The sequence below is a fragment of the Diplotaxodon limnothrissa genome, linkage group LG9, assembly GCF_057381915.1.
Source record: "Diplotaxodon limnothrissa isolate DT_005_m linkage group LG9, D_limnothrissa_male_GT1.1, whole genome shotgun sequence".
NCBI lineage: Eukaryota > Metazoa > Chordata > Actinopteri > Cichliformes > Cichlidae > Diplotaxodon > Diplotaxodon limnothrissa.
This window is the reverse complement of record NC_140604.1, coordinates 10,325,136-10,568,928: the sequence shown is the minus strand read 5'-3', so window position 1 is coordinate 10,568,928 and position 243,793 is coordinate 10,325,136. Positions and strand designations below refer to the sequence as shown.

The 243,793-nt window shown below is 40.9% G+C and overlaps 18 protein-coding genes and 2 non-coding genes across 26 annotated transcripts in view; 9 read left to right on the top strand and 11 right to left on the bottom strand.

The window, feature by feature from the left end:
- The first annotated feature begins 2,004 nt into the window (after positions 1-2,004).
- LOC146625106 (uncharacterized) lies at positions 2,005-128,692 on the top strand. The gene is made up of 6 exons (XM_085362124.1): positions 2,005-2,053; positions 2,161-2,273; positions 4,060-4,259; positions 12,013-12,169; positions 128,313-128,420; positions 128,558-128,692. Exons 1-6 carry the CDS (start codon positions 2,005-2,007, stop codon positions 128,690-128,692), a joined length of 762 nt encoding a protein of 253 aa, XP_085218250.1.
- On the bottom strand, positions 7,380-10,735 carry LOC146625118 (serine/threonine-protein kinase pim-1-like). Its single transcript, XM_085362674.1, has 9 exons — positions 10,675-10,735; positions 10,024-10,266; positions 9,737-9,889; positions 9,521-9,615; positions 9,336-9,383; positions 9,014-9,232; positions 7,818-7,998; positions 7,561-7,731; positions 7,380-7,471 (listed from the first exon to the last, which is right to left on the bottom strand). The coding sequence occupies exons 1-9, from the start codon at positions 10,733-10,735 to the stop codon at positions 7,380-7,382; spliced, it is 1,263 nt and encodes a 420-aa protein (XP_085218800.1).
- On the bottom strand, positions 14,140-17,495 carry LOC146625117 (serine/threonine-protein kinase pim-1-like). Its single transcript, XM_085362673.1, has 9 exons — positions 17,435-17,495; positions 16,784-17,026; positions 16,497-16,649; positions 16,281-16,375; positions 16,096-16,143; positions 15,774-15,992; positions 14,578-14,758; positions 14,321-14,491; positions 14,140-14,231 (listed from the first exon to the last, which is right to left on the bottom strand). Exons 1-9 carry the CDS (start codon positions 17,493-17,495, stop codon positions 14,140-14,142), a joined length of 1,263 nt encoding a protein of 420 aa, XP_085218799.1.
- On the bottom strand, positions 20,898-22,810 carry LOC146625116 (serine/threonine-protein kinase pim-3-like). The gene is made up of 4 exons (XM_085362694.1): positions 22,532-22,810; positions 21,336-21,516; positions 21,079-21,249; positions 20,898-20,989 (listed from the first exon to the last, which is right to left on the bottom strand). The coding sequence occupies exons 1-4, from the start codon at positions 22,808-22,810 to the stop codon at positions 20,898-20,900; spliced, it is 723 nt and encodes a 240-aa protein (XP_085218820.1).
- Positions 22,606-50,397, top strand: LOC146625115 (DIS3-like exonuclease 1). The gene is made up of 17 exons (XM_085362708.1): positions 22,606-22,797; positions 24,568-24,696; positions 26,203-26,324; positions 27,757-27,924; positions 29,603-29,681; positions 29,792-29,965; positions 32,731-32,900; positions 33,434-33,595; positions 39,607-39,854; positions 41,874-41,966; positions 42,049-42,337; positions 44,770-45,005; positions 46,191-46,345; positions 46,521-46,699; positions 46,790-46,935; positions 47,599-47,770; positions 49,345-50,397. Exons 1-17 carry the CDS (start codon positions 22,773-22,775, stop codon positions 49,660-49,662), a joined length of 2,865 nt encoding a protein of 954 aa, XP_085218834.1. The 5' UTR covers positions 22,606-22,772; the 3' UTR covers positions 49,663-50,397.
- LOC146625114 (TIMELESS-interacting protein-like) lies at positions 51,065-58,771 on the bottom strand. Its single transcript, XM_085362713.1, has 7 exons — positions 58,630-58,771; positions 58,081-58,171; positions 56,806-56,881; positions 56,375-56,497; positions 56,225-56,288; positions 55,230-55,442; positions 51,065-51,409 (listed from the first exon to the last, which is right to left on the bottom strand). Exons 1-7 carry the CDS (start codon positions 58,763-58,765, stop codon positions 51,165-51,167), a joined length of 948 nt encoding a protein of 315 aa, XP_085218839.1. The 5' UTR covers positions 58,766-58,771; the 3' UTR covers positions 51,065-51,164.
- On the top strand, positions 70,930-78,635 carry LOC146625113 (TIMELESS-interacting protein-like). Its single transcript, XM_085362712.1, has 7 exons — positions 70,930-71,071; positions 71,530-71,620; positions 72,820-72,895; positions 73,204-73,326; positions 73,413-73,476; positions 74,259-74,471; positions 78,291-78,635. The coding sequence occupies exons 1-7, from the start codon at positions 70,936-70,938 to the stop codon at positions 78,533-78,535; spliced, it is 948 nt and encodes a 315-aa protein (XP_085218838.1). The 5' UTR covers positions 70,930-70,935; the 3' UTR covers positions 78,536-78,635.
- On the bottom strand, positions 79,303-90,078 carry LOC146625112 (DIS3-like exonuclease 1). The gene is made up of 9 exons (XM_085362668.1): positions 89,837-90,078; positions 87,728-87,820; positions 87,357-87,645; positions 84,689-84,924; positions 83,350-83,504; positions 82,996-83,174; positions 82,760-82,905; positions 81,925-82,096; positions 79,303-80,355 (listed from the first exon to the last, which is right to left on the bottom strand). Exons 1-9 carry the CDS (start codon positions 90,073-90,075, stop codon positions 80,038-80,040), a joined length of 1,827 nt encoding a protein of 608 aa, XP_085218794.1. The 5' UTR covers positions 90,076-90,078; the 3' UTR covers positions 79,303-80,037.
- LOC146625111 (uncharacterized) lies at positions 95,354-99,703 on the bottom strand. Its single transcript, XM_085362662.1, has 11 exons — positions 99,629-99,703; positions 99,123-99,420; positions 98,749-98,901; positions 97,684-97,760; positions 97,145-97,475; positions 96,682-96,921; positions 96,401-96,524; positions 96,179-96,284; positions 95,841-96,079; positions 95,590-95,745; positions 95,354-95,492 (listed from the first exon to the last, which is right to left on the bottom strand). Exons 1-11 carry the CDS (start codon positions 99,701-99,703, stop codon positions 95,354-95,356), a joined length of 1,938 nt encoding a protein of 645 aa, XP_085218788.1.
- On the top strand, positions 100,563-102,124 carry LOC146625110 (leucine-rich repeat-containing protein 31-like). Its single transcript, XM_085362690.1, has 4 exons — positions 100,563-100,617; positions 100,943-101,107; positions 101,238-101,393; positions 101,667-102,124. Exons 1-4 carry the CDS (start codon positions 100,563-100,565, stop codon positions 102,122-102,124), a joined length of 834 nt encoding a protein of 277 aa, XP_085218816.1.
- LOC146625109 (uncharacterized) lies at positions 114,974-119,140 on the bottom strand. Its single transcript, XM_085362663.1, has 4 exons — positions 119,092-119,140; positions 117,579-117,682; positions 116,006-116,602; positions 114,974-115,654 (listed from the first exon to the last, which is right to left on the bottom strand). Exons 1-4 carry the CDS (start codon positions 119,138-119,140, stop codon positions 114,974-114,976), a joined length of 1,431 nt encoding a protein of 476 aa, XP_085218789.1.
- Positions 126,329-126,410, bottom strand: trnas-cga (transfer RNA serine (anticodon CGA)). Its single transcript has one exon. It is a non-coding gene; the product is annotated as a tRNA-Ser (tRNA).
- On the bottom strand, positions 126,986-127,057 carry trnag-ucc (transfer RNA glycine (anticodon UCC)). The gene has a single exon. It is a non-coding gene; the product is annotated as a tRNA-Gly (tRNA).
- Positions 128,693-129,814: 1,122 nt separating the features above from the next.
- Positions 129,815-148,109, bottom strand: LOC146625105 (leukocyte elastase inhibitor-like). The gene is made up of 10 exons (XM_085362666.1): positions 148,088-148,109; positions 147,200-147,381; positions 134,714-134,899; positions 134,080-134,220; positions 133,148-133,265; positions 131,114-131,256; positions 130,656-130,733; positions 130,421-130,510; positions 130,169-130,349; positions 129,815-130,041 (listed from the first exon to the last, which is right to left on the bottom strand). Exons 2-10 carry the CDS (start codon positions 147,374-147,376, stop codon positions 129,815-129,817), a joined length of 1,341 nt encoding a protein of 446 aa, XP_085218792.1. The 5' UTR covers positions 147,377-147,381; positions 148,088-148,109.
- A 1,851-nt stretch (positions 148,110-149,960) lies between these two features.
- snx16 (sorting nexin 16) lies at positions 149,961-161,517 on the top strand. Of its 2 annotated transcripts, XM_085362683.1 has the most exons (9): positions 149,961-150,092; positions 151,384-151,940; positions 152,069-152,155; positions 154,728-154,876; positions 155,098-155,167; positions 158,034-158,170; positions 158,276-158,392; positions 159,779-159,823; positions 160,928-160,967. In XM_085362683.1, the coding sequence occupies exons 2-8, from the start codon at positions 151,524-151,526 to the stop codon at positions 159,795-159,797; spliced, it is 996 nt and encodes a 331-aa protein (XP_085218809.1). In that variant the 5' UTR covers positions 149,961-150,092; positions 151,384-151,523; the 3' UTR covers positions 159,798-159,823; positions 160,928-160,967. The 2 variants fall into 2 exon arrangements, with proteins under 2 accessions (XP_085218809.1, XP_085218808.1); XM_085362682.1 differs by lacking the exon at positions 159,779-159,823 and having other exon boundaries at positions 160,928-161,517.
- Positions 161,518-176,546: 15,029 nt separating this feature from the next.
- wwp1 (WW domain containing E3 ubiquitin protein ligase 1) lies at positions 176,547-203,323 on the top strand. 3 transcript variants are annotated; one of them, XM_085362641.1, is made up of 26 exons: positions 176,547-176,715; positions 180,291-180,402; positions 181,600-181,656; positions 182,318-182,409; positions 182,631-182,772; positions 184,130-184,254; positions 184,594-184,770; positions 184,943-185,015; positions 189,918-190,099; positions 190,933-191,344; positions 191,530-191,625; positions 192,114-192,288; positions 194,269-194,323; positions 195,012-195,096; positions 197,024-197,152; positions 197,559-197,631; positions 197,739-197,810; positions 198,308-198,396; positions 198,512-198,671; positions 198,990-199,123; positions 200,536-200,676; positions 200,768-200,888; positions 201,099-201,203; positions 201,457-201,553; positions 201,650-201,722; positions 202,495-203,323. In XM_085362641.1, the coding sequence occupies exons 4-26, from the start codon at positions 182,340-182,342 to the stop codon at positions 202,592-202,594; spliced, it is 2,886 nt and encodes a 961-aa protein (XP_085218767.1). In that variant the 5' UTR covers positions 176,547-176,715; positions 180,291-180,402; positions 181,600-181,656; positions 182,318-182,339; the 3' UTR covers positions 202,595-203,323. The 3 variants fall into 3 exon arrangements, with proteins under 3 accessions (XP_085218767.1, XP_085218768.1, XP_085218766.1); XM_085362642.1 differs by lacking the exon at positions 180,291-180,402 and having other exon boundaries at positions 184,594-184,746; XM_085362640.1 differs by lacking the exon at positions 180,291-180,402.
- Positions 203,324-207,438: 4,115 nt separating this feature from the next.
- Positions 207,439-211,329, bottom strand: rmdn1 (regulator of microtubule dynamics 1). Its single transcript, XM_085361942.1, has 10 exons — positions 211,149-211,329; positions 210,563-210,668; positions 210,374-210,458; positions 210,018-210,177; positions 209,830-209,919; positions 209,685-209,740; positions 208,764-208,851; positions 208,651-208,681; positions 208,416-208,549; positions 207,439-208,298 (listed from the first exon to the last, which is right to left on the bottom strand). The coding sequence occupies exons 1-10, from the start codon at positions 211,281-211,283 to the stop codon at positions 208,257-208,259; spliced, it is 927 nt and encodes a 308-aa protein (XP_085218068.1). The 5' UTR covers positions 211,284-211,329; the 3' UTR covers positions 207,439-208,256.
- A 3,452-nt stretch (positions 211,330-214,781) lies between these two features.
- Positions 214,782-222,725, top strand: LOC146625101 (copine-3-like). Of its 2 annotated transcripts, none has more exons than XM_085361940.1 (16): positions 214,782-214,853; positions 216,233-216,402; positions 216,538-216,717; positions 216,809-216,883; positions 217,542-217,613; positions 217,697-217,774; positions 217,858-217,947; positions 218,551-218,649; positions 218,734-218,817; positions 218,938-218,997; positions 219,182-219,315; positions 219,632-219,686; positions 221,216-221,267; positions 221,367-221,500; positions 222,219-222,452; positions 222,569-222,725. In XM_085361940.1, exons 2-16 carry the CDS (start codon positions 216,244-216,246, stop codon positions 222,686-222,688), a joined length of 1,626 nt encoding a protein of 541 aa, XP_085218066.1. In that variant the 5' UTR covers positions 214,782-214,853; positions 216,233-216,243; the 3' UTR covers positions 222,689-222,725. The 2 variants fall into 2 exon arrangements, with proteins under 2 accessions (XP_085218066.1, XP_085218067.1); XM_085361941.1 differs by having other exon boundaries at positions 214,782-214,866.
- Positions 222,726-227,219: 4,494 nt separating this feature from the next.
- Positions 227,220-240,022, top strand: LOC146625100 (copine-3-like). Of its 2 annotated transcripts, none has more exons than XM_085362628.1 (16): positions 227,220-227,297; positions 230,851-231,039; positions 231,181-231,360; positions 231,482-231,556; positions 231,650-231,721; positions 233,105-233,185; positions 233,301-233,390; positions 235,388-235,486; positions 235,614-235,700; positions 235,864-235,923; positions 236,077-236,210; positions 237,123-237,177; positions 237,302-237,353; positions 238,303-238,436; positions 238,538-238,774; positions 239,402-240,022. In XM_085362628.1, the coding sequence occupies exons 2-16, from the start codon at positions 230,881-230,883 to the stop codon at positions 239,543-239,545; spliced, it is 1,659 nt and encodes a 552-aa protein (XP_085218754.1). In that variant the 5' UTR covers positions 227,220-227,297; positions 230,851-230,880; the 3' UTR covers positions 239,546-240,022. The 2 variants fall into 2 exon arrangements, with proteins under 2 accessions (XP_085218754.1, XP_085218753.1); XM_085362627.1 differs by having other exon boundaries at positions 238,861-239,407.
- A 3,263-nt stretch (positions 240,023-243,285) lies between these two features.
- LOC146625099 (copine-3-like) overlaps positions 243,286-243,793 on the top strand; it is a 10,142-nt gene continuing 9,634 nt past the window's right edge. For both annotated transcript variants that reach the window (XM_085362629.1, XM_085362630.1), the window contains exon 1: positions 243,286-243,387. The gene's annotated coding sequence lies outside the window, so the exon portion shown is untranslated. The remainder of the gene's footprint in view (positions 243,388-243,793) is intronic.

The following is a 243,793-nucleotide window of genomic DNA, read 5'->3' as shown; positions in this document are numbered from 1 at the left end:
GCTGTTCCGTAAGCATCATCGTCATCATCATTTATATAGCACTTTAAAAACACACCTGGCAGACCGAAGTGCTGCACAATACAAATGTAGTAATAAAATAGCAAAAAACAAACATAGCAATAAAGTAAACTCTTGAGCCAAAATGATGTGACACAACTAGGGCTGCCACAAACGATTATTTTGATAGTCGACTAGTCACCGATTATTTATGCGATTAGTCGACTAATCAGATCATCATCCACTGGACGTAAAACTACAGCTTATTGCACCATGCAGCATATGCTCTTATATAACTATCATTAGCTTATAGCTTTAAGCTTTTAAGGTGCTAACTAAAAATAAAGACAAGATGATAGTTTATTCAATTTTAATGAAATTTGCAGATTGTTTCGGTGAAGTTTAATAAACTCCTTGCTATCTAAAATATAACAGGACAACGGAGTATATTCTCCAGCATCTCACACTTCTGATAATCAGCTGTCTGCTTGACGTTTATTCAGCTGTGTAAAAACTATAACTTTAATCTCAGACAAACCGATTTACTCAGGAACAAATAAAATACTAAAAAAAAAAAAAGCCAAACAACAACATTTTTAATTTATCTAAGTGACTCATATATATTTAACCTGAGTAGCGAAAGACGGCGGTGGGTTTGAAAACAATTTGCCTGGAGTCCGGTGTTCTCACCGTGCTAGTGACCTAGCCCCCGGCTAGCTATCGAGCTAGTGGGTAACAGACGACTCTGAAAACGTCGGAGCGCTTTTGAAAATATGTGGTGTCCTGATAAACTGAGCCGATATTTGAGGTTTACACAGCTACATTCTCGGCTGAAAATATGTTAAACGTTTATTTTGTGACCCAGAAAGAATAATAAGAGTAATATTAAAACTAACTAGCTGCCGCCATTGTTGGAAACTGAGCTGGGCCGCGCTATGAATTCTGGGACACAGCTGCTTCTTCTTCTTCTTCTTCTTCGGGGTTTAACGGCAGCTGGCATCCTTGTACATGCAGTGCTGCCATCTTCTGTTTCAGTCCGTTATTACACTCTTAAATCCTGCTACTTATTCCTGCGTCTTTTGGGATCTTACAAAGCTTCAAACGACGCGTCGACTATTAAATCAGTCGTCGACGATTTTGATAGTCGACGTAATCGTGACTAGTCGACAAATCGTGGCAGCCCTAGACACAACACAGACACAAAAGGAAATCTTCTACATTGTTTTGCTGTTCACACAAGTTCTAATGCTACCCTTTGTTTCTGGAAGGAGACGATTTTCTGTCCAGTATTAAAGTTCAAAGAACAGGGTATCCGTCTCCAGTGGGCTGCTAAACAAGTTTACCAGAAAAATCAGACCCACGGTCATGTTGTGTCACTTTGAGTGATTAGTCAGCAGCAATAACAGGGAATGACAAACTGACAGACTTTGGATATAAAACAAACAATTTAAACATTTAGAAGTTAAACATCTTCTCGGATTCCTTTTGCTGCACATGTCTATGTATGTATTTGCTGTACAGTGTCATTTGTTTGGAACATTAATCTTGATGTATACATAAACATTTGATTTAAAAAACGTGTTTAAAAATGAACACTGACACAATTAAACACAACACTGGTGCACGGTGACTGCAAACAGAAGCAGCTGCTTGTATCCTCCTGTGGATACAAACCAGCAAGAACTCATCAGATCTCTGTCACTTACCATTAATGAAGTTTGGCTTTTATTAATAAACAGAGAGCACGGATATCTATGGAAGAAATATAGTATCATCAGAATTCAAGTATTTTTAGACATTGAATTTATGACACTGAATTTTTATCCTCCAAATTTCCCTGCAAAAATATTCACCTGCAAAAATTCACCTGCAAAAATTCACCTGAAAAAAATTCACCTGCAAAAATTCAACTGCAAAAGTGATGAACTTTAATGACCCAAGCCAGAGCAATCAGCACCAGATCGAGTCGAGTGGCTCTCAGCCAATTAAATTACGCTGTTTGATCACATGACACCGTTAGCCAGCAGTGTGTCTCCTAAAAGAGAGCTGTTTAAAGGTGAGTGATTAAGTTTTTCTCCTAAATAGAGATCATTACAGAACGCCTAGTCCTACTTAAAATCCCATTTATTATTATTATTTTTTTTATCATCTACTCGAACTAAGGAAAACGTTTGACTAACTCAAAGACAATTTCCACGCCTCCCCTGCCTGACTGCAGAGGCAGTTTTGAATTTAGGAGCGCCAAGATGGCAGCGGCAAACCCTGGCGGCTCTCCGGTGAGTGTATATATATATATATATATTTTTTTTATCTTCAAGTTTGTCTTTTGAAACCTTAATTTTATTTAAATCCGTTGCTCACGTATAAAGTACACAGACGGGGTCTTTGCTCAACTCGTCTGAGGCGTGTCTCACTAAGCGCTACATGCTAGCATCCTGCTAACCGAGCTACCCTTTACATGCTGTGCTTTAGAAAATAGGATACTCGTTAAAAAAAAATACTCCGCAGATATCCGGTTGTTCAGTCTGACGTCACTAGCCGTGTCTGGGTCTAAACTCCGCTGCAGGTCCATATATCAAACGATCACTGTGGCATTACTGAGAGTTGAAAAACTGTCTAAAGTCTTTCATCTTTAATAAAATGATCAGCGTTCTTCTCTACCAGGTGTAACAATTGAGTTTAACATCCAGGCATCCATGAAAACGGAATTTATGACATTTAATGGAGTTAGAAGTTAGCAGGGAGTTAGCTCGCTAGCTTCTATCTAAATACAATATAGCATGTCCTGACTGCGGGGTTTTGGAAACAAATTAAAACATACAGCTCTGTTATCACTTCCAGCATAAATGAAGACAGAAAACTAAACAGCAGTGACGTTTGTAGGGTTACTGAAGTTGGGCTAGCTGGTATATAATGATGTGCTACGTGACCGCTAGCGACATAGCTATGTTAGCATAATATAAACAAGCTAACTTTTTTTTCCACTCGATAAAAGTTAACGTGAGTGTTCTCGGTGGTCAGAAACAAATGTAATCGCATGGCAGGATGCTGTAAAAGGACCAAACTTCAGCCAGGAGAACAACTGAGATAATCCATCCACAATACGAGGTTAGTCATTCATATACTGCTGCATGGGCTGGGCTGTAGTTACATCGTAAGGTTTTAAAAACTGAGCTTAAATAAATGATTAGCGGTAATAAAAGCCGAGGGAGGTCAACAGGGATCACTGACTGTTTTAGGAGCTTTTTGAGATCAAATAGAAGAAAATACATAACATTAAACATGTTAACAACACAAAAGCCATATTAAACGCAGACTACTTTAGACCCGGAAGTAGGATTCGTCGCGTCATCACTGAACAACCGGATAGATAGATAGACGAACACTGCAAATATAATGTTGGAAACGAGAACGGCCTTTAGTGAAGGGGTAAAATACACCATGAATAAAGCCATAGAGTGAATGGCTGCCATGGTTGCAGAACAGCCTGATTTAATGACAAGAATGGGGAAGAGTGAGGTGAAGTGAACCACAGCCACAAAACACGGTCAGACAAGGCGGCAAAAGGGCAGTGATCTGTCCGTCAGTATGAAGTTGGTGTGTGCTTTGGTGAACAAAAACTCCAGACTGGTAGCAGGAAGATGGGAGACTCGTGTTTCACTGGAATAGTGGTGAATTAAAACATCCTTTGTTGGGGACATTTCGGTGTAAATGCATCCATACAGGCAAGACAGAGGCAGACCAGACAGTGAAGAAAACAAGGCAAACATTAGAAATATAAAAACGGAAATATAGGATGAGTCGGGGATGAGTTCCTGCCCCAAGTGGAGGAGTTCAAGTATCTCGGGGTCTTGTTCGCGAGTGATGGGAGAAGGGAGCCGGAGATCGACAGACGGATTGGGGCTGCAGCTGCAGTAATGCGGACGCTGCACCGGTCCGTCGTGGTGAAGAGGGAGCTGAGTGTAAAAGCGAAGCTCTCAATTTACCGGTCGATCTACGTCCCTACCCTCACCTATGGCCTTTACATGACTAACGTCCCCTCTTCTCCCTACCTCACATTAGCCCCCATCTTTCTTCCAGGTGGAAAAGACCCGTCACCTTCTGGGAGTGGCGGCTCCCGTGGGAACAGCTCCCACCACCAAGTCCCTGAGTGAGTCTCTGTCCCCCAGCGTGAGCTCCAGCACTCTGTCCACGTCCACCTCCGCCTCCTCGCAGATCTCCAGCACCACCTTTGAAAGCGTGAGAAGGAGCTGGCCACCAAGGTGAGAAAAACGTGGGCTTAGTGGGCGTTCTTGTTGCTGCCTTCTTCCTTCTCTGCTCGGTCTTGTTCCTGTTGTGTTGTAGTGCCTGCGCCTTCTGACACACACCTTCAATACTGAATACAACCAGCTGGTGAACAGCATCAGTGACTGCAAGGTGAGAAATAATACAAAGAAATAAAAAAATAGCCTTTCTGTGTCACATCAGGGAGTTCCTATATTGACGTCTACCTCATCCTGCTGTTGTTTCACTTCAGCTTTCTCTCATCTCACCGATCGGACGTGATCCATCCGTGACGAGCTTCAGCAGTGCCACCCTCACCCCTTCCTCTACCTGCCCCTCTCTCTCGGACTCGCGCTGTGGCTCCATGGGCCAGAAGTAAACATATTTTTAGGAACATTGACCTCGATCTGCAAACGGTTATTGACAGGTTATCCATTTGATTCTAACTTGGTGTGATTTGTGTTAAAGGACCCCTGAGAACAGCTCACGTGCCTCCAGTCCCTCCTGCTCAGACTGTGAAAACTTCCCGATGGTTCCCACTCTGGAGACCTCCTACCTTGCGCGGGCTGCAAAGAACGAGTTCCTGAACTTGGTGCCTGATATTGAAGAAATGCGACCAGGGTGAGTAATGCCATATTAACCCAAATACTGTCACTATGACATGTGTCTCACAGACCAAATGTAAGTCGACACTCATGTTCTCTAGTTCAAGCGGAAATGATGTGGATCGATTCAAATTCCTGAGCCTGGATGATTTCAGCTGGAAACAAACCAACTCTGCTTCTTCCTCAGATAATTCAATTCAATTTTATTTATATAGCGCCAAATCACAACAAAAGTCGCCTCAAGGCGCTTCATAGATACAGAGAAAAACCCAACAATCATATGACCCCCTATGAGCAAGCACTTTGGCGACAGTGGGAAGGAAAAACTCCCTTTTAACAGGAAGAAACCTCCAGCAGAACCAGGCTCAGGGAGGGGCGGGACCATCTTCTGCGACCGGTTGGGGTGAGAGAAGGAAGATGGGATAAAGACATGCTGTGGAAGAGAGACAGAGGTTAATAACAGATATGATTCAATGCAGAGACGTCTATTAACTCATACTGAGTGAGAAAGGTGACTGGAAAGGAAAAACTCAATGCATCATGGGAATCCCCGGCAGCCTACGTCTATTGCAGCATAACTAAGGGAGGATTCAGGGTCACCTGGTCCAGCCCTAACTATATGCTTTAGCAAAAAGGAAAGTTTTAAGCCTAATCTTAAAAGTAGAGATAGTGTCTGTCTCCTGAATCCAAACTGGAAGCTGGTTCCACAGAAGAGGGGCCTGAAAACTGAAGGCTCTCCCTCCCATTCTACTTTTAAATACTCTAGGAACAACAAGTAGGCCTGCAGAGCGAGAGCGAAGTGCTCTAATAGGGTGATATGGTACTACAAGGTCATTAAGATAAGATGGGGCCTGATTATTTAAGACCTTGTATGTGAGGAGCAGGATTTTGAATTCAATTCTGGATTTAACAGGAGAAATCTGCTCTCTCTTTCTAGTCCCTGTCAGGACTCTTGCTGCAGCATTTTGGATTAGCTGAAGGCTTTTCAGTGAGTTTTTTGGACATCCTGATAATAATGAATTACAGTCGTCCAGCCTGGAAGTAATAAATGGTAAATGCCCTGTATTTATATAGCGCTTTACTAGTCCCTAAGGACCCCAAAGCGCTTTACATATCCAGTCATCCACCCATTCACACACACATTCACACAATAAATGCATGAACTAGTTTTTCAGCGTCACTCTGAGACAGGATATTTCTAATTTTAGAGATGTTGCGCAAATGGAAGAACGCAGTCTTACATATTTGTTTAATATGTGCGTTGAAGGACATGTCCTGGTCAAAAATGACTCCAAGGTTCCTCACAGCGTTACTGGAAGCCAAGGTAATGCCATCCAGAGTAAGAATCTGGTTAGATACCATATTTCTAAACTTTTCAGGGACGAGTACAATAACCTCAGTTTGATCTGAATTAAGAAGCAGAAAGTTAGCGGCCATCCAGGTCTTTAAGTCTTTAAGACATTCCTGCAGTGTAACTCATTGGTGTGTGTTATCTGGCTTCATGGACAGATAGAGCTGGGTGTCATCTGCATAGCAGTGAAAATTTATGCTATGTCTTCTAATGATGCTGCCTAGGGGAAACATGTATAATGTAAACAGAATTGGTCCTAGCACTGAACCCTGTGGAACTCCATAATTAACCTCAGTGTGTGAAGAGGACTCTCCATTTACATGCACAAATTGGAGTCTATTAGATAGATATGTCACAAACCAAACTGTACACTGGTAAACTGTTACAATAAAAAAGACCGTAATTTTCTTTACTCTTCTTTATTTATGTAACTTTTGTTTTCACTGGCAATTTAGTATTAGGTTAGGACAAAAAACAAATTAGGAAGGTTAAAGACAGAACATTACTAGATTGTGGTTTTAATTAAAATGTAGCCTTTGACAATGCTGAACACATGAGAAGCTACTTTAAGGCATATCACCCAATTTGTAATATTGCTAAACATTTCTTAAGGCAGACGAGTCATGCTGGCTGGGTCAGTGTCATTTTTGTTGTAATTGATGTCTGGTTTGTTCTGTTCCCTAGTGATGGGTAGGGATGGGTACCAGTATCCGGTGTTCTGACATAATCCTTGAAATAGTAATAACACAGTATCCTCAGCAAAGATGAATTAAACAAGTTTTATTTTAATGGAAGTTTACTTCAAGTCTTCAGATTTTTACTGTCTTTTATTTGATTACTTTAAAGTATATGATTACATTAGAGTAATTAAATAAAGACAGTTTTGATGGAGCTCCTGAGCCAGCCCAAGCTCTCTATGAAGACGAGGAAAAACTCCCCTGGGGGGGCCAGACTGACGGGAAGAAACCTCGGGAAAGCCCATTCAAAGAGAGATCCCCTTTCCTGGGATGGCTGGGGGGGGTTACAGGAATTCCAAAACACTGAAATTTAAAGTGGGCCAATTAAAAAAAATTATTTCCTGAAAAAAAGAAAGGTAATTCATACATCACACATAAATGATAACGTCTGAATTGTGTGTGTTTGTGTGTGTGTGTGTGATAGGCTTATCTCAGCCAAGTGTGATGCTGTAGCTCCTCCAGCGTCGGCCGCGTCTCCGGGACTTTGGTTAAACACGCGTCCAAGAAATCCCGGCAGTCTGGAAAGAAAGGAAAGAGAAAAAACATGAAGATGATAGTTCCAGTGGTCCAAGCCATCAGTCAGTCTTGAAGTGTGACGTTTTCTTACTTTTGGACAGATGTCTTTTGAATTTCAGGCGCTTTTTGAGGAAGCTCGTGGTGTTAAAGTCCCCGGCATGAAGCGCTTCGTACAGAACCACTCCCATTTGCCATACCGTGGTGGGTCCACACCTGTAGCAACTGCGCCCGTACCACTCGGGAGGGGAGTAAATTTCTGTACCTAATAAACAGACACAATTGCAATTTCTTCTAAAACAAAAGGCGAAAATTGTGACATCTGTGAAGAGCAAGAGCAGAATATGTTACCATAGAAGACGCGGTACTGCGACTGCTCCTTAACAAAGCAGCTCAGTCCAAAGTCGATGATACGAACACGCGGTACATCTGAGCCGGTCTCAATTAGAATGTTCTCACTCTTGATGTCCCGGTGAAAGATGTGTTTATCCTCCAGGTGCTTCGCAGCATCAACCAGCTGCTTCAGAATGACCTGGAAATAGAGCAGGGCGATATGACCAAAAATATTTATCACGATATACATTTGAAAAGTTGTGATAACGATATAACTGACGATATAACTGACACTAGACAAAATACTTTACAACGCCACAACTTTATTAGTGCAAAAAACCCCATAAATGTATTTTCACTTAAACAAGCAGCTGTTTTTTTATGTGCATTAAAGTTATATAAAAATGTAACAGTGCAAATGCAAATTCCTCGCTGACAGTTTAACCAAAAGGCATTTCCAGTGGAAATTGGCCGACATATCCTCAGCATAACCATGTAAAATATCCACAAAGCTTAAAAAGAGGTTATACACACACAATACGGTAATATCACGTTGAGGTGCAGTACGTATCACTCCGCGAGGCGCCTGCCTACGATAGCCGTAATGCTCCGACAATCCATCGAGCGGTGCGGCTTTGTAGCTTAGCAAAGTCGCCGTGTACATAAAATCGTTTTGAGGTCAGTAAACACAACCAGAATTCATACATAAGGCACACGGGATTATAAGGGGCACTGTCGAGTTTCAGAAAAATCAAAGGATTGATTTTAAGTGTGCCGTATTTTCCAAACAACACGGTAATAACGGCGGCCCGCTAGCATGCGCTACCAAAAATCGTGCTTTGTTGTGTATCTGACGGACGAAAGCTAAACCAGTTCCACACCACTAAAGTTGCAGCATTTTTACAAACCAGTTCTGGTTCATCCGTTTCATTCAACGATCCACTTTTGCTCTTCTCTTTCTGCGTCACCGCCATCTGCGTATGTAAACATAGGCACTGCGCATGCGCGTTTTACCTATTCTAGCGCGATATTTCATTTTCCTATCGTTGCCCAAAATTACACCGGTATTACCGTGAATGGTATGATATAGCCCAGCCCTACCTGGAAACGATGAAAAAGACAATAATCAATCAATGGGTTAATGTTTCTCTAATACTCTGTGCTTTGATTGAATGATGTACAGTCTAAGACTCTTCTAAGGCAAGTCAACTTGCCTTGGCCTTGTCCTCTGGCAAAAATCCTCCATTTTCTTCTATGTATTTATCCAGGTCCACAGCGGGGACAGGTCTCTCCATCACCAGGATCAGCTCTCTGCCAAAGTCAAACCACTCCAACAGAGACACTGGGGCTGATGTTTCCACTGATCCATCTGCTTCAGCTGCAAGCTTCAGCATGATGGCAACTTCCACTGACACATTCTTCCCGTTATCATCCTGAAATATTTCAACAAAGTGGATGATGAGGCACAGACGTTCCACAGGTGAACGCTGCATGCAATCCACTAATGTAAAAACAATTCAAGTCTTGCACATTTACCTTCACTTTGCAGTACACTTTCCCCTTTGGGATGTGTTTGATGGCCACCTAAAAGACACAGGGCATTGATGAGCATTTCCTCAGTATGACATCATTAAAGGTGTAAAACAGCATACATCTCAGCTTACGATATTATCCCTTATCTGCATTACTGCCTGTCTTACTACCACCATCTGAACACTTACTGGTAAATGATCCTTTATGCGGTAGCCAGCAAACACTGCTCCACAGCCTCCTTCTCCAAGCCGGTGCTCCTCCACGTATCTTGCTTGGAAGTCACCTAAACAGACAAACACAAATTGGGTTTTACTACAGCTGTCACACAAATTACTCTCTGCTGTACCCTAAATGTTCATTTTGCTCTTCACCTGAATATAAAAGCTAAGCTGCTTGCTACTTACGTTTCTGTTCAGCCACTGACTTTTTGGCAACGGTTTTGGTTTTGTCCTGGTCCACGTTCTTTTTCTTAGGTGGGTCCCTGGTGTCTCCCGCAGCTTTCCTTTTGCCAGCCTTTTTGTTTTTACTGCAGCTCTCTGAAATCTCTATGCTGCAGTCTGCAGATGTGGAAAACACCAAAAGCACATCAGCTTATTAGATAATAGACACAAATATCTCCCAAACACTAATATCTTCAAACTAGCAACCAGATGTACACTTAATCTACCCCTCACTCAACTAATTAGCCTACCTTTACCAGTGTCCAACCAGGAAGATGCCTGCCCCTTGTCACCGCTCACATGCTCAAGAAGTTTACGCTTTTTTGCTGTATTGGTTGTCCCCGCTTCATCTTGTTGGACCTTTCGCTTGACTCCCCCGACCACATGAGCATCTGAGCTGGTGGAAGGACCAGCCTGCTCAGTGACCCTCCTTCTTTTTATGGGGGTCGTTTTTTCAGGACTGGCCTTTCTTTTAGCCATCCTGCTCTTACAATCTATAAACAACAACAACACATTAGTGAAAAAGAGCGCTCGACATCAGGACTAGAAGGATTTTGATGTCATTGAATTTTAAATTAGTATTGCTTACAATATAATAACAAGTTTATCCTTTTGATAAAAAACACACCAAAACGAGTCCATACCAGGTCTACTAAGTCTAGATACTGATGACACTTGTTGCTCTGTTTTCACTGCTCAGTCCAAGAATAAACTTGTCACATTATTTTACCAAAAGACAAAGTGCCCCAGTAACCTTTCTTTGATTAGACATGTTGCACTCAGGTTAGTTTCAATCAAAACCAGGATTTAAATCCTCTAAAAATGAATCATTTTATACACAGAGCCTCAACATTGTTAGAAATGTACATTCTGTTATTTAGGGGATTTTATTTTTTACTTACTTTGATCTCCTGGATCTTTCTTATCTGCCTCAGTCGTAACTTTTCTTGTTTCCTTTTTCATCTTAATTTTTAAAATAGAAAATGTCACCTTAATGAGTGAATAGTCCTTCAAATGTCTGGATGCTTGACTTTTCTAACTAAGCTGTATAAGTCAGTTCTGTAAGTGAGCTTTAAAAGTAAACTCCGGAGTCTATGGCAACACAACATTAGAACCTTGCCTTTTAGTGACATCACTAAAAGGCAAGTAGTTTAAAGAAAAACACTCTGGCATTTCATATAATTCAGTAATTTCACATTAAACTTTCTTTCATTATCCTTTCATTATTTGTTTAAAGACTTGATGTGTGGATGCTACTATGAAGACTTCTAGTTGAGCAAACACTAATAAACACTGACTAGTTTATCTGAGATAAAATATAACACTTTTTTATTAAGTCAGTGTTAACTCTGTTTTTTTCTGTTAGGATCATTCAATAGTATCAGAAGAGAAAAGAAAAGTATGTTTTGTTTTGTTTTTTTTCTTCAAGATCTGTTCACATGTACTTAGCAAGAGTGAGTACACAGCGTTAAAAAATGGTACTTAGTGTAGTGAGGAAGGCGAAAAGCAAAGCGAGCATATGAAGGTAATATTGAAGAAGGCGCAGTTTTGAAGTGGTGAAAGGCAAAGGCATGAGTGCAAGCGTAATAAAAGGTAATAGGAGAGATGTCGAGCAGGCGGAGGACTTGGCTGGAGCAGGAAAAGGCAAAAGGGGAAACGCGAGTGCACGTCTGAAACTTCTTCACTGTCAGTGAATCCTAATTCTTAAGACTAACTAAGAAGAATAAATCTATGTATGAATGTCGTTTTGAGCACATCTCCTCTTTCTACTGATCAATTCTTCCACCTAGTGGATAGATGATAGTATTGCAGCTTGTCTCGTCACCTGTTGTGTGTTTTGTGTGCTCCAGAACCTGCGTCCTGTTGGAGTACTGTACGTAAAACACACAAACACTGGAGTGAACACAGCTGCTGAACATCTCTATATTCATAACTTCTTCCTGTTATCTCATATGTCTCCCTTCATCTGTGTAGGAACGGTGTACAGATGTATGAGTATGTCACTCCTGCTCCTCCACCTAACACCTCCACTCCAAACTAAGTTTGCTCGGCTGCTTTGGTTCACTGATCTGCAAGTATCTGTCATTTGTTTGCAGATGTCTGCAGGAATTATTGTAATGATCCATTAATGGTGCCTGATTTCATTCAGTTTTACAGCTTGTCTCGTGTTTTTGAACTGCTTCCCTCACAGTTGTACACAGTGCTAACATGTGCTCTTACTCTGTGTTTTATTCCTGAAGAAAAAGAAAGTGCCCAGCCCAGCAGGATGAAGATGGGCCATACGTCAAGAAGCCGCCAAATGCCTTCATGCTCTATCTCAAAGAGCAGAGGCCAAAGGTCATTGCTGAACTCAACATCCCTGGAAATGCAGCCGTAAATGCAGTGGTGGGACAGAGAGTAAGTGTGTAACTCTACGTCTATTGCAGCATAACTAAGGGAGGATTCAGGGTCACCTGGTCCAGCCCTAACTATATGCTTTAGCAAAAAGGAAAGTTTTAAGCCTAATCTTAAAAGTAGAGATAGTGTCTGTCTCCTGAATCCAAACTGGAAGCTGGTTCCACAGAAGAGGGGCCTGAAAACTGAAGGCTCTCCCTCCCATTCTACTTTTAAATACTCTAGGAACAACAAGTAGGCCTGCAGAGCGAGAGCGAAGTGCTCTAATAGGGTGATATGGTACTACAAGGTCATTAAGATAAGATGGGGCCTGATTATTTAAGACCTTGTATGTGAGGAGCAGGATTTTGAATTCAATTCTGGATTTAACAGGAGAAATCTGCTCTCTCTTTCTAGTCCCTGTCAGGACTCTTGCTGCAGCATTTTGGATTAGCTGAAGGCTTTTCAGTGAGTTTTTTGGACATCCTGATAATAATGAATTACAGTCGTCCAGCCTGGAAGTAATAAATGGTAAATGCCCTGTATTTATATAGCGCTTTACTAGTCCCTAAGGACCCCAAAGCGCTTTACATATCCAGTCATCCACCCATTCACACACACATTCACACAATAAATGCATGAACTAGTTTTTCAGCGTCACTCTGAGACAGGATATTTCTAATTTTAGAGATGTTGCGCAAATGGAAGAACGCAGTCTTACATATTTGTTTAATATGTGCGTTGAAGGACATGTCCTGGTCAAAAATGACTCCAAGGTTCCTCACAGCGTTACTGGAAGCCAAGGTAATGCCATCCAGAGTAAGAATCTGGTTAGATACCATATTTCTAAACTTTTCAGGGACGAGTACAATAACCTCAGTTTGATCTGAATTAAGAAGCAGAAAGTTAGCGGCCATCCAGGTCTTTAAGTCTTTAAGACATTCCTGCAGTGTAACTCATTGGTGTGTGTTATCTGGCTTCATGGACAGATAGAGCTGGGTGTCATCTGCATAGCAGTGAAAATTTATGCTATGTCTTCTAATGATGCTGCCTAGGGGAAACATGTATAATGTAAACAGAATTGGTCCTAGCACTGAACCCTGTGGAACTCCATAATTAACCTCAGTGTGTGAAGAGGACTCTCCATTTACATGCACAAATTGGAGTCTATTAGATAGATATGTCACAAACCAAACTGTACACTGGTAAACTGTTACAATAAAAAAGACCGTAATTTTCTTTACTCTTCTTTATTTATGTAACTTTTGTTTTCACTGGCAATTTAGTATTAGGTTAGGACAAAAAACAAATTAGGAAGGTTAAAGACAGAACATTACTAGATTGTGGTTTTAATTAAAATGTAGCCTTTGACAATGCTGAACACATGAGAAGCTACTTTAAGGCATATCACCCAATTTGTAATATTGCTAAACATTTCTTAAGGCAGACGAGTCATGCTGGCTGGGTCAGTGTCATTTTTGTTGTAATTGATGTCTGGTTTGTTCTGTTCCCTAGTGATGGGTAGGGATGGGTACCAGTATCCGGTGTTCTGACATAATCCTTGAAATAGTAATAACACAGTATCCTCAGCAAAGATGAATTAAACAAGTTTTATTTTAATGGAAGTTTACTTCAAGTCTTCAGATTTTTACTGTCTTTTATTTGATTACTTTAAAGTATATGATTACATTAGAGTAATTAAATAAAGACAGTTTTGATGGAGCTCCTGAGCCAGCCCAAGCTCTCTATGAAGACGAGGAAAAACTCCCCTGGGGGGGCCAGACTGACGGGAAGAAACCTCGGGAAAGCCCATTCAAAGAGAGATCCCCTTTCCTGGGATGGCTGGGGGGGGTTACAGGAATTCCAAAACACTGAAATTTAAAGTGGGCCAATTAAAAAAAATTATTTCCTGAAAAAAAGAAAGGTAATTCATACATCACACATAAATGATAACGTCTGAATTGTGTGTGTTTGTGTGTGTGTGTGTGATAGGCTTATCTCAGCCAAGTGTGATGCTGTAGCTCCTCCAGCGTCGGCCGCGTCTCCGGGACTTTGGTTAAACACGCGTCCAAGAAATCCCGGCAGTCTGGAAAGAAAGGAAAGAGAAAAAACATGAAGATGATAGTTCCAGTGGTCCAAGCCATCAGTCAGTCTTGAAGTGTGACGTTTTCTTACTTTTGGACAGATGTCTTTTGAATTTCAGGCGCTTTTTGAGGAAGCTCGTGGTGTTAAAGTCCCCGGCATGAAGCGCTTCGTACAGAACCACTCCCATTTGCCATACCGTGGTGGGTCCACACCTGTAGCAACTGCGCCCGTACCACTCGGGAGGGGAGTAAATTTCTGTACCTAATAAACAGACACAATTGCAATTTCTTCTAAAACAAAAGGCGAAAATTGTGACATCTGTGAAGAGCAAGAGCAGAATATGTTACCATAGAAGACGCGGTACTGCGACTGCTCCTTAACAAAGCAGCTCAGTCCAAAGTCGATGATACGAACACGCGGTACATCTGAGCCGGTCTCAATTAGAATGTTCTCACTCTTGATGTCCCGGTGAAAGATGTGTTTATCCTCCAGGTGCTTCGCAGCATCAACCAGCTGCTTCAGAATGACCTGGAAATAGAGCAGGGCGATATGACCAAAAATATTTATCACGATATACATTTGAAAAGTTGTGATAACGATATAACTGACGATATAACTGACACTAGACAAAATACTTTACAACGCCACAACTTTATTAGTGCAAAAAACCCCATAAATGTATTTTCACTTAAACAAGCAGCTGTTTTTTTATGTGCATTAAAGTTATATAAAAATGTAACAGTGCAAATGCAAATTCCTCGCTGACAGTTTAACCAAAAGGCATTTCCAGTGGAAATTGGCCGACATATCCTCAGCATAACCATGTAAAATATCCACAAAGCTTAAAAAGAGGTTATACACACACAATACGGTAATATCACGTTGAGGTGCAGTACGTATCACTCCGCGAGGCGCCTGCCTACGATAGCCGTAATGCTCCGACAATCCATCGAGCGGTGCGGCTTTGTAGCTTAGCAAAGTCGCCGTGTACATAAAATCGTTTTGAGGTCAGTAAACACAACCAGAATTCATACATAAGGCACACGGGATTATAAGGGGCACTGTCGAGTTTCAGAAAAATCAAAGGATTGATTTTAAGTGTGCCGTATTTTCCAAACAACACGGTAATAACGGCGGCCCGCTAGCATGCGCTACCAAAAATCGTGCTTTGTTGTGTATCTGACGGACGAAAGCTAAACCAGTTCCACACCACTAAAGTTGCAGCATTTTTACAAACCAGTTCTGGTTCATCCGTTTCATTCAACGATCCACTTTTGCTCTTCTCTTTCTGCGTCACCGCCATCTGCGTATGTAAACATAGGCACTGCGCATGCGCGTTTTACCTATTCTAGCGCGATATTTCATTTTCCTATCGTTGCCCAAAATTACACCGGTATTACCGTGAATGGTATGATATAGCCCAGCCCTACCTGGAAACGATGAAAAAGACAATAATCAATCAATGGGTTAATGTTTCTCTAATACTCTGTGCTTTGATTGAATGATGTACAGTCTAAGACTCTTCTAAGGCAAGTCAACTTGCCTTGGCCTTGTCCTCTGGCAAAAATCCTCCATTTTCTTCTATGTATTTATCCAGGTCCACAGCGGGGACAGGTCTCTCCATCACCAGGATCAGCTCTCTGCCAAAGTCAAACCACTCCAACAGAGACACTGGGGCTGATGTTTCCACTGATCCATCTGCTTCAGCTGCAAGCTTCAGCATGATGGCAACTTCCACTGACACATTCTTCCCGTTATCATCCTGAAATATTTCAACAAAGTGGATGATGAGGCACAGACGTTCCACAGGTGAACGCTGCATGCAATCCACTAATGTAAAAACAATTCAAGTCTTGCACATTTACCTTCACTTTGCAGTACACTTTCCCCTTTGGGATGTGTTTGATGGCCACCTAAAAGACACAGGGCATTGATGAGCATTTCCTCAGTATGACATCATTAAAGGTGTAAAACAGCATACATCTCAGCTTACGATATTATCCCTTATCTGCATTACTGCCTGTCTTACTACCACCATCTGAACACTTACTGGTAAATGATCCTTTATGCGGTAGCCAGCAAACACTGCTCCACAGCCTCCTTCTCCAAGCCGGTGCTCCTCCACGTATCTTGCTTGGAAGTCACCTAAACAGACAAACACAAATTGGGTTTTACTACAGCTGTCACACAAATTACTCTCTGCTGTACCCTAAATGTTCATTTTGCTCTTCACCTGAATATAAAAGCTAAGCTGCTTGCTACTTACGTTTCTGTTCAGCCACTGACTTTTTGGCAACGGTTTTGGTTTTGTCCTGGTCCACGTTCTTTTTCTTAGGTGGGTCCCTGGTGTCTCCCGCAGCTTTCCTTTTGCCAGCCTTTTTGTTTTTACTGCAGCTCTCTGAAATCTCTATGCTGCAGTCTGCAGATGTGGAAAACACCAAAAGCACATCAGCTTATTAGATAATAGACACAAATATCTCCCAAACACTAATATCTTCAAACTAGCAACCAGATGTACACTTAATCTACCCCTCACTCAACTAATTAGCCTACCTTTACCAGTGTCCAACCAGGAAGATGCCTGCCCCTTGTCACCGCTCACATGCTCAAGAAGTTTACGCTTTTTTGCTGTATTGGTTGTCCCCGCTTCATCTTGTTGGACCTTTCGCTTGACTCCCCCGACCACATGAGCATCTGAGCTGGTGGAAGGACCAGCCTGCTCAGTGACCCTCCTTCTTTTTATGGGGGTCGTTTTTTCAGGACTGGCCTTTCTTTTAGCCATCCTGCTCTTACAATCTATAAACAACAACAACACATTAGTGAAAAAGAGCGCTCGACATCAGGACTAGAAGGATTTTGATGTCATTGAATTTTAAATTAGTATTGCTTACAATATAATAACAAGTTTATCCTTTTGATAAAAAACACACCAAAACGAGTCCATACCAGGTCTACTAAGTCTAGATACTGATGACACTTGTTGCTCTGTTTTCACTGCTCAGTCCAAGAATAAACTTGTCACATTATTTTACCAAAAGACAAAGTGCCCCAGTAACCTTTCTTTGATTAGACATGTTGCACTCAGGTTAGTTTCAATCAAAACCAGGATTTAAATCCTCTAAAAATGAATCATTTTATACACAGAGCCTCAACATTGTTAGAAATGTACATTCTGTTATTTAGGGGATTTTATTTTTTACTTACTTTGATCTCCTGGATCTTTCTTATCTGCCTCAGTCGTAACTTTTCTTGTTTCCTTTTTCATCTTAATTTTTAAAATAGAAAATGTCACCTTAATGAGTGAATAGTCCTTCAAATGTCTGGATGCTTGACTTTTCTAACTAAGCTGTATAAGTCAGTTCTGTAAGTGAGCTTTAAAAGTAAACTCCGGAGTCTATGGCAACACAACATTAGAACCTTGCCTTTTAGTGACATCACTAAAAGGCAAGTAGTTTAAAGAAAAACACTCTGGCATTTCATATAATTCAGTAATTTCACATTAAACTTTCTTTCATTATCCTTTCATTATTTGTTTAAAGACTTGATGTGTGGATGCTACTATGAAGACTTCTAGTTGAGCAAACACTAATAAACACTGACTAGTTTATCTGAGATAAAATATAACACTTTTTTATTAAGTCAGTGTTAACTCTGTTTTTTTCTGTTAGGATCATTCAATAGTATCAGAAGAGAAAAGAAAAGTATGTTTTGTTTTGTTTTTTTTCTTCAAGATCTGTTCACATGTACTTAGCAAGAGTGAGTACACAGCGTTAAAAAATGGTACTTAGTGTAGTGAGGAAGGCGAAAAGCAAAGCGAGCATATGAAGGTAATATTGAAGAAGGCGCAGTTTTGAAGTGGTGAAAGGCAAAGGCATGAGTGCAAGCGTAATAAAAGGTAATAGGAGAGATGTCGAGCAGGCGGAGGACTTGGCTGGAGCAGGAAAAGGCAAAAGGGGAAACGCGAGTGCACGTCTGAAACTTCTTCACTGTCAGTGAATCCTAATTCTTAAGACTAACTAAGAAGAATAAATCTATGTATGAATGTCGTTTTGAGCACATCTCCTCTTTCTACTGATCAATTCTTCCACCTAGTGGATAGATGATAGTATTGCAGCTTGTCTCGTCACCTGTTGTGTGTTTTGTGTGCTCCAGAACCTGCGTCCTGTTGGAGTACTGTACGTAAAACACACAAACACTGGAGTGAACACAGCTGCTGAACATCTCTATATTCATAACTTCTTCCTGTTATCTCATATGTCTCCCTTCATCTGTGTAGGAACGGTGTACAGATGTATGAGTATGTCACTCCTGCTCCTCCACCTAACACCTCCACTCCAAACTAAGTTTGCTCGGCTGCTTTGGTTCACTGATCTGCAAGTATCTGTCATTTGTTTGCAGATGTCTGCAGGAATTATTGTAATGATCCATTAATGGTGCCTGATTTCATTCAGTTTTACAGCTTGTCTCGTGTTTTTGAACTGCTTCCCTCACAGTTGTACACAGTGCTAACATGTGCTCTTACTCTGTGTTTTATTCCTGAAGAAAAAGAAAGTGCCCAGCCCAGCAGGATGAAGATGGGCCATACGTCAAGAAGCCGCCAAATGCCTTCATGCTCTATCTCAAAGAGCAGAGGCCAAAGGTCATTGCTGAACTCAACATCCCTGGAAATGCAGCCGTAAATGCAGTGGTGGGACAGAGAGTAAGTGTGTAACTCTACGTCTATTGCAGCATAACTAAGGGAGGATTCAGGGTCACCTGGTCCAGCCCTAACTATATGCTTTAGCAAAAAGGAAAGTTTTAAGCCTAATCTTAAAAGTAGAGATAGTGTCTGTCTCCTGAATCCAAACTGGAAGCTGGTTCCACAGAAGAGGGGCCTGAAAACTGAAGGCTCTCCCTCCCATTCTACTTTTAAATACTCTAGGAACAACAAGTAGGCCTGCAGAGCGAGAGCGAAGTGCTCTAATAGGGTGATATGGTACTACAAGGTCATTAAGATAAGATGGGGCCTGATTATTTAAGACCTTGTATGTGAGGAGCAGGATTTTGAATTCAATTCTGGATTTAACAGGAGAAATCTGCTCTCTCTTTCTAGTCCCTGTCAGGACTCTTGCTGCAGCATTTTGGATTAGCTGAAGGCTTTTCAGTGAGTTTTTTGGACATCCTGATAATAATGAATTACAGTCGTCCAGCCTGGAAGTAATAAATGGTAAATGCCCTGTATTTATATAGCGCTTTACTAGTCCCTAAGGACCCCAAAGCGCTTTACATATCCAGTCATCCACCCATTCACACACACATTCACACAATAAATGCATGAACTAGTTTTTCAGCGTCACTCTGAGACAGGATATTTCTAATTTTAGAGATGTTGCGCAAATGGAAGAACGCAGTCTTACATATTTGTTTAATATGTGCGTTGAAGGACATGTCCTGGTCAAAAATGACTCCAAGGTTCCTCACAGCGTTACTGGAGGCCAAGGTAATGCCATCCAGAGTAAGAATCTGGTTAGATACCATATTTCTAAACTTTTCAGGGACGAGTACAATAACCTCAGTTTGATCTGAATTAAGAAGCAGAAAGTTAGCGGCCATCCAGGTCTTTAAGTCTTTAAGACATTCCTGCAGTGTAACTCATTGGTGTGTGTTATCTGGCTTCATGGACAGATAGAGCTGGGTGTCATCTGCATAGCAGTGAAAATTTATGCTATGTCTTCTAATGATGCTGCCTAGGGGAAACATGTATAATGTAAACAGAATTGGTCCTAGCACTGAACCCTGTGGAACTCCATAATTAACCTCAGTGTGTGAAGAGGACTCTCCATTTACATGCACAAATTGGAGTCTATTAGATAGATATGTCACAAACCAAACTGTACACTGGTAAACTGTTACAATAAAAAAAGACCGTAATTTTCTTTACTCTTTATTTATGTAACTTTTGTTTTCACTGGCAATTTAGTATTAGGTTAGGACAAAAAACAAATTAGGAAGGTTAAAGACAGAACATTACTAGATTGTGGTTTTAATTAAAATGTAGCCTTTGACAATGCTGAACACATGAGAAGCTACTTTAAGGCATATCACCCAATTTGTAATATTGCTAAACATTTCTTAAGGCAGACGAGTCATGCTGGCTGGGTCAGTGTCATTTTTGTTGTAATTGATGTCTGGTTTGTTCTGTTCCCTAGTGATGGGTAGGGATGGGTACCAGTATCCGGTGTTCTGACATAATCCTTGAAATAGTAATAACACAGTATCCTCAGCAAAGATGAATTAAACAAGTTTTATTTTAATGGAAGTTTACTTCAAGTCTTCAGATTTTTACTGTCTTTTATTTGATTACTTTAAAGTATATGATTACATTAGAGTAATTAAATAAAGACAGTTTTGATGGAGCTCCTGAGCCAGCCCAAGCTCTCTATGAAGACGAGGAAAAACTCCCCTGGGGGGGCCAGACTGACGGGAAGAAACCTCGGGAAAGCCCATTCAAAGAGAGATCCCCTTTCCTGGGATGGCTGGGGGGGGTTACAGGAATTCCAAAACACTGAAATTTAAAGTGGGCCAATTAAAAAAAATTATTTCCTGAAAAAAAGAAAGGTAATTCATACATCACACATAAATGATAACGTCTGAATTGTGTGTGTTTGTGTGTGTGTGTGTGATAGGCTTATCTCAGCCAAGTGTGATGCTGTAGCTCCTCCAGCGTCGGCCGCGTCTCCGGGACTTTGGTTAAACACGCGTCCAAGAAATCCCGGCAGTCTGGAAAGAAAGGAAAGAGAAAAAACATGAAGATGATAGTTCCAGTGGTCCAAGCCATCAGTCAGTCTTGAAGTGTGACGTTTTCTTACTTTTGGACAGATGTCTTTTGAATTTCAGGCGCTTTTTGAGGAAGCTCGTGGTGTTAAAGTCCCCGGCATGAAGCGCTTCGTACAGAACCACTCCCATTTGCCATACCGTGGTGGGTCCACACCTGTAGCAACTGCGCCCGTACCACTCGGGAGGGGAGTAAATTTCTGTACCTAATAAACAGACACAATTGCAATTTCTTCTAAAACAAAAGGCGAAAATTGTGACATCTGTGAAGAGCAAGAGCAGAATATGTTACCATAGAAGACGCGGTACTGCGACTGCTCCTTAACAAAGCAGCTCAGTCCAAAGTCGATGATACGAACACGCGGTACATCTGAGCCGGTCTCAATTAGAATGTTCTCACTCTTGATGTCCCGGTGAAAGATGTGTTTATCCTCCAGGTGCTTCGCAGCATCAACCAGCTGCTTCAGAATGACCTGGAAATAGAGCAGGGCGATATGACCAAAAATATTTATCACGATATACATTTGAAAAGTTGTGATAACGATATAACTGACGATATAACTGACACTAGACAAAATACTTTACAACGCCACAACTTTATTAGTGCAAAAAACCCCATAAATGTATTTTCACTTAAACAAGCAGCTGTTTTTTTATGTGCATTAAAGTTATATAAAAATGTAACAGTGCAAATGCAAATTCCTCGCTGACAGTTTAACCAAAAGGCATTTCCAGTGGAAATTGGCCGACATATCCTCAGCATAACCATGTAAAATATCCACAAAGCTTAAAAAGAGGTTATACACACACAATACGGTAATATCACGTTGAGGTGCAGTACGTATCACTCCGCGAGGCGCCTGCCTACGATAGCCGTAATGCTCCGACAATCCATCGAGCGGTGCGGCTTTGTAGCTTAGCAAAGTCGCCGTGTACATAAAATCGTTTTGAGGTCAGTAAACACAACCAGAATTCATACATAAGGCACACGGGATTATAAGGGGCACTGTCGAGTTTCAGAAAAATCAAAGGATTGATTTTAAGTGTGCCGTATTTTCCAAACAACACAGTAATAACGGCGGCCCGCTAGCATGCGCTACCAAAAATCGTGCTTTGTTGTGTATCTGACGGACGAAAGCTAAACCAGTTCCACACCACTAAAGTTGCAGCATTTTTACAAACCAGTTCTGGTTCATCCGTTTCATTCAACGATCCACTTTTGCTCTTCTCTTTCTGCGTCACCGCCATCTGCGTATGTAAACATAGGCACTGCGCATGCGCGTTTTACCTATTCTAGCGCGATATTTCATTTTCCTATCGTTGCCCAAAATTACACCGGTATTACCGTGAATGGTATGATATAGCCCAGCCCTACCTGGAAACGATGAAAAAGACAATAATCAATCAATGGGTTAATGTTTCTCTAATACTCTGTGCTTTGATTGAATGATGTACAGTCTAAGACTCTTCTAAGGCAAGTCAACTTGCCTTGGCCTTGTCCTCTGGCAAAAATCCTCCATTTTCTTCTATGTATTTATCCAGGTCCACAGCGGGGACAGGTCTCTCCATCACCAGGATCAGCTCTCTGCCAAAGTCAAACCACTCCAACAGAGACACTGGGGCTGATGTTTCCACTGATCCATCTGCTTCAGCTGCAAGCTTCAGCATGATGGCAACTTCCACTGACACATTCTTCCCGTTATCATCCTGAAATATTTCAACAAAGTGGATGATGAGGCACAGACGTTCCACAGGTGAACGCTGCATGCAATCCACTAATGTAAAAACAATTCAAGTCTTGCACATTTACCTTCACTTTGCAGTACACTTTCCCCTTTGGGATGTGTTTGATGGCCACCTAAAAGACACAGGGCATTGATGAGCATTTCCTCAGTATGACATCATTAAAGGTGTAAAACAGCATACATCTCAGCTTACGATATTATCCCTTATCTGCATTACTGCCTGTCTTACTACCACCATCTGAACACTTACTGGTAAATGATCCTTTATGCGGTAGCCAGCAAACACTGCTCCACAGCCTCCTTCTCCAAGCCGGTGCTCCTCCACGTATCTTGCTTGGAAGTCACCTAAACAGACAAACACAAATTGGGTTTTACTACAGCTGTCACACAAATTACTCTCTGCTGTACCCTAAATGTTCATTTTGCTCTTCACCTGAATATAAGTACCTGGGTATGTGTCAGCCAGTCTTACAGGACTAACACAACCATTCACACTCGCATTTCTGCATTCACACCTATGGGCAATTTAGTGTTTCCAATTAACCTGTCACCACTAACTGCATGTCTTAAAATGCAGTTAGTGGTGATGTCATTAAAATGAATGCAACTTGTCTGCGTTGTTAACTATCCCCAAACACGGCACCTGCTTCCTGAAATGCTCAGAGTAGCTCATCTGCAACCAGTAACCAGCCGTGCTCAAAGTCTTTTAAACGACTTTCCTCCCCATTCTGATGCTCTGTTTGAAATGTTGAGTTGCATTCATAATCAAGCTGTTAGCTGTGTGCCCAGCTTAACCTAGCTACACATGTCTGTAGACATTGACCAGGGGTCAGCCTCATTATATCAGAGCTCTGCTGACAAAGCTGAAAGAGACGCAGCCTGTGACTTGAAATATGTGTCCAGCATAAACATGCAGGAGCGCTTTGGACAAACTTGATGAGCACTGTAAATAAGAAGTCCCACGTGAACTCGGGTTTCAGTCCAGTTTATTCCTGATTTGTGCTCACACAGCCATTTTAGAGTGTTGCATCATTAATGTGATGAGGCTTCACTTTGATAGCGTTAGGTGGACATCTGGTGAAACATACAGAGTTGTCATACTGAATCACTACTTACTGTTTTCCATTGAATTTAACGTACACAGCAAAGAGAAAAAAGCTTCATCGTGGACTCTCTTTGCAGTTTCACTTTGCAGAATCGCTGAATTTTCTATACATCATCTATATTAACTCAACTAGTGATCGGGGCATTTGTAGGCCTTTATTTCTTATTTCATCTGTTTGATCAGTACAAGTGTTCATTTTTAGTGTGAAACAGCTACTACATGTACTCTGAAATGTGCCACGTTAAAGTTAGTGCAGTATAGTGTTCACACATAGTCAACATGTTTCAGAAAAAAGCAATCTGCTGCTTTAGTTCACCAACTGGGCTTTTATTGTGAAACTCAAAGGATAACAAAGCCAGGTGTCATCCTCTTTCAATAATTTCAGATCAGGATCTTATGTTTAGGTCTAATGCATATTATCTGACAGACAAGTCTTTGTTTTATTTTGATTTTTACAAACAAGAGTGAATTTAAAAAATGAGCCAAAATGAACAAAGGAACATAAATTATGTTAGGAAAAGTCAACATACGTTGGTCTATTTTTTCTCCCTCGTGCTTCAGGGTTAACGTTCTCCTAACATCCCCACCATTCTCCCAAACTAATGAGAGGCTTTCTTGAGTGTAATTTATGATTTTATTGAATGTACTTGTTTTTGTAATGTGCGTTTGTGCAGATATTACAAGCGGCTGCAAACCCTTGTCAAAGACCCTCGACACGACTGCGTGCTGTTTGCCAATGAATTTCAGAAGTACTCTTACTGTCCACGAGAGAAGGGCGAGAGCCAGGAAAAATGGCAGACCAGGTCAGTGCTCATTATTTACCACACTCACTGAAGTGTACAGTCAAGTTGCTGCAGCACATGTAGCATAGAAATAGAGTCTATAGAGTCTTTTCCTTTCTCATTTTTTCCTCTTTGTCATGTTTTTTCTTCTACTTATACTTCTTTGACTTCATTTTGTTTTTCTGGGTCAAAGTGTGACGTTACATGTTTCACTAGGTGAAATTTGTAAATCTCATTAATTATAATGGAGATTATGCTAATAAAACATATTCAGTTCTTCAGTAAAGATGAAATACTTGCACCATGGGAAGTCCCCAATCTTGCCTATTGCAGCGTAACTAAGGGAGGATTCAGGGTCACTCAATCCAGCCCTAACTATAAATCAAAAAGGAAAGTTTTAATCCTAATCTTAATAGTGAGAGGGCGTCAGTCTCCCGTGTGCAAATAGGAAGCTGGTTCTACAAAAAAGGGCATGAAGGCTGATGCTCTGCCTCCCATTCTACTTTTGTAAACCCCACAAATAAGCCCGCAGCCTGAGAGTAAAGTGGGTGTGTAAAAGGGGTTTGATTATTCAAGACTTTTCTGTGTAAGAAGATTTTAAATTAAATTCTGGATTTAACAGGGAAGCCAGTATGGGAGAAATATGTTCTTTTGTTCTTGGACTGGATTAACTGAAGGTTTTTCAAATGATGCTTTTAGGACATCCTGATAATCATCCAATCACACAAAATGTCTTTGACTGCACCTGCTGACTACTTCTGCTCAGCAACTCTTGAAAGGAAATTGTGTTTCTAAAAATGTTAAGTCTCTGGGTTTAAAAAATATTTTGTGAAAGTGACATAAATGTATAGTTCACACGTGTGCAAAATTCATCTGGGAGATTTAAAAATGTAAACATTACATTTGAACTTTCTTTCAAATTGTGCAACAGGCCAGCGGTGCAGATGCATATGGCACTTAGAGCACACGTACTGGCTAAGATGTCAATCGAGCATTCATAGTGTTTTGTCCCAATAGGGGTTCAATGGGTAAAGGGGTCATTTTAACATTTTCAAAAATGTTTTTCCTCCACTTCAGGTAGAAAACAAGTGCAGGAACAAAGAAGTCAGGAGGACTTGTGAATGGCAGCTTAAAAGTGATTAATATTTATACCAGTTTAATAGAGAAAAGCACCAAAAGGATTTAATGAGTGTTTTTAATAATAGAGACTTGGTTGTAATGTTAATCACGATCTGACAAACTTTTATGTTGTGCCAACAAATGAAGCTAGAAGTGCAGTGTGTTCTCATGAAATGTGTTTATTATATAGATAAGGCACTCAATTATTTATTTTTTATATTCTTTCTGTGGAAGCACCATTTGAATTACAAGTAGTGTGAAATCATAACTTCCACCTACAAAACAGCAAAAACTTAGTGGGATATGTTAAAGATTATTGCTTTAGCGGGCAATTTGCTTTCATGCATCTTATGCTAAACTTGTGAGTTCATTTAGTGTGTGTGTGTGTGTGTGTGTGTGTGTACTCAGCTGCAGTGTGGTACTACAACCACCTGGCAGGAATGATGAATATAGTGATGATCACTGAGGATCCTGAGGCCGTAGCTCAGTTCAGCAGCCTGACGTCTGGAGTGTACGTCATCTCCGTCCAGGTATATGAAATACCTTTATAATACCATCTACTCTATATCGGCTTCTTATATGTAGCCACCTTACAGGGATTTATCATCATGCATTTAGAGAAACACGTGGTTTGAACACCTAAAACTGAAAGTCAGCTCTTTGTGTTAAAGTCGTTGTGTTGGAGCCTATATGATGGAACAGTTGGTTGGTCTGTATTATTTCACTAATCTTCAGTGGGACTATTGTAGCATGTAGCAGGCATGGGTTTTTGAAACACTTACATTTTTGGCAGCAGTATTAGAACAGTCTCACTTAGAAGTGAAATTGGTGGTTGTTGTCAAACTTTCGGTCATTACACATGATTTCTTGGTTAAGTGACAAAATGTAAATATATGTGGCATTTAGTCTGTTTACATACGGAGAGCTGCACTTTGTTTTTCAATTCATGTCAGCCTAGCAAGCATGCTGTGGTTGTATAAAACACAGTGACAATGAGTCAGAAAACTATTAAACTAGTATGTAAATGAGAATTTCGCTAAAGGTGAAGGTCACAGCCTTGTTTGTAATTGCACTGATTGATCCGAGCTCTGTCAGAAAAAAACAGTTACACTTTTTACCTATTTGTCGATACACTGGTATCGCCATTTAAAATGGTCAATAAATGACAGTTAAAGTAAAGAAGAGAGGTTAGAAACAGCCTTTAGCCATGTTATGGGTATTGATATTATATGTTTGGCTTCACAGGTACTCTGCATCTTCCCTCTTGGCAACGTGTTTGGAACGCCGCAAACACGAGTCGGTCAGAGAGTAAACTCATTGCTCAATAAGGACTGATATCAAGTCTGATGTTTATTTAAAGGAAAAAGAGCAGTACATGCTAGTAGCCGTGAAATTAATATTACATCGCTTTCTATTGTGATACATTTTTGATACATTGCTGCCAGATTTGTATATTTTTATCCAAACATACGTACCCGGGTATTTTTGAAAACGCAGATTTTTCTATGTGTTTGCGCCTTTCGTCCACACGTAAACGGCGTTTTCGGTCACTGAAAACAGAGATTTTCAACCAGAATTGGTAGAATTCATTTAAATTGGTTGGTTTCCTAAAACGGTCGTGGCGTTTAAGCACGGTCCAACAATTAACAACAGGGTTGAGGTTGTTGCTTTGGGAAGCCCATTCCAAAAACTCGCTTTATTTATTCTGAAACCAGTTCTTATATCTATTTAACTATTATTGTAATACTAATACTGAGGACGTCTAACTGTATCAAAAGGTTTAAGCATCTGGCTGTTGATTTGAGGTGAATTTGAAAGATTTTACTCTATTTCTCTTTCTCGAACCTGATAAGGTTAAGTGGAAGAGGATCCAAAACTTAGGCCCTTGAAGGGATGTTACTGGAGCTAAGAAGGCCAACTGAAGTAATTTATTTCTTGACCTGTGTGTTTTTCCTTTGCCAGGATTATTTGCAAAGCTTCTGGTCAGATCTGCAGGCAGCCCATGAACTGTTTAGCTCCATTTCTCAGGCACAACAAGAGACAGAGGGCGACGATGGGGAGAAAGAGTTTCCCGAACATCTTCCCGCTGAAGTCCTGGAGGCTGGTATAAAGTCTGAACGTTACATTCAGGTAAAAATGTACCAACCTGTTGTTGGGTCTAACGCTCAAACCCCGCTGACTCAGCGCTTTCTTTTACTTGCTGCAAGGGGAGAAGGTCTTCATCTGATCTTAGCCCAACTCCAGCCTTCCCTCAAAGCCCTTTTATTAACTTCAGTGGTCACACAAACATCAACATTAATGATGCGACAGATAAGACACGCACATGTGAACGTGTGTCTCTGCAAGAGTGAACATGTGATGTGTGTGTATGTGAATGTGTCTCTGTGAGCATGTGATGTGATCAGTGATGTGTGTGTGTAGAAAACAGAGGTGAGCATTCATGCTAAAGATCTGATCATCTTGTGCAATGACAAACATATTGATCCACAATTCTCTAACTCCTGTTTTAAGTATACCGGATCTCTCTTTAAAACACGAGTTTAAAACAACTGCAGGAACAACGTTTAAATATTTTAGTAGCTTTAAGCCTGTTCATTTTTCAGAGAAACTGCAGGTACCTTTAATACATATACTAATCTATACTAACGAAATACACTGATGAGTGTAGGGAGTGTGCTGAGGAGGTAGGAGTATTTGAGGGGCTGACGAATAAAGAAAATGAGATGAAGAGCAGGACTGTTATTGAATGAAGAAGATATGAACTGTCTCTAAGTTTTCTTGCAGTTTAATTTTAAAGGAGAGAGACAGAAAAAACACATCATTATTATTATTATTATTATTATTTTAAAAAGTCATAAAGGGATTGGCAAGTTACTTTCAGTGAGTCCCCAAGCAAAACATGGCTTAGTATTTGGGGTAGAGACCTTTGTTGCCAGTGGTAAGACTTTTCTTGGTATCAAGTGGAGTAGTCAGAGGGTGACGATGGGGAGAAAGAGTTTCCTGAGGCAGATGGACATCTGCGTCTAAAGGTCAAAGGTCACTCTTTCGAGGATGCCAATGTTCACATTTTGGACAGAGAGGACAGATGGTTTGAAAGAGGAGTGAAAGAAGCCATCTATGTCCACTGTGAGCGACCATCTTTGAACAGAGGCGGGGCTTACGACACCAACTCTCTGCCATCTATAATCCAGTTTTGAGATCCTTCCCAGACGCCTTAACGCCCACTCACATCCTGGGCCATCTGACCTCAGGAATTCGCATGATAAGGTGGGGCCAGGTTTCACAATGAACACACCCGAAACTCTGGCTGATTGGGACCCACACCCAGTTTCACACCTTGGCTCAGGCGATTAGAGGATCATCAGGGGGTCCTTTTGTCCCTCTGTGGGGGGATACTCCCTCTAGGTTTATATCTGGGACTCTCCACCATTTGACCTTAGAACTGAAGAAGCTTCTCGGATGAGAGGTGAAACGTCTTCAAGCAACTTAAAGAAGTCCAGACGCTTTTCTTTGCAAGCTCCTTTGACTACGATGACCTGGATGACTGAGAACCTTCACAGACAGTTTTTGGTTGATATTCTATCGCTCTCCATTAAATGAAACTAACATTAAAGAAATAACATGAATAATTGTTCTTTCTTTGTAACTGAGGAAACCTACAAATTCAGCAGTGATAATTATTTCCCCAACTGTACCTGAGCAGGTATGGAGATGTCACAAAGAGAAGGCAGTGGAGTTTTTCACCAGATTGTTTAACACAACCTCAGTGGCAGAAGAGTAAATGTCTTGTTTCATTCCTTTTTACTAGAGTACACTGAATGTTAACAAGCATCGGGCACAGAACGAGGCTTTCGTCAGGCCGAAGAACTTCTCAACCAAGAGCACAGGTGAAAACGCCTTACATTTTCAAAACAGGTGGAACAGACACATTAAACTTATATTTGCTAGACGTTTCTGATCTCTTCTCCCGACTTTGACCCCCCCCTATCCATCTTAGATCTGACTTGGGATGTGCTTGTGTATGGTCGAAAAAATCGAAACAGAGCGGTGCATGGGGACGAAGTTGTGGTGGAGTTGTTGCCCAAGAACGAGTGGAGAGGGAGGGACACAGCCCTGACTGATGGGGATGAAAAAACTGGAGAGGACAATGAGAGTACACCTCTGCCAACAGGTGGGAATGTTTGTACTCCATTCATTCACATTTGATTTATTTTTGTATTTAATGATATTTTGTGTATTATATTTTCTGTCTGATTTGCCTAAAATATGTTCAGGATATCTCACAAATAAGTAATGAAAACAATGAAGCATCTTGATCGAACCACATGAATGGTTCGATCCGTGGCTCCCCGAGTCTGCAAGCCGAGTATCTTTGGGAAAGATACTAACCCCAAGTTGCTCTCCGATGCATCCATTGGAGTATAGTGAGTGTGAATGTTGCTTAGTAAGCACTTAAACGCATAGAAGGAAGTGCTTGTGTGAATGGGGTGATTGGGTGAGAGTAGAAAAGAGCTGTATAAGAATTAGTCCATTCACCATTCTTGTTTATATCACCTGCATGAAGCAACATTATAAGAACATATTTGGGTGAAATAACATTTGGAAGCTATTTTCTGGACAGGCATTCACAATTAAACTTTTTTTAAAGTTGCTACTGATTTTTATTACAGTTCTGGTGTAATTTGGCACAACTGAACCTCTTCTCCATGGTTCCATTCGTCAGGGAATAGCTTCTTGACAGCCACATTTCCAGAGATTCAAATAACGATGAAGTTTCGTCGAACAACTCAAGGGCCAAATGCATCTCTCAGGTTCTGTGTCACGTCTTTGCTGGTTTTTCCTGCTTTTTAATGACATGGCAGATATTGTTCATCTTCTGTAGAATTTTTTTTACGTCTGACACCTTTTCTTTCGTCCAATACAAAAGAAAGTTTTAAGTCTAGGAGACACAAATGGCAGGGAACGCATCCTGAGCTTCCACTAACATACAGTTCCCTTTACCAAACACAACAGAACAGAGACAGACGGGGCCCCGTAAGTTTGCCAGTGTAACCTCGCAAATGACAAAAGAGAGAAAGAAAGAAAAACACTAATTAATTAAGCACACAACTCAGGGCCCAGTATTCAAAAGGCGAGGAACACTCCTGCAACTATACACGTGGACTCGCACAAATAATCAATAATCTTTTCAGCTGTGGCAGACCTAGAACAGGGAGGGATAGTTCAGGTGCAAAAATACTGTTTTAGCTTGTCACACTTTTAATTTGGCTAATGGGAACACCCTGTGTTTTTACATAAAAAATATGCAACACATAAAATACATTTTAATCTAACTGGAGGCAATTGACCATTGTTAACCCTTCTTATTGTTATTATTTTTACACACGAGGTCCTAAGGACAAAAAACTTCCCCCCCCTGCGGGCGGTCAATCCTTCAAGCTCAGGTCCTCTACCAGAGGCCTGGGAGCTTGAGGGTCCTGCGCAGCATCTCTGCTGTTCCCAGGACTGCGCTCTTCTGGACAGAGATCTCAGATGTTGTTCCCGGGATCTGCTGGAACCACTCGCCTAGCTTGGGAGTCACCGCACCGAGTGCTCAGGTTACCACGGGGACCACTGTTACCGTCACCTCCACATCTTCTCAAGCTCTTCTCTGAGCCCTTGGTACTCTAGCTTCTCATGTTCCTTCGTCCTGATGTTCCTGATGATTGCTAAATCTGTCACTACAGCCGTCTTCCTCTGCTTGTTCACCACCACTATGTCCGATTAGCCATCACCATTTTGTCCGTCTGTATCTGGAAGCCCCGAAGCATCTTAGCTCGGTCATTCTCCATCACACTAAGGGGCGTCTCCCGTTTTGACCTCGGGACTTCCAGGCCATACTCGGCACAGATATTCCCTTTATACTATGCCGGCCACTTGGTTATGGCGTTCCATGTATGTCTGCTAGCATCTTGCACCCTGTTGTTATGTGCTGGATTGTCTCAGGGGCATCTTTACGCTTGTATCTGGGGTCTTGACTGACTGGTCTGGTAGACCCCAGCCTCTATGGATCTTGTACTTATGGCTTCATGTGCTGCCATTATTAGTGCCTCTGTGCTCTATTTCAGTCCAGTCCAGCCACTGGTAGGATTTCTGGATGTGAGCTAGTTCTTTTATCTGTTGGTGGTACTGTGCAGGATCCTGTCCTTCCATGATGGTTCCTCTTCTTGCTCCTCTTTCTTGGGTTTCTGGTGCCTGAGGTATTCACTAAGCACACCTGAAGCCCCTACCAGTCAAAAGTGTGGACACGCCTTTTTTTTAGTGGTTTTTCTGTCATGGCCTGGTACTTCTACATAGTAGATTCTCACTGAAGGCATCAAAACTATGAATGAACACATATGTAATTATGTAGTACATATGTATATACCGGCTCCCCCCCAGTGCTGCGTTCTTTCTCCTCTGCTCTTCTCCCTGTACACCAACTGCTGCACCTCCACCCACCAGTCTGTCAAGCTAATCAAGTTTGCAGATGACACCACCGCTATTGGACTCATCTCGGACGGGGACGAGTCTGCCTACAGGAGGGAGGTTGAACGTCTGGTGTCCTGGTGCAGCCACAACAACCTGGTGCTGAATGCCCAGAAGACAGTGGAGATTATTGTGGGCTTCAGGAAGCACACAGCCCCACTCCCCCCCATCATCCTGACTGACACCCCCATCACCTCTGTGGACTCATTCCGCTTCCTGGGTACCACCATCACCCAGGACCTGAAGTGGGAGCCTCCGTCACCTCCGTCATAAAGAAGGCTCAGCAGAGGATGTGCTTCCTGAGGCAGCTGAAGAAATTCAACCTGCCAACACGGACGATGATGCAATTCTACACCGCAATCATCGAGTCCATCCTCACTTACTCCATAAATGTCTCTCTGTACTGATGTCTGACATTTAACCCCACAGGTCGTATTGTAGGGATCCTGCAGAGGAACTGGAGAGACTACGTGGTAACTTTCCCCACTAGGGATGGGATTCAGTCCCAGAGCAGGAATTCCCAGCGGATACTGACCATACCTTGGGACCAGCGTATTCCTAAAATCCGCATCAGTACTCAACAGGCTGAAGCTCTGCAGGTCTGACTTGACTTACATCTATAGGTTGATTTTATTTTCATGATGTACATTATGGCTTAGTCACATGAGTAAAAATAGGACGGCACCTGCCTTGTAACAAAGAAAAAACGCTGCTTTTCCAGTGATTGCAGTGAATATTTTGCATTCAGCGTTCAATTACAAGTAGTTACGGCAACCAACTGGTCGATCAAAGGTTGAGAATACAACACTGTCAACCTCTGGATGAACGCTTTCAAGGTGATTGCCTTGAAAAGCAGGACTCTATCTCCAGACCATCTTATCACCATTTGATTGGTGTTTTGCACCCTTTAAATAAAAGTAACTGACTGAGAGTAGTTGCAGAATTAGTCCCCGTCTTCCAAAGAAGCATTTCAAAGCCAACAATATTGCAAATTCATTGCACATAGCAACACCGATCTTGTTTGCGCTCCAGTCTCTAGTGTTACTATAGCATTATGCTTTTGTCTCATAGTGTGACCAGTGTTTACTAAGTGCTGTCTCATTTCTATCCCTGTCTTCTCATCCTCACCTAGGACCACAGAGTTGTGGTGCGCATTGATTCATGGGAAAGCACGTCATTCTATCCCAACGGCCATAGTGTACGGGTTTTGGGTCGAGCTGGAGAGCTTGAGACTGAGGTCCAGACCATCCTCCTAGAGAACTGCATCCATATTCTTCCTTTCTCAGACGCACAGGTGAGAGCACCTACGTTAGAGATAAATTCAAGTTTTTACATCTCTAAAAGGCAAATTCCACAAGCCTATATAGTATGTTTCACCTTTCGTATTTAGCTGTTGTGAACCCATCAGCAATTATTGTGAATATAAATATTATGATAAAATGTGATTTTTTTTGATGTCTATAAATTGCAATTAAACAGTTAAATTCAACCATAATTGACGCAAATGGTGGCAAATACCCATCTACACAGTTTGGAAATACTTTGGTGAGTAATTTGCTTCATCCTGTGTGATAAAACTTGCAGGATTCTAGTAAGTTAAGTAATTTCAGAAAATATGTTTTTGTTACTAATTCCCAGCTCTGGTTGTACTTTGGATGTAGGTTTTTGATTGTTAAGGATTAATAAGCTTCAGAATTGTCCAAAAACAGCTGGACATTATTAAAACATTATTACCAAATCACCAAGCAGTGAAAGAACCCTAGCAGCTCCATATACCAAAAGCTTGGGGAAAAAAAGAGTCTGGACTTTTTCTTGAAGATGTTTCACCTCTCATCTGAGAGGTTTCTTCAGTTCTAGGAGAAACTGGTGCAGAGTCCCAGATTTTAAGCCCTATGGGAGTGTCCCCCAGGAGAGATGGACCCCCTAATGATCCTCTACCTAATCACACGAGCCAAGGTGTGAAAATGGGTGTGGGTCACAATCAGCCAAGTATTCGGGTGAACCCACTGTGAATCCTAGCCCCAGCCTATCATGTGATTTCCTGAGGTCAGATGGCCCAGGATGTGAGTGGAAGCGTCTGGGAAGGGATCTCAAAACTGGATTATAGATGGCAGACAGTTGGTGTCGTAAGCCGCTGCCTCTGTTCAAAGATGGTCGCTCACAGTGGACATAGATGCCTCTTTTACTTCTCTTTCAAACTATGTCTTCTGACAGCTGAGTCTTGTCTCATTTTAAGAGCTTCCTTTACATGTGTGTGTTCCCTCTTTTTTCCTTCAGGCTTAGAGGGAACATGTTCTGCCCGGTGGTGTAGGGTCCTGATTACTCAAAGTTTGTGTTCCAGAGGGTGATGGGAGTCAAACAGGAGGTACTGGTCCATGTGTGTGGGCTTCCAGTAAACTTCATGTTGAGGTTTCCGTTCTCTTTAATGCGCACGGCAAAGTCCAGGAATGGCATACTGTTATCCTTTGTGTCTTCCCTGGTGAACTTTGTTTTTATCCACAGCGTTGATGTAAACAGTGAAGGATTCTACTTCCTGGGTTTTGATTTTGACCCATGTGTCATCAACATATCTGTACCAGTGGTTAGGTACTGTCCCTTTAAAAGAGCCAACAGCCTTTCTTTCCACCAGTTACTCCTAGACCTGAAGAAGCTTCTGACAGGTGAAACGTCTTCAAGGAACTTATAGAAGTTTGGACGCTTTTCTTTCCAAGCTCCTTAGACTACGATGACCTGGATGACTGAGAACCTTCACAGACTTATATGACCAAAAGGTTTGCAAGTTGACAGCTCGGTCCATAATAACCCTTAATGTGGTCACCCTACTGTCAGCTTACTTGGCTAAGCTCTTTCAGGACATTGGCCACCTGCTTGATAAGGGCACCTGTATGCATTTTCCCCTTCTCAACCTCATACCAGTGATACTGAGTGGGGTGAGGGAGGAGTAGCTGTCTCTCATTTTTATAGATCCCATACTGGCCCATCAGGCCATTGATGGCAGAACTAGCTTTTCTGTTCCACTACTGGCCATGACCATTGCCTTTGAACATTGACTTGGCGTGATTTTTTTCTTCCACATCCCAAATGGTCAGCACTCTGGGCGTGGCACACGAGTGGCTGATTTAAAATGAAGCAGGTCTCTCTCTGAGAGTCATTGTGAACATTCAGAATGCTAGATCACTTTCTAGATGCTCATTTTATGAAGTATTTGAGAGATTCCTTATCTATACTCTGTTTAGGGATGGGTATCGTTTAGGTTTTATCCGATACCGGTACTTTTGAAACTGTGCGGGTGCTTAAATGGTGCTCTAACCGTTGCTTCCTTCTCTCACCCCAACCGGTCGCAGCAGATGGCCCCGCCCCTCCCTGAGCCTGGTTCTGCTGGAGGTTTCTTCCTGTTAAACAGGAGTTTTTCCTTCCCACTGTTGCCAAAGTGCTGCTCATAGGGGGTCATATGATTGTTGGGTTTTTCTCTGTATCTATGAAGCGCCTTGAGGCGACTTTTGTTGTGATTTGGTGCTATATAAATAAAATTGAATTGAATTGAATTGCTTAAAGAATGGAGAACACAAACTTTGTCCAAAAACCTCTTATGTTTTTATTTTTAGCAGTCTCTTTTTTCTGCAAAATGATAACCAAGTTAGCCTTTTCTTTTGATACAACATACCTACTTTGTTTGGAACCGGTGAATAATGGAAAACATGTTTAGCTGTTTGTTTTTTTTGTAAAAAGATAACGGTGTTAGCTTTTTCTGCAGCTACAGGGCATGTATGGTATCACTCTATCAAACAAGAAGACAGTCGCATGTAACTACGACGGTGTTTGCTAGTTCACCTTACATGCATTAATGTAATAACGTGGTTAGCCTACTCAACGTAAATTACACACGAACAACATTAAGCTCCTCACGCAGAGAAGAACGGTTGCTGCTGCATCATCATCCGTCTGCTACACTGGCAGGGCTAGGGGCCAGGACTCTCCTCTTCGGGTTTTTGGGGGATGTTGCTAACTCCAGGTCCAATAACAGGCAACCCACCCGCAGCAGATGTGCTCGGTGTGAAGTCTCGCAGCAAGCTATCAAATACGGCGCATTTCTCTGCTTTTAAAAAAACGCTATAGCGTTGCCAGGTGTTTCATTGGATTCGAGGTGTTACTTCCTTTGCACAGTATCACAGTATCACCTTAAAGCACTTGTTGCTGCTGAGTTTGCATATTTTGCTGTGAAGTACAGCCAGACTTTTGACCGCTTTGCCTTGGACATTTAATCTGTAGCTCTGCTCTCAAAGAACATACGTACCTGGACCCGCCTACTATCCTCGGAAACGTAAAATGATTGGCTAGAATCCAAAGTGTATGACATCTCAAGAAAAAAAAAAGCCACCCGTATCCGGTATACCCGCACCCAATGTTCCCTCTAATTTTTCATGTGTCTGAGCGAACACAGAAACTCCCTGAGCGATCCCTTGGACCACTGTGAGCAACAGCAGACGTGTGCACTGTGGTGACGCCAGCATTGAATCCATGCAAGTTACATGGTTTATTAAAATAATAAAATTACAGCATTTACATTTATGTTAGACTACTTTTAATTAACTATTTTAGCCCACTTACAATGAAAATTTAAAAAAACAAAACAAAAAAATCTTGTTCATGACCTGTGTAGCATGTTAACACTATTGGAAGTAAAAATAACTTGAACTCCAATTTTGAAAACACAAGTTTCTTTTGTTTTTTTTTCATAAAGCTCTGACTTGTATTATGAGTCTGTGGTCTGGGAGAGAGTCTGTAACTCTGTCTGCAAAATACAGTAAATAATGACCAATGTTGGGTAATTAATTATATAGTTACTTCTTCAAAAAAGTAACTGAGTTATGCAAACAACAAAGTTTTTTGCAGCTGTTTACCTAAAAATGCAGCCAAGGCGTTTTTTTAAATAAACATTTTAAATTATTTAGAGAACAATCATCAAATTGCATCAAATCTGATGCCACACAAATTATTTGTGCCACTCCAAAAATAATTTCTGTCAACTATGAGATGAAGGAGAACAACAGCCTGATACCTGCAGGCCTGACAGCAGCAGATGTGTCACTGCTGTAACACCTGTAACACTCAGCAGTCGCCTCATTGTTCTGACACACACTAAACGTCGCCACGCCGCTTTGCTCGCTAAAACACCGGTGTCGGCACATAAGGACGCTGTCAGAGCCTGTCAACGACATTGATTAGCTGCGTATATACGAATGTGAATCGCATTACTGGCTGGATCCCATACGGGAGCAGCCAGTCACTGACTAACACTGCAAAACAGACTTGTTAAAGTATTGATTTTAATTTCAATTCAGGTTAGATTTTTTTTTTTTTGTGCGCAACGCAGATTTTCTGTGCGCAGAGACCGTGCCAGCAGTGCGCAATTGTGCACACACACAGCTTCGAGGGAACATTGCCGGTACCCATTCCTAACTCTGTTCCACATGTGTTATGTTTCCTTCAGGATTAGCTAAATAAGAGAGGATTATTTTCCATTTATTAAACTGCATTTAGCTACTCTTTCGTATCACATTTACTTTGGGAATGCACCAATTGGTCCACATCCTGTTTATGCAGGGCCCACTTTTAAACGGTAAATTGCTGAAAATGTAGCCATATATAGCGCTTTTCTGTGTCTTGCACTCCTTTGCATAGATTGAAGCATCTGTGTGTTCCTGTTTTGTTGAGTGTATCTGTCTGTGTGGCTGTTGAAGGCTACTGAGAGTGTGACCTTCACAGTTCACCAGAGGACCATCTATTACATTTGTTAGGTTATGCGTTTTTGATATTATTGCATCCTCACTGGCACACTCAGTCCTTAGTGTGGGCTTACCCTGCTCCATACCTTGTTAAGGATAAAGAACTTACAACCTGGAAGTAGATTATATCTCCCATAGTGAGATACAGAGAATGGTTGCTTACCAGGGTAACTCTGGTTTTCTGAAACCCAGGTGATGTTTGGTTTTCACCTCCAAACAATCGCAGTCAGAGATCAGGTGAAAGAGGAAAGAGCAGAGAGCGTCAAAATAAAAGGGAAATTATGGGAGCAAACACCAGAGTTTAACAATTGTTCATCACTAAATACAGTACAGATATTTTAATAAGGAGAGGTTATTTGAAAGAATGAAATTGATTTACTGATGAACAGAATTTAAACAGGTGATTTGCCGTTAGACTCAGATGGCCTATCTCAGCGGAACAGAACCCCGTCTGTGAAAAGGATTAGAGCAGGAGCCCCGAGAGCCTGGAAGCTGGTGGTGGAATGGTTGAATGGAGCATGAGTGATGAGATGAGGCGTGTACAAGGAAGAATAACCGAGGACACAGCATGAATGCTGATTGGCCTGGAGAAGGTGATTGGACTAGACCACTTCAGGAACGCCTTTAGCCACACCTCACCAGGTGTAGACAATCGGCAGTTAAACCTAGGCAACACCTGAAGACAACTGCATTTCCACTGTAAGGAGTGTAAGGGTTGCAATGGGCTGTAACAAAGGACAAGCACAGATGAGTCCACTATCATAGACTGGAACATCATTCATAACTTTTTATGTTATAAAGGGGGTGGCAGTAGAGCTTCTGTGATTGGTCACATCAGAGAGTGCTTGGTTATCAGAGAGTTACCATAGTAACCAAAGGTTTTAAAGATTGCAATATAGCTATTGTTGTCCAGAGGGGCCGATGGTGCGATATGGCAGCCTCGCTTCTGTCAGTCTGCCCCAGGGCAGCTGTGGCTACAACTGTAGCTGCCTCCACCAGTGTGTGAATGTGAGAGTGAATGAATAGTGGCATTGTAAAGCGCTTTGGGTGCCTTGGAAAGCGCTATATAAATCCAATCCATTATTATTATTATTATTATTATTATTATCAAATCAACAAAATATTAAAGAATCATTAAATATGTGGAATAGTTCATTCTTTCCTTTTTTCATCAGTGGTTTACACACTGGCTTGCAGGCAAAATGTCACTGGTTCGATTGCAACCGGAGATACAAATCAGGGTTGTGCCTGGAAGGGCATCTGGTATAAAACTCTGCCGTATCAAAAGATGCTGAGCTATCAGGTGTGGTGACCCCTTGTGACAAGGGAGCAACTGAAAGTGAAACACTGTTTTGCTTTGTCTTTGTGTAAAGTGTCCTTGAGTGTTTTGAAAGGCGCTTAATAAAATGTATTATTATTATTATTATTATTATTAATGTTTTGTATAGAATCATAACAAAATGTGAAAAGTTCAAAAGACTATGCGGCTGTTTAGCTGTGCCTGTCCGTCTGCCATCAGCTGAGAGAGATGCCGGTCAACTCTCTGGAGAAGCCGTGGACGGTAGACCCCTCTGAGGTGGCAGAGCGGCGGGATCTTAGGGACAGTCGCCTGGTGTTCAGCATCGATCCACGCGGCTGTGAAGATGTAGACGACACGCTGTCTGTACACAAGCTCCCCAACAGAAGGCTGGAGCTGGGAGTTCACATTGCTGATGTCACTCACTTTGTCAAAGAGGGTTCGCTCACAGACTTGGAGGCACGTTCAAGGTGAGGAACTGGTTGGAGTGGTTGGGTAGAGTAGGTGGGATATAAAAGGATAAAAGAAAATTACAGCATCTTGCATAAGTGTTCAGAGGAACTTTCAGAAGTACAAAGAGGCAAGAAAGTTGTTGCCTGAATTAATGTTGCATCAGCAGCATGCCTTGTAGCGCAATTATAAATAACACAGAGGGCCACCTTAAATAAGGCTCGTGTCTGATGTGAAGCATTAAGCCTTAAATGTCTATCATTTAATCACATGTAGAAGGACTTCACAGGGTCCATGATGGCTTTGAAAGTATCACTGGCACCAGGAATTGAACCAATGGTCAGCACATTGTTGGTTCAATCCCTGATGCCTTCGGGCTTCATGTTAAAGTCACCTTGCACAAAATACTTAACCCCCAAATTTCCCTGGATGCATCCGTTAGTGTGAGTGTGCATGTGAGAGAAAATGCTTAAAGGTATAGACTAACGCGCTGTATGAATATGTGTGCGAATGGACGAATGCTGGTCGTGCTAAAAGGTGGTTGGGGTTCTCACAGTAGAGAACTGCTACACACAGAACACAGTGGTCCATGTTGTTACGAAGAACTTGTGCTCATTTTGAGTACGATGCCATTAACAGGACAGGGGAATGTTTCCGCTGTGGGAAAGCCTGAGTGATTTTCACTGTGGCCTTCATAAACATATATTACTACGGGACATGGCAGCCATACTTGTACACAACATTCAACCAGAAGGTCATGCAGCAAAAAAAGGAAAAATGAGTCCGCTTCCAACTAAATTAGTTTTATTCTACTGAGTGGTAGAAGTAAAGAACAGTGTGTCACACATCATTTGTTTTCAGATCCCCTTTGTACAGTTACGGGTGTCAGGAAAACACCGGAGGTCACATGATGGCATGTGACCTTGAGTACCTGATGTTAATGGTTTGTCTATAATTGGCTTTCAGTGCATCTTATTAATAAAGAGGATGATGATACAAGACAGTTGAACCACAGTAATAGAACAAGAAGATATTCATCTGTGTTTATGTCCAGATATATGCACATGTTCTGATTTATTTATTTATTTTGTGCTGTATTGTACAAATGAATAAAACTGAGTTTAAAATATCTGCAGTAAATGAAGTGAAGGTCGGGGCTGCAAAAGTAATGCTTGCACTTGATCTCCACAAATTTTCCTTCCTGGGAACATGCAGCGATGACACCATGTGACAGGGAAGCAGCCCAAAAAAATTTGTGTCACAGCTGAACGGCCGACAAATCTGCAGCAAATGCATTCTGCTGTCATCTCGGTGTAATCTCGCTATAATCCAAAATCTCTACGGAATTCTTTCAGCACCTTGTTGAGTCTTGGAAGTGAAGAAAGGAGTGTTCAGAAGGCAGAAGTGTCTAACCCAGTGCTAATAAAATGTATCTGATAAAGTGTAGTCTGCAGATAAATTAGTAAGAAGGTCCATGAAGTGCATGTCGTTTTTTAAAGGCAGCAGCAGCAGCAGCAGCAGCATGTACAGAAGATGATTGAGAGCCGAGTGAGGAGAGAAACTCCGTGTAGACTGTTAACAACGTGCACTTATAAAATAATACTGAAATCTTACTATATATTTTTTATGTTGTGATTTTTAATGTAGTTTTGGTCCTCTGCTTTCTCTCTGACTTACTCTAAAATTCCATTTTACATTTCATAGCTGTCCACAAAGCAGCGTGCAGATCACCCACCTGTCCAGCTCGCCTCCACACTTTAAAGAAGTAAATTAAAATCTCATGATTGTGGTTTGAAGCCTTAAATTCTATTTCAGAAAATGGGGAATATTTATTAAATCATAAGAAAAACATTTTGCTTATTTATTTCATCCTTCCTGACTTATTAATAAACAGAAGGATGAAAATGACAAAGGTGGAACAAACTCTGAATATTTAGTACTTATTTTCAAATTATGTCTCACTTTTGATTAGAAAGAAGATGATAAAGCTGCTGCTTTGATCTCATTGCCTTTTTATATTTATTATGTCACTTCTTAAGGGCTACAACCTACTACCTGGCAGACCGCAGGTACGACATGCTGCCTGCTATTCTCAGCGCAGACCTTTGCTCACTGCTGGGAGGTGCTGACAGGTTAGTAGACTTCCCATCACACGTTTCATTTTCATATGCTTAAAATGCATGCTAGTTGTGTAACTGACACTTTCAAATTCAGGTATGCAATGAGCGTGCTTTGGGAGCTTGACGCAGAATCCCTTGAAGTCCAAGAGGTCTGGTATGGTCGTACACTCATCCGCTCCTCCTATCAGCTCCACTACGAGCTGGCTCAGGCGCTCCTCAACGGAGAACAGGTTGAGGTAGCGGAACTGGCCAACCTGGGTCCTCAGGAAAAGGGTTCTAAGCTAGCTCAACTCACTGAGGCACTTGAGATGCTCACACATGTAGCCAGACATCTTCGGGCAAAGAGGGACAGAGGAGGAGCGCTGGAGCTGGAAGGAGTGGAGGTATGATTGGTTTCTTGTATCTTCATAGAGTATTTTGTGTGTTTTGGTAATGTGTGTACTTAACAGTAAGACTATATAAATAAAGACTGCAAACATTTAAGGTTCATGTTCTTAATTGAAAGCGTAAGCATGTTATAGCTGAGTGTCTAACCCTAACACATCGTCACTACTGACGTCTAACATACGACACAAAATGATTCAATGAATCTGAAGTGAATCAAACAAAGTAAACCGTGCACATAGCTTCAGTGGAGAGAAATCCATTCTGCACATTAAAAACTGGAACCACTATCTTTCTCGCACATTTCAGCTGCAGAAGATTCTCCCTTCTAAGCTTCTGTCTAAGTGAAAGTTTGACTTAACCTCTGTGTTTGGTCATTTTGTCAGATGACATCATGGTTAGAAAATTCAGTATCAGTCACCCCGAAACACTTCATACAGCCGAGGGGAGGAAATCAGGTCAAAAGACACCTGTGGAAAAGGGCCAGGGATTAATGATAACTAATGATTAAATGGAGATTGGTCTATAAACATGTAGTCAGTGATAATGATGACAAAGAGGTGATGATGATGTTCGGCGTCATCATGAGAATCCCCCAGCTGCCACGGTCTATTGCAGCATAACTAAGGGAGGATTCAGGGTCACCTGGTCCAGCCCTAACTATATGCTTTAGCAAAAAGGAAAGTTTGAAGCCTAATCTTAAAAGTAGAGATAGTGTCTGTCTCCTGAATCCAAACTGGAAGCTGGTTCCACAGAAGAGGGGCCTGAAAACTGAAGGCTCTGCCTCCCATTCTACTTTTAAATACTCTAGGAACAACAAGTAGGCCTGCAGAGCGAGAGCGAAGTGCTCTAATAGGGTGATATGGTACTACAAGGTCATTAAGATAAGATGGGGCCTGATTATTTAAGACCTTGTATGTGAGGAGCAGGATTTTGAATTCTGGATTTAACAGGAAGCCAATGAAGGGAATCTGCTCTCTCTTTCTAGTCCCTGTCAGGACTCTTGCTGCAGCATTTTGGATCAGCTGAAGGCTTTTCAGCGAGTTTTTTGGACATCCTGATAATAATGAATTACAGTCGTCCAGCCTGGAAGTAATAAATGCATGAACTAGTTTTTCAGCGTCACTCTGAGACAGGATATTTCTAACTTTAGAGATGTTGCACAAATGGAAGAACGCAGTCTTACATATTTGTTTAATATGTGCATTGAAGGACATGTCCTGGTCAAACATGACTCCAAGGTTCCTCACAGCGTTACTGGAGGCCAAGGTAATGCCATCCAGAGTAAGAATCTGCTTAGATACCATATTTCTAACATGTTCAGGACTCAGTACAATAACTGAATGAATTTAGACGCAGGAGTCTTCCAGGTCTTTATGTTTAGTTTGGTTTTTTGCTGTGTTATTTACAGAATTACAGATGGATACCATATATTTCTTTTCATCGATAATAAATTATAGTACGGTCTAATAGAGACGTTATTTTTAAAATCAGGCGTCTAAGCAGAACACGTTCCTCAGCAGAAAACATTTTATCAGAAAGTCATTTCAGTGAGAATATTGGAATAAAGAAACCAAGCACTCCACTGTGAAACCACTGACAGTTTTCACATTAGATCACAGCCATTTATCTACAGCGGCTGGTCGGCCATCTGTTAAAACCTCATATGGACAATTCCTGTTGTTCTATAAGATGCTCTCTAATAGGATGTCTTGGATTTATTTATTATTCAGTTATTGCATTCCTGTTATGGCTGTACGCACACAGAATATTGATATGAAGTAAAAATGATTCTCTCGGGTTGCTTCTGGGATAGTGGAAAAACCAATATATTTCTAAAAGTGTGTTTAATGATTGAGCTGCCACCCAAAAATCAAGTTCTTATCTTGACAAAGCTGGATTATTGACCGCTGGTGAAACATCTGTTGTCCTGAAGGATAAGGACAACAGATGTTTCATCTTGATCTATTATATAAAACGGCCAAAACTGTGTTCAAATCCAAACTTTCTGGCTTCTTTTGGTTCCTGCTGAAGTACTTTGGGTCCCCTCAGTTCATCCTTAGTCTGAGAAAAGTTTTGTTCTCTCTTTAAGGCACATTTCCTTTGAGCTAACTTAAACTCTGATTGGCTGTCCACTATAAACAAAAAGCATGAACAGCAGATCGGTGGAGTTTCTGTGCCCATGAGCAGAGCTGTGTGCCTGTTAGGGATATGTGTTCTTACTGGTATGATAGAGAGCTGAACGTAGGAAAGACAGTAGACTGTTTTCAGGTTGAGATTCATTCACATTTGGTTCTCCGTGCAGCATTTGTTCCGGTGGAATGGTGCATGTTCAACTGAGTTAAAGTAAACTGTAGTAAAATGTGGCCCACTGATGCATTTTCATATTCTTTTTCATTGAAGTCACGTTAGAAGCATTTTCCCTTTTCAGGTGGGTGCCCAGCTGGATGAGGAGAGGAACATTACGGCCCTGGTCCCTCGTCAGCCCCTGGAGGTCCATGAGACCGTGGCAGAGTGCATGATTTACGCCAACCACTGGGTGGCCCGCAAGATCCAGGAAGCTTTCCCCAACCAGGCCCTTCTAAGGTGTCACCCACCACCACAACAGGAGCTATTCAACCAGCTGGTGGACACTGCAAAGGCCAAAGGTTTCACCATTGACACCAGGTAATGTTTTTGACTGTTCAGTATAGAAACTGAGGAAATGCATATTGTAGTCCAACGCACATCATGTTCAGACACACAAGTGTGTGAACCTGAAATGTTTGATAACACGGGGACACACTCAGGTGTCACATGAGCAGTCAGACAAGAAGAAGACATGTTCCTTCAGCTCAGGTTGAGGTTGAAGCCAAATATGCTTCCAAACCAAAGACTAGAACATATGATGAAGCATATCTTGCCTTTGGCTTCAGCTTCACAACAGCTGTCGTGGCAAGGTCGGTCTCCCCGACAGAATTAGTTTCCCCTGCGTCGGGAGCACACGCTGGGCTGTCCAAATCACGGACAAACAGGATCCCACATTCTTGATTTTCAGTTCACAAACACTTCTTATAACGACTAACTACTCCTGAAACTTTGGAGGTTTTAGCTCTTTACACAGTAAAGTTACAGGATAAATATAATTATCAGGCAAAATGTCCTTCGTTTGTTAAAATAATCCCGTCTGATACCACGAGAGGACAATAAATATTTCATTTTCTGTTGTAACCCTTAAACTGAATGGTAATGTAACGACACTCAGGTTTCACTTTTTTACAAAACTAAAACATCACTACTTCCACGTCTGACTGTTTGTAATGGAGGCGGCGTAACCTGGATCCACACTCCGTGCCCAGCGAACGCTCGCCACGCAGGGGGAACACATGCTGTCGGCGATGCCGACCTCGGCACAACGCTGATCCTGCCGCAGTTTGTTCCCCGGTTCAAATCCCGGACAAACAGGATCCCACAGCTGTTTATGCTTTTAAACCCGTTTTGCACAGAGAGCAGTGTTGAATATTCTCACACGGGAACAAAACAAACAACTCAAATAATTAAAGATGGTTTGTTTTTCTGTTTTTTAAAAGAGGCAGTGATTTATTTAATTACAACCTGTAATCTATTACAGTTAACTTTTATTTGTTTAACTGTTTACAAAAGGTCTGAGGATCTGAGGCGTGGAATGAACTGCAATGGAGTTTGAAAACAAAATATGAATGTGCGGTTGGAGGATTGTGGGGGGGGGGGGGGTTAAACCAACAGCAGAACCGGTCCCAGGACAAGAGACATGGTGATGCAAGTAGCTTTGTGTCACTGACTGCTGAGATGAGAGGCCTCACTCATCCCTGGTTTCTGGCTCTGTTCCTTCAGGTCCAACAAGGCTTTAGCTGCCTCACTGGACCGAGCTGTGGACCCACAGGACCCCTTGGTGAACAGGTTGTTCAGAATGATGGCCACCACTGCTATGTCACAGGCTCTGTACTTCTCCACTGGTGCTCATCCTCAAGACCAATACTACCATTATGGTACGATACCGCTGCACAGCTTTTATTGGCTGCACTAGAGTTTCAGTGTGACTGTGGGTCAGTCCATCCATCACACGTCTGCACACACTTGTCCAACGTCTGTTGTTTGTGAAGAATTATTCGACTGAGAACTAGAAAGAAGGCTAACGTGCTGATATTTGCTTCGTTGTCGTAGGTCTGGCTCTGGATCGCTACACACACTTTACCTCACCCATCCGTCGGTACGCAGACATTGTCGTGCACCGCCTTCTTACCGCAGCCCTGCACATGCAGAGGGGCGTTGTATCTGGTAAAGCACCAGCCAGTAACAAAGAAGTGGAGGAAATGGCTCACCATGTCAACAGCAAGAACAGGGTCAGGGGTGTTTTATTGTTTGTGTTTTTCAATGATTCACCTCTTACTCTATTAACAGAAGCTGTGCTGACGTCTGTGTTTCATTTGCAGGCAGCACAGGCAGCCCAAATGCGATCCACAGCACTGTTTCAGTGTCTGTTTTTCAGAGAACGAGACCCTCAGACAGACCCGTGCTGTGTGGCTGACGCTGTTGTCTACTCCATTCGAGACAACGGTGTCTTGGTGTTTATCCCAGAGTAAGAACCTTCAGTCCTGTGTTTTGTTCTGCAGTCTTCTTCTTTTCCTTTGTTTAATGGAGCTGTACAGCAGCTCACAGACGGCCAACCACTCGTGTATTTTTAATAGACGAATTCAAAGTTTATGACAATGAATGAATTTGTTGGAAGATGTAATTGCACGCTAATCAATGTATATTTAACAGTATACACGCTAGTTTTATTTTCTCTTAAAAAACCTCAAAATGAGTTTTAAATTGTATAAATTTACTAAACTAATTCCTTAAACATTTATTGTGAGCAGGGAAAATCGGCTAAAACCCCGAATCTTTTCTCTACCAGGCTTTAAATAAGTTAATTGCATTGCTGAAGTTGAGTCTGTGGGGAGGGACGGTGCTTTGGAGCCAGCCTTGTGTTTGTGGCACTTCTACGTTAGCTTAGCTAACCTCTGGAGGTTGCTGCTTGTTTATTGCAAGGAAAGTGTAATTTAATAACATCAGTGTTCTCCATGCTTGTGGTGTTACAGGGATATGCAATATTAACAGTTTATTAAAATGTAACCTGTGGTCATTTTGAGAAGGCTGTAGAATCCATGTAATGATTAAAATCACAGGGCGCAAAGCAGGTTGAGTAATATCACTGAGTAAGTAAGGCTGCCTCTGACCACAGCCATGTTGTTCACAGGTATGGTGTGAGGGGGCCTGTGTATCTGAAGAACAAAGAGGGCCTGGTGGTGGTAGCGGGACAGGACGGCAGCTGTGATTGGCAGGGTGGCACTGTGCGAAAATACCCGGACCGCATTACCACCACCTCCAGCTGTGGCACCTCCACCTTCAAACTGTTTGACCACATCACCGTAAGTCACAGAAAACGCTAATCAATCATTTTAGAAGGTTTCCAGCAATGCAGCGCCTAAAGGCGACGATTCCAAATATATATGCATGAGTGTATATGAATCACAGGTTCATACGACTACTGGATCTTTTGTGGTCCAACATTAAGAGACGTTTTATGATCTTGTTGTGATAAAGTGTTGTGTGGTTGCTGCTTTGTTAGCTAATCTCAAGGTAACAAAACGTCAGTAAGATGAATGAGACGAAAATGATTCCTGAAAATAAATCATTTAAAGTTATTCAGTTTATTGTTTTTAAATATTATATGAAAACAAAAACATAAGTGTGGGGGGGGGGGGGGAGGCTCTCCTCCAAGACAAGAAATGTAATGCTTCCAGTTTGTGGCGTTTCTACACAAACCTTTTTGTAAAGGGAGATAAAAAATGACAGTGGGCGGTAATTGTTTTCACATAAACGCCTTTAAACGCTGCACGGTCGCACTCTCTCTCTCGCACTCGATAAATGATCCATTGTTGCTCTGCACACGTTTGTTACCACAAACGTCGCATGCACTTATGTCATTGTCATAAGAGACACTCTTGCAAACAAACTCACGGTTTAGTAACACAGTAGAGCAGCGTGTTTACGGGACAGTAAAAGTAATCTAATTACCTTTTTTGCAACAGTAATCCCTTACTTTACTCGTTACTTGAAAAAAGTAATCTAATTATGCATTGCTGCCCATCACTGGCGTCAAGTTATATTAAGTTCAGGCATGTTACACACGATGATTGTGAGGAATAAGTGCATGTGATTTAAGCAAAAAGAGCAGGAAACATTACCCTAAGGTTAGCTAACAAAAAGAAACTGAAGTAACGGTGTGTTATTCTCACATCTTTGGCTTTAAGACATGAAAAAGTGACAGAGTACTGCTGCTTCCACTGTTATCAACATCTTTTCTTTCTTTCATGGACTTATCCTGGGGTCATAAATGTCAAAGGGCAAAGGCAATGCTAACAACATAGCTTACTGATGGATGATGATGGATGACACATGTGGCCAAAACAAGATAGAAAGAAACATTAGCCCAAACACAAGTTGTCCACCACAGCATTGACTGCTGTCAAGCTATGATCATATCAAACAAAGAGATGATGATGATATTCAACAAACAAATCAACAAAACAACAACCTCACTGTGACACTTGACCGAGGTCACAGTGTTAATGAATGTTTTTCTCCCCCTCTGCTCCAGTCTCCACGTCGTGTGAATGTTAGAAAGCACAGTAAAGAAAGTTCGTGTACGGATGGATGAACGTTTGTTACATTGGATACGTGTGTGTAACATACGTATCCAATTTATCCTATTTATGAACAAAATTGTGGCACAGTCGGAAACTTCTCCACTCTACACCACTGTCTACTTAGCTGTGACGCTGCGCACAGTGCTGAGAGGACTGCTGTTATATATTACGTCACAAACCTTAAGTGGGCCTGTCTTTGCATAGCATTCCATTAGACTATTTTCAGTAGGTGCCATTACTGTGTAGTGATCGAACTGAGGAATACTGTGACTTACGTTCTCTGCTCTCTTCAGGTTCGTATTTCTGTCCACTCTTCAACTTGCCACGCTGACCGTCTAAACCTCGAGGTCATCAGCAACAAGCCTCACCACAGTGCCAAGTCCCAGCAGCCCAGCCCTCAGGGCCGCAGTCAGCTGGTCAAAGAGGTGGTGCGTCAGAATGAAGAGGCGCTGGCTCAGGAGAAGACAGCCCGGCGCCCCAAACTCTCCAAAGAGGAAAGAGAGTTTCGTCAGAGCAAAACTCCCAGTCTGTACTCTATTCTGGAAGAAATCAGAGAGTTGGCTCTGATGGATCTGGAAAGGGCTTCACGCCTCCCGGCAACAACAGCATAGAAACGCTGTAGCCCAGCTTTACCTCCAAGCAGACACTTGTGAGAACTGCACGCTGTGCGCTAACAGAACGGTGATCATTGAAGATCACTCGTGCTGAGTCATCCAGGTCATTCTTGTAGCTCCAGATTGTGTGTGGACAAACCACACGAGTGTGTGAAGTCACAGGAAAGCAAACACAATATTAAGTAAAAACATGTCCCGCCATCTTTTTAGAAACCAGAGTCAAACCGAATCAGTGGATACGTTTTGTAAAAGTTAGTTTTTAAAATCACATCAAGTTAAACTTAGTTGTAAGGAGGATAGGGAACGTGTTAATGCCAGTGAAGTGTCAGCAGTTACTTTGACAAGACCTAGTACTCACTGCAAATGTGGTTCAATCCTGCAGGAAACTAGTCAACTGCAGCAGGTTAAAGAAGTCTGGTAACAAAAGGCTTTTCTCTCAGCACCAGTGATCTCAATATCTCACTGGTGGGATCAATGTCTTGTGTAAATTAAATGTCTTGTGTTATAGAACCATTTTTGGTGAGTTCACACATATTGTACTACCTGTGACCACTTCATACAAAACCCAGCACGAGTATTGTTCTGGAGATGATAAAACGTCCACTCGTCCATTTTCTTCTGCACGTCCTGGAATCTGTCCCAGCTGTCATAGGGTGAGAGGCAGGATACGCCCTGGACAGGTCACCGGACTGATAAAACTTCATGTCACTCATTAGCAGACTTTAAAATAAACCCGTAGAGTAATGAACACACCTGAGGTTGGTTGTGTTGGAAGTGATGTATAAAACTAGGATGTATTTATCTTATAGTTTGTATATCAAGAGCCTGTATAGAAGACACCAACACCAAGGACATTTTTATTGTTTGAACTGGTAAATAATCAGAAGCGTTTTTTGGTTTGTGGATTTTAAGATTGTTTTCTAGAACTACCAACAGAAATATGAACTGTACATAACTATTTCAATATGTGTGCAGTGGCCTGTAATTAAAAATGGTGTTTTCATTAGCGCAGATGGAGCCACTTCATCGTGTTGCGTTTCATGTCCCTGCAGTAGCTTAAGAAAGAACTGTTCATAATTGAACGAGCACTTAATGCTTGGAAGAGGGTGATGGTCAGTTGACAGCTCACATACTACACACACACAGAGGCCTTTTATAGAAACATGTTTGCAACCAAAATTCTGCCAATAGTGAAACTGGAGAAAGAAGATGCATCAGAGCAGGAACTGTGGATCAGTTCAAATATTTTTCTGTAACAGATACCAACACATGGTAAATACGTTTAGGATTTGGACTTTTAAAAATAAGAAAAACATTTATTTCCATTGATTATAAATGTCTTTGCTAACCCAAAGCTGACGTCACAGTAGGAACATGTGCTCAAGATATAAACCACCAGAAATGCACAACATTACTCGAATGAGCAGGCACGAACATTGGGAAACCTTTAAATCTGCTCACTGCCAAAGCTTTTCAGCAGAAACTGCTGCACGTGAACTTTAATCCCCCTCTACACAGTCGTTGCTGAGCTGTTGCTCAGGGCTGAGGCCGGTCTCAGCCTCAGCGGGCTCAGAGTCTTTGGGGGGAAGCGGGCTGGTTTGTTGCGTGGAGGTGTTGTTGGAAGGCTCGAGGTCAGGATCTTCTACAGTTTCATCTCCATCAGTAGAACCTTTGATGACATTTGGTGAGGATGCAGCTGGAGGTTTGTCTCCTAACATGTCAGCAGTCTGAGAGGCTGAAGGGCCTGAAAGGGTTGAGAATTAGAAACAGTGATGGTTTCAGTCAACACAGACACACTCAGTCTACTACGATTTATAAAAGACAGGCAAAGCTGAGATAATGAAAAATGAAACTGTAAACTGCAGGGTTCAAACTCATTGTTCAGGGTCAAATTTAAGCACTTTAAGCACTTTCAAGGTCCATTATCAAGCTTTTCCAGCACATTACCAAAAAAACAGTTTGCATGTTCCACTTTGCATCACCTCAGTAAGACCATGTAAAAATTAAAACAAATCGTCTTAGGTTGACTTAAATGTTCTTTGTTCCTCTTTTGTTAAAACAGAGAAAAATGCACCACACAAAAATACTGAAAAAGGAAATGGTTGTCTTATATGCATATAGTGCACAAACTCAAAAAACTCATTTCTCTCAAAAATGCAGATGTGCAAATGTGAACAAATCAACTTGTTAGAGATGCTCATCTCCACTTGGAAAAAACAACCACACAAAAGAAGAAATCTGCACAAATGAACAAGTCTGCTCATCAGATATTGATGCTTCTTTCCTACGTGACACAACAACAGGAGACAGATGTTTGGTACTTTAACTAGTTAAGCACCCACACCACCAAAAATGGGGGAAAAGAGAGGAGATCACATTTAATCGGTTATAACACGAGGTCAGAAATATAAGTGCAGACATGAGTGTCCACAGAAGCCTCTGAATCTCAGCTGTAAACCATTTCTACAAACACCAAACAGTTAAAAGAGCAGTTACATCACCATGAATCTGTGGACAGGTAACATCCATATTTTGATTTATGATTTTCTGGAGTTAAATGTGACCCAAAGTATATTTTATAGCATATAAGCTATAAAATACTTTTAAAAATTAGGTGAGGGAAATAATCATTTTTTTCTATGTTTGAGTCCCAGTAACTTTGACATAGTAACATCTGCAGTAATATTTACCCCTCTGATGACAGCTCACAAGCGTTAGCTTTATTTTGATACCAAGACTGTTTACACAGAGTTTGTAATTGCAGAGAAATACTCCATTTATTTTGGCCTCTTCATTTTCGAGCAGGAAGCTCAGAAAAGCCCTGGGGGCCTAACAGGTCAAAGTTCATTCCCAATAAAACTAACTGTGAGATGTTTGACTACATTGCTCTCTGGATTATTGTTACAGTCCTAAATGATCAGCTTTAAAGTGTTTGTGCTAATAACACCATGTACAGTAAGACAGGCATGGAGAACAGCACTGACGGGAGGCTTTGAACAGATGACACACTCAGTTCAATTCAACATATAAGACTTTAAAAACGCACAAACATCGACCTAAAATCTATTTATTCAGTCCATCACCTGTCATAGAATTATGTCAAATAATAATGTATTGTTCATCTCCCTTAAATAAACAGGCAGCCTTAAAGTATGAAACATTCATTCATTAAAACACTAAAATGTGTCTGTCGTCTCCGTGGCTGATAGAGCCCCACAGGCATCAATGTGAGCTTAAAGCCATTTATAATTTTTAAATGGTTTAATGTGTCGGTGCTCACGATAAACACATTTTGAATGAAAGCCAGGGAACTTCAGCAGCACAAGAAATGGCTTCTTTGTGCCCACATGCATCAGTCCCTCTTTTTACCAGTTTTTCTTTAAGGCTTAAGTTGGCTAGTTAAGTGTCGGACTAACGATTAAAGCTTTCACTTGAGTGAAGTCACTAATATTACTGCTACTGCTAAGTAATGTTAGCCAAGTTTAAAGCACACTGCATAAATCACCATGCCATAACTAACTGCTGTGCTAGCACTGCCGTACTCTATCACACTCAGTGCATTTCAATCATTTCTCCAGCAAGTTTGATAGCTAGCAAAATAATAATCATAGTTTTAAACATTAGCCTGTGTTATGTACACATACTCGAAATTATTTACTGTCATGTGACTCAAGAGTACAAATTCCTTCAGTGTCGTTTTCCATCGAACACTCATTAAAACAGCACGAACCCTGAAACTGCTTATTAAAATAATATGTATGTAAATAATAGTATGTTGCATTATAAAAAATTAAGCTTTTGACTGCCCTCCAGAGTTCACGTTAACTTCAGATCTCTGGAAGCTACACTACCCGAACGATGTCAGCTGTTTAGTTTCTATACTGGACAGAAAAAAAAAAGGGGGGGGGGGGGGGTGGATTGGCTCCTCTTAAGGAGGACTAATGACTAAAATGTGAAAGTTTAAAGTCGATGAGTAAATCATGCTCGGGTAATACAATGGAAACGGTCTCATATCACCATCTAGTGTTATAAACTGTAAACACATTTTTATGGGTGAAGGCTCATAATAGAGACCGATCAACAGGTCATTTTCTTTTCTATGGGTCTCATTTAAATCACATTACATCATTTCTGCGGTAAATGAGGACCCTGAAGAACGATTTAATGTCACTGTTAAAGATTTGTAGACAATAGATCGCAGACAGCTGGCTCCGCTTTAACTAAAGAGGAAGTAAAAACAGTTTGGATCACAAGTGTAAGGCAAAAACAAAAATACTACGCCTAATTGAAGCTGACATCAGACAGGCAGTAAAGAAATCAATGTTTTCTACATGCTTTGCCTCTTATTACCAAACTCCACACTAATGTGAGGAATCTCTGGTGGTTTGGACGAACTGTACAATACGGGAACTCGTCACTCGACCTTCAGGGTTTCTGGTGGATATATACACTAGATCCACTTCACTATATTGTAAGGAGTATTCACTCACCACCCATCATCCAAATCATTGAATTCAGGTGATCCAGTAACTTCCACAGCTGTATAGAATCAAGCACCTAGGCATGCAGACTGCTGCTACTAAGTGGAAGTGTTTGGGAACGACAGCAACTCAGCCATCAAGTGGTGGATCACGTAAAATCCCAGAGTGGGGGTCAGTGGATACTGAGGCGCACAGAGGTTGCTAATTTTCTGTGGAGTCCATCGCTCCAAACTTCACGTGGTCTCCAGATTAGCTAAAGAACAGTGCACAGAGAGCTTCGTGGAATCCATTTCCATGGCCGAGCAGCTGTAGTCCAAGCCTTACATCACAGAGTGCAACGCAAAGCAATGGGACACAGCGGTGTAAAGCACGCCGCCACTGGACTCTAGAACAGGAGAGATGCAGTCTATGGAGCGACGGATCACAGTTCTCAATCTGGAAAGCCGATAGACAAGTCAACTTAGCAGTTGCCAGGACAACAGAGCTCCAGGTTTGGTGGCAGGGGGATTTCGGTGCGGGGTTGTTTTTCAGAAGTTGGGCTCAGTCTCTTCGTTCCAGTGAAAGGAACTCTTAATGCTTCAGCATGCAAAGACATTTTGGCTCCCGACTTTAAGGGAACAGTTTGGGGATGGCTTCTTCCTGTTCCAGCATGACTGGGCACCAGTGCACAAAGCAAGGTCCACAAAGACATGAACTCTGGCATGGGAGTCCTGACCAGAACACCACTGGGATGAATGAGAGCAGAGACTTGGAGCCAGGCCTTCAACATCAGTGTCTGACCTTACAAATGGTCATAAACTCCCATAAACACTCCCAGAAGAGTTGAAGCTGATATAGCTGCACAGGCGGACGTCGTGAATGGGATGTCACTCGAGTTCATATGAGTGTGGGGGCAGATGAGCAAACACTTTTGGCAATATACTGTACATTCAATGTTTTGCTTTTTGTATTTTCATATAAAGTTAATACACCAATGAAGCTAGATGATCCTTATGAACCTTCGCTGGATGTTTTGTAGCAGAATCATTAATTATTTCTGTTATATTGTGTCCCAGCTGTATGATACATTTTTGCCATTCTTACCAATTTGCTGCTGGCGTGCGCGCCTCTTTTCCAGGGCCCGCTGTCTGTTCAGCTCAATACGTTTCTGCTGCTCTTCGGTCAGAGAGGGAGTAGGTGGGGGAGCGAGGGCTTCGGCAATCTGCCCTTGGGGAGCATTAATAAAACTCTCTCTGCTGAACAGATCAGGATCCCCAAATGTTTCCAGTTCACGTTGTACCTCTTCGTCACCAGCACCTGAACACAATTTCAAGCAGTGCTGATAATTAAGTCCTGTGGAATATGGCAAGTATTTCCTATGTGCACCTGCAGGTGTGAATCCACCGTAGGGCTGTTCGATACAACGATATATACAAAAACGTCTATTTCATTTTACGCTATCGTTTGTTTCGTGGTGTCGCAAAATAAACTGTTTACGGCAATATTTCTTCATGGTTCTGATGTCACTGTAGTAAAGTTCTCTCTTTCTCTTATATATAACCACACTACGGACGGACAAGCGCCTGTTTTTATGCGTTGTCGTTAGCAACAACGACGGTAAAACCATCGCGTGTCCGCTTGTTTATGTTCCACATAAACCTTTCAGAATAAAGCTCAAGATCCTGTTGAGGCTTTTCAAAATAAACGGAATCACGTGAAAGAGCAGAGTGTTTACGGATGAGAAGTAAAACAGAGCCGCCAGGTGCTAAAAAATAAACCTTAGACTCAAACGTTAGAACAGGCTTTCCCCCGCAGCACGCCGTGTAATAAATACTCACAAAGAAAACGGCGCCGTTACAACTTCTGTCTAAAAATGTGTCGTTTCATGCATCGGTTAAAACACTCGACTCCAGCTACATGACGCGCAGCTGGAAACACTTCACGCAAGTCGAGATTCACAGAATTGACAGAAAATGTTACATTTCTGTGATTTATATCGTTATCGGACGATAGAATTCTTATATCGGGAGATGAGACTTTGGTCATATCTCACAGCCCTAGTCCACCGTATCCCCATCAGTAATGATTTTTCTTCTTACCATCTGTACTTGTAAAATCTTCATGTGTCAGGGGCATGTCCAGTCGTATTCGTTTAAGACATGTCTATAGAAGAATGAGTAAAAAATTACAAATTCTGAACATTAGGAATCCCACACGCTTGCAGGAAATATTCTACTGCTTCCTCTCACCTGCACTTCCTTTTTGCTGCCGAGCCTTTCCACTTTGTCAATAAAATCTTCAAATTGCAATTTGGGGTACAACCTGTGGGCCCAGTTCTCCATCTTCTGCATCAGCAGCTGCAGGTCTGCAGCCTAATGGGGCAAACATCAAAAACAGCGAGTAGTGATATGAAAGAGGGCTGTGTGTGATAGGACGCTTCTTCTTCCCACTAAAAAATGACTTCCAGTCATTGGAACAAAAGACATCTTAATTTGGTAAACCAACCTCTGGTTCCCCTCACTCATTTTTGACCACGACAGAAAGGGCAACTTTTGACCTTTTAGTCTCAAACCAAATTTAGGACATCTAATTAAAAGCTGACAGGCCAAACAGATTTAGCTCAAAAACCAATGTTCATTCACATCTGGTAATTGGTGGGACAGATGTTATCATATCCTACCTCGTGTCCTTTGCCTTTGAACTGGATATTGTCAAAGAGAGTGCCCAGAGCTGGAAGCCCTCGATCTGATATCAGCCTGGGAAAAAATATTAAGACTAAGTTAAACCATTAATGGATTACAAGCAGGGTTAGCAGCACATCCAGGCGTATTTGGCTTATCCAATTCAGGATCGTGGATGGCTGAAGCCCATCCCAGCAGCCAGGTCGCCAGCCTGTCACAGGGCCAACACAGACAGACCCTCTGAATGGAAATGTCAGTGCCTTCAGATGTACCATGTTCAGAAGGCAGTAGCTTGTTGGGGGGGGGGGGGGGGGGGGGGGGGGTAGGGTGTTTGGTTTTCAGGGTGCCCACAACCTTTCTTTTCCTACCTGTTTGTACATAAGGCAGTATAATGAGAAATAGTCAAATTTCTCCATCTAAAAATAAAAAATTGCTATATATATATATATATTTATAGCAAAGTTGCAATTCATTTGAATATTTTATCAAATGAAAATCTATGTTTTTCTTTAATACAGCTTGCAAGTTTTATCCTAAGTATAATCGACGTTCTTACTTAAAAGCTTATTTAACATCCTTTGATTTAGTATAACTTAGTTCTGTCCAGGAACATTGTGAACAGAACAGTAACAGAGGAGTGCCACTGGGACACCCACTGGGAGACTACTGGCAACGAGCCTGACTTATGGTTGGCAATACTAACCAGGTTCACACTATAGGTGTACAGAGACTGGAAACATCTTTCTCACACACATCCAGGGATGTCTCCAACGCTCTGACAATTTTCAGTCTGGGAATTTTGCCCATCCAAATGATGAAAACAACAATGGTATTAGAGTCTTTCTTCTTTAAATGACTGGCAGAGTGAAGCTGCACCATCATCACACAGATGCAGTCATTTGTACCCGCCGCTAAAGCGTAAGAAGACGCTGCAGTACTCTGCGAAACGACAGGTGTCGCCACTCAGATAATATCACATCACTTTTTTTGTGCAAAGTTCTTTCCACAAACTTACGTTTTCAAACATTTGCAACAACTCTGTGTGTCAGTGTGTCTCTGAGCCTCTGTGCACGATTATTAGTGAAACGGTGATAAAAACCAGTGCAGTCACAGACTCGTGTTCAACCTGGCTGCAACACTGACAGTCTGCACACGTCAATCAATGATTTTGGCCTCCTTGTGTCCCAGCTCACACAAGATGACATCAAATTCCTATTTAAATGCGCATTTTAATGCATTTCAACCCTCTGTCGTGATATAAATGTCTTTGCTACCTGTGGGAGTCCAGCTTGGGTTGGGGTCTCTTCACGCCTCTCCTTTTAGCAGTAGGGACATCAGCCAGCTGTGATACCTCACCTTCATCTCCTGCATTGAAAACACATGACAACAGGATGTGTTTCTAACTCATTCTGTTGGCAGCGTGGCAAACTTCAAGCTTATCTTTAAATCCAGACAAATTATAGACTGGAGGTTACAGAAGAAATGTGCTGGTTTGAACAGTATCTGATAGGTTTCATTTGCTCACGCAAACAAAAACATGTGTGTTGTTATTGTTAGAAACATCCAGTCTCAGAGAGATGCTGAAAAACCAGTTCATGCATTTGTTAATTCTAGGCTGAACTAACAAATTCATTATTATCAAGCTGTTCCAAAAAGCTTTGTGGAAGGACTATGAGAGGTTGTATTTCTCCCACATTAGCCTTTTTTCCTGAATCTTATTTTTCTATGATTCTTCATTAAACCATGAATTTAAAATACAAAGTTCTGAATCATCACATCTTAAAGACCTCATAGTAATCCTGTAAGAGCACAGCAGCATCTACCATCTGCAAAAGGGTCTCCTTCCTCCTGGCCTCCCCGGCCTGGGGAGTGTGGTGGTGGGAGTGGGGGGAAAGCTTCATCCTCTATGCCGTCATAGTCAGGAATGTCCTGCGGGCTATTTTCCTGTGGGTCAACCATGGTGAGTCGGTCCTGGAGACAAAGTAAAAGACGTGTGAGCCCCAGTCGTCAACAGCATCAGCATTAAGTTACATGAATTTAACTGCAAGTTGAAAAAATGACATTTATTTCTGTAAGAGTAATTCTTTACTGTGTTACAACATCAACATGAAAACCTAAAAAAAACTGGCATTTACTTTTTTCTTTTTTTACATCAACAGGAGGAGCTGTACAGACACTCATCCCACCTGGAATTATACCCCAAATTCAGAAATGTACTATTATGATACATTAATGGTCCATTATGTTTGTTTCACAGTTATATACATAATACAATTTATAGATTTGTATATATTTACATTCTATCAGGGATGAACTGGTTGTGAACCTTTGGGCTGATAATGACATTTAAAAGTTACAATTTGGATGAATTATTACTGCGATACTTCTTTTGGACTCTGTAGTACCACAGAAATATCATTAAAGTAACAGGTTTGTTTTAAAGTCTTTCAGCTGTTCCGTAAGCATCATCGTCATCATCATTTATATAGCACTTTAAAAACACACCTGGCAGACCGAAGTGCTGCACAATACAAATGTAGTAATAAAATAGCAAAAAACAAACATAGCAATAAAGTAAACTCTTGAGCCAAAATGATGTGACACAACTAGGGCTGCCACAAACGATTATTTTGATAGTCGACTAGTCACCGATTATTTATGCGATTAGTCGACTAATCAGATCATCATCCACTGGACGTAAAACTACAGCTTATTGCACCATGCAGCATATGCTCTTATATAACTATCATTAGCTTACAGCTTTAAGCTTTTAAGGTGCTAACTAAAAATAAAGACAAGATGATAGTTTATTCAATTTTAATGAAATTTGCAGATTGTTTCGGTGAAGTTTAATAAACTCCTTGCTATCTAAAATATAACAGGACACCATCTCACACTTCTGATAATCAGCTGTCTGCTTGACGTTTATTCAGCTGTGTAAAAACTATAACTTTAATCTCAGACAAACCGATTTACTCAGGAACAAATAAAATACTAAAAAAAAAAAAGCCAAACAACAACATTTTTAATTTATCTAAGTGACTCATATATATTTAACCTGAGTAGCGAAAGACGGCGGTGGGTTTGAAAACAATTTGCCTGGAGTCCGGTGTTCTCACCGTGCTAGTGACCTAGCCCCCGGCTAGCTATCGAGCTAGTGGGTAACAGACGTCTCTGAAAACGTCGGAGCGCTTTTGAAAATATGTGGTGTCCTGATAAACTGAGCCGATATTTGAGGTTTACACAGCTACATTCTCGGCTGAAAATATGTTAAACGTTTATTTTGTGACCCAGAAAGAATAATAAGAGTAATATTAAAACTAACTAGCTGCCGCCATTGTTGGAAACTGAGCTGGGCCGCGCTATGAATTCTGGGACACAGCTGCTTCTTCTTCTTCTTCTTCTTCTTCTTCGGGGTTTAACGGCAGCTGGCATCCTTGTACATGCAGTGCTGCCATCTTCTGTTTCAGTCCGTTATTACACTCTTAAATCCTGCTACTTCTTCCTGCGTCTTTTGGGATCTTACAAAGCTTCAAACGACGCGTCGACTATTAAATCAGTCGTCGACGATTTTGTGAACACTGTCTCCAGGTGGAAAACAGAATGAGCGATACACCTGCTGTCAGGCCTGCAGGGTTTCTCCCTGTGATGTTCTTCTCTGTCTTGTGGTTGACAATTTTTTTTTTTACTGGCACAAATAATTTGTGGGGCGTCTTATTGTGACACCTGATTGTTGTAGTATTTTTAAAATGGCTGTGCAAAAAAATAAAAAATAAGAACCCCAGATGCATTGCCTGCATTTTTAGATGAATAGTTGTATATAACTTTATTATTTACAAAATTTTTGTTTAATTTTAATTTAAAAAAATTACCACTTATATTTGCATTTCAAGTTATGAAAATAATTTACTAAACATGTCTGTGGTTTTTATAGTAAAGAGAAAACATAACTACTACTAGGGTTTTATGTGTTTGTGTGATTTCAGACCAGTTGTTTTAATAACTGTAAATTTGGACGTGTGAGGTTGTGCTGAAAAGAATGATACCAAGAAAGACAAGGTAAAAAAAACAACAACAATCAAAAGCAGCCAAAAATGGCCAATTATATTTTGGACCTCAGAATATTGACCCAACAAATCATGAAAAATGAGGTTTCAATAATTGTTTGTGACAGTGCAGCTTTCTGGCAGTAGTAGTAGTCAGTACAATTTGATTTTTTTCTAACAAAAACAGTATGAAACTTAAGTTAGACTTGTGTTTGGAAATGAGCCCCCGCCCAGTGTTGTGTAGCTTTCTGGATTTTATACTTATTGGTTACATATTTATTTATTATACAGGCTATACAGTACACACATTTTATGTAACTGAAATGTTTAATTATGTGGGCTATAGAAAATAATTAAGTTATAGACCATATTTATATGAAACATATGCTTAATGTATATTAATCATATGTAACACCTGCATATGTCTTTAAAACAAGGCTTTGATTTTGCCACCCCATTTGATTTCCATGCCAGCCTGGAAAAATTTCTCTAGATCCGCCCCTGGACCTGTCCTGGACCAGCAACACCAAATCAGTGACTAAAAGAGCTCAGCAGCGACTGCATTTTAAGAGACGACTGAAGAAGGTGCACATCCCCAAACCCATCTTTAATACTTTCTACAGAGGTACCATGCAGAGCATCCTAACCCGCTGCATCACAGTCTGGTATGAAAACTGTCATGCGTCCAATCGCAGAGCCCTCCAGAGGATTGTGTGGACCGCACAGCGTGTTATTGGCAGCTCTCTACCCAGTCTACAGGATATTTACACCTCACTGGGAAAGCCACTAGCATCATGGCTGACCCGCATCACCCTTCCCATCAACTGTTTACCACACTTCCCTCCAGAAGACGACTGCGTCATCAGGAGCAGGTCGGCAAGATTGTGCAATAGCATTTTCCCCCAAAGCAGTTTGGCTCCTGAACACCATGGTTCCCTCCTCTGCACTGAAAACTTCTCCACACACTTCTTGGACTACATAATACTCTCCTCTAATTATTATTACTATTATGATGTGAACATTTTGTGCACTTAAATCTTACTGTGCTAATGACCCCTGCATCAGCACCTTGTTTGGAATAGCAGTGGAGAAGACATAGATTCAATGCTGCAGACGTCTGAGCAAAGAAAGCTTCTAGAAGAGTAAAGACTAGCTAGAAGAATGAAGATTCACAGAGTAAATGTGAAAATTCATCACAGGGCTCTATGCACTTGATTAACTGACCATGAGCAAGTTTGCTAGTCTGGAGCATTCAGATCCACCACAAAGACTGTTCAGTGCTCACAGAAACTGCACAATACCCAAGAGCTGCATCTGAGCCTCTACAGGCCTTAAACAGCATGTTAATGTTCAAGACAGTTTAATTAGAAAAAGACAAAACAAGTATGGTTGGTCTGGAAGGGCCGCCAGGAGAAAGCTTCTTGTCTCTAAAGAGAACACAACAACTCAGTTGAGGTTTGCAAATTTGCCCTTGAAAGCTTCTGGAGCAACATATTTTTAAAAGATGAGACTAAAGTGGAGGTTTGGTCATAATGCACAGCAGTAACTTCAGCAAAAATCAAACACAGCACAAACACCTCAAATCCACTGTCAAGTACGCTGGTTCAATTGTGGTGATTTGAGCTTGTTCTGCAGACACAAGCAATAAGCACCTTGCAGTCCACGAACTCCTCTGTATGCCAAAGTTTTCTAGAGTCAAATGTGAGGCCGTCTGTCCAACAGCTAAAGCTTCTCCTAAATTAGGCCATGCAACAGGATAATGAGCCCAAGCACAGCAGCAAATCTACTGCATGGAAGTCCAGACCTCAACCTGACAGAAATGCTGTGTATAAAGAAATGCTTGCAAATGTTGATGAATTGAAGTTATTGCTGCTAACTGCTGCTTCTGTAACCGACTCAATCATAGAATGATTATGATATTGAAAAAGACAAATGCCTGAATCCTAAATTGTGGATATCCTTTTGTTGTGATCTAAAATGTAACACTAAATGTGATTAAAACACTAAAAATCTGGACTCTTGGGCTCAACAACTGCAAGGATCACCAGCCCGAGGAAAACACAAAATACACATGACCCCGTGACAAAGACAATTCATTCTTGAATGAAGACATTGATCTGACTTTTTAAAATTTTGCCAATTGTGTTTATTATTAAATTATTGAGGAAATAGAAAGGGGGGGAGGGGTTGTAAAGAAGAAGGTAAAGGAAAGGGATAGAAAGGAGGAAAGAGATAGAGGAGAGAAAACCCCAACAATCCCCTCTGAGCAAGCACTAGGTGCGACAGTGGATAGGAAAAACTCCCTTTAAAGGAAGAAACCTATGACAGAACCAGGCTCTAGAGGGGGCAGTCAACTGTCGGGACTGGTTGGGGGGTGAGGGTGAAAAGAGAGAGGGGGGGGGGGGGGGGGGGAGGAGATGGGACAGGTGATAGGAGTTAAAGGGAGACAGGGGAGGGAGAGGTGTCAGGAGAGAAAGGGAGAGAAAGAGAGAGGAGAGGTGAAAATTAAGATGGAACAGACGAGGTGACATTAGCAGTAGAAAAAGTAGAAAAAGTAGAAAAAGCAGGAGTGTCCCTCCTCCAGAAGAAGCAGAAGCGTTTTTTCTTCTTTTCCATGAGCTTTTCCACGAGCACTTTTTTCTCTAGGATGAGGGTTCTCAACTGATCGATTGTTTCTGCATTCTCCTGCTCAAGTCTCTTGCATGTTTTCTCCACTTCTTCTAATTTGGCTTGTTTGTCTTCGAGCCTTTCTTTCATTTCTTTAGATGTTGCCTCCTGCATTAGCTTTGCCTCGTGCAGCTCTGTATAACTCTGTTGTAATTTGTTGTGCGTGTCTTCCAACTGCTGACTTCTGCTCTCGATTTCTTGAAGTGAACACTGCAGGTCTTCGTTTGTTTTCTCTAGTTGTTGCTTTAGCACCTGCATCTCAGTGTTTTTGCACTTCACGTTGTCTGAAAGTTCCTCGACTTCTGTGTTTTTTCTCAGCATGTCATTGAGCTTACTCTGCATCTCTGAGCAGGTTTTGCAGTTTTTCCTTTTCCTCTTCCAGTTCAGTTGTTTTGTAGTTCAGTTTGTTATAAAGTTCTTGCAGGTTTTGGTTTTTCCTCTCAAAGTCCTGGAGAATTTCTTTGTCTTCTTTCTGCTTTATTTCCTGTTGTTCTTGGTCTTGAAGCAGCTCTTGATATTTGTGCAGTGTTTCATCAAGCTTTACCTGCAGCGCTCCGTATTGTTCCTGCACACCTTGGAGTTGGCACTGCGTGTCTCTCTGGTCCAGTTTTTCTTTCTCTTCAAGGATTTCTTTATTCTTTTGCAGAGCTTCATCAAGCATTACTTGCGAGCCTTCGTTGTGTTTCTCGATGTTCTGAAGTTTGCAATCCAGATGTTTCTGTTTCATGTCTTGCTGTTCTTTCTCTTGAAGGAAATCTTTATTTCTTTGCAGTGCTTTATCAAGTTTCATTTTCAGCGCTGTGTATTTTTCCTGCACGTCTTCAAGCTTGCAGTCCGTTTGTTTCTGTTTAATTTCTTGTTGCTTTTGTTCTTGAAGCAACTCTTTATTTTTGTTCAGTGTTTTATCAAGCTTTACCTGAAGCGCTTTGTATTTTTCCTCCATGCCTTGGAGTTTGCACTGCTTCATGTCCTGTTGTTATTTTTCTTGGAGGAGTTCTTTCATTTTTTTGCAGAGCTTCATTAAGCTTGATTTGCAAGCCTTTGTTGTGTTTCTCCATGTCCTGGAGCTTGAAATCCATTTCCTTCTGTTTTATCTCCTGTAGCCTTTTTTCTTGAAGAAACTCTTCATTTGTGTGCGGTCTTTCATCAAGCTTTACTTGCAGCTCCTGATTCTTTTTGTCCTTCAGCACTAGTTTTTCTAGTGCTTTATCAAGCTTTGCTTGGAGCTCAAAGTTTCTTCCCTGCATTTCTAGGAGTTCCATTTCTTTCAACTTTTGAATATCTTCCTTTTCTAGAAGCTGGTTGAATGATTTGTCTACTTGATCAGGAAGTTGAATTTTGTCTTCCTGATCACAAAGAGGAGAGTTGGGCTTTACTGTTTTTTTCTGTTTTCTCTGAGACATGTTTGAATCTGTAAACTGTCACTCTGTTTATATCTGAATTAACTAATTTCAAGAAACTGTTGAAATTACCTGGACTGCCTCAGCCCAGGTGATGTAACATTAGCAGACAGAGGGTTTGATGTTGCAGAATCTTTGGAGCTGTACCATGCTGAACTGAAGAGCCCAGCTTTCACCAAAAGGAAGAACTAACTGGGCCCTAGATTGCCCAATCAAATCTCTTAATGCCACCTGCCCTCTCCTACATTAACTGTGGGCTCACCTTGTAGAACAGAGTTGAGTGTGGAAGAAATGGCAAAAATATGGAGCTGAAAAGCTGAGAGAGAAAAAGAAATGATAAATAAATCAATGTGTCAAATTAACTGACATGTTAGCTGGTAGAGTGCCCACTGCATTATATATATATCATCTCTTTTTTATAATAAATAATCAAAAACTTTATTTAAACTAAGATTTTAAAAAATATGTGCAGTGATTGATGTGCTCTCAGACATGTGCTTCAATCCACACACAAATACAAAACAATCTGACCACACGTACAACTGTTTCACAAACTCTATAAAGCATTCACACTCCAATGGATGCATCAGAAAGCAGCTTGGGATTACAATCTTGTCCAAGGATATTTCGCCTGCAGACTGGAGCAGCCAGGGATCAAACCAGAAAACTTTCTGATCAAAAGCTGACTTGTGCTAAATGCTGAACGGCAGCCAACCCATTTTAGCCATTTAATGAATGTGCCATTTAATCTTGGCTGCAGCCAAGATTAAATGGCACATTCATTAATTACAGAGTTACGGATTGTTACATGGAACTCAAAAGAAATAATGAACCCATCTCGTGTCCTGTGTCTTCTATAGCTGTCTGTACTTTTACTTCCAAAGTTGATCAGCAAACAGTTTGCAGGCCTCTAATTATCAGGCTGTACTCAAGCGCTTGAATTCAACCTAAAAGCTGTGCTGTCATACAGAACCAAGTACCCTCCGCGGAAACTATAGCTAATGTCACAACTGGATCTGATGAGACAGCTATGATTTCTGGACTCGAAGTAAATAATCCTGAATCAATTTATACAACATCAGTTTGTTTGTTTTGCTTTCATAACAAATAGTTTGAGCCATATACAAATACAGAAGTGACAAAAGGAAACATATTTACAATCCAAAGTCAGACTAACTATTTTCAGTAGCACAGTCTTTTATTTACAGTCTGCTTCTCCTGGTGGTAAACCTCTATCACATGTTTGGATTAAAAATTAGGCCTATATAGCTGCTGGTTCCAGCTTAAGCAATATGTTAAAAATACTAAATTCTTCATTGATTTGAGCTGTGGGGTTTGCTATACACTGGCAGAAAATTGTAGAGTAAATGGTGAAAACGAACAAACCAAATAACAAGATCCTTGAATTCCATCTTTTTTATTAACAGAAACTCCAACAAATTTGTGCCCAATTGATGATGTTTGGGACATGAAAAGTCCAGTCCAGCAGGTGGCGGTAATGCGCCTTAAAGCTTTAACCGCCAAAAAATACAAGAGCAGAAGAAGAAGAAGCCGAGTTCCCGCTTTATGGCGTTTTTCTCTCCGATTATAGTCAAGACTGATTTAAAGGTAAGCACCGAGCTAATATTAATCCGAGTCTAGTTAATCTTGAGTTTAGCTCCTGAATGAGTCTTTCTGTTGCTCTCCTCGGTGTCTCTTCTCAAGTTTTTGTGAACAAGTTGGAAAAAAAAATCTGACTAAATTGACTCAAGCTGCTTTAAACTAATTCACAGAAAGATATCACCAAAAGGTTGTGAAACACAGAGAAGAAAATAATTTTATTAGAAGAAAGCTTTTAAATGAGCTCATTGTAATCAGAGTTTGTGTTGTTTTATTAGTCTGTTATTAAGGCTACTTAGCATCTCTGTGGCACCTGCACAGCTTATGAATGCAGCTTGCTAGCTAAGCTAGCTAGCGCCACCCTTCTTCCATATAAGGTCACTTCCGGCTCCAAAAGACCCAACATGTTGGCGGTAAAAGTGCTATAATGAAATACATTTATGAGAAATGTAAAAATAAATGTGTTCCAGGCTAAAACACAGCTGCCTTTATCAGCGCAAAGTTGTGATGAGGCTTACTCAGATGATGGCTCAGATTTCTACACCCACTCGGATATACAGATGAAATCAAGACAAGTACATCAATACAAAAATTCACAGGATTGTTCAAAAAATAATAAATTGCATGAATATAGGAAATCTTCCTCTCAGTGACTGAGTTGTCTCATTGTGTCCTCATTTTTTATAAATCAAGGCCTGAGTAACCCAACCTTAAGTGTTCATTAAGGTTTTTGTCACATAGATAGAAAATAAACTCAGAGATTAAGCGGCTGTTATAAACAGAGTGATTAGTTTATGTAAAAAATGTAGTTTGTTGTTGTTCTGGTTTATGTGCTGAAAATGGTTTTATTTGTGTATGTTCAATGTGTTAGACTTGTACATAGTTAAATATATGATCAAATAATGTTGAATCCTGGATATGGATTTGTAAGCAATGAAATTTGAAATAAGGGGGTAGGAACAAGAAAACTTCATCCTACTCCTTTTCGAGCACACACATTCTGTAGACATAGATATTTACATGAAAACTTGATGATTTTTAAGTTTTGTTATTTTTATTTTTTTCTGTTGTTATTTCAATTATATTTGCATGTTTGAAATAAATTTTATCTATCTATCTATCTATCTATCTATCTATCTATCTATCTATCTATCTATCATTTCTCACGGCACACGTATATTGTCGGGTTTTTTCTTGGCCAGGGCATATTTTAAAGAGGAATTGCTCTCCTGGTACTGGTGTGCCATACTGCTGAATTTGGTATCGGTGCTCAAACCTTTTGTGTTTGTTTCAAACAAGTTGTCCACCCAAGGAAGCTAAAATGTGTTCTGTGTGTTCTCAGATGAACATATGAGACACTTTGACTCTTCAGTGCAGTGTGGAGCTTAACAAAGTTCTGTTTTGTGTCCCAGCTGATCAGGAGGAGGAGAAGAGTCTGACGGAGCAGCAGAGGAAATTTCAGCTACTTGGACTCAGCTCAGCCACTGCAGAGAAAACAATGAGCTCAACACAGAAGGTGACAGATACTAGTGTTAAGAAATACTCCATTAAAAGCTGAAGTACTGATATGTATATTTTATGCTAAACTAAATGAACCTTGTGCAATATTAATGTAATGTAGAAATAATGTATACAATGTATACAATGCCTACATCTTAGACGGTGACGTTGCCTCTAAACATCAAAATGAGCAGGAAGATGTTAAAGTGGGATTCAGCAGGATTCAACCCTAACATCAGCTGTAGTGGCTCAGTGTGGGGAAAAGGGTCACAGCTCACAATCATTTCTATTGAGAGCTCCAGTAGATTTTTTTAATGTACAGGCTGTGATCAGCTGACCTGCTGCTCTCTGTGAATTCATCCAGATGTCTGCAGATGTTTCATGAGTTGTCCTGGCTGATTTCCTTTCTCTACACTGACAGTACACTGTCTTTATATTATACACTAAACTGTTGGTATGTGGGTGGAGCTCAGTGAATGAATGTCAGCATCATGAGCTTAAGTTTAAGTTAATCTCTGCTACACTTGATGTAATCTAACTCTGACATGAGCACCACAGTCACTGTGCACCAGTCACACACTGTTCTTTACTTAAATCCATCACATTACAGTAAACTTGCCTGCTTATCCTGCACTAACCTGCAGAGGATTTTACTTGTATCCTCCTGTGGATACAAACCAGCAAGAACTCATCAGATCTCTGTCACTTACCATTAATGAAGTTTGGCTTTTATTAATAAACAGAGAGCACGGATCCGTGCACAGGAGGATACAAGCAGCTGCTTCTGTTTGCAGTCACCGTGCACCAGTGTTGTGTTTAATTGTGTCAGTGTTCATTTTTAAACACGTTTTTTAAATCAAATGTTTATGTATACATCAAGATTAATGTTCCAAACAAATGACACTGTACAGCAAATACATACATAGACATGTGCAGCAAAAGGAATCCGAGAAGATGTTTAACTTCTAAATGTTTAAATTGTTTGTTTTATATCCAAAGTCTGTCAGTTTGTCATTCCCTGTTATTGCTGCTGACTAATCACTCAAAGTGACACAACATGACCGTGGGTCTGATTTTTCTGGTAAACTTGTTTAGCAGCCCACTGGAGACGGATACCCTGTTCTTTGAACTTTAATACTGGACAGAAAATCGTCTCCTTCCAGAAACAAAGGGTAGCATTAGAACTTGTGTGAACAGCAAAACAATGTAGAAGATTTCCTTTTGTGTCTGTGTTGTGTCTAGGGCTGCCACGATTTGTCGACTAGTCACGATTACGTCGACTATCAAAATCGTCGACGACTGATTTAATAGTCGACGCGTCGTTTGAAGCTTTGTAAGATCCCAAAAGACGCAGGAATAAGTAGCAGGATTTAAGAGTGTAATAACGGACTGAAACAGAAGATGGCAGCACTGCATGTACAAGGATGCCAGCTGCCGTTAAACCCCGAAGAAGAAGAAGAAGAAGAAGAAGAAGCAGCTGTGTCCCAGAATTCATAGCGCGGCCCAGCTCAGTTTCCAACAATGGCGGCAGCTAGTTAGTTTTAATATTACTCTTATTATTCTTTCTGGGTCACAAAATAAACGTTTAACATATTTTCAGCCGAGAATGTAGCTGTGTAAACCTCAAATATCGGCTCAGTTTATCAGGACACCACATATTTTCAAAAGCGCTCCGACGTTTTCAGAGACGTCTGTTACCCACTAGCTCGATAGCTAGCCGGGGGCTAGGTCACTAGCACGGTGAGAACACCGGACTCCAGGCAAATTGTTTTCAAACCCACCGCCGTCTTTCGCTACTCAGGTTAAATATATATGAGTCACTTAGATAAATTAAAAATGTTGTTGTTTGGCTTTTTTTTTTTTAGTATTTTATTTGTTCCTGAGTAAATCGGTTTGTCTGAGATTAAAGTTATAGTTTTTACACAGCTGAATAAACGTCAAGCAGACAGCTGATTATCAGAAGTGTGAGATGCTGGAGAATATACTCCGTTGTCCTGTTATATTTTAGATAGCAAGGAGTTTATTAAACTTCACCGAAACAATCTGCAAATTTCATTAAAATTGAATAAACTATCATCTTGTCTTTATTTTTAGTTAGCACCTTAAAAGCTTAAAGCTGTAAGCTAATGATAGTTATATAAGAGCATATGCTGCATGGTGCAATAAGCTGTAGTTTTACGTCCAGTGGATGATGATCTGATTAGTCGACTAATCGCATAAATAATCGGTGACTAGTCGACTATCAAAATAATCGTTTGTGGCAGCCCTAGTTGTGTCACATCATTTTGGCTCAAGAGTTTACTTTATTGCTATGTTTGTTTTTTGCTATTTTATTACTACATTTGTATTGTGCAGCACTTCGGTCTGCCAGGTGTGTTTTTAAAGTGCTATATAAATGATGATGACGATGATGCTTACGGAACAGCTGAAAGACTTTAAAACAAACCTGTTACTTTAATGATATTTCTGTGGTACTACAGAGTCCAAAAGAAGTATCGCAGTAATAATTCATCCAAATTGTAACTTTTAAATGTCATTATCAGCCCAAAGGTTCACAACCAGTTCATCCCTGATAGAATGTAAATATATACAAATCTATAAATTGTATTATGTATATAACTGTGAAACAAACATAATGGACCATTAATGTATCATAATAGTACATTTCTGAATTTGGGGTATAATTCCAGGTGGGATGAGTGTCTGTACAGCTCCTCCTGTTGATGTAAAAAAAGAAAAAAGTAAATGCCAGTTTTTTTTAGGTTTTCATGTTGATGTTGTAACACAGTAAAGAATTACTCTTACAGAAATAAATGTCATTTTTTCAACTTGCAGTTAAATTCATGTAACTTAATGCTGATGCTGTTGACGACTGGGGCTCACACGTCTTTTACTTTGTCTCCAGGACCGACTCACCATGGTTGACCCACAGGAAAATAGCCCGCAGGACATTCCTGACTATGACGGCATAGAGGATGAAGCTTTCCCCCCACTCCCACCACCACACTCCCCAGGCCGGGGAGGCCAGGAGGAAGGAGACCCTTTTGCAGATGGTAGATGCTGCTGTGCTCTTACAGGATTACTATGAGGTCTTTAAGATGTGATGATTCAGAACTTTGTATTTTAAATTCATGGTTTAATGAAGAATCATAGAAAAATAAGATTCAGGAAAAAAGGCTAATGTGGGAGAAATACAACCTCTCATAGTCCTTCCACAAAGCTTTTTGGAACAGCTTGATAATAATGAATTTGTTAGTTCAGCCTAGAATTAACAAATGCATGAACTGGTTTTTCAGCATCTCTCTGAGACTGGATGTTTCTAACAATAACAACACACATGTTTTTGTTTGCGTGAGCAAATGAAACCTATCAGATACTGTTCAAACCAGCACATTTCTTCTGTAACCTCCAGTCTATAATTTGTCTGGATTTAAAGATAAGCTTGAAGTTTGCCACGCTGCCAACAGAATGAGTTAGAAACACATCCTGTTGTCATGTGTTTTCAATGCAGGAGATGAAGGTGAGGTATCACAGCTGGCTGATGTCCCTACTGCTAAAAGGAGAGGCGTGAAGAGACCCCAACCCAAGCTGGACTCCCACAGGTAGCAAAGACATTTATATCACGACAGAGGGTTGAAATGCATTAAAATGCGCATTTAAATAGGAATTTGATGTCATCTTGTGTGAGCTGGGACACAAGGAGGCCAAAATCATTGATTGACGTGTGCAGACTGTCAGTGTTGCAGCCAGGTTGAACACGAGTCTGTGACTGCACTGGTTTTTATCACCGTTTCACTAATAATCGTGCACAGAGGCTCAGAGACACACTGACACACAGAGTTGTTGCAAATGTTTGAAAACGTAAGTTTGTGGAAAGAACTTTGCACAAAAAAAGTGATGTGATATTATCTGAGTGGCGACACCTGTCGTTTCGCAGAGTACTGCAGCGTCTTCTTACGCTTTAGCGGCGGGTACAAATGACTGCATCTGTGTGATGATGGTGCAGCTTCACTCTGCCAGTCATTTAAAGAAGAAAGACTCTAATACCATTGTTGTTTTCATCATTTGGATGGGCAAAATTCCCAGACTGAAAATTGTCAGAGCGTTGGAGACATCCCTGGATGTGTGTGAGAAAGATGTTTCCAGTCTCTGTACACCTATAGTGTGAACCTGGTTAGTATTGCCAACCATAAGTCAGGCTCGTTGCCAGTAGTCTCCCAGTGGGTGTCCCAGTGGCACTCCTCTGTTACTGTTCTGTTCACAATGTTCCTGGACAGAACTAAGTTATACTAAATCAAAGGATGTTAAATAAGCTTTTAAGTAAGAACGTCGATTATACTTAGGATAAAACTTGCAAGCTGTATTAAAGAAAAACATAGATTTTCATTTGATAAAATATTCAAATTAATTGCAACTTTGCTATAAATATATATATATATATAGCAATTTTTTATTTTTAGATGGAGAAATTTGACTATTTCTCATTATACTGCCTTATGTACAAACAGGTAGGAAAAGAAAGGTTGTGGGCACCCTGAAAACCAAACACCCTACCCCCCCCCCCCCCCCCCCCCCCCCCAACAAGCTACTGCCTTCTGAACATGGTACATCTGAAGGCACTGACATTTCCATTCAGAGGGTCTGTCTGTGTTGGCCCTGTGACAGGCTGGCGACCTGGCTGCTGGGATGGGCTTCAGCCATCCACGATCCTGAATTGGATAAGCCAAATACGCCTGGATGTGCTGCTAACCCTGCTTGTAATCCATTAATGGTTTAACTTAGTCTTAATATTTTTTCCCAGGCTGATATCAGATCGAGGGCTTCCAGCTCTGGGCACTCTCTTTGACAATATCCAGTTCAAAGGCAAAGGACACGAGGTAGGATATGATAACATCTGTCCCACCAATTACCAGATGTGAATGAACATTGGTTTTTGAGCTAAATCTGTTTGGCCTGTCAGCTTTTAATTAGATGTCCTAAATTTGGTTTGAGACTAAAAGGTCAAAAGTTGCCCTTTCTGTCGTGGTCAAAAATGAGTGAGGGGAACCAGAGGTTGGTTTACCAAATTAAGATGTCTTTTGTTCCAATGACTGGAAGTCATTTTTTAGTGGGAAGAAGAAGCGTCCTATCACACACAGCCCTCTTTCATATCACTACTCGCTGTTTTTGATGTTTGCCCCATTAGGCTGCAGACCTGCAGCTGCTGATGCAGAAGATGGAGAACTGGGCCCACAGGTTGTACCCCAAATTGCAATTTGAAGATTTTATTGACAAAGTGGAAAGGCTCGGCAGCAAAAAGGAAGTGCAGGTGAGAGGAAGCAGTAGAATATTTCCTGCAAGCGTGTGGGATTCCTAATGTTCAGAATTTGTAATTTTTTACTCATTCTTCTATAGACATGTCTTAAACGAATACGACTGGACATGCCCCTGACACATGAAGATTTTACAAGTACAGATGGTAAGAAGAAAAATCATTACTGATGGGGATACGGTGGACTAGGGCTGTGAGATATGACCAAAGTCTCATCTCCCGATATAAGAATTCTATCGTCCGATAACGATATAAATCACAGAAATGTAACATTTTCTGTCAATTCTGTGAATCTCGACTTGCGTGAAGTGTTTCCAGCTGCGCGTCATGTAGCTGGAGTCGAGTGTTTTAACCGATGCATGAAACGACACATTTTTAGACAGAAGTTGTAACGGCGCCGTTTTCTTTGTGAGTATTTATTACACGGCGTGCTGCGGGGGAAAGCCTGTTCTAACGTTTGAGTCTAAGGTTTATTTTTTAGCACCTGGCGGCTCTGTTTTACTTCTCATCCGTAAACACTCTGCTCTTTCACGTGATTCCGTTTATTTTGAAAAGCCTCAACAGGATCTTGAGCTTTATTCTGAAAGGTTTATGTGGAACATAAACAAGCGGACACGCGATGGTTTTACCGTCGTTGTTGCTAACGACAACGCATAAAAACAGGCGCTTGTCCGTCCGTAGTGTGGTTATATATAAGAGAAAGAGAGAACTTTACTACAGTGACATCAGAACCATGAAGAAATATTGCCGTAAACAGTTTATTTTGCGACACCACGAAACAAACGATAGCGTAAAATGAAATAGACGTTTTTGTATATATCGTTGTATCGAACAGCCCTACGGTGGATTCACACCTGCAGGTGCACATAGGAAATACTTGCCATATTCCACAGGACTTAATTATCAGCACTGCTTGAAATTGTGTTCAGGTGCTGGTGACGAAGAGGTACAACGTGAACTGGAAACATTTGGGGATCCTGATCTGTTCAGCAGAGAGAGTTTTATTAATGCTCCCCAAGGGCAGATTGCCGAAGCCCTCGCTCCCCCACCTACTCCCTCTCTGACCGAAGAGCAGCAGAAACGTATTGAGCTGAACAGACAGCGGGCCCTGGAAAAGAGGCGCGCACGCCAGCAGCAAATTGGTAAGAATGGCAAAAATGTATCATACAGCTGGGACACAATATAACAGAAATAATTAATGATTCTGCTACAAAACATCCAGCGAAGGTTCATAAGGATCATCTAGCTTCATTGGTGTATTAACTTTATATGAAAATACAAAAAGCAAAACATTGAATGTACAGTATATTGCCAAAAGTGTTTGCTCATCTGCCCCCACACTCATATGAACTCGAGTGACATCCCATTCACGACGTCCGCCTGTGCAGCTATATCAGCTTCAACTCTTCTGGGAGTGTTTATGGGAGTTTATGACCATTTGTAAGGTCAGACACTGATGTTGAAGGCCTGGCTCCAAGTCTCTGCTCTCATTCATCCCAGTGGTGTTCTGGTCAGGACTCCCATGCCAGAGTTCATGTCTTTGTGGACCTTGCTTTGTGCACTGGTGCCCAGTCATGCTGGAACAGGAAGAAGCCATCCCCAAACTGTTCCCTTAAAGTCGGGAGCCAAAATGTCTTTGCATGCTGAAGCATTAAGAGTTCCTTTCACTGGAACGAAGAGACTGAGCCCAACTTCTGAAAAACAACCCCGCACCGAAATCCCCCTGCCACCAAACCTGGAGCTCTGTTGTCCTGGCAACTGCTAAGTTGACTTGTCTATCGGCTTTCCAGATTGAGAACTGTGATCCGTCGCTCCATAGACTGCATCTCTCCTGTTCTAGAGTCCAGTGGCGGCGTGCTTTACACCGCTGTGTCCCATTGCTTTGCGTTGCACTCTGTGATGTAAGGCTTGGACTACAGCTGCTCGGCCATGGAAATGGATTCCACGAAGCTCTCTGTGCACTGTTCTTTAGCTAATCTGGAGACCACGTGAAGTTTGGAGCGATGGACTCCACAGAAAATTAGCAACCTCTGTGCGCCTCAGTATCCACTGACCCCCACTCTGGGATTTTACGTGATCCACCACTTGATGGCTGAGTTGCTGTCGTTCCCAAACACTTCCACTTAGTAGCAGCAGTCTGCATGCCTAGGTGCTTGATTCTATACAGCTGTGGAAGTTACTGGATCACCTGAATTCAATGATTTGGATGATGGGTGGTGAGTGAATACTCCTTACAATATAGTGAAGTGGATCTAGTGTATATATCCACCAGAAACCCTGAAGGTCGAGTGACGAGTTCCCGTATTGCACAGTTCGTCCAAACCACCAGAGATTCCTCACATTAGTGTGGAGTTTGGTAATAAGAGGCAAAGCATGTAGAAAACATTGATTTCTTTACTGCCTGTCTGATGTCAGCTTCAATTAGGCGTAGTATTTTTGTTTTTGCCTTACACTTGTGATCCAAACTGTTTTTACTTCCTCTTTAGTTAAAGCGGAGCCAGCTGTCTGCGATCTATTGTCTACAAATCTTTAACAGTGACATTAAATCGTTCTTCAGGGTCCTCATTTACCGCAGAAATGATGTAATGTGATTTAAATGAGACCCATAGAAAAGAAAATGACCTGTTGATCGGTCTCTATTATGAGCCTTCACCCATAAAAATGTGTTTACAGTTTATAACACTAGATGGTGATATGAGACCGTTTCCATTGTATTACCCGAGCATGATTTACTCATCGACTTTAAACTTTCACATTTTAGTCATTAGTCCTCCTTAAGAGGAGCCAATCCACCCCCCCCCCCCCTTTTTTTTTTTCTGTCCAGTATAGAAACTAAACAGCTGACATCATTCGGGTAGTGTAGCTTCCAGAGATCTGAAGTTAACGTGAACTCTGGAGGGCAGTCAAAAGCTTAATTTTTTATAATGCAACATACTATTATTTACATACATATTATTTTAATAAGCAGTTTCAGGGTTCGTGCTGTTTTAATGAGTGTTCGATGGAAAACGTCACTGAAGGAATTTGTACTCTTGAGTCACATGACAGTAAATAATTTCGAGTATGTGTACATAACACAGGCTAATGTTTAAAACTATGATTATTATTTTGCTAGCTATCAAACTTGCTGGAGAAATGATTGAAATGCACTGAGTGTGATAGAGTACGGCAGTGCTAGCACAGCAGTTAGTTATGGCATGGTGATTTATGCAGTGTGCTTTAAACTTGGCTAACATTACTTAGCAGTAGCAGTAATATTAGTGACTTCACTCAAGTGAAAGCTTTAATCGTTAGTCCGACACTTAACTAGCCAACTTAAGCCTTAAAGAAAAACTGGTAAAAAGAGGGACTGATGCATGTGGGCACAAAGAAGCCATTTCTTGTGCTGCTGAAGTTCCCTGGCTTTCATTCAAAATGTGTTTATCGTGAGCACCGACACATTAAACCATTTAAAAATTATAAATGGCTTTAAGCTCACATTGATGCCTGTGGGGCTCTATCAGCCACGGAGACGACAGACACATTTTAGTGTTTTAATGAATGAATGTTTCATACTTTAAGGCTGCCTGTTTATTTAAGGGAGATGAACAATACATTATTATTTGACATAATTCTATGACAGGTGATGGACTGAATAAATAGATTTTAGGTCGATGTTTGTGCGTTTTTAAAGTCTTATATGTTGAATTGAACTGAGTGTGTCATCTGTTCAAAGCCTCCCGTCAGTGCTGTTCTCCATGCCTGTCTTACTGTACATGGTGTTATTAGCACAAACACTTTAAAGCTGATCATTTAGGACTGTAACAATAATCCAGAGAGCAATGTAGTCAAACATCTCACAGTTAGTTTTATTGGGAATGAACTTTGACCTGTTAGGCCCCCAGGGCTTTTCTGAGCTTCCTGCTCGAAAATGAAGAGGCCAAAATAAATGGAGTATTTCTCTGCAATTACAAACTCTGTGTAAACAGTCTTGGTATCAAAATAAAGCTAACGCTTGTGAGCTGTCATCAGAGGGGTAAATATTACTGCAGATGTTACTATGTCAAAGTTACTGGGACTCAAACATAGAAAAAAAAGATTATTTCCCTCACCTAATTTTTAAAAGTATTTTATAGCTTATATGCTATAAAATATACTTTGGGTCACATTTAACTCCAGAAAATCATAAATCAAAATATGGATGTTACCTGTCCACAGATTCATGGTGATGTAACTGCTCTTTTAACTGTTTGGTGTTTGTAGAAATGGTTTACAGCTGAGATTCAGAGGCTTCTGTGGACACTCATGTCTGCACTTATATTTCTGACCTCGTGTTATAACCGATTAAATGTGATCTCCTCTCTTTTCCCCCATTTTTGGTGGTGTGGGTGCTTAACTAGTTAAAGTACCAAACATCTGTCTCCTGTTGTTGTGTCACGTAGGAAAGAAGCATCAATATCTGATGAGCAGACTTGTTCATTTGTGCAGATTTCTTCTTTTGTGTGGTTGTTTTTTCCAAGTGGAGATGAGCATCTCTAACAAGTTGATTTGTTCACATTTGCACATCTGCATTTTTGAGAGAAATGAGTTTTTTGAGTTTGTGCACTATATGCATATAAGACAACCATTTCCTTTTTCAGTATTTTTGTGTGGTGCATTTTTCTCTGTTTTAACAAAAGAGGAACAAAGAACATTTAAGTCAACCTAAGATGATTTGTTTTAATTTTTACATGGTCTTACTGAGGTGATGCAAAGTGGAACATGCAAACTGTTTTTTTGGTAATGTGCTGGAAAAGCTTGATAATGGACCTTGAAAGTGCTTAAAGTGCTTAAATTTGACCCTGAACAATGAGTTTGAACCCTGCAGTTTACAGTTTCATTTTTCATTATCTCAGCTTTGCCTGTCTTTTATAAATCGTAGTAGACTGAGTGTGTCTGTGTTGACTGAAACCATCACTGTTTCTAATTCTCAACCCTTTCAGGCCCTTCAGCCTCTCAGACTGCTGACATGTTAGGAGACAAACCTCCAGCTGCATCCTCACCAAATGTCATCAAAGGTTCTACTGATGGAGATGAAACTGTAGAAGATCCTGACCTCGAGCCTTCCAACAACACCTCCACGCAACAAACCAGCCCGCTTCCCCCCAAAGACTCTGAGCCCGCTGAGGCTGAGACCGGCCTCAGCCCTGAGCAACAGCTCAGCAACGACTGTGTAGAGGGGGATTAAAGTTCACGTGCAGCAGTTTCTGCTGAAAAGCTTTGGCAGTGAGCAGATTTAAAGGTTTCCCAATGTTCGTGCCTGCTCATTCGAGTAATGTTGTGCATTTCTGGTGGTTTATATCTTGAGCACATGTTCCTACTGTGACGTCAGCTTTGGGTTAGCAAAGACATTTATAATCAATGGAAATAAATGTTTTTCTTATTTTTAAAAGTCCAAATCCTAAACGTATTTACCATGTGTTGGTATCTGTTACAGAAAAATATTTGAACTGATCCACAGTTCCTGCTCTGATGCATCTTCTTTCTCCAGTTTCACTATTGGCAGAATTTTGGTTGCAAACATGTTTCTATAAAAGGCCTCTGTGTGTGTGTAGTATGTGAGCTGTCAACTGACCATCACCCTCTTCCAAGCATTAAGTGCTCGTTCAATTATGAACAGTTCTTTCTTAAGCTACTGCAGGGACATGAAACGCAACACGATGAAGTGGCTCCATCTGCGCTAATGAAAACACCATTTTTAATTACAGGCCACTGCACACATATTGAAATAGTTATGTACAGTTCATATTTCTGTTGGTAGTTCTAGAAAACAATCTTAAAATCCACAAACCAAAAAACGCTTCTGATTATTTACCAGTTCAAACAATAAAAATGTCCTTGGTGTTGGTGTCTTCTATACAGGCTCTTGATATACAAACTATAAGATAAATACATCCTAGTTTTATACATCACTTCCAACACAACCAACCTCAGGTGTGTTCATTACTCTACGGGTTTATTTTAAAGTCTGCTAATGAGTGACATGAAGTTTTATCAGTCCGGTGACCTGTCCAGGGCGTATCCTGCCTCTCACCCTATGACAGCTGGGACAGATTCCAGGACGTGCAGAAGAAAATGGACGAGTGGACGTTTTATCATCTCCAGAACAATACTCGTGCTGGGTTTTGTATGAAGTGGTCACAGGTAGTACAATATGTGTGAACTCACCAAAAATGGTTCTATAACACAAGACATTTAATTTACACAAGACATTGATCCCACCAGTGAGATATTGAGATCACTGGTGCTGAGAGAAAAGCCTTTTGTTACCAGACTTCTTTAACCTGCTGCAGTTGACTAGTTTCCTGCAGGATTGAACCACATTTGCAGTGAGTACTAGGTCTTGTCAAAGTAACTGCTGACACTTCACTGGCATTAACACGTTCCCTATCCTCCTTACAACTAAGTTTAACTTGATGTGATTTTAAAAACTAACTTTTACAAAACGTATCCACTGATTCGGTTTGACTCTGGTTTCTAAAAAGATGGCGGGACATGTTTTTACTTAATATTGTGTTTGCTTTCCTGTGACTTCACACACTCGTGTGGTTTGTCCACACACAATCTGGAGCTACAAGAATGACCTGGATGACTCAGCACGAGTGATCTTCAATGATCACCGTTCTGTTAGCGCACAGCGTGCAGTTCTCACAAGTGTCTGCTTGGAGGTAAAGCTGGGCTACAGCGTTTCTATGCTGTTGTTGCCGGGAGGCGTGAAGCCCTTTCCAGATCCATCAGAGCCAACTCTCTGATTTCTTCCAGAATAGAGTACAGACTGGGAGTTTTGCTCTGACGAAACTCTCTTTCCTCTTTGGAGAGTTTGGGGCGCCGGGCTGTCTTCTCCTGAGCCAGCGCCTCTTCATTCTGACGCACCACCTCTTTGACCAGCTGACTGCGGCCCTGAGGGCTGGGCTGCTGGGACTTGGCACTGTGGTGAGGCTTGTTGCTGATGACCTCGAGGTTTAGACGGTCAGCGTGGCAAGTTGAAGAGTGGACAGAAATACGAACCTGAAGAGAGCAGAGAACGTAAGTCACAGTATTCCTCAGTTCGATCACTACACAGTAATGGCACCTACTGAAAATAGTCTAATGGAATGCTATGCAAAGACAGGCCCACTTAAGGTTTGTGACGTAATATATAACAGCAGTCCTCTCAGCACTGTGCGCAGCGTCACAGCTAAGTAGACAGTGGTGTAGAGTGGAGAAGTTTCCGACTGTGCCACAATTTTGTTCATAAATAGGATAAATTGGATACGTATGTTACACACACGTATCCAATGTAACAAACGTTCATCCATCCGTACACGAACTTTCTTTACTGTGCTTTCTAACATTCACACGACATGGAGACTGGAGCAGAGGGGGAGAAAAACATTCATTAACACTGTGACCTCGGTCAAGTGTCACAGTGAGGTTGTTGTTTTGTTGATTTGTTTGTTGAATATCATCATCATCTCTTTGTTTGATATGATCATAGCTTGACAGCAGTCAATGCTGTGGTGGACAACTTGTGTTTGGGCTAATGTTTCTTTCTATCTTGTTTTGGCCACATGTGTCATCCATCATCATCCATCAGTAAGCTATGTTGTTAGCATTGCCTTTGCCCTTTGACATTTATGACCCCAGGATAAGTCCATGAAAGAAAGAAAAGATGTTGATAACAGTGGAAGCAGCAGTACTCTGTCACTTTTTCATGTCTTAAAGCCAAAGATGTGAGAATAACACACCGTTACTTCAGTTTCTTTTTGTTAGCTAACCTTAGGGTAATGTTTCCTGCTCTTTTTGCTTAAATCACATGCACTTATTCCTCACAATCATCGTGTGTAACATGCCTGAACTTAATATAACTTGACGCCAGTGATGGGCAGCAACGCATAATTAGATTACTTTTTTCAAGTAACGAGTAAAGTAAGGGATTACTGTTGCAAAAAAGGTAATTAGATTACTGTTACTGTCCCGTAAACACGCTGCTCTACTGTGTTACTAAACCGTGAGTTTGTTTGCAAGAGTGTCTCATGACAATGACATAAGTGCATGCGACGTTTGTGGTAACAAACGTGTGCAGAGCAACAATGGATCATTTATCGAGTGCGAGAGAGAGAGTGCGACCGTGCAGCGTTTAAAGGCGTTTATGTGAAAACAATTACCGCCCACTGTCATTTTTTATCTCCCTTTACAAAAAGGTTTGTGTAGAAACGCCACAAACTGGAAGCATTACATTTCTTGTCTTGGAGGAGAGCCTCCCCCCCCCCCACACTTATGTTTTTGTTTTCATATAATATTTAAAAACAATAAACTGAATAACTTTAAATGATTTATTTTCAGGAATCATTTTCGTCTCATTCATCTTACTGACGTTTTGTTACCTTGAGATTAGCTAACAAAGCAGCAACCACACAACACTTTATCACAACAAGATCATAAAACGTCTCTTAATGTTGGACCACAAAAGATCCAGTAGTCGTATGAACCTGTGATTCATATACACTCATGCATATATATTTGGAATCGTCGCCTTTAGGCGCTGCATTGCTGGAAACCTTCTAAAATGATTGATTAGCGTTTTCTGTGACTTACGGTGATGTGGTCAAACAGTTTGAAGGTGGAGGTGCCACAGCTGGAGGTGGTGGTAATGCGGTCCGGGTATTTTCGCACAGTGCCACCCTGCCAATCACAGCTGCCGTCCTGTCCCGCTACCACCACCAGGCCCTCTTTGTTCTTCAGATACACAGGCCCCCTCACACCATACCTGTGAACAACATGGCTGTGGTCAGAGGCAGCCTTACTTACTCAGTGATATTACTCAACCTGCTTTGCGCCCTGTGATTTTAATCATTACATGGATTCTACAGCCTTCTCAAAATGACCACAGGTTACATTTTAATAAACTGTTAATATTGCATATCCCTGTAACACCACAAGCATGGAGAACACTGATGTTATTAAATTACACTTTCCTTGCAATAAACAAGCAGCAACCTCCAGAGGTTAGCTAAGCTAACGTAGAAGTGCCACAAACACAAGGCTGGCTCCAAAGCACCGTCCCTCCCCACAGACTCAACTTCAGCAATGCAATTAACTTATTTAAAGCCTGGTAGAGAAAAGATTCGGGGTTTTAGCCGATTTTCCCTGCTCACAATAAATGTTTAAGGAATTAGTTTAGTAAATTTATACAATTTAAAACTCATTTTGAGGTTTTTTAAGAGAAAATAAAACTAGCGTGTATACTGTTAAATATACATTGATTAGCGTGCAATTACATCTTCCAACAAATTCATTCATTGTCATAAACTTTGAATTCGTCTATTAAAAATACACGAGTGGTTGGCCGTCTGTGAGCTGCTGTACAGCTCCATTAAACAAAGGAAAAGAAGAAAACTGCAGAACAAAACACAGGACTGAAGGTTCTTACTCTGGGATAAACACCAAGACACCGTTGTCTCGAATGGAGTAGACAACAGCGTCAGCCACACAGCACGGGTCTGTCTGAGGGTCTCGTTCTCTGAAAAACAGACACTGAAACAGTGCTGTGGATCGCATTTGGGCTGCCTGTGCTGCCTGCAAATGAAACACAGACGTCAGCACAGCTTCTGTTAATAGAGTAAGAGGTGAATCATTGAAAAACACAAACAATAAAACACCCCTGACCCTGTTCTTGCTGTTGACATGGTGAGCCATTTCCTCCACTTCTTTGTTACTGGCTGGTGCTTTACCAGATACAACGCCCCTCTGCATGTGCAGGGCTGCGGTAAGAAGGCGGTGCACGACAATGTCTGCGTACCGACGGATGGGTGAGGTAAAGTGTGTGTAGCGATCCAGAGCCAGACCTACGACAACGAAGCAAATATCAGCACGTTAGCCTTCTTTCTAGTTCTCAGTCGAATAATTCTTCACAAACAACAGACGTTGGACAAGTGTGTGCAGACGTGTGATGGATGGACTGACCCACAGTCACACTGAAACTCTAGTGCAGCCAATAAAAGCTGTGCAGCGGTATCGTACCATAATGGTAGTATTGGTCTTGAGGATGAGCACCAGTGGAGAAGTACAGAGCCTGTGACATAGCAGTGGTGGCCATCATTCTGAACAACCTGTTCACCAAGGGGTCCTGTGGGTCCACAGCTCGGTCCAGTGAGGCAGCTAAAGCCTTGTTGGACCTGAAGGAACAGAGCCAGAAACCAGGGATGAGTGAGGCCTCTCATCTCAGCAGTCAGTGACACAAAGCTACTTGCATCACCATGTCTCTTGTCCTGGGACCGGTTCTGCTGTTGGTTTAACCCCCCCCCCCCCACAATCCTCCAACCGCACATTCATATTTTGTTTTCAAACTCCATTGCAGTTCATTCCACGCCTCAGATCCTCAGACCTTTTGTAAACAGTTAAACAAATAAAAGTTAACTGTAATAGATTACAGGTTGTAATTAAATAAATCACTGCCTCTTTTAAAAAACAGAAAAACAAACCATCTTTAATTATTTGAGTTGTTTGTTTTGTTCCCGTGTGAGAATATTCAACACTGCTCTCTGTGCAAAACGGGTTTAAAAGCATAAACAGCTGTGGGATCCTGTTTGTCCGGGATTTGAACCGGGGAACAAACTGCGGCAGGATCAGCGTTGTGCCGAGGTCGGCATCGCCGACAGCATGTGTTCCCCCTGCGTGGCGAGCGTTCGCTGGGCACGGAGTGTGGATCCAGGTTACGCCGCCTCCATTACAAACAGTCAGACGTGGAAGTAGTGATGTTTTAGTTTTGTAAAAAAGTGAAACCTGAGTGTCGTTACATTACCATTCAGTTTAAGGGTTACAACAGAAAATGAAATATTTATTGTCCTCTCGTGGTATCAGACGGGATTATTTTAACAAACGAAGGACATTTTGCCTGATAATTATATTTATCCTGTAACTTTACTGTGTAAAGAGCTAAAACCTCCAAAGTTTCAGGAGTAGTTAGTCGTTATAAGAAGTGTTTGTGAACTGAAAATCAAGAATGTGGGATCCTGTTTGTCCGTGATTTGGACAGCCCAGCGTGTGCTCCCGACGCAGGGGAAACTAATTCTGTCGGGGAGACCGACCTTGCCACGACAGCTGTTGTGAAGCTGAAGCCAAAGGCAAGATATGCTTCATCATATGTTCTAGTCTTTGGTTTGGAAGCATATTTGGCTTCAACCTCAACCTGAGCTGAAGGAACATGTCTTCTTCTTGTCTGACTGCTCATGTGACACCTGAGTGTGTCCCCGTGTTATCAAACATTTCAGGTTCACACACTTGTGTGTCTGAACATGATGTGCGTTGGACTACAATATGCATTTCCTCAGTTTCTATACTGAACAGTCAAAAACATTACCTGGTGTCAATGGTGAAACCTTTGGCCTTTGCAGTGTCCACCAGCTGGTTGAATAGCTCCTGTTGTGGTGGTGGGTGACACCTTAGAAGGGCCTGGTTGGGGAAAGCTTCCTGGATCTTGCGGGCCACCCAGTGGTTGGCGTAAATCATGCACTCTGCCACGGTCTCATGGACCTCCAGGGGCTGACGAGGGACCAGGGCCGTAATGTTCCTCTCCTCATCCAGCTGGGCACCCACCTGAAAAGGGAAAATGCTTCTAACGTGACTTCAATGAAAAAGAATATGAAAATGCATCAGTGGGCCACATTTTACTACAGTTTACTTTAACTCAGTTGAACATGCACCATTCCACCGGAACAAATGCTGCACGGAGAACCAAATGTGAATGAATCTCAACCTGAAAACAGTCTACTGTCTTTCCTACGTTCAGCTCTCTATCATACCAGTAAGAACACATATCCCTAACAGGCACACAGCTCTGCTCATGGGCACAGAAACTCCACCGATCTGCTGTTCATGCTTTTTGTTTATAGTGGACAGCCAATCAGAGTTTAAGTTAGCTCAAAGGAAATGTGCCTTAAAGAGAGAACAAAACTTTTCTCAGACTAAGGATGAACTGAGGGGACCCAAAGCACTTCAGCAGGAACCAAAAGAAGCCAGAAAGTTTGGATTTGAACACAGTTTTGGCCGTTTTATATAATAGATCAAGATGAAACATCTGTTGTCCTTATCCTTCAGGACAACAGATGTTTCACCAGCGGTCAATAATCCAGCTTTGTCAAGATAAGAACTTGATTTTTGGGTGGCAGCTCAATCATTAAACACACTTTTAGAAATATATTGGTTTTTCCACTATCCCAGAAGCAACCCGAGAGAATCATTTTTACTTCATATCAATATTCTGTGTGCGTACAGCCATAACAGGAATGCAATAACTGAATAATAAATAAATCCAAGACATCCTATTAGAGAGCATCTTATAGAACAACAGGAATTGTCCATATGAGGTTTTAACAGATGGCCGACCAGCCGCTGTAGATAAATGGCTGTGATCTAATGTGAAAACTGTCAGTGGTTTCACAGTGGAGTGCTTGGTTTCTTTATTCCAATATTCTCACTGAAATGACTTTCTGATAAAATGTTTTCTGCTGAGGAACGTGTTCTGCTTAGACGCCTGATTTTAAAAATAACGTCTTTATTAGACCGTACTATAATTTATTATCGATGAAAAGAAATATATGGTATCCATCTGTAATTCTGTAAATAACACAGCAAAAAACCAAACTAAACATAAAGACCTGGAAGACTCCTGCGTCTAAATTCATTCAGTTATTGTACTGAGTCCTGAACATGTTAGAAATATGGTATCTAAGCAGATTCTTACTCTGGATGGCATTACCTTGGCCTCCAGTAACGCTGTGAGGAACCTTGGAGTCATGTTTGACCAGGACATGTCCTTCAATGCACATATTAAACAAATATGTAAGACTGCGTTCTTCCATTTGTGCAACATCTCTAAAGTTAGAAATATCCTGTCTCAGAGTGACGCTGAAAAACTAGTTCATGCATTTATTACTTCCAGGCTGGACGACTGTAATTCATTATTATCAGGATGTCCAAAAAACTCGCTGAAAAGCCTTCAGCTGATCCAAAATGCTGCAGCAAGAGTCCTGACAGGGACTAGAAAGAGAGAGCAGATTCCCTTCATTGGCTTCCTGTTAAATCCAGAATTCAAAATCCTGCTCCTCACATACAAGGTCTTAAATAATCAGGCCCCATCTTATCTTAATGACCTTGTAGTACCATATCACCCTATTAGAGCACTTCGCTCTCGCTCTGCAGGCCTACTTGTTGTTCCTAGAGTATTTAAAAGTAGAATGGGAGGCAGAGCCTTCAGTTTTCAGGCCCCTCTTCTGTGGAACCAGCTTCCAGTTTGGATTCAGGAGACAGACACTATCTCTACTTTTAAGATTAGGCTTCAAACTTTCCTTTTTGCTAAAGCATATAGTTAGGGCTGGACCAGGTGACCCTGAATCCTCCCTTAGTTATGCTGCAATAGACCGTGGCAGCTGGGGGATTCTCATGATGACGCCGAACATCATCATCACCTCTTTGTCATCATTATCACTGACTACATGTTTATAGACCAATCTCCATTTAATCATTAGTTATCATTAATCCCTGGCCCTTTTCCACAGGTGTCTTTTGACCTGATTTCCTCCCCTCGGCTGTATGAAGTGTTTCGGGGTGACTGATACTGAATTTTCTAACCATGATGTCATCTGACAAAATGACCAAACACAGAGGTTAAGTCAAACTTTCACTTAGACAGAAGCTTAGAAGGGAGAATCTTCTGCAGCTGAAATGTGCGAGAAAGATAGTGGTTCCAGTTTTTAATGTGCAGAATGGATTTCTCTCCACTGAAGCTATGTGCACGGTTTACTTTGTTTGATTCACTTCAGATTCATTGAATCATTTTGTGTCGTATGTTAGACGTCAGTAATGACGATGTGTTAGGGTTAGACACTCAGCTATAACATGCTTACGCTTTCAATTAAGAACATGAACCTTAAATGTTTGCAGTCTTTATTTATATAGTCTTACTGTTAAGTACACACATTACCAAAACACACAAAATACTCTATGAAGATACAAGAAACCAATCATACCTCCACTCCTTCCAGCTCCAGCGCTCCTCCTCTGTCCCTCTTTGCCCGAAGATGTCTGGCTACATGTGTGAGCATCTCAAGTGCCTCAGTGAGTTGAGCTAGCTTAGAACCCTTTTCCTGAGGACCCAGGTTGGCCAGTTCCGCTACCTCAACCTGTTCTCCGTTGAGGAGCGCCTGAGCCAGCTCGTAGTGGAGCTGATAGGAGGAGCGGATGAGTGTACGACCATACCAGACCTCTTGGACTTCAAGGGATTCTGCGTCAAGCTCCCAAAGCACGCTCATTGCATACCTGAATTTGAAAGTGTCAGTTACACAACTAGCATGCATTTTAAGCATATGAAAATGAAACGTGTGATGGGAAGTCTACTAACCTGTCAGCACCTCCCAGCAGTGAGCAAAGGTCTGCGCTGAGAATAGCAGGCAGCATGTCGTACCTGCGGTCTGCCAGGTAGTAGGTTGTAGCCCTTAAGAAGTGACATAATAAATATAAAAAGGCAATGAGATCAAAGCAGCAGCTTTATCATCTTCTTTCTAATCAAAAGTGAGACATAATTTGAAAATAAGTACTAAATATTCAGAGTTTGTTCCACCTTTGTCATTTTCATCCTTCTGTTTATTAATAAGTCAGGAAGGATGAAATAAATAAGCAAAATGTTTTTCTTATGATTTAATAAATATTCCCCATTTTCTGAAATAGAATTTAAGGCTTCAAACCACAATCATGAGATTTTAATTTACTTCTTTAAAGTGTGGAGGCGAGCTGGACAGGTGGGTGATCTGCACGCTGCTTTGTGGACAGCTATGAAATGTAAAATGGAATTTTAGAGTAAGTCAGAGAGAAAGCAGAGGACCAAAACTACATTAAAAATCACAACATAAAAAATATATAGTAAAATTTCAGTATTATTTTATAAGTGCACGTTGTTAACAGTCTACACGGAGTTTCTCTCCTCACTCGGCTCTCAATCATCTTCTGTACATGCTGCTGCTGCTGCTGCTGCCTTTAAAAAACGACATGCACTTCATGGACCTTCTTACTAATTTATCTGCAGACTACACTTTATCAGATACATTTTATTAGCACTGGGTTAGACACTTCTGCCTTCTGAACACTCCTTTCTTCACTTCCAAGACTCAACAAGGTGCTGAAAGAATTCCGTAGAGATTTTGGATTATAGCGAGATTACACCGAGATGACAGCAGAATGCATTTGCTGCAGATTTGTCGGCCGTTCAGCTGTGACACAAATTTTTTTGGGCTGCTTCCCTGTCACATGGTGTCATCGCTGCATGTTCCCAGGAAGGAAAATTTGTGGAGATCAAGTGCAAGCATTACTTTTGCAGCCCCGACCTTCACTTCATTTACTGCAGATATTTTAAACTCAGTTTTATTCATTTGTACAATACAGCACAAAATAAATAAATAAATCAGAACATGTGCATATATCTGGACATAAACACAGATGAATATCTTCTTGTTCTATTACTGTGGTTCAACTGTCTTGTATCATCATCCTCTTTATTAATAAGATGCACTGAAAGCCAATTATAGACAAACCATTAACATCAGGTACTCAAGGTCACATGCCATCATGTGACCTCCGGTGTTTTCCTGACACCCGTAACTGTACAAAGGGGATCTGAAAACAAATGATGTGTGACACACTGTTCTTTACTTCTACCACTCAGTAGAATAAAACTAATTTAGTTGGAAGCGGACTCATTTTTCCTTTTTTTGCTGCATGACCTTCTGGTTGAATGTTGTGTACAAGTATGGCTGCCATGTCCCGTAGTAATATATGTTTATGAAGGCCACAGTGAAAATCACTCAGGCTTTCCCACAGCGGAAACATTCCCCTGTCCTGTTAATGGCATCGTACTCAAAATGAGCACAAGTTCTTCGTAACAACATGGACCACTGTGTTCTGTGTGTAGCAGTTCTCTACTGTGAGAACCCCAACCACCTTTTAGCACGACCAGCATTCGTCCATTCGCACACATATTCATACAGCGCGTTAGTCTATACCTTTAAGCATTTTCTCTCACATGCACACTCACACTAACGGATGCATCCAGGGAAATTTGGGGGTTAAGTATTTTGTGCAAGGTGACTTTAACATGAAGCCCGAAGGCACCAGGGATTGAACCAACAACGTGCTGACCATTGGTTCAATTCCTGGTGCCAGTGATACTTTCAAAGCCATCATGGACCCTGTGAAGTCCTTCTACATGTGATTAAATGATAGACATTTAAGGCTTAATGCTTCACATCAGACACGAGCCTTATTTAAGGTGGCCCTCTGTGTTATTTATAATTGCGCTACAAGGCATGCTGCTGATGCAACATTAATTCAGGCAACAACTTTCTTGCCTCTTTGTACTTCTGAAAGTTCCTCTGAACACTTATGCAAGATGCTGTAATTTTCTTTTATCCTTTTATATCCCACCTACTCTACCCAACCACTCCAACCAGTTCCTCACCTTGAACGTGCCTCCAAGTCTGTGAGCGAACCCTCTTTGACAAAGTGAGTGACATCAGCAATGTGAACTCCCAGCTCCAGCCTTCTGTTGGGGAGCTTGTGTACAGACAGCGTGTCGTCTACATCTTCACAGCCGCGTGGATCGATGCTGAACACCAGGCGACTGTCCCTAAGATCCCGCCGCTCTGCCACCTCAGAGGGGTCTACCGTCCACGGCTTCTCCAGAGAGTTGACCGGCATCTCTCTCAGCTGATGGCAGATGGACAGGCACAGCTAAACAGCCGCATAGTCTTTTGAACTTTTCACATTTTGTTATGATTCTATACAAAACATTAATAATAATAATAATAATAATACATTTTATTAAGCGCCTTTCAAAACACTCAAGGACACTTTACACAAAGACAAAGCAAAACAGTGTTTCACTTTCAGTTGCTCCCTTGTCACAAGGGGTCACCACACCTGATAGCTCAGCATCTTTTGATACGGCAGAGTTTTATACCAGATGCCCTTCCAGGCACAACCCTGATTTGTATCTCCGGTTGCAATCGAACCAGTGACATTTTGCCTGCAAGCCAGTGTGTAAACCACTGATGAAAAAAGGAAAGAATGAACTATTCCACATATTTAATGATTCTTTAATATTTTGTTGATTTGATAATAATAATAATAATAATAATAATAATAATAATAATAATAATAATAATGGATTGGATTTATATAGCGCTTTCCAAGGCACCCAAAGCGCTTTACAATGCCACTATTCATTCACTCTCACATTCACACACTGGTGGAGGCAGCTACAGTTGTAGCCACAGCTGCCCTGGGGCAGACTGACAGAAGCGAGGCTGCCATATCGCACCATCGGCCCCTCTGGACAACAATAGCTATATTGCAATCTTTAAAACCTTTGGTTACTATGGTAACTCTCTGATAACCAAGCACTCTCTGATGTGACCAATCACAGAAGCTCTACTGCCACCCCCTTTATAACATAAAAAGTTATGAATGATGTTCCAGTCTATGATAGTGGACTCATCTGTGCTTGTCCTTTGTTACAGCCCATTGCAACCCTTACACTCCTTACAGTGGAAATGCAGTTGTCTTCAGGTGTTGCCTAGGTTTAACTGCCGATTGTCTACACCTGGTGAGGTGTGGCTAAAGGCGTTCCTGAAGTGGTCTAGTCCAATCACCTTCTCCAGGCCAATCAGCATTCATGCTGTGTCCTCGGTTATTCTTCCTTGTACACGCCTCATCTCATCACTCATGCTCCATTCAACCATTCCACCACCAGCTTCCAGGCTCTCGGGGCTCCTGCTCTAATCCTTTTCACAGACGGGGTTCTGTTCCGCTGAGATAGGCCATCTGAGTCTAACGGCAAATCACCTGTTTAAATTCTGTTCATCAGTAAATCAATTTCATTCTTTCAAATAACCTCTCCTTATTAAAATATCTGTACTGTATTTAGTGATGAACAATTGTTAAACTCTGGTGTTTGCTCCCATAATTTCCCTTTTATTTTGACGCTCTCTGCTCTTTCCTCTTTCACCTGATCTCTGACTGCGATTGTTTGGAGGTGAAAACCAAACATCACCTGGGTTTCAGAAAACCAGAGTTACCCTGGTAAGCAACCATTCTCTGTATCTCACTATGGGAGATATAATCTACTTCCAGGTTGTAAGTTCTTTATCCTTAACAAGGTATGGAGCAGGGTAAGCCCACACTAAGGACTGAGTGTGCCAGTGAGGATGCAATAATATCAAAAACGCATAACCTAACAAATGTAATAGATGGTCCTCTGGTGAACTGTGAAGGTCACACTCTCAGTAGCCTTCAACAGCCACACAGACAGATACACTCAACAAAACAGGAACACACAGATGCTTCAATCTATGCAAAGGAGTGCAAGACACAGAAAAGCGCTATATATGGCTACATTTTCAGCAATTTACCGTTTAAAAGTGGGCCCTGCATAAACAGGATGTGGACCAATTGGTGCATTCCCAAAGTAAATGTGATACGAAAGAGTAGCTAAATGCAGTTTAATAAATGGAAAATAATCCTCTCTTATTTAGCTAATCCTGAAGGAAACATAACACATGTGGAACAGAGTTAGGAATGGGTACCGGCAATGTTCCCTCGAAGCTGTGTGTGTGCACAATTGCGCACTGCTGGCACGGTCTCTGCGCACAGAAAATCTGCGTTGCGCACAAAAAAAAAAATCTAACCTGAATTGAAATTAAAATCAATACTTTAACAAGTCTGTTTTGCAGTGTTAGTCAGTGACTGGCTGCTCCCGTATGGGATCCAGCCAGTAATGCGATTCACATTCGTATATACGCAGCTAATCAATGTCGTTGACAGGCTCTGACAGCGTCCTTATGTGCCGACACCGGTGTTTTAGCGAGCAAAGCGGCGTGGCGACGTTTAGTGTGTGTCAGAACAATGAGGCGACTGCTGAGTGTTACAGGTGTTACAGCAGTGACACATCTGCTGCTGTCAGGCCTGCAGGTATCAGGCTGTTGTTCTCCTTCATCTCATAGTTGACAGAAATTATTTTTGGAGTGGCACAAATAATTTGTGTGGCATCAGATTTGATGCAATTTGATGATTGTTCTCTAAATAATTTAAAATGTTTATTTAAAAAAACGCCTTGGCTGCATTTTTAGGTAAACAGCTGCAAAAAACTTTGTTGTTTGCATAACTCAGTTACTTTTTTGAAGAAGTAACTATATAATTAATTACCCAACATTGGTCATTATTTACTGTATTTTGCAGACAGAGTTACAGACTCTCTCCCAGACCACAGACTCATAATACAAGTCAGAGCTTTATGAAAAAAAAACAAAAGAAACTTGTGTTTTCAAAATTGGAGTTCAAGTTATTTTTACTTCCAATAGTGTTAACATGCTACACAGGTCATGAACAAGATTTTTTTGTTTTGTTTTTTTAAATTTTCATTGTAAGTGGGCTAAAATAGTTAATTAAAAGTAGTCTAACATAAATGTAAATGCTGTAATTTTATTATTTTAATAAACCATGTAACTTGCATGGATTCAATGCTGGCGTCACCACAGTGCACACGTCTGCTGTTGCTCACAGTGGTCCAAGGGATCGCTCAGGGAGTTTCTGTGTTCGCTCAGACACATGAAAAATTAGAGGGAACATTGGGTGCGGGTATACCGGATACGGGTGGCTTTTTTTTTTCTTGAGATGTCATACACTTTGGATTCTAGCCAATCATTTTACGTTTCCGAGGATAGTAGGCGGGTCCAGGTACGTATGTTCTTTGAGAGCAGAGCTACAGATTAAATGTCCAAGGCAAAGCGGTCAAAAGTCTGGCTGTACTTCACAGCAAAATATGCAAACTCAGCAGCAACAAGTGCTTTAAGGTGATACTGTGATACTGTGCAAAGGAAGTAACACCTCGAATCCAATGAAAGACCTGGCAACGCAATAGCGTTTTTTTAAAAGCAGAGAAATGCATCGTATTTGATAGCTTGCTGCGAGACTTCACACCGAGCACATCTGCTGCGGGTGGGTTGCCTGTTATTGGACCTGGAGTTAGCAACATCCCCCAAAAACCCGAAGAGGAGAGTCCTGGCCCCTAGCCCTGCCAGTGTAGCAGACGGATGATGATGCAGCAGCAACCGTTCTTCTCTGCGTGAGGAGCTTAATGTTGTTCATGTGTAATTTACGTTGAGTAGGCTAACCACGTTATTACATTAATGCATGTAAGGTGAACTAGCAAACACCGTCGTAGTTACATGCGACTGTCTTCTTGTTTGATAGAGTGATACCATACATGCCCTGTAGCTGCAGAAAAAGCTAACACCGTTATCTTTTTACAAAAAAAAACAAACAGCTAAACATGTTTTCCATTATTCACCGGTTCCAAACAAAGTAGGTATGTTGTATCAAAAGAAAAGGCTAACTTGGTTATCATTTTGCAGAAAAAAGAGACTGCTAAAAATAAAAACATAAGAGGTTTTTGGACAAAGTTTGTGTTCTCCATTCTTTAAGCAATTCAATTCAATTCAATTTTATTTATATAGCACCAAATCACAACAAAAGTCGCCTCAAGGCGCTTCATAGATACAGAGAAAAACCCAACAATCATATGACCCCCTATGAGCAGCACTTTGGCAACAGTGGGAAGGAAAAACTCCTGTTTAACAGGAAGAAACCTCCAGCAGAACCAGGCTCAGGGAGGGGCGGGGCCATCTGCTGCGACCGGTTGGGGTGAGAGAAGGAAGCAACGGTTAGAGCACCATTTAAGCACCCGCACAGTTTCAAAAGTACCGGTATCGGATAAAACCTAAACGATACCCATCCCTAAACAGAGTATAGATAAGGAATCTCTCAAATACTTCATAAAATGAGCATGTAGAAAGTGATCTAGCATTCTGAATGTTCACAATGACTCTCAGAGAGAGACCTGCTTCATTTTAAATCAGCCACTCGTGTGCCACGCCCAGAGTGCTGACCATTTGGGATGTGGAAGAAAAAAATCACGCCAAGTCAATGTTCAAAGGCAATGGTCATGGCCAGTAGTGGAACAGAAAAGCTAGTTCTGCCATCAATGGCCTGATGGGCCAGTATGGGATCTATAAAAATGAGAGACAGCTACTCCTCCCTCACCCCACTCAGTATCACTGGTATGAGGTTGAGAAGGGGAAAATGCATACAGGTCAATGCTGAACACATGAGAAGCTACTTTAAGGCATATCACCCAATTTGTAATATTGCTAAACATTTCTTAAGGCAGACGAGTCATGCTGGCTGGGTCAGTGTCATTTTTGTTGTAATTGATGTCTGGTTTGTTCTGTTCCCTAGTGATGGGTAGGGATGGGTACCAGTATCCGGTGTTCTGACATAATCCTTGAAATAGTAATAACACAGTATCCTCAGCAAAGATGAATTAAACAAGTTTTATTTTAATGGAAGTTTACTTCAAGTCTTCAGATTTTTACTGTCTTTTATTTGATTACTTTAAAGTATATGATTACATTAGAGTAATTAAATAAAGACAGTTTTGATGGAGCTCCTGAGCCAGCCCAAGCTCTCTATGAAGACGAGGAAAAACTCCCCTGGGGGGGCCAGACTGACGGGAAGAAACCTCGGGAAAGCCCATTCAAAGAGAGATCCCCTTTCCTGGGATGGCTGGGGGGGGTTACAGGAATTCCAAAACACTGAAATTTAAAGTGGGCCAATTAAAAAAAATTATTTCCTGAAAAAAAGAAAGGTAATTCATACATCACACATAAATGATAACGTCTGAATTGTGTGTGTTTGTGTGTGTGTGTGATAGGCTTATCTCAGCCAAGTGTGATGCTGTAGCTCCTCCAGCGTCGGCCGCGTCTCCGGGACTTTGGTTAAACACGCGTCCAAGAAATCCCGGCAGTCTGGAAAGAAAGGAAAGAGAAAAAACATGAAGATGATAGTTCCAGTGGTCCAAGCCATCAGTCAGTCTTGAAGTGTGACGTTTTCTTACTTTTGGACAGATGTCTTTTGAATTTCAGGCGCTCCACAGGACGCCTGTCTTTTTCAGGCTCTTCTCCACAGGACGCCTGTCTTTTTCAGGGACAATCTTCACCCACAAATTCATAAAGTCCTTGTGAAGGGTCAGTTTCTCAATGATTGTTCGCCCATGGTACCTGTGGAAGATTACAGTTGTCATTAATTTTCATTAATTGTGTAAACTCACAGAAAATAAAACATTGATGCACTTCAAACCCATTTAAAAGTACCCACCTGGCTTCAGGTGCAGCATCCCCTGCCATTCTAGAGGCAGCAATTAGAAATCTTTCAGTGAAGGTTCCTGTTTTCAGGGTGACGGCTGCTCCAAGTTTGTCAGCCAGCTGGTGCAGGTGTTGAGCCGTGCTATTCCTCACTGCAACACAGCGATGGCTGAGCAAGGACAATATTAGACACACAACTCAGTGAACATGATCTCTCTTTCATGTCTTCTAATAAAATCACTACAGCTTCTTCTCTCCTCTTACGTCAGTCCTGTGTTAAACAGAGCGCTCAGAATCCGTCCATGGCTGCAATTTTCCACCATGGCATCAAGCGCCAGATTGACCTCCTGATGTAGAAAGTTGTTGTTGGTCATTGCAAGCTTCAGCAATAGAGCTCGGCCTGTTGTTTCAACTTCTGGGTCCATTGTTCTCTGGAGCTGAATGTAGAGCTCATTGATGGCATGTATGGCCTCAAAGGCTATTGCTGAGCGTTGGTTTTTCACCTAAAATGTGAGTGAAAATCATCAGTTGAGGCTGTAGTATGCACTTGAAGGGAAACTAGCTGCATGAAACGCATATAAGAAACATAAAGTGTGCAATACCTCCTCAATGAGGACCAGACACACTTCATGTAGTTTAGTCTTCAGGATGTCCGAGTGGTGCTTTGCCAGAGACTGAATAGTTTGCAAGCCGTGTCTTTTCTTAATCCTGTATTTACACAACACAACATTGAACACGACTTCAGGAACACCACAAATAACACAGCCACATTATGCAGCACTGTTTCTGTGCAGTATTTAATGTCTCCTTACTACGTTTCTTACCAGTCGTCTGAAGACAGCAGACTAAAGCTGTGGGACAGGCTCTCTACAGGTGTAGCTACAGGCGGGAGTTTGACCCTGCTCTCTCTTGGATTATTCTGACTGCACTGACTGTCTGCTTTCTTGTCTGATAATCAACGAGGTTAGTAAAAAGAAACTTTCATTTCTTCTAATTCGAAGCATGATGCAGTGATTAATTGTTCATTAAAATCTTTTTAAAAAATCTCTTAATTTAAAGTTTGATTATTCAGCATCTTCTACAGTTACTGAGGAAAACCACTTACCGTCTATAGGGACGACTTTTGCACGGCGCAGCAGCGTCCCAGGCCGAGGTCCTCGTTTTTGCGGTATGGGAACTGTTGGAGGTTTTGGAGTCAAAGGCTTTACTGCAGTAAATGTTTTGGTTGGTACTGTGTGTCCAGGTGAGGTTACAATCCCATCCTGGAAATGCTGCAGTTTTTCCAAAATAGGCCCAAATTTGTCTTTTGCTGTCAAGACTCTTATTCCACGAATGACCTTCGTGTCTGTTTAGACAAAAAAATAACTAAATAACTACAAATTGACATCTTACAAAAACAACAATAAACATTTTTCTTCCTGATTTTTTTTTTCTTCAAAAAAGCATATAAAATGAATGGACAGCAAGAATGTGTAATTTAGCATTAAAATAGATAATCTACAGTGTCAAATTTTAAAATCTAAACTAACTGATTAACAGCAGGTGTAACCACTAAAGAAAAGCATCACCTTTGAACCGACCTGCTCCTGAATGTTTAGCAGAGAAAACAGGCAATTGCGATGGACAAGCTGCTCGAGGAGGTGGAGGAACTGGAGTGAGCGGTGTCATCTCAACAGGACTAACAATGAAAGGAATGGCCCTCAGATCACTTGGTGTGTGTGTGTCTGCAGAGCTGAGGCTACTCAGACTTCTTTCAGGGTCCTCCTGATTCCAAAAGGGGTCATCCAAACAGTTCCAGCTTCCCTGGACTATCTCTGGAGAGCCTGCGCATTGCTCAGGTAAAGGTGGGAGTTGCACAGCATAATCTCTGGGTCTCTGTGCGATATGCAATGTGTCTGCCTGTTGAAAGAACACATTTGTCTTACTGCTCTGAGCTTTGTGAAAGTCCAGGATCCTGGACTCTGTGGTGAAGCGCTGACAGTTGCTCTGTCTACAGTGACTTACACAAAAATTACACTGTGCAAAGCAGCAAAATATAACACATCTCTCAGAAACATTTACATTTGATCAGCAGAGAAGTCAAGAATGAGTATGTTTAGTTACTTACATCTCCACCTGTGCGCTTTCTCTGAATCACATCTTCAAAGCGATGGAAAAAGTTATCTGATGTCTTTTCAGACATGCCTGAGATAAAAAGTGAACAAATTGTTTAGAAATAGAAAGTTAGTGAGTGCTGCTCAGTGTGTGAGTGGCAAGTTCTAACTGAGCTGCTCAGTAAATAACTGTTATGATGTGGAACTCACAGAGCATTTTTTGAAAATATTCATATATATACACTATTTTGTGTTTACAAAAATATCAGACATGTCTAAATCAAAGGCAGGTTATGATCTCTAATTATGATCTTTAATCAACAAATTTAAATAGACGTCCTAATCACAGCTTCTAAAACTAGACAACACTATACTGATAAATTCATATAAAACAGCAAAAAGGAGATAAAAGCACTGTCATAAATAGAGAAATAAGTACAGTAAATAAATAAATACAGTTTTTAAAAAATATAGAAAAAAAACATGTGTCATTTGTTACAACGACAACAAAATAGCAGCTTGGACAAAGCTGTTTCTTCAAGCTTCGCCTGCATTTAGGGTCTGCAAACCTCTGTCCCACAGGAAGAAGCTGAAATCCTCCAATAAGGGGTGGGAGTCATTTAAAGTAGAGTAACTCATCCTCTACAACTGCCTAGTATTCAAGGACTCTATGTTAAGATGCTCTAACATGGTACAGTACCTTCAGAAACGCCTCAAATTTCTTAGATACTGAAAATTAAATCTCTTCTCAGGAACCTTTTCTCCATTCAGTAGAAGTAGATCTAGTATTCATTTTAAAGTTCTAATGAAGACAGCAGACTAAAGCTGTGGGACAGGCTCTCTACAGGTGTAGCTACAGGCGGGAGTTTGACCCTGCTCTCTCTTGGATTATTCTGACTGCACTGACTGTCTGCTTTCTTGTCTGATAATCAACGAGGTTAGTAAAAAGAAACTGTCATTTCTTCTAATTCGAAGCATGATGCAGTGATTAATTGTTCATTAAAATCTTTTTAAAAAATCTCTTAATTTAAAGTTTGATTATTCAGCATCTTCTACAGTTACTGAGGAAAACCACTTACTGTCTATAGGGACGACTTTTGCACGGGGCAGCAGCGTCCCAGGCCGAGGTCCTCGTTTTTGCGGTATGGGAACTGTTGGAGGTTTTGGAGTCAAAATAGGCCCAAATTTGTCTTTTGCTGTCAAGACTCTTATTCCACGAATGAACTTCGTGTCTGTTTAGACAAAAAATAACTAAATAACTACAAATTGACATCTTACAAAAACAACAATAAACATTTTTCTTCCTGATTTTTTTTTCTTCAAAAAAGCATATAAAATGAATGGACAGCAAGAATGTGTAATTTAGCATTAAAATAGATAATCTACAGTGTCAAATTTTAAAATCTAAACTAACTGATTAACAGCAGGTGTAACCACTAAAGAAAAGCATCACCTTTGAACCGCAATTGCGATGGACAAGCTGCTCGAGGAGGTGGAGGAACTGGAGTGAGCGGTGTCATCTCAACAGGACTAACAATGAAAGGAATGGCCCTCAGATCACTTGGTGTGTGTGTGTCTGCAGAGCTGAGGCTACTCAGACTTCTTTCAGGGTCCTCCTGATTCCAAAAGGGGTCATCCAAACAGTTCCAGCTTCTCTGGACTCTCTGTGGAGAGCCTGCGCATTGCTCAGGTAAAGGTGGGAGTTGCACAGCATAATCTCTGGGTCTCTGTGCGATATGCAATGTGTCTGCCTGTTGAAAGAACACATTTGTCTTACTGCTCTGAGCTTTGTGAAAGTCCAGGATCCTGGACTCTGTGGTGAAGCGCTGACAGTTGCTCTGTCTACAGTGACTTACACAAAAATTACACTGTGCAAAGCAGCAAAATATAACACATCTCTCAGAAACATTTACATTTGATCAGCAGAGAAGTCAAGAATGAGTATGTTTAGTTACTTACATCTCCACCTGTGCGCTTTCTCTGAATCAAATCTTCAAAGCGATGGAAAAAGTTATCTGATGTCTTTTCAGACATGCCTGAGATAAAAAGTGAACAAATTGTTTAGAAATAGAAAGTTAGTGAGTGCTGCTCAGTGTGTGAGTGGCAAGTTCTAACTGAGCTGCTCAGTAAATAACTGTTATGATGTGGAACTCACAGAGCATTTTTTGAAAATATTCATATATATACACTATTTTGTGTTTACATGGCAACGGGAGGAAACAACCCGGCAAAATAACACATGACAGCGAGATAAATTTATTGGATTGCCAGTCAGAGAAGTGTGATTCGTCACTCCAGTAAACACATCTCCACTGCTTTAGAGTCCAGTGTTGAGATGCTTAAATCACTCCATCTGACGCTTTGCATTGTGTTTGTCAGTGTAAGGCTGGGATGCAGCTGCTCAGCCATGGAAACCAATGAAGTTTGGACATCTGTAACAACAGCAGACTGCAGATATTGGTGACTTAAGTGCACTATGAGCCTTAGCATCAGCTGACTCGCTGTCATTTCCAATTACTTCCACTTTGTTATAATATCACTAACAGCTGACTATGGAATATTTAATAGCGAGGAAATTTCATGACTGGACTTGTTGCACTGGTGCATCCTATCACATTACCATGCTGGAATTCATTCAGTTCCTGAGAGCGACTCGTCCTTTCACACATGTTTGTAGAAGTAGTCTGCATGCCTAGGTGCTTGATTTAATACACCTGTGTCCATGGAAGTGATTGGAACACATTAATTGAATGATTTGGATGGGTTAGGGAATACTTTTGGCAACATAGTGTATGCCTGACCTTACAAACTCTATGATTATAACAGTCATTTTCACTGTTTTCAGAACACAAGTTATGGTTGGAGATATCATGACCGCCACCCCACCATACAGATGTTTTGGGAGGTATTTGATGAACTAACTGAAGAGCAGAGGAAAGATTTCCTTCGTAAGTACTTGCTGAAGCCTCCATTATGATATGTTACTGAAATCACACTGTATCATATAAAACATTAGATTTTTCTGCGCTTTACCAAGATACATTAGAGAGCAGCATTGTTCTGATTAATATACTGTAAAGCTGCTTCTAGCTGGTGGACTGAGCCGCCTCACCTTTCACCTGGCTCACGTCACACACCTGGAGAGACTCGACCTCCACCTGTGTTGCCTCACGCGAGATGATCTAGAGGCTCTGAGTCAGTTGCTACCAATCTCACACGCCGGACACTAATCGCATGCTCGCTGCAGCAGTCATGTGACTCGTTGTTTTTCAGTCCAGGTGCTGCCCTCTCTCACTGCACTGACCGAGCTTGATGTGTCATCCAATAAGGAAGTGGGAGGTGTGGTCCACCTGCTGGTCTCCGCCCTCCCTGCGACACAAATGAGGAGGCTGCCATTCAACAGCTGCTACATGAGCAACGAGTCCTTCACTGCTCTGGGTAACACACACACACACACACACACACACACACTTGTTTATTTATAGAAGTTTTCCTTCAAGTCATTCTCCCTGAATACCTCTTCCACCCTCTAGCCTGAAATGGTGAAAACTTTGTGTTTATGCATCAGCCCTGGCGGTGTCCTATCTGCGCACGGTGGATATTTCCTGGTGTAAAGTGGTTGGCGGTCACTTGGCGCTCCTGCTGGATGCTCTGCAGCCATCAGTCGTCAGCGAGCTCTGTCTTTGCAGCTGCGAGCTCACCACTGATGACATGCAACATCTGGGTAACTAACACACAATGACATTATACTTTTTCTTTTTTGGTCTGTAGTGGATCATTAGGCTGCATAAATGTATATTAAGACAAGTAAAGCCTGAAGGAAATTGATATTTCTTTCATTTATTTCATGCTGCCAGCATCTGTAGCTGTCGTATAAAACAAAACAATGAAACTATTCGGTGTTATTTTTGTCTCCATCAGAAACATTGTGAACAAAACAGTAAAGTGAACAGGCATAAAGTGATCAGTTATCAATGGGTCCTCTTCCTCTGTGCAGCTGCCGTGTGCAGACGGGGCTGTCTCTCCTCACTCCGTGCACTGGATCTGTCCTACAACAGCTTGGTGGGAGACAACGGTTGGTGCAGTCTGTTTGCAGCAGGAGGTCTGGGCTCTCTGGAAGACGTGGATGTCAGTTTGCGACCTTCAACCTCTGCTCCGTGCTCAGCCTGGCTGCCCGCTCTGCTCCGAGCTCTGCCTCAAATTTCGGCGCTGGCTCGACTGGCCATGCAGAGGTGGACAGCTGACTGTCAGGAGAGAGAGCAGCTCAGGTACTGTCTGAAAAAGAGGAGCGTCCTGCTGGAAAGGGATCCAGATTTACAAGACACATCATCAGCATGTAAAGGGAACAGTCAGGAGAGCCTAGAAGAGAGTCAGCCTGAGGAGATTGGAGCGGACCGCACTGGAATTTACTGTCAAAGAGCGACCCACTTTGTTGCTTTATTATTATTTTTTTAAGTCTCTGTTACCACAAGAAGGTCAGTGTTGAGGTCAGCTGCATCACGTCTGATGTAAACTGTGTCACACGTGATGGTTTCAGGGAATACTGGGAACTTACAGAGTTAAGCACAGCTGGTGTGGGTTATCATATTTGTCGTCTCTCACCTTGGCTGCAGGGTCTGGGTCTTTCCAATGCAGCAGTCCTAACACTTGAGACACACATGCCGAGAAGTGGGGATACCTGGAAATGGACAAAGGCTTTCAGCAGAGTTTTAAAGCAGCTATTCAGGAAAAGAGCTGTGAATTATCTGCATACCTTGTTAGGTAATCAGCTATTTTGGGGTTCTTTAACAAATCAACCAAAAGGTCGACTGAGTATTTTCTCGTCAGAGTACCTTCACCGTTCACGATGATGTTGAGCACAAGCTGGAGCGTTTGATGGATGTTCTTTGCATCAAAGAGCTACGAGGAAATCCCAGAGATTAGAGACAGGATATTATGTGAATCAGCATGAATGTTGTTTGTTGTTCAACAGATAAAAACAAGAAGAGAAAATAGAAACAAAGTAAAAAAGGAACAATTGTTTCTGCCGTTAAGAAAAAAAAATTGAGTCATGGCAGAGACCTGCAGAAGTCTTGAGTCTCATTTGATGACATTTTGTCAGATTGCCTTGTAATTTAAAAAAAACAAAACTGTTTTTTGAGCAAAAGTTCTCCAGGTTTTTTTGGAGTTCTTTCAAAGTTTTCTTATTTTTGGACGTTAGCTGCTTTTTCACTCTTTTTCAGTCCAGTCTGTGCATCTGAACATTTACAGAAAGATTTCTTTGTTTCGTCTTTAGACACTTTGTTAAACGCAGATCCCAGCAGAGTTCGCCTACCTTCTCTCCAACCTTCTCAGGTTTTGTGGATATTATACATGGTTATGCTGAGGATATGTTGGCTACTTTCCACTGGAAATGCCTTTTGGTTAAACTGTCAGCGAGGAATTTGCACTGTTACATTTTTATATAACTTTAATGCAAAAAAAACAGCTGCTTGTTTAAGTGAAAATACACTGATGGGGTTTTTTTCTATTCATGAACAGGAGTGTGATCAGTTTAATAAAAGAAAAAATAACCATAACCAAGATATGAGGGGAAATCTTGGACAAATACAAGCAGACTGGAGCAGCCAGCGTTCAAAACACCGACGTTCAAGGTAACAGAAGGTTCCCGAGCCACATCCACCCAGCTGGTTTCTGTGTTTCTTGTGTATTTGTGTACACTGTGACTTCATGGCTGTCTTGGGCTCCAGCTCTTGTTTTGGTGTCTCATTAATTTGATTTAATGTCCTGCTTAGTGATAACATCACTCTTGGCCTCCCTGCACTGGCTTCCAATTGAATTTAGGATTCATTTTCAAGTTCTTTTATTGGTTTTTAAATCTTTAAATGGTCTGGCACCTGCTGAAGCCCTATGTCCCCACTCGTTCGCTCCGGTCAGCTGAGCAGCTGTTGCTCTCAGTCCCCAAATCACGGCTGAAACTGAGAGGAGACCGAGCGTTCTCTATCGTGGCTCCTAAGCTTTGGAATAATCTTCCTCTTCACATTAGGCAATCGACATCAGTGCTGGTTTTTAAATCCAGATTGAAAAAGCATTTTTATTCACTGGCTTTTGACTCAGTGGTTGACTGACTTGTATTTTATTGTTTTTCGCTATGTTTATTATTGTATCGTATTTATTATTCTTATGGTATCTATTATGTTTCTATTGTTCAGCAGTTTGGTCAGCCTTGTGTGTTTTTAAAGTGCTATATAAATAAACAATGATGATGATGATGAACATAGTAACGTGTGTTGGGTTGCTCTGTCTTCAGACTCACTGTCAGACTGATTAGACAGTGAGTCTGAAGGTGAGAGTCCTCACTGCCCACGCCTGTCTTTGGGTCTGACCAACACCGTTTCCTGTGTGTCATTCCCCCCTCGCCTTCCCCCCATCCGTCCTGTCTGCACTGACCTCTCCAATAAAGACAAAAGGCCTCATTTTCTGAAACTCTTCCTATCCCATCACCTTGCGAAGAATCACTTCACCATGTTGATTAATAAGGACGGTGGGAATGGTTTGAAGTCTCGTCACAGAAAATGTGCCAAAGGCAAAGAATCTGAGCTTGAAATAAAATGAAATGAAAGATCAGCCCCACACAGGGGTTAAATTCAGATGGAAACTCTTATCACACAAAGAGAACAAGCGAATAAATATATCTGAGTGTGGCCCCTCGACTGTCACAGTGTAGCTGACATTTGATCTTATCATGTGTTAAAGCTATTTTAATTACTGAAGAGAACCAGTGTCAAACTCAGCCCAAGTATGGTTGTACGTTAATCCTTAAAGCAACAACGTTTTTAAAGTTGCAGCGTCATTTTTACACCACACCTAAAATCCCACTAATCGTCCGGGCTCTTCACCCTATGACCACACGCTGGGGTATCTAACACCACATGACCCAAATGGAAACTATGTCAGCTGAAAGAAACCCATCGAAATGTGCAACACTTAAAACTTTGCCTGATTGGAGCATGGCTTCAAATACAGCCCTGAAAACAGACAGGCGGTCGTTGGCATTTCGCCCTCGTTCCTGAGAGACTACATCGATGTATCAGTCAACAAATGAACTACTGTGGCGTCACAGCTGGGGCCTTCTCTGTGTCGTTTATAACACAGAGAAGGACCCAGCTGTGACGCTGAAGTGGTATCTTTAAATTAGCTGTAGGTGTGAATGCTTGTCTGTCTCTCTGTTAGCTTTGCAACAGACTGGTGATATTCAGAGTGCACCATATGTCTGGTATTATTTCCCTTCCAAATTAGTGCTTCCTCTTAGTTGCTGGTCTAAATTTGTTTCCTTTCATGTTCAGGCCGTGTTAGTGTTGTCTCTGTGTGTAGCAGGTTTTGTCTCCATGTTTGTTTCACTGTCTGCCTGTCTGTCTCTGTATTCTGTACTTCTGATAGACGTCTAATTTTGCCAGTCCCTCTTTTTGTGCGCCTTGTACCTTGTCACTCTCTGTGACCGCGTCTCACTTTGCCAGTTCCCATGTATTTAATCAGTTAATGGTGGTCTGAGTAACCCTCACCACTTTGTTCTCCAGTGTCTTTGTTCCTGTTCATCCTACATATTTTCCCCCATTTGTTATTTATTTCTGCTGTTTGCTATTTATATTTTATTCCTGCACAGTTTGCTTGAAGCACTCATATTTTGTCTATTCTATTCATGTGGATCTTATCTTTCTATTTCCTTGCTTCCTTTTCTGTTTACTTTGCTTCTTGCCCGTGTTTCGTCCTTTTGCGGTGTCTGTGTTTTTTTAATCCTATGGTCTCTTTTAAGTTTGTTTGTCTCTTTACTTCTTCAAACTGAATTCAAAGTGGAGCAAATGCTATATAACATTCTCATAGTCTCATTCACACTAACGTTGGTTCTGTATCTTGTAACCAAAGGAAGCTTCAGCATGCAGACTGGAGCCAGCGATCAAAACACGTGCTTCCTATTTTATTTTGTTGGTTATGTTGAGTTTTGCTGTAACTGTCTCGTTACTCCTGATTTGTCCCTGCCGTCTCCTCTTCCCTAATGACCGTCCTGTGTGTTTATTGTTTAATCTTCTCCTTTCGTCACCCAGCTTCACTGGTCATGTTTCCTAGTGTTATCCCCCAGTATAGGTTTCTGAGTTTCTCAGTTCCCTGTCAGATATTTCATATCATTCTCTCCGTCCAAAATAAACAGGCTGCCTTTAGTTTATCCTTGCCAGCCTGTGAGTCTGCATTTGGGTCTTCTTTTTTCATAACAAATGATCATACTCCCCGCAGATTGTGATAGTGACACCTCCAGGCCATGCTGCAACTCTCTGGAGCTTTCCGCTCTTCAGGAACTCTCTCTGCAGGAGGGGGAGATACAGGAGAGGTGGAGGAAGATCTCAGCCTGGGCGTCTATTGTCTTATGTAGTCTGGAAGATGAGTGGATGGTGGGGTGGGTGCAGTTTTCTCTGTGGTGGGGTTGGGTGGACTGTCCCGGGCTCTGTGGGGCCGGGAGGCGCTGCTGCACTGGGCCCCCTTTCCCTGGCGGGGCGCGGAGTATGGGGGTGTCAACCAAGAAGGTTCAGCAAGTGCTCCCCAGACCTGGAGTCCTGGACAGATTCTTCCCAGACCAGCCTCAAGCTGTGCAGCAGATCCGAGCGACATTGGCTGACCTCTACACTCTAGACATGGTGAGACAAAGGGCACGGTTTGTTCATTGTTTGGAAAATTTGGCATTAGATAATCCTCACCTGGGTGTTGCTGTTCAGTGTAAGCAATATCATTTGCATTTTATTCCTCTGATTTATTTCTCTGTGGCGTTTATGAACTCGTATTTCTTAGGCTGGCTTTTAAGGAAGGAGAAAAGGTATGTATCAGTTGGCTGGGAAGAAAGATGGAGGTGGAAAGGATGTGCGAGCTATGGGACAAAGTTGCTGAGACTAGGTTAAAAAGAGGTGAGGATCAGTGAGCAGGAGTGTGGCTTTGTGCTGAAAAGAGCACAACAGATTGTCTGGAGAGAAGGTGAAGGAAAATCAGCTGAAGCAAGACAGTTTGTGGAGTTTGTGTTGGACTGTATGTTATGCTGGGAGCCTGGGGATTAGTGCACTTTGATTCCAAGTTAATACTAACTAGTGTTTCTCACTGGTTTTTGGGTGGTGGAGTAAAAGGGATTGGTTGGTGGCTGTTTCTAATGTTAGCCTTTTCTTTGCTTTCTTACAGGCGGGGTAAAGACATGGTGATGAATGAGTGTGTGGGCCGTCTGCTGAGGACCAAGAGCTCAGGACAGTCAGACGGGGGCGTCGCAGCAGGAGTCACCGTGCTCGACAACCCTCTGCTGTCCTGAGATGTCACACTCCTGCCTGCACATACAAACCACACTGAAGTCAGAGTTCCCTCCCATCCGATCAGCATGGTCCCCTCCGCACTAACTGGCTACCCTCTAGCTTTCATTAGCAACATGAATTATGGATCTGCTCTTGCATCTAAATGCTAAGCATTATGCCATTTGTGATGCATTTTTCCACATTCTTCCTTCTCTTTCTTTACCGACTCCCCTGTCTCCCTCCACCTTATCCTCCTGGTCTTTTCCAGAGTTGCCACAGACTACAATTACTGCAGAACCATTAGGTCCATGTTGACAAAATTTCCATACCATCATATACCCCTTGAGATGCCGATCGTGAGAAGTTTTCAGATACTGCAAGCATGTGCACGCGCGCGCACACACACACACACACACACACACACACACACACACACACACACACACACACACACACACACACACACACACACACACACACACACAAGTGCATCATACAAAACAAAGATTTTCTTCTGCAAGATGTGGCAGCACCAAAACTGTCAAGGTGAAGATGGAAAACGGGGATAAATGGACAAAATAAGTAAATTCTATAAACAGAAACAATGAAAAAACTGTGAGAAAATGCGTGGAGACCAGTAAAGAAATATGAGTTTAAAAAAAGAAGTACGGGATAAGAAGAGGATGAAAGAGTTTCTTCTGTTTCATGCTGCTACAGTGTGAGTGAAACCGCATCAGTACGCCTATTGCAGTGCAGGTTTTTAGACGATGCATCAGTAGAGCGTCTGAAACTGGACACTGTGTAATAACAGCTCACTAAAAACATTACAGCTACTCATAAAGAGCCCAAACTCACTTTAATAGCTGTTGAGATGTTTCCTTTGGTCTGACTCCGGGGAAAAGGAAAACATCAGAACAGGCAGGCGGAGAGATGGGGTTTTGTGTGGACTAATACAGGTCAGTGGATCTGTCTGCAGCTAGATGATCCGTATGACTTTTCTGCAAAGCCACAAACCAAGTTCATTTGTGTGTCCAGCCGTTCTTTCATTAACAGAGTCACAAATAGCCCCGCTGCGGTTAGATGAATGACATCAACCTCTCATTGACTGCTTTACGAGCTCTTCTGACCAGCGTGAGAAACCATGGGATTGAAACCTCACGAAGGTACGGCCCAACAACCCAGCTGAAAGTACACGTGCAGAAACACACGCACGCTTTGCAGAAAAGACGATACACACACACACACACACACACGTACATACACACAAGCAAAATCTACAGAACAGCGCTAGCTTAGACCGCACATACTTTCCCATGCTGATGGAGGAGTTACTAAGTTTTACAAGTTGAGTTTCTCCTCCTAGCCACATTTTTGGGTAAAACGCAAGATCTTTTTTGGAAACACACACCAAAGCAGACTTTTAACTCATGATTCAGACTGTTATAGTTGGAATGTGAACAGAGAGCACATACACATCACAGAGAACATTAGTTCTTGCCACTGTATGCCCTCCCCCTCACAAACTCGTAAAGCATCATCAGATTACAACAGGAGGAGAAGGTCAATCAAAAGGCAAAAATATAGACACTGGAGAGAAGGACTGGAGGACAGTTGGGCAAAAGGTGTGTTCATATTGATGGGAGCACTTCACTGTGCATCCATATGAGCTGAATGTGTTTGCGTTTTGGCAGAGTGTGAGGCAAATAGCACGACAGAGAAACGAGAAGATTCAAACAGTACAACATGGAAGAAAAACATTTTGTAGCACACCCATACACAGAGACAAAAACAAGCAAGGATCTCTCTAACCTTCCCTGTTACCGTTGGCTCTTTGCAATCAATACACTAATATTGGAAAAACTGTCCCACAATGAACTTTTAGTTTTGTCTAAATGCACAGAAAGAGATTATAAAGAAACACGAGAAGAAAGTCATGGACGGTTATTTGTGTGAACTAGAGTTTAATGTATAATCATGTACAGATGTTTTAACTAAAATCTATGAAAGAGGTCTATAAATGTAACTATTTATAGACAGAGAGTGAAACAGAGAACGGCAGAGAGAAGAAACGTGTTTCCATATACTGGGAAAATAATGCTTCTTGGGGACATAAGCTGAAAACTTCAGACTGCACTCTGCCATCTCACGTTTTCAGTGCAGTGTGTGAGGTATTAGTCCTTTAACAAAAAAGAAGGAAGAGAAAAAAAAAAAATGAAGTCAGAGTTCCACCTGCACCTCCACCTGTTCTTGCAACAGCATGAAAACTGACAGAGGTGAGACAGCAGAAAAGTTCTTCTCTATTTTTTTTTTTTTTTTACTAAGTTAAGGAATTAAGTTAAGAAGAGTGATTAAATAAATAGTTTCTTGCATTTTTGATTTAATGATTGTGTTTAGGATTATTTCAGAAACATGTTTAGAGGATCTTTGTAAGCCTGTATTTACTTTAAAAGAAGGGAAGCACTTCTTCATCCTACAGAAAAGGTGACACATTACAGATGAGTTCATAAAAAGTGTCTCTGTCACTCTTTCAAGGCTCTGTCACTTTTTCTTTTGTACTGGAACAGCATGTTAAAGTAGGCCTAGGCTGCCATCTTGTGGCAGTGTGTTGTTACTACAACATATGAAATTGTGTTTCTATTGGAAATATAATTCAGCACCACTGAGCCGCTCTCTCAGTTACAAACTGAACCTGTTTTGTAGACGTATAAATCACTAAGTACAGTGAAGCTTTTGGTTTTGTAAAAGTGTTTCTTATTCTAAATGCATGTTGATTTTTATCAGGGTGAAGAGCAGTTAGCAGTGCATTCATGGACATCTTTAAACTATTAATTGAAGAATCTTTGGTCATGATGGCATGAACTAGAAACGTGAGCTCCAGGTGAGACTGCACAGAAGAACAAGTGTCCTTAAACTGCATCAACTGATGACGTCTTACAATTTTATTCCACTGTGTGTTTTTATCATTGAACGTTTCAGTCTTTGTGTACATGTAACGCAGACACTAAAGCTGAGCCAGAACTTCATGCTGAAGAGAAGGATTCTTTTAAAATGCATGGGGGAGCAAGCGAGTCAGATACCAATGGCACGAAGATGAAGCAGGTCTGATCGGAAACCGTTTATTTCCAGGCCAGGGAGCACAAATAAAAACACCCTTAAAAGGTTCCCTCCTGCTCAACCGCGTCACTCCCTACGGAGAGAAGATCTACATGACCTTATCTGCGTATCTGGAGGTCAGCCGCTGCTCCGCCGTGTTGTACCTGTTTGTACGTGTTTTTAAGTCTCTTGATGTCATCGTGTCTAACACACACCCTTTATCTCCTCTCTGCAGCTGGACCATTGCATCCAGCCTGCCATTATCACCAAAGACATCTGCACGGTCTTTTACTCCCGAGACGCCAGGATTTCCCCACCCCGTTCTCTCAAGAACCTCTTTGGGACTGGATACTCCAAAACTCCTGACTGGTAAATCTGGGCTGCTGCACTGTGGCCATCTCTGTTTCACAATCAAAGATATCTGCCCTGTTACAAAGTTTCCTTGTTCAAAACTTCTGCTTCATTATAGCAACCGAGTGACTGGGATCTACGAGCTGAGCTTGTGTAAGATGTCTGACACTGGAAGCCCAGGTGAGCGGCCATGAAACATGTTTAAAGAACGGCAGCTGTTTTATCATAATTCTGTGGAGAGCTTCATCCTAATGAGGGCTCATGTCCTGAGCAGGGATGCAGAGGAGGAGGAGGAAGGTCCTGGACACATCAGTGGCTTATGTGCGTGGAGAGGAGAACCTGGCCGGCTGGAGGCCCAGAGGAGATAGCCTCATCCTAGAGCACCAGTGGAAGCTGGAGAAGATGGAGCAGCTGCAGGAGGTGGGGCCTTAAAAGATTCATAAAGAAATAAATCTGTTTAATATCGTAGAGGGAAAAATGACTTTTCAACTCAAAGACCAAAGTGCTATTCTAAAAAGTTTTTTCTTAGAGTACAGACTTTACATGACTAACCTCCCCTCTTCTCCCCACCTCACATTCGCCCCCATCTTTCGTCCAGGTGGAAAAGACCCGTCACCTTCTGGGAGAGGCGGCTCCCGTGGGAACAGCTCCCACCACCAAGTCCCTGAGTGAGTCTCTGTCCCCCAGCGTGAGCTCCGGCACTCTGTCCACGTCCACCTCCGCCTCCTCGCAGATCTCCAGCACCACCTTTGAAAGCGTGAGAAGGAGCTGGCCACCAAGGTGAGAAAAACGTGGGCTTAGTGGGCGTTCTTGTTGCTGCCTTCTTCCTTCTCTGCTCGGAGCTGATCGGTCTTGTTCCTGTTGTGTTGTAGTGCCTGCGCCTTCTGACACACACCTTCAATACTGAATACAAGCAGCTGGTGAACAGCATCAGTGACTGCAAGGTGAGAAATAATACAAAGAAATAAAAAAATAGCCTTTCTGTGTCACATCAGGGAGTTCCTATATTGACGTCTACCTCATCCTGCTGTTGTTTCACTTCAGCTTTCTCTCATCTCACCGATCGGACGTGATCCATCCGTGACGAGCTTCAGCAGTGCCACCCTCACCCCTTCCTCTACCTGCCCCTCTCTCTCGGACTCGCGCTGTGGCTCCATGGGCCAGAAGTAAACATATTTTTAGGAACATTGACCTCGATCTGCAAACGGTTATTGACAGGTTATCTATTTGATTCTAACTTGGTGTGATTTGTGTTAAAGGACCCCTGAGAACAGCTCACGTGCCTCCAGTCCCTCCTGCTCAGACTGTGAAAACTTCCCGATGGTTCCCACTCTGGAGACCTCCTACCTTGCGCGGGCTGCAAAAGAACGAGTTCCTGAACTTGGTGCCTGATATTGAAGAAATGCGACCAGGGTGAGTAATGCCATATTAACCCAAATACTGTCACTATGACATGTGTCTCACAGACCAAATGTAAGTCGACACTCATGTTCTCTAGTTCAAGCAGAAATGATGTGGATCGATTCAAATTCCTGAGCCTGGATGATTTCAGCTGGAAACAAACCAACTCTGCTTCTTCCTCAGATAATTCAATTCAATTCAATTTTATTTATATAGCGCCAAATCACAACAAAAGTTGCCTCAAGGCGCTTCATAGATACAGAGAAAAACCCAACAATCATATGACCCCCTATGAGCAAACACTTTGGCGACAGTGGGAAGGAAAAACTCCCTTTTAACAGGAAGAAACCTCCAGCAGAACCAGGCTCAGGGAGGGGCGGGGCCATCTTCTGCGACCGGTTGGGGTGAGAGAAGGAAGACAGGATAAAAGACCTGCTGTGGAAGAGAGACAGAGGTTAATAACAGATATGATTCAATGCAGAGACGTCTATTAACTCATACTGAGTGAGAAAGGAGACTGGAAAGGAAAAACTCAATGCATCATGGGAATCCCCGGCAGGCTACATCTATTGCAGCATAACTAAAGGAGGATTCAAGGTCACCTGGTCCAGCCCTAAATATATACTTTACCAAAGAGGAAAGTTTTAAGCCTAATCTTGAAATCTTGTCTCCTGAATCCAAACTGGAAGCTGGTTCCACAGAAGAGGGGCCTGAAAACTGAATGTGTTCACTGACCGGTGTTGCCAGCTTTGGTGGCTCGTCTCCCGCTCGAAGAGGACCAAAAAGAGAACAATACAGTGTTCAGCTGCCTGGCTGTGCTCTACACACACAGCCCTGCTCTGGTACAGTAAAAACCACATTTACATTTGTTTACATTTCCAATGTAGAGGATGAGTTTAGATCACTGTGGTCCAAGCTTGTCGTCAGTTATAGAAACTGGATGTGTTTCCTTACATTTATTTTGTGTTGACAGAAGTCTTTGATTCATATTGATTATTAAAGCGGGCTTTAACCTGTGGAGAAACGCGTGTGTTCTTGCTCCTTCAAACGGTTTTCTTCAGAGATTTCTCACTGTTTGTACACATGCTGAGTGGCTAGTTTTGAAAACACTTACTTTACCTTTACTACTCTGCTCAGAAATGCAACCTGTGACCTTACACAGCCCAAAAACTTATCCTAAAACATAAATTAACAAGGACAGAAGCTTTTTACAAATGCTTCAACAGTGTAATTCTAACAAGGTATGCAATACATCTAATGTCAGTTCAGAGGTATGAAGTGATGACACTTTGACATCACTGAATAAAAGCAGTCTTGTCATAATAAGCTTTGCTGTGGACAGTTGGCGCATTAAACTTTTTCTTACAAATAAAAAAGGTAATCAGATGTTAAGTTTGTTCAGTTTTAGTTGTTCTCATTGTGTTGCTCCTCAGATCTCCCGTTGTCCCTGAGCCTGACTAAAGCCCGGCAGCTTGTTTTCAGGGCATGGCAATGCAGATATGAGCTAAATGTGACACAGCAAAGAAAAATCAGAATCAAGAAACCCTGAGCTGACTTTCATGGCTGCAGACGTGACATTAAGAGCCTCACAGATCAAAAAAGTATGGGATTTAAACTGCTTCTAGACCTGCACACGTCTGTTTCCAGGGCAGGATATCCATTCCAGTGCAGCAGAAGGAGCGGTCAGTGTGGACCTCGGTGCTGTACAGGACCTCCTGGAGCTGCTTGTCTCCTGGCATCTGGGCTTTCACTCGTATCTGAAGGACAAAATAGGAAAATCAAGTTGCTCTCACTGTCACCTGATTTCCACAGACTGCCATCTGACCACATCCCTGCAGTTGGATCCCACCGCCGTACCTCTAGGATGGGTCTTCTTGGTGTCAACCCAAACCACCCTCTCCTTCAGCTCTGAGCTGAATATATACACATGATTGCTTCTTAAAAAACAAACAAAAACAAAAAAACGTCCCCACACGGAGTGAGACTCAGTCTTGGATGCCCAGATCAGCCAGTGTGCTGTCCAAGAAAGGGAAGGGTTGGTTTGCCAAGTTGGGCTGTACCTCGATGGGCAGTGTCACCAACATGGGGATATCCTGCTCCAGTCTGACGCGCAACATCTTGTTGTGGGACCCCGGGAGCTTCCTGTCTGCCGATCCGCCTCTCCGTCGGCCTGCTCCACAGTCGCCGCCTCCTCCAGAGAGCGTTTTGTGTCGTCTGCTGCCAGCTTGACTTGCTGATCTTTATCTCAGGAGGCAGTGGGTTTTTACCCTCTCCCCCTTTGATCCTGTGCGTTATCGTTTAAAACTCGCTATCTGCATCTTTTGGCTCCAGCACGTCTTTATTGTTAGAGTTGTTGCTTGCTGTGTTCTTCTGCGGGGTGCTGATGATTCATTGTTCTGCTTCTTCTGATGGTAAACGCCTCTGGAAAGCCTGAATATGTGAGCGCGTCTGATTCATACACAGTTCTGCTCTGCCCCCCCGGACTGATATATGCAGCCAGTGTGAATGTGTGTTATGTATCACTCACATGTTAGGTTCATTAGACTGACACAAGGGTGATGCACGGATGTTGGTGTTTTTAGGGCCAAGTGTGAAAGTGGAAGAAAGACAAATTCTTTTGAAATGTTAAAAGAATGTTGGAAATTTGATCAGAATACAGTAAAAATGAAAGAAACAGATATTTTTCTCAGATCATTGTGTTAAATTGTCATAATCGCCGTGTTCTCTTTAAGACTATCAGCTCTACTCTAAACAACCCTGAAAGCCTCTGCTGACACATGTCATCAGTTCCTTTCTTTCTTTGTAAACAAGGTCGAGTCTGTCAGGTCAGCAATAGTGCTTCCTACAGATGACCCATCAGTGTTTATTCCATGACTGTAAACATGTTTCCATTTGTCACTTCAGTCTTTACTCTGAAATACAGGAAATGACATCATGGCTCAAAATCTTTGTCGTTCAAACAATTCTTTATTTAACAATATTTTAACTTTATTTAACAAAATACATTCAATAAAAACTTAAACAACAGAAAACTGATTTTTAATCCAACCACTGAAAAAAAAAGGTAACGACTGAACACAAACAGAAGAACAATTTATAAAGATTAAAATGGAACTACAGGAAGTTTGATTCACAGCCTCATTTGAACTTAAACTTAAACTTAAGGAGAGCCGACCTGAACTCTGTGGAGCCTGATCTCCAGGGTTTTAAGTTGGACTCTGAAACCAGAAGAGGATGTTTCTCTCTCTTCAGATTCACTCTGATCCTGTGATGGGAACGATTTCAGCCCTGCGTGATCGCGCTGATGTTTGCACAGAGCAGATGATGAAGTGAATGTTTTGGCACAGTGGTAACAGTGAAACAGTTTATTAGTAACGTGGGATCGTTTGTGTGCAGAGTATGAACTGAGATTACTGAAGCTCTTGTCACACTGCTCACAGCTGTAGTTTCCTTCCATGTGTGTACGTTCATGCTCGTTACGATGACCTGACTGTGAGAAGCTTTTGTCACAGTGTCTGCACTTGTATGGTTTCGCTCCTGTGTGGACTCGTTTGTGTGTTTTAAGGTGACTTGCAGTGGTGAAGGATGACCCACACTGATCACAGAGGTGCTTTTTGACCCCACTGTGAAAGAGTTCATGATGTTTTAACTCAGCTGATGTGGGGAAGCTTCTCCCACATTCTTTGCAGTATTTCAGTTTGTCTCCAGTGTGTTTACGTTGATGTATTTTTAGGCCGGCTTGCTGACTGAAAGTTTTTCCACAGATGTCACAACGAAAGTCTTTCCCACCACCACAGCGATGACAGGGTTGAGAAGTGGATCCATCTGTGTCGCTCTGCTTCTAAACAAAGACACAAAGACAGTGTAAGTCAGTCCTTCAACACTTTTATCCTGAAAGTCGCCTGAAATAAAGAGCATCTCTGCAGACGTCCAATTACATTTTACTGTTTCAATTAACACACTCAGTTTACTGGGCTACAATAACTACAATACTACCACCATAATACTACAGCAATACTTATTTAATATTACAGTAACATCTGACTTACACTTAAATGAAATGAAAACCTGAATAATGGCTCAGAGCTACTCTTCGGTGCAGTAGAAGTGCTAACATGCTAACACAATTTAATGAGCAGACTTGTTCCAAACAGTCAGACTGAACTTACAAGAATAAAATAAAAATACAAACCTCACAGTAACTGCACTTGTAGAGTCTCTTTCTGGTGTGGATCTGTTGGTGTTCTCTCAGGTACTGTGGAGTTTTAAAAGTCTTCTCACACAGGTCACATTGATAAGGTCTCTCCTCAGTGTGGGTAAACATGTGGCGTTGTAACTGTGCGTCTGTTGTAAAGTATTTACCACACTGATCACACCAGTACACATCTTCTCCGGAGTGAATGCGTACGTGTATATTTCGGTACCCTAGCCGGCTGAAGGTTTTTCCACAGATGTCACAGCTGTATGCCTTAACTCCAGAGTGGGTAACTAGATGTCTCTGTAAGTTGCTACTGTGAGTAAAAGCTCTGCCACACTGATCACAGCTGTAAGCTTTAACTCCACTGTGGACGACTTGGTGTGTTTTTAGGGAATTCTTCCAGGAAAACGACTTTCCACACAAGTCACAGCTGAACGGTCTCTCTCCAGTGTGGATGAGCTGATGTTGTTTTAGTTTAGACTTCAAAGTAAAATCCTTCCCACACTCGTCACAGGTGTTTTTTTTCTCTCTCTTGCTTCTGTGAGGTTTGTCGGCCTCCTGAGAGCGCTGACTTCTCGGTCCATGTTGGTCCTGCAGTGACAGAGATACAAACAGAGGCAGTGAGTGAAATGCAGTCATTAAACAAACTGAAGCTTCAAACTCCCTCCATTAACACTAGTTTTAAACCTGAAGGTGGAGTGTGGCACCAAACACCACCAGAACCTGAACGACTGCAGGTGCTGATAAGTTGCGGTCGCGGTATTTCAACATCTAGTTAGCAATACAGAAGACGAGCGAGAATAAATGGAGTAATATTTTTTATGTGGCAGGTAATTTCAAATGCAGTGATTCTATCAGCCCAACAAACATCAGTAAACACACAAACTGTTTGTGTGCAGTTTGTCTCACAATGTGATGTAAAGACTGCAGCAAAATCCTCTGCAGGTTAGTGCAGGATAAGCAGGCAAGTTTACTGTAATGTGATGGATTTAAGTAAAGAACAGTGTGTGACTGGTGCACAGTGACTGTGGTGCTCATGTCAGAGTTAGATTACATCAAGTGTAGCAGAGATTAACTTAAACTTAAGCTCATGATGCTGACATTCATTCACTGAGCTCCACCCACATACCAACAGGTTAGTGTCTAATATAAAGACAGTGTACTGTCAGTGTAGAGAAAGGAAATCAGCCAGGACAACTCATGAAACATCTGCTGACATCTGGATGAATTCACAGAGAGCAGCAGGTCAGCTGATCACAGCCTGTACATTAAAAAAATCTACTGGAGCTCTCAATAGAAATGATTGTGAGCTGTGACCCTTTTCCCCACACTGAGCCACTACAGCTGATGTTAGGGTTGAATCCTGCTGAATCCCACTTTAACATCTTCCTGCTCATTTTGATGTTTAGAGGCAACGTCACCGTCTAAGATGTAGGCATTGTATACATTGTATACATTATTTCTACATTACATTAATATTGCACAAGGTTCACTTAGTTTAGCATAAAATATACATATCAGTACTTCAGCTTTTAATGGAGTATTTCTTAACACTAGTATCTGTCACCTTCTGTGTTGAGCTCATTGTTTTCTCTGCAGTGGCTGAGCTGAGTCCAAGTAGCTGAAATTTCCTCTGCTGCTCCGTCAGACTCTTCTCCTCCTCCTGATCAGCTGGGACACAAAACAGAACTTTGTTAAGCTCCACACTGCACTGAAGAGTCAAAGTGTCTCATATGTTCATCTGAGAACACACAGAACACATTTTAGCTTCCTTGGGTGGACAACTTGTTTGAAACAAACACAAAAGGTTTGAGCACCGATACCAAATTCAGCAGTATGACACACCAGTACCAGGAGAGCAATTCCTCTTTAAAATATGCCCTGGCCAAGAAAAAACCCGACAATATACGTGTGCCGTGAGAAATGATAGATAGATAGATAGATAGATAGATAGATAGATAGATAGATAGATAGATAGATAGATAAAATTTATTTCAAACATGCAAATATAATTGAAATAACAACAGAAAAAAATAAAAATAACAAAACTTAAAAATCATCAAGTTTTCATGCAAATATCTATGTCTACAGAATGTGTGTGCTCGAAAAGGAGTAGGATGAAGTTTTCTTGTTCCTACCCCCTTATTTCAAATTTCATTGCTTACAAATCCATATCCAGGATTCAACATTATTTGATCATATATTTAACTATGTACAAGTCTAACACATTGAACATACACAAATAAAACCATTTTCAGCACATAAACCAGAACAACAACAAACTACATTTTTTACATAAACTAATCACTCTGTTTATAACAGCCGCTTAATCTCTGAGTTTATTTTCTATCTATGTGACAAAAACCTTAATGAACACTTAAGGTTGGGTTACTCAGGCCTTGATTTATAAAAAATGAGGACACAATGAGACAACTCAGTCACTGAGAGGAAGATTTCCTATATTCATGCAATTTATTATTTTTTGAACAATCCTGTGAATTTTTGTATTGATGTACTTGTCTTGATTTCATCTGTATATCCGAGTGGGTGTAGAAATCTGAGCCATCATCTGAGTAAGCCTCATCACAACTTTGCGCTGATAAAGGCAGCTGTGTTTTAGCCTGGAACACATTTATTTTTACATTTCTCATAAATGTATTTCATTATAGCACTTTTACCGCCAACATGTTGGGTCTTTTGGAGCCGGAAGTGACCTTATATGGAAGAAGGGTGGCGCTAGCTAGCTTAGCTAGCAAGCTGCATTCATAAGCTGTGCAGGTGCCACAGAGATGCTAAGTAGCCTTAATAACAGGCTAATAAAACAACAGAAACTCTGATTACAATGAGCTCATTTAAAAGCTTTCTTCTAATAAATTCTTTTCTTCTCTGTGTTTCACAACCTTTTGCTGATATCTTTCTGTAAATTAGTTTAAAGCAGCTTGAGTCAATTTAGTCAGATTTTTTTTTCAACTTGTTCACAAAAACTTGAGAAGAGACACCGAGGAGAGCAACAGAAAGCCTCATTCAGGAGCTAAACTCAAGATTAACTAGACTCGGATTAATATTAGCTCGGTGCTTACCTTTAAGTGTTAAATCAGTCTTGACAATAATCGGAGAGAAAAACGCCATAAAGCGGGAACTCGGCTTCTTCTTCTTCTGCTCTTGTATTTTTTGGCGGTTAAAGCTTTAAGGCGCATTACCGCCACCTGCTGGACTGGACTTTTCATGTCCCAAACATCATCAATTGGCCACAAATTTGTTGGAGTTTCTGTTAATAAAAAAGATGGAATTCAAGGATCTTGTTATTTGGTTTGTTTGTTTTCACCATTTACTCTACAATTTTCTGCCAGTGTATAGCAAACCCCACAGCTCAAATCAATGAAGAATTTAGTATTTTTAACATATTGCTTAAACTGGAACCAGCAGCTATATAGGCCTAATTTTTAATCCAAACATGTGATAGAGGTTTACCACCAGGAGAAGCAGACTGTAAATAAAAGACTGTGCTACTGAAAACTGTTAGTCTGACTTTGGATTGTAAATATGTTTCCATTTGTCACTTCTGTATTTGTATATGGCTCAAACTATTTGTTATGAAAGCAAAACAAACAAACTGATGTTGTATAAATTGATTCAGGATTATTTACTTCGAGTCCAGAAATCATAGCTGTCTCATCAGATCCAGTTGTGACATTAGCTATAGTTTCCGCGGAGGGTACTTGGTTCTGTATGACAGCACAGCTTTTAGGTTGAATTCAAGCGCTTGAGTACAGCCTGATAATTAGAGGCCTGCAAACTGTTTGCTGATGAACTTTGGAAGTAAAAGTACAGACAGCTATAGAAGACACAGGACACGAGATGGGTTCATTATTTCTTTTGAGTTCCATGTAACAATCCGTAACTCTGTAATTAATGAATGTGCCATTTAATCTTGGCTGCAGCCAAGATTAAATGGCACATTCATTAAATGGCTAAAATGGGTTGGCTGCCGTTCAGCATTTAGCACAAGTCAGCTTTTGATCAGAAAGTTTTCTGGTTTGATCCCTGGCTGCTCCAGTCTGCAGGCGAAATATCCTTGGACAAGATTGTAATCCCAAGCTGCTTTCTGATGCATCCATTGGAGTGTGAATGCTTTATAGAGTTTGTGAAACAGTTGTACGTGTGGTCAGATTGTTTTGTATTTGTGTGTGGATTGAAGCACATGTCTGAGAGCACATCAATCACTGCACATATTTTTTAAAATCTTAGTTTAAATAAAGTTTTTGATTATTTATTATAAAAAAGAGATGATATATATATAATGCAGTGGGCACTCCACCAGCTAACATGTCAGTTAATTTGACACATTGATTTATTTATCATTTCTTTTTCTCTCTCAGCTTTTCAGCTCCATATTTTTGCCATTTCTTCCACACTCAACTCTGTTCTACAAGGTGAGCCCACAGTTAATGTAGGAGAGGGCAGGTGGCATTAAGAGATTTGATTGGGCAATCTAGGGCCCAGTTAGTTCTTCCTTTTGGTGAAAGCTGGGCTCTTCAGTTCAGCATGGCACAGCTCCAAAGATTCTGCAACATCAAACCCTCTGTCTGCTAATGTTACATCACCTGGGCTGAGGCAGTCCAGGTAATTGCAACAGTTTCTTGAAATTAGTTAATTCAGATATAAACAGAGTGACAGTTTACAGATTCAAACATGTCTCAGAGAAAACAGAAAAAAACAGTAAAGCCCAACTCTCCTCTTTGTGATCAGGAAGACAAAATTCAACTTCCTGATCAAGTAGACAAATCATTCAACCAGCTTCTAGAAAAGGAAGATATTCAAAAGTTGAAAGAAATGGAACTCCTAGAAATGCAGGGAAGAAACTTTGAGCTCCAAGCAAAGCTTGATAAAGCACTAGAAAAACTAGTGCTGAAGGACAAAAAGAATCAGGAGCTGCAAGTAAAGCTTGATGAAAGACCGCACACAAATGAAGAGTTTCTTCAAGAAAAAAGGCTACAGGAGATAAAACAGAAGGAAATGGATTTCAAGCTCCAGGACATGGAGAAACACAACAAAGGCTTGCAAATCAAGCTTAATGAAGCTCTGCAAAAAAAATTAAGAACTCCTCCAAGAAAAACAACAACAGGACATGAAGCAGTGCAAACTCCAAGGCATGGAGGAAAAATACAAAGCGCTTCAGGTAAAGCTTGATAAAACACTGAACAAAAATAAAGAGTTGCTTCAAGAACAAAAGCAACAAGAAATTAAACAGAAACAAACGGACTGCAAGCTTGAAGACGTGCAGGAAAAATACACAGCGCTGAAAATGAAACTTGATAAAGCCAGAGGTGGGACCAAGTCATTGTTTTGCAAGTCTCAAGTAAGTCTCAAGTCTTTATCCTCAAGTCTCAAGTAGAGTCTCAAGTAATGTCAGGCAAGTCAGAGTCGAGTCTCAAGTCACTGGTGTAAAAGTCCGAGTAAAGTCACAAGTCTGAAATTTTGAATTTCAAGTCCTTTCGAGTCTTTAAAAAGAAAAAAACGAAAAAATAATGTTGCAGTTATGCTAAATGTAAATATTAGACCATGTAATTTTTAAATCTGTGTTTTTCTCAACACATGACAAAATAGTGAACTTAGAAAATATACACAAATTGTGAAATTGCACCTCTTTAAAATGCAGCTCAATTAAACCTAGCTCCAAGGATAATTTTCACCGACAGTTCTGAGATAAGCTGCATGTTATTCTTGGATGCGGTTGTAGGACCGGTGTCGTGCCAAAGTAGGTATCCCCGACAGAATTTGTTTCCCCTGTGCTGGGAGCATGCAGGAAGTACTGATGTTTTCATTTTGTGAAAAATTAGTATCGTTACATTACCATTCAGTTTGAGGGTTACAACAGAAAATTATATATTTATTGCTCACGGGGTATCAGATGGGATTATTTTAATAAACCATAAACATTTTGGCTAATAACTATTTTTATTCTCCTGTAACTTTATTATATAAAGAGCTAAATCCTCCAAAGTTTCAGGAGAAATGCGTCATAATAAGAAGTGTTTGTGAACGAAAAATCAGCAATGTGGGATACTGTTTGTCCGTGATTTACACAGGGGGAACAAATTGTGGCAGGACCAGCCTGATATTATTTGTATCCCACTATAACTTCGTTGTATAAAGAGCTAAGATCTCAAAAATGTCAGGAGTAGTCAGTCATTATAAGAAGTGTTTGTAAACTAAAAATCAACAATGTGGGATACTGTTTGTCCGTGATTTGGACAGTCCAGCGTGTGCTCCCGACGCAGGGGAAACAAATTCTGTCGGGGATACCTAGTTTGGCACGATAGTAACTTCAGGTCACTGCAACAAGCCCAGGTACAGTTTACCGACGGATGGGTGCAGGACCTTGAAATGCACCGTGTAGAACGAAAGACCATCGTACATATCATAAGTTTACCAGTCTCACAAATTGTCGTCATAAATACACAATCGTTAACCGTTTATTAATAGGACCTTTGAGCTCAACGGTAATTAATTAGCAGTGGAAATAATTTCTGGTACGCGTTACAGAAATGTAGCAGTGACAACAATACTGTATGCTGTAATCGTACTGGACAATTAGTGATACAAAAAACCTGTTTTATCCTGTCAATAAAAGTATATGTTTTTGTCAATGTACCAAAATAACAGAAGCGAAACGCAATATTGTGTCAGGACAATTCACTATTTATGCACAACAAACAAAGGAGCGACAATTTCTGTTCAGCGCCAGACTTGCTTGTAACCTATATCACCAATTATGTTATGAAAATGACGCATTAACTACAACAGCAGACTGACCTTTGTGGGAATGCTTGGAGCAGACTAACCTGTGAGCTGGAGTGTTCTGGGACGTTATATTTGGTCTTTGAATGGCTGCAATCCAGGCCACCCGTCGCCTCTTTGTTACTTCGGAAACATGGCTCGAACAATTTCTCTTCAACAACGTAATCCGATAACAACCGATCTCTTTACCCGTCGGCTTCCCGTGGCTGTCATGCGACCGGCTATTGCAGTTAATAATACAACAGCTTCTTGCCATTTTTGTGTTTCTTTTTTATCGCTGTGATTTCAATTGAAAGCCTGCGTGCGCTAGTACCTCTTGCCACGAGTTCCCAGAATCCTTTGCGGTTTTATCCCTGAATGACGTCACATTTTCAATCTCTATATAATATGCATGTTAAATTTTATATTTGGGGTGAAATATCAAGTCTTTTCAAGTAAACCGGTTCAAGTCCAATTCAAGTCCCAAGTCATTGGTGTAAAAGTCCAAGTCAAGTCACAAGTCTTAGAACATTTTTTCAAGTCAAGTCTAAAGTCATAAAATTAATGACTCGAGTCTGACTCGAGTCCAAGTCATGTGACTCGAGTCCACACCTCTGGTTGTTTATGATCAGTAAAAAATAAAACAAACAGTGGGACACAGAGTTTTCTTAAAAATAAACACATGAAAAAAGTCTTTGGTATATTATCTTAATTGCCTCTAGATGCTCCCAGGGCTAGGACTCAGCTGTCTCCAGCATGGACTGCAGGATGGAAGCAACAACAATAAAGAGGATGATAGAGAGGAGGAAGGCTCTGTGGATGACCTGCAGCTCAATGAGGCCAGTTTGGACAGCAAGGATTAGCAAGGTGATCCCTTCAGTCATCCCCCTGCACAGAGAGGAAGCAACCTATTATGCTACAATATAGTCTTTGTGCCAGCGAGGCTTGTACTTGACGCGTGGCAGTCTTCTGGCAGTAGGTGAGCCAGTCTGAGTGTGGTGCAGCCTAGCAGTGTCAGCGTTCTTTTCAGTCACTGGGCGACAGCGTGCTAGATGAGTGGCATTCCAACTCTTTCCATCACTCAGCAAGAAGGCATTCAAGCCTTTGGCTTTTGTTACTGTTACAGGAGGGGTAAATCTGGGATGTCCTTTGGGAACATGGTGGGGTTTCCTTATCCTCACACTCTCTCCTGGTAGAAAAGAAGGTTTCCGTGCGTGACGCCTACCATCAGTGTAACGTTGCATTTTCAACTGATATTTCCGAACTGAGTGACGTGCAACGTATCCAGTGGAGACACAGCAGGAGGCAAAGGGAGTACATCCAGTATAGTACGCATCTTCCTGCCACACAGGAGTTCTTAGGGAGAGGGAAGTAGAGGGAAGTAGTTGCATGCGGTGTTGCACAGTAAACTTGAAGCCAATCCAGCACAGTCGCCTTCCATGGTTTCGACTGCTGGATTGATGTCTGGATACAGGTGCGGAGGGCACGATGAAACCGTTCGATTGCTCCGTTTGCAGCTGGGTAGTAGACAGATGTTCTGCTGTGGGAGATGCCTCTATTCTGGAGGAATGAGGTGAACATTACAGAGGTGAACTGTGCACCATTGTCAGTTATGATGTTCTCTGGGTTGCCATGACGACTAAAGACAGATGAGAGGAACTGAATGACATCATCAGTAGTAGCATAAGGTGAAAAGGCAAGCTCAGGCCATTTGGAGTAGTAGTCAGTCAATGTTATGACGTATCTACAAGCAGGTATTGCAGTATCAAAAGGCCCAACAATGTCAAGACCAAGTTTTTTCCACGGTCCATCAGGCAGTGGGACGGGTTGGAGAGGAGCAGGATTAGTATGTGCAGTTTTGTCATTGGACTGGCAAAGGAGGCATGAGGTTATGGCAGACTGAACTTGTGAGTCCATTTTTGGCCACCAGTAGAGATCTCTTAATCTTTGTTTTGTGCGCACAATGGTGACTTTCATGTGCCAGTGCAATCAGTTTAGGTCTCACTGAAAGTGGTGCAATGAGCCTTGAGCCTCTGAGAACATAATCACTTAGGGTTGAGAGTTCATTACGGATTTTGTAGTAAGGTGCAAGCGTGACATCAAGTGCTTTGATTGAGGCAGGCCAGCCACTTTGTATTTGTGAACGCAAAGCAACCAGTTCAGGGCAAGTTGAACAGGCAGAGTCAAAGTCCGCAACTGGAAGTGAGGACATGGCAGCAGAAACTTGGGCTACCATTTCATGATCTGAATCTGATGTGGAATGGGAAGAAACGGGCAGGGGCAGGCGAGAGAGACAGTCAGCTGTATAGTTCTGAGAACCTGGGCGGTAAATAACATCATAGTCAAAACACAGGAGGCGGGCAGACCAGCGGGCGATGCGCATGCCAACCCTATTAAACCCTTTGGTGCTCAGCAGCGTTGTCAGAGCTTGGTGGTCTGTCCGCAGAGTGAAACGTCGGCCCCACAAATACGTTCTCCATTTCTCTGCAGCCCACACACAAGCATAAGCTTCTTTTTCAACAGTTGAGTACTTTTGATCTGTTGCAGGCAGTGTGCAGGTAGCAAACGCCACAGGTTTTTCTGTGCCATCAGGTTGCACTTGAGCAAATACAGCACCAAGCCCATAGTCACTTGCATCAGTAGAGATCACAACACGCAAGGCAGGGTCAAACAGTGCCAGTGCAGGACTATTCACCAGGAGTTTTTTTACTTCTTCAAAGCTCGCTTGTGCACCTGAAGTCCATGTGAAAGTGTTCTTGTCGTTAGCACAGCCACACATAGGGGCTGCAACAGTTGCAAAGTTTGGCAAAACTTGGAGTACCATGACACCAAGTCCAAGAAGGATCTCAAACTGAGGGAACTGGGGAGGATTAAAGGGGCAGCACAGCAGCGTTTTGGAAAACAGTGTAAAGGCTTTTCAGGAAGCTTTTAGGACGCTGTGAAAATACTGAATTTGAATAGTGGAGGCTAGAAGTAGTGAATGTATCCTTCCTCTCTATCATTAGATGGAGAGAGTGTACAAAGGCCGGCATAGTGGGTCTGTGGCCACTCTTGCTTGCACTTTTGCGTGTCCGTCAGCCAGCTGTGGAGAAGAGCAAAGTTTTTACATGCAAAGAGCTGTAGTGAAAAGCAGTGCTCCAAACAATGAAATGTGTCCACTCTTTGTGCTTTTCATGCAGTAATGTTTGATGTTTGAAGCTATTTCTGCTGTTGTCCCATTCCCGGTGAAATCCGCTGTCCCTCCAATCCCGATCCTCTTGCAAAGCAATCAGCATTTGTCAGACGCATCAGTCATTGGCGGTACTCAGACAGGATCCTGGATGACTACACGTCTGGGGTGCCTAAGAGAGCAATTGAAGGATGCCATGTTTACTGAATATGTGCCTAATTTTGTCAGGACATAGCTGGGTCCATTGCTTCTGCGTGCTCTATTTTCACAAGCAAAGGCCTGGCTCTTTCTCCTGGCACCTTCTCAGGTGATCTCCATGCCGTGGCTTCTTCTCAAATCAACGTCTGGACTGCCGCAAAACAGCTGACCGTTGTCGACAGGATTCGAACCTGTGCGGGGAGACCCCAATGGATTTCGAGTCCATCGCCTTGACCGCTCGGCCACAACAACCACATTTGGTTTTGGAGCTACATACTTGAAAGACATACGTCTTCCAAGTCCTACGCCACACGTCTTTCAAGTAGGATGTGCACAACAACGGCCACGCTGGATTGTAAATGCGGTAGCTGCATGACTTTGGTGAGAAAGCTTGTGGTTTTGCAGTTCCGTGAGATCGGTGCAGCACAGCTGCGGTTGAAGCTAGCTGGCTGACATTAGCTTGCTTGTTTGCATGAACAGTAACACACACAGCTGATGATTTTGCCACCGCAAAGAGCTGATCAGTACATGGTTAGTAAAATGTTATCTTCATTCCAAACATTCAGCACAATATTTAAAGTGGGACTGGGTGTCTTTATGAAGAAGTAGCGTGTCCAATCACAGTGTCATGTAAGAAGGTATATGTATGAAGTGATGAGAACTCAAAGCCTGTGTGAACAGTGTCTTTCCACAGCAAACGGTAGCAGCGAGGCCGATGAAGAATGCACCTGGCCTGACATTGTAAGCCTTTGCAGAAAGAGCGGAGAACGTTTTTACTGTAAAACAGTACGCAGCCCACATGCTTGAACAGCACTGCGAGAAGCAACTGCGATGGCCGGGAATCGAACCCGGGTCAACTGCTTGGAAGGTAGCTATGCTCGCCACTATACCACCATCGCTGTGAAAAAATGCAACATCACTGATTCATTGTCCGGCTTATGAAGCTTTCAGGACAATTAACAAGGTGGGCATTGTGATTACTCGCTTGTCAGGTTCTAAACTGGTCAAAAGGTAGATCACTAAAAAGACTAGTGCTCTCATGCAACTGCACATTTAATCTCATCAGCTAAGCTTCTTTGCTACTCAAGTGTGGCCTCTCACGCATTTAAACTCTTGTGTGATTTTTAGCACCTTGAGAGTCGCAATGGTCACGCGAGTTCTTCAGGTCACAGCAGACAAGGTGCGAATAGGTGTGAATCTGTCTTGGGACGAATCTGGGACGAGGACGTCTTTGGCTCCTCTCTCAAGTTATTGGACTTTGGCAAAAAGGTTTCACGCTTAATTAAAAAATGAGAGCAAGTGTCTGTGTCCCGAATACAAAGTGGGAGCTGGTTCCACAGAGAGGGGCCTGAAAAGTGATGGCTCTGCCTTCCATTGTACTTTTAAATCCCCTCGGAAGCCAGCAGTCTGAGAGCAAAGCACTCTGTTGGGATGATATGGCACTGTGAGATCTTGTAGACAAAATTGGGGGTGATTATTCAAGACCTTGTGTGTGTGAGGGCAAGTATTTGGATTTTTATTTGGGATTTAATTGGGAGCCAATGAAGAGAGAAGTCCATATGGGGGAAATATACTCTCTCCTTCCAGTCCCTGACTGTGCTCTGGATGCAGCGTTTTGGAAAATAGTGTAAAGGCTTTTCAGGAAGCTTTTAGGACACTGTGAAAATACTCAATTTGAATAGTGGAGGCTAGAAGTAGTGAATGTATCCTTCCTCTCTATCATTAGATGGAGAGAGTGTACAAAGGCCGGCATAGTGGGTGTACCAGAGCAGGGCTGTGTGTAAAGCACAGCCAGGCAGCTGAACACTGTATTGTTCTCTATTTTGTCCTCTTTGAGCGCGAGACAAGCCACCACAGCTGGCAACACCTGTCAGTGAACACATTCAGGATGAAGATGGGCCATACGTCACGAAGCTGCCAAATGCCTTCATGCTCTATCTCAAAGAGCAGAGGCCAAAGGTCATTGCTGAACTCAACATCCCTGGAAGTGCAGCCGTAAATGCAGTGGTGGGACAGAGAGTAAGTGTGTAACTCTGCATACATTTATGCATCTGTTAATGTTGTCTGCTCATGTTTTTGCATGTGTCCCAGCTGTCCTGTAGTTATGTGTAGTAGCAGTGCTCACAGTGTGTTCTTATGATCTTCTGTCCACAGTGGAAGTCGCTTTCAAACGACCAGAAAGCCAGATATTTCAAGCAGGCTGAAACAGAAAGACAGAATCATGCCAAAGAGCATCCAGCCTGGTCGACCAAAGAAAACTATGTATGTCCAAAGTGCCAACATGCAGTTCCTACATGTGTGCATCACTGCACTGAATGATGAAACAGTCACTGCACAGAGTTTGTATCAGCTAATGAAAACTCTGTGTTTGTTTTCCTCATTGGACTCCCCTGTTGCAGCCCTTCAGTTCCAGACAGAGGAAGCCTTTGTCGCAGACAGTGAGGAAGAACTGCTGTCAGTGCTGGAAGAGCTCGACCCCCTCCCCATCACTGCGCAGTCTCAGCAGCCCTCACCCACCCCTGCCTCTCCTGTAGATGCCTCTCAAACTGCATCAGTTCAACCCCGAGTTGAATTATTTCAAGACCGAGATGAGCCCATCTGTTTTGCTGAAATCCAAGAAGACATGTGGTCAGTGCTTGACTACCTCCCCGTCTCTCAGCAGTCTAATGTGCTCTCCTCTCCTCATTCACACAACTACTCGACTCCTAAACAAAATCTCATCTGTCCTGCTGATTCCCCTCCATCCAAACTGGCGTCCTCCCCTGTTGCATTCACTGAATTGCCGTCAACAACCCCCATCTTTTGCCAACTAATGAAAAACAATAATTTCACTATAGACGATTGGACCGATTTCAATTGAATTAAACTGTTACTCCTGTTATTTCAACATCTGTCTTTGTGTAAATAAATGAAAAAACAAACAAAAGATGCTTCTGTCATAAGTTACAGCAGGATGAAACAACCTTCATGTAGTTCTTGTTTTTAACACTGCAAACCTTCTTTAGTTCTTTTGTTTCCTTTCATATTCAGCACACATCTGTCAGTGTCCACTAACTGTCAGGGAAAAGCCAGATAAAAACACTGTGGGGTCTTTTGGGACACGTGCTCGTTGGGTTTACTCATAGATATCAGAAATGATCTGTTCTGTATTCAAAGGATACACGAAGGACGTTTGTATTAAATGCAATATAGCGACTGATCATATGCTGCTTTCTTTGGGGGCTTTTCACCACCATGTTACACAAATCCAGTTTCTAACTGAAAAGAAAATCCTTCACCATTTTCTAATCAAATTCCCTGGTTTCCCATGTCAGAGATGTCATGGCTGAAAGGATCATCGCATATTGAGCTCAAAGCTAAACTCTTGTGTAGGGCCTCTTTCCATGTTGCACCATTCATTTTAAAAAGTCCTGGTAACAAGAGACAGAGGTGACTTGATGTATTACAGTTACTTCCCAATTTACAGAAATGATGTGACTTCTGACATTTTCCTAGCAGGAAATGTGCTACTGTGGGACACTGAAAGAATAAACAGCAAGGCACGTTTTGTTTTAATAACTTTTCTTTACTTCATTTGTATGAACTAGGTTTACCTTACAAAATCTTATACTGTATATAATGTTTTATGTTTAATTCATGTCAATGTCAGCTCGTGTTTACTCGGGTGAGCAGTACCGGCCCACAAAGAGAATGCTCTTGGTGGGTTTATGTCGGATGAAGAAGATGAAGGGATGGTCGGCAACAAACTCAGCGGGAATCGTTATAGAGCGGACTTCCATGTCAACCCCAGTGGCAGCAGCAGCCTCAGTTCCTTCTTCATTTACATCCACCAAAGCCTTGTGAACAACTTTGGACACTATCAGGTCATTTGCTGGAGACATTCCTAGTAGATGAAGAGCCCAGAAATCAGTTGTGTTTTTTTCTTTACCAGATGATGTTTTGCAGTTTTTGTGCTCTCAATATAACTGTATAATTGATTCAGTGTGTCTCATTGGTGCAATATTTCTCACCAGAGAAGTCTCTCTTGTAGATGTCAAAAGCGTTCTCCATTCCCATGTTGGTCAGGATTTTCTCCAAGTCATACTTCTCCTCCATCTTAAATCGAGGGAGCTTGACATCAACCTCGTTGGGGCTCATCATGTCTGGGCGAGTCCAGTCCACAAAGTTCTGATAGGTCAGCTCCTTCTCCAGCTGTGTGGATACAGTGTCACTAGCTTGTCTGATTGAAACTGGACATTAAAGTACTGGTAAGTGCATCTTACCTTTTCCAAGCCTGTGGTATCATCTTCTATGTCATTAGGCAGGAATATGAGCATGCTGAGGTCATTTCCTTTATACGGCATCTCAAGAATCTGTCCAGAAACATTGTTTTTATTTATTACTCCATCAAAGATGATCTGACTTCCTAATCTAGAAATTTAGGCTGATATTTGTAAAAGACAAGTTTTAGATCATGCTGGTGAAATCCTGTAATAAGCTGAAAGTGATGGATGTTACCTTGCAGTTGGCCTCAGGAATGGTCGCAAAAGGAAATTTACTTTTCTGCTGCATCATCTTCACCGGCTTAGTGTCGTTCTGAAAAATAGGGGAGACAAGAGAAATGTTTTTTGTGTTTAGTCTCAAAATGATCTCAAAAAGTTCTGTCATGGTTTTATTCCAGCCATTGAGTGGATTTGGATGTAGAGCACACGTCACAACACAATTTGTTCTTGTTAGCCGAAGTTTGTGATGTGCTGTTGTTTGAGATTTATTTGAGAACTTATTGGATATTACATGAATAATAAACTGCATTGCATAACTGCATAAAGTTGGAAAGTGATCGTCCTAAAAGCACGATTTTATCCCCTCAGAGCTCCAGGCTTTATGTTCTCATTCAGCAAAGTCCACAGCTCGTTTGTAGTATGACAGATCAAAGTATAACTGCACCATCCTATGCTGCCTTTCTGCACTGTTACCTTGTTCAGTCGAAACTGCACATCAGCAGTCTTCTCCTCCTTAAACTGCGTGTTCCAGCTGCCCTTGAAGTAAATGGCATTCACGAGAACCAGCTTCGTCAGGCTACCCACTGCATCCTGGCTTAGCAAGTCCTTGATTTTATCTGGTAAAAAGAATTTATGAAAACTATTAACTATTACCAAAGATGCACTAGTTACTGTACAACATCTTCAGCTATAAAATCAGAAAACAGGGCAACAGCAAGATGGTTTTTATTTTAAAAAAAGGGGGAAAAAGCTTTATGATCAGTATAACAGGGAACAAAAAACAAAAATTCAAGTGTAGGCTTGAAGCCACTGAGGTGGTTGTTAGCGGGGGTGACGCGATGCTTCTGGTATGCATGAATTAATTAAACAGTCCAATAACTCCAGCAGTACTTATCTTGTCCTTTTTGGTCTTTGTTCCAAACATTTTAAGATAAAAGCGCAGCGGTCACAAACGTTTTGCCTTCTTATGATTAACAACACACCTGACGCTGATTACGTGCGTCCACCTTAAATACCTTACATAAACCTACCATACAGGAACTTAAAAAGGTGGAATCCTCAGTGGTGCTTGGTGCCACACCCTCAGGGACTTTAATGTTATATAAAAACACTGACAGCTCAATATCTACCTCAGTCACTCTCCCTGATCCAGCTGAGTCACCAATAGGAAAAATCTGCTTTTCACAGGAACTTGGTAACAGCAATAAGAGAATACGTAGTTTATTCCAAGAAGATATCGTCTCTCTCCCATATATAACATCTTATTGGAACCGATATGTTCCAGATATCAAGTGGAAGACAGTCTGGATGGTCCCCCATAAATATTTGATTGTAAATAAGGTGAAAGAAGTCTCATTTAAAATTCTACATAAATGTTATGCAGCCAGTCACTACATGGTCAAATTTAAAAGGGACATAAATACTAATTGTACTTTCTGTGGGGATCATCCAGAAACTGTGACACATCTTTTTTGGTACTGTTCTTTTACACAGAGATTCTGGAAGGAATTTAGCAGGTTTGTTATTGTCCATATTTTAAGGGAGTTTTCTTTACGATGGGAAAATGTTTTATTCTGTTTGTTTAAGTTCCCCAAGAAGTATGAGAAATTTTTTTTATGATGAATTTGTTCATACTTTTAGCTACATTTTTTATCCATAAATGTAAGTTTACTAACAAAACACCATATTTCTGTCATTATTTTAAGGATGTGGAAATGTACATACAATCAATATCAGACTCCACCAACACAAAGGCTCTCAAAACAATACATGTATGTGTATTCTTATAATTGTTACCTTTTTCTTTTACTCTTGGCTTTTTGTGTTCATGTTCTGTTGTTTTGTATACTTCATCTGTTCGTATGTTGTATACTCATTGTTTGTTAAATAAAGTTTAAAAAAAAGAAACTTAAAAAGGTTACCTCTAGCGGCAACATAAGGTATCAACCCAAAAATGGCTCCTACAAAAATAATGTCTTCTTTCAACTGGGATTAAGATTGTCTCATTTCCAGCAGGTGGCACCACAGTCCTATAACCCTCATAGAAAGTCCTTGTATCCTATTATTATAGATGGTAGATTTATAAATGGCCTGTATTTGTATCGCGCTTTTATAAAAACAATGAATGAATTTCCTGCTGCACTTAAGATAATATAAAGATATAGAATCAATAGCAGCCAATCCTAAATGGGCCTGAAAAATAAAAATATGTTAAAGACACAAGTGATCAAAGTAGAAGTACCCATCACATAATATAATAAGAATAGAAGAATTGGCCTGCTATTTACAGCAACATACTGCTGTGATGGTTTTATTAATAGCATGAAACCAAACAGTAAAACCCAGAGATAATGCTGCTTAATACTGAATAGAAATTAGACTGGAAGAACTGGAAACAGAAAATAATGTGGACGGTGGACAATCCGGTAATAATGTCTCAACTGAACACAACACAACTGATCCCCAAGGATTTACAGTGGAGATCATTTAAAGTTACATTATGCTTACCTTGTGTCTGCTTCTCCACCCAGCTGTTGATGTGGACCCTGGCCTCCTCTGCATTTCCTTTGAAGTCCACAGACTCAAGCTCAGCGTTGTAATGCTTTTTGGTGCCTTTTAAAAATTCCTGGAATTGTGAAAATAAGTCACTCGAAACAGATTCAACAAACTACGGAGACTTCAATCAAGTTCAGTCACTGTGTTAAAACATTTTCAGTCCTTTGGATGCAGTTGAAGCTTGAACTAACCAGTCAGCCTTTGTCTAATAAAAGATTAAAGCAAATAGCTTGTTGGATGCCAATTTAAGTAGCCAGCATAGAAAAATACACAGATTGTGGGTAAGCTGGTTTGTAACGTTTCGGTTCAGATGGCAGCAGTTTTTGCTGACAAATGTACATTTTAGTATTTCTAAGTATTAATAAATTAGTGTTTTACTTCTTTATATATTTCTTTATACTATTTGCAAATGTTTTAAAAGTTTAATCTGCTGTGATGACTGGAACACAAAGGAGAGAAATGGTGCCTTGTCTCTTGTTATGAACTGTAAATAAATAAAACTGTAAAATGATTATATTTCATTTTAGTTTTATCTGTTTAGTTCTACTTTTTCAGTTTTACTGTTTTTGTGTTATTTAGTTTTAATGCAAATGTTTCTATTTTATTGCTGTGTTTTATGAAGACTTGTCTGTTTTTTATCATAGAACATATTCTTGTGAAATGTTTCCAGTAAATACAGTGAACTTGTACTACCACTACTACTGACTAGATGTAGCCAACTTCATGGTATTAAATTAGCATTACTGTCCTAAACTTTGTGTAAGTGAAAATCCAGGGAGCAGGGAGAAACGTGCACAGCTTTGGTCTCATGACTTATAACAGGGCTCACTGCACAGGTTAGTCATTTATTGTAAGTCTAAGTAACAACAGGTTTCCTCTCACACCTCGAGAAACGTGTAGGACCGATCCCCGTAAAGTCTGTTGGCAAGACTGAGGGAGTATGGAGCATCAGCCTTGTTCAGATCAGTTAGTAGTTTGGCAAACTTGGCGTGGACATCGTCCTCGTCGGTCTGGGGTTTCAGACACTGTGAACAGCCAGAGAAGACTTACGTGTTATAAAGCCACGATGAACCAAAGACAGATGAAAGACAGCTAATATGGCTAACATAACTCTGCATTGGCCTTTTTGAATGTATCAGTGTTAGTTTGTTTTCATTTGGTAATAGCTTTCTCATAACTAACATCCACTGAATGATTGGATTCAAAGTCTTAAGGAACTGAAGGGCTCAGTAGTAATCTGTATTTACAAGGCCTCCTGCATCTTTTGGAAAGAATACAGAAAAAGGACAAACAGACGCAACAAACGCTCAAATATGTTAAACATTTAGAACATGTATGATGTTACGCTTTTGTTGACACTGAACTTTTCACCTGCTGCATAAATCTGCTTTCTACTAATTCTGTTTTAAGGTGTTAGCTATGTGTTGGATATATGTGGTGGGAAGTTTGGTGTGAGATACTCTGGAGCTAAAACCTTGAATTTCCCTGTCAGATCACAGTTATTCGCTTTGTTACCACCTTGCGCAGGTAGCCCGGCAGTCTGGTTTGCTGCTGAATCTGCGTCTGCATCTGCGTCCGCGTCTGCATCCGTGTCTGCATCAGGGTCTGCATTGGCGTCTGTAGCGACGACGACGTTTCTGACTGTGTTTGTGTCGGTTTCTCTTCTGCCGGCTTTAGTTTTTCAACCTCAGTAAAGCCGAGGACCTGTGAGGGAGGAATCACTGTTGACATTTTCATAGTTTGTTTGTGTGTGAATATGTGAATGCATGCATGCATTACACATGTTATTTGGATATAAATATGTTTGAGCAGACATTCTGTGGTGACCTGCTTCCCTTTTGGAAATAAAAAAATAAATCCACATGACAAGAAGTCTCAAATTTAAGGTTAAAGAAATATGGAGGGTTATGGACACATTTCACCTCTCCTCTATGTTATATATGGCAATGAAAGTATTCGGCAGCCTAGAAGCCATGCATGTACATATTCTGCACCAAACCAAAAACTCTCAGGTAGAAATACATTATTATATTCATACAGTATTGTACTGGACGTTGACACATACTTAACAAGCTATGTGATCACAGACTTGGCCATTGAAGAATATCCCATTTCTTGTCTTGAGAAACTCTCTGGTTTATTTTGCAACAGTTTTTAGTTTATTTCCATTTGAACTGTGAAGCTTTGTCTAAATGGTTTAGCTGAATCACCATAATAGCTTATTATTGTAATATTGGGTTTCTGGGCTTTATTCTGTGGTAAAATATTAACGACTAATGTTATTAAAGCCACAAATTTTCCCCTTGCTTTGGCAAAGATCATCTGCTTTTATTTGCACTTTCAATATCTACTTATATTCCACATATAATACTGATAGGAGCAAAACCAGCCTTTGTACACAAATCATGATCTGTTTGCCAGATATGTAGTGAAATGACATGATTGATGTAATCATTCTGTAATCCATACTCCTGTATAACCATCAGCAGTTTTGTTTGTTTGTTTGTTTTGTTTTGTTTGGTTTTTTTGGGGGGGGCTTTGTTTCTTTTGTCGGTTGCACGGACCAATACTGTAACAGTTTACCAGTGTACAGTTTGGTTTGTATCATATCTATCTTATAGACTCCAATTTGTACATGTAAATGGAGAGTCCTCTTCACACACTGAGGTTAATTATGGAGTTCCACAGGGTTCAGTGCTAGGACCAATTCTGTTTACATTATACATGCTTCCCTCAGGCAGCATCATTAGAAGACATAGCATAAATTTTCACTGCTATGCAGATGACACCCAGCTCTATCTATCCATGAAGCCAGGTAGCACACACCAATTAGTTAAACTGCAGGAATGTCTTAAAGACATAAAGACCTGGATGGCTGCTAACTTTCTGCTTCTTAATTCAGATCAAACTGAGGTTATTGTACTCGGCCCTGAAAATCTTAGAAATATGGTATCTAACCAGATTCTTACTCTGGATGGTGTTACCTTGGCCTCCAGTAACGCTGTGAGGAACCTTGCAGTCGTATAGTACCATATCACCCTATTAGAGCACTTCGCTCTCGCTCTGCAGGCCTACTTGTTGTTCCTAGAGTATTTAAAAGTAGAATAGGAGGGAGAGCCTTCAGTTTTAATGCCCCTCTTCTGTGGAACCAGCTTCCAGTTTGGATTCGGGAGACAGAAACTATCTCTACTTTCAAAATTAGGCTTAAAACTTTCCTTTTTGCTAAAGCATATAGTTAGGGCTGGAGCAGGTGACCCTGAATCCTCCCTTAGTTATGCTGCAATAGACATAGGCTGCCGGGGATTCCCATGATGCATTGAGTTTTTCCTTTCCAGTCACCTTTCTCACTCACTATGTATTAATAGACCTCTCTGCATTGAATCATATCTGTTATTAACCTCTGTCTCTCTTCCACAGCATGTCTTTATCCTGTCTTCCTTCTCTCACCCCAACCAGTCGCAGCAGATGGCCCCGCCCCTCCCTGAGCCTGGTTCTGCCGGAGGTTTCTTCCTGTTAAAAGGGAGTTTTTCCTTCCCACTGTCGCCAAAGTGCTTGCTCATAGGGGGTCATATGATTGTTGGGTTTTTCTCTGTATCTATGAAGCACCTTGAGGCGACTTTTGTTGTGATTTGGCGCTATATAAATAAAATTGAATTGAATTGAATTACAGTTCACTTCTTCAGTAAATAGCAGCACTGTGCAGTAGAAATATATCATTATGAGTAAAACCTCTGCCTTTAAATGTTACTAAGGAGTACAAGGCTGTAAAAATATATATTGTTTCTCTATGTGGAACATTATATATTATTGTCACAGTTGTGCGGAAGCTGACTGTGTGGAGTGAGGAGGAGAATCCAAATGCAGACACGCAAAAACAAAACTTGATTCTAACAGAAAAAGCGCCATTTATTATGGCTGATTAAGCAGTACAAAAATAAAAAGGCGAAATCAATTCAAAGCTAAACAATAACCTGAACCGGAGAAAACTAGAAAGAAAACACAAAATATCCTAAACATAAAAAAATGTGACGTGGAGAAAATAAACATGAAAAACCTTTAAAAGTGGATGAGGCATGAAAGCGCACAGATTGGCTGTATCCCAATTCAGGGTCTGCAGCCTTAAAGGCCGCATTTTAAGGCCGATTACGTCACCGCGACGCGACGAAGGCTGTCCCAATTCGAAGGCTGCTCGAAATGCGGCCCTCAAATGCGTCCGTCATTTCCCTGAATTTTAAGGACGTGGCGGTGTAGACTTCGTGGCCCAACATATCCCAGAATGCATAGCGCGGCGGTGGGTATGGATAATTTTGCCGAAAAAAACGGCGGATGAGGGGCGGCCGAAGAGTAGACTTTAAGTACTGAATATTTTGTCACTTATTTATGTGCAGATATTTAATAATGAAGAACATTAAAACATTACTGTTGGCCACATGTCGGCAAAGTTATGTAACATTAGTGACGTTTGTACTAACTTGGTTTTAAAGCCTTTACTTTAAAATATACGCCGTTCAATAGCTGAGCTTAATCTTACAGAGAATGATCAAAGCTCTTGTAGAAACAAACAAACAAATGAACAAAAGATTTTCTCCTTCATTTCTGTCAAACAAAGTTGTATGACACGTTTCCAGCTGTTAGTATCATGGTTGCTAGGCAACCTGGGCAGCGCAACGGCGGCTAGACCGTCCCATTTCACAAGCCTCGCACTTCCGGCCTTAGCGGTCTTTAAGTATGCGGCCCTTGAGGATCGTTGAGGCTGCGTACTTTAAGGCTGCAGACCTTGAATTGGGATACAGCCATTAAGTGCACACAGGAGGTGATCAGGGGAAGCGGAAACACACGGGGAAACAGCTGATTAGAATGAATATAATGATGCCACACGGGAAGTGAAACTAAACACAATGAACATGGGACACCCGATCTCTTCAAAATAAAACAGGAAACATAACAGGATGGAGATATGACACGAACTTGACAACACAGGACATGCAGACAAGAAACACGACAAGTTAAGACACGCAGACTCAACATGACAAACCTAGGAGGGAGACTTAAACAGAGAGGGTGATGAAACAAAGAGATCTAAGAAACACTGAACTAAAACAGCAACCTAGGCAAAATAGAATGAGCTTAATTCATTAAGATAAGTAAACTTGTCGAAATGGTTGAAATTCATTTACCTTATAATGCCGAGTTGTTTATTCAGTACAATATATTTTATTAGTTCATCAAATTTGTGCAATGCTAGGTCTAAATCTGACAAGTGGGATGGAACTACAGATAATATTAAAATATTCAAACAAGAATGTTGAGCTTAAAAATGGGACGTAGTGGGACTTCCGGTTTATGTGACTATGGCGTAGGTCGCACCGAGCGTAGCTCCTGCAGAGTCTAGTTATTATCTAGCATTTCCAGGCACATTTTGACGGGTTTTTTCTTTTTGTTTAGTTCCGAGACAAGACTGTTTTTGCTTTTTGTGTTTACAATGTCGCGTAAGGTTAATAAGAGCGCAAGCACCTCTCAGCCAAACTTGCGGCCTGCTGCTAACACTGCATCCCCGCCTCGTGGTAAAACTTCGCCACTGCCTGGGTCACCCGACACGCCGCTCGTCGATACGGAAAAATTCACGAAGGCTGAACTCCTCTCTGAACTTAGTGAAGAAATTTCAGCACTGTTTAAAAAGGAACTGACGACAGCGTTTGCGGAGAATCTCACGTCTATCAGGTCCGACATACAGCAACTAAAAACGGACCTTTCCTCAGATATAACTACCATGCGGCAGGAATTCGCTGGCCTCAGAAGCACAGTTACGGAGATGGAACAGTCTCTCTCCACATGCACGGATGATATTGTCCACCTCCAAGCCAAAGTGGATGCGATGTCAAAGGAGTTGGCCAAATTGGAGAATAAATGCGAGGATTTGGAGTCCAGGTCTCGCCGCAATAATATACGCATTGTTGGTGTGCCAGAGGAGAACGTCCTGTCCGCTACAGATGTGTCCGTGCTGTTGATGGAGGCATTTCAGCTTGGGAAGGAGCCGCTTGTAGACAGAGCCCACCGAACTTTGGCCCCCAAACCTAACACCGGTGAACGCCCCCGTGCTATGGTTGTGAAGCTGCACTATTACGCTGACTGTGCTAGGATTCTCCAGAAGGCCAGGGAGCTGCAGAGGGTGCAGATAAATAATATGACCATTTCTGTGTTCCCCGACCACACCGCTAAGACAGCGCGGGCCCGTGCGGCTTTCAATGAGGTCCGTCGCCAGCTTCGCGGCATCCAGGGAGTCCGATTTGGGATCCTCTATCCGGCAAGACTACGGATCACTTATCAAGGAATGCAGCGCGACTTCGTCTCGCCAGATGAGGCCAAGGAATATATTAAGACAATAACCACGCGATAAAAAATATAGCGGGACAATGTTTGTTTGTTTGAAATAGCGCATGATCCAAATCCAAACATCATTGTGGTAAGCTAAGTTTGTTACTCTGCCAAACACTTGTTTTGTTTTACCTGTCTAATAGTAAAATATAATTGGGTTATTTTTATTTTATTTGTGCCTTTTAATCTATTGAGAAATGACTCTGTTGGAGCTTTGGTTTGACACGGTTCGTTTCGTAGTCGGGAGCGTTTTTGTTCAGATTGCTCCGGGTGGGAGCGTGCACTGCCGTCTCCATCGTTTGGGGATGGGGGCTTTTGCTGTGCAGGGGGGAGGCGGGAGGGTGCATTTGACGTGTTATTATTATTTTTATTCTGAAGCTGTACTTCTGTTGTTGTGGGTTTGCGTTGTGTGTTTGTGTGAGTGTGTTTTTCCCACTTGTTCTTTCTTTGGGGGTGAAGAAATAAGTATTTTCTCTTTTATCTTTCTGCAATGACCAGTACTTCAGGTCAGTCCTTAGGCAATAGTGGTATTAGATTTTTAACTTGGAATGTCAAAGGTACAATTAAAACCCAGGAGGGCATGGAGCTACCTGCCAGGGAGCAGCAGGTAAGCGCATAGTCCCTCCTGATAGCCCTTAATGTCTAAGTGTATTTAAAATTGAGAGGTGGGCAACGACGCCAGGGGTGAGGTGTACACCCTGATGGTAATTTGGACTCCGTGATTGTGCCCACCCCCAAGATCCTATATGTATGTGTAATGAGAGTGTGAATAATGTGAATGTCTAAGTTGTGGGATAAAATTGAGGCAGAGGCAGCCAGAAGGGGACGGGGGGGGGGGGGGGGGGGGGGGGGGGTAGCCTCCTCTGCACCCTGGTGACATACCCCTACTCCAAGGCCCTGCATGTGTGGGTGGCTGTGGTGGAGCTGGAAGAGGGAGGCAGCTGGAGATGGGGAGGGAAGGAAGGGAGGGGCAGGTAACCCCTCCCTGGGGCCAGCTCCCCCGCTGACCCCAGTAGGCACTCCCATACTCTGCGACCCGCCAGGGAAAGGGGGCCCAGGCCCATCCAGACCGAGGCCCAGTGCAGCAGCGCCCCCCGGCCCCACAGAGCCCGGGACAGTCCACCCAACCCCACCACAGAGAAAACTGCACCCACCCCACCATCCACTCATCTTCCAGACTACATAAGACAATAAACACCCAGGCTGAGATCTTCCTCCACCTCTCCTGTATCTCCCCCTCCTGCAGAGAGAGTTCCTGAAGAGAGGAGAGCTCCTGCAAGATGTGACCATCTCCCCCACCAGTTGAAGATTGCACCTTAGAACACACATGCATCAACACTACAATGAGCGGGTGGAGGGAGGTTTGGAGTCTTCTCCCACCCCCGTTCTCTGCGGCCTGCTGGAGCGGGAGGGCTAAGAGGAGTTGGCCGTCCGACTGCGGTCTGGGGTGTGGGGCCTCCCTGCTGCTACGGAGTCGGGGTGGTCTGCCTCTCCCCACCGCAGGGAAAAGGGTAACACCACCTGGGTCTGGGTGCAGTTCCCCCCTCCAGGGGCAAGGGTACCTAGACCCGGTTTGTAGAGTATGCTTGGGGAGTGTGATCGTGTGTACAGCGTCTCTTTATGTCTGTCTCCACGTTGGTTGAGTGTGGAGTAAGTGCACATGAGAGCATGAGGGTGAGAATGGATGTTTGTGTCTGTGTGTGCCTGTATGTCTGTGTCTATATGTCAGGTTGGGTATCAGACGCCACCTCTTTGGGGACATCTCAGGCCCTCCAAGGTTTGGAGGCCTATCTCCACCCACCACCACTTCCCCTGCCGGTGGCGGACTCCCTCAGGTGTCGGTGCGTTGGTGGTTCTTTGTGTCTGGGGGTGGGCGTCCGGGTACACACCGGCTCACTCCTTGGCGGCCGCTTATTGGGGCCTGGAGCCTGGGGCTCGCTCGGGCCCCTTCGGAGGTGGGGTGCCCCCGGCCTCTCGGCCTGGGGCTCGGTCACTCAGGCACAGCTGGGGGCCGGCGGAGCTCACGGGCGCGTCACTGCAACCCCCCCTGGCTTCTGCTCCGCGGCTGCTGAGTGAACCCTCATCTGGGACTCTCCTCAGCTCTTACTGGAACAGTGGCGCGGCTGCCCCTCTGTTGGTCTTCCATGGTCTCTTGTGTTCTGGGGGCCTCTGGATGTCTGGAGTTTTGATCTCCTCCATACCCGCTTCACACCCTGGAGGACGGGGCTGTGGCCCCCCCACACTCCCTAGCAGATCGTTACATGGAGAAACCTTCGGAATACAAGCGCGCTGATCCACACAGGTATGCACACGGGTGTTCACTGCTCGTAGACCCAAATTACACCTTTCTTGGCCGCTACTTCGAAGCACATCTGTCCTGCGTGCTGCACAACAACATTGAATATTTAGTATTTACTGCTGTTTACACTTAGCTAGATTAATGCGATGGTGTTGTGTTTAGTATGTTGCTTTGTTTTTTTTTGCTTGTTTTCTATTTTTCTCTCAACAGGTGATCCAGGAGATTTTTATTTTTTTTTCTCCCCCCCTTTCTCACTGTCCCTCTCCCCTTCTGTTTTCCCTTTCCTTCCTCTTTCTTTCTCCCTTTCCTATCCCTCACTCATGTCTGTCCCGTCTGTAACATCTGAAAATAAAATATAATAAATAATAAAAACAAAGATCGACCAAATGGACCAATACGGCAATGCCACGATGATCCATTTGGCAAACTAAATCCATTGGGTATCCTTGTTGGTCTTCAGACAACAATTCTGATGGCTAAAGAACCAAATGGGACAGGCAAAAAAAAAAAAAAAAGAAAAAAAAGAGGAATGTCAAAGGTATGAATAGCCCAATTAAACGATCTAAAATATTCTCGCCTCTTAAACGTTTAAAGAGTGATGTAATGTTTTTGCAAGAGACCCATTTGCGAAATCGGGATCATCTTAGGCTCAGGTGCCCATGGGTGGGTCATACTTTCCATTCAATGTTTAATTCAAAAGCCAGGGGGGTGGCGATCTTAATAAACAGAAGGGTACAGTTTACAGCCTCTGAGATTAAAGCTGACAAAAACGGGGGATATTTGGTTGTTGTAGGCACCATGTACAATGTACCCGTCCTCTTAGTCAATGTGTATGCGCCAAATTTTGATAATCCAGGTTTTACAGATGATGCTATTTTTGAGTAGTCTCCCTTCCCTTGATACTCATCTTTTGATATTGGGTGGTGACTTAAACTGTGTTATTGATCCTGCCTTAGATCGCTCGAATCCTCGGACCCTGACCCAATCCTCTATGTCCAAGTCTATTTCGGAGTTTATGTTTCAGAATGGTTTTGTAGATCCCTGGAGGTTTTCTAACCCTACCACCAGAGCGTACTCTTTCTTTTCTCAGGTACATCAGTCCTTTTCGCGGATTGATTATTTTTTTGTGGACGGTTCCCTTATTCCAAAAGTACTGTCATCTACGTATCATCCTATTGTCATTTCCGATCACGCACCACTTAGCGTTGACATCAAGCTCATAGCCCAGTCCTCTTTTTCCTCACCCTGGAGATTTAACTCTTTGTTGCTTTCGGATGAGGGGTTTGTTACCATTATCAAATCTGCAATTGATGAATTTATGGTGTTTAACGACAGCGATACTGTTATGAGGTCATTGCTTTGGGAATCTCTCAAGGCATATGTGCGCGGGCAAATAATTTCTTTCTCTGCCCATTCCACTAAAAGCCACAAAGCCAAACTTCAAACTTTGACTACACGAATTTGTGACATAGATAGACAGGTTGTTGACAGTCCCACTCCTGATTTGCATAAAAGACGACTTGACTTGCAGACCGAATTTGATTTACTTTCTACGGCAGATGCTGAACGTCTTTTACTTCGTGCGCGTGCGACTTATTATGAACATGGTGATAAGCCCAGAAGGCTTTTGGCCCATCAGTTAAAACGTCAGGCCTCTTCTCGATTAATTTCTCAAATTAAAGATGCGGCAGGCAACTTGGTCTCTGATTCAAAGGAAGTAAATGAGGTGTTTAAGAAGTATTATTCCTCCCTATATGAATCTGAATCTGCTGCTGACGCCTCTGAGATGGATTCTTTTTTTAACGGTTTTATAATGCCCACTGTCGATCCTGTTATAGCTGAACAATTAGATGCCCCTTTTAGGTTGGATGAAATTGTGCATGCAATCAAGACCATGCACAATAGTAAGGCACCAGGACCTGACGCGTTTTCAGTTGAATTTTTAAAAACATTTATAGACAAGTTAGCCCCACTACTTCTTTCAGTGTATAATGAATCTTTTGAACGTGGTCTATTGCCCCCTACATTGTCTCAAGCACTAATTACTGTTCTCTTAAAGAAGGGTAAGGATCCTACGTCTTGCACCTCATATAGGCCTATTTCACTGCTGAATGTTGATGTTAAAGTCTTGGCTAAAATTTTAGCAATTCGCCTTGAAAAGGTTCTTCCTACTATTATTTCAGATGAACAGAATGGCTTTATTAAAGGCCGCCAGCTGTTCTTTAATGTCCGCACGCTTTTGAATGTCATTCTTTCCCAACACTCGACCACTAATTCAGAAGTAGTTATCTCACTTGATGCTGAGAAAGCTTTCGATCGTGTGGAGTGGAGCTTTCTCTTTGCGGTCTTACAAAGATTTGGTTTCAAGGACAGATTCATTTCATGGATTCGACTGTTGTACAAGGCACCCCAAGCCAGTGTATAGACAAATGGTGTTTCCTCTGGCTACTTCTCATTGTCACGCGGCACGAGATAGGGTTGCCCCCTGTCCCACCTACTTTTTGCTATTGTAATTGAACCCCTATCTATAGCTTTGAAGGCCCTTCCTCATTTTCGTGGTATTTCCCGGTCAGGCCTTGACGTAAAATTGTCTTTGTATGCAGATGACCTGCTTCTATATGTTTCTGCTCCCTTATCTAGCATACCATCGATTGTGTCTCTATTAAACAAGTTCGGCTCTCTGTCAGGTTACAAAATAAATCTTCTTAAAAGTGAATGTTTCCCCATAAATTCTTTAAGTCTTACACTTAAACAATCTGACATTCCTTTTAGACTTAGCCCTGCCGGCTTTAAATATTTGGGAGTTAACATGACTCGTACTTTGTCTTCTCTATACTCTTCCAATTTCTCCCCTTTAATGACTCAAATTCAATCAGATTTTCAGAGATGGAATTCACTACCTTTGTCACTAATTGGTCAGATCAATGCTGTAAAGATGAACATTTTGCCTCGATTGTTATTTCTGTTTCAGAATATTCCTATATTTTTACCTAAAGCTTTTTTCAAAAAGTTAGACCAGCTAGTTACATCGTTTTTGTGGGGAGGGAAACACCCCAGGGTGAGGAAATCATTATTGCAGAGACTGATGTTTGATGGTGGTCTTGCCTTGCCTAACTTTTTATTTTACTATTGGTCCTCTCATATTCACAAATTGACCCATTAGCTTCAATCTCAAGAACTGCTGTGGTGTAAACTGGAACGCCTGTTGTGCACTTCCTCATCCTTAGAAGCTTTATTGTTCTCTCCACTACCACTTAAGCCTTCTCATTTCACCCAAAATCCCGTGGTACAGTCTAGTCTAAGGGTCTGGTCACAACTCAGGAGTCATTTTAAGTACATCTCTGCGTCAGTACAGATGCCCATCACGCAGAACCATCTGTTTACTCCTGGCCTCATTGATGGTACCTATGTACAGTGGAAGCATCATGGTATTAATACCTTTAAGGATCTCTATAAAGATGGCACTTTCTTAACTTTTTTAGACCTGTGTTCAGAAACAAATCTTCCGGCTACCAATCTATTCCGTTATTTTCAGGCACGGCATTGCACTTCTGCTCTCTTCCCCTCCTACCCTCTTCTTCCTAATGTCCAACCATGGGAGGAATTCTTATCCCTTAAACCCAATAAGAATTCAATTATATCTTTAATATATGAACAACTTATGGATTTAAATGTCCATTCAGTTGCTAAAATTAGGGGGGCTTGGGAGCGGGAGTTAGGAGTAATTTTTTCGGATCAGCAATGGGAGAAAGCAGTATCCAATGTCCGTTATAGTATGTCCTGTGCCAGGTTACAACTTATCCAGTTCAAGGTGTTGTACAGGGTTTACTATTCAAAGTCTCGTCTGTCTGAGATTTACCCACAAGTGATGGATCAGTGTGAGAGATGTCATGCCACCCCATGTGACCTAGGCCATATGTTCTTTCTGTGCCCAAGACTCCATGGCTTCTGGAGTCAGTATTCAGTTATTCTTTCCAAGGCTCTTGGGACCCAAATCTGCATGGACCCTTTTCTAGCTGTTTTTGGGCTTCCAGTCAACACTGGTCTAACCGACCCTACACATTTCAAAATTTTAGCCTTTACATCACTTTTGGCTAGACGTTGCATCTTACTCCTTTGGAAATCTTCAAAGCCACCTTCAGTTTCTTTTTGGTTTAGAGATGTGATGTCATTTCTTAAATTGCAAAAGATAGGCCTTGTGGCGAAGGGCAAATACAGAGAATTTTATCGTATCTGGGGCCCCTTCGTAGACTATTGCAAGTCATTAAATGCTCTACCTGCTGATTAATATCATATCTCTCCCCCCCCCCCCCCCCCCCCCTTTTTTTTTTTTTTGTGTTTGTTTTGGGGTTTGTTGTTTGTGTTTGTTTTGGGTTACTTATTAGGTTTTGTTTTGTTTGTTTATTTAAGTGTGTGTGTGTGTGTGTGTGTGTGTGTGTGTGTGTGTGTGTGTGTGTGTGTGTGTGTGTGTTATCGTATCTGTTCATGTAAGAAAAACTAAAAAAATATGTGAGGGGAACAGATTGTATTGTCATTGTAAACCACTGTACACTTGTCTCTCAATAAAAATATGAAAAAGAAAAATGGGACGTAGTGTAAAGCAGGGCAGGGTAAAGGCTGATCATTTTTGTCATTTACACAGTAAAAAACATAAAGGTTGAAAATGTATTATAGTTTAACAACTTTGGTTGAGAAGTTAACAATTATATTTTATGTTTGTCAATTTTTTTGTCCATATCAACTTGTGTTTAAGTCGCAAACACTAACAGGGGGGAAAAAAGCCTGCCTGGGCTTGTTCTTGTCTAATTCCAGTAGCTAATCGGGAACTTGTCCTGACTGAAATTCAAAGTCTCCTGTTTGATGTCATGCTTCACAGTGCAGTGGAATTCATTATTCCTTTCCTGAACCTCAGCCAACACAAGCATTCCCTACCTGTTTTGCTGACACTGGGAAACCAAGTGAGTAATGAATGCCTGCACAGACACTTTCTCCTGTCACACCCCACTCTGCCTACTGGGTTAAAAAAAATTCCACTAGAAACCCTCCTCAAACCTTCCCATTATCCCCATTATAAAAATGTATTAAAATATATTTGTGATCTCCTATTATTATCTCCTTTCAATACAAAATAACCTGCTTTTACTCTCCTTTAAATCCTTCATACATCACTGTACTGTGCACTCAGTTACCCGAACACCTGAAACCACACCTTCCTCTTTTATCTTGATGAGACAGATTCACACACACTTCCCATAATATTTGAAAGCAGACGCTCTGATCCCAGTGGGTGCCACAACATGTATGTATTTCACAACATGTGCATATTCTACCTCTGACATCTGTGTGGCTGTGCTGCCCCTCGCCCCCAGCATCAGCATGGCGAGGGCTGCAGAGACGCTGAGACCAGAGTAGAAGATGTTTCCAGTGCTGTCCTCCTCACTCAACGTTTTGAGCATAGCCAGAGAGAAGGCAGTGCTAGCTTTGGATACAGGGACTGATGATGCCATTGTATCTAAAAATAAATAAATAAATAAATATTAAACTGATGTCATATATCAACGTGTTGATACAGGTTGCCACTTTTTTCTGCCACTATTTTTTATATAGTAATAAACAATCAAGCTTTTAATAAAGTTCAAAGACTTACAGCAAATGTATGCACAGCATTTAAAGAACAGACACTTCTTTATAAATTCTGCATTTCTTCCTGGTATCCTGAATTTTAGCTTCTGGGCAAAATCCTGCCTGATTGTGATCTGTTTAAGGAATGTCCTCAAAAACCAACAATCCAGGAGCAATTTGGTGGCAATCTGTGTGTTTTCCAGTGTGATGACGCAAAAGGCAAAGTGATAACAATGCAGCTTGGAGATAATCAAATTAATATTTTGGATCCAGGAAACTCTTTAGATCTTAGTCTGATCTATAATCTATGATCAATCCTTAAAAGTGCAGTGATGAGGCAGGGATGGGTCCTCCTCAGTCAGGATATAGCCCAGACGCTTGTGCCAGGAAGAATTTCAGAAGATAAGAAGGGTCACATTTGATTTGTTTACCAATAAAAGAAACTTATGAAATGTTTATGATTCTCCATCAGAAACATGTAGAGAATAAGCTGAATAAAAAGGGAACATGTATGAAACACAAAATTTGCACCATTCCCAAAGTTTTTGTCAATGACTTTGGACAAAACTTATTTTCCTCATGATCTCTTCACTTACCTTTAAATCTCTGTTGATCCCGATAAACTGTATCAGAAGGTATGAAAGAAGAGCTGTTAGTCGCGTAAAGTCTGACCGTTACCTTTCTCTGTTACCTTTCTTATCCTCACGCTCCAGTAACAATGATTGACATCCTCTACTTACTGACATAAAATCTTCCTCTGACTCAAGGAATGATCCAGACTGTTTCAGTTAAATGACGCAGTTTTTAAGCCTTCTCTGACACACCCAGGCTCATGTAGGTGGCTTCAGCTTGAGAAATGATTAAGAGCTCACACCCATTAGTGAAACATGCACCCACCCTGATGGGTGCACATCTAGTGCCAATGGGTGTGTCTTGGACCCGTTTCCTCAAGTTACCCTGAAAAGAAAAAACTCATACAGAAAAGGGATGAATGGATAAATGGATGCTAAGAAGAAGACAAAGTGCAAGTAATAGTTGATAGTTTATTTAATAATCTTCAGAAGCAGCTCCATACAAATTGTTCTTTGTTTACGATGTTTATATGTGAGGTGTGTTTGAGATGCTGTGCAAATGAGTCACATTTTCCACATGCAGGAGTCTGTCTGGTGGGTAGGTGCGTGATGACCAATCATACAAAGAGATCATTACTAAAGAAGACATTGAAAGGGAAGCTCTTTAAAATTTTCCTCGTTTAAATTCATCACAGAATGACTGATCCAAAAAAAAAGAAGAAGAAAGACTGGAAGCGCTCCAGTAGGTGCCATTTGAAAGGACTCTTTTGTCCATTTACACTGAAAATATTTGGATAATGTTTGATGTATTCTAAACCATATTTGCACACATTTTTTTTCTCCCTCTACTACATGATGACAAAAATGACAAAGTGCAAAATGTCTTTGCGGTTATTCACCACAGTACTCTGATTTATTTCAGAATTCAAAAACATCCTTACCCATAACCAACCACACTGATTTGCATAACATAATCTGTTATGGTGCAAGCTTTAGAAAAATAAGTTTGTGTGTGTGCGTGCATGTGTGTGTGTGTGTGTGTGTGTGTGGCGTGTGTGTGATTTTGCTACATGATAAGTCAAAGTGGACTTGGAGAGTTCATTCTCTGTGTCAACCTATGTGGCACGTTCAATGACATTGAAAAAACAGCCATGTGGTCATTCAGCTCGTTCCAGGAATCAGGTATTTCTATGGAATGATTCTTCACAGGTTTAAATTATTGACACACACACACACACACGGAGGGGGAGGGAGGGAGGGAGAGAGAATGCTTTCAGAAATATAAATGATTGTTTATTGGTCCAAAATGTATTCTGCAGCAGGACAATGACCCTAACATACAGCCAAAGCCATTAAGAACTATCCTCAGTGTAAAGAAGAAGAACAAGTACTGGTCTGGCCCCCACAGAGCCCTGATCTCAACATCATCAAGTGTGTCTGGGATTACATGAAGAGACAGAGGGATGTGAGGAAGCCTACATCTACGGAAGATCTGTGGTTAGTTCTGCAGGACGTTTGGAACAACCTACCAGCCGAGTTCCTTCAAAAGATGTGTGCAAGTGTACCTAGAAGAACTGATACTGTTTCGAAGGCAAAGGTTGGTCACACCAAATATTGAGCTGATTTAGATTTCTCGTTTGTTCATTCACTGCATTTTGTTGATTGATGAAAATAAATGATTAACACAAAGCATTCCTTGTTTACAGCATTTTCCCTACCTGCCTAAAACCTTTGTGTGTGTGTCTGTGTGTGTTTTCTGATAGTACCTGTTTCAAATCCCTTTAAGTCTTGTGTCTACTTTTTTGCTGAGGAATTACATTTTCTATATAGTATTAAGCGTGTTACTGCGCACTCTACTGGTTATGCAAAGGTACTGCCGTCATTGTGGTCAGAGTTCCAGCATGCTAACATGAAAACACAGAGGGAGGAGATACGGCGGCGGGTAAACAGCAACGGGGCAACTACACATTTGGCTCTATGTCTGTAGTAAACATATTTTCGGACAGAGAAGGATATCTGGACTCCTACGGTAAGCGAAAGACCTTTTCACTCGGGGTCATCTTAGCTTTGCCCACACATGCTCTCCGTCTTAGCTCGCTAGCTAACCTGAATGTAATGTGATACATGCCCGGTTCTTTCAGTGGGATGGGGGACGCACCAAACACGGTTTAAAACCGGGCTATTTAACTGTTGGTTTGTTTATTATTGGGAAAAATGCTACCAGGAGAATAAAAACAGATATCCGACGCAGTATTGGTAATTCTTGCTGCATTCGGCATTCAATTGTTGTTGTAAACAGCTATTATATCAGTAAAATTGTTGTTAGCGTACTTTGTATTGTAGTGAAACTAACTAGTGTTAGCTCATGTTAAAGTGTAGCTAACTTTGACGGTGAGAACGGTAACGTTTTATAAACTGTACTCTTGTGGTTTTCTGATAGTAGTTCTCTAAACTGAAAGGCGGGTTAACACTATTACACGACCATGTTTTGTTAATGAAGTTCTCAGAGCTCAGAAAGGACGTCGTGAATCGTAGTGAATGCGGTTAGCTTGCTTGCTAAAATAACATAGAGGGTAGCTATATCGTTAGCGACTTGGTCTAAAAATGGCATTTATGTTTACGAAGCAGGGCAATTACATTAGAAAGCCCGTGTTTTGTTGTAACGCTGGCTGCCGTCCCAGAGTTTTCGCCGTGTTTCACCAAAATAGCAGCAGGACCTTGTCAATTAGTGAGAGCCATAAATGACATGTCTCATTGTGTTTACTTCTTACATCTATCCTTTCATCCTCTTTCTGCTGCTGAGTTATTTTTTCCCCACTTTTGCCTGCCAGATTTTATTTATAATCGCTATATTTTTACAGCGTATATTCCCATTACGAGTACGTCAGTAGTATTCTTAAACGCTCTTCATTTGTACTCCTATGGAGTGGATTGACTGGTTTCTGAGCAGCTCTGAAGCTGAATTAACACGAACAAAATAGACAGGTAGCTGCTGATTTCTCTGGCCTCTCTCTTTCATGAAAACCAACATGCAGCTCTGTTTCATTCAAGTTGACATGTGAATCTAATCTTTACAGGCTTTTACCGTAATGAATTTTACACATAATACACAAATTCATAAATTATAAACCATATGGGGCTCGTGTCAATAATTCACGTGCCCTGGGTTTGTGAGGTACTTGACAGATTGTGCCACATTTATGTAGACTCAGGGCGAATTAAGTAGATTAGGTTTTAAATACAGATTATTTAGAGGCAGTGTAATGATCCTCCATATAATGTTACACCTAATAACTCCTGTTGTTGTTGTTTTTCTATAGAGTCTTCAATGTCAGCCCTTCAGGCTCAGAATTGCTGCTAGACTTCATCCTCACACAACACTACTGTACCAAGACAAGCTTGGTGTGAAAAGCTTTATTGACTTCTATGGTGGTGTGGCAGGAGTACACAACTCAGGAAGATGGCATCACCTTTTGTGCCTGTTCCTGTGCCCATGGACAGAGCCTTGTCCCGTGGTAGCAACAAGCTGAGACGGGCGCAGCGAGCTTCATCGCTAGGAAGTGTCTCCAGCAGCTCAGAGTCTTCGTCTTCAATCGCCAGGATGGCTGGGGAGGAACATGGGGGAGTCGGATGCGGAGAATTAGATTCCCAACATCAGTCTCGCTGTGCGGACAGGGGTGGCCGCAGCCGAACGCCCCCACCCCTTCAGAGCCCTGTGACACGGGCTAAGTTGAACGGGACTCTGGAACCATCTGTCGAATACTCGAGCTGTCCGCGGTCTATATCGGATCCTAGTGGTAGCCAGCAAGCTGAGGAGAGGCCTATCACCCCCACTGTGCTGGGGTATGAGGTCATGGAGGAGAGGGCCAAGTTCACGGTAGGAATCCAGAAAATTAGTTAGCATGGCAACCGCTGTCTGTGCTAGATTTAGTCTGTATTTATTAGTGACTAAACACTAAAGCAAACATGGTGAGCAGTTATTAACATCTGCCTTCTCTACTGCAGGTGTATAAGATCCTGGTGAGAAAGACTCTAGATGAGAGCTGGGTTGTTTTCAGAAGATACGCTGACTTCTCAAGACTCAATGACAAGGTGTGTTTGGGTGTGTTGTCTGTGCATGGGATTAAATGAGCCGTCCCAAACTGGAAAACTACATGAGGGTAAACCTTATTATAATCCTGCCACAACTGAAGCAACTGGTTTCGACTATCAATCCCTCTGCTTTCAGCAAGCTTTCTTTAGTTGTTGAATGCTCAGTGAACATGATTCGAGCTACACAAAGAAGCCTACTGTTCCCAAACAGCCAGCGGGCCTGAGCCAACTAGGAGCTCTGGTCTCTTGTGGTTTTCAGAGTATATAATCACAGTTAACAGAGGAGACATACTATTATATGAGAATACTATATGGATGGAGAAATCATGTAAAAGGTGTAAGGTTTGAAGAATTTAAGCCTATTAAAAGCAGCTCACAGTAATCATCAGTGGATGTCTCATTGAGAACATGTTTGTATCAATGAGACTGACCACAGTTTGGAAATCTGTCAGTATGAAGTGTGTTTTGATTATTCTGTTAGGATTAAATTTTTTAGCTCTACCTTGGAAAGGTTACAGGGATGAGAGTACTTGGCTGCCGTGAGTGAACGCTTCAGAGGGACCAGCAAATACGAGGCAGAAATACCTAGCATGATCTGTATAGTATGGTTTGTATAATAGAGCACTGACTCTGTACAGGGTGGTTCATCACAAACATTATTTTGAGGTTCAGACCTCAGTCAGCATAGCTTCACTGTGAAGTTTAATCGCATGGTGAAAGCAGACAGGTTTGCATACATGTTTACACACCCCAGGCCACCTCCCTCTGAGTAAATTGACACTGGGACCACATATTAACACAATGTCTCCTAAACCTCTCTACATACAGTCAAAAATATCACCAGACTTGTCCTAAATGTTGAATGCTCTTTGACTTCAATAGAGGGACTTTAGCACGATACAGTGAGGTTGTATGTTTATTCAGCAGAAACATTTGGCAACATGTTGTCATTTTTCTTGAAATCAATAGGCAGAACCTTTTATAGAAACCGTTATATACTCCAAAGAAAGTAGGCAGTCCTAGGTGACAGTGAGGATCTCAGGCTACGTCCACACTAATGCATCGTTTTCTCTCCATTTTGGCCTCCCGTCCACACTGAGGCAGCGTTTTCAAAACGCTCTCGAAAACGCATACATTTCAAAACAGTGTTTTCGCATCGCAGTGTTGACAGCAAAAACGGAGACGCATGTTAGTCATATGATGCAGTCATGTGACCAATTAAACAAAGAGTTCTAAACAAATGTCTGTCCTCCTCCAGAAAATCTTATGTACGCAAACGCACGTTGTAACTTATCTGGTTCGCGTCTTTTATTTTGACAGCGCACCTGCGGACCACTTATGTGCACCCCTGATTATACAGCAGTTGTTTTGTTTGCTCTCAATTTTGACAGCCCTATTAAAGATATATAAAGATATATCCAGATAACTTTTTCAAATTCTTTAATTCTCACTCGCTTTTGCAACTTTGTACTTTTGTGTTACTCGCAGCAACAACTCCACTTCATTGTTAGTCCATTTAAAAAACTCGGTGCTTTTTCTCAACATTTTGGTGCAACTTTTCAAAGAGCCGGAAAGTAAATAAACAGCTGACAGAAATGAGGCAGGTCGAATCTTCTAGCCTCAGAAATACCAACCTGGCAACATGTATGGGAAACACCTTGCGTAACCACAGCAAAACCCATGTGCTTTCTATTTGTATACTAATGTTTCAGACAGTCACACTTGTATACATACCTATTGTGTCCAGGCTATATTAAACCTCACACAACAAGTTTTCATGTAAAACTCTTCCAGCCTCCTACTCACTATGCAGCTATGAACATTTTACAAACAGTCTGGTTTTGCATGTAAACACTTTGCATATATCCTATCAAAGCTTAAGCTCAGAATGAAGCTGGAATAATAGGTTTATTAATAGAGGTACGTCTCACCACCCGTGACCATGGGAACAGTTTGTGAGGAAAGCATTTCTGCTGAATGAAGCCAAGTTTACTACAAGAAAGAATTCATGTTGGATTTAACACAGTGGTAAGTAACACATTAAGAAATGTGTAGTTGCACCAAAAATGCATGAGGTCTGTAATATGACACCAGCATAGCGCAGAACACTAATCTGGACTTTCACCTGTGTGATTAAAAAAGCTCATGAGATTTAAAGCTCATTTTGAAATTTTGTTTTTTTTGGGGGGGGGTTTAAGTGTTTTTGGATGTATGGTTGTATCTTGAATGCACGTGAAATAAAAATGTGACAATCTGATGACAGACTATTATGAAAAACATTTTTGATTATGACATTTCTGTGATTTGGTTATTTAGTAAGGTATATAGATCAGAAAGTAGCAGACCTGTGCTCTTTTGTTTGGATGCAGGTTTGATCCGAGCACAAAATCTAGACGAAGAGTGTGTTTGCTTTGTGGGCTGGAAGCGTTTTTCTTGGCCCGCCACCAACTTTATTACTTTTATCTCTGCATGATGTCTACACGGCCCTTACATGACTGTCTTTGCCCCTACAGCCTGTAGCTGAATGTAAGGGCAATCATTCACTGTGTGTGTCTGTGTGTATTTGTTCCAGCTGAAGGAGACGTTTCCAGGCTTCCGCCTCTCACTGCCTCCTAAGCGCTGGTTCAAAGACAACTATGACAGTAACTTCCTGGAAGACAGACAGTTAGGACTGCAAGCTTTTTTGCAAAACTTGGTTGCACACAAGGACATCGCCAACTGGTATGAGCCTATTATGTTTAATAATAAAAATGTTACTGGGCCATATTTTATGTCATGCTGGGTCATTATTGCAGACAAACCTTGCCGTAACTCTTAGTTTGTGTTGGCTGCATCAGAGCTATGTGGAAAATACATGCATAGCTAAAAAGATAACTGATATCAGTGTGAGCTGACCTGTTTTCTAATCTTTCTAATCTTACATCATTTATTGTTCTTGACAGCCTGCCGGTGAGAGAGTTTCTGTGTCTCGATGATCCACCTGGGCCTTTTGACAGTCTGGAGGAGAGCAGGGTGAGTGTGCATTTAGAGTATGTGTAAGTTGGATGCTGAAGCTTTTGAGCATCAGTTACTTCTACTCCTCCTCCACATCTTGTCCCAGGATAGACACAGGACATGTAGCTGTCCTCTGCCTTTTAAGTTAATCATTACCTCTGGTGTTATTCAAATTTAGAAGGACGGGATTCCTCCCAGTTGAATCAGTGCATTCTTAGTTTTAAAGCTGTTTTGCAATTTGTTTATCCCTGCCATTAAGGAATATATTAAGGAAAACTACATCTGGCAACTGAAAATCTCATATGAAAGAACCGGAAAGCAGCTAACAGACTGAGCACTGTTCTTGGACTTTGCAGCAAACAGAGCCAACATGGAAAGTTATGGAAAGGAAACCCTTAATCTCATTACAAAAGACAGTGCAGTGAGATGTCAGGTGCCTAAACCATGATGGTATATGTCGTCTAGAGATGGCACGATACCACTTTTATGTCCGATACCGATATCGTAAATTTGGATATCTGCCAATACGATATGAATCCGATATAGTGTATTTTTTTGTTTTTTTATTATCTTGCTGCATTTTTTTATAAGTTCAAACTCAAGTTTAAAAAAACCAAAACACTAAAGCTATTCTGTTAAACCTGTATGTAAAAAAAAAAAAAAAAAAAAAAAAAAAAAAAAATACACTGCACCTAAAATATTTGATAGTTCGGTAATACTGATCAATCTAATAAACTTAAACCTAGTCTATCCTCCCAATTCTGGTATTTTAAAGAGTACTTAGTGGAAATATTAAGCAACCTAACTAATAGGGTTCCAACTCCCAGCAAAAAAAAAAAAATAGGGAACCACCCCCCACCCTCCACCTCGTGATGCTTAATCGATGTAATCAACTTTAATTTAATGCACAAAAAAATGCACAGAAGTCAATTATTTTTCCACAATAATTAAATAGATTCAACATCTTTCTTCAACAGAATTGCAGACTGCACAGATGGTACCTTCCCAAAGGAAAAAGTAGTAAAGCTTACTAGAGATGGCACGATACCACTTTTTTATGTCCGATACCGATATCATAAATTTGGATATCTGCCGATACCGATATGAATCCGATATAGTGTTTTTTAATCAACAAAACTGTTTTTTTTAAATATCTTGCTGCATTTTGTATAAGTTCATACTCAAGTTTAAAACAACAACTACACTTAAGCTATTCTGTTATACCTATATGCAAAAAAAAAATAAATTTCATAGTTCAGCAATACTGATCAATCTAATAAACTTAGACCTACACCATCCTCCCTATTCTGGTATTTTAAAGAGTGCTTAGCATAAATATTAAGCAACCTAACTAATGGGGTTCCAACTCCCAGCAACAACAAAAATAAATAAATAAAAAATAGGGAACCACCCCTCACGCTCCACCTCATGATGCTTAATCAACGTAATCAACCTTAATTTGATGCAGTGTGAAAAAAAAAATGCACAGAAATCAATTATTTTTCAAGAAATATTAAATAGATTCAACATCTTTCTTCAACAAAATTGCAGACTGCACAGATGGTACCTTCCCAAAGTAAAAAGTACTATAACTTACTAGGGTATATATATTAGTTACTATATACAGTAATTGACTTCTATTCATTTTACATCAAATTAAAACTTTGGGTGTAAGATTCGGATAATTATTTATTAAAAGCTCGACATTTTAAATGAGAATAAGAAAGAAAAGTATGTCTTTGTGCCCCCTTTTCCCTGTTAATGCCCTATCGGCCCCCCTGGCTAAACTTTGCTAGATCCGCCCCTGCACAGTTACCAGCGTCAGCTGTAGAAAAAGATCCTCGAGTAGAAAGTAATAATAAATAAATTCTAACAACAGATTATCAAGCTTAAACGTGCTGCTGTTGTTCAGCCGCTGGTTTCCTCTTTCTGGTGCAAAGTGGGCCAAAAACAAACCAGAGAGACGGACTCGCGACAGAAAAGCCGATCAGCTGATCATTAAGCAGTTTCATGATTTGAAGTAGCAGCCAGAAGAGGCAGTCGCTCCATATATCGTTTGGCAAGCTTAACGCAGGAATGCTTTACAAACATTCAGAGATGGACTTACACACTTGCTTTACTTCTCTCGGGATAACTTTGTCGGAGATGAAATGCCGGGTTGCTAGCGAAGCTCCACATGCTATCCAGACCACCGACAGGTCCCGCATGCCACAGCCGCTCTATAACGTGATGCATACTGCTCCGACGTGCTAACGTTCTGAGGTGAGTTACGGCGTGTTGCAAGTTTTGTGAGGTGCTTTCGTGATATTTAATGGATCGGATTACATTTTTTATTTTTCTCCGATATCCGATCCAGTAATTTAGGTGAGTATCGGACCGATACCGATACGTAATATCGGTCCATCTCTAAAGCTTACTAGGGTTTATTAGACTTAATAGTTACTATATACAGTAATTGACTTCTATTCATTTTACATCAAATTAAAACTTTGGGTGTAAGATTCAGATAATTATTTATTAAAAGCTAGACATTTTAAATGAGAATAAGAAAGAAAAGGATGTCTTTGTGCCCCCCTTTCCCCTGTTCATGCCCTATCGGCCCCCCTGGCTAAACTTTGCTAGATCCGCCCCTGCACAGTTACCAGCCGTCAGCTAGAAAAGGATCCTGGTGTAGAAAGTAATATTAAAAAAATTCTAACAACAGCTTATCAAGGTTAAATGTGCATCAAATGCATGCTGAAGCTTTTGGCACAGACCTCACAGCCCGCTGGGCCTTTTCAATTCACGAACTTCTGAAGAAAACCCCATTGTTGTTATCTATATGGTATTTTGACCATGTAAAGATGTAAATATTTTCTGCTCCTCATTTCCCCCCTTCTTCTAGGCGTTCTGTGAGACTCTGGAGGAGAGCAACTATCGTCTTCAGAAGGAGCTGCTAGAGAAGCAAAAGGAGATTGCCTCCCTAAAGAGGAGACTGGAGGAGAGGGAGCAAGCCATCCTACTACTGGAAAAGCATATCAAGTCAGTAGATAAACACAACCGTATGCATCCTTAGAGAGATTCACAAAAGTCTCACATGTGAGAGGAGAATGACCTTTTGGATGTGTGTGTGAATCTCTGTTGCAGCGATGAGTGTGTTAGTCCAGAGTCTCCATGTCGACTGTCAGCTCAGGGCAGTGAGAGCAGTGCAGATGTGGAGTCATCTGCTGCAGAGGCCGATCAGGACATCCCTGAAGACACCGGGTAAGAGACGCTCGCATAAACCACAAATGGCAACGATAAAACAAGGAGTAGGTTTGATCTACTACTCCTCTAATGTGCTCCTGACACCAACCAAAGTTCATGTGATTTCCACAGAATTATATCTGTTTATGCTGCCACAACATCGAAGTTAAAGCAGATTTTCCATTTATTTTAAAAGTGGATCAAAGGTCGAGGGGCAAGGTTCATTTGTGAATTTAAACCACCTTAAGGAGCATTCTCGTAAGGTTAACAGGCTTTCTTGCAAGGCATTTCAGTCCATTTGATTTTGTCCGTCTTGCACAAAACTTGCATGTTTTTTGTCTTTCGTGATAATCTGGAGTTAATAAAACCCCACATAAGACCATCAGGAAAGTTAAAGGCATCACGGCTCATAAACTGCTGGAAGCCTTGAAGCCAAATGAATAAATGATGTGTTGGATTTACAACTGCAGTTAATGTAGTAAACTGGAGATGACTGAAAATCTCAAAAGCTCAAAAGTAGAATTTGTCTTATCTGAGGACGTGCAGTTTTCTGCGACTGATTAGGGTGAAAACGGTTTGCACAGCAGAGAACTTGATTTATAGGCCCTGAAGAGTGTGCACCTCTCTTACTTCATCCTCTACAACCTAATTTAATTAAATGACAGTATTTACTGATCTCATAGGAGTAAGACTCACAGAGTGCAAGGTTCGGTGTATCTTTCCTCCTCATGGAAAAGGTTTTCACATTTTTAAGCAAGTAGAAAACAGTTTTAATATCAGAATTTAAAAAATGTTCTTTACTGTCAGTAGAAGAGTTAAATTTCGAACATGTAAATAGACAGAAAACAAAAAAGTAAAGACATCAAGTTGTCATAAATATCTCTAAATCTACACAATGTTTATGCTCAAAAAGGAGTGATGTTTACACTTTTAAAGAAACACGAAAAATAAAAATCAACATCACGCAGAAAGGAAGTTGTTCAGTTGTTGGGAATGAATACTGAAATCGACTCTGGTGTTTGCACGGTTTTCTCACTACAATGGGCGTTGTGGGTTTGAACTGTGGTTCTCATCACTGCCCAGATGTTGTTTTTTATTCCAGGATTGGACCTTATTTACCAAATACTGGCTGTTGTTATGTTTCTGGTATTTTGAAATCAAGAAATACAAATGTCAGCGTTTCAGTGATGAGTTTCAGACCCACACGAGAGTCATAAAGACGGCACACACTAGTGTGTAAATGTAGTTATGGTAATAAAAAAAAAATGGCGTATGCATGTCTGTGAAGATGTTTCTGGTTTAAGGAGAAGATAATTATCATTAATATTCTAAACCTTGTTCCACTTTCTCCTTTTCTTTTTTTAAAATATGTTTTCACTTGTTTTTCACTCTCATATTTCACAGCAGTGCTGCCCCAATGTGAAAATAAAGAGCCCCATAACATGTGAGGTACTTTCAATTGCAGCTCAGCAGGCTAACACTGTGGCATACTGTTTCCTCCCCCCACTCTGTTCTTCTTGCCAATAACATGCATCCCACTGCTAACTGCACAGTAAAGATGTCATGTTTAATGATGTTGGCGTGTTTAAGGATGGGTTCGGATTGCTTTCAAGTCGGTCTAAGTGCAGCGCTCACATGGTAAATGTGCGTTTAATTCCCGTGTTCCCCGGAGCTGCACACATTACATGTAAGTGCTGTATTAAGATTTATTTGAAAAATAAACAAACCTGTCTTTAAAGTGCTAGGAGTCGGGATGTTTCTCCGGATTGGGGTGATTTCACTTTCAGTAAAACTAGTTCAGAAAAATGTCTCCTGATCAAAGTCCGGTCTTAACAAACCACATATTGATTTAAACCTGTCACAGGATTATGCTTTTTAAGGGACAACTATCTGAGTTAAAGGATGTGTTTAAAAATAGTCTAGTTTTAAAGCAAGTGACCTGAAATTGATTTTGCCCCAGCTGTGGTGTGTATTTGTTGTACTCCAACGTCCTGTCCTCTCTTCTGTCTGTGCTGCACTGCACTCCTGCATCACATATGACTAACAAATGGTGTTTGTGCCTCCTTTTCACGTGGTGATGTATGTTCATTACATGACCATTGTAGGTGTTTGGATTTGAGGGAGTGCAGGTTTTTCTTTCTTCCTATTCTCGTCTGTTGGATTGACAGCTTCTATAAAAGTACTACTGTATATAATGCTTTGTGAGTGCACGTGATGTTTGAGGATGTAGACGGGATGTAAACAGTCCTGATGCCCTTATCTGTTATCACTTGTGTTTTAACAGATGCTATATAGAGTTGGATAGCAAGCCTGTCTCGCTGTGTTCTCAGGGGACCTGTACGTGCAGTATTCTGGTGCTGCGGCATCAATAACTTGATGTCTCGGTCTCCCCACATCAATGCCTCACACTTTGAGCTATTCTAGTCTCTCGCATCTGCATTTCCTCTTTGGATCTTTGTCTGTCTGTCTTTGTGTTGCCTGATGTTCTCTCGTCCCGTTACCTTCTGTCACGTGCTCAGTGTATTTCTTCTGCTCTGACTTCCCTCTCTCCAGTGGCAGGTGTGAGGTGCAGCCTGTGCGATCCTCTGCCTGTTGGTGCGGTCCGTCGCTCAGCGTCTCTCCTCCCGTCATCCAGGTCACTCAGCTCTACCACAAGAACTCAGAACACTAACAATAAACCCGGGTCTTCCTCGCCATCTCTTTTTGTTCTCCCTGCCTTCTTTTCCTCCTCCTCACTGCAGCATTAGTCCACATGTTTGTTTGGGTTGTTTGTTTTTTAGTTTTTCTTGTGTTCTTATTTGTACTTTGCCTTTACCACGTCCTTTCACATCTCATCTTACTACCTGTCAGAGGGCAAGTGATGTTTCATTGTCCAGTCATGGAGTTGGATGATACCTCAAGATCTGGACTTAAAAGAGAATGGTTGTATACTAAAAGCAACAAACCATGGGAAATTTTATCCGGCACCTACAGAAGATGTTGAACACCTTGTTGGGACTTTGGACTAAATGGATCTGTCTGACAGTGTGTTTGGATTTCTTGGTCCTGATGATTCACTTTTGAACCCAGTGTGTATCCACAAGACCTCATGAGTTAGAGCCCAAAGCCAAAGTCTGAATTTTTGACCAAAAAGGAGAAAAGGGCAGTTTTCACAATTGTGACAATCTATATGAAATCTGAATTATAATCTCAATAGTTTTCGCTGCAGTCCTTTGCCTTATGGTATCTTAGTTGTTATGAGAGGCCCTCTTTATAAACCAGGGAAACGACACCCCCGTGTGGCTGTTCAAATAAAAGTCTGACTCAGGATAAGCAGGTAACAGGTGTGTTTGACAGAGGATTGGTAACGATTGGTCTGCAGGTACTTCATCTCATTGCAGTGTACTGCCATTTACTGTTATTGTGGTAGACGGTCCTTCCGTCTTGAAAATTGCCATTGTGTCTCCACTTTCCGGTGCATCTAAAAGCTACATTCCACCCTGTTTTAGTGCCATGTGTCATAAATCATGTCCTGATGGGGGCATTTAGTCTGTACCATACTGTGTCAAAGCCAAGGAATGTAAAGGTCGACATGTATACTAATCGTGTCGTTACCAAGAAACATTCCTGCATATATGCATAAACATTTGAAGGCATTAATTTTCCAGGTGAAGGTCATTTCACAAATCTTTACACCAGACCTCTCCTGGCACTTCTTCTGGATTTCCTTTTTTTTTTTTTTCTTCAAGGCCTACTGTGGCGTGATTAAAGGACAAGAATGGCATTTTTGCTCACATATGTAGGAATGAGGATTTGGTTTTAGCTGCTGTGGATTTTAAGATATCAGATCTAACAGCTACTTCTTCGTATTTTGATAATCCACGTAGGACGTTGTCGATTGTTTTTTTGTTTTTTTTCTACTGGCATTGCAGTTACAGCAATAGTCACGTTAGTCATGTTTTGGGGCATCCTAGGAAACCTCGACAGAATTTTTATTTCAGATGTTTCAAAATCCCAGCTGATAAAACTATCGACCAGGTGAGATACTCAGGAGTATAATTATAGAATTATAACTATATAATTTGGGTGAAAGACACAAAGAGGTGAAAGCTCCTCAAGTATACAGTGGTGCTATTCTTTTTACCTGAAAAATCCTAAAGTTTAAGACCTGACGGGCTGGAAAAAGAGGGAAAACAAGGCCAACGTAGTCATCGTTTCAAAGCCTTCAAAGCTTGTTAGGATGCAAAACCATCGGGCTGGTATTTGAGGAAGAAGTGAATGCCACAGGCAACTAATAAACTCACAGTTTAGCTTTGTTGGCTCTTTATCTGCATCAAGACTGTTATTCATTAAATCATCCACTAAAGCCATATTTTTACACTTAAGAGCACTTGAGAGGCAGACGTTTCACATGTGGTCGAGTGTGCTGAGCAGCTGTTGTTTTCACTCTTTCATGATGACTACGAAGGATATAATGGCTACGGGGGATGTTGACTTGTCTCAAACTAGGCCTGGAACAGGTCATGTGATGCACTTTATGGATGAATGGCAACACGCAATGTTTGCTAGGATATTGTTTTTACTATTATAACACAGAAATATGCCTTTTAGCTCACCTGATCTGTCCTGGCTCCCAACTGTATATGAAATGTCACAGCTTGGTTAACTTGTATTTAGTTCTGTTTGTCTGTAAATTCATTTGTTGTATAATTCTAAGTGCCTTGAATATTTCCACTCGGCTCTTTTTTTTTTTTTTTTATATGTTGGAATAGCTTTATAGGTTTGTGTACAACGTGTGACATATCCACTACATCCCCCTGATGGAACTAATGTTTTAAAAACACTTCTGTGTATATGTGAAAGAGATGCTTTTGTTATATTACATGAACTGATATGGAAATTTAGTTCAGATATACACTTGTAGTTGCACTATAAAAATTGACATAATCTGTAATGTCCCCAATTGAAAGGGTTTATTCACTGAGTAATCTGAAATGTATGCTGTAGATATTGTTACACATGCTATAGCAAAAATGTTTATCAGAAATATTTAATTCACATGCAATTAAACACGGAGTGATATATTGAAAGCATGTGTTTCCTGTGTCCTCACATTTAAAGCCTTCACTGTGTTTTCAGACAAGCTATAACATAACTGCAGAAGTTCATACTTCCATAAAGAAACAAATCTGTCCAAACCATCATTTTGTCTTTACTTCTGTAAACCCCCCACAACCTTTTTAACCCCTGACAACATGACATGGTTTTGCCTCTTTCATCTCTTTTTAAGTGACATGCTCTGGTGATTAATACACGAGTAGGATTTCCTCTCATGCGTTACCGTTTAGCCTCAATTCGGTTTTAAGTTTGAATGCTCATAGTGACGTGAAATAATAATTCCTCTCAAATAGGTTAAAGCAAAAGTATTGAGGCCGTTTTGAAAATGTAAGGAGTGGAAAGTACAGATATTTGTTTAAAGTTAGGCGTGAAAGTTAAAAGTTGTCAGAAAAAAAACAACTCAAGTAAAGATACCTGAAAATTCTACAAAGTACTATTACTTCGTTACGTCCCACCTCTGATGGTGTTGAATAGTGGAACAAAATCTACTTCTCTGCCTCTGTAATTCATCAGTTTTAACTAGATCCCAACACCACTGGCTGAAACCACAGAGCTTCCTCCATGTTTTACAAATGGTTGTAGACACTCGCCACAACTTCTGACCTCCTCTTTTCATACGACAATTTTTTGAACCAGAAATGTTTCATTGGGATTCATTACTCCATCAGACCTGTTGCCACCAATTTTCAGTCCAGTTCTTGTGTACCTTTACGTACCACAGCTAGTAACAAAATGCCTAAAGACACAATTTAAAATCATGCTTTGCTAAGTTGAGCTGTTATTTGTAGACACAGCATTGGTTCATACACTCAGTGCCTTTTTATGCTTGAACAATTCATGAGTCAGTGTTAAATGGCTTGCAAACAATAACATCAAGAACCTGTACCTGACCATTGTCAGAGGGAAATGATCAGGTACAAGGACTGAACTAAAAATGAGTGAAAGAGCAGCCAAAGAGCCAAAGAAAAAACTGAAACAGCTCCAGAAACCCTGGAGGAAAAAAGAGAATCTGGCTACCAGGAAAAACAATACAGAGAAATGAAGGGTGTCTTAAGAACTGCACAGTCCTGTCAATCATCTTGCATAAGAGTCAAGAATTATCTGCTTAAGCAACTCCAAAAGAGACAAACTGTCATGGAAACTCAAAACATTTAGGTAAGTATGTTTTTTTTTTTAAGATCTGCTTGATTGATTGATTTCTTTGAACTCTTGAGCTCATAATGTGCTCAAGTTGAAATATCTTTGCTCGCTATACAACTCAGCACAAACTGCAACAGAACTGTGAGCATCGATTACCTATTAGAAGATAATCAGTTGCAGGATCTCCCCACAGACCTTTCAGAGCTCGGAGGCCACGGTTTTTAAGGGGAGGGGTTGGTGATTGAATGGATTTTAAGCAACAATAGAGTCTCTCTGATAATAAAACGCTTTATCAGACTCATTATTCACCAAGTCAAAGATTTTATTGTGGCTGTATTAACATGTGGATTTGTTCTTTTGTGCTTTCTTCAACCTACAAAAGGCAAGGTTCACTGAAGAAGTTTGAACTTTTTATATCCTCGTTCATGTCTCAAGGCTTCAGGGGAAGGCAACAGGAATACAATTAGATAAATTCCACATGGACAAAGTTATCACATAAAAACATCCGTCACAGGTTGCCAGTCTGTGTTCTGTCTCACAGCTTAATCATGTTCTCTAAATTCAGCTCTTGGACTTCAGATAAAATCCAAATAAAGACACACTAGTAACTTCTTTCAGATTATTAGGAACAACATTTCATCCTGTTACATGTGCATGAATAAATCTGCTCTCTTTATGTTGTGAAGTGGCTAATAAATGTTTTTTCTATTTGCGTAAGAGCCGTTATCTTATTTTTTTTTTTATATAAAGGCAGAACAAATCTATTTGTTAAAGTGAATAAAGGGACTCCGTCGGTCACTGTGGTTTGAAGGCGCTGAGACAAAGTGGGGTGTGTACCATGCGTGTGTGAGCCTGCCTCCTTAATATATTAAAGTTGGAGAGGAGTGAGAAGCGGACACAGAGAACAGGCCAGCCAAGTAACAGGTTGGGTTTGAAGGCTTCAGCTGGCATCGCAACACAAGGAAGGCCTTTCCCGTCAGGGGTCCTGTGTGTCAAGAGGGAGATGAAGCTTAGAGTCGGGATGAAGCTGGCACTGCTGTGTCTGTGCATTGTGCAGCTGGCCTTCGGAAGTCGTCGAATCAACGACCGTGAAGCCGCTGCCCGCGGGGATGTGCCGCTGAGGAAGGCCTCTCATGGCACAGGTGAGTGTGTGGGATAACACTTTATAATTTACCACGAGGTCGCTGCTGGTTTACAAGCCAGTAGAAACAGCAGACTGTAATAATGGCTGGACCTCATTAAAGTAATAACCGATAACTTCGTTTTTGGCTATTATAAAAATAAAAAATAATAACACAAAATAAATAAAATGTATTTATTTAAAAAGAATTGCACAAGTCTGCTGTACAGGGTGAGGGACAAAAAGTATAGTAGGACTGACGTAATACCACCTTAAGTGGCCACCTTTATATCACGCTGCTGTTGTGCGCTTAAACAGTCTCAGAGTAAAGCTGGGGGTGGTTTAAATGTGATTTGTCAGGATGAATTGATAAGAAAAAAAAATGGCGTTGCTGAAATTAACCTGCAGTCTCACATAATGTGAGGATTAGTGTGAGTCCTGGGAGTGCTTAGAGGATATGGGACAGCTGCTGGGTTCATTTTGATGTCACATTTGTGACAAAAATGTGTTACAAATGGTGGTGAGACACCAAGTTTCATGAACAGAACAGAACATTTGTGTCTTTCTATCTTTTTGGCTGTGTTCATCCCTGAAGTCAAAACAGCCTTTAGTAAAGTAGAGGTGGGGAATAAATTTTCCCAGTGGCCCACGTGAGAAACCGGGGCCTTTATAAACTTATAAAGAGATAAAAAATGAATATTGAGCAAAACTGAGTTCAGCTGATTGATGTGGCCCTCAGATACCGGAAAGTTCTACTTGAGCACAGAAGTATGTGTACTTCGTTACCTCCCACCTCTGATGGTATTGCACAGTGAAACAAATAGTACTTTCATTTGATTCCCCATTGGGAAAATGAATTGCACATGCCTGCTTTAAAGGCTGTAAAAAGCACTCACTTTATATGTGTCTTGATCTCCGAGCCATTATCCTCTGTAAACGACACCTTGGTATATGAAATGGCTCTGAATACGCTATCCTACACACAGTGCGATCAAACCTTTACCCACCACCACTTCTGTGCTGTATTTCCACACACTCCAAAGCTGACTGTAAAAATTCAATTGTCTGCACATAGTTAAAGCAGCAAAGAGCATGACAAGCATATTTAGTAGCAGTGGGGACGTGTCACTTTCTGATATATCACTTAGGTCAGATTTACAAGTGTTTAAAGTTAGAGTATTTGAGTTCGCTATCTTTTTTATTGTGACTGATTTATGTGCGTTCAGATTTACTGCTGTGTAATTTTAGCAAAGTTAGACAAGTCTTACTGTTAACTGCAGAAGTGCGCTCTGCTAGGATTACAGTCGGGGATCAAAGCACCACCAAACGTTTTCCACTTAAAGAGTTTAAAGGGTGTTTAAAACGTCAGGCATCTCCCATGATTCATCAGCACAACATGAGCCGCAGAGGAGGAGGCCCACTCCTCGTAGCGCATAACGGTACAGCTGGCATCACCTATGAAAGCGTATATCAACATGACAACACTTTATGGGAGTCTTCAATAATAATAACAATAATGTTAATCTTATTTGTGCAATTTCCTGCTGATTGATCAAGTTTTAATATCAAGTGGTTAAAGCATTTTGTTTTTGGGGGGTTATACATTTTACATCCGTGTTATTATTCATGTTATTAAAACATAAATCAGGATTTCACATAAGAAGGGGAAGACACGCGGCAGTAAAAGCTCCGGGCACCTCTATCACCTGTCTAGAACTGACAGCTTGTGGGCGAATAAATCACCTTGTCAGTCTCAGAGTTTCCTGCTAAGCAGGGTGTGAGGCTGCTGCGGCTGCTTATCTATAGAGATCCACCAGTGTCTAGGCAAATCTTGTCTCATCTATTTGAGGAGTGATTTATTACTGCCATAAAATTATATGAGCTGCAAATTGAGAGTTGACCTGTCTCTATAGCAGTATACATTCATGCACTGTCATATACCCCTGGTGTGAACCGTTTTACATTTTTTCAGCAGTCTCAGATATGTGACCTCGGGCCTATGTCACTAAATATTTTTTTTTTTTTTTTTTTAACCTTTATTTAACCAGGAATGTCCCGTTGAGATCAAAGACCTCTTTTTCAAGGGAGTCCTGGCCAAGAGGCAGCACATTTCAAGACAAATACATACGAACAAACAAAGTTAAAATTACACAAAACAATTACACATTATTGAGGCAGCCTGTAGGCCTTTGAGTTTAGTTTTAAAAACATTTAAAGACAACAATTCAGTTAGTTTCCAGTCTTTCTGTAACATGTTCCATGAAAAAGGCGCAGAGTGGACAAAGGCTTTCTTACCCAGCTCTGTGCGGACAAGGGGAACAGACAACAGCAGCTGATCATTTGAGCGCAAGGAGTAAGAACCACTATTTGTCCTTGTGACCAAAGTACAAATATAAGGAGGCAGCAATCCAAGCATAGCTTTGTAAATAAAAGTGTACCAATGCCCCTGTCTTCTAATGGCCAAAGAAGGCCATTTTACTCTTAAGTACAAATCACAGTGATGGGTCAGGTATTTACAATTGGTAATAAACCTCAAGGAAGCATGATACATCGTGTCCAACATTAGAAGACATGAAGAAGAAGCGTTCATATACAGAATGTCACCATAATCTAACACAGATAAAAAGGTTGCAGTGACAAGACGTTTTTTTACTGCAAAAGAAAAGCACTGTTTATTACGGAAGAAAAAACGAAGTTTAAGTCTCAGTTTCTTTACTAGTCTCTCTATATGTGGTTTAAAGGTGAAGGAGTCATCAATCCAGACACCAAGGTATTTATATTCATGAACTATCTCTATGACATTTCCTTCAAGGGTGGACACCACTGGAATAGGCTCCGGGACCTTCTTTGACTTGGAAAACAACATTAGCTTAGTCTTGTCAGCATTGAGAACTAATTTTAGCTGAATAAGTGAATGCTGGAAAGCAACAAAGGCTTTCTGTAAAGTTTCAATGGCCTGAGCAAGAGATGATCCATAACAGTAAATAACTGTGTCGTCAGCATAAAAATGCAAATTTGTGTCTGAGACATTTTGACCCAAGTCATTGATATATAAAAGGAACAGAAGGGGACCCAAAACTGAGCCCTGTGGCACCCCCTTGTGGACAGCAACAAATTTAGAACAAAGACCTTCAAGTTTAATGCACTGGGTTCTATTTTTCAGATAATTTGAGAACCACGCTAATGCATGTTCTGACAATCCAAGGCTGAGCAGTCTGTTTTTTAGGACTGCATGATCAACAGTGTCAAAAGCTTTTGAGAGGTCAATAAAGAGTGACGCACAGTACAATTTCTTATCAAGTGCCACAATAATATCATTTATCACTTTCATAGTGGCAGTGTTAGTACTGTGTTTTTTCCTGAAGCCTGACTGAAATTTGGAGACAATATCATTAGAGTACAAAAACTCTTTCAACTGGTCACAAACTAGAGATTCCAGGATTTTGGATAAAACACACAAATTTGATATTGGCCTATAATTAGTCAACACCGATGGATCACCTCCTTTCAATAAAGGCAAAACGAAAGCTGATTTCCAAACCGCTGGAATGTTTTCAGTTACAGTTTTGGAGGAATTTATGGGCCTGCCTGCTCAGCTCTTGGGTATCCAGATATCTCGTGCGTGTGTGTCTAATTAAATAAATCGGAGATGATTTGCAGCTCTTTAGTGGGAAAAAGATTTAGACGTCTAACTTAGAGGATCACATTGAGGCCCTCTGGTGGCCAAAGAGGTGACAAATTACATGGATTAAAACAAATTTACAGAATATTTTTTATCTCATATGATATTAATAAAACCAGATTTATTTTCTATGTTGATATATTTTTTCCCGAGGTGCCCTAATCCTCATCTGTAGCTTTGCCGTTAATAAGTTATAGAACAGAACAGTAACTTTGCTGCGCCAGTGCTTCGTGACTTAAACAAATTATTATAAAAATGCACTTTGTGTGACATGAAACAAACTCTAGAAGTTGTACTTTCATTTATGTGCGTACATTTTGATTCTGTTGTATTATTTTACTCTTTTCTGAACAAAAAACTTGCCTTTTCCTGATTCAGAACTTTAAAAAATCAACAATTTAAAGAAACGTTTGTTGATCAGAGTTCATCATCAAGTCAGTTAAACTTTGGGGATATTGATGTGTTGAGTTAAGTAGCAGAGGGGCATTGTTCATCAGTTTTTGCTGATTTGGTGTTAAGGAAATTAACAACAGGTGCACTACAGGGGCAAAAATGAGACAACCCTCAAAACAGGAAAGTAAAGAGAAGGTTTGTTGATCTTCTTAAGTAAGAAAATAGTTTGATGTTGTTTCAACAGGGTCTACGAATGAAATCAGGGTGAGGCCTCTGTTTGCCAGGAGAGGACATTATGAACGACAGAGGATTCTTGTGCCAGTAAGTTCAAGATCTGTGCTGTTAATCTGTAAGTCTAACAAAACATATACATGTTCATGTTTTAGTCATACGTTATTTCAATCAATCCTTAAAATGGTCAAAAATGTTTAGCATTTACTGTGTGCTGTGGGTACCCACAGTCAAAGCTTTCAGTCTTTGGAGGCAGTATTACTATAAGGATCCAGAGGAGTCAGATGGCTTTTCTGATGCTCTCGCCATCTGTTTTGTTTTTCTCCCCACCTCACAGAAGCCCAGAGGCGGTCCTGCTGCTCAAAATGAGATTTGTCCTCCTGCTAAAGTGAGGCCAAATCCTGTGAAGATCAAATGCTCCCAGCTCGCTCAAAGCTGTTTGCCTCAGTCCGGTTGCTGTGACTCGTGTGCAACATGCCACTGCCGCTTCTTCAATGTCATCTGCTTCTGTCGCAAGACAAAATCGCAATCTGAGAAAAACAGACAAAAGGAAACACCCCATCACATCACATCAGAGACGAAAAGTCCAACACACGCTACAGGCCATTGATCCTGCTACAGTGGTATCACACCAACCACTTCAATAGTGATAAAATGACAGGCACATGTCACAGTGCCAGCATCTTGAGTCAGTAAACAGATTTACTACAGTCTACATGACTTTGATACCTCGTATGAAAGGCAGCTGCTTCAACAAATTATTCATCCTAAACATTTATGTTAATGTGAATTTCTACAAATAACTTAGAATGCATATTATTTTGTTTGTAATATCAATTACATTGTTGTTGCATTTTACCTTTAAAAAACAGAGCCTGGTGAATGTATACATGTGTTATTGTTGGTGCCGGTTTTTTGGTAATATTAATACGAATATTACGTTCACAGAATTGCATGAGAAAGCTTTATCTGATTAAAGACTATTCATTTTTTAATCAAGTTTTCACAGTAATCGGTGAGTTATTTAACAACAAGGTTACAGCAGAAACTGAGAAAATGTTTTTACAACCATCTATTGTCCAGATGGTTGTGGAGAAAACCTAACATAGGACATGTAAGAAAGCTGTCCTTCAAAGTAAAACAGGAAGTAATCAAAGGAGACTCATACAGGTATGAATACTAACAGATTTTCAATCACAAAAAACTCTGAAACAATAAAACAACACAAAAAATTAACTAATGCTCAAATATATTAACTAATATATTAGTTAAACGAATAAACGAATAAAAAACTAGAAAACTAAGCCTCACACAACGACACTGCTGTGATAGTTATCCTAAATTTGTGTCATATCCTGAATTTATCAATTTGCTTTCTCTACAATTTTTCATTTTTTATGTTTTTTTTTTTTATTTTGCAGTCAGCCACGGCTTATACACCTAGAACAGGATTCAGTGATATGCATTCGGTTTAGGAATCCAGCAACCAGACCAGACAGACAGGCCGAAGTAGCTATTTAGCTACTATAGCTATTTATAGGCATATTAGAACAATGTTTGTAGCCCAGTTAAACAAATACTTCATCCCTGCTACAGAGGAGGGAGGAGCAGTTGGTAGCTTTCTGAAGCAGATGCACGGCCATGCAGTACTCTTCTTCCAAACCAGCCAACTGTATTGCCAACTGCCAATTAGGCAGTTTGTTTGCCATATTAGTGTCCTGCTGCTCAATGTACTCAAAGGAAAACCCGTCATTAGATCATTAACAGCAGGAAAAGCAAAAACATGAATGTTTCACACAATAAGAGCAGGAAAAACGATATTAACAGCAGCTTTCTGTAGGCATGTGGTCATTAGAATCAATAATTGCTCAGCAATTTCCCTTTCATGAAGGGAGATCACTGCATCATGGGGAGTTATGGGAGACAACTCCCCATGATGCAGTGCAACATGAGTTAGACTGTGTGGGTGAGTTGAAGGGACAGGAAGCAATTGCAGATAGGCAATATGTTTATAATATACAATTGCTATGGGTAACTATGCCTTTAGGAGCAAGGAGATAATATCTAACCCCAGAGCAGCTCAAGCTGATGGACGAGGCACAAAGTGATCAGTATTGGTTATTTACAGAATTCCTAGCTGGTCTCTTGATCAGCTGAATTTGATGAGCTGAAGTAACTTGTGGTCTTGTTCACAGACAGGCTGGAATAGCATCTGATGTAATCTCGCTGCTCTATTGGTCTGTTGTGATAAAGAAAGAGCTGAGCGTTAATGCAAAGCTGTCACATTACTAAACAATGCATTCCTACCCTCAACTATAGCCACAAACTACAGATACTACCAGAAAGAATATAATCTTGGATACAATGTACAGAAATGAACTTCCTCTGAAGGGTATCTCGTTCACGGTTAGAGAGAGGACAAAGATTTTGGTTAATTGTGAGGGGCTCAGAGCTGCTGTACCTCCACATTTCAAAGAGCCAGTTGATGTGGTTCAGATATCAGACCAGGATGTCTGGACTATCTATATACTATACACTGGAGCGATTATGTGTCTCCCTCGTGAAGAGGTGTAGATGGTGGCTAGGGGGAGGGTCTGGGTATCTGTGCTTAGATCCAGAGAAGTAACAGAGGATGAAGATGGATGGATGGATGGATGGATGGATGGATGATATCTGATATCCCTTCAAAAATCACATTCACATTATCAATAGAAACACAGATCCACTGCCATAAATGCCCATGCCATAAGTTCACCAGATGATATGAAAGTTAATGTGGTATGCTGCAGATCATGAGTTGTTTCCCTCTGTCTCTGTGCTTTGCTTCTCCTGCCATTCTGCTACAAGTTAAGCTGTTTTTCTTCTGTACAAATATTTTTTGTCCAAACTGTGCACTCATTTAGATGTTTTCTGACAAAGGTCAAACTGTCCTTCTTGAGTGTAACCAGGCGTTTGCACTTTGTGATAAATCCTATACATATCTCCAATCATGAAATTGCCTCTTGATTGTAGATCAAGTTTTCTTAGATTGCTTAGCTTACCCTGTCAAGTTCACATGGGTTCACCTTTTCTGGAACTGCATATTTTGTTGTCTGTTGAAAATAAGTGCAGTGGCGTGCATCCAGGAACATTTCCATGTTCTGAGGAATTATTTATTTCATTATTTTTGTGGGCCCAGTATAACAATTTCCCAAACTATTACACGTGTGAAGTTTTTGTGCCTTTGTGGCACCGCTGTGCTCTTTTAGTGATAATGTGTGTAATGACAGTAGACTGACTAAATGCATTAAAAAATTTACATTAATCAAATTTTAAGAGTGTAAAACCTTTTTTAAAAGACTTCACTTTTTATTAACAGTTGTGTAAATGTATGATTCATTCAAGTTTTAAGACTGCAGTTGTTCTTGTCCATCCATCCATCCATCCATCCATCTTCATCCGCTTTATCCGAGGCCGGGTCGCGGGGGCAGCAGCCTAAGCAGAGAGGCCCAGACCTCCCTCTCCCCAGCCACCTCCTCCAGCTTATCCGGGGGAACACCAAGGCGTTCCCAGGCCAGCCGAGAGATATAATCTCTCCAGCGTGTCCTGGGTCTGCCCCGGGGCCTCCTCCCGGTGGGACATGGCCGGAACACCTCACCCAGGAGGCGCCCAGGAGGCATCCTTGTCAGATGCCCGAACCAACTCAGCTGGCTCCTTTCGATGTTGTTGACTAAAAGTCATTTTTTAAATAGGTTAGACAGTGATTTTACTCACTGAGCCATTTGCGATATTTTTTTTATGTATTTCATTTAAACTGACGTACCCACCTGCAAATAATTCATGCAAGGTTACAGAGTTTTCTGTGGCCTGATCTCTGGCCTCTAGCTCACCAACAAATGAGGGTCACAAATGTAGTAACCCTGGAAGGTTTTGGACCTGTCATTGTAATAAGTCTCCATTATTTTTTGCAGACTGAGATGAGCTGTTCGCTTGAGAGATGGATGTGTGATGATGACAGCTCTGATGATTCTCAGTCCATCATAACATCATTTATTCAGTTTAAATGTCATCCACACCAGGAGTCCAGCATGCACCATACCAGGACCACACAATTTAATAACAGTGTCATCAATTACATCTGCACTCTTCCTGGAATTACACCCATCTGCCTGCCACAGAACCACAGTTTTTATCTCAGGATTATTTGTTAGTTAGTCAATCATTTTAAGCTCAAAAGCATCCCCTTGACTCAAATGCTATTCTAAATTAGGAAATAGATAATTAGGATTTTTACTTCCATGTGCCTACTAACAAAAAACAGTACAGACTGAGGTTTATTATAATAGTTGATCAATAATACTGGGCGACCACCAACACAATATCATCTTTAATAATAATTCTGAAAACTGATAAAAGTTGTTTGGCAAAAAAAACCACACCCCTTCAGGTTCATGTCCTCCAAATACTTCCCTAAAAAAGAAATTGTAAAAACTTAAACATTGAGACGTATTTTTTAATTCAAACTTTTATTTTTAGCCAAATGAAGAATCTTTTTTCCAAAAGTAACTTCACCACTAATTTGGGTCCTGTATCTTTATTTTAATTCATGTCTACATTTTGGAGTTCAAGGCTTTCAAAACTTCCTTTTACCATAATTTTAAAGGCAGCCTTGCTTTAATTTGCTTTAAAATGTTAATATTGACTACATTATTTGACATTATTTGCGCAAATTAACAGTTGTAATCTTTGGTATAGACAAAAGGCAACAGATCTTAGGAGAAGACCTGTTATTAAGTGTATTAAGCAGGGTGCTGAGATCTGTCGTCGTTTTAGGTTTGGAGTCAATTCTGCATCATATCAAAAGGGGAATAGTCAATTTAAATCCCAAGAAAACTTTCACAAATCTTGTAACAAATGTTCTTAAGAAGAGTCTGAAAATTTGAAATCAGAGACTCCAAGACAAGTGCACATACCAACTAGTTAAACCCACAGAATACTTTTACAGCTACTCAAATTTCTGTTGGATAACAAAGCTTTTTAAAAGCCTTTCGGTTTTGTCCCAGTTTACCATCTGTATCTGTGGACTGTTCAAAGTGGGTAACTTCGATACACAAACATAACTGACAAAAGCTTTTATGATTCTTGTATGTGCATTTTGTGTTATCTACCCTGTGAGCTGTTGTTCCTGTATAATGACTGTAAGCTTTTCTGAATTTTATTTCATTTTATTGTATTTTATTTTTACTTTTTTGTGCTCCAAACATTTAGTAAAAAAGAGACCTCAATCCCACGAGACGTCCCATTCAACAACCATTACCTCTATGTAAAAGATTACCAGAAACTTTTGATTTTTCCAGACAATTTAATGTAATATTCATTACTATAAGATTTTTTAAATCATCAACCACACACATGAAAAAGAGCAGCAGATCCTCTGAAAACAACACCAGCAAGGGTCTGAAATGTGTCTGTATGTTTCTCTTTAATATGTGGAAAATAAAGTGTTAAATATAAGTCACTGCAGTATTTTTGTTTTCTTTTGTTTTTTACAAAATAAAGCTGGCTCCAAAATCTGGATGTACTCTGTATTTTAAAATGATAAAAAAATAAGCATCAGGACACACTGGCAGGAAGAACTAGGCACTGAGCATGTGTGGGGGAAATGTTTCTTCATTGAGGTTTTTAATTTGGAGTGCCCCTTTGCCCCTCTTAAAGCATTATTTGAGGTGGTAGACTCAAGCAGGTTATACATCATGAAGAAGCTCTATCCACAGTGTTTGCAGGAAAAATTCTGCTCCAGTCTAGGAAATCTGAGACAAACCCATTGTTTGATAAGTGGCTGAAAGAATTAGGAAATTTGCTACACCTGGGGAAAAATATGGAAAGTTAGATACAGTATATCAGACAAAATGAGTCTCTTTCAGAAAATCTAGAATCACAAGTTGAAATCAATCTCTAATGGTCTTACAGATCAACAACAAGGCAGGTAAGTAAAGTGAACACTAGTAACACATCAAATCATATATTTTTTCTTCTTTCTTCTAAATATTTGTATTTTCTAAACCTTTAAAACTACAAATATATTTTTAAAAAGTATCAGGTAATAAGAGGTTACATTACATCAACACATTCAGTTACCACAAATCGGCCTAGTTTTCTTTCCTAATGTATCGGTGCCCGCAAGATTTATCGGGGACCTGTGTAGGGACGCACACCCCCTACACTATTTCTCTGGTAAAATTGGTTAAGTAAACGGGACTTTCAGTCAACAATGCTTACAACGTTCAGTAACGTGAAACGTAAAAATAAAGAAATGTTGAGATTAAACAAAGAAAGAGTGTTTTAAAAGGAAAAACAAAAGTTTGGATTTTATTAATAAATTGGATAATGACGGACCGAATACTTTAGTTAAGGGTTTCCGTTTAGACTACATAAAAGTAATAAATGTGCAGTGTATAGCAGTAAGCCTGTTTCGTGTTCCGACTTATTACACAGCAGTATTACCCCTTTTCCACTAGTATCTACTGGGGTGGCGCGCCTGTCGCCCGTGTGTTTTGCTAGTCATAGGCTTCTGTACAGAGATGGCAAGAGAGCCGTAGCAGACTGAGGGGCCTGCTCGGCTAAGGATTTTACTGACACCGTTGCGTTAGCACACAGCCAAGACACAGAGTGTAGGAAAGTAGAGGAACAGCGAGCAAGGTAAAACACCCCTGCTAATGTCACTTAAAGCATTTAGAAAGACTTTCTCCGAGTGTTTAAATAGTATTTCTTGATAAGCCTGTATTTTATATGCAGCCGAACTGGCTAGCTTTGTGATGGCGGACAATTAGCCAAGATGCTAAGTAAGTTAGTCAGATAGCCGGCTAGCGAGCAGCTAACTTGGCTCACCTAGCTAGCGTCTGCTGTAACGTTATAACAATATGCAGATGTAGATTAAGCAAACACGCTACATTTTTAGTTATGTGCCCATTATCACCCTTTGGTTTGTCAGATGGATATTCTACACACAGTAGAAAGGATAGTCACCTAGCGTTAAGCTACTTTCACAAGACTAAAATTGTTTTGCTTTTTTATCTGTAGCTAGCTGGCTACCTTATTGATAGCTAGCTGTGTAGCTTTAGTTACAGACTAGTACTACTACACATTTAAAGGTTGTCACCGGGAGTATCTGCACATATTGTACGTATGTGTGTTGCAAATAGATTTAGGAGGTTAAGTGTCCGAAGGCCAGTAGCTGCCTATTAAGTTACACTTTGTAAGCTAATGCTAGCAGTCAGTAGATTACCCCAAAGTTAGCCGCTGTTCGGTAACTGTACCGGAGTTTGTGTGTTATGATCAGTATTTAATATGTAAATTAAGCATTGCTAGCGTATGGCCTGCGAATTGTGCCTAAGTGGAATCAATCTTATGCTTTATTACCCATTGATCCATGTGACTGATTACTAAAGATTTTCTCATGAAAGGAAACAATGTGTTACTCTTTAACTTTTAAACGTGTTGACATTTCTAGTCTGGGTGTTTCTCGGGTCGTAGACAGTGCTTAACACAGGTGAATGTGAGCTTGAGCCACAGCTGTTTATTTCAGTGTTGCTCCAACTTGAGTTATCCTATGAATAGTGAGCATAACATGTAACACTTTCAGGGTCTCTAGCTTTAAAGACGAAATTCTGAGCAGAGACAAAGTAAGAGAGACCATATTTATGTGGGCTCCGCTAACACCTGATGAGAATCCCTGTCAGTACTGATTAGGCCTAGTTGCCTTACATTTCCCTTTTCTGGACAGGCTTGGTCTCAGAGAAATGGTCTTTCATGGCTGTGTTTGTTTGAGTGGCTGATGCAGGTTTATGTTTATACAGTATCTGCTATTGTATTTCAGGATTCTTAGTGTCTTGCTGTCTCTCTGTCATGAACAGTGGTTTAGTATTTGGGCTATCACATGCTGTGTATGCTAGTGCCACATTGGAAGGAAATTACTTAGAGAAAAGTGTCTTATTTGTCTGCTGGCTCTAAAATATGCTTGTTTTTGTGCTCTCACTCACTTGCAAAGACACTGAACTTTTGAAAAGCAGGAAAGCAGCTGTGGGTGAAATTAGGAGTTGTAGCCTGCTACCATTGTGTAAAGCTTGTGTGTTTTGCCCATGTGAGAATCTTTTTTTTAAAGTCTGGCAAAATAAAAGAGAGGTGGACTAAAAAAAAAGCTTTTACGGTATGGGGTAGTGTAAGAATAATCACAGTCTCGTTATTTTGGATAAAGATGAGATTTACTGTATTTGTCTTAAAGTTAGGAAATTCCTGCCACATTAGTTAAAAATAAAAATAAACAGAACAAACATAAAAATAACCCAAGTAAGTAATAAATTAAAAAATAACCATGTCAGTCGGTGTCAGGTTAAAAACAATAGGTATTCAGCATCAGGACTTTTAAACATTTAAATATACTTTATAAGCATCTATGCTTCATTCCTGCTCATGGTCTGCCCGGATGTGTTCTATAGACAGCTGTAGTACAGCGGGCATGTGTGTCTATGTATAAACTGTTATGTGCGTCATTAGGTCACAGGAAGACAGACAGTGCATTAGAACAGACAGCAAAGCTTGTTTGACAGGTGGTGTGAGAAAGGATTTGTCTTGGCTTTTTACACACAAAGGTGTACACTTAGAGAAACAAGGGAAGTTGTCTGCTGTCAAGCTGATTTTTTTTGTTAGCCAGACTCTCCTTTGAAACCTTTGGATTAAGCAGGAACATGATCAGACAATCTTCACAAAATACAAAATGCACGTCCAGCAGTAAGCATGTTACTCTTGTTTTGTAGGCAAATCTAACCTTGTGCTAACCCTGCTGGCAGCTAGCATATTAAAACAGATAAGTAGTCCTCGAGCAAAACAAAGAAAACTGAATTGACCCTAAGATTAAAGTTCCTGTGTTTTCTATGGTTCTATAGGGGTTTTTTAATAACTGAATTCATCTGGTGTTACCCAAGAATCCAGATCCTACAAATAAAGTATTAATTGTCCCCTAGACTTGCTGTTAAACCCCTCCAAGCAGGTATTGAACAGGTTCAAAACGGGTATCTTTAAACACCATAAGCCAAAGTCCTTGGGTGTGTATTAATTGGGCAATTAACAATTTTCAGATTGTCAATATCTCTGAGCTCTTAAAATGTTTAAGTTGTATTTCAGAAAACAAATTTAATTGCAATATTAAATCAGCTATTGAGTTATGATCCTCTTTCAACCCTGGTGATTAGGAGTCAAACACCGCTGTATAAATACCACTCTGTTTCCATATTTCTTGCTCAGAGATGCTGTTTAGTAGTAACCCTCACAGGTCCCACTTTAATCAATACCTGACATAACCCCTGACTTGGGCTGTATCTCAGGAGGTAGGGTAGGTCATCTACTGATCAGAAGGTTGGTGGTTCGATCCCTGGCTCCTCCCCTGCATGCCAAATGTCCTTGGGCAAGATATTAACCCCAAGTTGCTCTCCGATGCATCCATTGGATGTGTGTGAATGGTAGTTAGAAAGCACACAAGCACATGTTTGTGTGAATGTGGCATGTTGTACAGAGTGCTCTGAGTACTCAGAGAGAGCTATATAAGATATATATATATATATATATATATATATATATATATATATATATATAATAGAATTGGCTTGCATGACTTTTAACTCATTCACTGCCATAGACGTCAATTGAAAAACTTACGTTGACTGCCATTGACGTCTATAGACGTCAGTTACGTTTTTCAATGGGAGGGGGCAGGTGTGGGATTTGAAGGGGAAGGTGACTGGAAAGGCAGAAAAACCCCAAGGGCACCTTACAACACCGACCCTGATAGCAGGCTAGATGGTGACCTAGGCAGGCACCAACTTGAAAAACTGAAGCCCACCAGCAGTAAAAGTAGACCTGCAAGGAGGTGCAGGGTTTGCGCACGTAAGGGATTGCGCAGTGAGACAAAAATGTGGTGCAAGTCTTGTTGTGTGCCCTTGCATCCCGGAAAGTGTTATAATGATTACCACACAAAAGTGAATTATTCATTGTGAATAAATGTTTCACTATGTACATTTTATTTTTTCATATATTTGTAAATAAATTGTTTTGATAAAACATAACCTTTCTCAGTGTTATTTCTGTTTTATAGAAGTGAAAAACTATTTTATATGTTAGAGGTGTCACAAAGCAAGAAATATTAGTGTCAAAGGCACTTTTCTGCTTGAAATGTATTTTTCACAAAAAGCTCGTTTTCTCCCTTTTTTTGGTCAAAACAGGCATTTTTGGTGGAACCCACCTCTCTTCTACAGCTGATTACTAAAGAATGGAAAATGGTAGAAACAAGCTTTTTTTTTTTGGATGAAAGAAGAGAGTCTGTTCTTCATTTTGGTAGGTTCAGCGTTTATATGATCATAACACACAGTTTTCTGTGGCTCTTCAAAAATGAGTAAAAATGCTCAAAAACCCTGGCAGTGGGGAGTTACCTGATTTGAAAATGGCTGGCAGTGAATGAGTTAAAGTAGTCATTGTAAACCACACATGATATGAAAAGCTGATGACTAGTTGATGACTTGGAAGAATGGTTGAATTTCCTCATATACTTATTTAGTATATTTTTCCCAGCTGACTGAGGCTGTAATAGGTTGTGGATTTGCTCTGTGTTACTTGATGGATGCTGTCTTTTGCAAGAAGCTGTGTCTGACTAATGTGCTGACAGTGGTTTAGTGTCCAGAAGCCTTAACATCAGTTGACTCTTCACTAAGCCCCACACGAGCATTATAACTATGGATGGGAGGCTTGTCAGGCCTTTGGAAATGTTGCAGTAACTAAAGTAAATTGTTAGTGGTTGCCACAGATTTGAATTGTATTTGTGGCACACTAAAAATTTATAAGGTGCTACTTGGAAAATGTTTTAAGTACCAACTATTTTGAGACAAATAAATAACAGAGCAGTATAATCAAATGCCTCTCCAGTGAGTCTCTCATCCTACTAGACTCCAACCAACCAGTCTTAATTTTTTTGGGCTGCTCTGCAACCTCAGTGAGCTGAAGGGTTCAGCTCACAGTGGGTCTCCAAGCAGAACAAAGACTCCCGTCTCCAGCTGCAGTCCAACGTGGAGTCTTGGAGTCTGTGTTTACATGATAAGACACTCTGGAGAAACAGCTTAGTGACAGTGGTCTCTGCAGTGATGTGGTCAGTGAGATGGCTGGTAAGAAAACATGAGCTGGGATGTGTGGGGGACCTGAACTTTCAAAATATGGGCAAGGGCATATCTGCTAGTTAACTGATTGCAGATGTAGTCATTGTCTTGTAACAATAAAGAAATAAAGCCAGAATGAGTTGCCAAATATACTTGAGCAGACATAAACGTGCTTAGATGGCCCACCCAAGTTACACAAGATACTCAGCTTTAGTTCTGTTAACCTGAAGCGCTTCAGCACTTAGTGTCCTTACAGTTTGATTATTGTGGTTGAAATAAATACATATCAAGTCGTAACTATATATTTGTTATCTTAATCAGGTCAGAGGTCAGACCTTTCTACCAGCTAAATCTTATCCTAAAAACCTGTGCTCTTCTGTTTCAGTGGCACCATGGGACACGGAGTAGGCTGAACCAGATGGTCTAGCAGCACACACCAGTTGTGAGTATACATGATTTTTGTTTTTTTATTTTTCTGGAATTTCTGTGGAGAATTACAGTTATTGGGTACTATTCATATCTGAAGAGATAGAATAATATAAGAATAAAACTGTAACTCCATGTATAAAATAAATAATTCCAAACCATCAACATTTGTGTTTATCTGAAGCACTTTACACTCCACAGAAAGTAAAAGTTCTCCCAAATCTGTCCTGGTACTTCTGTGGCATAGCAAGAGAATGCTGTCTTGTATAATTTGAAGAGAAATATTCTCTTATTAAACCCTGGCCAAGTTTGAATTTTAGATTAGAGTATTTTAAAATTCATTTCCTGTTTCAAGTGTGGCCATAGTTGCAACTGCTTTTGACTCAACATTTCCCTGACTGTGCTGGATTTAAAAAAACAAAAAACAAACAAACTGCACGGGTAACATGGTCTCGCTTTCTCACTCTGGTGAAAGAGAATATAAAAGTGAAGGCTGCTTACAGAGGATGTTGATTAACTTTGAGGCGCTGTTAGCTGGTTAGACCTCAGTTACAAACCTGTCATTCACAATATGCAGCTTTTTTGATTTCTCTGTATTCTTATTGAGAAATATCGGCGCTCACGTTTCTTTTGTGAATTGACTCGGTCATTTGTGTGTAATGTTTGCGGGTTTAAAGGTTTTCCACTGTGGTGTATGACATGGCCACGGCCTCATCTAGAGCAGAGACTAGCCATAACCACAGAGGAACGTCACAACTCTATGCCATTGGTGAGTAAAACACTGTAGGCTACGATGTGTAAAAGTGTCAGTCGCCTCAGGGTGTTGCCACTCCCACAAAAAGCTTATGTTGAAGCACTCTGTGTACATTTTCTATGTGAATACTCATGTATCACACTTTATGACCTAAATGTCAGAGTTAGTGTCACTTTTTCTGCTGTAAATATAATGTAATTGAGTTTAAATGGTGTCTTTCATTTTCTCTCCATCAGTGTCCTGTGCCAAACTCAAGAGGAAGAAGAGTTCCCTGTTTGGGACTGCCATTTATGTGGAGGTGACAGCTGAGGGGGAGACGCGGCGCACTACAAAATCTCATAGCTCCTCCAATCCTAAATGGGACGAGAGGCTCACTTTGTAAGTGTGCTGTGTACAACTGGCTGACAGCGTTCAACAGGCTGTGTGTTGAAGCATGTCATTTTATTTAATGTCAGTGGCTGTTTCTTTCATCTTTATTTATTTAACAGCTAAGTTTGTGGAGACGAGACACGCGCACACACACACACACACAAACAAGCAAAAAGGTATGACGTTTCCAGAAGCTGTTCTGCAGTATTATGTGTTGACATTAAAAGCTGTTGACAGAGAGTTTCTGTGGTGCTTTGTTTTTTGTTTGGTTCAGCAGTCTTATACAGTATTTAATCCAAGAGTGGTTGTTGAATCTTATTAGGCAATCATAAGAGCAGGAGAACCCTCAGATGGCTGATTTTATAAGTATTAAACTAAGGGAAAAGTTGTATGATAATATACAAAACTCTTTGTATCATTTAAAAGCCCGCAGTTCTTTGAGTGGTCAGACTGGACTAGAAAAGTTCTGTAAATGGTGTTTTTTAATGGAGCCATCATCCTGAACATGGCAGACGTTTGCAGCTCTCTGGCTTCCGACTGGCTCAGCCATATGTCAGAAGCATGTCGTTGGAAATGCTAATTGGCTTGATGGGGTCATTATTGCTGACAAGACAGAGCGCTGCTTGTTTGTGGTCTCGTGTTTACACAATGGATGTTTTGCAAGCTGTTATGGGTGCTACACAAAGGCTTTAATATTCAGTGTTTTTCTTTAGGCTGACATTCAGAGACCTAAATGTAGTTACTGTGCTGCATAGTGTTCATTTTGAAGATGGAAATCAAAGGGTAGTGGTATCATGTGTGCTTGGTACATTGGTTACCCAGGATAAATAACAAGTTATTGGTGCTCTGAGGGGATGAAGGTGTTGAAAAATAGAGAAACTAGAAGAATGCAAAGCTTCAAAAAAATTTTTTTTCTGTTTGTTGTTATACTTTCCTGAGGTGGGGAATAACTGTTGAGAGGGGGACCTGTTGAATCATAGTTACATGTCATATCAATTCAGTGTGTTCCCTTTGCTCGCCTTACCAATAAGTTTATTCACTGATTCACACACAAATGCTTTATAAAAGTTCTAGAGTTGCTCTTAAATCTCAGTGTATTTGAAATATAAGTCTGTGTGAGTATTGCAGAGCGTTTCAACAATAAGAGCCTTTTATTCCTTAGTTGAGTCATCCTAGAGTAAAAAGAAGATTAAAATACTGCCAGTTTTGTTTTTGTTTTTTTAACTTTAAAAAACTAAAAGTACAGTTTTAACTGCTGCTCTTCCTTTTTGTGATAGCATAAATCTATTTGAATTGTTTAAAAAGATTTTGGGGGGAATTTCAAGAATTACACATATTTTGTGCGTGTTTGTTTATGATTCTCTAGGAATGTAACTCCAAACACACAGGTGGATTTCAAAGTTTGGAGCCACCACACCCTGAAAGCAGATGCTCTGCTGGGCAAAGCCACGCTGGACCTCACTCGAACCTTGGAAGACCATGGCAGAAAATGTAACTTTTTTGTTACAGAAAGTAGCAAATGATACATGTGGAAAGTGTAGGTTGTAATTTGTCTAACTGTTTAGTAAATATACGGTTAGGACAGCATCAAAACAGGGTTTTTCCCAGCTCAAAAAATGTTTGTATTCAGGAGAAACCCAACAGAAAACCACTTCATTATGGATTGTTTAAATCAGGCTCACTAGTACTATGTGTTGCATGACCCCGATAATATCCTCCAAAGATGCAGAAGCATAGTGTCATGTAATTTTAGGGTTTGTTTTTTTTTTTAAACGTTATTTGTAATTATTATTTGCTGTTTCTAATACTGTCCTTGCTTTGAATCCACAGTAGAGAATGTGAAGGAAGTGCTGAAGCTGAGTGCGGAGCAGAAGGGGGTGACAGTGCCCATGGGGGAGCTGACCGTGTACCTTGATGGACTCACTGTCACCGACCAGGAGGAACTGGCACCACTTACCAACGGCAATGCACCAAATGGCTCCAGTGAGCTCAGTGTTTATGTCAGGGGTGGGTGATTTTTTTTTCTTTTTTCTTTTTCTAAGGGAGAGGAGGGGCGGAGGGGTCTTTCATCTGTATTAACAGTATGTGAATGGATTGTGCATACAGATTGAGTTGAATGAATTCCCAGCATACATAATCCCGTTATCTCTAGGCTAACATTGGTTTCTTAAATCTTCAGAGGTCCAACAGAATGGTGACGCCATCCATGAAAACGGAGATTCATCTTCCTCATCCTCAAGGGCTGCCAACAGGTAAAACTGAAAAGGCAAACTAACCCTTTTTGGGACATTTTATGTTCGCTCGCATAGTTCCCCCCCCCCCCGCGCAAAGCAAATTTCTATCTACTTAAGAATTACTGCTTCAAACCAGGGAGCATGCTTATTCTCAAGTTAAAGAATGCTAACAGGCTGATAAGTGTGTTAGCCTTGTTTCAATGCAATAAGTTGTGCTGGAATACACGAAGCCATATTTTTCCATTGCTGTTTATACTCATGTCCTGTTTTTTGCTAGCCCCGTGAGGTCTGTGTCTTGTCTTTCTCTGTCTTGCTACTTCTCAGTTAAGACCGTCGTCCCCTTTGTGTTTTAATTTCTCACGCTAGCTGCTTGTGCCAGTCTTATCTGTCACAAGTGCCCTTCAGTGAGCTGTACTGGCTTCTATTGAAGAGCCACAAAAAAAAATACTCTTCACAGCAGATGGGGGGTGGTTATGAGGGTTGTGGCTGCTTGGCTCCTCTCTGCATTGCAGCTACTGAGAAGACTGCAAGACACAAACAGTAGGATATTTAAAGCTGTTTCCACTTCCTGGGAGTTCCAGAAATGTGCAAGTGCACAGACAGATTGCAAACACGGCCAGCCGAAGGACAATTGTGGCGGGCAGACATAATTTTCCCCATGTCATTGTTACCTAAACATTGAAACCCTAAACACACATCTTGAAAGCAAGACAGTTAAAGCAGCAAATATATGCACATGAATCCATCTCTCTAAACAATAATCTGTGAACAAATCCCCTTTAAACCTTTTAAGAAATGTATAAACAGGAATAAGCATAAAATAATGACTCATTTTGAAATCATTTTTACATAACATTAATAAACAAAGTGAGGATGCTCTGAGATGCCACAAGAAACTGTGCCTTAGTGCTTGCTTGAACTTTAAATGCTACTACATTAAATTTTCCCTAAATTGTTGTGAACATAAAATGTTTGTGTGTTTGAATAACTAAATAGTTGGAACCTATTAAAAACCCAACTTCATTGTGGTTTTACAAAGGTAGTTAGCAGTCTCGCAAACTGTATTGAATTTTTAGTTGCAGATAAACTGAGATTCTTGCATAGACGTATATGACATGTCACCCGCTGCTTTAACATCCTAGACAGTATAAAACATGGACGGAGCTTCTGGGTGGAAAAGTAAAGGTAATGTGGCTTAATTCTGTCTCTTGGTCACCAGGGCCCTATTTCAGGAAGCCGGTTTAGAAAACTCAGAGTGAAAAACGATACTCAGGGTTGAGTAACCCCGAACTGTCCAACTCGGAATATTCGGTTTCAGAAAGGCTGATAACAATTAGTTCAATCAACGTGGAGTTGCTTTAACCCCAAGTTAAGCGCGCGCACGAGGATACATAAAGCCCTGATTAGTGGAGCACAGATTAAGCGAGTCACCATGGAGACGGAGGGAAAGAAGGCGCGGTCAATGTATTTTACAGCGCTTGAGGCCGAAATTCTGATGGCAGTATAGGGCTTTGGAGCGTGATGTCACGGGGGTGGGCGATAACATGCAAATTTTGCGGGACAAAAGTAACACAGCCTCAGCTACAAAAGAAAGGGAGCATGCATGGCAAAACATGGCCGACAGAGTCAATGCATGAGTGTTAATTTAAACATTGATCTAGGGATTTCCACCCATTTAACACGTTATTTTATTATATTTGATTTTATTTTTTATTTCATACATTTTATTTTGTGATGTGATGTGAGCGCAGGTGCAACCCAACAGGCCCCAAACGTTCCTGGCAGCAAGTAAAAATGAAATATAAAAATATAGTCCAAACAGGTAAGGTGTAATTGTATTATGAGCCATAGTGCTTGGTCTGTTTGTCCTATATAAATCAATTGCAGTTAGAGGCTACATTAGTTTTCTTTCTGTAAGCACTTATTGAAATTATCTGAGCACATTACAAGTACATATTTGCTTACTCTGTATGCTCATATGCGACCCGTTATAGCCAACAGAAAAAAAGCGGAGGCCTGAAAAACAGGTGGGGGTCCTCCACCACCACCACTCACAGAGGCTGAGCAGTTGGCTTCCACATTTGTGATAATGTTGGCAGCATCACATATGATCTTCACAGTGCAGAGAACACAAATTAGCATCCATTACTATAATGAAATAATTTGTTAGTTTGAAATGCTACAGGGAACTATGTACCTGTACATTAATGCTGTGGAAAGACTTCCTGTTCACATAGTCTCCTTCATTTACTGAAGGAGCAATGATTGGAATGTGAGTGCCATCTGTACAGCCAATCACGCCTGGGACCCGTGAGAATAAATGTAAAATTTAAGTAGTAGTTCAAATATCACCACATCATGAATTAAGTTTCGTTCATCCTGATACCTGCAATTTTGTGGCATCCCTCTTTGATAAATCTTGTGGGTCTATGACCGGGGAACACCACAAACGAGTACAGGAGACGTTTCAGTGCAACTGTAACATTCCTGACTGCCCGACAGACGGTAGCCTTGGAAACGTGCTCAGCGTCACCAATATTATACAGAAAGCTCCCGTTTGCAAAAAACCGAAGTGCGATACGAATAATATGTACAGAACTGAGAGCATGTCCGCGATGTGTCACATGAGCAATATTAGGCCTGAGGATGTTATTCAAATAAATTATAGATTGTGCTGAAAAACGGTAACGTTCACACAGGAAATCATCAGGAAATGATAAAATGTCCAAACGCGCTCTAATCACTCTCTCCCGGCGGAGAGCTCTGCGGAGAATTTGGGCTTCAACATCTACTGGCTCTTCAAGGAAGGGACACGCCATGTCTGACACTTCCTACAGTCAGGTTTCCGACAAAGAGGCGGAGAAAGTTAGGGTTAGTTGAAGTAAACCTGCTAGGGGGCAGGTTAGCTTCACGGAGTGTGTTGTCATAGTAACTCGCTCAGAATTAATCTAAACTCGCTTTGTGAAACTGAAAACCCAGAGTTTTCGTTAACTCAGGGTATACTTACTCAGATTTTGCTCTAAACCGGCTTCCTGAAATAGGGCCCAGGTAGTCAGGATGGCAAACGCATTTCCAGTCCTACAGAATGTTATGAAAAATGGCTTGCTGTCGTGACCTATGTACACAATTTCCTGCTATATTAATGGACTCGGTCATTTATTTATCCATTTATATGCTGAATAATAAATCTTGATCATGCAGTATTTCAAAATGCATTCATTATCCAGGGCATCTTCATTGCCTAATGACATGTGAATGATAAGCAAGTAGATTCACAGTTAGACCTGCCCCTGCTCATCACATCTGGGTTTTTGTTTTTGTTTTTTTTGTTTTGTTTTTTTCCTTAAACCAAGATGGCGATCATGAATACACCTTCTGAAGGCTTCAAAACAGAAATTGAGAAACCAGTGGATGATGTCACAGTTAGCTACAGCTCTCTTTTATAGTGTCCATGCAACCTACATTTTTGTGTTATTATTTTAGTGTTTTTGTGTTAACACCTGCAGTGAGTTCACTTACTTAAAACCTTCAGTGCTCAGCAAAACCTGGCTCTAAATTATTGTTGTTACTGTTAAGTGATCTGTATCGTTTCACACAGGAGGCCTTTTTCTCCCTTTGTAATGCCTGTGCCTTGATTTCTGTCTTCTGTTTATTCCTCTTTGATTTGTTGCGTTTCCTTCTTTTTGCCGCCTGTCCCGTTTGGTTCTTTTGCCATCAGAATTATTGTCTGAAGGCAAAGAGAGAAGCCAAACGGAATTACTTTACCAAGTGGACCATACCTGCCTTACCGTATTGGTCCATTTAATTGACCTTTGTTGTTATTAATATTTATTTTATTTTCAGTTGTTACAGACGGGGCAGACATGACCGGGGAGAGGGAGGGAAACAAAGACGGAGGGGGAAGAGGAATACTGATGAAGGGCAAAGAAAGGGGGGGGGGGCAAAAAATACATATCACCTGGATCACCTGTTGAGAGGGGGGGGGAGAGAAAACAAGCAAATTAAAAAAACAGCAATATAATAAACACAACACCATCGTGATACTCTGTGTGTGTGTGTGTGTATATAGCAGTAAATATTAAATATTATTATGCAGCACATAAGATTTACAGCGCACAGTGTGCGTTCAGGTAGGAGCCAAAAAGGGTGCAGTTTGTGTCTATGAGCACCCGTGTGTACACCTGTGAGCATGAACGCACTTGTATTTAAAGTTTTGTTGCATTTCCTTTGTTCTTTCCCCTCAGTTTGTGTTTCCAGTTTTAAATGGTCAAGTAAAGGAACCCTTCTGTGGATCTAGCAGCAGCAGCAGGTTTTATAACCTGTCAAACCACATGATAAAGCCTGTAGGCCTGTGATGCATTGTTGTCTTCAAACTGTGCATGTTTTTCTGTTTTTGTAATTGGTACCCTGTCTTTTGTCTCAGCATCACATCAACTCGCCTTAAGCAGGTCCACCTGGGTTTGACTCAGTGTTTGAAAATCTGTTGGCATCACTTCCTGTGCACAGCATCTTAACAGGTTTTGAGTCGTAATTATAGGGAGAGCTTTTATGGCTTGTAAATATGCTGACTAGTAAAAAAAACTCATTAATGTGAGTTATCTGTATTTGCCATCTCTTTTGGGTTTTCCTAATCACACAGAGAACCCACCTCTCACAAAGACAAAGGTTGGCCTTGACAGCAGGTTTTGCGATGGTCTCTTTCTGTCAGCTCACAAAGGAGCCTCTTTAGTTGTACTCATTACATCACCGTACTATCCTATTATAGCCTGTTTTCCTCTACAAAACAATCAGTTCAGTGTTATAACTCAGATCCGATGGCCATGGAGGCAGTGAAGTAGCACACAGTTGCTTGTTCTCATGAGCAATTCAGATTTGAATTAAAAAATAAAAAGATGAAATCTCCTGTATTTTATCTTCAAGCACAGTGAATGGTACAGACTTGGGCCCAAGGTCAGGTTCCTGTTCAGCCTCCAGTGGTGCGGATGGTCAGGTGCCTTCAAGCTCCTGCAGCCCTGCTCTTGGTCATGTCGTCAACGGAGACTCCACAACCAACTCCACCCCTGTCCACCAACCCTCAGACAGTGATAATGAGAGTAGGATGGGTGAGTTTGCACATGCTGTAATGTCTACTTTACAGTACACATTACAAAACTCATTTATCGTTGTTTTTTGTTTTGTTTTTAGTTTTTTATTTTAGACAAAAAATAACTTGATTTGGATAAGACTGAATATTATTAGAGCACCCTGGTAACATTTATATGTTATAGTGCCTTGGATGGTCTCAAACCACCTCAGGTTTATGCTCTCCATGGTCGATGTGAACCTAGTGAAGAGTAGAGAAGAGGAGTAATTACATTAAGGGAAGCCTTTAATCTCTGCTGCTCTCAGCACCTCTATCCAATCTCCTTGGAAAGAAAAGCGAAGTGAAAGCAGAGTGCACTTAAACTCGGAGGACAGGCCACATTGAGCTGAGATTCATGACAGAATATAAATTTTTTAATGGCATTGCATATAAAGAACACACACACAGTTAGAGCAAATGGAAACTGGCTGTGTGGGGTTATCAGAATACCAAACTGGTACCTGGTAAGAGTTCCATAGGCTAACTTTGGTGCATGAAAAGTAGCTCAAGTAGACAGTTTTCACCTTCTAAAAATTTGGGTTCAATTAATAATCTTATCATTCATTTTGTTCTCATAAATTCCAACGTAATAGATGTATTTGCCTTCACAGAGATCCTTGCTGATAAGCCGGTTTCTATCACTTTATCCATGTTCTGTGGACATATGCAGACTTCTAGACTGTTACACTAAAAGTCGGTTGTTGCAGACAACAGCTTAAAAGACTGATTTATGTATTTATTTATTGAGGCATTGAGGCCTATACAAGTAAACAAAGTAAACGGCACTCCGGTCTTATTGTGACTTGCCTGCAGTCAATGGGGAGTCCTGTGATGCTGCTGAAGGGCAGTCATCTGCGACAAGAAGTGATGTGCTGCCCTCTGGAAGTGACCACGAGGACTGCATTCAGGATGCTGCCCTGCCAGACTCTGACACAGCACCAAATAGCACATCTCAACCCCCGCCTGCTTCCACATCATCGTCAACCTCTTCTGTTGCTGCTAATTCTGCCACTGCCGTTGCTGCATCCTCTTCTTCCTCCACATTCACCTCTCCAAACCAGGGGGTCACCACGTCCTCGTCGTCATCCTCCCCGGCGCCTGCTGAAACAAATGCTTCAGGAAGTGGAGGTGGTAGTAATAGTAGCAGTGCAACAGTAACTACAGATGGGGCCAAGCCCAGGCAGCAGGTCCCCAATACTGGAGCCTCAGATCCTCTTCCACCAGGGTAAAAAAAAAACACAAAAACAACCCCTGCTGCTCATTTACTGATCAGTATTACTGTATTTATTTTGATTTATTTCTGTTTTCAAATTACCTAAACACCAGTGCGCACACAAATATGACAACAGTAGAGTGACGTTGACCAGAATTTTTCATCCTTTGTTTGTTGTTTAATTTTGCATCTTTTAGGTGGGAGCAGAGAAAAGACCCACACGGGAGAACGTACTATGTAGACCACAACACCAGGACGACTACTTGGGAAAGACCACAGCCGCTACCACCAGGGTGAGGGTCTCACCTTTGTCTTATGTTGTTGTCACACTTGGTGTGTTTAGTCTGTTTAAATCAAACATGAACACAATAAGCACTCAGGGGCAGACTGAAACAACAGTTCCAAATGAACTCCAGAGCAGTGCATTTACGTTGTGAGCATGATCCAACCTTGATCCAAACCAACTACCAGATGCACGTTGCAAGTCTGGGCCAACAAAATTCCCTTAGACACGTATGCTTTGCATTCTGGGATCCACCAAAATATTATAGTGCAGGTCTATACGGGCTAGCAACTAGCTGTGAATTGAATGTAAATACTCCATGTTCTCCTATAGTCCAGAATACAGCACCTTCTTTCTATATTTACTTTTGTTGTTTGCAGGTGTAAGTAGTTATTTCAGTCTTTTTGTTTAATCACCTACATGTCAGTTTCTGGCATTGAAATGTACTTTCATGTGTATTTCTCTATTTTTACCATCCCATCTCATTCCTTCTACCAGTTGGGAACGTCGAGTGGATGACCGGGGTAGGATCTATTATGTGGACCACAACACCCGCACCACCACATGGCAGCGTCCTACTATGGAATCGGTGCGCAATTTTGAGCAGTGGCAGAGCCAGCGCAGCCAGCTGCAGGGAGCTATGCACCAGTTTAACCAGAGATACCTCTACTCTGTAAGACACATCACCACACTCGCTCTTCTGCCTAATTACTTGTTTTCATATTTATACATATAAATAAGTAACTTACATGCTGCCCGTTTAAAAGAGAGGCTCTAATGCAATCTAAAATAGTGTTATTTTGATTGCATTATTATTAGTATGTAGACCAAGCCATATCCCTTTTTCTTTTAGAAGTCAAGGTCCTCATCAAAAAGAAGCCCTGAAGCCCTAATGACTGAAAAATTTGCACTCTTTTCACTTGTTTTTATAACAAGTGCCCTGTAAATAAACTCAGAGCAAAAACCACATTTTGCTGACTGAAATGCTGCTATCTGCTAGGGCTGCACGATTAATCGTTAGAAAATCGCGATCTCGATTCATACTTATGTGCGATCTCATTTCCAAATGACAACGATTTAATAAAAAAATTTAAAAAAAAAAGAAAAAAAGACGACGATTGTACCGCATTTTGATCCGGGACGTACTCTGCATGAAAACAAGCGCTCACTCTTCCTGCTCAACAAATGACAAGGGCGGAGCCTTATACCACGTGATACAGAAGCTGTGCCGTGTGATGCTAAAATTAGCAGGGAAAAAACAACGGAGAGCACGTCAGGGATGACGAGAAAGTGACAGGAGAAAATCCGTTCCGGTCAACCACCCAAACATCAATAACGGGAACCTTATACAGCGCTTCCCTACACCCGTCGAACTCCCGCAGGCACAAAGAAATTACGGAGGCTATCACTTATCACCTGACCAAAGATATGGCTCCCAGCAACACCCTAGACAAATGCTACACAATGCCGTCCCGCAACTATTTTTCTATTGTTGCACTACCTGCTCTATACACGCAGCGTCGAGCAAAGGTGGAGACGGAATTTCAAGCAGTTCAACATTTTGCGGCAACAACAAAACGTGAGACATTTGTTGTTTTTATGTTTATTTATTGTTTTTATGTTCAGTCTCAACTGTTACGAAGTTGATGTGCAGTTAATAAGTGCAAGAAATATTTATACTGGAATTTATACTGGAATTTATACTGTATACTGGAATAATTATACTGGAATTTATACTGTATACAATAAATATTTATACTGGAAAAGAAAATCGTGAGAGAATCGTGATCTCAATTCTAAGCCAAAAAATCGTGATTCTCATTTTATGCAAAATCGTGCAGCCCTACTATCTGCCGTCCTTTGATCTTTCACTCTATGTAATCTGTGCATTACTGACTCAGCAGACTAAGTGGATACACACAGCTTTCAGGGTTTATCAGCTTGTTACTTATCCAGCACTACAGAAAATGGCAGACATCAGTGTCTCTGACCACTTTAGATTAGCTCTAGCATGAATGTAGAAATATGTTACCAAGTTTAAGCCAACTTTCGTTTTTTCCAAAATGATTTTCATCCAGTAGAATGAATCTCATCAAATTTCATTTGTAAAAATACAGAGCTTAGAGATTAACTCAGCTGTGGTTTCAGTCATTTTCACCACCAATTTTACAATCTCCCGTAGCCGCCTCAGTAAACAGGTTGTCGTCAGTCTTATCATCATGATGAGCTCAGACATTCAAAGGACCAGCTGTTGATGGTCATTTTTCTTTCCACCCTTAATCTCGTCTCGTTGTCTCGGGACTTTTGTTTTGTAAACCCACTTACTAAATATACTGTTGGCACCCAGCCCAGCTCATTTAGCCCAAAGGTGAGAAACAGAACTTAATATATGAGAGGCGGTCTTTTATCAGTGATGTCGTCTTCACATCTTCATGATTAGTTTACAGCATAAATAAAAAGGCAAGTAGGTGTTAAGCTTCTACCAGTAGGCAGCTACAAAGACCACTTCACATCAAGTACTATTCGACAAATAGTTTTTGAACAATTTATTTTTTATTTTTTATTTATTTTGCTTTTGGGGCTTTTGTGACTAGATTTGCACCTTCCTGGTGTTTCCCCAATGAGTGTCCATCTGTGTATCCCTTGTTTGCAGGCATCCATGATGTCTGCTGAAAATGATCCTCTTGGCCCACTGCCTCCTGGTTGGGGTGAGTTGACATTCATTTTTCTCTAAAAGCTGTGCTTGCTTTTTCTGGTGTCAGTACTTTGTGTTCTATACTTAAAAAGTGGAGCTAGGAGTACATCAGCAGTTCTTAATAAGGTAAGCAATTGTGCTAGGTTTCTACACGTGCAGAGAGGGAACAACACACCTGGAAGGTAGATTGTTCCTTCTGTTCTTGCTAGAGTCCTTTAGAGGTCACACCATTGCTCACAGGTCCTTGTTTGTTTTGTTGCTGGATAGTTGGTCAGGAAAAATGGATGCATGTTTTCGGTCTTTGTTATAGTGCAGAATACGTTTGGACCAATCAGTCTCCTCCCCATTGGTGTTTTATGCTGGATTGTATTGTGTGGCTTTATTTTGAACCTGTTAAAATAATATAACAACAATAAAGAAAAGAAAGGGGGAAAACGCATTTAGTGTTACCAAAACTTTTGCAAAGGGCTGTACATATGACCTATTTCTATGCCAGATTCTGATATACGTATAGTATATGCATATTCTGAATATATATCCCCAATATGTTTTAAAGTTAAATGTCAGCATTCTGCTCTGCTTAATGATTAAAAGGATTCATTAATTAACAGCTTTTTCTGTGTACTGATATGTAGGACCAAGTGTCTCTTATGTCTGTTGCTACGCTACAGATTTCTTGTGTTTATTTGAATAAATTTCAGAGAGGCGTGTTGACTCCAATGATCGAGTGTACTTTGTCAACCATAACACAAAGACAACACAGTGGGAAGACCCTCGAACCCAAGGGTGAGTGGCAGAAAAACACTACAGACAAACTCTGCCAGTGTGGCCTTTTGGATGTAAACCATTAACTTCACTGTGCGGTGCTACTTTGTAGAGCTGGGCGATAGAACGATAACGATATGTATCGCGATATAACTTTTACTCGATAGAGAAATTAAGCTATCGCGATAGACCTAGAGCCAGCGGGTAATGGAGGAAATGAGTGTGCCGACTAGAAAAATCAACCGAGCGTGACCGAAGAGAAAACAGATGATGGTTCCAATGCCGGAGAGATTGTCGAACGGAAGAGCCATAGAAGTTCCGTAGTGTGAAGGTATTTCGGCTATTTCAAGTCTGACAAAAAACAGAGTAGCGTGCACTGTAAATTGTGCCGAAAGCAAGTCTGGAAATACAATAAACTGGTGCATGCGTCACACTGTGCGCCACGTTATTGTTTCGGTGAAATGAATTTCTACAATACTGTTAATTCTACTCTCTGCAGTGTTTAAATGCTTACATATACACACAGTTACTGTCCGTCCACACATACGACTCGGTTCTGCTTCTATGCCCCAGCTTTGTTTACTTTTTCCCACCGAGGCTTCTAGACTTCTGATTGGCCAACATTTCGGCACGGTTAGGAATCTAGCGCCACCTGCTGCTTTGGCATGTTCATAGCAGCGTTTTCCTTCATTTCTGCCTTTATGTGTGGACGGGATTATTTTTTAAAACGGAAACGGAAAATCTCCGTTTTCAAAAATACCCGTGTACGTGTGGACGTAGCCTCAGTCTCTGACTGGAAGCGCTAATTCGTCATTCGGCTTTTGTCAGACTAAAGTAACTGTAAAACTGTTTGAAAAGCTCAGCTATACAACAAGGAGAGATTGAGAATTTCCTTTTAGTTCTCAGTTTATTTGATATTGACAAAAGTTAGTCAATTTTGTCTGTTCTTCTGTAAAACAAGCTAAGATTTATTTTTTAGAATTAATATTTTGTTTCTAAGTGGAATTGACAATTTAGTCTGTTTCGTTTGTTCTATTTTGAAACTTAAACGCTTTAGCGGCTGCCTTTTGTGTAGTTTGCAATATTTGCCTTTATTTATCTGAAAAAGTCTCATGTTCCTTAAGTACATCTACCCTGTTGAACTTATTATGGGAAATAAATATTTAAATAAAAACAAGCTGCTGATTATTTCACATTTTACTTGTGAGCAACGGCACATTTAAATCTTACAAATATAGTTATTTGGCTTATATCGTGATAGATATCGTTATCGCCTGAAATGAAAAAAACATATCGTGATATGAAAAAATCTCATATCGCCCAGCTCTACTACTTTGTGTTAACTTTACTAGTAGCCACACAGTAACTTCACCATTTTTCTTGAACAGCATGCAGGAGTGTATGGTCAGATGGGACAGATCAAACTATTGCAATCTTGACCTACTTTACTGTCAGTACCTGGAACCCTCTCGTTTCCTTATTTTTCTGTCATGAAACCTGCTAAATTTATTTTTAAAGCTGCGAGAAGCTACAACTCCCTGTGTGTCTTCATCTAATCTTAATGTACTATAACCATGGCAGGTTTTGCAGAACCAGTATGTTCTTCAGCCAATAAAGTTGAGCAAAAAAACAAGGAAACCCAAAGGAATTCAGTTAAATTAGCCATTATAATTTGATTCAGTGCAGTAAAGTAAATAGCTGAAAAGGTTTAAACACAAAACTTTCTGCTGTTCATTTGATGGTTTAGAGTTTGACTCTTTAAAAGGAATATTAACATTTTATTACATTTTATTGTTTTGCCTTTGGTTTATGCTAACTTGTTTTCTATTACTCTTTAGTAGTGAAGTAAAGTGCTGCCAGATATTTTCAATTTGGACTTTGTCCTTGTAGGTAATGTCTGTGTTCAGCAGCTACAAACCTACATAACACTTTGTCTGTGTGCCTGCAGGCTACAGAATGAGGATCCTCTGCCTGAAGGTTGGGAGATCCGGTACACAAGGGAAGGGGTTCGCTACTTCGTGGATCACAACACCCGAACCACAACTTTCAGCGACCCCCGCACTGGAAAGTCTTCTGTGTAAGAACACCTTTCAAATCAATTTATGCACCAGGTGTCTGAAGACCTGCATCTTTAGGTGCTTATGTAAAGTTTAAGGGGCCATGTTTAATGAGGCCAGCTGGAGTTATTTTGAGATTTAATTTAGCTGATATGCTGTACATATAGCATTAAGCTGGGTAAGAAGAAAAAAGGATGTGGATTCAAAAGAAGCACTTCCCACTGGTGTTCAGTTTTATGGTTTTATTTCACACCGGGCCTTTGAGGAAACCTTGTAATTTCTTTTTGAACTCCAAATGTATGCCTAGAGCACATTTTCCATGCAGGGCAAACACTGAAAAACATAAATGGATGTAACTATTTACAGTGGCTCGCAAAAGTATTCGGCCCCCTTGAACACATTTTCTAAATCTTCTTTTCTCCTCAGCACCAAAGGCCCTCAGATTGCATACGAGCGCAGCTTTCGATGGAAGCTTGCCCATTTCCGCTACTTGTGCCAGGTTTGTGTTTCCTCTCACTTAACGAATTAAAGACGGTGAGAGATTAACTTGATCTTCCAATTTCCTAATCCCACTCTAATACCTTTTTTGTTCTTGTCTCCACTCAGTCTAATGCTCTCCCAAGCCATGTGAAGATCACTGTCTCCAGGCAGACACTGTTTGAAGACTCCTTTCAGCAAGTAAGTGCGTCCTTTTCCTTTTGTCATCTTTGTGTTTAAGATGATGTTTACAGCATAAGGTAGTACCTTAGTGCAGTGGTTCCCAAACTTTTTTTGCTAGGCCCCCCGTTGTTTTACAAGAAAATATTTGAAAATCTGCTTTGGTGCAAAGTGACAATGGGTGTAGTGGAATTAAGACAACCCCCAAACACTAAGTGGGTTTGCAGGCAGTGCCCCGTGAACCATTACTCTCTCCTTATCCCTCTGACTGACTGGGGGTCTGTTTTGGGGGTTGTCTTTCAAGTGCACCCGTTGTCACTTTGATTTGCACAAAGCAGCTAAAATGGATTCACAGTGACTGCTGCTTCCTAGCTGGGCACAATGATATCCCTGAAGTTGAACAGACTTTGTGTTATACTTTAACGACCAAGCGTTCTTTATTTATTTTTGTACAATCTGTATTCACAACTGTGCACTCATCACTTGCTGATGTTGTGTGTGTGCTAACTGTCTCTTAGATTATGGCCCTGAAGCCTTACGACTTGAGGAGGCGATTGTACGTCATCTTCAGAGGCGAGGAGGGTCTGGATTACGGTGGCCTGGCCCGGTAATAAAGACACTGAAATATAATTTTAACTTTAAAGAATTCCAAAGAATATTTGTGTATAAAGAGTAAATGAAAATGTGCAGCTCATGGCCCTCCATCTCCTTCTTCTCTTCAGAGAGTGGTTCTTCTTGTTGTCCCATGAAGTGCTGAACCCCATGTACTGTCTGTTTGAATACGCTGGAAAAAGCAACTATTGTCTGCAGATCAACCCAGCGTCAGCCATCAACCCCGACCACCTCTCCTACTTCTGCTTCATAGGCCGCTTTATTGCAATGGTACATTCACTTGATTCTCGCACACATTAAAACCATCATGACAACACAGATGGTTGTGTTACAGTAGATTACACATGATTTGTCAACCAGTGTCTCACATCCAGTCTTTTTTTTAAGACAAGTCATATTTTGGATAAAGTTATTTCAAAATCATAAGAGCTCAAGAGAAAAAGTGTTCAGTGTTGTTTTACACTTCCCAATATTTACTTATTTTGTTAATATGCAATTACACTGTGAGACTGTCTGCAATCTCTTTATCTTGATGCTTTCTGATTGACCAGCAGTTAAAGAACCTTATCTCCTCTTGATTACCCACAGGCACTTTTCCATGGCAAGTTCATTGACACAGGCTTCTCTCTGCCTTTCTACAAACGCATGCTGAACAAGAAGCTAATACTCAAAGACCTTGAGTCCATTGACCCAGAGTTCTACAACTCACTCATATGGATCAGGTAATCGATCTCTCATGTGTTAGTCCTACCATATTGTATTCATTTGAGAAGAGGGCATGGCTAGAAAATTAATTTCACTGCACTTATTACTGAGTTGACTTTTGATTAAAGAGCCACAGAGTGTACTCTTAATTTGATTGTTTAGAAAGTTTCTCTTTGCTTGACTTTGCTTAGAATAACTTTCAAGGTCTCTTGACCGTTATTAAGGAACTTTTGTTATTGGGTGCTTTTCAAGCAAATTTGTTGATAGAACAAATTGTGCAGTTTATTTAGGCTTTATTTATAATGGAGGTCATATCAAAGTGTTGCTCTTGGAATGCTGTGTACAAATAAGGCTTATCAAATATATCTGTATCATTTCTCAAACTATTGCTGAGTCAAGACTCTGCATAATTGCATAATTGGAAAACTGCATAATTGTTTTGTTTTTGGTCCCGAGTACAATGAACACACTGTAAATGACACCTGGAGTCAAGTCGGTTCATTTATGCAGTCCACTATATGTTGCGGTAGGTTTTATAGTGCATAACATACAACACTCTGGTTTTTGTCCACTTATTTGGCTAAGAACACCCCATAAAATCAACTACTTAAAGAAGTGAGAGACCTCAAGGAAAACATTTGTCCCTTTCCCACTGCTCACAAACATGTTGTGTTTTATATTGAATCCTCAAAATAGCTTTTATGAAAGCTTTGTAAAATTTGGAAGTGTCTTGACCACCTGTGATGGTTTCCATTTAATCTCTGGCTCACTAGGCTTTTTAATAACGTGGTCATTTTGTCAGGATGTTGTTTTCATACAGGAAACGACCTGTTCCGCTAATCTTATATTAGCAAGAACTACTGAACTTAGTTTTGAACGTTTTTTTCGTACGGTTTCACCTGTATGTCTTCAAGTGTTTCTCCTCAATGACATCTTCAAGTACAAATGCAGTTTGATTAATCAGTGTGCTTTGCAGCTGGTTCATGCGGTGTGCAGCATTACAGAGCAGTGACCTAACGCAGCTGTTTAAAAGAATGAAAGAGTTAGGTGGAAAAGTTGGCAGCTTTGAAGAAACTAAAATGCAGACCATGTTTTGATTGAATTAACAATAAAGTAAAAGCTGGGAATGGCTGACAGTGAAGAAAGCCAGACAACATCTTGTAATGGGGTTATTTATAGTAGCTTTGCCCCTGCTTTATTTGCTTTTTACTCATTCTTAACTAAACTTAACCTCCTGCATTAGAAGTCAGAAAACCCTTTTACCGCAGAAGTATGGAAAGAGCAAAGGCTATCCACGTACAAAAAGGTCAACTTAAGAATATCTCAGAGATAAAAATCCAGAGCATTTGAAGCAAACACAGTTCCCTGTGCGTCTCCGTGATGTGTTAAAAATTGGTTGTACTTTGGCAACATCTGAGTCTTTCCTCAGGGACAACAACATCGAGGAATGCGGTCTGGAGATGTTCTTCTCCGTGGACATGGAGATCTTGGGGAAGATCACCTCTCATGACCTCAAACCCAATGGTGCCAACATCCAAGTCACTGAAGAGAACAAGGAGGAGTACATCAGGTTCACAGTCTTTGTTTTATCAAAAAAAAACTCACCTCTGAATATCATTTAAAGTACATATTAAAGAAGATTTGTACTGTTTGGCTTGCAGTCTAATGGCAGAGTGGAGGTTCTCTCGTGGGGTGGAAGGTCAAACCAAAGCTTTTCTCGACGGCTTCAATGAGGTGGTTCCACTTCAGTGGCTCCAGTACTTTGATGAAAAGGAGCTTGAGGTGAGCACCATTTTTGATCTATTTTAATGACTTCCGTTGTCTGTTTAAATGTAATACTAACTTGTACCTAATAATAATTTAATAACCAACTTACTACATGCCACAGAATTATTTTTGTTTGAATTAAACCTGGAAATCAAAGCATACACAACTACAGTGGAATGATGTTGGTTTATATCCTCTGTGTTTGTGTGTATGTGTTTAAACCAGGTGATGCTGTGTGGCATGCAGGAAGTAGACTTGCAGGACTGGCAGAGAAACACTGTGTATCGTCACTACACCAGGAACAGCAAACAGATCATCTGGTTCTGGCAGGTACAGAAATGCACAGCCTCACAGTTTGTTCTGTTTGCTCAGTTTGTGCTTTCTTTCCCTCCAAGTAGCAATAAAACAAGCTCTTAGTGCAGGATTTGATAAAATAATTGAACTTCAAGAAATAGCGTTTGTTTTTTTTCTTAATGTGTCTCATATTGCCGTAAATTCCCCGTATAACCTACGTGGATGAAGGTCCTTGACGAGTCGTAGAAAGTCAGTGATGAATGTTCTGGCGTCATTTCCTTCCCTGCAGCTGGTAAAAGAGGTCGACAATGAGGTGCGACTACGGCTCATGCAGTTTGTCACTGGAACCTGCAGGCTTCCTCTGGGCGGCTTTGCTGAGCTCATGGGTCAGTGAGAGACGAGCATGCTTACTAAACATACTATTTATATTTCCTTAATGCTTTCATTTTTTTTCTTAAGCCTCTTTCTCCTTTGCATTGCAGGAAGTAACGGACCGCAGAAGTTCTGCATTGAGAAGGTGGGGAAAGACACGTGGCTTCCTCGCAGCCACACGTGGTGAGTGCTTGACCTTTGACCTCTCTACTTGACCACTATGTCTTGTAATGTTGTGCACAGAATTTTACATCAGTATACTTTAGTACAGTTTTGGTGGAGTCCCACAGGCTGTCTGACTGCAGGATAAATGATATCAAGGACCACCAGAGTAGCAACCTGGCCAGCAAACCAGCTAGTAGCAGAAAACACAAGAAGGCTTGTTAGGAATATTCAAAATAACAGCAGAATTATTTACAAATTAAACAAATCCCCAAGTATCTCTGGGTAGCCTGCCTAAGTATCCTCTCCAGTGACAGGCCGGTGAAAAGGTTTTACATCTTGAATTGGATAGAAGAGGCCTGAGAGAGTCTCATTCAGTTTTCTAGACTGAAAAGACATTTTACCTGTCTTCCATTATGTTAACCAGTCGGTGCTTTAAAGGTGTCAAATGATGAAGCTGTGAGAGCAGCTGTATTCGAAGTATAGTCATAACCATGTTTTTGTGCTGATGTTAAAGCTAGAGGAGGTTTGGAGCTCAGTTAATGAGTCAGCAGTGACTTGGCGACCCTGCTCTGTGACTGCATGCTTGCTTCTTGCAATGGTGACATAACGCTAGAGGACCACACTGGAACTCAGTGAGGTCTTTAGAACGACCCACTCTCTCTTTCACTCAGGATCGACTGACTTTTATACTCTTGGGTAATGGGATTGATTTTTTCCCAACCTATTTCAGATCTGATAAACACAGTTTAAAAATGTCTTTGTTTGTTTGTCTCCGTTTTTGTCTTTTCAGTTTCAACCGTCTGGACTTGCCTCCTTACAAGAGTTACGAACAGCTGAAAGAGAAGCTGCTCTTTGCCATCGAGGAAACAGAAGGATTTGGCCAAGAATAGAGGGAGGAGTCCTCTTCTAGTTCCCTTCCTCTCCCATCGCTGTTTATTCAGCCAAGAAAAACAAACTTAAAAAAATTGCACAAGATAACCACCACTGTATATAAGCTATTTTGTCATTTCAAACCAAATCCTAATTTGCTGCATAATTGTTGCTGCAGCCCTCTTCCCCCAGTCCCTATATATCTAAATATATATCTATATAATACACCTTCATGAAATATGCAAGCGTTACAGCATTTTGCTCTTTGTTCAAAAACAGAAATCACTGATAGTTTTGGGTTTTTGACACTTCCTCCACCACTGCTGACTGGCTTTTAAAAAGACATTTAAATTGTTTTTGAGAGGATTTTATAAAGTGCAGTCTCCTTTTAAAGCTCTAGTTCTATAGGGCTTTTAAAAGGCTAGAGTAGAAGTATCGGGGTCTGGTGCCTGAAATTGTTGCTCCTGTCGGACTCATAGTAATTTTGCAATTTTGGTGCACTTGCATGCTGCCTCTAAAGATGAGAAGACTGCTATGCCCACCCTCCACCGCACACATAGTTTTTAGCATGGATCTCTCCGTTTCTAAATAAGCTCATTGCTACCATTAAAAAAAAAATGTAGCACTGCAATTGGACTGATTGGAAGCACAGAAACACCCAGTGTTGTTTTGTTCTAGTGTTTTTGCTTTTTTCCCTCAATGAAATTCTGGGCACCGGCCCAGAGACAGAACATGTTTGGGGAAACAAAAGAGTGATTTTTTTTTTTTTTTTTAAACGCACACATGTGAGTGTGACGATGGAGGGAACTTCATGGATTAAAGTTTCAAGCTAGAGATCCCACATGAGATGTTGCAGATTGCCTATGCTGCAGTCTGCTTGCACACTGTGAAGCTACAAGAGCAAAGCTGGTTACTCTAACCTAAATAATGAGCTACAGACAGGTGTCAAACTAAAGGAGAATAAAGTGTCTTTAAAGATATTGGGCCACCAGTTCTTAGAGTTTTTCCGCAAGACGCTTGCTATTCCAGGTCCTCTGTGTTGGCCAAAATCTCCACATTTCCACCCTCAGCCCCTCCCATTGTCATTCCTCTCCAGCCAGATTTGTTTTTGTAACTGAACATTTTTAGCCCTCAGCTGTAAAAGGCTGATAAGTCAAGGTCACTGAAATTCAAACTCGAGAGGTCAGGTTTTCTGAAAACCTGTGAAAGATGTCGTCTAGGATCATCTACAATCCTCAGATGAGTTCAAATCTCAGTGACCTTGATGAGGTATTGTTGTCACCCCACCAGGTGGGAAAAGTCACACCCAACTTTGAACATGAGAGTGAGGTGACCTAGGATTTTCAAATTTATACCCTACGTGTATCTACTATAAACCTCGGACAAGTTCAAATCTTGGTGACTTTGACCTCGCGTTCGAGGTTCTTTAATGTGTCATGTTTCATTCATCATAAAAGAATCTGACACATAGACATGAAGCCACTCAGGTCTTAGTGTTAATAGCAATTAAAATAGGTAATCCATCTGATTTAAATGTAATAATATAACAGTAAAAATATACAGTCAGAGGGGAAGTCAGAGCCAGAGGCCTAAGATTTCAAATTGATACTTAATGGTATTAATTTGACTTCGAATCTCAGTGACTTCTACCTCAAAGTCAACATCAGAGGTCAAGTTTTCTGAAAATCTTATGAATGAAATAACCCAAGAAGGAAGTCACCTGGGATTTTCAAATTAACACCATAAGTGCAGCTGCTAGCACAGCTGGCTGTCAGTGTTTTAAATCAATTACAAACTGAGTCAGTCATGTCAGCAAATTGTCAGATCCTAACAGAACCAGACGCACTCGCTGTAGAGGGAAAGAGTTCAAGGCTTTTGTCTTGGTGTAAAGCACACATGTGCCCCCTACAGACCATCGTAGGTGCAGTCACCTCTGTAATGAGGGCTCTCCTATGATTTCCTCTCAGACTGTTGTTGGCGCTGTCTGTTTACATCCTGCATTGACATTCTCAGTCACCCCCCCACCCCACCCTTACATCACACTGATGCCATTTTTCTTGCCAGCTTCATACAAGCACAGATTCACTTAAAAAGAGCGCGTTTGCTTAGCTGGCTTTCTTCTGCCTCTTTGAGTTATCTCAAACTGGCGTGTGCTATAAAGCCGTCATGTTTCAGAGGACGGCGGGTATTATCGTTGTTCTTGAGTGACAGGCATCACACCTAACCAACATAATGCACAACAAATAAATCAGATTTGTCCATGTCGTGTCACAGTGAGGTTCAAAAAAACAGTTGCACCCCAAGAAGGCAACTACATTTCATCTACACAAAATGACGACCTGACCCAAGCATTCGGGTCTTAACCACATGATACAATCTCATTTATTTACCTCCGTATTTAGACTGATGTCCTTAAATTAAAAATAATCTTTTGTGGCAACTCCTCAGCATCTTAGGCCCTAATGCAGCATCAGCCTGATGACACACTGCTTTGTTGTGTGTTTTTATCTTTACACCCCCAATTTCCCCTGGTCCTTTTTGTTTCTTTAACTGCCTCGCTGTTATGTTGAAACTCCATTGTTTGTAAATGACAACTCTGGTGCTTACTCTCAGTCAGTGGTCTAAATGCAGGAAAAAAAAAAGAAAATAACTCAGCCAGTGGCAGGCCGTTCTCCTCATCTTTGGTGTGTGGGGTTTGTTTATTTTGTTTTATTTAAAGACCACTGCAAACAGCAGCAAGCTGATTTAGACTTTGATTCCTCTGAGGAGCTCGTGATTTAGTAAAACGATCAGTGGTGTATATAACTTGTTCGGCTCTCTGAGATGAAGCGCTGAAACGAGGGACAACAACATGAAGAGATGCATTGCTCTGTAGCAAAAGGAGCCGACTTTTAAGAGACGTTAAAACTGCATAACTGTGCTTCCTTTTGAACAGAAACCTCTAATCAAAGAAAATCAACTGTATGTGAATATTCATTGTAAAAAAGAGACAGTAAATGAAGTACTTAAATATTATAATTACTTACACAGAGCCGCCGCGCCATTGATGGAAATCTGTGATGCCTTTGTTCTTATCAGAAGTAGATGGACGTTTCAGATCGCCTTCATCACAGCCAGTAACTCGCCGAAGTATCACGTGAATATCGGAAACAAAGTAGAGTTGAGTAACGATGCTGTGGTTTAGGCAATCTGAAATGCATCCAAACTTGTAACATATCGCGTGTAGATACACACTGTAAACACAAACTACACTGTACAGAATGCCCCTTTACTGGAGAAGATGTGTATAGAAGTTTCATTTTTAATCTGCTTTCACCCATTTTCAATAGAGAGAGAATGATTTATGAGATACAAATAAATAAGTGAATAAACCCCCGCATTGATTCATGTTTTCATTCTTTTTTTGTGTGTGTCCTGTGACTTTGGGGCATTATATACAGAGGAGAAAAATAAAACAAGGTTTGGAAATGACACTGATGTGACTTAAAGAATCTGTTGGGATTATTTCTACATGACAAAAATTTAATTTTGGTCTTTAAGGGATTTGGTCCAACAGTAATTTAACAAACTAACATACATCTCAACTTAGGCGTTGTTTGAAAACTTGGATGAAAGTCCTGTGAGGCAGGTGACTGGAGTCCACAACTCATGGACATCACCGAATGCTGCGTTTCCTCCACTGAGATGCTCTGCCAGGCCTTCACTGCAGTCATCTTCAGTTGCTGCATGCTGCTTGTTGCTAGAGATCAGGTGACTGACTTGGATGTTAAAAAATAACCCATTTCTTTGCTTTGAGAAACTGAGTTGCTTTTACAGTTTGTTTTGCGTCATTATCCATTTGAAATGTGAAGCACCAGCTGATCAGTTTTGCAGAAATTGGCTGAATCTAAGCAGAGAGTACAGCCCTGTACGCTTCACAATCCTCCCTGCTGCTTCTACCAGCAGCCTCATCATCAGTAAACGTAGTGTAAAGCACTTTGGGGTCCTTAGGGACTAAGTAAAGCGCTATACAAGTACAGACCATTTACAATCATCAGTAAACACATTAACAGCACAGTTACACTGGAAGCCATACATGCCAATAACATTCAGTCTTCATGTTTGACAGGAGACATGATATGCATTCTTTTCTTTTGGATGTAGACTGGCAGAGAGTCTAATCTGGCAATCAGTGGTTTGCACCTTATTGTAAACCCACTGTATTCACATTTATGAAGCCATTTTTTGATCGTAGACATTGACAATAGTACACCTTAACAATTCTTGACTTGGATAGATGTTTTGAGGGAAATTGTAAGGGAGTGCTTACATAATTAAAACAAGGAAGCGTAAATAGAGAAGTAGATGTGGTCAAGGAAACCCAGGATTTCTGTATTAGTGGTGGGTGTAAAGATCAAGGTATCAATAGTATTAATACCAACGCGGCTAATGGTATTGGATCAATTCTAACATGACGGGATTGATACTTTGTTTCTATCCTCTGAGTTCAGTATGTAACCCACTGAGTTGTGTTCATTTGTTTTATGGAAATAAAAAACATACATTTAAACAACAGAAGCTGACCCAAAGTGCTTTAATGTTGGGCACAGTTACATTCCAGGTTTTAAAATAACTTTTGCTTTTTATGTATTTTGAAAAAAGCATTTTTTATTGTATTAACTCATTCTCATGGAAGAGTAAGAATAACAGTTATTTAGTTGTCATTACGAATTTACAAGTTGATGATTCCTCTCATAAATCATGAGACAGTTACCTCAAGGCGCTATATATTGTGATTTAAAGACCCTACAGTAATACACAGAAAAAAAATCCTAAATAAATGTAAAAAAAAAAATACTATTAGAAAACTTTAAATCTGCCTTTTTTTTAGGATTCACCTCAGTGGCATTCATAATACTCGTTTTTTGTTTTGATGGGAATGAATTCATGAATCCAAAAAGAAGTACTGTTCTGAAGAATGTGTGCGAGCGTGACTCGATTAGTAAGCACTCACGGTGCCAACACTTGAATAGCTCAGCTCACCCTGTGCTGGTAAACATGGATGTCACAAAGATGTCTCTCTTGGTTCTGCAAAAACACAACTTGAACTCTCCATGGAAATCCTCTGTGGAAAGTAAAAGGTTCACGCAGAGTTCATTTGTTTTTAATCTGGAAAGAAGCAAATGGAAACACCTTGCTGATGCCAGAGGTCAGAGATGAATGGGCAAAAATGCATTGAACTAATAGGAAGGCAACAGGAACTCAAGTAACCATTCATTACGTCCAAGATATGCGGAAGAGCATCTCTGAATGCACAACTTGTCAAACCTAGAAGCAGATGACTACACGGGGTGCCACTCCTGTCAGCTAAGAACGGGAAACTGAAGCTACGGTCCAACTGGACAACAGAAAATTGGAAAATTGTTGTCAGGCCTGGGGAAGTCTCGCTTTCTGCTGCAATATTCAGATGGTGAATTTAGAACTCTGAAGTTTGGATAAAATGAGATGAAATACACGACGCAACATACAAAACTACTAACGACAGGACATTGTTTTATTATTTCTTGAAGGCATGTGTGATTTCTGTGTGCGAAGCCGGCAACTGTTCGGTTTTTATAGTTAATAATGAAGTAGAAAATCTTTAGGAAACAGTCTTGTTAGCAGCTGTTAAGGGTCCAGAGGGGCGTCATGTTTCACCGAGCTTCATCCCAGCTTCTTCAGGAGATCCACAGCTTCCTTGTGGACCTGCAGAGGAAGAGGAGCATGCACTGATTAAGTTAAACAGTCCCACTGATATACAGTTAAACTGAAATATACAAAAACAGAGTAAATCATAAGTCTGGAGTCAGGGTGTGTGTGTACCTCTTTGTCTTCCAGCGTGTGAGCAGGGTATTCCTTTGTTTTGGTCAGCCACAGCAGTGCTTTCTCCTTGTCTTTCATGGCTAAATAAGTCTTCCCGAGCATCAGCAGGTTCTTGCTGTAGAAGTTTGGATCGACTGGGAAAAACGAGAGACAAATGTTTTTTTTTTTCTTAAATCACAGACACATGTTTGTCTGTGATTATTTTTAAAGAACCGTGTTGGTGACAGTACTCTACCTTCCTCAGCTTTTAGGAAAAATGCCAAAGCCTGAAAGACACAGAAAAACAAAACTCACTGTGCAGCTAGTAAGAAAGCAAAGGATGTCAGATTCAGACTGGGCGGTGCTCACCTCCTCGTATGTAGACTCGGGTGGTGATGAGAATATTACAGCTGCCACCTTGCGCTGATACCACGGCAGCTCAGCAAAAGCGAAGCACCTGAGAGACAAAGGACAGCATATGTTAGGTGCCATCCATGTGGATGTTACTTGTTGCACACATATACACCCTTTCATGCAAACGGCGCTCCCTCATGGCTGTGGCCTCTTTCAGCAGGTTACTGCACCCTGCCTCAAAGCAAAAATGGTTCAGGGATGATTCGAGGAGCACAACAATGAGTTTGAGGTCCAAGCTTGGCCTCTAAATTCCCCAGATCTCAATTCAATCAAGTAATTGCAGGATGTGATGGACAAACAAGTCCAATCCACCTCACAATTTAGAGAACTTTAAGGATTGGTTGCTAACATCTTGGTGCAGATGCTCCAGCACACCTTCAGGCGTCTAGTGGAGTCCATGCCTCGACGAATCAGGACTGTTTTGAAAGAAAAAGGGGACCAATGCAATATTAGGAGGGTGGTCATAATGTTATGCCTGATCAGTGTATATATTCTGGGATTTGCACATAGAAAGTTGCTTCAAGGGCTTTTTAGTCATTTATCTTATTAATCATGTTGGTTGAAATCCAGACACTGATCCAGCTTTACCAAATGAACGTATGGTAAAGATTTTAATCTTAAAGTTTCATCCAACACATTTAGTCGACATCTATTTCATTTTACATTCCTTGGGCCGCAGAGAGTCACAACTGCATTGTTTATTTTTTTCTAAATTTACTCCAATTCCAGCTGCACTCCCATGAAAGTTGTGGAAGAAACACTCCCGTAGGTGTGAGAGTTCAACCACACAGAGCTAGTTTGAGAGAGGGGAGCCCTCCTTTCACTCACAGTGTTAAAAAGCAAAAAACCACCCACGAAAACAAAAAGCAGTCTCACCAGTAACCCAAAATGTGTATGGAGGTGGCGTCTTTAGGGTTGAGCTCGATGGCTCTCTAAGAGGAAAGAAAAAAAATCAGTGTTCCGATGTTAAATATGACGGTGTGATTTTGGTCACATGACTTCCACCTTAAGGTCCTCTCACCTCTAGATGATCCCTGATGATGTACGAATTTCCAATTTTAACCTTGACACCCTCATAATCCCCGACGTCGCTGAGACACACGCCGTACCACTGTGTGACGAGCGGACGAAAAAGAAAAGAAACCTGTTAAAACTCGTAATCAACATCCTGTGAGTGTCGAGTTGGCCTCGGAGAAACCACAATCGCACCTTGTGAGCTGCAGAGCACAGGTCATCTTTCTCCAGGGCCTTTTTGGCGTACTCAAAGGCCTCAAACGTGAGCTGCTTCTTCCGCCCGGCCTCGATGTTGGGTAGGAGGGACAGGTCCCGAGAAGCCCGGGCCAATCTCCACAGGAACTCTGCATCGTTGCTACACACACACAAAGAGAGTCATTATTGTCCAACTAAATTCAGACTGAATGAAAACACAAACCATAACTTTACACCCAGTGGATGGTAAAACACTTTGCTTTGGTGGCATGTGGTTGTTGTATTACAAAAACACACACAAAGACAAAAAAACCAAAGATCAAATAGAATAAATAAACCCTCCGAACTCTCCTTACCTGTCTTTGTATTGCACCAGCAGCTGGTAGAGTTTCTCTGTCTCTGCACAGCTGTACAGGTAGTCAGCCTGCTCCAAAACCTCCCCTAGACAGACACAAAACCCACTAGTTCAGCCATAAAGCCCAGCTGACATTCACTAGATCAAACCTAATAAAAAGCACATGTTCGTATTTGAGTTTGCCATCTACCTCTATCTAAAGCGCAGACCACAGCTGAACTCTGCACCTTGCGATAAGCTGCATAGCCGAGGCACGACAGCGCAGGGAGCCCCAACAGGAATGCAGCCCGTCCACTCTGTGCACAAGTGAGGAAGTGACACAAAAACACACTTGTGAATGCAAGCGCTAGGCAAGAACAGACTGTCTCCCATTCAGAGTCATTCTTGGCGTCTGTGCTGACCCTGAGTAACCTGAACCCAGAGCTGGACTGTGAAGCCATGGGGTCAATGCATTCTTCAGTCCACACGGGAACGTTACAGGAAGTTCTAGGTGAAACTAACGCTGAGATCCAGTTTAATTATACAGCCAGCTGACAAGCATAGCAGCATCATTCCTATACAGTACTGGTAGTTCTCTTCCTGCATGGATAAGCAGCTCTGACAGCATTTACAAACCCGTTGCCCCTTCACCTATATATCAAATATGAAGCTCTGAGGAAGTGGCACCACTGACCTTCCTGAGCGCAAATCACGGAGCTCGCATAAAGATAAAGAAAGCAGTGTGATAATGAATGAAGCAGGGTTATTTTGGATGAGAAAGAAGCATCGTTATTTACAGTCAGAGCGGTGGAAGTCCTTCGTAGAGCAGTCCAGTAGTTTCGGTTTGTCCCTCTGCTTTTTACGCAGTTTGCGCCAGACCCAAACTCCACTAAAGCCCTGCTCACACACCGTGTTATAATCCTCCCAGCCATCTTATCACAGGTCCACACTATCAGTGATCACTCATCACACTGACAAACTTACAACCTCTCGGTGAGAGTCCCCGGAGCGGGGGGATGGTGCGTTCAAGAGCACAAATTAAACACGTTGCAAAATAAATAAATGAATGACTAAGTCGTGGATTTTTAGAGCAGATAAAAGTCAGTTTTATAAATACTTTGAAGCCGGAACAAAATATCCTTACTTTAAAATAAAAATGTATTCTACCCAATGCAAATGTGCCTATTTTTCTCTTTATATGTTCAAACATTTACAGTGGAAAAAAAAAAACATGAAATACTCTTTTATTCATGGTTCACCAGGATAAATTTGTTATTAACGTCATATTTATTACAACATGCTTGTATAAAAGCATGTATAAATTATTTGCTGTATGTATTAAATCCCAAACCTTTAATTATCTTGTCTCTGAAAATCGACTGAGTGGTGTTTTGTCAGCAGAAAAGTTATAGTTTAATAAACAACAGAATTAAATAAATATTCAAGGATATCCTTCCAGTTAGTAGTGAGTGTTCAACAGAGATGTAATGTAATCCGATTACTTTTTTCAAGTAATGAGTAAAGTAAGGGATTACTATTGCAAAAACGGTAATTAGATTACTGTTACTTTCCCATAGGAACGCTGCGTTACTGCGTTACTAAAACCGTGATTTTTTTGCAAGAACGTCTCATGACACTGACGTAAGCAGGTGCGACAGCTGTGTGCAGATCAACAATGGATCATATATCAAGTAAGGGAGAGAGTATGAGCATGCAGCCTTTAAAGCGTGGAAGTACTGACCTTATTTTGAGTTTGATTCCATAAAAAGTGACAAAAACATTAGCGTCCGTTGTGCGTGGGAAGAAAACTTCTTTTTACAGCAAAGAAAAACCCCTAAACTTCCGAGCAAGCACCAAGTGCCCTACAACGTAATGGGAAACTCACAGGGGGTGCCGTTTGTAAAGTGAAACATGAAATTAACGGCAACATTTTTCCACATTTAGCTCAAAACCTTACAAAAACATACTTTTTCGAGTAATTTTTTACAACATTTAGTAAAATATTTGTAACTTTTCATCAAATGTTAAATATTAAATCTAAATGTTAAATATTAAATCTAAATATTATATTTAAATCTAAATGTTAAATCTAAATGTTAAATCTAAATATTATATTTAAATCTAAATGTTAAATGTTAAATCTATATGTTAAATGTTAAATCTAAATGTTAAATGTTAAATCTAAATGTTAAATGTTAAACCTAAATGTTAAAAGTTAAATCTAAATGTTAAATATTAAACCTAAATGTTTAGGCTAATATGCAAATTTATTGTACGGATCAACGGAAATACCAAAATAAAAGCTTCCCGAAAACCTCCGGTGCAAAATTGTGTCTGTTCTCCTCCTCACTTCTCCCCGCCATGTGCTGCTTCACTTCTTGCCTACGAACATGTCCAGCAATTTTGCTGGACATGTGCTGCAGCGATTGTGAAGTGGAGACTGCAGCTGCTAAGAGTGCACTACTGCTAAACCTTTGGATGGCCGACAAAACGGATCTTCCGATGTTTTCAGCTAAATCGCCGGACGTGTTTTCTCATGGTCGGGTTATGGCTGAATTCCAGTGGAATGACGGTCCCGCCATAATAGACGTTCCAGCCCTAAACCTAACCTTATCCCTAACTATAACCTCATTCCTAACCTTAACAAATAGTGTTTTCCAAATCGATTTTTAGAAAATGAACGAACATGTGTAGATTGAGTCCAAACGGTTCTCATGTGCTCTCCTTTTTCCGATGCTGTAATTTGGGAAGGTGTTGGGTACCCGAAAGCATAAAATGTTGACAATTTGTCATCTAGAGAAAATTATTACGCTTTGGGAGTGAGAACGTGTCTGACCACTACCGGCACACTTTTGCACCGGAGGTTTTCGGAAAGCTTTTATTTTGGTATTTCCGCTGATCCGTGCAATAAATTTGCATGTTAGCCTAAACATTTAGCATTTAACATTTAGCATTTAGATTTAACATTTAGATTTAGATTTAAATATAATATTTAGATATAACATTTAACATTTAGATTTAAATATAATATTTAGATTTAACATTTAACATTTAGATTGAATATTTACCATTTAGATTTAACATTTAAAATTCTGTTTTAAATATGAAAAGTTACAAATATTTTACTAAATGTTGTAAAAAATTACTTGTTTTGAGCTAAATGTGAAAAAACGTTGCCGTTAATTTCAGCATGTTTCACTTTACAAACGGCGCCCCATAAAACTCGTGGATTCTTCCACTGACCGCTGCGGCACACCTGCATCAGGGTAAACCTCCGCCTACCTCAGTCCTGCTTTACAGGTGAAAATAGAGCAACAGGACCGCTGAGTCTTTGATGTTATTTATTTTCTGCTGTGTTTTACTTGCATCTATTTGAAAGAGTGAGTGTAAACACAAAACATATATTATTTTATGTGCTGGAATGTGCAGAAAATAGGTTTAAATATTAAACAAATTTCTTCCAGTCAGAGAATCTTGCATATAATTAAATTTTTGCTTGATGCATAAAGTTAAAAGATTAAAACTAATAAAACAAGTTTTAAAAGGGGACCTTTCCATTTGATTACATTTTGTATGATGGATTATGTAGAAAAAGTAGAATTGGGCTGAAAGATCTATCACTTTATTACCTATTCAGGTTGTAAATCGTGTTTTTAAAAAGTAACTAAGTAATTAATTACTTTTGAAAATAATTAATCAGTAAAGTGACGGGATTACTTTTTTGGGGAAGTAATCAGTAATTAGTTACTGATTACTTTTTTCAAGTAACTTGACAAACACTGGTGTTCAAAAGTTTAAGAAGCTAGCCTTTTACCTTAGCATTACTAGGTATTATAGAAAACGCAAAAATACAAGCTCTCGTGACCAAAAACGGAAAAGCTCTTCTGTGAATATTATTAGACAAAACGAGGCAGTCGTTTGGATTGAGAACAGCTCAAAATTAGACATATCAGGTGTCTGTTTATTGGCCAACACTGGTTTGAAAACAACACAGCAGCTCTTCTATAAGCTAAATGAATATCTACTCACAGTCCGTCCAGAGAAAAGTCTCCCAGAGCTCTTAACTAGATGGTGCCTGGTCGCATCACCAACAGCAGCTTAAATTGGCGTTCAGCACAGCTGCAAAACACTTTTCTTGAATGCACCCCGGACAACGCTGTACCGCTTTGTTATCGACTCGGCGAGAAACAGAGAAACAACAGAAACACACGAACGTTCCGGCATAATATGAAGCGCCTATCGTACAGTAATGTTACAACAGCGTGTTTGTTAATATAATGTTGTCCAGGTGAAGCAGACACACCAAACAGGCATTTACACAAAACTTCAACTTCAGGTAAAAGTAGTTGTAAAATTAGTGGAAGTTGTGAAGCGAGCAGAACACTGGGCAGGGCAGAGTGTGGGCTCCACCCAGTGCGACAACACAGCTGTTGCCGTCAGATTAACGTTACGCGTTCAGAACAGAGGCAGAAAAAAGTGTATATTTGTCAACAACTACACAGGTAAATGATCCAGGTAACGTAGTGTGAAAGGGAGAAGTGGTGTGGTTGTTAGAGCTCCACCTAACTGTCACTGCCTGCATGTGTTAGCTCGAGTAACGGTAACTTACATTATTCGGTGGTGGTACTACAAAGCTAGAAATCTAGGGGAAAGTCATCACAGCAAAATTAAATATATGTCTATTTGTGTGTGTGTGTGTGTGTGAGTGAGTGAGAGAGAGAGAGAGATCCAGATTTTTAAACACGAACAGTTGATTTATTTACTTATTTTTAACTATGACATAAAGTCTGTCAGTAAAGATTGATTGACTGATTGATTGATTGATTGATTGACGGTGTTCTAACATTTCGCTCGAAGCGCTGAAATTACAGTCACGTGATCAGTTACAACTCACCCATACTTTCACTTCTGTCCCTTTAAACGTGACTTTTCCTGCACTTCTGATAGATCCATAAATGTGTGTGCAGTTTTGTGTGTAAATCAAGGGTTTGTGTAGCCTAAGCTCCGGCTTCCAGATGCTGTGCCAAAAAGTGATCGCCTGCCAAAAAACTGATTTGTTTCTGTGTTGTTTTTTTTATGTCTAATATCTTTACGAATGTTGGTAAATAGACTTGGGTGAACAGGGTTTACAAAGGGGTAAAATAGAATTTTAAAAAAAAATTACCAGTTTTTCAAGTATCTTTATAAGTCTCTGTTATTGTACATACATTATAACCAATCCGGTTCTTTTTTTCCACTCAAAATATGTTTACATAACTATTGTTATATTTGTTGCAATTTCTGCTTCCTCTTGGCCAGATTACTCTTAAAAGAAGACATTTTTGATGTCAACAAGATTTTTTTTAACTGGATAAATAAAGGTTACTATCATTATTATTTTTCTTTTTATGTTCTGTTTTGTTGTTGCCCTCTAATGTTTAAAGAAAAACAATAAAAAGAAAGTATAAAAAAAAGTCACTGCCAAAAACTGTTTGCGGCTTCTACCTTGTGACAAGAATGTTGTTTGTGGCTCAAGATGACTTGATATCATTCATGAGGGTACATTTGACATATCTATCATATTATAGACCAACAAGTTCTTTATAGCAGTTTAAATTGGCAGACGATCATTTGTTGGCACACTGCCTCTAGGACTGTGCTTGTTCTTAAATTGCTGTGGACATACCACCAGGTGGCGTAGTATTCAGCGATTTATGTGTGAACTTAGTGGCCTGGTTGTGGTGGCATTTGACCATCTGAGCCTGCCTTACTTTGGACAACCACCACTACCACCTGACTAAAGTCATGACTGAAGATTGAGTAATATGTAGTAACAAGTCAAGAGAGCATTTTGAGAAGATGGAAGTGCTCTGAAGACATTTCTGTGGTTTATCTTTTTCAGGAACAGCTGCAATGGCCTCAGGTGGGGCCCCACTGCCCACAGCCACCCAATGTGCCACTAAGGTGGAGCTGAGCATCTCCTGTGAAAACCTAATGGACATGGACGTCTTCTCCAAGTCTGACCCTCTGTGTGCTTTGTACATCAACACATCAGATTCTCAGTGGTATGAGGTATGTAATTGGTAGTGGTACGAGATTTTTGCATATAACAGTTAAGACTGCAAATCTATGGCTGGCATTAAATAATATGTTCTAACCTAAGTCATGTGACTTACGTTACACATCTTTTTTTACTTTGTGAATTAGTTTGGCCGCACGGAGATGATCCTGAACTGCCTGAATCCGAAGTTTGCTAAGAGGTTTGTGATCGATTACTATTTCGAGACGGTGCAGAGGCTGAAGTTCTGCGTGTATGATATCGACAACGATACCTACGACCTGAGTGACGATGATTTCCTTGGAGAGCTTGAATGCACCCTCGGGCAGGTAAGTTTCCCCTTTATCAGGTTGCTCTTTAAACACTGGTCGTTCGCCCACTGCTTTAGCGCTCCTTGTTGTTTCCATCATTTGTGTCCAGGTCGTTTCTAATAAGCAGATGACGCGGCCGTTGTTGCTGAAGAACAGGAGGCCGGCAGGCCGTGGGACCATCACAGTGAGCTGACTCTTTTGTCTGTGTGAACTTAGTTTCTCCAGTTTGTCCTTCTGTATGCATCTATGTGTGTAAAAATAAGAATATGCTTAGCTTGTAGGGTTGATTTTGCTCATATTTTGCTAGAATTAGTCATTTTAGCAAGCTACAAACAAATGCTGTGGAACCCTTGTAGTGATTGATTGGCTTCCTGTAGTTTAATATAAGTGTCAGGGCTCATGGCTGGGTTTGTAAGTGTAAAATTGCAGTTTACTTGTGCTAATTTCTAACCAAGTGATGGATATGACTGTTACTGTCCTGCTTTGTCTACTGTTTTGTGATAAATGAAACCATAGTGTACAAAATGAACACCATGCTGTAATAATTAAGAAGTAAAACTATCATTTTAGACCATAAACCTACTGGGAAAATATTACTAAGGTAATTCATGAAGGGAGAAATTGTTTGATTTTCTCATAGATTTCTGTACAATCAGACTTCTTTTTAAAACTAGAGAAGCTGCCCCCTGCTGGCCATCAGAAAGAATGCAATTGCACTTTTAAATTGGCTTCATTTTTTTTGTATATAGCTGAGGTTATGTTAATCTTTTACATAAAAGAAAACCACTGTGAACCTCAGTATAAAACTGCACAAATCTTTATGTTTTTCTCCTTTTTGATAGATCTGTGCTGAAGAAATCACAGACACCAGGGTAGCAAACTTTGAAGTGTCTGCCCGCAGGCTGGACAAAAAGGTAATGAAAGTTGCTTCAGGGTTTTTTAATAAAGTTCATTAAATGTAAGTTCTGTGAATGACTAACTGGGAATGGTTTGTCAGTATCTGTGGTGGTCCGACCCTTTCCTGGAATTCTACAAGCAGACAGAAACTGGATGGCAGCTGGCTCACAGGACAGAGGTACACACATTTACCATCAGGTCCTTCATCGGCGTGCACTAAATTCCCGTGGACTCGTTACTCACGGTAACCTGTTTATGCAGGTTGTGTACAACAACCTGAATCCAATATGGAGGCCGTTCCGCATCTCATTGCGAACTCTTTGTGGAGGAGATGTGGAGAAGCCTATTAAGGTAATTCTATTCAGTGAACCTGCACAATAAAATGCACCCAATTAACAAAACCTGTAAGCACCTCTTAAGTAACACTCCAATGGGTGAAACAGTGGATTTCATCCCCCTCCCTCACTTTTTAAAATTTTCGAATTGGCTTTATTGACCACACCGCTGACTAATAACTAATCTTGTAATTGCAATTCTCTTATTATCTTACAAATCTCCCAAACATAAAGGGAGTGCTTGTGACCCAGTTGGATAAGCGCTACATGCATGTATGCACGATTCATGACATCACCAGGTGAGGCTTTCTTCCTCTTTGTTTACTCACTTGACTTACTGCATTAGCTTTTGCATTTATACTGATAACTGTTTGCACTCTTTCCATATGTCAGGTGTTCAGAATATGATGACACTTCGTCACTGACTGTAAATAGTGAATGATTAGTGGGGGTTTTGGCAGCAGTCTAAAAAAAAGACGTAATTTTCACACCTTGACCAAGAACTTCATCATCAACCATGGTTTACTCTTTCTCTCCTCCTGTATGATCCGAACTGTTCATGCAGTAGTTTTTACGTGGTCCCCCGTTAGAGAAAACTCTTCTTGTTTTGCGTCCTCAGGTTGACTGTTACGACCATCACAGCAGCGGCTCCCATGATCTCATTGGGAGCTTTAAAACCACACTAGCAGAGATGCAAACGGGGACGCACATCTCCCCGGTGAGGCCCTTTATGTTTTGTGTGTGTGTCTCGTGTGTGTTATAGTGTTTATGTTACACTGACATTAACATGGTCTCGTTTCAGGCTGAATTCGAATGTATTAACCCCAAAAAGTCAATGAAGAAAAGCTATAAAAACTCCGGGGTCGTTTGCATCCGGCAGTGCCAGGTAAGGAATTAAAACTGTTACTCTGCCTCGATTTTACAACATATGTCCCACCAGGTTTGTTTTGGATCTCTGTACATTGTGCATTGCTGCACGTTGTTAGCGTACTCTTTACTTTTACAGATAGTGAGGGAATACACCTTCCTGGATTATATCATGGGTGGATGCCAAATCAACTTCACTGTGAGTGTGGAAATATTTTTATTGTTAAAGTAAATAAATTGTTTGGTAAGATTTGTAACATTTCTAAATTGACTGTCACATTGCACGGCACTCTGAAACTCGCAGAATACATATGAAGTATGTCAGACGTTTACCTGGTGACTGAAAAGCTCTCTGTATGTTGACCCGTATCCTCTCGGTCCAGATCGCCATTGACTTCACGGGCTCTAACGGGGATCCGGGGTCTCCTCAGTCCCTCCACTACATCAGCCCAGAGGGCTACAATGAGTACCTGGCAGCCATCTGGTCAGTGGGCAATGTCATCCAGGACTACGACAGGTGAACCCAAGCATCCTACATCATCCCACCATCTAAAGTAATGATATCAGAGGAAGAAACAGATACTAAAAAAACAACATGTTAAGCCAGAGTTGAGCAGAATGAAAGAGTCTTATCACCAACTTACACCAACCCCTCCCCCCCCCAGAAATTATTAACCTTTTTGCTACTTACAGTGTTAATATTAAAAATCTTTAGCGGCAGCATCCTTGATAATCACCTACTAACATTTTCCCTGGAACTAGTTTCTGTTCAAACTTGGGGCCCACTGATCTACCGCTCGATGAGCTCATGAGTTTGTTCTGTCTCTGTGTAGTAAGAAGATGTTTCCTGTGTTTGGTTTTGGAGCCCAGCTCCCTCCATCCTGGCAGGTATGAAATATTCATTAAAGAAACAGCATCATTGAGCCATATGTGTGACACAAAGTTGTTATTTCGATATCACTGAGTTATTAAGGTGCTTTATTGTGTTCATCCTCTCTCTCTTGGCTGGAATTGTGGGTATTGAAAAGCACTGGAAATTTGCAGTGTCTCAAAGGACCAGTGCTGCGGCATTTCCACTCGTTACTTGGATGTGACTGCTGAATTCAGAGCGCACTCACATGATGGTGTGGTTTTGGGGCTGTTGAGTGTCCCGTTGTGTATGAAAGGCAGTTTGCTCTGACTGGTAATGCTCAATGAACAGTAGGGTGGTGGAGCGTAGCTCAGCTGCTGAGGCACGGCAGTAGAAGGCGTGATGCTGTGAGCCTGATGAACAATTGAATGATCCCTCATTAGGGAGCTGATGCAGCAGTTTGTAACATCAGCTTCTTTATTATTGTTCTTTTTTCTCTGTGTCCTGACGTGTCTGGAAACGTTTGCAATCAGAATTATGATCTTTATGCTGGGTTGTGGCTCTTGTTCACATGTTTCATTATGAGTGTTATTTCAGTTATTACATTATATGTAAAATGGGCAGCACGGTGGCAAGCTAAGAGGCAGAAGGGGAAAAAACAACCTTTTTTTTGTCGACCTCTGCATCTGTAAGACAACACAAGTACAGTGCCTGAACAAAAATACAAAGATGCACAGATTTGCAAATCAGCAGAGTATGTGGAGAGTATGTGAGCAAGAGAGTGAGTGTCTTTGTCACAAAATGTACGTGACAATGAGGGTGGGAGGCTGGGATAACGCCCCCCATCCGCAGCCCCCAAGAGTACCAAAGACCTGAGGCCACACATCACTGCAGCATCTGCAGCAGGAGAACAAGCGAAGCTCCAGATAGGCCGCTCACGGCTATAGAGCGAGTCCCACCAAGAGCTTTTCATATTCAAAGTTGTGCTTTAGGAAGATATCTGCTTGGGTTAACTTTGCATTAGCTTCAGATCATTCGGGGAACCCGCCTGCTAGTTTGCTAGCACCGGCTAGGTTAAATGGCCAATTATTCAGGGCTTCCATTATAATCAAAGCCAGTCAAATATGCGTGCAGCTTACACTATATGTTTATTTCACCTGACATTTATGATCTCTTCCAATCTTACTGATCACTCAAAGCGCTTTAGACTGGAAGTTCCCATTTTTTTACCACATTGCCTGACATCCATGACCAATTTCGATTCACTGACTAACCTAACATGCATGTTGTTGGACTGTGGGAGGCAGTTGGAGTACCCAGAGAAAACCCACCCAGGTACAGGGACAGCGTGCACCCAGAAAGGCTCCAGCTAGGACTCAAACTAGGAACCATCTTGCTGTGAGGCATCAATTCCAACTGCGACATATGTATATTCTTATACAAACACACTGTGCTTGCTTCTTATCGTTCATGTACCCCCCCCTCGCCCCCGTGTTGTGTCATGTACATGTCAAACACAGGTCTCTTGAACAGTCGTCTAAAGCTTTTGTTGATTTTACTCCTACAGGTGTCCCATGAGTTTCCTGTCAATTTCAATCCAGCAAATCCCTTCTGTTCAGGCAGGTTTAAACTTCTCACAAAGCTGTGTTTGGTTCTTGAAAGTTGCCCATGGATGCTGTAATGGTGAACCACTGTACCTGTGGATGTGTGTGCCGCAGGCATAGAGGGCGTGGTGGATGCCTACAGACACTGTCTGCCTCAGCTGAAGCTCTGGGGTCCCACCAACTTTTCCCCGATCATCAACCATGTGGCCCGCTTCGCCAGACAAGCTCTCCAGCAGCACGTGGCTTCAGTAAGGAAGCAGGAAGTGTTTAGACACTCACTGCTTACAAACACTTCAGTCACCCTTCTGCTGTTTTGCTCCCATGACATTGTTGTGCGAGCTTCTGTTTTCTCATCTGCATAATATGCTAAACTGTATGTGTTTCCCCAACTGTGTCCAAATCTTTATTTTACAACAATTAGCTACTTTACACAACTTGGCTTTTTCTGTGATATACACCTGATGAACACCTGCTTTGTCTAACTTTCTGGGCTTTCTTCTCAAATTTTAGCATCCAACATTTTTATGGCTCATTATGACAGATTTATGCCAGCCTAAAGGTAAAAACAATTAATCCGCTTGACATTTTTATGACTTTAAGTGCAGTTTTACCTGCAAATTAAGATATAATTTGTATCACTTGGGGATTTCTACAACTTTGGACAGTTTGAACTTTTAGAGTGACTAACCATATGTTACAGCTTTTCTCAATAGGCCATAAAACTGTCAAAGTTAAATTAAATCCCAAAATAACCACCGTGCATCAACAGGTGCTCATACAAAAAAGTGCAGACTTACGATATAAATGTAGATAATACTTGACCAAAGTATATGAGCCACAAATAATTTGAGTATATGGGTCAAATGCTTAACATTGGTATATAGTGTATACAAGTATATGTGTTTCAGAATATATATGTGCCATCTAATCCCCAACTCTGTAATCTACTTTTCTGTCATCGTGCAGAATTACTTTGTGCTGCTTATCATCACGGATGGAGTGATCACAGACATGGACCATACACGTGCCGCTATCGTGGAGGCCTCTCGTCTGCCCATGTCTATCATCATAGTGGGTGTTGGCGGGGCAGACTTCAGCGCCATGGAGTTTCTGGACAGCGATGACAAACTGCTGCAGGCGCCCAGCGGGGTCGTCGCCTCCAGAGACATCGTGCAGTTTGTGCCCTTCAGAAATTTCCAGGTAGGCAGCAGCTCCGAGGCTTTAGACAGCCAGCCTTCCTCTGCTCAGCACACACGCGCAAACCTGAGTGCTGCTGAACAAGCCGACTTCTCATTCTTGTGAATTTATGTTTGCAGAGAAACAGCGTGGCCCTGGCGCAGAGCGTGCTGGCAGAGCTTCCCGATCAAGTCGCATCCTTCTTCAATGCCTACAAGCTGAAACCACCTAATCTTTTTAATGTTCCTGAGCCGTCCTAGTAAAGCAGGTTAAATGTACTCGAGTATCTCCAATGCACTTCCTATTCAGTGCATAGAGGGGTGTCAGTCCGTGTTGGGCAAACCTTTTGAGATTTACAGATTAATGATTGCTTCACACTGGAACACTGGAAAGCAGCAAATCAACTCTGAGGTGAAATCTACAATGGTAAACTGGAACAACTCAGAAAGCAGTTAATGCTATTTAAAATCACATGCCATCCGAAAAAATACATTAACCAATAAATAAATAAATAATAATTTAATATTTGTATACAATGACGATCAGTTTCAGCTTGCATGGCTCACAAATAAAATCCAGAGCAGGACATCGTTATGGCCGCGGAAATGCTTCCTCAGGCTAAAATTTGGGATTCTTCTCCATGATGTCATCACTGTGTGGGTGGTTGAGCAACAGTCACCCTTTTGCAAAAGCTCTAAACAAGTGGTTGCATGACAGCTGCCTAAGGTGTAGCATCACAGTGGTCAGGATGAAAGGAAACAGGAAGTGGCTTTGAACAAGCGTGCAAGCCAACCTTATCCTTTTAATCGCTCAGAAATCAGTTTCTGTTACAATTAACAAAGAGCACCCAAATGGCCTTAAACAGCAAGTTTAATGTTGTGCAGTTGACTTTTTCACAACATCTATGTAAATCATTAGTATTACAGTTTCTCTAACAAGCTGAGTGACTGAGGTGTTTTCCATGTGATTTGAGACCCTCCAGCTTGTTCACTGCATGTAATTAATAAGAAATCGTAATAACAGGAAACAATAACAGTGTACTCTGTGCATCTTCACACATGGCTTTGCTGATTAAATGCTATATTTGTTGCATAAACGAATGGCACCTTATTTGTTGTGTGATCATAACATAAAAGGAAACGGTGGATATCTGCTGAGACAAAGCTCAGAGTCTACATTGTTACACTGGATGTTCCCAGCTAGCAACCTGACTCCTGCTACCTTAATTAAAGACTTTGACATGTAACCTTGTTTGCTAACAAGATTTTATACGTTGTGAACATTTATTGTTGTTTATAATGGTTGGAAATGATTTTGACTCCCGTGTGGCCCACAGTGGTTGCTTCCAACAGTCTTTTCCCAAATTAAATAAAGGAACTGCCATCTGGCGGCAAAAGTGAATTAGTAACCATGGTTATTAACTAGATTAAGTACCACAGTGTGTATACACATTTCCATGAGGATTTATATCCTCATGATTGATGCAGAAACATGTGTTCATACTTACTGTATATTATAGTAGTGTATAGTGTATATACATTTTAGACTGCAGATAATGTAAAATAAATTTCTAGTAACAAATAAATGTAATAAACTATTCTCCTCCATCATAATTTTGGGCATGTCAAACATAAGTCCTGGGGGCCAGAAGTGGCCCTCCAAAGTCTTCAATCTGGCCCATTGGGTGGCTTTGGAAAATGTGAAGGAGGGCATACATTTCAGACTTTTAACTGTATGCTGACAGATTTATTTCAGTTACTACAGCAGGGTTTCTTTATCGTGCAGCTAAACATGCTGTGTAAATTACACTTCTTTTTTTATATTTAAATGTCTTATTGTAGCTAAATGTCTGTACAATGACAGAAAAGGAAGTTTCACACAAGATCAACATACGTGGCTCACGATGTAAAATGATGCAACGAACAGAACACAGATTTAAAGCTGGTACAGTGGGCCCTCGTTTGTCACGGGAGTTACTTTCCAAAAATAACCCACGATAGGTGAAATCTGCAAAGTAGCCAACTTTATTTTTTACAGTTATTATAGATGTTTAAGGCTGTAAAACCCCTCACTACACACTTTTTACACTTTTCAGGCATGAACATTTTCACACTTTCATCTCTTGTTTAAACACTCTTAAAGTTCAAACTTTCATAGAAAAATAAGTCCAGTATTATAGAATGAAACCAAAGGCACCCGCAGGTGCAAAATGTTTCGTCGATATTGTTACAAACTTACAAACATACAGTACAGCACTTCAGAGTCACACTGCTGGCAATCAAGCTGAATGCATTCTGTACTGTACAGGAGACATGGCACAAAATTGATTGACAGTGGTCTACAGCCAATCAGGATGCAGGACACAATGGGCTGTAAAAAAAAACACACAAAAAAACCCATGCAAAATTGCACAAAAAAAATCCGCGAAACAGCAAGGGCACAAAAGGTGAACCGCGTTATACTGTACTTGAAGTTTTGGTGCTACAAGCTGCTGGATCATGGAGTGCACTTAGTTTTTGTTAAATAAATGTCATGTGTTGTTGTTATTAATGTCAGGACATAATCATTTTTTATCAGGTCCCAATATGTAAAACATATTGTGAAAGGGAGCATGCTCTCGTTTCAACACGCACGTTGGTAGGACTCGATTGGTTCGTTCTGTGAGAAAGCTGTATTGAGGACTACAGTTGTCACAGAAGTATTTAAACATTTCCTTAACTAAGAACTAACTGCACAGGAAAAAGACAAATGTGGAGAGATCTTTTGAGGCATTTGTAAATACTGTAGTTTTTTTTTATGATTATTAAAAAGGGATTTACAAAAACAAACACTCAACTTGAGAATAGGGGATTTTCCTATAAGCTTTTGAATTTGTAGTCATTTAGTTTTCCTTTCAGTTCACATGCACTAAAATGGAAATTCAGTTAACCTGCAGTTTAATCTGACATTTTAAGGCAGCATGAATTAGCTAGGCAACTAAAGGGTTCAAACCCCTCTTGGCAACCCTGAGATGTAATACCACCTCACATAACATGTCATAACATGGTAATACTGTAGCTAAATAAAGACTGCATTCATTCTCCTTTAAACAGAGCAAGTTCCTCTCCTAACTAAGTGCTTTAGGGTGCTGAGGCTTATAAAAAAAACAATTAAAAAAAATTAGCACACCCTAAAAAAATGATAAATGAGAATATAAGTTTCAATCTCTCTAAGATCTCTAAGCTAAAAGGTAGAAGGAGTGGAGTGGGTGTAGGTGGTAGGAGGCAGAGATGGGTTTTTCTGTTTTTTTCTTGCTTTTTATTCTTTTAGATATCCTCAGCCACCTTCTCACTGTTTTGCTGTGAATCTTTCCTTCCTCTTCCTCCCATTTCTTGTAAATTTTGTTTGTTATAAATGCAAGCTCATATAAAGACAGGCTGTATTCTACATCCTACAGTCTATTATATCTTGGAAGGATCAGAAAAACAAACTCAATAAACATGACCAGTAATGTTGTGGGGATGAAGCTGGACTCCCTTAAGTTGGTTTCAGAGAGGCGGATGTTGTCCAAGATAAGGATAGTGCTGGACCTCCCACCCACTCCAAGACATGCTGGCCAGTCACAGGAGGACGCTCACTGATAGAGTGAGATTACTCAAATGCACCACTGAAAGACACAGGAAGTCATTCCTGCCTGTGGATATCTCTCTGTACAAGTCCTCCATTTAATGCACAAATACAGATGCTGGTTGTTGGAAAACAGACGTCTTACAAGTCAGGCTACTTTATTAAATGACACCAAAACAGCTATACTTGTTTTTGAAGGGACCACTACACACTATAAACATTTTTGGGCTTTCCCACACATTAATGGTCCTCACTGTTTTTCATAACAAGAACTGAGGAGTTTTAGAATTTCTTTTTTTTCGGAGAGGTATTTTGAAGATTGTGTCCAGTTTCCAGCTGTGTTAGCATGATGCCTTTTATGGAAAGTTTGGGGCAGATGTTAAAATCATTTTACACTGATGACTACATATAACCCACTATGATCTTAAGTAGGCAGGGCAAGGGAAAATCTTAATAAGAGTTGAGGATGTGCAATTTCAATAACACATCTCAGTTTTCTGCATGATAAATATATAAAATTACTGAAAACGTTCTGGTAGCTCACCAGACTGTCCTATATCTAAAAATCATTACATTTTTGTTGATTCACAACTTACAATCTTTAAACTGAAATTTCTGTAGTAGACAGTTAAGAAATGGGAACTTTTCTGCCATTTAATTGTTTAACTTACATACTTAAACTACAGTTAAAAGTCCAAACATGTATACTTTCCTACATATTTTCCAAAGCTGTCAAGAAGGCCAGATTGGAGTCTTTGCCGGGCCGATTGTGGCCCCCGGGCTTTATGTTTGACATCCGTGTTAGCTGCTAAGAATGGGCTCAACGATCACGTGAACACGAAGTAGTGAGCTGGTTGGTAATTTACTTAAATTATGGTGTCACTTTAATTCTAAATAAATGTACGAATTCATGTGTTTTTATCGTTTACTATTAAATAAAATAGGTCATTGTCATTTCCGCGACACTAATAGTCCTCCATACACCACCCGCATGGCTATTATAAGCTTTTGGGCTGACTTCGTAATGGCAAAAGTTGTGTCCTTGTTTATTATTTTTACAGTATATGTGTTTGTGTGTGAGTTTTATACCTTTTGGTCTCATGTAGTTCGTACAGTTGATTTGGGAGGTCGTGTTTGCGGTCGGTACGTGAAGTGAGCGCACTGGACTCCGCCCACCACCACCGAGCTAGCTGTGCTGTTGCTGCAGCAGCTGGAAACAAACCACAGCACCGCAGCAGTGTCGCTAGCAAGCAGGCTTACGAGGTAAGCGACCACCGCGCTAGTCTTGACATTTGCAATTGTTCAAGAGTTTAAGCGCTGCTGATGAATTCCCACAGAGTGTGTATATACTTTTTCTCGCGTCATGTGACTGTCGCTGATAATAAACCCATTCAACTTAACGACAGAGTTCGTAGGTGTGGCTTTTCGCGTGGTGTTTATGTGAACAGCCACAACCTTTCTGTGTTTCTTTAGAGAAGTGTTTAGGCAACTAACTCTAATATTGTAACCTTAATTAAGGTTTATTTACTATGTAATAATGTTTGGCAGTTGTCTCTGATGGATTTGTATTCTAATTTTTGCGTCATAACTTTTGCACTGTCCACTTCCTGCTGTGACAAAACAAATTTCCCACGTGTGGGACTAATAAAGGTTATCTTATCTTATCTTATTGACTTCTTGTTCTATAATCTGGGAAATGTGTGTCAAACATATCTCGTGAATGATATCGAGACATTTTTAAGATAGAAAGGATATTTCTGTCACGAGATGGAAGCTTCAGCCTTTTTTTTGGCAAAGCAACTTTGATAAATTCTTTATTTATCAGTGTAAAAGTCTCATTGACATTTAAAACGTCTTTTTCAAGAAAGGTCAGGCCAAGAAGGCAGCAGAAGTCCCAACAAATATACGCTGACAGTTATATAAAGATGTTTTAAGTGACCAAAAAGGATTAGTTTTATTATATTGTAGAACACGGAGTATGAACAATAACACAAAGATAGTTGCAAAATACATGGAAACACGTGTTGAGGGGAGTATCGGCATAGATATTTTGATATAACGGATATGATTCATTCTCTATGCTGGTATTTCCCTGCTGGTCACGTCCTCCACTGCTTCATGGTGGTTGGTTTTTATGTAAATGATCAACCCAAATCCAAATGTAATATGTACATTAAAATACAATGTATAACATATCATGTATATAAAAGCATCTTCCACTGACTGTGCATTATTATTAGTACATCTGTAATTTCTAAATGGCTTTGAATGAGAACATTAACTAGAAAGCTAACAGATATTACACTAAAATACTAATCATGTGTTTTAATATAATGTAATAGATCAATAATATGGTGACTGATTATTTGGCTGACAAATAATCTGTGCAAAAGTCTTGAGTCATCACTGATTTCTTTATTTTTCGCTTCCAAGCAGCCACACATTTATGTAGGTTCTTGAGCAATCGTTCACCAGGCTTTCTCTTTGGACATTGACCACTCCTCAGTCCGGTCCTTGTACCTGACCATTTTCGCAGGAATGTTTTGTGTTTGTTAAGCCATTTAACACTGACCTGTGAACCATTCAAACAAAACAATAAAAAAGAAAGAAAGAAAGCATCTAAAACAGCCTTTAAAAAAAGAAAACAGCTGTGGCAAAACAGCAATACTGCGGTAGCTGGAGCGCCTGAAAAAATACCATGAAATCATGGAAATATACAATCATGACATAATGAAAACTTTCTGTAGTTAAAACAGGGAAATACAGATGTTAGAAAAAAGAGGTTTTTGACATTAAATATAGACTTTATTCTTCCTCAGTCAAACAGCAGCACTCATGCGATTGTTTTGCCCCTGAGCTCCAGGTGTTGTGCCAAAAAGAAATTGCCGCCCGCGGGAGCGCCCGAAGCTGCTTAAAGCTGTAGCGCCCAGATTACTTTATTTACTTTATTTATACTTAATTTTATTATGTGACTTTAAGGTAAAAATCTGGGGCTTTTATTGCATAATTAATGTAATAATATGTTATATCACCCATTTAAAATGAGATTTGTTTTACAATGACAAATCCTGTGGCTGAACATTTAATTCTGTTAACAAGTAGACAACATCAGAAAGCTTCTAACAATTTTACATAAAAAATAAAAGTCTGCTATTCAAATAGTTTTTTATGAGCCATAAAAACAAAACAATTAAAATTAAAAAAAAAACATCTAGCAGCTGAACCAAGGGTACCCTAAACTTACAGTCACACTGAACGTGACAGGTTCCCCCGGTACTGCAGACGCCTAAAGGTTTTTGGACACATGTAAACAGCAAAGTTATGTTTCAGTCTAGGTGCAGGTGACAGCAAGTACAGTTTATGTGCATTTAAACAATTACATTAGAAACCAGGAGGTTTAACCCCCCCCCCCCCCAAAAAAAAACCTAGCCTTTAATTTGCATGTGTGTGTAGCTAGTCTGGCCTTCAACTCTATGTTGCTGCAATCGGCGTTGTGTGGTGTGAATTAAGTGTTTTAATTGAGTTGGTTGTTCCTTTGCCAGCTGAAGTGGGTTTATTCCGCCAAAGCTGTTTACATAAAACAGAAATTCTGTGCAGTTACTTCACATGAAGTAACTGCACAGTTACTTCTCCATGCACATCGTCAAGAGAGAGGGAAGAGCAGCAGAGAAAACAACTGGCTGCAGATGGCTGCCCCTCCTCGAGCTAGGTTCTTCTGGAGATTTCTTCCAGTTAAAAGGAAGTTTTTCCTTCCCACTGTCACCAAAGCCCTTACTCATTGGGAGTCATATGATTGGGGTTTTCTCTCTGCTTTGTATTAGTAAAGGGTCTTTACCTTACAATAGTGCCTTGAGGCAACTGTTGTTGTGATTTGGTGCTTTATAAATAAATAAAATTTAAGTGAATTGACTTGAATGAGAAACCACCTGCACGCTCGCACAGCAACTGTCTAAATTATAAAACAATAAAAATAAAAAACCAGAGGAGGTCAGGAGAGAGGTGTGTGTTTATAGCCATGGATAAAATATTGTGGATGTATTGGAGATTTTCTCAAAATCAATGGAATTATGAATGCAGAAGAGGATTTTGATCCACCTTACCTGTAGCATCTGTAAAGCGTCTGATTGGCAGTGGCTTCATTTTTCAGCCTGAAAATAATCCCAAACACACTGCCAAATAACTAAAAACATACCCGGGTAAAAAACACACACACAAAGGAACCATATCAGTCATGGATTGGCCTCCGCCTGTTAGATTTGAACATAATAATAATAATAATAATGGATTGGATTTATATAGCGCTTTTCAAGGCACCCAAAGCGCTTTACAATACCACTATTCATTCACTCTCACATTCATACACTGGTGGAGGCAAGCTACAGTTGTAGCCACAGCTGCCCTGGGGCAGACTGACAGAAGCGAGGCTGCCATATCACGCCATCGGCCCCTCTGGCCATCACCAGAGGGGCCGATGGAAGCAGTTGGGATCATCTCAACAAAGAACAGAACAAAAGGAGACAAAATCGGAGAAAAGCTTTAAAAGTCCTGCCTGGAAAGCCTGGAGAATTGTTCCTGAAGATCACAGAAATTACTATAGAGCTTGCCTAAGAGAGTTCTGGCTCCATTGAGGCATAAAGGCAGTAATTCCAGACACTGACTTCCAAGTTCATTTGAATTTATGTATCTTTGCATCTTTCAGTAAATTGCTGCACCTATTTTAAATGAAACGTTTAAGGGGGGCACAAGACTTTTGCACAATACTGTATTCTATGTTCTCCATGTTCATTTTCTGTTTACCCACATTTATGGTTATCAGCTCTTGTGAGTTGAGCGTTTCCGGGCTGCGATGGCGGCAGTTGGAGTCCAGCAGACGAGGGTCGCAGACTGTGTGACCAAGGTGTCGCTGAGCATCTCCTGTGACCATCTGCTCGACATGGATGCATTCTCAAAGTCCGACCCTCTATGCGTGCTTTTCATGAACTCCTCTGGAAACCACTGGTTTGAGGTAAGTAGGTTTTTGTTGTGTGGATTTGAAAGGCCTTACTCTTAAAAAAATTAGAGTTATCAATTTCCAGTTTTAGGGCAACAGCTCAACTTTAAAAGTTCCTAAAAGAAAATCCCTGACTGTGAAACGTGTTTGTGTTAGGTTGGTCGCACGGAGAAAATCGAGAACTGCCTCAGTCCCAAGTTTTCCAAGCCTATTGTCCTCGACTACTACTTTGAGATGGTGCAGAAGTTGAGGTTTGAAGTGCACGATATTGATACTGAAAACTGCAGTCTGCAAGAGGCTGACTTCCTGGGACAGCTGGAGTGTACCTTGGGACAGGTTTGCCATCTTTGATTTTCATTACAAGCCATTTGTCTATATATATACTGAAAGAGCTATAAGTGGTGGGAAGTGGTATTGGCGTTGTTTAGTGATGACTAAGATGTGTCTTTCTGTTCAGATCGTGTCCTCAAGAAAACTAACAAAACCACTTGTTAAGAAGGACAAGATGCCTGCAGGAAAGGGAACCATTACTGTGAGTTTCTTTGAGTGAGGGACGCAGTGATTTGGTGAAATCTGAGTGAACTTATTTCACATTTTTAATGCAAAACTGCTTCTTGCTCTCTAGATATGTGCAGAAGAAATGACTGACAACAGAGTGGTGGCATTTGAAGTCGCAGCAAGAAAACTGGACAAGAAGGTGTCTTAGACTAGAAGGAATTATGTTCCTGTAATCAGAAATCTTTACGCGGATGATTTGACTGAAGTTACTGACTCTTACTGGTCACAGTTTATGATTAGAAAAACATTTAACACCACTCATCAAAAGTTTGTGCCACTTTGAAAGGTTTTTTTTTATATTTAAAGAAAAGCACTTGAACTGATTAAAATTGTTTTGGGTGAGAATCAGTGGTCGTAGGCACACATTTGCAGTGTTTCCAATGAAAAGCTTTGTTTCAGTGACACATTTTTTGGATTACACAACCAACAATTTAGTTAGTTAAGAGTTGAAATCATAGCAATTGGGAAGTTGAATTCATAGGGAAGCATGTACCAGTTTCCTCACAAACCACCATAATCTGTTGTACTGGGAAACTTTTCATGAAGCTGCAAGTGTATTGTGTTAAAAGGCCAGAAAATTAGCCAGACTGTTCTTCCTTTTAAAACAAGGATTGCCACTCCATGCAGGCATTTCTCAATGATTTCACACAGTGGTGAGAGTTTGCAGAGAACAATGCTCTTCCCAGAATAGAAGGACAGATATGGTAAATGGACTGATTCTTATATAGCACTTTTCTACTCACCCAGAGCACTCAAAGTGCTTTATACAACATGCCACATTCACCTCCAACCATCCTTTGAAGTGCTTTCTATTCATACTGTGACAGATGCATCAGAGAGCAACTTAGAATTAGTATCTTGCCCCTAGATGCATCACAGAGGGGGAGACAGGGATCGAACCACCAACCTTCCCACCAGCACATGACCTCATGAGCTACAGTCACCCTAGAATAGGAACCAGAGTACAATTTAGCAAGTGGGGGGAAAAGAGACCTTACAGATCGTTGGTCGGCCTCTGGATTCTGAGAGACAGATTGTCCGGGTTCAGATGTGTTTGATCCGTTAGGTGTGCATTAGGTAACACAATGTGCACCTACAGAATGTGGATCTTTTCAAAATGATTTTTGATGAATGTCTCCGTTAACCTTTAATTGTCACTGATAGCATTTCTGATCAATTCAAAGTTCTATTAAATGCAAAAATACAAATGTCTTTCTTTCCCAAACGAAGACATTTCCACGTGAAGCCAAACTTTTTAAGTGTCAGGGATGTGACAGCTAAGATTATTGAATCTGAAAATTCTCTGAAATGTGATTGGACAACTCGAGCTGTGCCTGTTTAGTAAGTTTAGTTTAGTAATGACTCTTGGACACAGTTAGCTGGTGAAAAAGGGTAAAGGCAGCTGATGAGCAGTGATCGATATCGTGTTATGGTGGTATAAAACATGTCATCACTTTATCCTCACTTTAGAATTTACAGTGTAATCTGTGTTTGCCTGCTTTTTCCTCCCTTTTATCTCCAGGATTTTTTTGGCAAATCCGACCCTTTCTTGGAATTCTACAAGCAGACAGAAACTGGATGGCAGCTGGCTCACAGGACAGAGGTAAACCTGCACTCATTGTGTTTGAGGCTTTCTGGCGCACAGGGAAAGTGTTTTACGTTTGTACAGTTACATCTCCCAACAGAGGAAGTCTTTCTGTATCTGTGTTGTTGTGCAGGTGGTGAAAAATAACCTAAATCCCGTTTGGAGACCATTCCAAATCCCAATTCAGTCACTTTGCGCAGGCGATGTTGAGAAACCTATCAAGGTACGCACACTCATACACACATAAAGTATGCTGGTTTCTTTTTTTCCTAACTGTCTGCAGAGCTGAATGATGTGAAGCAGCCAGTAAAACTGGAAAGTTGTTATGCACTAATTGTGAAATTCTGGAGTGGTGCTGATGTTTAAAACACCACACTGGCTGATAGCCAGTGTAGCAGGGAGACAACATAGGCATCGTTAGAAAGTTTTTTGTTTTTTTTACACATATATCCTAAGAACAAACATTATGACTACTGAAGCTTTTATCTTCACCGTTTTTCATCTCGAAAGATTTGAACGTCCTCTGTTGTCTCCCTCTTGCATAACTTGCATATCCTTGATCTTACTGCCACTAAAGATTTGTTGTGAGTATTCGTTTATGTTGTTTCCATCCTCTAACTCTTATTAAGGCAAACTTATCAGGAAGAGATGCTTTCCAGTCAGCAGTACACGTGAGGTAACTGTCGACAGTGTCAACATGGAATGCTGTTAATGTGAAGGATGCAGGGTCTGTGACAGGACCGGCTCAAGTCCTGGATGCATCTACATCTATCTTAAAGGAACGCACACTTTCAAGGAGTTTGGCCCATTGGTTAAATTTACCTGATCGTTTACTGACACAGTCTGGGAGCGCCTTTAATCAAATGTAATTAACAACACTTTATGTCCAAAAATGATCTCTGATTACAAAAACAGCTGACAAAAGCATCTTTTTGAACCTTCAAATATTCCTGTTAAACAGGATATGAAGCTTATTTATGAAGTTTACTGGTGATTGTATTTGGTGGCTCCACACTATATCCCATTTTGATCCTGGGAGGAGACACAAAGCCGTTGAGGGTTGTGTCAGGAAGAGCAAAAAATTTGCCAAATCAAACATACAGAGCTATCTGCTGTGGCGACCCCTGTGAATAAGGGAGAAGCTCAAAGTAGCCCACTGATTCTATTTAATTTGATATAAAGGTTTAGGTAAGCTAACCAAGGGGTCAGTTTTCCAAATGGGACAAGTTTTCCATTAAGATGGATCCATTGTTTTACTTACCCATTAGCTTTCATAGCTGTTGAAGAGTCACCAGTGTGAAATTAGTTGTAAAGAGGAATACGGTGCTGCATAACAATCCTTGCGATCGCTTTGGTTGCTAGCGGGTTGCTGCAGTTGCCACTTCACTGAATGGAAGATGCAGATGTGTCTGCAAACACAAGCTATTCTCTAAACGGCAGTGGAATATGCAAACTGGAAACAGGGACTGTTCACCTTCAAAGTGAAAGTTGTGCCGATTGAAGAGTGTCAGTGCAGTGCTAAAGCACAACGTTAGCTTTGGGAGTGACAATCCGCGTTTCCTTTTTCAAATGTTCAATGAAGCTTTTTCAAGTTTCACTACAGATTGGAGAACAAATAGCACGTGTTTGCAGACAAATTTGCATCTTCCACACCAACTGCTTGCCACAGACGGGGAGGTTTTTGGTGTAGCTCCATCTTTGCAACTGATTTTACGTAGCGACATCCAGCAACCTTCAGTAACCACTTGCCACCCGGTCTGGGAATTTAGATTTTTCCTAGTCAACAGAGGTTACTGAGGGGTCACCGACAGACTGGTTTATAGGCCCGTGTGACTGAGGCCTAAGATGTCCATGCTGTGTATGGAGCTGTTTGTGTTTTCTGTGTTCTCTCAATGCCGAAAGTGTTACAGAATCTACTGTGTGTGACTGTGAGCAGGTCCTGCAATCGCTCTAAAGGAGGAACTCTGTCACCCCATTTGCCAGCTTAGATGGCCTCTGTGTGTGTGTGTGTGTGTGTGTGTGTGTGTGTGTGTGGTGTGTGTGTGTGTGTGTGTGTGTTTCTGGTTGACGTTTTAGTATCATGAAGTCGCCTTACATTTGAAGCTTCACACCCACCATGCTTTTGCCTCACCTACTTTGATTTCCAAGCGCCGCTGATCATTTCAGTGCAAAATTTGGTGATTCCAAGTCTCACCTCTCCTCGCTGTCTCTGTTCGCTAGATTGACTGTTATGACCACAACAACAGTGGCGATCACGACTTCATTGGAACATTTCAGACCTCGCTCAGTCAAATCCAGCAGGCAACAGAAACATTTGCGGTGAGTTCATGTGTGTGTGTGTGTGTGTGTGTGTGTGTGTTTGCCAGTTTGAACATTTTGCTTAAGAGTAAGCAGAGGGGGGGAAGTACATCCTGACACCTGTATGCTGTGTTTCTCTTCTTCACAGGCGGAATTTGATTGCATCAACAGCAAAAAAAAAGAGAAGAAGAAAGGATATAAAAACTCTGGCATCATCGTCATAAAAAAAAGCAAGGTGCTCTGGTTTTAGATGTTTTTAATATGTGTTTGATATGTTTTCTTATGTTTTTAGATATATCATTCGTCCTGTTGTTTATCTGCTGGAGCACAAAAAACAACATGTTTACCCTTCTTAATAGATAAGTACTACTGCACAGTAACTCTTGTGGTGTTTACAGATAGTGAGGCAGTACACGTTTCTGGATTACATAATGGGAGGCTGTCAGATTAACTTCACTGTGAGTTTCACATTTATTTGTTAATCCGAATCCTTCCAGTTATCATTTGGAGACACACCTGAAATATTTAACTGACGTTGACATTTTATGATTCATTCATAATTAACTGACGTTTATTAAAAAATGCAACACATCCCTCTGGGGGCGGCGCAGATTGCAATTGACTTCACAGGCTCCAATGGGGATCCCAAATTCCCCCAGTCACTCCACTACATCAACCCTCAGGGCTACAATGAGTACCTGGCAGCCATCTGGGCAGTTGGTAATGTCATCCAGGACTACGACAGGTAAATACATACATAAAGGATTATGCAGGTGCAGAAAGTAAGTCTGTTTTCCTTCATTCAGAAAAATTATAAGTCAGACCGATTTAAAAACAAGCTCCACCGTAACTTTTTCTTTTCTAGTCTTAAAGGTTTCTGTGCACTTCATCAGTTCATCTGCAGTAATTTCAATGCAATTTAACATGTCGTTTGTAAGTCTTAATATGCACCTCGCCTTTGGCAAACTCACAATCATTCTTACAAGCCTTGAAAGACCTAATATATCACAGTACTAGTTGCCCACATTCAACAAGTTTCAAATAATGAGGTCAGTGTGTGGGCATGTAATCCCTTGTGAGCCAAAAGCTCCAGCTTCAGACTGTTTTACTCGTGGCTGTGTGAACACTACCAACTCAGCACAGGAACCCACCTTCCTCCTGTTCAAGTTAATGAGAGAGTCAGTCAGGAGAAAGGTGGCTCAAACAGAGGGGAGGGGGCTAGCAGCAAAGGTGGCCCATGGTGAATATGCTGCTGGGAATGAATATAATAGATCTCTGCTCTCACCATGATAGTAGCAGCAAAATACTAATAATCTGACCAGTACTTATCTGTTATTTTGAGCGTTCATTCCTAATGCATGGATAACCGAATTCCCAGCAAACCACTTAATGCAGCATGTCAGCTGACAGGCATTAAGCCAGAGCACCAGCTTATCATCCTGATATTCACTAGTTTTCTTGCACTACAGGAAAATAAATGATTAACAAAGTGAAAACATAACAGCGTGAGAAGCAAGGCCAGGATGTCTTGTTTAAATAGAACCATGAAGAACATTAATGTAAAGAGTCTGACGAAAAGACTTAATTTTAAATGTTCACTGGTCTTTACAAACTGACATTAACAGTCTTTATTTTTGTATTGCTTCCTTTTGCACAGTGATAAGATGTTCCCTGCTTTTGGTTTTGGAGCACAGATTCCTCCTGCATGGCAGGTGATTGTTGCACTTTTGATGTTTGCGTACATGTGACACGCGGCAGAAAGATTGTTTGTGTTGTAGGTAAGTGTAAGCCATTGCAGATACGATCATTTGGGATCTGGGTTGTTTATGTGTGCAGGTCAACCACGAGTTTCCCATCAACTTCAACCCATCCAATCCATTCTGTGCAGGTAATAACAGACTGAATGTAATGTGAGATTTGTATAAACATTAGCAGTTATTTAGCACAGTGGAGGTCAGTCTATGTTCAGATTTGCCAGTGTGCAGAACAGCTGCAACACGGGGAAAACAATTATATGTTTTACACTAAATAAGAGATATTTTAATTTTAACATATTAGTAGATTTATTTTTGCATCTTGTTCTTCTCATAATTTAATTTCTATGTTGTGACCTATTGCTTAATAAACATGGACGTACCTTTGGGTATAAAATTCAATTCAATACAGTTTTATGTATACAGTGCCAAATCACAACAACAGTTGCCTTAAGGTGCTTTGTATTGTAAGGTAAAGACCCTGCAGTGTTAGAGAGAAAAGTCCAACAATCAGATGACCCTCTTTTGAGCAAGCACTTGGCGACAGTGGGAAGGAAAAACTCCCTTTTAACAGGAAGAAACCTCCAGCAGAACCAGGCTCAGTGAGTGGTAGTGATCTGCCCTGAGCAGCTGGGGCTGAGGGGAAGAAGACGAAGATGAATTATAACTAATAATTAAATGCAGAGTGGTGAATTAACACATGGAGAGTCTAAAGAGGTGCGTGACGAAGAAACACAGTGCATCATGGGAAGCCCTCAGTGGCCTGTTCCAGTGTAAATAAGGGAGGATTCAGGTTCACCTGATCCAGCTGTAACTTTATTAAAAGACATCATTTTAAGGCTGATTTTAAAAGAAGAAAGGTTTTCTGTCTCCTGAATCCAAACTGGGAGCTGTTTGCACATAAAACAGACCTGAAAGCTGAAGGCTCTGCCTCCTGTTCTACTTTTAAATATCCTAGAAACCACAACTACAGTAAACCTGCAGTCTGAGCAACGTGCTTTAGTGCGGTGATACGGTACATTTCATCCACCTTCATGTAACTGTGACCCATGACTTTATGATGGTTTTTTGTGTGTGTTTCAGGTGTAGAGGGTGTGGTTGCTGCCTACCAGCAGTGTCTGCCTCAGGTGAAGCTTTACGGCCCAACAAACTTTTCCCCAATCATCAACCACGTCGCCCAATTTGGAAGACAGGCGCTGCAGCAGCAAACTGCATCTGTGAGTCACAGAAAGTTTGGAATCAATCAAAGCAGTCCTAATGTCAACTGACTGCTCCACTCTGCTGCTTTTTTTGTTCCTGTTGTCCTGATGATTCACAGCAATACTTTGTTCTCCTGATCATCACTGATGGAGTAATCACGGACATGGACGAGACGCGCAACGCCATCGTCAACGCCTCTCGTCTGCCCATGTCTATCATCATCGTCGGGGTCGGAGGGGCGGACTTCAGTGCCATGGAGTTCCTGGATGGAGACGATGGAGTTTTGCGTTCGACAACAGGAGAGAACGCCATGCGGGACATCGTGCAGTTTGTGCCATTCCGGAAGTTCCAAAATGTAAGCCGTGGCAAGCTATAAAGCACACTCTTTGTCCAGATGCACCAACACCACCAACATTTGAATGTTTGCACATCTTATTTCAGGCGGGCAGTGCAGCCCTTGCACAAAGTGTACTGGCAGAGTTGCCTGACCAACTGGCCTCCTTCTTCAAGTTATTTGAGCTGAAGCCCCCCACTGAACCGAGTCCTACCTAAAATGTGCAGGAGTACCCCAACCAACACGCTGATCGTGCCCCTCATCCTTCCCTTCATTTGATCCGAGCTGCAATCAGGATTTATAAATATCATAGTAACCTTGCTTTTTCAAGGTTATGTCATGCCTTGATTGTTCACAGTACGTGGTGCATTAAGTCATCATATACTGTAGGTTTGTATGAGCACAAAACGGTAACTTAATGATGCACGACTCTGTCGAAGCCATGTGAAGTTTTCTAGCTTTTCTAGTTCTGGTTTTATTGGCTGTAAGAACATGTGACTAGCTTAAACTTTAAACACCTTCTCTTGGTGCTATGCTCAAATTACAGCTGCAGCTCTGCAACCTCCCTGCTTTCTTTTCTAACTGCATGTTTCTGTGTGTGTGTTTGGCACACTTTCACTGTTGCTCTGTCTCTGCCCTTTGTCTCAGTGTCCTAAAGAACTGCTTGCTCAGAGCGTCCTGGCAGAAATCCCAGATCAGGTGTCTGGCTTCTTCAACACCTTCAATTTGAAGCCGCTTGAGAGCTGCACACCTACTTCTGACCTCTCAGCATCTGCGCCACCCCTTCTGTGATTTATTCTGAAAACTATCTTTCCTTCTTAATGTCTTACCTACAAATGTCTTGTGATTCCTCACCTGGAATTTTTTAGGAAAACTTCCTGCAGCTACAGGGTAAAGCCATACTGCATTAATGTTATCAAAGATTTCCTAATATTTGCTAATATGTGGAAATTTATGTCAGTTAAGTGCCAGATATAAATGTTGCTTTTATTTTATTACCTTTATTAAAGGATTTATTGTAACTGTGTTGTATTGGGTGAGTTGTTGACTGTTAGTCACATGACAGGGCCTGGAGTATTTAACTGGGTACTCCAAGTTTGTGCTGATATCATCTCCTCTGTATTACAGCCATAACTTCTTTGTTGGTTTTCACATTTCATGTTGTAATGGAAAATATACATTTCAGTTTAATACATTTCAATTTAATATTTCCAGCAGATTTCAGGTGTGATGCAGTAAGTTTTACAAAATGAATCCATATGTACTGATCCCGATGTTCAAAATAATACATTTGTTGTTCTGTTTTTATAGACTTTTTTACAGTTATGTGATTTTGATTAAAAATACTAAATGTGCTTGCATGTCTTAACCAAAAAGAATCAAAGTGATTAAGAAAATCCTTTTTTTACACAGTGTACTTTTTTGATTTTTACTTTGTCTTAAGAGGAAGTAGCAAAAAATGTACTTCAACATTTATTAAATCCCCCGATACATTTCCCTTGGTGTATGTGTAAATTCATTGTTGATATTTGGAGCTGTTTACACTGATGACTGTGGCGTTGCCTTATGCACTATACATGTCTTTGTAATGGACGCTAACTTTGTCAGTATTTTACTTTGATATAAAACACAGTGGAAGGAAAAATACCAGGAGTTATCCTTCTGCATTCTTGTCATGGTGAAAAATACTGCAACAGCCAGTTTCGCATGTTGTTCTTTGTGTCTGTGTGTAACCCAGTTCAAGAAATATTTCTTAGCTTTACAGGTGAGACTTCAACTCACTGGTGCAACTAAAGCAAAATCTCTTCCCTGTCAGTTTTGGTATAAATCTATATTTTAAAAAAAATGAATTTTTGGTGTTTTTTTTTTATTCAATGCTATTTATATTCCTTATTATTCTGTTTTATTTTCTCTTTATATATATTTTTGCAGGTAATACAATAAAAGTAACAATAATAAATATAAATATATTGAAGTGTGTCTTGTATGCTTTTATTTTCCAGTAATACCTACAAAATAAATCATTAGATACTGCGACAGAATGAAATGCCATGACTGCAAACTTGGAAGAATGCTGACCTAGAAAGAGCAATGATATATATTAAGGCAGCATCATTTTCAAAAGTCCGGAGGCAGATATGACTCAATGATGTGATAATGCGATTGGGCTTGAGTACTGTTATTTTTCATTAACATGAGATTAGAGCAAGCGTTTAACCAGTAGGAATGTCACTAATTACATTTACTACTTTAATCCACTATTACTTCATTTAGGTATTTCTATATTGTGCTCATTTGTGTTGCACCCGTGTTGTAGAGTGCTGCTTTTAAAATACTTTCTTGTTTGTCCAAAAGCCTCTTATACCCTTTAAGTTAAATTTTAATTCACTAAAATTAAATAATTGTAAATATAATCTTAGGTCTCTGAAAAACAAATGCTCACGCGATGGTCTGCAACGCAGCGGAGTGAAGCCACTGAGCAGCCCAACTTTCTCCAGGTGAAATCAGTTTCTCCTGGTGATGTTTTAACACAAAACGTTTAAGACAAATAAGTTTGTAATGAATTAAATGTCTGCTGAAGGTTATGGATGGTTTAGTACATACATTAATCACATGCAGTAGTGCGGCCACATTTAAAAATATTACCCAAAACACTTCACGGAGCAACAAAAACAAGTTTCCTCAGTGAGTGGTAGAAATGGTACAAACAGTAAGTTATTAAAAATCAGAATTATATTCAAACTCTGACTGAAATTTGACAGCCACTCAAAACCTTTCTGAACATGGCCATGATGAAACAGAAACCTCACAAAACCAGAGAAATGTCCTTAAGATCTTAGATCTAATAAGCAAACATGATGCATTAGTGAAAAGACGACCGTCACAAGGTCCCACAAACGCAAAATATATCAGCAAAAGCACTCAAAAGGAGATTCTGGGATGTTTAGCTGAAGTGGTGAGTGAGGAAATCCTCAAGAATGTTAAAGAAAGTTAACATTTTTCTATTTTGACACATGAGACAAAGGACATAAAAAACAAAAACTGAGCAGTCGTCTCTAGTTGTAAGATATTATTATGATGGTGCGACTCAGGAGAGCTTCCTTGAATACCAAAGAGCAGAACAATTGGATGCTTCCAGTTTAAGAGAGAAGATCATTTGATGTCTGGAGAAGTAAGAGATGTAATATAAAGAGAACGTGGTGCTGACTCTGTGAAAGATGTCGCAGAAGCTGCATGTTTTTTCACTGCTGGAAAGACTGTATACATTCATGTCAGGCTCACATCACAATAATCAGATTAATATTCAAAAAGAAATGTTCGGTATGCCAGCACAAGAATGACCAAAACTGAGTGACCCTAGGTGGTCCTGTTGCTTTGCTACGCATAAAACCCTTCCTGGCAGGTTGTCTGCAGTAATGAGAGCGCTGGAGGAAAATCCACAAAATGCTGTAGATGCAAGAGGATTACGCTCTCAGACTGACTCCACGGGACTCCTTATGGTCTTCAGAAAATTTCTACGTGAAACAAAGATTTTGTCTGAGAAGCTCCAGTCAATAAATATGGACCCTGCCAAAGCAGCCGACCTTAATGAAGCCTCCGACAGACGTTTGAAGACTGCCTCAAAGAGGAGAGCTTTGATGAGCTGTGGCGTATAGCCACTGAAACATGCAGTAGTTGCCATCTTTCTACCATTGCCAAATCAAAAAGACCAAAACAAACATCTAGCAGACTGTCTGATAGTCTTAGTCTTATCTACATTTGGACAGAAAACAAATGTCAACAGCAAAGATGCCTTTACAGTCTCTATATTCCTTCCCATTATAGATAGGTGAGATCATTTCTCCATATATGACTCTGAATTGCAAGACTTACAAACTGAGATGTGCCATACAATACGACTTCTTGAAAGAAACAAAGCAAATGGCAGAGAGTGCCCATCCAGTTTGTGACATTCCTGGAACCTTGGAAGGAGGTCTTCTTGGAATTATTTTGCTTGTGCAATTGTCTGTGTTTCCTTAGAAGAGGTAATGATGCAATTAATAGTTTTAAAGCATTTTTGTGGATATTTTGTTGACTCCATTTACACATAGGGGATTTACACATACATCACTGAAGATGTGCCACCCTGCCGAGATCTCTTGCCCCTCCTTTGCCACCCCAATGTAAAATTTTCTAGATCCGCCACTGCTGAAGTAAAAAGTGAGTTTTTTTCCCCATATTTTGCAAAACCATTATCCAACACTAAAGTATGTTTAAACTCTTGTGCAGCTCCACTTTTCACGTAATAGATCATTAGCAGGACAAAATACTGCATATAAGTTTGAAAACTGTACCCAGTGTTTTGTTTTTTGGCTTTACTCGAGTTTAAAGTAGTTTACACTGGTTTTATATCAGATTGATCATATATCCCCCTCTTGCCCTTAGCCCCCCACCCAGCCACCCGCACACACAGATTCCTGGTGACGCCCCTGTTCGTTTAAAGTGGTGGGCGTGGTTTCGTGCTTTCGAGATTAAGCGGACGGGAGCTACTTTTCCTTACAAGAGCACTGTGCCAAGGGAGTGTTACCAGTGTCGGTTATAGTAGCCAATATTTTCTTTCCGTGAGTCCCATAACGCGTCTCACACTTTCAAAGGTAAGCCTGAATTTAAACTAGCTATTACTAATTTTGCGGAAGTTGACGTGGTATACCAGCTAACCTAGTTAGTTGTCAGTTTATTAGCCCTGTGAGCCTACGAGCAGTCTTTTTTTTTTAAGTGCTCTTTAGCTTTTCTGCTCCACACCCACTGCACGGCATTAATGGTTGTGTCACATTTTCCAAGACACTGTGCAGCAGAGAAGCATTGTACGTAAGTGAATTCATTGGCTACCTTAGTCATAACGGGATAGTGTAACGTTAGCACCCCTAATGTAGTGTAACGTTAGACCGCTAATAGTTAAACGTAATGTCGAAGCAAAAAAATCCTCCCGAAAACAAAAAACAAAACAAACCCGTCTGTGTGTTAGAACAACATCACTGCCTAGCTGCACGACTGGTTTCG

Excerpts from the sequence above, each read along its gene's own strand:
- LOC146625106 (XM_085362124.1), top strand. The coding sequence starts at position 2,005 with ATGACACCGTTAGCCAGCAGTGTGTCTCCTAAAAGAGAGCTGTTTAAA. Across the intron at positions 2,054-2,160 it reads TAAAAGAGAGCTGTTTAAAG|GAAAACGTTTGACTAACTCA; the intron begins GTGAGTGATTAA and ends ACTCGAACTAAG. Across the intron at positions 4,260-12,012 it reads AGAAGGAGCTGGCCACCAAG|AAAAAGAAAGTGCCCAGCCC; the intron begins GTGAGAAAAACG and ends TTATTCCTGAAG.
- LOC146625118 (XM_085362674.1), bottom strand. The coding sequence starts at position 10,735 with ATGAAAAAGGAAACAAGAAAAGTTACGACTGAGGCAGATAAGAAAGAT. Across the intron at positions 7,999-9,013 it reads TGCCAGAGGACAAGGCCAAG|GTCATTCTGAAGCAGCTGGT; the intron begins GCAAGTTGACTT and ends CTCTATTTCCAG. Across the intron at positions 7,472-7,560 it reads CAAAAGACATCTGTCCAAAA|ACTGCCGGGATTTCTTGGAC; the intron begins GTAAGAAAACGT and ends CTTTCTTTCCAG.
- LOC146625117 (XM_085362673.1), bottom strand. The coding sequence starts at position 17,495 with ATGAAAAAGGAAACAAGAAAAGTTACGACTGAGGCAGATAAGAAAGAT. Across the intron at positions 16,650-16,783 it reads CTGGTTGGACACTGGTAAAG|ACTGCAGCATAGAGATTTCA; the intron begins GTAGGCTAATTA and ends CCACATCTGCAG. Across the intron at positions 14,759-15,773 it reads TGCCAGAGGACAAGGCCAAG|GTCATTCTGAAGCAGCTGGT; the intron begins GCAAGTTGACTT and ends CTCTATTTCCAG.
- LOC146625115 (XM_085362708.1), top strand. The coding sequence starts at position 22,773 with ATGATGAGGCACAGACGTTCCACAG. Across the intron at positions 24,697-26,202 it reads CAGGAAAAATGGCAGACCAG|CTGCAGTGTGGTACTACAAC; the intron begins GTCAGTGCTCAT and ends GTGTGTACTCAG. Across the intron at positions 47,771-49,344 it reads AACTGTTTGACCACATCACC|GTTCGTATTTCTGTCCACTC; the intron begins GTAAGTCACAGA and ends TGCTCTCTTCAG.
- LOC146625116 (XM_085362694.1), bottom strand. The coding sequence starts at position 22,810 with ATGCAGCGTTCACCTGTGGAACGTCTGTGCCTCATCATCCACTTTGTT. Across the intron at positions 21,517-22,531 it reads TGCCAGAGGACAAGGCCAAG|GTCATTCTGAAGCAGCTGGT; the intron begins GCAAGTTGACTT and ends CTCTATTTCCAG. Across the intron at positions 20,990-21,078 it reads CAAAAGACATCTGTCCAAAA|ACTGCCGGGATTTCTTGGAC; the intron begins GTAAGAAAACGT and ends CTTTCTTTCCAG.
- LOC146625114 (XM_085362713.1), bottom strand. The coding sequence starts at position 58,765 with ATGGTTGACCCACAGGAAAATAGCCCGCAGGACATTCCTGACTATGAC. Across the intron at positions 55,443-56,224 it reads AGATTTTACAAGTACAGATG|GTGCTGGTGACGAAGAGGTA; the intron begins GTAAGAAGAAAA and ends AATTGTGTTCAG. Across the intron at positions 51,410-55,229 it reads CGCACGCCAGCAGCAAATTG|GCCCTTCAGCCTCTCAGACT; the intron begins GTAAGAATGGCA and ends CAACCCTTTCAG.
- LOC146625113 (XM_085362712.1), top strand. The coding sequence starts at position 70,936 with ATGGTTGACCCACAGGAAAATAGCCCGCAGGACATTCCTGACTATGAC. Across the intron at positions 72,896-73,203 it reads TCAAAGGCAAAGGACACGAG|GCTGCAGACCTGCAGCTGCT; the intron begins GTAGGATATGAT and ends TTGCCCCATTAG. Across the intron at positions 74,472-78,290 it reads CGCACGCCAGCAGCAAATTG|GCCCTTCAGCCTCTCAGACT; the intron begins GTAAGAATGGCA and ends CAACCCTTTCAG.
- LOC146625112 (XM_085362668.1), bottom strand. The coding sequence starts at position 90,075 with ATGCCGGTCAACTCTCTGGAGAAGCCGTGGACGGTAGACCCCTCTGAG. Across the intron at positions 87,821-89,836 it reads GACTTGGAGGCACGTTCAAG|GGCTACAACCTACTACCTGG; the intron begins GTGAGGAACTGG and ends TCACTTCTTAAG. Across the intron at positions 82,906-82,995 it reads ATGTCAACAGCAAGAACAGG|GCAGCACAGGCAGCCCAAAT; the intron begins GTCAGGGGTGTT and ends TTTCATTTGCAG.
- LOC146625111 (XM_085362662.1), bottom strand. The coding sequence starts at position 99,703 with ATGTCTGAAAAGACATCAGATAACTTTTTCCATCGCTTTGAAGATTTG. Across the intron at positions 96,922-97,144 it reads AGGAGCAGGTCGGTTCAAAG|ACACGAAGGTCATTCGTGGA; the intron begins GTGATGCTTTTC and ends TTGTCTAAACAG. Across the intron at positions 95,493-95,589 it reads GATGCTGCACCTGAAGCCAG|GTACCATGGGCGAACAATCA; the intron begins GTGGGTACTTTT and ends AATCTTCCACAG.
- LOC146625110 (XM_085362690.1), top strand. The coding sequence starts at position 100,563 with ATGTTTTGGGAGGTATTTGATGAACTAACTGAAGAGCAGAGGAAAGAT. Across the intron at positions 100,618-100,942 it reads GCAGAGGAAAGATTTCCTTC|TCCAGGTGCTGCCCTCTCTC; the intron begins GTAAGTACTTGC and ends GTTGTTTTTCAG. Across the intron at positions 101,108-101,237 it reads CGAGTCCTTCACTGCTCTGG|CCCTGGCGGTGTCCTATCTG; the intron begins GTAACACACACA and ends TTTATGCATCAG.
- LOC146625109 (XM_085362663.1), bottom strand. The coding sequence starts at position 119,140 with ATGGCGTTTTTCTCTCCGATTATTGTCAAGACTGATTTAACACTTAAA. Across the intron at positions 116,603-117,578 it reads CAATGAGCTCAACACAGAAG|GACCAACATGGACCGAGAAG; the intron begins GTGACAGATACT and ends CTGTCACTGCAG. Across the intron at positions 115,655-116,005 it reads ACAAGTGCAGTTACTGTGAG|AAGCAGAGCGACACAGATGG; the intron begins GTTTGTATTTTT and ends GTCTTTGTTTAG.
- LOC146625105 (XM_085362666.1), bottom strand. The coding sequence starts at position 147,376 with ATGGCATCATCAGTCCCTGTATCCAAAGCTAGCACTGCCTTCTCTCTG. Across the intron at positions 130,734-131,113 it reads TGCAGTTTCGACTGAACAAG|AACGACACTAAGCCGGTGAA; the intron begins GTAACAGTGCAG and ends CCTATTTTTCAG. Across the intron at positions 130,350-130,420 it reads ATACCACAGGCTTGGAAAAG|CTGGAGAAGGAGCTGACCTA; the intron begins GTAAGATGCACT and ends GTATCCACACAG.
- snx16 (XM_085362682.1), top strand. The coding sequence starts at position 151,524 with ATGGCATCACCTTTTGTGCCTGTTCCTGTGCCCATGGACAGAGCCTTG. Across the intron at positions 155,168-158,033 it reads ACAGTCTGGAGGAGAGCAGG|GCGTTCTGTGAGACTCTGGA; the intron begins GTGAGTGTGCAT and ends CCCTTCTTCTAG. Across the intron at positions 158,393-160,927 it reads GACATCCCTGAAGACACCGG|TGGCAGGTGTGAGGTGCAGC; the intron begins GTAAGAGACGCT and ends CCCTCTCTCCAG.
- wwp1 (XM_085362640.1), top strand. The coding sequence starts at position 182,340 with ATGGCCACGGCCTCATCTAGAGCAGAGACTAGCCATAACCACAGAGGA. Across the intron at positions 201,554-201,649 it reads CGGCTTTGCTGAGCTCATGG|GAAGTAACGGACCGCAGAAG; the intron begins GTCAGTGAGAGA and ends TTTGCATTGCAG. Across the intron at positions 201,723-202,494 it reads CTTCCTCGCAGCCACACGTG|TTTCAACCGTCTGGACTTGC; the intron begins GTGAGTGCTTGA and ends TTGTCTTTTCAG.
- rmdn1 (XM_085361942.1), bottom strand. The coding sequence starts at position 211,283 with ATGGCTGGGAGGATTATAACACGGTGTGTGAGCAGGGCTTTAGTGGAG. Across the intron at positions 210,178-210,373 it reads CTGGTGCAATACAAAGACAG|CAACGATGCAGAGTTCCTGT; the intron begins GTAAGGAGAGTT and ends GTGTGTGTGTAG. Across the intron at positions 209,920-210,017 it reads TGTGCTCTGCAGCTCACAAG|TGGTACGGCGTGTGTCTCAG; the intron begins GTGCGATTGTGG and ends CTCGTCACACAG.
- LOC146625101 (XM_085361940.1), top strand. The coding sequence starts at position 216,244 with ATGGCCTCAGGTGGGGCCCCACTGCCCACAGCCACCCAATGTGCCACT. Across the intron at positions 217,775-217,857 it reads AGCTGGCTCACAGGACAGAG|GTTGTGTACAACAACCTGAA; the intron begins GTACACACATTT and ends CTGTTTATGCAG. Across the intron at positions 221,268-221,366 it reads AGCAAATCCCTTCTGTTCAG|GCATAGAGGGCGTGGTGGAT; the intron begins GCAGGTTTAAAC and ends TGTGTGCCGCAG.
- LOC146625100 (XM_085362628.1), top strand. The coding sequence starts at position 230,881 with ATGGCGGCAGTTGGAGTCCAGCAGACGAGGGTCGCAGACTGTGTGACC. Across the intron at positions 235,701-235,863 it reads TCGTCATAAAAAAAAGCAAG|ATAGTGAGGCAGTACACGTT; the intron begins GTGCTCTGGTTT and ends TGGTGTTTACAG. Across the intron at positions 235,924-236,076 it reads GCTGTCAGATTAACTTCACT|ATTGCAATTGACTTCACAGG; the intron begins GTGAGTTTCACA and ends GGGGCGGCGCAG.